General features: G+C 39.6%; 6 protein-coding genes across 6 annotated transcripts; 3 read left to right on the top strand and 3 right to left on the bottom strand.

The window, feature by feature from the left end:
* The first annotated feature begins 21,791 nt into the window (after positions 1–21,791).
* On the top strand, positions 21,792–34,900 carry LOC135462529 (uncharacterized). Its single transcript, XM_064739754.1, has 3 exons — positions 21,792–22,014; positions 28,569–29,042; positions 33,519–34,900. Exons 1-3 carry the CDS (start codon positions 21,918–21,920, stop codon positions 34,898–34,900), a joined length of 1,953 nt encoding a protein of 650 aa, XP_064595824.1. The 5' UTR covers positions 21,792–21,917.
* Positions 34,901–59,833: 24,933 nt separating this feature from the next.
* LOC135462903 (uncharacterized) lies at positions 59,834–67,758 on the bottom strand. Its single transcript, XM_064740208.1, has 7 exons — positions 67,700–67,758; positions 65,299–65,488; positions 64,282–64,391; positions 63,776–63,904; positions 63,497–63,571; positions 62,098–62,236; positions 59,834–61,297 (listed from the first exon to the last, which is right to left on the bottom strand). The coding sequence occupies exons 2-7, from the start codon at positions 65,452–65,454 to the stop codon at positions 60,911–60,913; spliced, it is 996 nt and encodes a 331-aa protein (XP_064596278.1). The 5' UTR covers positions 65,455–65,488; positions 67,700–67,758; the 3' UTR covers positions 59,834–60,910.
* Positions 67,759–70,963: 3,205 nt separating this feature from the next.
* On the bottom strand, positions 70,964–178,718 carry LOC135462527 (centrosomal protein of 78 kDa-like). Its single transcript, XM_064739753.1, has 15 exons — positions 178,656–178,718; positions 177,009–177,220; positions 176,343–176,443; positions 175,643–175,812; positions 171,232–171,304; positions 170,668–170,771; positions 88,680–88,854; positions 88,064–88,177; positions 82,637–82,701; positions 81,525–81,644; positions 81,190–81,317; positions 80,216–80,423; positions 74,459–74,536; positions 72,338–72,486; positions 70,964–71,902 (listed from the first exon to the last, which is right to left on the bottom strand). The coding sequence occupies exons 2-15, from the start codon at positions 177,158–177,160 to the stop codon at positions 70,990–70,992; spliced, it is 2,550 nt and encodes an 849-aa protein (XP_064595823.1). The 5' UTR covers positions 177,161–177,220; positions 178,656–178,718; the 3' UTR covers positions 70,964–70,989.
* Positions 178,719–179,102: 384 nt separating this feature from the next.
* On the top strand, positions 179,103–189,059 carry LOC135462700 (dnaJ homolog subfamily A member 1-like). Its single transcript, XM_064739921.1, is given in 10 exon segments — positions 179,103–179,214; positions 181,591–181,732; positions 182,696–182,722; positions 182,724–182,792; positions 182,794–182,983; positions 183,619–183,701; positions 183,703–183,766; positions 183,769–183,846; positions 184,730–184,960; positions 185,719–189,059. Coding segments are annotated over 9 exon segments (1,191 nt in total). The 5' UTR covers positions 179,103–179,214; positions 181,591–181,600; the 3' UTR covers positions 186,036–189,059.
* An 11,186-nt stretch (positions 189,060–200,245) lies between these two features.
* Positions 200,246–210,969, bottom strand: LOC135463113 (uncharacterized). Its single transcript, XM_064740435.1, has 3 exons — positions 210,879–210,969; positions 203,673–204,490; positions 200,246–202,245 (listed from the first exon to the last, which is right to left on the bottom strand). Exons 2-3 carry the CDS (start codon positions 204,340–204,342, stop codon positions 200,843–200,845), a joined length of 2,073 nt encoding a protein of 690 aa, XP_064596505.1. The 5' UTR covers positions 204,343–204,490; positions 210,879–210,969; the 3' UTR covers positions 200,246–200,842.
* Positions 210,970–218,961: 7,992 nt separating this feature from the next.
* On the top strand, positions 218,962–240,794 carry LOC135462703 (uncharacterized). The gene is made up of 3 exons (XM_064739925.1): positions 218,962–219,079; positions 226,110–226,228; positions 227,161–240,794. Exons 2-3 carry the CDS (start codon positions 226,195–226,197, stop codon positions 230,649–230,651), a joined length of 3,525 nt encoding a protein of 1,174 aa, XP_064595995.1. The 5' UTR covers positions 218,962–219,079; positions 226,110–226,194; the 3' UTR covers positions 230,652–240,794.
* Positions 240,795–261,354: the final 20,560 nt, after the last annotated feature.

Here is a 261,354-nt window from a genome sequence, read left to right as displayed (position 1 = left end):
ACATCGGGAGCTGGTTGTCATGGTTGTAGAAACCGAATGTAGTCAATATACCTGGTATAACAGCGGGGTCTGATTGACAGTCATGGCTGTAGGAACTGCATGTAGTCAATATACCTGGTATAACATCGGGAGCTGATTGACAGTCATGGTTGTAGAAACCGAATGTAGTCAATATACCTGGTATAACAGCGGGGGCTGATTGACAGTCATGGTTGTTGGAACCGCATGTAGTCAATATACCTGGTATAACAGCGGGGGCTGGTTGACAGTCATGGTTGTTGGAACCGCATGTAGTCAATATACCTGGTATAACATCGGGAGCTGGTTGACAGTCATGGTTGTAGAAACCGAATGTAGTCAATATACCTGGTATACCAGCGGGGGCTGATTGACAGTCATGGTTGTTGGAACCGCATGTAGTCAATATACCTGGTATAACAGCGGGGGCTGGTTGACAGTCATGGTTGTTGGAACCGCATGTAGTCAATATACCTGGTATAACAGCGGGAGCTGGTTGACAGTCATGGTTGTAGAAACCGCATGTAGTCAATATACCTGGTAAAACAGCGGGAGCTGGTTGACAGTCATGGCTGTAGGAACCGCATTTAGTCAATATACCTGGTATAACATCGGGAGCTGGTTGTCATGGTTGTAGAAACCGCATGTAGTCAATATACCTGGTATAACAGCGGGAGCTGATTGACAGTCATTTTTGTAGGAACCGCATTTAGTCAATAAACTGGTATAACATCGGGAGCTGGTTGACAGTCATGGCTGTAGGAACCGCATGTAGTCAATATACCTGGTAAAACAGCGGGAGCTGGTTGACAGTCATTTTTGTAGGAACCGCATGTAGTCAATATACCTGGTAAAACAACGGGAGCTGGTTGACAGTCATTTTTGTAGGAACCGCATTTAGTCAATATACCTGGTATAACATCGGGAGCTGGTTGTCATGGTTGTAGAAACCGAATGTAGTCAATATACCTGGTATAACAGCGGGGTCTGATTGACAGTCATGGCTGTAGGAACCGCATGTAGTCAATATACCTGGTATAACAGCGGGAGCTGATTGACAGTCATTTTTGTAGGAACCGCATTTAGTCAATATACCTGGTATAACATCGGGAGCTGGTTGTCATGGTTGTAGAAACCGAATGTAGTCAATATACCTGTATAACAGCGGGAGCTGGTTGACAGTCATGGCTGTAGGAACCGCATTTAGTCAATATACCTGGGATAACAGCGGGAGCTGGTTGACAGTCATTTTTGTAGGAACCGCATGTAGTCAATATACCTGGTATAACAGCGGGAGCTGATTGACAGTCATTTTTGTAGGAACCGCATGTAGTCAATATACCTGGTATAACATCGGGAGCTGGTTGTCATGGTTGTAGAAACCGAATGTAGTCAATATACCTGGTATAACAGCGGGAGCTGGTTGACAGTCATGGCTGTAGGAACCGCATTTAGTCAATATACCTGGTATAACATCGGGAGCTGGTTGACAGTCATGGTTGTAGGAACCGCATTTAGTCAATATACCTGCTATAACATCGGAGCTGGTTGTCATGGTTGTAGAAACCGCATGTAGTCAATATACCTGGTATAACAGCGGGAGCTGATTGACAGTCATTTTTGTAGGAACCGCATTTAGTCAATATACCTGGTATAACATCGCGAGCTGGTTGACATGGTTGTAGAAACCGCATGTAGTCAATATACCTGGTATAACAGCGAGGGCTGATTGACAGTCATTTTTGTAGGAACCGCATTTAGTCAATATACCTGGTATAACAGCGGGGGCTGGTTGACAGTCATGGTTGTAGGAACCGCATGTAGTCAATATACCTGGTATAACAGCGGGAGCTGGTTGACAGTCATGGTTGTAGGAACCGCATGTAGTCAATATACCTGGTATAACATCGGGAGCTGGTTGTCATGGTTGTAAAAACCGAATGTAGTCAATATACCTGGTATAACAGCGGGAGCTGGTTGACAGTCATGGCTGTAGGAACCGCATGTAGTCAATATACCTGGTATAACAGCGGGAGCTGGTTGACAGTCATGGTTGTAGGAACCGCATGTAGTCAATATACCTGGTATAACAGCGCGAGTTGGTTGGATGTCATGGCTGTAGGAACCGCATGTAGTCAATATACCTGGTATAACAGCGGGAGCTGGTTGACAGTCATGGTTGTAGGAACCGCATGTAGTCAATATACCTGGTATAACAGCGGGAGCTGGTTGACAGTCATGGTTGTAGGAACCGAATGTAGTCAATATACCTGGTATAAACATCGGGAGCTGGTTGTCATGGTTGTAGGAACCGCATGTAGTCAATATACCTGGTATAACATCGGGAGCTGGTTGACATGGTTGTAAAAACCGAATGTAGTCAATATACCTGGTATAACAGCGGGAGCTGGTTGACAGTCATGGTTGTAGGAACCGCATGTAGTCAATATACCTGGTATAACATCGGGAGCTGGTTGACATGGTTGTAAAAACCGAATGTAGTCAATATACCTGGTATAACAGCGGGAGCTGGTTGACATGGTTGTAAAAACCGAATGTAGTCAATATACCTGGTATAACAGCGGGAGCTGGTTGACAGTCATGGTTGTAGGAACCGCATGTAGTCAATATACCTGGTATAACAGCGGGAGCTGGTTGACAGTCATGGTTGTAGGAACCGAATGTAGTCAATATACCTGGTATAACATCGGGAGCTGGTTGACAGTCATGGTTGTAGGAACCGCATGTAGTCAATATACCTGGTATAACATCGGGAGCTGGTTGACATGGTTGTAAAAACCGAATGTAGTCAATATACCTGGTATAACAGCGCGAGTTGGTTGGATGTCATGGTTGTAGGAACCGCATGTAGTCAATATACCTGGTATAACATCGGGAGCTGGTTGACATGGTTGTAAAAACCGAATGTAGTCAATATACCTGGTATAACATCGGGAGCTGGTTGACAGTCATGGTTGTAGGAACTGCATGTAGTCAATATACCTGGTATAACATCGGGAGCTGGTTGACATGGTTGTAAAAACCGAATGTAGTCAATATACCTGGTATAACAGCGGGAGCTGGTTGACAGTCATGGTTGTAGGAACCGCATGTAGTCAATATACCTGGTATAACAGCGGGAGCTGGTTGACAGTCATGGCTCTAGGAACCGCATGTAGTCAATATACCTGGTATAACATCGGGAGCTGGTTGACATGGTTGTAAAAACCGAATGTAGTCAATATACCTGGTATAACATCGGGAGCTGGTTGACATGGTTGTAGGAACCGCATGTAGTCAATATACCTGGTATAACATCGGGAGCTGGTTGTCATGGTTGTAGGAACCGCATGTAGTCAATATACCTGGTATAACAGCGGGAGCTGGTTGACATGGTTGTAGGAACCGCATGTAGTCAATATAACTGGTATAACAGCGGGAGCTGGTTGTCATGGTTGTAGGAACCGCATGTAGTCAATATACCTGGTATAACAGCGGGAGCTGATTGACAGTCATGGTTGTAGAAACCGAATGTAGTCAATATACCTGGTATAACAGCAAGAGCTGGTTGACATGGTTGTAGGAACCGCATGTAGTCAATATACCTGGTACAACAGCGGGAGCTGGTTGACATGGTTGTAGGAACCGCATGTAGTCAATATACCTGGTATAACATCGGGAGCTGGTTGTCATGGTTGTAGGAACCGCATGTAGTCAATATACCTGGTATAACATTGGGAGCTGGTTGACATGGTTGTAAAAACCGAATGTAGTCAATATACCTGGTATAACATCGGGAGCTGGTTGACAGTCATGGTTGTAGGAACCGCATGTAGTCAATATACCTGGTATAACAGCGGGAGCTGGTTGACAGTCATGGTTGTAGGAACCGCATGTAGTCAATATACCTGGTATAACAGCGGGAGCTGGTTGACATGGTTGTAGGAACCGCATGTAGTCAATATACCTGGTATAACATCGGGAGCTGGTTGACATGGTTGTAAAAACCGAATGTAGTCAATATACCTGGTATAACATCGGGAGCTGGTTGACAGTCATGGTTGTAGGAACCGCATGTAGTCAATATACCTGGTATAACAGCGGGAGCTGGTTGACAGTCATGGCTGTAGGAACCGCATGTAGTCAATATACCTGGTATAACAGCGGGAGCTGGTTGACAGTCATGGTTGTAGGAACCGCATGTAATCAATATACCTGGTATAACATCAGGAGCTGGTTGTCATGGTTGTAGGAACCGCATATAGTCAATATACCTGGTATAACAGCGGGAGCTGGTTGACAGTCATGGTTGTAGGAACCGCATGTAGTCAATATACCTGGTATAACAGCGCAAGTTGGTTGACAGTCATGGTTGTAGGAACCGCATGTAGTCAATATACCTGGTATAACATCGGGAGCTGGTTGACATGGTTGTAGGAACCGCATGTAGTCAATATACCTGGTATAACATCGGGAGCTGGTTGACAGTCATGGTTGTAGGAACCGCATGTAGTCAATATACCTGGTATAACAGCGGGAGCTGGTTGACATGGCTGTAGGAACCGCATGTAGTCAATATACCTGGTATAACATCGGGAGCTGGTTGACAGTCATGGTTGTAGGAACCGCATGTAGTCAATATACCTGGTATAACAGCGGGAGCTGGTTGACAGTCATGGCTCTAGGAACCGCATGTAGTCAATATACCTGGTATAACAGCGGGAGCTGGTTGACAGTCATGGTTGTAGGAACCGCATGTAGTCAATATACCTGGTATAACATCGGGAGCTGGTTGACAGTCATGGTTGTAGGAACCGCATGTAGTCAATATACCTGGTATAACAGCGGGAGCTGATTGACATGGTTGTAAAAACCGAATGTAGTCAATATACCTGGTACAACAGCGGGAGCTGGTTGACAGTCATGGTTGTAGGAACCGAATGTAGTCAATATACCTGGTATAACAGCGGGAGCTGGTTGACAGTCATGGTTGTAGGAACCGCATGTAGTCAATATACCTGGTATAACAGCGGGAGCTGGTTGACAGTCATGGTTGTAGGAACCGCATGTAGTCAATATACCTGGTATAACAGCGGGAGCTGGTTGACAGTCATGGTTGTAGGAACCGCATGTAGTCAATATACCTGGTATAACAGCGGGAGCTGGTTGACAGTCATGGTTGTAGGAACCGCATGTAGTCAATATACCTGGTATAACATCGGGAGCTGGTTGTCATGGTTGTAGGAACCGCATGTAGTCAATATACCTGGTATAACATCGGGAGCTGGTTGACATGGTTGTAAAAACCGAATGTAGTCAATATACCTGGTATAACAGCGGGAGCTGGTTGACAGTCATGGTTGTAGGAACCGCATGTAGTCAATATACCTGGTATAACATCGGGAGCTGGTTGACATGGTTGTAAAAACCGAATGTAGTCAATATACCTGGTATAACATCGGGAGCTGGTTGACAGTCATGGCTCTAGGAACCGCATGTAGTCAATATACCTGGTATAACATCGGGAGCTGGTTGTCATGGTTGTAGAAACCGAATGTAGTCAATATACCTGGTATAACAGCGGGAGCTGGTTGACATGGTTGTAAAAACCGAATGTAGTCAATATACCTGGTATAACATCGGGAGCTGGTTGACAGTCATGGCTGTAGGAACCGCATGTAGTCAATATACCTGGTATAACATCGGGAGCTGGTTGACAGTCATGGTTGTAGGAACCGCATGTAGTCAATATACCTGGTATAACATCGGGAGCTGGTTGACATGGTTGTAAAAACCGAATGTAGTCAATATACCTGGTATAACAGCGGGAGCTGGTTGACAGTCATGGTTGTAGGAACCGCATGTAGTCAATATACCTGGTATAACATCGGGAGCTGGTTGACATGGTTGTAAAAACCGAATGTAGTCAATATACCTGGTATAACAGCGGGAGCTGGTTGACAGTCATGGTTGTAAAAACCGAATGTAGTCAATATACCTGGTATAACAGCGGGAGCTGGTTGACAGTCATGGTTGTAGGAACCGCATGTAGTCAATATACCTGGTATAACATCGGGAGCTGGTTGACAGTCATGGTTGTAGGAACCGCATGTAGTCAATATACCTGGTATAACAGCGGGAGCTGGTTGACAGTCATGGTTGTAGGAACCGCATGTAGTCAATATACCTGGTATAACAGCGGGAGCTGGTTGACATGGTTGTAAAAACCGAATGTAGTCAATATACCTGGTATAACATCGGGAGCTGGTTGACAGTCATGGCTCTAGGAACCGCATGTAGTCAATATACCTGGTATAACAGCGGGAGCTGGTTGACATGGTTGTAAAAACCGAATGTAGTCAATATACCTGGTATAACAGCGGGAGCTGGTTGACAGTCATGGTTGTAGGAACCGCATGTAGTCAATATACCTGGTATAACATCGGGAGCTGGTTGTCATGGTTGTAAAAACCGAATGTAGTCAATATACCTGGTATAACAGCGGGAGCTGGTTGACATGGTTGTAAAAACCGAATGTAGTCAATATACCTGGTATAACAGCGGGAGCTGGTTGACAGTCATGGTTGTAGGAACCGCATGTAGTCAATATACCTGGTATAACAGCGGGAGCTGGTTGACATGGTTGTAAAAACCGAATGTAGTCAATATACCTGGTATAAACATCGGGAGCTGGTTGACAGTCATGGCTCTAGGAACCGCATGTAGTCAATATACCTGGTATAACAGCGGGAGCTGGTTGACATGGTTGTAAAAACCGAATGTAGTCAATATACCTGGTATAACAGCGGGAGCTGGTTGACAGTCATGGTTGTAGGAACCGCATGTAGTCAATATACCTGGTATAACAGCGGGAGCTGGTTGACATGGTTGTAAAAACCGAATGTAGTCAATATACCTGGTATAACAGCGGGAGCTGGTTGTCATTGTTGTAGGAACCGCATGTAGTCAATATACCTGGTATAACATCGGGAGCTGGTTGACAGTCATGGCTGTAGGAACCGCATGTAGTCAATATACCTGGTATAACAGCGGGAGCTGGTTGACAGTCATGGTTGTAGAAACCGCATGTAGTCAATATACCTGGTATAACAGCGGGAGCTGATTGACAGTCATTTTTGTAGGAACCGCATGTAGTCAATATACCTGGTATAACATCGGGAGCTGGTTGTCATGGTTGTAGGAACCGCATGTAGTCAATATACCTGGTATAACATCGGGAGCTGGTTGACAGTCATGGTTGTAGGAACCGAATGTAGTCAATATACCTGGTATAACAGCGGGAGCTGGTTGACAGTCATGGTTGTAGGAACCGCATGTAGTCAATATACCTGGTATAACATCGGGAGCTGGTTGTCATGGTTGTAAAAACCGAATGTAGTCAATATACCTGGTATAACAGCGGGAGCTGGTTGACAGTCATGGCTCTAGGAACCGCATGTAGTCAATATACCTGGTATAACAGCGGGAGCTGGTTGTCATGGTTGTAGGAACCGCATGTAGTCAATATACCTGGTATAACATCGGGAGCTGGTTGTCATGGTTGTAGAAACCGAATGTAGTCAATATACCTGGTATAACAGCGGGAGCTTGTTGACAGTTGTCGTTGTAAAACCGGGTGTAATCAATGTACCTGATGGTTGTAACTGTTGTAAAACTGGTTGGACTAATGAGATAAATCTAACACTAATACAGCGAGAACTGTCTGACATGGTCTGATCGTATTGGAATTTACCACAACTAATACATGTACCCTGTCGAAGTAGACTGGGGTAAAATAGAACCATACTGTAGAGGGTAGTGAACAATTCTCAGAACGAAGAGAACTATGTGTTCTTAAAGTGAGGGAGTACTTGCTGGTCAACGTCGTACTTAACAATTTTTCGGTCATGTGACCAGGAAGGAATCCTTAAAGTAATGTGCCCGCTTGTTACAGGACGGATGTCCGCCGCTCCTTCATCTAGACGTCTTACCGCCCCGCCCGAGCCATTACACTGATACGGGTCAACCAGTCGTTGCACTATCCCCTTCATGCTGAACGCCAAGCGAGGAAGTTACAACTTCCTCATTTAAGGCCTTAGGTGTGACTCGACCCTGGATCTACTGCTCCCGAAGCGGACGCTCTACCAACTGTTCTATTGGGGCCGGTGTATTTATGAGAGACTCCAATTTATATAGACATTAATGCCATTAGGACAGAGATTTACAAGAGAATTGCCATGGTGCCGGGCACGACGAAGAGGCGCATTTTTTGTGTGTGTATGTATCTGTTGTAGCTATCACATGACCAACAACTTCATATCTTAATCTTGTGGTCTTGTACTCCAGCCTGACCGGCTACTGAGGCTGTGCCTGAGCGAAAAGCTGTGACCTAGGTTATAGCCACAATTCACCAGCAAGACCCTTAAGTTATGTAAGAATTCCTGGCGAGGTAAGGCTGACCCGTCGTCAGCCGAAACAAACTGGGAATCTGAAGGACGACTTTGCCCAAGGCGCTGTCTGAGAGCAAAATAGTCCGATAGTAGTTTGTCTGGACGCATGGTACTGCTTGTCAACACCTGAATAGTCACTCGCCGTTTGAATGTATCAGTTTTCGAAGCCTGAAGTCCCAATGTAAGAAAATTTCCTGAAGAATTTGTGATAACATCTTCTAGACAAAGATTAAATTTCAAGGTGAAATGAGAACCGTGGTCAGTAAATTCTCCACACCGTAAAAAACTAGGATGGCAATACCGGTGACAGTTATCATAAGCATGTCTGTATATTGTGAGAATATTGCTTTACGTAGCGCAGAATGCATTTGTCACAGAACAGTAGCCGTGATAGTCATGCGTGTTCTATTAGGAATACCCTGTTGGCTTGTGATGGCTTTACACAATGTGCCCATGCAGTCTCTCTAGAGATAAGCCAGTTCTGGTGAGAAATGGATTTTGCAATCCATATTGTAAATAGTGGAACCGTATTCCACAAAGATACAGTTTAATGTTTTGTATGCTTAATGACAATCGTTTGTGACAATATGTTATGAATATGTACAGTCATAGCGAACTGGACATGGTATCCATAGAACAAGGATCCGAGGCCAGGTCGACAGTATCACTTTCGTAAAGATCTCATTGGTGGGGATAAGTTTTACACATAATAGTTTCGTATTTCCCAAAAGTCACGATAAATTCATTAAGTGTTAATGGCGTGCATCCGGGTTACCTTCTGTTCTGTTTTGATTATCAGAAAAGTCCACGATGGAGCAGTAACCCGAAATATCACTTGAAGGTATCAACAGGTATGCAAGGTTAACATATTTACCTTGTGTTATCCATTTTTGAGTAGCAAGGTCCATTGTTGTAATTTTTGGCAGGGAGCTTATTTTGATTACGAACCTCGCTGTTTATAGCGTATATGCCTGGAAACTAGGCGCCAGTGGATCAGGGCTACTCGGGCGTCCTCACTCAACATTTGTGGAGAATGGCTTCCTGTTTGCTGGGCAGACTTTAAACCTTCAACAGCAACTTGAATCCCGTGCTCAGATTCCTGCAGACAAACAACAGTTATCCGTAGCTCTGCTAGCTGGCGACAAATGTCGACGGGAGGCTGCGTTGTCTTCCTCGATTAAGGACCCTTGGTTAGGCGAGAATGCCCGATGAACTGACAGTGCTCCCTGGTCCTTCCGCAAGTCTTGAGGTAGCATTTTGTCCAAGGACAGCGGGAATGCCCGATGAACTGGCAGACGGCTCCCCGAGTTCTTGAGGAAGAGCTTTGGTTTCACTTCCAAATCTGGATCAGTAATTTCTTTCCCACAGATTTAAGGAAGATGATGTCGATTGCCGTCAATGTGTCCCTTAAATGAGATATTGGCCACTTGAGATCGTCACCGGACACGCAGTTAGCTACCACTTGCTGATGTGGTTCCATACCCACATGAAAGGCAACTACAACAGCTTTTTGCTTATGTTTATTTCTGAAAGACATGGTCTGATTCACTAAACTTTAGACGACTCGCGATTGAAAAGAATTATTCACTGATTTTGAAACGACGGCGAAGCGGTCACCATGTGCTGCGACTACATAGCCCGTTTACCCCAAACCTGACATGTGTCCAGGTCTCTCCGTTGAGAAACCGTTCACACGAGACTTAGCGTGAGCACCATGTTCCGAAATGCGTAGAGTCTCAAAAACCCGTTTCAATGTCACCATTAAAACTAGATTAGAGTGCAGAAAATTGATTTCCAAAGTGCAGTAGTTTGACCTTGATTACTACGCTAAAAGAGTGAGGTGATTGGGGAAAAAATGATCGCTCCCCTATGATGGAAAATCATGTTTCTTTGGCTCACAAAACAAACGTAAACTGTCTATTGTAAAGATGCCGAGAAAGAGATTTAACAAGCATTTTACATACCGAGGTAATTTCTATAAATTCTGGCGACTTTACATCTCCTTGGAATTGTTTTATCTATATTTTCGGGTATTTTAGATTTTTTTGCTTGTGGTGCATAGGAATTAAAATTTTGCATTTTCAAGTTGACAGAGGAACCCAAAACAGTGAGCACACTGATGACTGTAAGGTTATACAAAATATCACTGGGTCATTTATTCAGATGTATAATAAAAAATAAAGTTCAGATATCATCAGTCTTAATTTGGATTCCCTATAATGCATTGTTTTAGAATGGTACATGAATATGTATTAAGATTAAAATCTAAGTTTCGGGAGCGGTAGGTCCAGGATCAATCCTGGGTCGGGTCACACATAAGACTTTAAAAGAGGAAGTTGTAACTTCCTCGCTTGGGGTCCAGCGTGAAGGGGATAGTGCAACGACTGGTTGACCCGTATCCAGTATAATGGATTGGGCGGGGCGCCTTACTTGCCTTCAGTAAGTCGTCTCAGTGAAGCAGTACTAGATAAAAAGAGCGGTAGAAATCCGTCCTGCAACAAGGAGGTAGAATACATACACCCTAATGATTCCTTCGTCGTCCTATTATTGAAAAATGTTGAGCACGACGTTAAACCCCAAGTACTCACTCACTCAAATCTAAACTTCCATGACCACTTACTTGTGATGCCTGCCTCACTGAATAGCCACATAGAAGACCAAACCAGACAACAGATTTCACCCAGCATGCAGTCCAAAGTCTGTCTTAATCCCGCCTTCCAAGACTTAAGTCAAATATTCAAACACAGCTACAAATAAAGTGCTTTACTCTGGAAAGTTTAAAAATTGTACACTGATTATTTACCGCAGAACAATGTACTAAGCACAATTTGAGTTCTTTCTCGCCCTGTGTTTGGCTTTTTAAGGACTTTCAGTCTTGAAAGGTGCTTGATAAAAACGTGTCAGGCGTCGCACACCACGTACCACTGTATACTGACACAGGTCCGGAGATAAAGCACACGACCCATCCTAAAATACACACCCTACAATTTAATTATTTATTCATTAATTGTCGTTTTACTCAAGAATATTTCAATTACACGAATGGTCGGAGGAAACCAGGGAGAGCCCGGAGGAAACCAACAATCATCCCCGCGTGGTTGCTGAGAGAGCTTTCCACGTACGGCGAGAGAGGAAGCCCTATCGCATCCGTTGAGACGGCAACTCAACCTTTTGTATAGCCATCTCATTTTCCAATATAAGGAATCCCGGTGAATATAGAAGTCAAATGCTCGTCAATTTCTAATTTGAAGCGCAGGGGCCAACATGTATTTGATTATAGTCTCATTAGGCCTGCAATATTATGGTCTAGTATCACTCCAAATGCTGTGTTGTCATCACGTTTAACATAAAGTTACATTAAAACAACGCAAAGGAACAGGTCGCAAGGACGCTTATCCCACCAGCAGAACCCGGATTTATGCAGGAATACGATATAATATATTTATCAATTGAAAGTCTTGAGCATGATCTGTCCCCGTCTTGCACCCAGATCTCCCTCTGAAACAAGATGGAAGCTATAGGAAATTATATCTATTATTCCGCAGGAGTTAAATTCTAACGGTAAGCATCAGTTAATTTATACCATACAGAAATAATATTTTGGGAATTTTGTTTCCTGAATTAAACATTTTAGAAATTTAGAAATTCCCTGAATTATAAAAACATTCCGTAGAACGAAACTTTATACTTAAGTTGTTTCTGCAATTTCTTTCCTTTTCCGAGGCCACGTGAACGACGTTGGGAAAAATTATTATGTAACTGCTACACTGATAACGTGGAGCTCGAGCACCTCTGAGCTCACTCTGCTACAAAAAGTGTCTGTTCAAGAAATCGACGCCATTTTCACCAGCGCGGTCCAACAGATGTGCTGTCTGGTATAACAGATATGAATGACGTCCTTCCTAAGCCCGTGAGAAAGTCGGTATGCCACTTAAGTAAGAACACGCTGACCTCACACGCCTCGACTGGGAACCTAACAGTTGCTCCTTATCTTGATAAAGCAGTATACATAAGGGTACTCTAAGAATAAGTAACCCAGAGCTAAATTTAGTTCACTACAGTAACGTCTGGAAAGTTCTGAAAGCTGATTGCCTGCCTCAAATAATTGCAGAACGTAAAAGACTCAAGAATAACCTTTCTGCAAAAATTTGATCTTTCCCTTTGAAAGATCTACAAAACGCCCCAGCATTTAACGCCAAAGCTTGTTGCTTCTGTGGAAACACCAATAGTGAAATCCATCGTGATTCATCGACCTGTGACCTGAAACTTTGGAAAGGAACTTCACCCAGCCCATTTTGGAATGACAGGAAGAAACAAGAAAGTCACCGTTTGAGATCGCATGCCAGGAGTGTTCCGTCTTATGGGGCGATTGGTCAGACTTGGGACAGCCGTGAGTCGAGGCAATGGTTACCGTTGCTAAGGAAACCCAGAGATGTGCGACGAGCAAGTTCTCACCGTGAGTTCCTTTTTTTCTCTTGTATATTTTGAGTATTTATTTAGCCTTTTCAATTAATTCACCTTGTCAGCGAAAGCCCAGGGTATCGATTTTCCTGTTAAAACTTTTCTTGTTCTTTTCAGTGCTTTTTTTTCTTTTTACTAATTTTTTAATTATAAATTTACTTATTTTTGGTTGATACATCCCTGTGAGAAATCCACGTTAATTTTTCCGTGTCGACTTTTCTTCTTGGACCCGATGCGCAGCGATAGTTATTAGAAAAAAATGTAAATGGCACAAAAGGTCATTGCCTTCTTCATTAAAATAGATTTAACAATATTTCCCTAAACCTAATCGATCCACATTCCCGGAAGTTCTTCTTAAAATGACGTTCCTGCGGACGATGAAGCGCCATAATTCTACTCGTGAATTTTATATGTTTTTTTATGACACTTGTGGTTGTCTCCGTAGCATTATTAAACACTGCTTTCCAGGCAGCAACTTCTGATGTCAATACCACAAGTCCATTTCACTTGTTATGATTTAAATCTATGCGTGGAAACAGACATTTGTCTACCTGCCGTCAACCAATAAGGTTTCAGGCCAATAATCGCAAGGCTATTCCCAGAATGGCATATAATACAAACCCCCAAAGAACTACAGTATAGAAAGTACGAAAATAAGACGGAATCATGCAAAAAGAAGCAGTCAAAGCAGTGATGCTGGAAAGACGCAAGGTATGCTCTAGGCGACTGAGTGAAATCTGCATTCAGATAGTGTACCATGCTAGAATATCAGTTGTCTATAAAAAAAAAATATGTATCTCAGTTAAATTTATTTCAAGACGTACAGGCCTAGAGATTAAAGCAAAGCAGAGACAACAGTTTGATAGCTGGCAAATGGTCACACGATACCGGTGAAAAATGGCCTTCTTGTCAGTTTACCTCGGTCAGGATTTTATTCTAACTGTCATGTAAACGCATAAACAGTAGCAAATTACACCCCCCCCCCCCTCCCTCACTAGCACAATGGCTTAAGCAGAATTTGGTAAAAAAAATATGCAGTGATGGTAATTGGGTAATTGCAATTTATTAGACGTCACTGGTCTAGAAATACTCAGAATGCTGTGTTGTCATCATATTTAACATACAGTCACATTAAAAACAATATAATACAATTTAATAAAGACGTAAAAAAATTAAAGACTTTTTTCACTCAACTTAGTTTAGGAAAAGAGATTGCATCGTTAGACAACGGATCGAGAATTCCATTATTGTAGGATACATAAAGCCAACCAGTGTTAAAGGATTCTATAGTAGACTAAGAGTCCCCAAGGCTTGGCTTCTTTTGCATTGTTTCATGTTATTTTAGTTTTTGTTTATTTATTTACTTACTTCATTGTGTTTTACGCCCGTACTCAAGAAAACCCACGTACGGCCGGAGGGGAAGCCAGCATGAGCTGGAATTGAACTCACACCGACCGCATTGGTGAGAGACTCCTGGGTTATTACACTACGCTAGCGCGCTAAACAGCTGAGCCACGGAGGTCCCTCATTGTAGTTTTAAATGTGATAACAACACACCATTTCAGTAATTCTTGAGTCTTGCCTAAAAAATTCATACCCAAACTTATTAGACGTCAGCTGATCAAGAATTACTAAGTTGCAATTAACAGGACTGAATTTTTCTTAACTAATTCTGCTTGGTTATTGTGCCAGGTGCTACAATAATTAATAGCATTTACATAAAGAGTTAAAATAAAAGTAAATAAAAACTTAGAGGCCGTATATCACCGGTTACGCGTGACCATTTACCAACCATTACACTACCGTAGTCTGCTTTGCGTTCACTGTCTATGTATACATAATTACATCAACCTAGTAAGAAAGAAACTCGTACTCAATCTACATGAAGAAGAGGATAAAAGTTGTACAGCTAGGAGTATTCCAACATTTTGAGTTTACAACATTACACCTGGAAATCGTCCTTCGGGTGTCAGGACAAATGGGGTTCAGCGACTCTCTACAAGCTGAAGCAAATCTTGAAGTAACTCATGAACCAGCTGTGCACTCTGCTTATATGAATAACAACAAGAGCAATTTAAATAGCATTAGTCACACTGAGTAAACATAGCTGACATTGTTATTCAAGCAGGTAAAGAGCACTGCTGCTTTCTGAGTTGCAAGATTTGCTTCCCTTTGTAGATAGAACTAGATTTCAAGCCCTATGCATAAAAACAAAGAAACAGATGTACGTGTGTCAAAAACAAAACTCTGATTAGGGTCATTGTGAACCTTCTACCTAAAAAATTCAAACCCAAACTATGTATAGTCTGGACTGAAGGTATTCTTTCAACTGCTTGCCCCTTTTTTAGAAAAAAGAAAATGGATTTACACCAACAAGAAGATGCGGTATCATTTTACCAGAAGAATAATACTCTTCATTTTTGGTTTCCAATCGTGTAATAGTGTACGTGCGAATCGTTGGTTTCAGTTGTCAGATTCATGCTAATACTTATACAGCCCTTGTTCAATGGTAAACCGGAAGATTAACAATAGTATATATAATTACATTACACAAGATTTATTTACTTATTTGACTGGATTAATACGCCTTACTCAAGAATATTTCACCCACACGACAGCGACCACCATATGATGAGATTAAATCGCGCAGGTCCCTGACGACACCCAAGACGACCCGCAGGTTGCTGGAAGATTTTTATATCCACACAATTAAGGATGAATAAGGGGCAAAATTCTTCGAAGGCCAAGGGATTTATGTTTCAGTAGAGACTTAAACTTGCCATTTTGGTTTCATGACAACCAAACTGGACAACAGCGAAAGTGACCCATATACCGGAAAAAAATATTAAATCTGCCCCTATCATGGAAGGTACGGTTTTGTTGTATAACTACGTAATTTCAGGATCCTTGTATTTTGTGCGTCAACAAATATGTATACTATCGTCATACTTTAAAAAATCATTAGTTGATTTCTTTTTTTTTTTTTGGTACTTATATGAAGATGTAAAATAAACCGCACAGCCAGGTCTACAGAATGCTTCAATTTTAAAACTTCCCCACCGCAGTTTGACCCTTTTGAACTGAGTGCTACGTCCGCATATGTGGAGAGACAATAGTATGCTAAAGAACAAAGGATAGACAACTGTGTATAGACCTGCGGTTAAGCACAAAAGTAAGGTTTTTTGTCAAGGAGACAATAGAGTTGAGTATAAAAACCGCAAATGAGAAAGGGAGAGGACGTTACCGCTAATTATAGCTTAGGTGTTAAACCACAATTTTGAGAAATAAATTTAATGAACTCTATAATGAGTTTTGTGAAACGAGCAGTATAGGTCTACAATTGTCACAGTGCAACAGCTGATTAGAATACCTGCTTCAGCTCATTGTGCGTCTACACCGTCAATGAATGTCATCAAACATCCACAGTCCGGCCTTTTAACTTGGCCGCTGTGAGTTCAAGTCCAGCTCATGCTGGCTTCATCTCCGACCGTAAGTGGGAAGGCCCTCCAGCAATCTGCGGATGATCGTGGGTTTCCCCCGGGCTCTGCCCGGTTTCTACCCACTATAATGCTGGCCGCCGTCGTATAAGTGAAATATTCTTGAGTACGGCGTAAAACACCAATCAAATAAATAAATTTAACTTGGTCAGTATGTTAAAAGGATATTTATGCATCTTTTTGCAATAAATCGCTATGATGATTATACAGTATAAAAGCCCATTTACTTTAATTTTACTTTAATGGTATGCAACTTTGTTCGTTACGCCTGGGGAAGCTTGTCAGTATCTTAGCAAAGGTCGGTGGTTTGTACCGGGCACTTCGGTTTCATCCATCCAGTTGTCACTCTGCCACAGTTGATGTACGTGCTTATAACAGCTGCCTAATTTATCTCATTTTGCAAGATATCTTTCCATATTATGATCCTCAACCGCCTCAGCGCTATGAAGTGCTGGTAAGACGTTCGTGTTCTCTTTTTATATGGTGGAGGATAGCTCTTCATCGTGTTGTAGTAAAATACCAGTGATAATCGCATGAACACATGGACCATGTTTGATCCGAATGTGAAGAGTGATAGGGTTTTCAACAAAAATACAGGTAGTAGACTATGAAACTGTACACACATCTTTTTGAACGATATAGATTCCCATGATATTGATCTGAACGTTTGAGCCATTGTTACATAAGCGTACCGCACCCCTCACTGTAACAGAATGCTTTAGACCTCGATACCTGGACCAGTGAGGTCGGGTGTTCGAATCCAGTCCTCGTCAGCATATAGTCGAAGTCAAAACGCGTTTGCCTGACTGTCAGTTTGTAACTGATCTTCAAGAAGTCTCAGGAGGAGGTAACAACAGATCTAATATAGCCTCAGAAAAAAATATATTTACTTTTTACATACACTTTCACAGCATTTGTAATTATTTTGGAGTGTACACGCAGTTTTATAGGAGTTTATGTTTACCGCTGATGTACGTGTTTGATTATCATCATTATGAAACTTTAATCCGTAGTCCGATCACCAAAAGAAGGTGGTCATAATGTCGACAGAGCACAATTAACTCAGCCGCATATTACCGAAATTCGAGGCCTCCGTGGCTCAGTTGGTTAGCGCGCCAGCGCAGCGCAGAAGTCTCTCACCAATGCGGTCGCTGTGAGTTCAAGTCCTGCTCATGCTGGCTTCCTCTCCGGCCGTACGTGGGAAAGTCTTTCAGCAACCTGCGGATTGTCGTGGGTTTCCACCCACCATAATGCTGGCCGCCGTCGTATGAGTGAAATATTCTTGAGTACGGCGTAAAACACCAATCAAATAAATAAATAAATAAATATTAGCGAAATTTTTTGTTCTCAAATATATATAAAAAAAAAACGTACGTGTACTTGTTCTTTTATTTTTTTATTACGCAGTCTTTTTTATGACATATATATTTTCTCGTAATTCACAGGAATGTATACATATACAGTGAACCTGTATCCCACACCGCTGGTAAACTACCGATAAACTCACTCATTCCCGCTAGTCTTAACACGTCAGGAATTCCTATAATTTCCTCACAACTTTGCATCTCAGGTCAGCGGCATTTTTCAAAGCTCCCTTGAACGTTTAAACATTCGTCATTTAATGTTTCAGTCAGATGAAAGACGATCCTGTCCGATTTTGTCTAATTGAGCCTTTTTCACGATTTTAAAACTAGTTTTTTCCGGGCCAAAAATGAAAAAGGAAAAGAAAGCGTTACATGTTCGTATGCAGGTATGTGTCTTATTCGACTTAAGTAGATGTTTAACAAAAAACATACATATGTCACAAGCAAGCTAAACGGGGTCAAATTCCAATGGGAGCAGCCAATGTGAGTGCGTTGTTGTTGATCGCTGATCGACCGGAAATCGAAAGGTGTAAAATTCGGCTAAAAGAAGATGATATCCCGAAATAGCTTTACAGGCATTTTTAATTTTATTTGCATGCTGGAAAAAATACATCAATCGTAAACTTCTGCAAAATATACAAATTGGGAAATCACCATTTATTTGTCCTCCAGAAATGCTCCTGGAAGATTTACAGTGCTATTTTTCTTTTTACTGGTCTTGAATTTAAATTTTTATTTATTCTTTTTTTCAAAAAATCTTCTTTTTGTCTTTTAGTCTTTTTTGCCCATTTAATTTATTATTTCGTAATTTATCACCTGGTTACACTCTGAGCTGAATGCCGTAAACACGAATTTCCTAAAAAGCCGAACGACATGTGCAGTCGGCAAGGAGGACTAGGATCGGGTTAGGTTTTGTGCTCAGTTTTCGTGTCAAAGTCACGTTTAGCAATTTTGTACAAACCACCCCCTGTCGAGATAAGAGGAGCTGGAATGACCACAGAGGACGTCGATCGATGAGAGCGTTAGGGTTGAAATTCCTGGTTTTATATTTTCGTACCGTCCTTTAAATTTGGTTGTTCACATATGGCTGATTTCCTGCAGTCTTCTCCCACATCATAGTCGCACTGGCTGACTCATCAGTCTCGCTGTACTTGATGACATGACTGACACACGGTTCAAATCATGCAATAGCTACTTTCGCTTTTCCATGCATGTGCTCGTTTTCTTCAAATGCGTTAAGAATTTACTAACATACATCCAACATAAATTAAATTGCAAGTTTATAAATGTAAGATCGTATCCTTACCTTAAGCTTTTATGCCCAACGAAATTTTTTGTTCTCAAATATATATAACTGTTTTAACTGTTTGTTTCTTTTGCTATATCACTCCCCCAACCCACGGCACCACCACCACCCCTAGTGTAGGTGAATTAAACGTTGGAACTAGGCCGATGTCTCAGTATCAGCAGTGTGAAAAAAGCATGGTGACGAAGAATGCGTTCCCTTCGACAAAAAATATTGATTTTTGACCAGGCAGAAAATTGTGAACTTGCTTAACCTAATGGGTTTACTCTCAGCGTTTACCATTAAACCCTTCTTAGATATCAAACATTCCATTGTATGTAACATTGTGTCAGATAAAATAACCCAATAAATGAATGTACCGTCTTCCATAAAATAATTTTCTCACAAAAGATTCATCTAATCTTCTTACATTTTTTCAATGATAATTTAGCCCCTGATATCAGAACGGTTAATGAGTTGTATTTGTTGATTGAATCTACACTCAATCCCTTTCCATACAATTTGATTGACACTCATCTTATTTCGATAAAAGTCAAGTTTACACATGTAGCGTATACTCATCTGTGTCAAATATTTCCCCGCCCTTGGCCCGAGACCGGATGCAAGATCAAAGGTGAGCTTTGATTGGCTGTGGTCAATGTTCCTCGCGCGCGCCGCCAGAGGAAATCCCAGCGGGCACGTACAAATACTTAACCGCAAAAACGAATTATTATTTGTACAAAAGATAACCTAGCGGATCAAAGGTTTGCTATCCCTGGGAGTAGATACGCGCACAGACCGTAACGTTATCTACAAATTATGAGTAAGAAAACCATAAGGGTCTGATAAAGCACGTGCTTCCACCGTTTCAAAAGACAGAGCATGCTCATTGGCGCATTTCAGTGATGTCCTTCCCGCTGATGTGCCCACAGAATAAACACAATGCACACGGCAAGTCAAAAACACACAAAAAAAATGTTCAAATTAAGCCGGTTCGGAAATAAATACATGCCAAATATTTACTGGCACTTGAATAGTCGTGGTACTGCATAGTTGTTTGTAACAGGTATATAACAATCGGCTAAGTTTACCTGTACTCGTTCCTGCATGGAGGAGGTAACGTGAGGTTACTGCCATCTGCTATAACACACTTAACCTTACATGTGACCAGAGAATTAAGGTAATTCTTCTAAATGTGTTGAGAGTGGGGAAGCAAGATTCCCAGACCACGAGGGTATTGTCCATGCCACTATCTACAAACATTGAAGTGTTCCATGATACAGCGGACAGTAAATATGTATCATGTATTAGTGAGAGACCTATATAGCTTTACAAACAACACTCATCTGTAAGTTTAAAGTAATTAATTTAAAGAAGTCACTTAGACATTACTGCGGCTGGCCGAGTTGTGGACGCCAGGGCAATCGTCGTCGTCTAAATTTTTCTGATTTACCTGAAGTGATTTATTTGTGGCATAAAGAAGTCATCAAGACATTACCGGGACGATGAGAGTTTGGGATACCAAAGTTTGAGCACTCCTTGTTTTTCCTTTCATTCAATTGTCCGTAACAAGACGAGGAGCCGCTGATATTAAAAAAATAGCCGTTGAAACCATGTAAACAGTTCCAGCTAACAATGTACAGAAACAAACAGTCGGTGACCTTTCACATTTAAACTGGTACATTGCTGTGTAATCTCTATGTGGTACGTAACAGCTAAGGCAGTTTTTAACCTACAAATGAGGACGAGTCAGTTACATTGTAGTCACCTGACGTGCTAACGCGTATAACAGCAAATGCCGATTCTATAACAACGCGCTTTCTCGTTGAATAGTGGGATTCCACTGGAAACAAGAAATAGCCAAGACGTGAATGGTAAGGTAAACCGGATACGATAAAAAAATATCTATCTATTGAGCCAACGAAAGTTGCCTGTTTTTTTATTTTTTGCTTTGTTTTTTTTTCTGTTGAAACTTGTACAAGAAATTCAACCAGAGTATTTTCGTTAAAAGAACGTGTAACAGATTAGTGCTCTTTAAATACATGTACTATATAATGCATTCTATGTTTTGCTCACGGCATTATTATGAATCGGTAAAGTTTAAAACAACCGGAGCGTAGGACTGTAGCCTGTTTTGGCTTATCGTTTTAAAACGTGTCGCGTGCATGAAAAGATAGACGTAATAACGAAGGAGGGTTCCGGAGTTGTCATTGGATGTTGGGCTGTTAAAGAAGGCAGATATCTCCAGAAAAATGATTGTCAATTCCGGTTAAACCGATCAACAAGGGAGCGGCCATATCATGGCACAGATGTCTTGACGTAGTGAAGTCGTAGTTGGAAGAAAGAACCTAGTGTACATAACTCATGATAGCGATAGCGAGGGTCACTGGGCAGTCAATCTAGGGTCTCAATTTATCCATGCAAGGGTGATTCAAGACAGATTTGAACACACAAAGTAAAGCAGAAAATTGATTTTTGGACGAAAGCATCTGCTTGAAGCAATAGTTTTATTTTCGGTTACATCGGAGCACTGCCCAAAACTACTCTAAGGGATCCAAGACAGTTACCCTCGTTTGGAAGGGATCCGGCCAAGAATGCAGTAAAACACATCTACGAAAGTTACTTTGGTTTATATGGTATTCTAGCCTATACTACTGTGAAGGATCCACGACAGATACTCTCGGTTACAAGGAATTCCGCCAATAACTCTATAACTGATCCACAACAGTTGCACGTTCCTTTACTTTTATTGGTGTCATAATTTTCGAAAGTTGTCTCACACAACTGGTTCAGGGATATTCTTTTAAATTTCTTTAATACCGTAGAATCACGGTACTTCAAGATGTCAACCATAAAACGACTACTCCACAAGAGCATGTCAGGCAGCCTTGACAAACTAGGCCTGATTGAACGAGGGAGCCTCCGGAAGTCGTCTTCAGGTAATTAAAACACATTTATACCATATCTGCAGAAATTATTAATTGTGCGAGAAATCTATGATTTTTATTTCAAATTTTAGCAATTTCTAATTTTCAAATATTCTACAATTCTACTATACCCTGTATATCTAAAACATTTAAATTATGTATTTATTTATAGTTTGACGATTATATAATTAAGCTATTTTGTGACAGTTGTAATCCTATACGTGCAGATTTTTCCGAATCATATTGGATAAAATGCGCAGCATTATTTACGTGACAAAGGAGTGCTAGCAGTTGGTGAGGATATTTTATTTTCAGTGATGAGAATTCAAAATATATTCGTGTTTGCTTTCTTGGTAAGATGTCCTCTTATTTCGGGACATACCCACTTCTGTATTTTAATGCTTTGCTTTTACATCAATATTACAAACGTGGATAGTACAAAAATCAGTATCAAATCTATCATCGGAGCTTTCTTGTAGTAAAGCATATTTTTAGATAACTAGGTCCTTTGATGTCAATGAAAGGGTTCCTACATTTCTTAAAATTTTTGTTTAACTTCAGTCACTATGGATACGTGTAAGTGCATTTACGGTGATGATAACATATACAGGACAAGGATAGTATAGTTGTATCAAAATAATAATAATAATAATAATAATAATAATAATAAACTAGAATAGAAAAAAAAAGAAAAACACGCCAGCTGTAAATAGTTCTAAAACACAACATGTGAAATTAAGGCCGCACTTTGAATCACTCGTGGGCTGTGTTTACCTGTTTATAGTAACGTTAAAATTTTGCCATGAACAAGGCTATTAACGCCGTACTTTGAGCAAAACCTGATGTTCCAGATTTCTTCACGGCCTTTCGAGATCAAGGCACATGCGAGGCTGTGTGAGCCCCACCCTACGGTATTTGACTGACGTTACGTGGCGGCGAGCATTCATATGAGTCATTAATGTCAGTTTATCAATGCACTTGTATGACCAATGACGTGACTCTGGAAAGGGAAGTTACTCTGCGCTCCTAACGTCATTGCTTAGAAACCGCGAGATTTACCGAGATTTTACCGGATACATCCGATGTGTTATTATACAGCCAAATCCGCGGCTAGTCCACAAACCATACACCGCGTGCCCTTTCTGTTTCCGGGCAGGCAAACTCGCGGAAATTTTTCAAACACAATAAAAAAGAGATAATGTGTAAAAAAAAAGAATGACAATAGAGTTCAGTAGCTCTATTGTTCTCGGCATGTTTCTTATACGCTTAACAATGAGACGGTCAGATTTAGCACTTGGTCAGTGTTTCACTTTTACTGTCACCGTGAACGCCCAGTACTGACCCATGCATGCAAATTTCCATTAATCACGGAAAAGGAACTACCTGTTTGAGCAGGTGTTCATGATTTGGGCACGATCAGTTCAACTGACCACCAACATCATTGACATTATTCGCAAAAGAAAAAGTGTTAAGGATAACGCACTGCAGCGATATCGTAGTTTATGGTAGGGCGGAGATTTTTGTGGAAAAAGCGTAGGCCTATGAATATGCATACAATGGTCAAATGCCCCTTTACGTGTCATTTCAAACACCTCTGCAGAGATCCACGTGCCTGGTGCGAATTTCACAAAAGTCATTTTCTCGTAACTTGGCAACAATTTACAAAAAATTTGATTTACGAAGATTTTCGATTGTAGCCCCCCCCCCCCTGCACAGCTGATGTGGTTTATGTGTATATGTGAAAGTACAAAAACTTAATCAGTATCAAGGTGATTGATGTTAGTTTATGGTTTGGTGTATTTTGTAAGTCAGTTAGTCACTCACTCAATTACCCATCTACTAACACAGCCAATGCATTGCAAGTCAGTCTGTGTCATCCAGTGACCCAGGAGTCTCCCACCAAAGCGATCGTTGTGAGTATCATCCAATGACCCAGGAGTCTCCCACCAAAGCGATCGTTGTGAGTTCAAGTCTACCTCATGCTGGCTTCCTCTCCGACCTAACGTGGGAGGGTGCTGCGGCAACTTGTAGATGGCTATGGGTTTCCTCCGTGCTCGGCCCCGTTTCCTCCCACCATAATGCTGACGGCCGAATTATAAGTGAAATATTCTTGAGCACGGCGTAAAACACCAAATCAGCCGATACCCAAAATCCTGCTTGTCAACCAACATATACGTGCGTTAGTCAATTTATGCTACTCAGTCACTCAGTCAATAAATAATCAATGAAATCATCCAGTAAATACGACCTGATTGCAGCAGTTATATATTAGTCGGTTGGTCCTACAGTCACTCAGTCAATCACTAAACAAAGAAATAAATCATTAAATTGAACCCGAATGCTCTAAACCACGTGGTGACACGTGCTCGTGCACTTGATGGACACCTGACGTGGGGCATATGTTTTACAAGGCGACAGACTAACAAGAATTCTCTATATAGCAAATAGCATTTTCCCCTCCTATCTGTGTTAACACAGACAAAGAAACGCGTGTTTTCTGTTGTAAAACTTCACCAAAATATTGTTTCAGTGTGGAGCAGTGAATGGAGGTTTCGGATTTCCTTGTGGGTCCAAACCTGAATGAAAAGAGCTTCCGTCATGACGATGATGTACTGCAAAAAGTGAACCATACGCACTTAGTGGTATTCTCCTTTGACTTAGTACACATAGGTTTTAGTACTTGTAGTCATTATAGCTCCTTTTCGTTGTGTCAAACTTTATTTAAACATTTTTTCTAATCAACCTTGTGCAAAACGCCGTCTCAGAAACATAGGTTATTTTTTTGTCTAGTGACCACTTTCGTCTACTTAGAATTTATATTAAGCGAAGACGTGATAAGTATCGTAACAAGACAAATATGTCTTGATTTGGCTTTAAAGTGCACTTCGTGATTATCTTTTTACATAAATCAAGAATGTTCAGGTTAAGAGTTAAACTCATATTTTCAGTGTGCGACTATTAAGCTACCATCAGCTTAAACTCAGCAAAGTATCCTATGATAACATCGTGTTATTTTCAAGGCTTTGGGGTCGGACCTCCATGACGTAGCTGTTAGGTGGCAAGGGTAGCGTTAGAAATCAGGAACCTACCACTAACGCGATCGCTGTGAGCTGGGTCCAGCTCATGCTGGCTTCCTATCCGGTTGGTCTTACGCGGGATGGTGTTGCAGTAACCTGCAGGTGGTCGTGGGTTTTTGAGCTGAGAAGAACTTCATGTTCTGTTTATGACAATAAATACCTTATATTTTAAAGGGCAAATCCCTCCACAGCACAATAAAAAATGATTCCAAATGATTAGATAGAAAAACATACTGAATATGCCTGATATCTATCGGATCACACGTCATTTTGATCTTGGCTTAGAGTATTACCCTCAATGTTAGCTGCCAGTGGCCTTCGGCCAGACAGCATTTGGTTCGAAATGGCATCGTATTAGTTCATTTTTACCCACGTCCACCACAACCCCAGCCGTAGCCATTTATGATTGCACAGAAGACGTTCAGTTATGAAAAGAAGCGTGCGCGGATGAATACAACGCTGTCTTAGTTAGCCGGTAGTTAGGGCGGAAAAAAGGACGCCGCTACCGATGGTAAAAATAGTTCTTTTTGTTTAATCTTTTTTTCTTGGTTTGCCATTACTTTGTTTGTCTGTTCCTTACGTATATAAATGACGTACGGTTTTGCAGTCACCAGTCTCCTGTACGCAAGGGAACGAGTGAGTAGACATACAGCCATGTGCTCTGTAGACTACGTGGGAAATTACGTTAAGAGCACATGTTTAGAAATGTCCACATTAATATGTCTATCAGCTTTATGGATTAACTAAATTCGACTAATCATTATGAGGCGCTTCTTTGGTAAAAAGACTGGTGAGTTTTTACTTCGCTCTCTTAAAATCAAGCAATGTACGTTGCTTTGTGAGTTTTTTCACTTCTTTTTCTTCTTTTAGATTTTGCTTAAGAACCTTTTTCTATTTGTCTCTCATAGAAGCGTTGTTTGAGATGCTTCCGATTGGTCCCTCGTCAACGAAGTCACGGGTTCGAATACAGCTTGCGCGCTGCCACTTTAAGTCACAAAGTTTGTTATCCACCTGAAAAGCCCGTGTTTGTTTCTTTCAGCTCCTCTTCGGTGTCCTCCACCATAAACCTGTTTGCTGTCGTATAAGTGAAAAATTATTGAGTATGAAGTTAAACCATAAACACAAAACAAATAATTAATTGTTTGTCCTCTTTTATCTCTCATTAGGGCTTTTGTGGATCTACACTTGTATGTCCCACCCAGAACTTACCAGCAATGGGCTCTCTATGTCACATAAATGTAAAACCCTTATTCAATTCACTCAGAGACAATGTGTGAAAGAATTTAACAAAAGTTCATTTCTAAAAATAAAAACATTTACGTCAATATGTGCGACCGAAACATCCGGGGAAACGAACGCTTTTTGCATATAACGGTGCAGACCCCTTCTTTATATAGAGTCACGTAAGTGCAGCAATGGACGTCGTTACTATTGTATATCTTGATATGCATTACAGCTACAACCATCTATCCATGCATTGAGGCCATAAATATTTTTCATACTCATTGCTGCGACATCTATTTTTGCTGTCCCTTGCAACCAATATCGTTTTGCCATTCATCACAACTATAACCATTTTGCCATATATTGTAACAACAATCGCGAGGTGTGGGTTCGAACCCGCCCTTGGACCTTGCAGGTTCCCCTGCTATCGTTGCTCGAAGGGGTCTGGTTACAACTCACGGTCAACGACGCGCGTGTGACCGTTTCCAGCGTTAAACAATAATCAGAAGCGTCAAAAATATAATTTTCTCAGTATACTTTACGACCATAACTGTTTTTTTTTTGTTTTTTTTTTTGTGAAATGCGTTTGTCATTAACTAAAAGCATGTATTCTTGTGAATAAAGAAAAACAATTGAATGAAGAAAATTGATATGTAAGCTCATACATGTAATGTCTGTGTCTGGCGGTAAATAGATAGGTATGTCCGTCCGTCAAATCGATGACATCTCATTTTTTAAAATTTTAAGACGGGTTCCAGCACCATAATGCTGGTTGCCGTCGTATAAGTGAAATATTCTTGAATACGGTGTAGTAGTACGTGAGGAGGTCTTTCAGCAACCTGCGGATGGGCGTGGGTCTCCCCCGGGCTGTGCCCGATTTCCCCCCACCGCCGTCGTATAAGTGAAATATTCTTAAGTACGGCGTAAAACAACAATGAAATAAAAACAAATAAATGAATAAGGCGTAAAACCCAATTCAAATAAATAAATAAATATGCATAAATAAATAAATTATCTTCGCTTATCTTCTGTTCATTAAATTCTGTTTTATGTTCTTTACGAAACGCAGTTTAGTTTACTTGCATTTTGCTGTAGATATACAACATGGCAAATCAGCACGAAGCAAATGCATGGTTATATACCATAACCACAGTGTACAGGATACAAAAATGTTCACACTAAGGTCAAACTCGTGAGACATTGTTGTTAAAACAGGAAATCAGCATGTTTATAGAAAGCAACCCAAACGGGTTCCAACCTCACGGTACATGGTTGTTGAGAAAAACCAACCACATTGTATTTAAACAGAAAGGAACACGCATGAGTTTCAACCTCATGGTACATATAGAGTTAATGATGTAACGTAACCACATTGTGCTGAAACACATGAAACCACAAGAGTTTCCCTTCATAGTACATGGCTGTTGAGTTAACTTAAACCATATTATATAGTTTATAAAGGAGAACAAACGCGTTTCAACTTCACGAAGTTTACGCCTTCAAAAGAAAATATAATTATACGAAAAACCGTAACTGAACGATTTGCAACCACACAATATCGCACAACAAGGGCTATACACACGGTTTTCAACCACATAGTACATGTATCAACTCTTTGAAATGGAATGCCAGCCTTCAAACGATGTTTGTTTACTATTCTAAAGGGCTGTTTAATAAGTGTCTTCTGAATTTCACACGGGAGCCTTCGTGGCTCAGTTGGATAGCGCGCTAGCGCAGCGTAATGACCCAGGAGTCTCCCACGGTCGCTGTGAGATCAAGTCCAGCACATGCTGGCTTCATCTCCGACCGAACGTGGGAAGGTCTGTCAGCAACATGCGGATGGCATTGAGTACGGCGTAAAACACCAATCAAATAAATAAATAAATGAATTTCACACAGTACATAATGAAACCCTTCAGTACAATGCGCTAAGGCCTAGCAGCTGCTTTGGCAAAGACTTGATATCAGGGTATTTCTTGAAATATTTTAAACCATCTCTTAGCATTGTCATGACAACACAAGTTACTCACAACAAATTAGAATGGTCCCTATATGAGTGCACACCCGGTGATTGTTTTGTTGCAAAGTATTTCAAAATCAGAGTAAAAGGTTTTGCCTGTTTGTTGCCGAGAAGGTTCTTCAATTTAAATGAAAATGGAGTTGCGAAGGTCCTTTCTTCCAATGTGGGTAAAATTGCAGTTGCGGGGTAAATTCTAATCTAGTAAATAAGCTAATAAACGTAAAGTAACGTTTGTTTGTTCTCAGAAATGCAGCTCAGTTCACTGGTTGACTTCGAGTACAGGAGATGGGCGACCGCAAACAAACTCAGCAAACACACTCGTCAGATGCTGGCGTTGGAGCATTTCGACTCCATGGCAACGATTAAGATGCTCAGTCCTGACATGGTCTATCTCCTGAATTTATCCGAAGATGAGAGCAACAAATTAATGCGCGCGCTGGGAAAGCTGCACATGACATCCAAGCCAGGATTCCAAGCGGAAGTGACGTCAGACTCGGGCTACGTCGACGATAGCTCCCAGTCCGATGGTGATAGCGAGGCCGAGTACCTGCAGCGCATGTCCAGATTGAGGTACAGCCATTCCATGCCGGTCCTATGCAATGAGATTTACCTTCCGGGACGGGAGTTAAAATCCAACAGAGGTCATGACCTTGAACAACCTAACGGCGGATCACCGACCTCGTTCTGTATCCATGGCAACGACGATAGTGAGTCTATTGGTGAGTTTTTCTTGAGAACGACGTTTGGTTATTTTCAGCAAAATAAAAATTATTCAAACTGCTGCCCGACAACATTGAGGCCTATCCATTTTTTTTTTACATTTTTTATCTTAGTTTAAACAATTAATCAATAACCATCGAAGTATTTAAGAAGATAACCATGTATCGCCTTTTCTTCCCTAAATATCTGGTTTATTCTTATTTCAAAACTGAATATATTAAAACTGGTGAATTTTAATTAATTATTTATTTACTTTTTCCACCAATAGCCAAGATGTGGTGTACATGAAAATATTACAGTAAACACATAAATAAATGCATCAAATAATAAACGTACATGGGCTATTTTCTGTCTACATTACACTGTCGTACACCTGTACGATTTACGAAACAAACCATGAAAACCCCGGCGGCCTCCGCGGCCGAAATGTTTAGCGTGTTAACGCAGGACAGTGACTCATAAGCCTCACACTAAGGCGGTTGAGATGAGTACAAGTTCAGCCCATGCTGGTTTCCTCGACGGCCGTACGTGGGAAGCTCTTCCAGCAATCTGTGGATGGTCGTGGGTTTATGCTGGTTTCCTCGACGGCCGTACGTGGGAAGCTCTTCCAGCAACCTGTGGATGGTCGTGGGTTTCAAGGCCGACGTAGTATATGTGAATTATTCTTAAGTCCGACGTGAAATTTCAATCAAATAAATAAATAAATATTTAAAAAAAAACCGTAGAACTGGGAAACTTGTAAGTTGCTACAATTTAAGGAATCGCATGGACTGTAAAAAATAAAACGCCCAACTGAGGTAAACTGACAAGGAGTTTTACATGTTCCGTGTGACCACGTGTCAGCTGTCGTTGCTGCTCTCGTTGTACTCTCCATAGTCTTATCATGTATGCTTGGGGTTTTACGTCGGGGTCAACAAATATGACGAAAACAGAACGTTGATGGAAAACTTGTATAGCAGAAAGCCTGTTGGGTGCATGTTTTTAATAAGGTATTCGTGACGTACATTTGTGAGCTATTCTTCAAACTTTCTCACAGAGAGATAGGTTATATATTAGGGACCATTTAAATTTGTAATCTGCGGATGGCAGTGGGTTTCCCTCGGCCTCTGGCCGGTTTCCTAACGCCATACTGCTGGCCTCCGTCGTATAAGTGAAATAGTCTTGAGTACGGCGTAAAACACCCTTCACCTGAATAAATAAATAAATTGAAATTTGTAACGGTATAATCGTAGCAGGTTTTAATATGGCACTGTTTTTATCTAGCTTATATCATGTAGGCCTACCTGTTAAACTCGGTGACCTCGACAGGCTGTCGTCGATCTTAACCCACAGATCAGACGGTCAAGGGGTCACTTTAATAAAGTTTTTGAATTTATTTATTTATCAGTGCCTACTTTCATAAAACTTCGTAAATATAATTTTCTTGCAAATCACGTCCCGTCAATGGGCTAAAGTTTAGGACAATATGAAAAAGGACGAATAATCAAGAGTGAAATGGAAATTCACAAATATTCGCTTTACAGTGTACAGTGGCTGTACAGGAGACCTTTGTCAATTATTGCACCAATAATAAACCAGTTTTGACTGTCAACTGTAGAAACGTGAACTAGAGCTGTATACATTATAGCATCACTCAGACAACAGATTCTCTGTTAAATTTAACATTAAATGTTTCACAAGTTTCCTAATTTTATTTGTTTCACTATTGTTTCACGCCGTTGTCATGGACATTTCATTCATAAGACAACTATCAAGTTTTCTTCGGGCGTTGATGCACCTAAATTTGTATCATGCTTTATTTGCGCGTCCCTCGCTGACCCCTGCGCCTGACCCGACTCCAATCCCCTTAACGCTGTACTACTATATACTAAAGGATGGTATTTAACCACTATACGACCGAAAAGATTATCTCATCTAAGATAGCTCGCCGATACTGTAAATGGGGAATTTGTACATCTCAGCGTGTATATCTATGCATGTGACCTGGGGCATAACTCGTGAAGTCTTGGCTATAAGTAGATCAGCTGTCTTTGTGTCAATGCCAGAGGGTAACACCTACAACATACCCCGACACAATACAACAGCAACAACAACAACAACAAGATGGCCACCGTTCTGTCGTTGTCAGAATGGGTGCAACTTGAGTGTCTGGGAAAGCTTGGCGGCCGATGGCGCCACTCGGAAGACACGAGAGGGCTTCTGGGTAAGGTGTTTTGCCAAGCGTCTAATGAAGTATCGAATTAAAAAGGTTTGAGTCATTCAATCCAAGAGACTAACTCAAGGTTACATATCCACAGTGCATAGGTTAAAATATTTTCCAAATTTTAAACAGGCTTAACTCTTTAGGCTATGTGAATGTTTTGAGAATTTTGCGATTAGGTTACAAAATAAACAGTGTAATGACTTAAAGGAGGACGGGTTTTTGAAAAATATAACAACTGCAAACGTGGAATTCACCATAATCCCGCTTGAAAGTCATCAGTTATCAGGTTGTTACGGTTACAGTATTGACTGATCACACTTATTTGACCCTTTTGTAAGTGGACAGATTCTATTTGCCTTAAAGGCATTTTTAAGGAGGGGCGTGATGGGGTTTAGTTCCATTAAGTTTTATAGTCAAGAATAATGGACATAGGCAACTTAGCACATTAAGTTTTATAACATTTTTCAGAGCGATTTATTTTATGAATTTGTAGTTTACCCATTACAAAAATAGGTCTATGATTATCATATTTTCTTTTGTTTTAAGATATGTATGAAGGTTATGGTTATATGTTAAATTACCATCCCATTTACTCTTTTTTCGTCGAACTGGTCGTTCTGTATTCGCTGTCGTTGCCATGGTATTTCTCTCAGTCTGTATGTTGTATCTCTTAAGTGCAATGTACACAAATGTCGCTTTTGGCGAAGGACTATTTTCTAAAACGAATGTACAAGTAAGTAACAAAAACAGCATTTTCAATAAGTTCTTGATGGTTTCAGTGTTACTTTAACAAAGCGATGAGCTTGCATAGATCACAGATTATACAGCTGTTTACGCTATACCATAGCTCAGCTAATAGAGCCGTGTATATTTTGTCATATAGCTCGTCTGCACTATTTCCGTGAATAAGACGGGGCCATGAGGAAGAACGCGACCCTATCTGTAATCCCTGCAAACCACATGCTGAACCACGTGACCCTACAAAACGTTATTTTTATACCACATTCCGTGTGTACGCATTTGAATTTGGTATGAAAAGATCTGGTGTAAATTCCTCTGCCTTTTTTGTTGCTCGTATAGCCATACCTGTAAGAAAAAAAAATCATGTTCAGTGATGTCATTAAAATCGTGTTTCTATGGAAACCGTGCTTTTTACACTCTGTATTTTGACAACAAGTCGCTCATTGTTGCATCTGAGTTTTAAAATGCGAATGTTTTGGAATTGTATTTGTTTATTTTACCATTTTGATCGGATGTAAACTATTCTTAGTGAGCCATACAGTGTTTTATTCCGCGACAGTCGTTCTATGTAAATTGCTTGCCGAAAACTGTATCATATAGGCACTAAACAAGTTATGCTGGATTTGAACTCTTCCCTTTCAGACCGCCTCAATCCATGTTTTGTATGAGGTTCCGTTCTAGTCATCCTCAAACCACAATCTCAGTTACAAAAACTCATCTTGCAAAAATTTAACCTAAAGTTAAGAACATAACCCGCCTAAGAGAATCCTTTCTTAATAAGCAAAGGAGCTAAGGTGGCCAAGGTGGATAGCGTGCCAGCGCGATACGATGACTCCGGAGCCCCTCATCCATGTGGTCGATGTGAGTTCAGTTTCTTCCCACCAGTTTCCTTCCACCATAATCCTGGCTGCCGTCGTATAAGTGAAATATTCTTGAGTACGCATTAAACACCAATCAAATAAATAAATATATAAATACATAAACAAAACGTCACATTGTTATATGGCTCCATTGCATTGCTATATGAAGACACACGGCTTACAACTTAACCCAAATGAGCCATCATACCAATTACCACACTGTCGTCGTTGCTCTGGTTCTACTCCATTTACTGTACCATAAGCACAGTTACTTTTTAGCTGTGACGTGTAGCACGATGGTGGATGACGTAGCTTCTGTTGTTGTTGGAGATGATGTTCGTCATGGTCTTGATCGAGGGTTGCATTATGGAAATATGCATACGTCGCAATTTGTGACCGCCTGTCGATTTGTTTTTTTTTTTTTGTTTTTTTTTTTTTGTTTACATTTTTTTAATTGTTCAAGAGATTCCTTCATTGTTATGGGTTCCGGGTAATCCCTCTAAGTGGATCAAGTGTTATATTTTCAAATGACCACTTTATCATAAGCTGGTATTACCAATGGCAAGATGCCAAGATGGAAAGACATTAGGATTTATGGAGTGCAGTATACTAACACGCACCAACCATACTTCATACTCATAGGGATTTTTCTTTGATCTGTATTTGAGCAGGTACTGTTGATTCCGTAATGGAGAACGTTCATAGCCTGAGACAAGAGGAGCTGCAAGATATTCTGGAGTACATGGTTTTAGAAGACATTACCACGAGGGAGATTCAGGAGGAAATTCTCTCCCAGAATCCTTACCGGAAGAAGGTGGCGCTGCTAAAAAAGGTCATGGAGGAAGCGGGAGAAACCACGAGGTTAAACTTGGAAGAAATCCTTAGGACGAATTACAACGCCTCTCTGCCGACGATTTCGGAGAGTTTGGAGAACTCGTGGGAAGAAAGTGACAACGCCAGTGACAGATGGAGGGTCGGGATCCGTGGACGACCCAAGCGCGTTTCCTGGAAATTGGCACCATTAGAGGTTTCCCATATCAACAATCATAACAACATCAACAAGAACAAATGTTGCCATGACAACGTTTCAGGGAAAAGCCTTCCCCTTGATCCGGACGTATTTGTAATTAACGTGGAAGACAACCGCACTAAGGGATTTGTCAATCCCTTTTTCGAAGACGACGAAGGGATAGTTGAGCTGAGAAAATCTCCCCTCCTGAGATTCGGCCATAAAGGCCGCCAGGACGGTGAACTCCAAGACTCTACGTCGGTTGTCTCCCTTGATAATGGCGACATCATTGTGACGGATCACGTCAACAGTAAACTACAGAGTTTCGATCATTTCGGTGCACCGGTGAAAACATTGGCGATACATGACAAAAAACAGCCTTGGAACATCGTACTATCGCCTCACGGCTGGGTGGCCGTGACTTTCAAAGGTTCCAAGACTTTGAGCATACTCGATGAGCACGGGAAGGAAATCGCATGGGTGGGCGATGAGATTTTCAAAAATCCTGCTGGACTTGCGGTGGACAAAAACGACCGCTACATCGTCACTGACGCCACGTCAAATAACGTATACGTTCACACATTCGAACCTGGATCGAATTCATTCGTCACAAATAAGTTAAACACAGCAGTGTCATTTGCCCAACCCAGATACGTAACTGTATCTCCGAATGGCGACATAATCGTGTCGGACTCCGGGAACCACTGTATAAAAATTTTCACATCGGAAGGAGAATTCAAGTCTCAGTTTGGTTCCTATGGACAGGCCTCCGGCTATTTCCGATGTCCATACGGTGTCTGTACCGATCACCAAGGTAACATCCTCGTGGCTGACCATTACAACAGCCGGATTTCCATGTTCAGCCCGCGTGGCGGATTCCTTCGAAATTTGGTGACGAGAAACCATGGACTGAAACGCCCTCAAGGTGTTCATATATCTGATGACCAGAAGTTGTATATCACGCATGGCCGGATGAAGGCTAGTGAGATTTTGGTGTTTGATTTACAAGACAGTAATAATGACGCTGAAAGCACACATTTGTGAGGACGGACATTATGTAGAGACAGGCCCAAACATGCCGAAAGACAATGCTATTTATACAAAACATTAATTTTAGTTACATTAAGTAATGTACATATTTATGCAATGTGTAATGAAAACAAGGAATGATGATTGCTTTATTTCGTCAGGGATAAGGTGTGAAAACTTCCGGTGGAGAGAACAGTTAATGAAAACACACAGCTCCAACAAGAAGCTGACGAAAGACTTGACCTAACGCGCATGTGCGACATAACGTTACTGATCAATACTTACATGCTCGGTATGTAGGCTACTGCACCTGAAATACACATTATACTCATGTTGAATAGGAAAAATGAAGAGAGTGTCGTGGCCAAGGGTTCAAGATGCTTGTCCATCAATACTGGTGCAATCCCATTCTTGTACAGAGCGTTGACAAAATTTCCTTGCTTCTGATGCTCTCCAGAATTAGGTGGTAATCTCGTGTAGTCTTACGTTATGTTTTATGGAGATTATGTGCTTTAGTAACACGTGGACAATTTTGGCAGCATATCTTCCCAGTTGTGGTGGTTTTGCCCAGAGCATTCCGATTTCCTCTATCCGAAGCACGCTCGCCGCCATCGTGTAAGTGAAAATGTCTTGAGTACGGCTTTAGTCAAAGAAGCAAAACCCTGTGGTTACAAACGTGCTAGAGTCCGGGGACGATTCCACAAAACCATTTCTGATTTTATTCTTGGTAAAGGGAGCATTGTCTGATGGTAACATTTAGGAAGATAACATTATTTATTTAATTTTTATGATCCAAATAACAATGTCTAAAATATTATTTTAAGATTTCACTGAAATCAGAACTGGCTTTGTAGAATCGGCTTCGGTGTGCAGATGTCGGTTTAAATATTGTCTTGTTTATAAAACCAGGCTGTATACAAGCTCACAGCATGGTTTATGTTGTCTCCCCAGTGCGGATGCCCTAAACATGTTATATATAATACATGTACGCATCTGCATTGTTTTTACACTTCACTCTTTGACCATTAAGATCTGCATGATGCGCACATCTTTATGTTCAAAGAGTGAAATATAATACCAGTTTATAAAGGGCAATGCATGTTGCATTTAAAACCATCTTGACAACCTTTGATCTCCGTGAGATTGTTATTCTATGTTATATTTTGAATGTCATAAGACTCAGCTGATAAACGGAGGTGATTCACCATTATTCCGAGGGTACCCCAGACTTCAGTCTCTGATACCATTTGACTCTGTAATCAGCAGATGATAGAGGTGATTCACCATTACTCCGAGGGTAGCCCAGACTTCAGTCTCTGATACCATTTGACTCTGTAATCAGCAGATGATAGAGGTGATTCACCATTACTCCGAGGGTAGCCCAGACTTCAGTCTCTGATACCATTTGACTCTGTAATCAGCAGATGATAGAGGGGATTCACCATTATTCCTAGGATCGCCCAGACTTCAGTCTCTGATACCATTTGACTCTGTAATCAGCAGATGATAGAGGGGATTCACCATTATTCCGAGGGTAGCCCAGACTTCAGTCACTGATACCATTTGACTCTGTAATCAGCAGATGATAGAGGTGATTCACCATTACTCCGAGGGTAGCCCAGACTTCAGTCTCTGATACCATTTGACTCTGTAATCAGCAGATGATAGAGGGGATTCACCATTATTCCTAGGATCGCCCAGACTTCAGTCTCTGATACAATTTGACTCTGTAAAGTGAGCAGGTGAACGGAAGTATGGAAGCTGATAGAGGGACATCTCGTTACCTCCACCTTTCTATACCGGGCGAGGCAGTGAAGTAGAGAAGCAAGGTAACTAGGTAGCGAAGCGCGGTAGCGAGGCAGTGAGGTAGCGAACTAGCGAAGTAAGGCAGCGAGGGTAGCGAGATAGCGAAGCGACTTCAGTTTATGGTATATGTGTTAGCACATCTACGTCTGTTTAAAAGTGTCTGTTTTTAAAGCGTGAACTCAAAGTTATTCCTTTTTTTACCTGAGGCTAAGGTTATGACAAACAGTTAAAAACTAACTCATATTCATTAAGCTTGGACAGGCTTAGCTTACATTTTTGTCAAGTTTGTAAAATTGACGGCCGGATTTTGAATAATTATTTTATATCCAATTAAAAATGTTTGACTTAAAGCGGTGGAATCAACTTCCTTAGATTACATTATTTACATTTAATACGAGGGAACGTCTATCGGAAAAGTGCTGATTAGGTGACCGTAATACTCACATCACCAAAGGCATATTCTCTTCTACACGGTTACATATAATCAAACCAGTTATGGTCATAGGGTTAAATATATTTACGCAGTAAAAGAAATATTGAAAAAATTTGAAATATAGCCGGTGCAAAGAAAATATTTATTTAGATTTTCGCGCTGTAAGAGCATACCAAAACCACTGCTAAGTACACTACACAATCCTGGGAATTATAGTATGATCCAAAGACTGATATATTTATACAGGTAACATATCAGGGATACATGCCATATACTCCCGAAACACAAATGTTAACTTGTACTCTAATATCGGCAAATGTGTATGTGTTGTCCAATATAGGCTAATGTCACAAATGTATATATCTGGCCAAATATAGGCTGATTCCACACATGTGTAGATGTTGCCTAATATAGGCAAATGTTATAGATGGGTAGATAGTGCCTAATATAGGCTGCTTTCACACATGTGTAGATGTTGCCTAATATAGGCAAATGTCACAAATGTGTACATGAAGCCAAAAAAAAAAAAAAAGCTCACGCGTGAGGCAAATCTGCTTCTGCTTGCTCTGATTACCACGTATTATTTTATAGGCGATATCATGACCATAGAGTATACAGAAACAGTGCTTTAAATAGCTATGTACCGTCGAATAATTTCTCGTTTACCTGACTATGAGAATATAACACTGTTACATTTTATGTTTAAGGAATACACATTAAAATGCACTTGTATACAACTACAGTTTTGTGTTCATATGTCTTCTAATGAGTATGTACAACCCTCGCTGACTTACAAAGTTATAGAAAGACTTATCTTGATGAAGATCATTATCTTTAGTCAGTGAGGTCGCGGGTTCGAATCCAACTCTGGCATGTCATGTCTCGGATTTATGTTGGGGGATTTTTAAGACACATGGTTAATGTCCGATTTCCATAATAAACAAACCAGCTCACCATTTTTAAGGTAATGAAGTTTCTTTTAATACAGTGATAAATACATATGACATCCAGTCTGGTGGAGATTACAAATTTGCCAGCTTATTATACATTTTCTCCGGTTTACATACGTCGTCTTGTTCACATCATCGACACGTTGCATTAAAACACTCTTGAAATAGACTAGCAGTGTCGTGGAGCTGAATTCAAAAATGGTTTATCACCAATATGGTCGCTGTGAGTTCAAGTCCAGCTCATGCTGGCTTCCTCTCCGGCCGTAAGGTCGAATGCTCAAGATCGTTGACCTGATCAAGTATGCCCTAGACTATGTGCTATATGTAGTTCTTCCAGAATCTGTTCTACTGGTTTGTTTAATAAAATAGGCCAGATTCCTACTCAGGCATTTTCAGTCATATGACCTCCCGACACCGTGAGATGGATTCGAACTCGAGACCCCACTGGTCAAAAACCCCATAGTCTCAGATAGCCAGTGTTTTAACTATCTGAGTCAGCGAGGCCCATAGTTTAGATAAATATCAGGACGCCAAAACGAATGGTTTTCCTCATGCAGGACTGCCATCTTCATCAACAACATGCCTGACATTTTTGCAAGAATATGTCACACTTGAACGTACGTGGGAAGGTCTGCGGCAACCTGCGGGTGATCGTGGGCTCTCCCGGCTTCCTCCCACCATAATACTGTCCACCTTCGTGTATATTCTTGAATATGCGGCCTTATACACCAATAAAAAATCAGATAAATAAATAAATATGTCACTTTGTCAAGGAATTACTTTGTAAAGGCTAGACTGAGCTGAGGTATACTTCATTCTATAAATAATGATGTTATTATATAATGAATAGTGCAATATTTACGGTGTTTTGTTGGTGACATGGGGAAAAAACGTGGCTAAGAAATGCTCCCCACACACGTGCCTTTACGTGGCACAATTAAAACACCACAGACACCTCATATCATACAAACGCCACCCGCTACCGTTGTAACATGAACATAATCCTATAAATAACGTAAAATTTGTGGTAATAAACAAAGCTATGCTGAACAAAAATACCTATATTATATATAAACAAAGAAGAAGAAGCGTATCTCAAAACAATAAACGTGAAGGTTTGCAGGTAAATGTATACAGACGCCTTGAATCAATCCACAGATGATTAACGTCTCAGTATAGGGAAGTAGAACAGACTGATGTACTACAGTATTCTTCAAGCGTTTGACCTACTGAATCTTCGTCGTCATACGATTGAAAACCTGTTAAAGTAAACGTAAAGTCAGGCACAAAACCTGAATTCGTTAATAAAGTGATATTCCAGAAATGTTCGTAAAATATTTAAAAAATTCTACACCCGCTTATCAGCACAGTAAATAGCAATCAATCGTCAAATGAGTAACCAATCAACTGTTGACGCCATTTTGCCAAGTTATAGCCATCTCGAGTGGCGTCACAAAGCCTAGGAGCTCTCCCGTACCATCGGTATTAAACAGTGTGACAATGAGAAAATGTTTACATTCAAGGGATTAAAATATATAGATATAAGGACAGACACAAGAAATGATTTGACATATGAACCACAGAGTTCATACAGCCTTGAGCCAAAATGGAACACGTCCCCGATTCTTTAAGAGTCGTCATTAATCACCACCAGGGAGCCTGGATAAAACCAAAGTCCTTTAAACTCCTTGTTTTAAAGACATGGAAGACGCGACCTGCCAGACTGGTAAATGTAGGGGACTAAAAGTGGGGTCGAGCCAGCCCTTCATTCCTCTAGAATTAAATGGTAAATGCCACACTTGAACAATGCTGCTTTTGTGACGTCACGTCCATAGAACAGCAATAGATTGTCTGCCATATATTACGATACTTCCCGACAGCGCATGTGCCTCTGAGAAAGGTTTGTATATCAGTGTTGCAGATGCAGAGAAATTGGTGACGATTTTCATAGTCGGTACCACACTGCTAAGTTATGCGTTCTTGTAAGCCATGCACGTAGTGCAGTGTCGAAGGTACTCAGAAAAAAATTTCTTTATTTATTAGATTCATTCGTTTTTGCACCAGTGATAATGGTCGTTTCTTCTTTCAGTACCAGTCATCTGTTTTAATGGTTTTATAAGTTTCACTGTACGACGATATGATGTTTTGCGTTTTTATATTGATGTCGGATGTTTCACCGTCAAACCGCTGACTTTTCAGAATCAATAAACATGATAACTATGATAAAGAAGAAACTGAAGCGCAATTTTCTTTAAAATGCCCTCGAGATCCTGTTGCTAGGATACAGATGTATGTAAAATTTGAGCATTTTTAACTAGACCTTAAAAGCTATACTTTGTCCTCGACAGAACAGAGGTAAGGTGTTCAGTGTGGTTGCAAAGTTCTTCGTTTTTGATTTTCTTTGTTCTTTTATGTTAACCGTGTCATCCTTGTTTGGGCTCGGAAAACGTCAGATATATCAAATTCACTCACTCTTTGTTTCACTGTAATCAACAATAAACAATACTATACTAGTTAAAAGTTTGAAGTGTATTGTATTCCTACTTTTGTACGGGGTGTTTCTTCCCTCGATACAACGCACGTCGTAGATACTTCTACATGGAGTGCGCACTCTCTATACAACAGCTCTATAACCGCTAGCAGAGACTGATGAAGTTGGAGTGGCCCATACTCCTTACAGCGTATGTGTCGCTCTTTACCTTCGCTTAACATCATTGCCATCACTAGACAAGCTTTACCTGTGGAGCCTGTGTGACGCAGGTGGGCTTGTGTGGACTTAGTACCACCGCTAGGGTCCTTGGGCGGACTTATAACCAGTATTTATCAATAAAACTGTGTCACTTGACCGTTAGAATAATGTTAAACATACTTAATATAATTAGAATGCATGTGCATGAAGTATTAACAGATATAAAAGTTGAGACAGAGGTTCTGTACTTTCTGACTTATGCACGACCCCAGCGACTTCAGGGTCGTTCAATGTTCCTGTACAAAAATTGCTACACGCGGCAGTGATATAAAGCGAATGTAGGAAGCGATGCATGAGCTGTAAGGACTATGGGTTTGGTCAAATCAGTTTAGTTTTCTCAGTTCCCGGTGACATTTCCCTTTAACGTCAAACACCGTGTCATATTTGCTTAGTTATTTAGTACGACTGCCCTCTCTTTGGTCCGTGCTAACAAGCAATTACTGAAGTAAATACGCTAAGTCAATAAGCTGCGCCTTGTCTGCGAGTTAGAACAAGACCGCTAAACACAACAGTCTGTTGGTTAAGCTAATCCCGGATTACGTCCTTCCTGGATGAGTGTAGAAGGGTTGTCTGGGGTTCACCATCCGGGCACTGGTACAACTATTGAAATGTGGACAAGATGAAACATGCGGCTCTGTAACTTCTTCATATTTTTATTTATTTATTTATTTGCTCCATCCTCGTGCCGCGGGCCACGCGCGATTTGCTCCGTCCTCCTTGATACAGGTGTACGTGCTATAGATCATTAGTAGTTACTAATATCTGGAGCGCAGCCCTCTGATAGAATTAGACATGTTTTTGGCTGGGTCGTTCTTAAACCTTGCACTAGAAATTGACAAGTTTGTACGGGCTGCCAATAAAAATTATGCATGAACAGAGTTTTTAAATACGTAGAAAGTGTTTAAAAACTGTGCATAAATGTTTTATTACATCACCTATGGAATATGGAGATATAGCTTGGGGTTATATCGCTGAATGTCAGATAAAGACCATAGAAAATATCCCAAATTAACGGTCTGCGTGTTATGACTGGGTTAGACAAAGGCGTTGTTTCTAATATATTGTATGAAGAATTATGTTTCATACAAAAGCGTCTATGCCGCTACATACACGTACATCGCCTGCTATTCATTTCAAATCCCATGAATGATGCATCAAGCAATGTATATAAAAATAAAGATCACCACGATACCAGTAACAAGTTTCCAAGAGGAAAAAACAGCTTTAGAGATTCTTTCTTTTCCACAAACTGCACGGGCGAAGAACCATATTTCAATTGGAGCAATCAAGAATTTAAAAAAAAAAACTCTACAAAAATGTTTTATCCTCCAGTTCCATCAGTATCGTTTAATTTTGGTAACCGATGTTCAGATATAATATTCTGAAGAGTAAGAAATTGATGTTTCTCGCTCAATAACAATTTATTTAATTTAATTCCATCATTTACTCTCCCAAATATATCAGTTTGTTTAGAGGACTGCATTTATATTAGTTATATTCAAAATTCTAGTTTATGTCCTTTTTCTCTAAATTTTTCATCTGTGTCCAGACATTCTCTCAGATTTTATTTTCATGGTATTTAAATTTAGTTCTTGATGAGACAAGCCGAGTAATCAGGGTGCCAGCGCGGCACAATGACTCATGCAGACGAGGATATAGTTCATGTGATGCGAAACCCCTCTTCTCAGCGTGACATTAATTCAAAATGGTAAGTCATTTGGATTCAAATGCGTTTCAAACTCGATTGGTTAACAGCTAGTCGGCTTCCACAATGGATTGACCAATGAGAGTCCTTGTAACGTCTACAAACTGTCAATCAAGAACACCCATTTGACCAGTTGTATTCAACATACCCCTACAAACAGGTAACCTTGATGTTCCACACTATAGTGCATGTATGTTGGAATTTTCTATCAGGTTGTGATTAGGGCCTACAGGTGACACTGTCACAGTTAATGAGTGGTGGAAAATTACCCAATTGAAAACTGTCCTTACTGAGCAAATATTGACACCTATAAAGTACGCTAACTAAAAGATTAAACAGTCTTGATTGGAATAAAATGGGAACATACGTCTAGGCTACTATTGCATCATCCCTTGATAACACTAAGAAAAAAATTATCTCTTACTTTTAACACAGTCTGTCGTTGGAGTGATGCTAGAATATATTCTGTTATTATAACATAAAACTGTATTGTATTCAACATAATATGGTGTTCGTCTAATACAGTCTTTATGTCAACATCTATTAACATAAAAAATATTATTTATATGTATTATGTACATTAGACTAAAATGATTGACAGAGTCATCTGATGCAGATTATGTTTTCGGATAGTTTACCTAAACCATTGTGGTTACGAATGTTATACATTCTAGTATTGACTCAGTGAATTTCTTCAGCCCCCTAAAACTAAATATTCTATTATTTAAGTTATCGGGTGATTTACATGGGGGGTGGGGGTGGGGGTGGGTGGGGGGGGGGGGCGGATTTCTACATGGACAACGGAGTGACAATGTTAATATTCAGTAACTTTAGTTAATTGGATAAACAGTTTATTGATACCACCGAGCCATATGATGAAAGGAAAGCAACTTTTAGTCGTGATTTATTTCGGTGCGCACAAATAACACTCGTGTTGAAATCTAACACAACAACTTGTGTTGTTCACATTCAACACAGAAATGTGTTACCCCAGCAAAAACATGTTCAAAACAAATGTACGCATGTTTGTGTTACAAAATAATAAAATCCAAACTTGTGTTGAAACAAAATGGCGTAATTTATGCAATACAACAACACAACTTTTTTGCAACAAGTATTGTGTGTAACATACAACAAATCTTGTGTTCAATCCTTTCAACATAAAACCTTGAGTTAAGTTCAACATAAAACAAAGGTGTTTAAATATGATACAAGGGTCCGGTTGTTCGAAAGTGTATTAGCTAATACCGATATTAAGTCAAATTTTATAATTAAGATTTTAGCGAAATTCAGCAGCCAGTACAGTTGGCCAAAGTCTAAAGTATAACATCAGTAGATTAATTTCATATTGAATATATTGTTATGCAATTATTTTTGGGCTAAGAACAAAATTTTAGACTTGGTTTAAAGTTAAATCCGTTATGAAGTCTTTGTTGGAAAAAACACAATTAAGTTTGTGATCATACAACACAGGTGTTTTTTGTGCGTGTGTGCGAACTGATTGAATGTAACCACCGTAAACTGGAATGAGCCCAACAAACTGAAATATAGAATTTAATGCTAATCAATAAGAGTACATTAAAGTCGGTCAGTAGCCTACATACAAAAAAGCGGGCTAACCTGCAATCGGCTTCCGCCTTCATTCTCACGCCAGGCCATGACCTTTGTATTTGACATACATTTGTTTAAATTCCCTACGGCTTGTTCGTGACAGCCACGTAGTTCCACCAATGGGAAACTCGCTTGTATAACTGTTCCTTGCTGCTGTTTGGAAGAAAGCTCCTTTGTCTTTGGCCTATACTGTAAGTCGCAGCGCGAGATATATATCAATCATTCAGTGAGAGACGAATCCATTATTTTTTTCGAGCACCCCCCCACCCTCCCCCCAATTCTTTGCTATACTTGCGATGCCCGAAAATCTCGAACTGATTTTTTTTTTCTGGAATGTTTCGAAAGACTTTTTTTCTTGTGCCTATTATAGCGTAACGTTTTTGTGGTGCAAGACAAGTTCATTTTTTTTTAAATTTTGGGAGTTTTTGTTGTTAGTTCCTTCACAACTACGTATAAATTTGCATTTACAAGCCAAGAGACTTTTTGACCCAGAAAATGTCCCACCTACATTGTCAATCTAATGATGTCATTGAACACACCTCGTCACGCGGGGTCACGACCCCAGGACTTATCGCGCATGTGTTTATCTGATATTCCGGCCAATTTGCGCCCAATCAAGGTGATATCTGATTAGAAACATGTAGATAACACATTTCAGACAATGTAATCTACATTTCACTCATGTTTATGTCAGGCAACTTTCAAAAGCAGGGACTGAAAGCTGTCTGGCATCAACTTTCAGAGGTGAGGTGCAACGGAGTGCACTGGTAAATCATCGACCTTTGACAAGTTACTGACAGGTTTTCACATCTGCGAGATAGGTGCATGCATATTATATTAGAGAAAGTCTACGACGAACGTCATACACTGCACAAAGGGCCACACGAGTGTCGTCCAGAGCATTTTGTCCACATTACTCTACGCGAAGCAAAAGCGAGAGAATCCACGGCTTTGGCCAGGATGCCAGGTCACGTGACCGTTCCCAGAATTGGAAATAGATTCTTCAGTACGGCGTAGAAATAAAATGTAAAGAAATAAAAAAACTTATACAAATAACATAATAAAGAATTGGTAATAGAGCTAGCTGAGCCAAAGCATATTTTAAAACATGTTAGACTCCACCCATGTATAAAAGTATATTATGTCGTCATGTGTATAAAAAAAATCTTAAGTTCAATGAAATGTTCATGAGCAAATATGAATGAAAATTAACAAAACACGGAGCAGGGATCAGACATAATCCAAAGAGAAAATGGCGTCCTCTTAGGTCCAGGTCGACATAATGTGGTCTCCATTCTTTCTTAACTTCGGATTTCATCTCAATGTTAATAATCTCCGATTTCATCACAACTCCCTTCCACGTTAACAGTAAAACTATCTGTCATATAGATGCATTTTTTTTTTAAATGTACAAGGCATTAGTTGTAATTTTTAGACCCACGTAGATAACGAGATAATGCGAGAAGTCATGGTGACATTTGACAATGATCAGCCATCGGATACATACTTGACGGCGTATTAACACACTACTGTTTATCTACGTCGGACAGGCCTACATATTCACCTATGGACGGTTCTCCCCCCACCCCACCCCACCCCTAAAAAAAAACTGAGCAAAGAAAACTTACCCCCAGTCTATATTTCTTTTTATTAAGTGCAGATCGCATTTAAGTTTCTTAGTTTGATACTTTTATCACAGATGTTTTGTTAAAGATCATGAATGAAACATGTCAATCAGAGCACTCACAAATCATCTTAACTATTTGAATAGTGATATGTCAATTTTATATAATATAATAAACTTTTTCGCGTCCTGTTTCGATTTTGGACGCAATGACTGAGTGCATGAAGTTGCTAATAGGCCTACCAACCAATGTATGAACATTCTTAAATTGCATTAGAATGCTAGTTTAATCGTTTTTCTGCAAATCAACCATGTAGCTGATATCTTACGTGTAGCAAACGGAAATTTCGTTCATTTTAAACGTCAGTCACACCAAATAACAACTGAATCACAACTAAAGATTTTTTTAAAACAGGGAAGAAATATTCATAAATTTACCCAAGGATATTGAAAAGGATTACGGCCGCGCTGATTCAAAGTTATTAATTAATGTAATCATTTTATTAGAGTTAATTGCATGCCTTATATAGTCGTCCAATAAGTCCCTTTATTCGCATCGGTCGGGTTACGACAGGGTTTGGGGCACTTTTCTGCCCTTTGGTTGTTGTCATAGTTTGTAGGACAGGATTTGATGTTTACTGCTAGTTGTGCCGTTTTGGCGTTTATTGAAACGTATATGGCTAGATTCACATATACTGGGACACATGAAAAATAAGTGCGCCAACACGCAGAGATATGAAAGGCGAACACGCCCAAAATACATCTCCCAAACATGTTCCAAACCAAACAAGCATCCCTCAAATGAAATAAACATCATCCAAAGCAAACAAGCATCTCTCAAATAAAATAAGCATCTTACAAAGCAAACAAGCACCTCTCAAATGAAATAAGCATCTTCCAAACCAAACAAGCACCTATCAATTGAAATAAGTATCTTCCAAACCAAACAAGCACCTATCAAATGAAATAAGTACCTTCCAAACCAAACAAGTATATCTCAAATGAAACAAGCATTTCCCAAACCAAACAAGCATCTCTCAAATGAAATAAGCACCTTCCAAACCAAACAAGCATCTCTCATATGAAACAACCATCTTCCAAACCAAACAAACACCTCTCAAATGAAATAAGTCCATTCTAAACCAAACAAGTATATCTCAAATGAAACAAGCATTTCCCAAACCAAACAAGCATTTCTCAAATGAAATAAGTACCTTCCAAACCAAACAAGCATCTCTCAAATGAAACAACCATCTTCCAAACCAAACAAACACCTCTCAAATGAAATAAGTCCATTCTAAACCAAACAAGTATATCTCAAATGAAACAAGCATTTCCCAAACCAAACAAGCACCTCTGAAATGAAATAACCATCTTCCAAACCAAACAAACACCTCTCAAATGAAATAAGTACCTTCCAAACCAAACAAATATATCTCAAACGAAATAAGCATCTCTCAAACTGAATAACCATCTCCCAAATGAAATAAGAATCCCAAACCAAACAACCATCTCCCAAATGAAATTAAGCAACACTCAAACCAAACAACCATCTCCCAAATGAAATAAGAATCCCAAACCAAACAGCAATCTTCCAAACTGAATAAGCACCTCCCAAAGCCTTCTTGTGCTCGAGAGGCCCTGGCTGTACTTCATGGGTCAGCATGGACGTGTCACCGGTACAATGTTTAACAATTCTGCAAACAAACAGCTAAGATGATTTCTGACTTTTGCATTTATAGAGACTGCATGTTTAGCAGAATGGCACATTAGTTGTAAAGTTTGAGGCCTCATTTAATGGTGAAGAAACTGCAGATTAATTATCTCACTGGTAAGATCTAGAAACATAACATCTGTGTACTTCCACAAAACCATCTCTAATAAGACTGTACTAAGGTAAATCTTTGCCCTCTTTTCTTTTTTTTTTTCTTTTTTATTTTATCTATAGAGTTGACCTACGTACACAGGTTTGACAGCCCATCATTTGATTTTGAAGACACACATAGATTACTACATTCCAAGTGTATACATAATCTGTGACTGGGACATCACTAAACTGTAGACCCTATATACCTCTTCTGTATGGAGGTGAACAATTACTAGAACAGATTAAGGTATACCAGTAATGCCCTATTTTAGGTCATCTTTTCATTCTTACCTCAGACAATATGAATACCAATTTCTCTGCAGCAACAACGTATTGTATATGCTACACATCTGCACATGCGCGTTCAATTTCGCTTGATTCCTCTGTACGTGGGAAGGTCTTCAGCAACCTGCGGATGGTCAAGGGTTTCACCCGGGCTGTGCCAGGTTTCCTCCCGCCATAATGCTGACCGCCGTGGTATAAGTGATATATTCTTGAGTACGGCGTAAGACACCAATCAAATAAATAAATAAATAAATATTTCGCTTGAGCGTTAAAGAATTAATGTATGTTTTTTTTATTTGTATATTAAAATGTCCATCACTGCTGTATATACCCGTACATAAAATTAACACGGTTTCAAAAGCAAAAAAGTTGTTGGTTTCCAATATATTTCTAAGAGTTAAACAACAATCAGAAAACTAAAGAAACAAAAAGGTTTATCAGAGGAATTGTAAATCAAAATCAAGTAGCTTTATGAATAACGTTTGACCAGAGCCTATGAACTAATGATCCCCGTCACTTGCGCCGATGCACATACTGCGCCATTTTGTTTAGAAAGGGGAGGAGCGCCCTCTACCAGTTGAAGGTGCTACATGTGTAGCGGCGATAACTTTTATTCACTGTGTAGACACAGAGGTAGGTCAAGACAAATTTAATTAGGGGAAAGGCAGCGCATGACCTGTACTGAATAAATGCAGTGTAGGCAGCATACACATAGATGTATTTTTATTGTTTACTTTGATTGCCATCTTCAGCGTCTTAGAGATAAATAATAACATTTGGAAGTCGTCTGCACATAGCTCCACTTCACAGAATTTGCCATTACTGTCTATATTAAAGTGTACATGAATTGATCTTTTCGTCACGATAACCTCTTACCATACCTGCAATACGTGCAATCTATTTAAAATTAAAAACTTTCATTTTTCATAAACAAGTAGGTAGCGATATTAGATACTTCAGCAAAAAGCTATGATAGACTCTTATCTTGGAGCTTAGTATCAGTTTTGAATCCACGGATAATGAAATACGCATGTTAGATGTGTCATACCATAAGAACTTCCTGTTATACCGGAACGTCTGTTTTTAAGCCACAACTATCAAACTCGTAGCATAACACGACATGTGAAAATATGGAGCTAGTGGGACTAAGAGGTTGAGATGAACTTCAGACTAGTTCACAGCTGGCTAAAAAAACGTATGGAAACCAAAGAGGCGCTAATGTGATCATCGAGCTTATAAAACATAGGCTTACATGTGCGTATTCAGAAAAGCTATAAATTAAAAAAAAAACGAATGAGCAAAAGAATGCATGATTTTTCTTAAAATCACTAATATGTATCAGTGATGAGGTGTTCTAGGGTGCCTTCAAACAATGCACTGCAGAAATGGTACATATCATTTCTCACACAAACCGACGAGCCTGGGAACAATGCAATTTCAATGCAAGTCCAATGCACTTTATATTTTCAATCTATGCCTCCACTCAGATTTAGAGACGCCCTACTTCTTACCTTATTTTGCATAAGTTAAACAGCCCCGAGTTATAAAGGGCCTGGTAAGGTAAAGTGGGGAATCGGCCCCAGTGCAAGAAATGGTGCACCTCAAGAAGCGAGACTGACTACAGCTGTGAGTGACAGCTGCTGACACACTGGTGAGGCTACTTCTTTTTCAATTATGTTTTACACTTCTTTTCCTGTTATATGGCAAGCATGTGACGTATAAAGCTCCAAACATAGACTGAAACAAAGTATAGGTCACAAAATCCAAAAAATGGTAGACTGCTCCAGCCGCACTGAAATATCTTTTTCTTTTGCATCAGACACTGTAGAGTGGAGAAAATCACTGCACCACAAATGTAACTTTTTGAAAAATTATTGGGCACGCAATTATGCACAAATCAGTTAAATGCATATATAAGAAACGTTCAGCCTTATACTTCCGCTGCGCATAACATGTTAATGTTATTGATAGCTAGAGGACCAGATGTGCTCTCAACCAGGATTCGCGTATGATTGCCGTATAGTTGCCAAAGGTTACGTAATACCATAGCTTACCAATTATCCATTCTAATTCATGTTATCATTTATTTAATGCAAGGCAGCCTGTATCTTTTCTCACACAAAAAGTATGTTGACAAAGGACAGAAAGAGAAACAAAGATTCGAACTCTTTCTCGAAACGCAACCTTTTCTTCAAAGAGGGGGGCCTCTGTGGCTCAGTCGGTTAGCGCGCTAGCGCAGCGTAATGACCTAGGAGTCGCTGTGAGTTCAAGTCCAGCTCATGCTGGCTTCCTCTCCGGCGGTACGTGGGAAGGTCTGTCAGTAACCTGCGGATGGTCGTGGGTTTCTCCCGGGCTCTGCCCGGTTTCCTCCCACCATAATGCTGGCCGCCGTCGTATAAGTGAAATATTCTTGAGTACGGCGTAAAACACCAATCAAATAAATAAATAAATTCTTCAAAGAGACTTGGTTTGTTCACTGTACTATGGCGCATGCCCAACAAGTGATGATGGAAATACGAATTTTAAGCTTGCTAAAGCTTGCATATTATGAAGTTTACTTTTTACATATGAAAACCAAAGTTAACGAGAACTAAACTTTGAAAGCACGTAGAAATACACATATGAAAGTTTCAGTAAAGATATTTTTCTGGTTAACGTTGGTCTTCATATTGTAAACTAAATACACAATACCTCGTTTGAACGAAAAATTGTCGTTTTTGATCGGGAGTGCATTTTGGCGTGTTATTACTATAAGCAACTATCTCTTTTATGGCCAAATAACATTTATCAGTGATTCGACCAAGTTTTATACTTGTGATTTGGAAATTTACACAATTGTGATGGGATTTTGAAATTTGCACCTCTTTGGGGCCGATTCTCCGCCTTACCGATTCTCCTTTAAATTTAAAGAACATGCTTGTCAACAATTGTGAAATTCGAGTCAGCTTGACCTTCAGATTTAGCAAAGTGTCGCGACATTGAGTCGTTTGATGAGGGACGGTATAGAACAAGTAGGACAGGGCAAATGATAAATATTGATAAAGTATACAGGCGTTCAGACAAATGAACTCGTCACAAGTGAAAACCCATTATAATGACGATGTCACTATCACGAGTTAGATAAAGAAAACATATCAGCTTAATATGTCACAATGACTACACAGCACAGTTATTTTTCAAAGGTAACGAGAGCTAAAATTTCACATTATATTCATATGCGACTACACATACGTTAGATAAATGGTAAAAAGGAAGCAGTTCAAATGCAAGTATGCTCGGGTTTTAAGACAGACTATTATAGCTTATACACAAAGGAAAATACAGGCCGCCATAGCTAAACACTGCAGTCATTTCCATTGGCAAAGTAAATTACAATTTTAATTCTTATGAATTCATATCAATGCACATCAGCTTAATAAATGGTAAATATGTTGCAAAGGCTGTTATACACTATAGCTATATTTCGAAAGTAAACTCCATTTAAGTTATGGTCTTATCAAAGACCATTTAATAAAGCTTTTCCGGCAAAATTTATTTTGTAAAATTTGTTACTTTGTAAAAAGTAAAGAACATCTACCTAATACCCCGGCTAAATCAAACTGAAACATGTTTGGCCTAATTACTTCGACAAACCGAGCTGACATCTTGAAATATCGTCCCAACGATTGAAAATTAAGACAATACGAGTGGCTAAAAATGGGACATCCATTTATTTATTTATTTATTTGATTGGTGTTTTACGCCGTGCTCAAGAATATTTCACTTATACCACGGCGGCCAGCATTATGGTGGGAGGAAACGGGGCACAGCTCGGAGAAAACCCACGAGCGTCCACACGTTGCTGTCAGACCTTCCCGCTTACAGCCGGTGTAAGACATCCATAAATGTTACTTTCCTATAATGACTAAACGATAATTTTGACAAGACATAGACGAATTCCGTTTGCTATCTTTTGCTTTAGTGCCAGTCAAACGAAACCCTTGGTACTTCTTAAACTACGTCCGCACGATGAGTGCGAATATTCGTGGCCATTTGTATAGCATAACGAAAGGGCATGCGACGTGTGGCAAAACAAGTGACATGTGGGATGAATGAACAGAGTATATCGTATTTACAATAATAACAGTAATTGCATTCCACAAGGTGTTGTAACAAGTCGTACATGTACCAAGTGGATGAGGAGCGAGGCATATTTATACATAGTTACTTGATTGTTGAGTATACCGCCAGGTCTACATTGTAACTCCATGCCTTTTTAAATACAAAGATACTTTTGTCTTTGACGTCTTAATTTATTTGTTTGATAGACGCATAACGCCAAGCTCATATATATATATATATATATATATCACTTATAAAAATGGCGGTCAGTTTTATGACTGCATGGAGGAAACCATCGAGCATTGCCAAGCTACTGATGAGCTTTCTCACGTGTGTACGCCATTTTGCCTGAAGCCAAGGATTCTTCAACAAAGATCAGATTTCCCAAACGGCAGCACCGTTGTCGCCGATCGCTTTATTGCCACAAATTCAGGTCCAATGCATGAGCGGCGAGAGCGAGATATACAAAATAAAGCACAAGAGTGTTATTAAGGGAAAACGCACACGTAGTTTCTTACGAGCAAAACCTACTCTGCGGCCTATCACTTTGAACCGCTTCTTTCTTTTCTTTCTCGAGTTTCTTCCGCACTAAGCTAAAATAAATAAATAAATAAATAAATAAATAAATAAATAAATAAATAAATAAATAAAATCTGAACCTATGTCGCAAGCTGTTGTAAAAAGTTTGTGCTGTCAATTAACGGATAGGTCAATCCCTCACATGTATAGACTTTAACCGTATTCTGTACATTCCTTCTAAAGGCATTAAATTCAATCGCAAAGCTCTGTCATAAACACTTTAACACACTTTGAATGAACATGCTTACAGGACGTGTATATGCAGCACAGTCATAAATATGTTACCCCTATAATGTTCATCTAAAACTCTGAAAGATACTTTCAAAAGGATATGGTAACTTCTTGAATCTTTCTCAGGATTGTTTCTTTGCCGGTAAAACTGGTTATCCAAACATTAAAATACGTATAACAGCTTCTCCACATTGTGACGATCCACACTGGTGTTTATAGGTATTGACTATCACTGTGATGGAGGCTTTCTATCGGTTTTGTATTTTAAGTTTGTCGCAAAATCACGCGTGTATCCCGAGTGTATCCTCAACAATACTTCAACCTGCGCGCACGAGTACACGCAGTACACACGATTATACATACTTGTATATTACGACAAGATTTATTTATTTGTTTGGTGTTTTCAGCCGTACCCAAGAGTGCTTCACTTATATGACGGCGGCCAGCATTATGATGGGAGGCACCGGGGCCCGGGTTAGCACATGACCATCCGCAGGTTACTGCCAGACCGAGGTATGAACAACAAACTATGTAGCCTTGGCCCGGGCTACTTTAGGCGGGAAATTTTCCCATTCAAAAACGAGCTTCTCAACATGAATTTTCCATAAACTAACAAGAAAGTCTCGGGAACATGTGTGTCTGACTAAAAAAAATGCACGCAAATCTCACTCAACTAAAGCTTGGTTGATTTCACATTGCATAAAATTCACGCATCGGTGTCAACAACTTTTCCTTTCATCAACACAGCAAACTCAGTTTCTATACCATATGTTGGATATGTTTAGCGAACTTCATGTCAGACTCTACAGACCGGTAGATCCAGGATCAATCCTTGATCGAGTCACACCTAAGACTTTAAAAGAGGAAGTTGTAATTTCCTCGCTTGGCGTTCAGCATGAAGGGGATAGTGCAACGACTGGTTGACCCGTATCAGTATAATGGCTCGGGCGGGGCGGCTTGCTTGCCTTCGGTAAGTCGTCTCAGTGAGGCAGGACTAAATAAAAGAGCGGTGGAAATCCGTCCTGCAACAAGGAGGCACATTACACGTACATGCACCCTAATGATTCCTTCGTCGTCATATGACTGAAAAATTGTTGAGAACGACGTTAAACCCCAAGCACTCACTCACTCACTCACTCAGACTCTACAACCACTCATTGCCACAATGGCACTGTAAACCGTGGAGGCACGCATGATTATATGAAAAATCCCGTATAATACAGGCAGGTCATTAATCAGCGTTCACCTCTTGCGATTTGTTTAATTGGTTAGTGTTGTAAGCTGTATACTCAAGAATAGTTCATACGACGGCCGCCAGCATTATGGTAGGAGAAAACCCACGACCATCCGCAAGTTGATGACGGACCTCCCCACGTTCGACCAGAGAGGAAGCCAGAATGGGCTGTACAGCGATTGCATTGGTGAGACGCCTTTGAGTTACTGTGCTGCATACGACAACACCCTATCAACTAGGTCAGGCCCGCACACCTTATGTTGTTCAACAAAAATGAAACCATCAAAATCAATTTCATCGGTGGCGGGAAACCATAAATATAAGCATCATGTCCGACACCAGTTTTCAATGATGCCGGGCAGACAGTTGATATTCCAGGCATGAATTCCATATCAAAGTTCAAATTCGTAGTGCATGAATGAGTTCCAGGTCAAATAACAATTAAACAGGGTATCTCAGCCGCGCTTTGACTGCAGCTGTTCATAAGGGCATCATGCAGATGTAATGTGCATGGCTACCTTTACGGCCCCTAGCCCCAGGTTAAGCGGTATTAGATACAGTTTGAAAATGACGAGCGTTACAGACCTTAACAGAACAGATTGTGATTCAAAAGTAACAGACGATTACGTCTTTCCCGTTAATATGTAAAGATCTCATACTACAAGAGGCGCCATCTATGATGTTACACATGACATGCTGGTCTGTATAAACGCTGTCTACAAGACAGACGGTTACACTCGGCAACCAGGGCCATCTGTGTTGTTAAATAACATTTATGCGATAGATAAGGACATAGGGATAACAGCGCCGTCTATGTGGTTGATCACAATGCAGACCGCCAGAGATTCTGAACGCTCTGTCCATACCTGCCGACGAGTGTTATACTCATTTTAAAATCTGAGAAACTTAGAATGAAGACGTTTGATGGAGTATCCTTGACAAACTAGTTTTTGAACTAACAACTTTTACGCAAGATCTGACAAATGCTACAATGCGATATATGTATACGCCATATGCAGGACCCTTTGGTATATTGCTATCCAAATAAACTTACAATATCAAAATTGAAATTATCCTTTTTGTCGTAAAGGCGGCGTGAAAGGAGACCTTGTTCGTCTTTGTACAGATATAGATCCAAATAAGATGTACCATCACGACTATCTGTTGTCTCCCTTAAATCCAATAAAGGCGGATTGATTTCCTTCACCGCTTCAGCAATATGGGGGTTATTTGACGCCAGTACATCAATATACCGCTTTGTAAATGGAACGGATCGACCTTTAAAGATATTACTTTCCGTATATAGTAATTTCTGCATATAGTCGTATTCATATGAAAACAGGTATAGGTCTGCAAAAAGAGGCGCTCTCATAAATAGGGTTAACAAGAGTTTGACGTGGGACAAACCAAGTGACAAGATACAGACGAACTTTCCAGGTCACGCACTGATTTGGACGCCACACTGGTGGAATTGAATACGCAAATAGCAGTTTGAGTGCCACTGACCGCGCTTGGTGTACGCCGAGGATCCGACTGGAGACGTGGGGAAGTAAAAATTAGCTGTTCATGCCTGGGATTGAACTCATACCTCGTAAGCTTCGTGGTTTAATGCTGCTCATCTTACATACTGTGTTACATTCCCCCTTCCCTCTCGAACAAAGTGAAGAAGTGGCCATATTTTCAGTTTTCAATCTAAAAGTCAACACGGATTTTTTTTTTTTTTTTTTTTTTGATATCAGCGCATGACTGTTTTGGGAAGGATGTGTCAAGTTGGCTAGAAATGAAAATTCTTTTTCACATCTTTGTCGCTGAGTTACATGAATATGTCCCCAACACCTATACGTCAAAAAATGAGCACAATTCAAATAATACGTAAACAAAAGAGAAATGAAATTAATTTCCAATATAAAGCAAAGCAACCACTTTATTTATTCTCGAAGTCGCACGGCTTCGTTACACGTTTTGGACCTTTCTTTGGGATACTAGTATGTAGTAAATGATGTAACCATTAAAAAGTATTACGCTATAATAATTAATATTGTTAACTTGATACAGTTTTAAGACTGGTAAATGTATACTAAAGCTGAAATCTATCAGTAATACGTCCTAATACAAGACACTGAGGAACAAAATGTTAATACTTCTATTACACCCGCATAGAGGTACAAAATGTAAAATGTTTATACCTCCACGATATCGGCATGGAGGTACAAAATGTTACGAAGAGGAGAAAACAAGGGAAGAAATCATCAACACAATCCAATAAGAAAACTGTACGTAAAAATAAGTATGTGTTAAGTTTGGATAATATTTTTCGCAATTCACACTATGGATTTAAATGTTTTTGATTCTAAAGTGGGACTTATGGACCATATTCATGCTGTATAAGAGCTATTCCCCCAGTTATCAGTGTATAAAACAAGATTTAGATATTTGATGGTTTATAGTTCCATACAATCACAAACAATGACGTTGAAATCAAAACAAAAATGCCTCTCGTTATTATACGAATAATATTAAGCCTATTTTACAGCCTGAACATTTACAGCAAATCACCCAAACTTTCTCCCATGATGAAAATAAAATATTTCTTTAATAATAGCTGGACATTACCAAACTCTAACCAGTTGGCACTGCTTGCAAAGTCCCAGCCTTTGCATACCAACCTGTGAAAGTTCGCCGGCCATGCCCATGTAAGATATATACTGCACGTGTTCAGTTCGTGTGATATCTTCATGTGCAATCCTTATATAAAAGCAACCGTGTCGTTAGTGCAATCTGAATAATACGCAATATTAACAGTTCAGAATATTGACAACGTGCAATATTAACAATACGCAATATTGGTAACGTGCAATATTAACAGTACGCAATATTGGTAACGTGCGATATTACCAGTACGCAATATTGACAACATCCTGTATTAACAATATGTAATACAACAACGAGTCACTTAAACGTAAAACTTCTGGTCGCAGACAAGACAGAGGAATGTTACATAAATGAAATGCGATATGTAAAGATACATGTAAACATATTTTCCTTCATCTAAAACTCCAGTCTACTCACATAGTTTTAAACCTTCCAAACCCCACATAAAACAAGTTTAAATATATACATACAAAAATAGAACGCACTTTGATTTTGAGCCATCAAGGAACATGTGTTACAATATTGGTCATATCTTTGAAACGGGTGTGTGCGTAGACTGTCCGTCTCTTCCAAGAATCACATACAAAGGTTTCTACTTTATAACAAAGGTATAAACAGCAGCACAAGCTTGTATTATACAAGGTGATTTGCTTGCCTGGTATCTGTGAATTAGAGTTAAATTTTCAATCTAAAGTCTTTGTTTACCAACCCAGCATGTCCAGAGTGTAAAAAATAAAATGAAGGTAAATCTCGTATTTTCGACATTGTAGGAGGAGGTAGGTACTTTTCTTTGGATTTTGTTCAATACTACACATATGAATTATTTCATAACTAACGGAATTAGCTTGGGTATTTTTCCACATACTTAAACACTGCCGCAGCGTAATGACCCAGGAGTCTCTCGCCAATGCGGTCGCTGTGAGTTCAAGTCCAGCTCAAGCTGGCTTTCTCTCTGGTCGTACGTGGGAAGGTCTGCCAGCAGCCTGCGGATGGTCGTGGGTTTCCCACGAGCTGTGCCCGGTTTCCACCCACCATAATGCTGGCCACCGTCGTATAAGTGAAATATTTTTGAGTACGGCGTAAAACACCAATCAAAATAAATAAAATAAACACTGACGTTACAATGATTACAAACCTTTACACTGACGTAAAAAAACTGAAAACATGTTATCAACATTGCTTTCGCAATGACAATAGAATTTAAAACGTTATCAGGATTGCCCACATAGAGTTGAAAACATCAAAACTGCCTTCATAATGACAGTAGAGTTGTGACAACTTAAAGCTTTCTAAACACATTCACTGAGTCTAATTAGCCTGATCTGAATTATAGGCATCACAAAATATATATGTCACCAAGATATTATTTAAAGAACTTTTTAAAATACTGCTTTAACCCAAATCACTGACGTTGAAACATGTCTACAATCGTCAGTACAATGACTGCAGATGTTAAACATCATATTTTTTAAATTTATTTATCTGATTGGCGTTTTACGCAAGAATACTCAGGAATATTTCCCTTATACGACGGCGGCCAACATTATAATGGAAGGAAACCGAGCAGAGCCCGGGGAAAACCCAGGCTGCAGGCAGACCTTCCCAAGTACGACAGGAGAGGAAGCCAGCAGGAGCTGGACTTGAACTCACAGTGAGTTAAACTTCATATAGTCCTGTTAGTACAGGTACAAAAAGCAAACATTGTTAAAACGCTATAACACACAACGCTTTTACGAGGGCAAACATAAGGTGTAAAGATACCATAAAAGCTGCTTTCCAACATTATTGTAGAAATGTTTCATGAAAACTTTGCCATTACGATGACCACTCTCCACTTAAAGTTTTCTGGACGCATATAGGGAAATATACGCTTAGGTATTTTACAACATTTGTTGTGCTACGTCTTTCAATTTCTAAGGAAATCTCAACAACTGTTGTGGATTAAAGTAGTGTAACAGTATGAAGTTTTGTTACCTCGCACATATACTTATACCTCCGTGTAAACCTATGAACAATATTGTTGTCATTATAATCATTTGCTTGTTTGTTCAACGACATACTCTAGAGTTGCTTTGTAACTTTAGGTATATAGTCCATTGATATCTTGAAGTGTGTAACCACTTTCATGCGATTTCCTGTGTCATATGCTGCGTTCACAAGGTGCGATTTATTTGCTGCTGAACTGACCATTGGAATTAAAGCAGGATGAAGTATTTAATAGGATTTGTAAAATACAACTGAAATAAAAAAAATCAGTTCACATATTGTAAGTTCTGTGTTGAATTCGACTGACCAATACAGGCTTAAGGATCGCCGATTATTTTCCGCTTTGACCTGGTAATAAATGTGGAATATTGAGTACTGACATACCTATTTCCGTATACAAAGTTGAAGAATTATGCGTTCACAAATATCACACCAGAGCATTTCATCTTTTAATAAGCCCACGCATTTGACAGGAAATTAAAATAATAGAAATGAAGTTAGTATATTTAGGAACACGAATGAAATTATTACTTTTCTTTTTTTTTGGAAGAAAAAAAACATGTGGCCGATTTTCGCCCCTGGAATCTTCAAACACGTACAACAAGTGTTGCTCGTGTGCGGGTAACCGATATTTCAGATCATGTTCTTCTTGCTGTCATATATGTTGGCTAGTTTTTGCTTAAAGAAATTATAAATTTTATTATCAAATTAAATTATCATTATCAGAGGAAATATCAACGAAAGTTCTGACTCCTGCATAGTTCTGAATACTATACTTTGGTATTACAGTAAATGTTGGTTTTTACATATGTTAAATAAATATTATTATAAGGTGAAATTATAATTATCACCAATAGAAATATAACAAATACTGTCGTAAGGTGAAATAATAGTTATCACCGAGAGAAATATCATGAACGTTTTAATATGGCGAAATTATTGTCATCATAAGAAGATATAAAATAAAAAACAGAAGGATGCACTGTTAAACTGACGCCTGAAAAATTAAACTAAAGGAAAAAAAGAATAACAAATTCTTAGCCTTGTTCACCTTACTGTTCACAAACATGGGTTAACCCTTTCACTACATGTTCCAAGAGTGGCCTTTATAGAACCTACTACTGATATCTATCAGTGTCACTAAAACATGATGAAAGATCATTAAATACTCTCCAGGAAAGTTTTTTTTTTTTTTTTAAGAAAGCTACATTTGAAACATTTTGATTCTGTGTAGACTCCTTGATTTCTGCATTCTGCTTTGGAGGTATGGTATGTATGTATCACCTATGTATGTATGTATGTATGCTTGGGGTTCGTACTTAACAATTTTTCAGTCACATGGCCACGATGAGTCATTAGGTGTGTGTACATATACTGTGTCTTTCTGTGGCAAGACGAGTCCATGCCGCCAATGTGCTTGCGCCACTAAAGTATCATGCCAAAGACACCAGACATGACACCAATCCAACCAGTCATGTTCAGTTGCTCTAACCTTTCACTGCTGAGCATCAAGCAAAGCAGCCACAACTACCATTTTTAAAGTCTTTGGTATGACCTGACCCAGGTTTGATCCCTTGGTCTCCAGATCTTCGGGGTGGACGCTCTAACAATTAGTCCACTGAAGCAGTTCATGTGTATAGGATATAGAACAATAATTAAACAGGATTAGATAAGGATTATTAATTATGTTCTTGGGTGTCAAATATTGTTGGAATAATGATACCCAGCACTTAGAAATACTGCCATGTTACAAGACAGAAAAGTACCTATACTGTGCTGTTAGCTGGCAGCATCAATTGGTACTGAAATGTCACTCTGTAGTTGTAATGATGTTACTTGAAAACTGCATCTAAACTTTTTGAAACCACATTTTCGAAATATTGTTACTGTAAATCTTTGACCTTTTCAACAACTAAAGCACCTTTTTAGTGGAATTTATGCATAACATTATCACGAAAAATCACCCTAAATATGCTTTGTTTGTGTCAATAAAGATGCAAGCTTCATAAAACTGTGCAAATTATTTCTCTACACCCCAAAGTTCTCTCAGAATGCTTCAAAATATTGGTTGCAGGGGCGGTTGAAAATTACGTTAGGTGAAGCTAAAGTCGGTTAAGTAAGCGATGCTTAATCTTTTGATCATGACTTCATAGAATTCACATCAAGAAAACAGACGTTTCAACATTGTGGGGATTTAAAATAAATAAACCAATCACCCGTCATCAAATAACTGAACAACTCGTTTGTCATGTTCCATTTCCTGTTGGTGTTCTGTGTAATACTTCATGTTGAGGTAGTACAGCTCATAGCAGCAGGCTCGGACGATCCCGGAAATATTTGACCTGAATTCCCCGAATGGATTCCTGCGGTGATCATACCGTCGAAACCCAATCTCTTCGAGTTTCGCTAAAGTCTGATACATTTTCAAGTAGTCGTGTTTTTTCGATGGAATATTCATCTTAAAAGCCCTGAAGAGCTCCGGCGTGTGGATTTCAAAGCCGATTTGCCGCACATTTTCCAGAGAGCCGTCTGTTGCCATGGTTTCCAAGGCAGACCACTCTGAATACTCAATGTCAAACTTCAAATAATCTATCGCCTTCTGGAAAATGAAAACAACACTGGGTGTTCAGAAATAGACAAATACAAACTATGAAATATCCTGAACGGTTTCCTTAAAAATATTTTAAACTGCGATCACTACATGTAAATTATGACAAATATTTATTTATTTATTTGATTGGCGTTTTACTCTGTACTCAAGAAGATTTCACTTCTACGACAGCCAGCTTTATGATAGGAGGAAATCCAGTAGAGCCCTGAGGAAAGGCCACAACCATCCGCAGATTGCTTCTCAAGACCTTCCAAAGATCGATCGGAGAGGAATCCAGCATGAACTGGACTTGAACTCACAGCAAACTCATCGGTGAGAGACTTCTGTGTCATTGCTAACCACCTCAACCGCAGAGGCCCCTCAAATAAAACAAATAATAAGTTAAAACAGAGCCGCATAACTCAATGACATAATGACTGTTGCTTGCTTGCTAGTTGATCATTACAGATTCCTTGAGGTTCTGACCAACAGTCCTTAGCTGGTGAAGCTTCATAATTGTGAAGTCACTCAGAGCAAATAATGACTGTTGTTTGCTTGCTAAAAGCCCATAACAGATTCCCTGAAGTTCTGACCAACAGCCCATAACTGTCAAGTCACTCAAAGCAATGGATTCCTCCAGGCTTTCCAAAAATAGCTTATCTAGATTTGAACTTGCAACTTATGCATCAAAAGTCTGACAGCCTCTATAAGTCATTACTTTCAACCAAAAAGTCTACTAGGCCTCCGATTGTTTTGGAAGTCAGTGTTGTTTTAATAATAAGCTATATCCCATCTTTTTCTTTTCTCACCTCAGTCAGATCCAGATTGATCAGATATGTGTGGAATGTCCTCAGTTTCCAGCCATTATGGTTTGTCTCATCTCTCCCGCCCAGGCCTGTTGGTTCAAAGTGAATGTGTTCACCTCGGTCATGTGACTGCATGTTCATACTGTCAGAAAAGGAACGATGAAAAACATGTGTTATTAGGGATATCAAACATTGAAAAACATGTGTTATTAGGGATATCAAACATTGAAAAACATGTGTTATTAAGGATATCAAACATTGAAAAACATGTGTTATTAAGGATATCAAACATTAAAAAACATGTGTTATTAGGGATATCAAACATTGAAAAACATGTGTTATTAGGGATATCAAACATTGAAAAACATGTGTTATTAAGGATATCAAACATTGAAAAACATGTGTTATTAAGGATATCAAACATTGAAAAACATGTGTTATTAAGGATATCAAACATTGAAAAACATGTGTTATTAAGGATATCAAACATTGAAAAACATGTGTTATTAGGGATATCAAACATTGAAAAACATGTGTTATTAGGGATATCAAACATTTAATTTCTCACTCTGGCCACGTCAAATAAATTGTTGCTTTTCCGCCGGAACAAATCCTTTTTCTGAAAAATCAGCTCATTTTGGAAAAAATTTCCGACAAACCAAGCAATTTTTCCTGTGGAAGACATACACAATGTATTTACGTGATCACAAAGTCTTGAAAAGCAGTCATTTACCAGACAAAATAAATCCTGGTTTTTCAGCTTTATTCTCATTCCATTTTTGGATTTTTTTTAGTGCCAGCTTGCCGGTAAAACACAACATAAAATTGGTGTGTCACCTTATTTTACTAGTCTTCATGGTTGAAAGAAAGAATCTTTTAAAGGATTCCAAGAATGGAAAAAAAAAAAACACCAAAAAACTGCACATCTCTTGGAAATGCCATGTTGTGAGCCTAGATTTAGAGCATTGGTATATTAACCAATGAGAAGACAGTTCCAGCCGTCCATCACTGGTTTGGTCACATGCACACAAGTTACATAGCGCCCTCTGGTGGCTGATGTATGGCCATAGATACAGAGTGTGAGAATGAATATGGTGATCCATCCAAGGCTATACAATATTACCTCCAGGCATTGAAAGAGTCCAGGGTCCGAGTGCCTGACTCCAGCTGCTCTGGTTTTTAGCCAAACATGACAATGCCAGTGTTTCTATTTATATTGTGTTTACTTAGCACTTATTCTTCTACAAAAATTTACATAAAATCACAACTATGATTAAATAAAGCGTAAAAAATTCTGATTTTATTAGATTTATTTATCGCATAAATTAAAGTTTTCTTTTCTTTCTAACCACCCTGCGATGGACTTACACCTGTGAACACATACAAAACTTTCAATATTTACCTTGGATCGTAAGAATAGACTTTACATTTGTAAAGGATGGACACCGCTTCATCAAACTGCCAGTCATTGTTTATACTGCAAAACAAAAACAATACTGCTATATAGCCCAGAAATAACAAAGTATAATTTGAAGTGGATTTATTTGTTTGTTTGTTGTTTAACTTTGGAATAAGGTCATGGAAGTGTGTCACCACTTCCACAAAAAATTGAATAACATGTCTTTAGAAATGTGGCAACAGGTAGTCCTTTACACTGTACACTGAGCCTTTCCATCCTTACCCGAAAGAGAACACAATACACGGCTTCTTCAGTCCATATGGGGGTGACAGACAGACATTCCACCCACCGTCGTGAGGGTGACCTAACCGCTGGGCCATAGCACAACGGACATCTTTACTCTCGATGTACCTGTGAAGGTAATGAATAAAAAACATGATCATGGTTAAGGCAATGACATACCTGAGCTGATTATTCGAAATTATTTGCATTCACACCTAATCAATCCACCACTCCATCCACTCTTGCAGGACTCTTATTTACCCAGTAGGTATGTGTAGTCACTTGACTGTATGAAATCAGACACACACTGTGACAAAAATATGCATACGATTAACAAAGATCGTTTGCAATGCTCATAAATACCTTGTGAAACAAAGCTCGATCCTTTAAGAGTTGTCAAAATTTACGTAGATCGCAGCTCGTTTTTGTGCACGACGACCTAGATTTATTTATTTATTTATTTGAATATTGCTAAATGCCATATTCATGAATTGTTATATACGAACCTGAAGAAATTTTCCTCCACCTGAGCTGGAGACTGATCATCTGATAAGACAATGGATGAATGGTTCAAGTGGATAATGTCTGGCTGTTTTCTGAGAGTTCTTAGACGACGCTGAAACACAGTTTTAATGGCACAGTTTTTAGCAAGCAGCAATCTGAAAATAAGATTAACACTGACATTCAGATATCAAGTTATGAAGATAAGTATCATAGCTCTCACAGGTTAGAATGAGAGTGTCTCGAAGATATTGTGAAAGTGTTCAAGCAGTTCCGTCAAGGGAGATAACTCCATCAAGCATAACGTCCAGACACAGGAAGACCATTTAAAATGGAAGAATTTAATAAGACGCCATTTAAAACAAGGCATTCTGAGAATATGGGTAGCTCACCTCATTGAGTAGTTTGTAAAACTGCATAGAGTTCAAGTCATATTATACATTCAAATATTGATCTCTAAATTTAAAAAAAAAATGTAGAATGATTGACACTGTGTTTCCACTGATAAGCTTCATAAAGTAGAGTATTGTGGTAGCATCAATGAAAGATACGAGATGATGCATGTTTCAGTATTTCGGTTTTGTTTCAACCGTTTTCAATCAGTCATGCAAATCACGAACTGCATTTGGCAATCCATGTAGTATGGGAGGCAACTGCAACCCTGTGAATGGCTGAGCAAAATGTTGAGCTATGAGGTAAAAGACTGCCATGGTCTTTCATATGAAAATTGCTACCGATGATTGGCTATTGTTACCCGTGGATGGCTACTGCAACCCTATGATTGGCCAAAACCTTTAACCAAACTGGACCCCGACACCATCTGCTCCCACTATCAAAATACCTCTCCTTACTCTGTAAGGCAAGCTATATACTCACTCATATGTACATCATTATTTTGAGCTGCCGAGTGTCATTAGTGTATCTGGAATTATTGTAACACCCCAGTACCAGACTCTCTCATGGACTGGGGTAGGGAAGAGACAAGTGTGGTTGTGCGAGACTACTACACAAATTACGCATACCTTGACTGTTGGATACAGCGTATCCAGCCTGCCAACATAGTGCCGTTTGGGTGGGACAGGTTGTACTGTTAGCAGTTGCCACAGCAAGAATACCCCAAAACACAAAACTACTAGGAAGATCTTGTAGTTGCGTCGGCGGAAGGGTATGTGGAGCATCCTTCATGTCATACTTTAGTACAGGAACAATAGCCTTGAGGAGAGCAAAATCTGAAGTTATCAGCCTATTATATATATATGCTGCAAGGGAACTTGAAATTTGAAAGCAATACAGAATCAATGCTGATTGGCTGACAGAGGAGATCAGTATAACTGGGTTAAATCTTGTGGCCTTTGTTATGCCTGAACAAATGTGTCATGAATAAAATTCAGCTTTTAAAGGCAAAGTATAGCCTGGACTTGTCAATCTCTCACGCCAGCCAATCAGAATGGATTCTGTATCCTTTTTAAGACGTGGACTTATATTATATATACGACACCAACTCGACATGTGGAATTTTAAGAGGGTGTATCAAATCAAATTCTTTACCATGAACGGCTCAAATTACTGCCTTTAAAAAACAAAATATTTTAACTTTACTATTTACACAGTGTCTAGTGATTCTAAAGTTTGAAAATGTTATAATGGCACATGTTCTATAAATTCTAGGAACTTAACGATTTCAAATGGTTTCACCTGCACAGGCAAGACTGATATTTTGTGAAAGGAAAATATGAGGGCTATTCCAAAATAACAGCAAAAATTAAATTGGATTTGCACTGATTGATTTTTTCCCCAAAATCTGTGGGATAGACATTTAAAAAATAATTGTTTACATGCTGCCCTGGTTTCTTATGGATTCTCTTGAAAAATGTTTCACCCTGGAAATTTGTATTTAAATTAAATTAAATAAATCATTTGTAATTATTTCATACTACATGTATATCACATAAAGGCCAAACTACTGGTGCACACTTTTTTAACCGTTTTGAAAAGTCTATGTCAACTACATGTATAGTGGCTCAGCGTAATGTACATTGGTTTAAAGCTCAGTGCTCAAAATAATAGCATTTTAGGTAATAAATACTCCAACATTTCATTTTTGGCTCCTCAAAAACGTGATGTTATCTTATTAATTCCAAATCCCAAGAAGCCAAATTGAGTGTCAAATAGATCATTGGTCCCAACTTAAAAAACACAAATAGTTCAGGCTCTAAATTAATTTAATTAAAGGAGAGGTGAAAGAGAAAAATTGCAGAAAAGATGCTGTTTTCACCTTTTCTTTAGATTTGGAGTAGAATGAGCTTTCGATACTTCGTGCCTGTTGTGTAACCTCTTATCTTTGAACCCTGAGAACACAAACATTGAGCGTGTTAAACCCCTAAACACACTGGTTATTATCAGGTGTATTTCTTAGAATATCGTCCATTTGTTATTCATTTCCTTAGACTTCATATATATTATCTTTCACCTTGTCATCTGCTTGCTACTGCCAAAGGTGAGTAAAGTGCTTGGATGTGCTTTAAATAAGGCAAAGGCTGTGGGTTTAATCACATAAATGGGTTTAATCACATAAATGGGTTAAATGCTTATTTATTGAAAGCCTCTACTCCCTCACAGCTCAGCTTGTTATATATATATATATCTATATATATATATATATATATATATATATATATATATGTATATGTATATATAACAAGCTGAGCTGTGGGGCAGTAGAGGCCTTCAATAAATAAGCAACATCTCTGAAGAAATTCATTTTGACGATCTCATTACTTTGACTTTAATTAATTAAGTCATCCTCAGGAGAATTGTGACATTTCTCCTGAGGATGACTTAGGCCTACTGTTAAATGAAGTCGAAAAATAATGAGATTGTTAACATGAATTTCTTCGGTGTTACGTAGCTTATTTATTATGCTATGCTGTTCAGTGTAACAACTAGATAAAAGGGCCTGCAACAGATACAGAAATACAACTCTTTTTTATATTCTGACAGACGGAGAGCTAAAATTAGAAAGCTAACTTTTATACTGATGTCAAATGAATCAGTTCTCGAACTCTCGAACTAACACTGTAGGCCTAGGCTACGGTAATTACTCTGTGCATTCGACTATGACAATCCTATTAGTTTCCCGAATTAGCCGATAAAAGATGTCATTTGATATCATATGAGACAGCTTGACTGAGGCTGTGTATTACTGTATGCTTTTGTCATTTAACAATGTATGCTGTAGCAACGCAACCATGGCCACCGCGATATAGTATGGTGTTGTTGTTGTTCAGAAATCCAGACAAGGTGCACGTAGTCGTTCAGCAAAGTAATTTAGCCAGTCTGATTGCTTGGCCTTGAAGTGTAGGTGCACATGTGCGACTGGCTCCAAGTTAAAGTAAGAGTGCACTCAAAATATTTAAGAAATACCGTCAATTCTCGTCAATTCAACCATGACCAGAATTGCGTTCCAAACATCCCATGTTCGCCTTTCGTTGCGTATAAAAGGGGGAGATAACTCTCATTTACGTTGTTTACACGTTTGGAAGCTTTTCTGTATAACTCTTAAGTGTACTCTTAAATTTTAGTAATTTTTGCGCTGGACTTGATACTTAATATTGAACTAGCAGTTAAAGTCCGGTATTTAACTTAAGAATGAACTAAAATCACGCTGTTTTGTATTGGAAAAAGTGAAAATGTGACCATTTATATCATCAGTGTTACAGGGGCGGTTTCTCAAAACAATCGTGATGTTACTCTGGTCGCAAATACAAAGGCACCGTGTGCCGTCAGTAGGTGACGTCACTGTGATTAGGCCGGCGTAACGTTACGACCCCTTTAAGAAACCAGGCCCAGAATCACATCCCTTCCCCACCCTGGTGGCCCAGACTCTTTGTCCATCCATTCTTTTGTAGTTCTTTTTACAATACATATCTTTTACTAGTGACACAAGGCCTGGTTCTCTGCTCTGTTATGATAAACGCAAACGCAAATGTCATAAGTGATGAATTTCTAACATTTATTCAGTTCATTAAAAGTTAATATCCAAATATATACAAGACCATGTACAAGGAATGCAACTGTTTACAACTGTAATACTTGTGCTCATAATGACCTGACCACCATGCTTGGCAGCAAGGGTACCTGCTCTTCAAAACTTACCCAGCATGTGCATTATTTGTAAGTCATTCCCCTTATGCTGGAATGTTAGTTTACAATCTAGAACACCTTTGAAGATGATGACCCTGGGGCTGATTCCACAGTGAGTTTTGACTTAAGTGAAAATCGGAAATTTAAAATTTTGACTAACCTCATTAAAGTTATGAATTTCAATATGAAAACATAATGAAAAACCCACCATTGTGAAGATGAATAACTTTCTGACTTCAAACATTTTTAACCGCTAAACCACTTTTTTCAGAGAAATTATTTTACTGTTCAAATTATTTCTCACCACCCTATAGTTCTCTCAGAATATTTCATAATATTGGTTGCACAGGCAGTGGAAAAGGTAGAATATGTAGGGCAAGTCAGAAATGTCCTTGAGGAATCCATGTTCAGGGGCACCTGTCATGTCTGAGTAAATATTTCATATGTGAAATGTAATACAGAAATATGTATTTTGAAATGACACACAACATAAAGCACTGCAGGCTTGATCAGGTTAAAAATACAAACAATAACCATAAAATAAGGATTGTTAAAAATTTCCAGCCTTTTTTCAGTCTTGTGAACAATAAACAAAGCTAATGTAGAAACTTTTGTAACTGAGGTTTGATTTCTCTAGTCAGTAGTCACACAGAGTGAAGAAAAACATACATGGTAATTAATAAAGTATTATGCAAACATACAATTCACATGTACTAGTATATAATAATACTGCTAATAATATAAATATACATGTTTTAAAAAAAGAATATAAGAAATATAAAGAATTTTAAAAGTATTTAAGCTACATTTACAATGTACTAGTTTGTGTATGTTGTAATCTGGAGGCCTCTAAGACATCTGTAGTTGGCTCTGACTTCGTAAAATTTTGTCAATTTGTCAAAAGATCACACCAAAAAGCATCATAATGATTTCCATCTTTTTTTTTGCACCATAAAAACTTGATACACACTGAGGAAACAAGTCTTTAACCTTTTCGCATATGAAGGAGTAATTTTCATTGCAATTCATGCACATTTTTAAAACTGCATTGGTTGGACTTTGATCGGTTTCAGGGCTTTGTAAAAAGTATACTTTTATCAATCTAAACAGAATAATACCTTCAAAATATGCTTGAATAAATACCTTGCAACATGCGAAAAGATTGACAAAAATACAGGTACACTGCTTAATGTCCTGTAACACACAGATAATCAGTGAGTGACTGTTTTACATTCCATCCGTTATTTGTTTAAACACATTAATTTCGTGTCTATTCAACCACATTTATATTTGCAGACACTCACAGCCTTATAATTATGCACCTATTTTCACAGCAACACTCTAAGAAAATACAGCTATCGTCAATACAGCTATCATCAATCATCAATACAGCTACCATCAATACAGCTATCATCAATCACCAATACAGCTATCATCAATACAGTTAGTCATTTTGAAAAGCACACCTGAAATATCCTAAACAGCACTTGTACAATTAAGACATACTCGTACATAAACAACCATAATCATAATAATAATAATAAAAATTTATCTTTGTCTTTCTACTAAATTTCAGGATATGTTTAATACATGTGCTACATGTTTCTAGAAATCCTCAGTCTAGAAATAAACGGCTTGGAAATGAATATACTCAAACAAACAAATATATGAACAAATGTTTTATGCAAATCAATTTTTCCATTAAACTTTGAGAGTACAGTAAATTATTAAAACTGAAAATATACATTTACATGATAAAAAACAAAACTGCTGGACATGAATGAAAATTTGCAGTGAAGTATGATCTTTGGTGTACTATGAAAACATGCGTATGCAGATGGGGCCATGAGGTCATCACAACTGCTCTTGGAATGGTTTGATATGATGTTTTAACTGCTATTCCTCAGGTCGTCAGAAAGCAGTTACATTCACCAATTCATGCAAAAAACACTACTCTCAAGGAATAACAACTGTACAGCTGTAGCCATTTATCACAAAGGATGTTGGTAAAAGCTGTGCAAAATATTTACCAAGCTTATTAGAGTCAACCACTTCGGTTTCACATTTGTCCTTTTGGTCCAGCTCTTAAATATACTGCATGAAATGTATACCTACCAAAACGTGCAGAAAGCGTGCAGAGTCTAGAGGAAACTCACAACCATCCACAGGTTGCTGCCATACCTTCCCACGTATGTCTGGAGAGGAAGCCAGCATAAGCTGGACTTTACTCACAGCGACCCCATTGGTGAAAAGCATCTGGGGCAATACGCCCCAATGGGGCCACGCAGGCCCCTGAAATTTTCAGGATGCTCTGAACATAAATTAACAAATGATTCTTATCACTGACATGTATTTGATTGGATATCAGATATGCCAAAACTTTCTCGAGATGAATGTGCTTGCAACAAACATGCCTGTAAGAGATTTGTTTTGTGTTTCTCTTGTCAAGAAGAGATTACCATATCGAACCAAACTGTGTCTTGAAATTAAATATATTTACCTCACTAGCAATCCTTAACTTTTCGAAAGAAAGACAGGTATTTTCTCCACTGGACTGGAATCTTTTTACATTAGAAATCATCATCATCACTGTTTTGAAGCGGAGGAGACGGAGATCCTAAAAGATCAATGTCTTGGATTACCTCCCCTCTCTCACTCAAATAGGACTCTTCAAAGCCGTCCATGCTGTAGTTTGCTTCGCTGTGCCCAGACTTCGGATCCGGGGTATCAACATTTCTGTCCTTAGCTTCTATTTCCTGCCCTGCCTCTCTTCTCACACCAGGGTTATTACTGCCAGCAGAGTTGTCGCCCTTCGTTCCACGGCCTCCGTCCATGGATTCAAGGTCTGCCACATCATGAATGTCCTCTCCTCTTACAGAGCCCAAAGGTAACTCCGGTTCTCTCAGGACTGGTGTTGTCTTTGCTCCATCATCACTTTTAACGCTTTTTTCACTCACCTCTTTTAGAGGTCCCCCTGCTTTGGATGGTTTAGTTTTGCCTCCACTCTGGGCCTCCGCCATTTTGGACTCCCAGTCCGTGTTCAAAACCTCTCTGGTGTCCTGTACCAGTTTCTCATACAAATCATCCACTTTCATCTCCCGTAGATTTCTCCCATAACTCTCTTCCACTCCCGACATGGCCGGATCTGGAAAATCCTCCATGCTGCTGGCAACATTTACTCTGTTACCAAGGCCACTGTTGCCATGGGGACCGAAAGTGATTGCCTGACCTTCTTCATAAGAGCCGTAGGAAGTGGACACTTGAGGAGCCGAATTTATATCTCCTGCAAACAGGTTCTGAGCTTTTGTCTTCACTGGATGGCTTGCTGAAGGATTAAGGATTGGCTTGTTCATGGCCTTGTTGCCATGGAGACTGGATTTAGAGTTGAACTTGCCCTCTGGCCTTTGACCAAATGATGTAGAGCCTTGGCCAAATGGCATGGAGCCCTGATCCAATCCTGCCATTGTGATGAGCTGACCCAAGCTGAGTGAACAAAAAAAAAAAGTTGAATAAAGTTTATGTCAGGAATACATGTAAATATGTGCTTCATTTTTGTTGTATTAGATACATGGTATAAAATGACCTCAAATTTCGCACCAAAAGTTGCATTTTCAGATGCATATAGTTTTCATAAAATACTACCATCATTTAGTGGTGAAACTTACATTTTCCAGTAGGCTACCATCTTACCCTCATAAGAAACTTCAAAATACGTTTTTAACACGAATACAACTTGCAGAATTACTCAAAATATGCAACCTGGTCATGTTTTACCACATCATTTTTTTTCTTCAAGGAGAGGGGAGGAACAGCAAAAAAGGAGAAACTACCGTTCCATTCAATTCACGACGGCAAAAAAAGAAAAAAAAATTGCTGACCTAAAAACCTAATTACTAGGACTTAAGCACAAAAGCTTACCCAGCATCGCGGAGCAGATCTAAGAAAGAATGGAACTGCCTGAAGGAAGCCTCTATACTCTCTAACACCAAATCCTCCTCCAGGATGCTGCCACGGTTTACTCTCAAATCCACAAGCTCATCCTTCAGCCGCTTGTTCTCTAGGCTGAGCTGAAAACACAATAGTCACATTCTTCATTACACTACACTGTACATACATGTACTGTAAATCTTCAACCTTTTCAACCTCTAAAGCACTTTTTTGCTAAGTGGAATTTATGCATGCAATTATAATGAAAATGACGCTCAAATGATCTGGCTTTGTCAGTAAGATGCACACTTCATAAAACTGTGCAATCTCCTTCTCTACACCCCATACTCCTCTCAGAAGGTTTCAAAATACTCCTTGCAGGTGCAGTTAAAGAGGTTGAAGAATTAACCTTTACAGTATTCTTCTTCAAGATTACATGTACTGTAAATCACGTAAAGTTTAGCCGAAAATGTTTGGCCATAAAGCTTCGCCCATTTGAGTTGCCGGAGGAGATGACAGTGGAGACTGATCAGTCCCCAGATGTGCCGTAATCCCCAGTGACGGTCTGGCTGCTGGCTCTCGCCACATGGGGTAAACTCCCCAGGCGTGAAATCTCCTGCCCAATCTAGACTAGCAGACAGAAGGTCATTTACATACAGCCACATACTCAGCAAAATGCCTCTACAGTAATTTGCGGGAGGCCACTTTTGACTTTGCTACTAAACCATTTCAGCAAAGCCATGTAGTGATGTATTTCAGTGGTTTACCCGACACATGTAGCCCATTTACAGAGAGTAGAATTAAACACAACTGCCAACACATCAGGTGGTCGTATCGGGTCTCTGCTGTGATTGACAGGCCTCCTTAACAATGTTGAAACTTCAAAGACTATACCCAGAGCTGTGTGGAAGGCTGGGATTAGACATGATATCAATACAACTCAGCTGTTTACATTTGCATACTCAATAGGTTATACATTCAGTCTGGTGCCTCTTCCCCTCAAATTTCCATGTAATGCATGCAATTGTTAGCACCTGCTTCCCGCCAAATTTCCTTATAATGCAAGCAATTGTTAGTTGGTAAGGTGTGACCACAAGTTCTGACAACAGCAAACTACATGAAAATGGGTTTTCTTACTCCAATAAGGGCAAACCTGTAAAGCTGAACCCAACTGCGGTAAGCCGGAGCAGTGAATCGTTGTATTTATATTTGTTAATTAGCTTTTAAAACACAATTGGGTATTTATCTACTTTAGACTGTACACACATTTATCACTCAGCACATCATACCTGGGAAGTGCATTCTGGCAGTAGCTGTGTAGCGATTCTTCTGGAGCTAACAGTTGCATATTCAGTGAAGCGCGAGCAGATTTATTGATCTTGTCCCAGGTATGTACAATCTTGTGAACAAGCAGTCCCTCACTGCCCCCCCCCCCCCACCCCCCACCACTTCCTTTTCTTGTGCCAAATTACCAAATCACAACTGGACACAAGGAATCATGGGATACACAATTTAAAATTATCGGCTAAACTCTACGTGATTTACGGTGGTATGTAAAAAGGCATTTTCAGAAGCAGATTAAGACCTTAAAATTATATTTTTGAGTGAGTGAGTGAGTGAGTGAGTGAGTGCTAGAGGTTTAATGTCGTGCTTAAAAATTTTTCAGTCATATGACAACAAAGAGTGCATGTAATGTGCTTCCTTGTTGCAGCACAGATTTCAAACACTCTTTAATCTAGTGCTGCTTCACTGAGATGACTTACCAAAGGCAAGTAAGCCGCCCCACCGCCGAGCCATTATACTAATACGGGTCAACCAGTCATTGCACTATCCCTTCATGCTTAACGCCAAGCGAGGAAGTTACAACTTCCTCTTTTAAGGTCTTAGGTGTGACTCGACCCAGGATTGACCCTGGATTTACCACCCTATGAAGCGGACGCTCTACCAACTGTACTATCTTGGCCGGTCAAACTTAATTCACATAAAACTCTTTCACTTCTCCTATAAGGTGGATGAATCGCTCAGAATCTAGCAAACATGCTCCATTTGACAAATGCTAAACTTCAGGTGAAATACTACCAGCACAAATACAAGTAAGATAGTCTGTCTTACCTCCACATTTTTCCTCTCCGCCTCTTTTCTGGCGTCAGTCTCTTCCTTCAGGAGGCGCCTCAGCTGCTCAAGCTCTACCTAAAACACACCAAAGCTGGCAGTTTTAGTGATCGTTTGCTCGTCAAACATAAAATAAAGTTGATGTCGCATAAATATACTTTTAAAAACAAGTTCATATAAATTTAAATTTATTCGTTAAATTGTTAAATTTATTCGTTAAATTGTTTTTTTTACATGGAACAAATATTTTTTTCAATGTCCCAAGAGGATATAAAAATAAAACTTGAAAACAATTTAATTTGTATTAAATGCTTATTGTGATCATCATTTCTCTCTTAGGAAAGCATGGCTGCCGAAGTTTCCCATATTCGTAGAACTGAATTGTCCAGACAAGAATATATTGGCCCTGTCCCCATACATGTTTAAAGGGGTGGAGAATATGGTAAAGGGCAACACCCAGTGTTTTCCACCATTTTCAACACATCACCAGTATTCTAAAAACGCCAAATGGACACTTAGGTCAAGGGCTATCCCAATCAACTTCGCTGTGTTTGATGAGATGGTGAAATCAAGAGTACGCAGAGCTAACTTCCGCACGTGTACAGTAGCTGCCGAATCACACCCATCGGCAACAAGAGCCCTGCTGTCAGTAAATACGTAAAGACTTTTATCATGAATTGTGATTTTACAACTTTCAAATGAAATAATTATACAACAATTACCGACTGAACAAGTTGTGCTTAGCTACAGTATGTTGTCAGCTGTTTTTTTTTTTGTATTATAGGTCATGAACTGACAAGACAAAATGACATCCGAGAGTATGTAAGATCTGTACATCGCTGTCCAAAACATTCCCGGATATAATCCCAAATAAACTTACATGTACCTGAAAATTTGTCAGCTGAGTTCAGCTAAACAAAAATTTATACAGGTCTATATCATCAAACGAAGGAGAAGTGTATAGGGCTCTGTTCATAAACCGTTTTCGATGCAGGCCTTGGAAAAAAAAACCCTCACTTCTGTATTCTTCTGGTTTGAATACTCCAATTTTTGGATAAGAATGGAATTGCATTCCAAAATTATACCCACTGTATTTGGACGAGTGGTAGTTTCACCATTACTGCCCAGAAACCTAACTGAAGATGTTTGGCTTCAAGCTCTGGCAGAGATTCTCCAAACACTGCCCCAGCTGGACTCTTTGTCACTGAAACTTGGATAGAGGGAGCCTTCGATCAAGAGACATGGAACAACTATAACAAAAACGGACCAAGAACTACCAACCATTTGGAGGGCTTACGTCGAAAGCTAAATCTCATGGTGAAGAAAGCCCATCTAAACATTTCTGAGTTCATCACCATTATCAAGACCGAACTAACTGCAAATGAACTGAAGGCTTTGCAACTTGAAGGCGGGGCAGCTCCTCCTCTCAAGAGACGCAAATATAGAAAACTGGATGCCAGATTGACAGACCTTAAAATGAAATTTGAGCAACAACTGATCGATGTAATGTGATATGCTGATTCGACATCACACTTTCTTGCTATATAAATGTGTCATCAGTATCATCAGTATCATCAGTATCATCTGTTGAACATCATTTTATTATTCGTATATATTCCTTCACAGTGTCTAAAATCTTGCTTATTTAAAAAAATAAATAAATGACACGCTGAAATTTATTAAATTTGTTTGAGTTTTGCACATAGTATACATATATGACATAGTAGGTACAGGTATGTCTGTCAATCTCCAGCCTTTGTAGACCTACTCCCCCCACTCAGTAACTGTATGCGGCAATAATCGAAGTTAATCATACCAGCTTATAGCACACCAGGGGTCGTAAGCATTAGTGGAATAAACCATTGTAAATGCTACTGTTTTATTGAATCCGTTAATCTCTCACTATCCTGGGGTTTTGGGATTGTGTAGTTCAAAGACTGAACACTGTAGAATGAAGTACTGTGTTAAACCCCTTGATGTTAAATCTGCTGTCAGTATTACCCTAATCCCTCACTATAATATATTTATGAAAAACTTCTACCGGTGGTCGCACGGACGAACTGCAAGTGATGCAAAATATGTATGTTTTTATTTATTTGATTGGAGTTTTATGCCGTTCTCAAGAATATTTCACCTATACGGCGGCGGCCAGCATTATGGTGGGAGAAAACCGGGCAGAGCCCGGAGGAAACCCACAACCATCCACAGGTTGCTGGCAGACCTGATGCAAAATAAGCAAACTACATGTAGCAGGTGTCAAACTTCATGGCGCATCCGTCAACAAAACGCTGGACTATCAAATAGTCATGTACGTTGTTGTTGCAATACGAGGCTTTCCCAGCCATTTTACTAATGGATATTGTGGCTGCCCAAATCAGCACTTAACATTTTCTCCCAGGTAATCTTCCCTGTTTATCTACATAGGTACAAACGTTTTATATTCGGCTGAAAGTTGTTTATATATGAAATAACTTTTATACGCATGCACATGTGCCGTGGACGCGTTAATAATAGCAGATCTCTTGCCAAGACTGCTTCCAAAGCGTTCTAAAAGATGGTGGGTTTCAACAGCTGGCTTTTCTTGAAGTTGTTTTCTGCAACTGAAGAAAACTGTGGATGACAAAATGGTGGGTGGTAACGCTCCCTAACAAGTGAAAAAAACAGCCCACATTCTATCTGCGCAGTTCATATGCCCACTCCCTCCCACCGCTGAACAGCCCACATGCTATCTGCGCAGTTCATATCCCCACGCCTTCCCACCGTTGAACAGCCCACATGCTATCTGCGCAGTTCATATCCCCACTCTTTCCCAACGCTGAACAGCCCACATGCTATCTGCGCAGTTCATATCCCCACTCCTTCCCACTGCTGAAGAGCCAACATGCTATCCGTGCAGTTCATATCCCCACTCCTTCCCACCGTTGAACAGCCCACATGCTATCTGCGCAGTTCATATCCCCACTCCTTCCCACCGTTGAACAGCCCACATGCTATCTGCGCAGTTCATATCCCCATTCCTTCTCAGTGCTGAACAGCCCACATGCTATCTGCGCAGTTCATATCCCCACTCCTTCCCACTGCTGAACAGCCCACATGCTATCTGCGCAGTTCATATCCCCATTCCTTCCCACTGCTGAATAGCCCACATGCTATCTGCGCAGTTCATATCCCCACTCCTTCCCACCGCTGAACAGCCCACATGCTATCTGCTCACTTCATATCTCCACTCCCACCCACTGCTGAATAGCCCACATGCTATCTGCGCAGTTCATATCCCCACTCCTTCCCACCGCTGAACAGCCCACATGCTATCTGCGCAGTTCATATCCCCACTCCTTCCCACCGCTGATCAGCCCACATGCTATCTGCTCACTTCATATCTCCACTCCCACCCACTGCTGAATAGCCCACATGCTATCTGCGCAGTTCATATCCCCACTCCTTCCCACCGCTGAACAGTCCACATGCTATCTGCGCAGTTCATATCCCCATTCCTTCCCACCGCTGATCAGCCCACATGCTATCTGCTCACTTCATATCTCCACTCCCACCCACCGCTGATCAGCCCACATGCTATCTGCGCAGTTCATATCCCCACTCTTTCCCAACGCTGAACAGCCCACATGCTATCCGTGCAGTTCATATCCCCACTCCTTCCCACCGTTGAACAGCCCACATGCTATCTGCGCAGTTCATATCCCCACTCCTTCCCACCGTTGAACAGCCCACATGCTATCTGCGCAGTTCATATCCCCATTCCTTCTCAGTGCTGAACAGCCCACATGCTATCTGCGCAGTTCATATCCCCACTCCTTCCCACTGCTGAACAGCCCACATGCTATCTGCGCAGTTCATATCCCCATTCCTTCCCACTGCTGAATAGCCCACATGCTATCTGCGCAGTTCATATCCCCACTCCTTCCCACCGCTGAACAGCCCACATGCTATCTGCTCACTTCATATCTCCACTCCCACCCACCGCTGAACAGCCCACATGCTATCTGCGCAGTTCATATCCCCACTCCTTCCCACTGTTGAACAGCCCACATGCTATCTGCGCAGTTCATATCCCCACTCCTTCCCACTGTTGAACGGCCCACATGCTATCTGCACAGTTCATATCCCCACTCCCACCCACCGCTGAACAGCCCACATGCTATCTGCGAAGTTCATTTCCCCACTCCCACCCACCGCTGAACAGCCCACATGCTATCTGCACACTTCGTATCCCCACTCCCACCCACTGCTGAACAGTCCACATGCTATCTGCGCAGTTCATATCCCCATTCCTTCCCACCGCTGATCAGCCCACATGCTATCTGCACACTTCGTATCCCCACTCCCACCCACCGCTGAACAGCCCACATGCCATCTGCGTGCTTTGTATCCTCAATCCCACCCACCACTAAACAGCCCACATGCCATCTGCACACTTCGTATCCCCACTCCCACCCACTGCTGAACAGCCCACATGCTATCTGCGCAGTTCATTTCCCCACTCCTACCCACCGCTGAACAGCCCACATGCTATCTGCACACTTCGTATCCCCACTCTCACCCACTGCTGAACAGTCCACATGCTATCTGCGCAGTTCATATCCCCATTCCTTCCCACCGCTGATCAGCCCACAGGCTATCTGCACACTTCGTATCCCCACTCAAACCCACCGCTGAACAGCCCACATGCCATCTGCGTGCTTTGTATCCTCAATCCCACCCACCACTAAACAGCCCACATGCCATCTGCACACTTCGTATCCCCACTCCCACCCACTGCTGAACAGCCCACATGCTATCTGCACACTTCGCATCCCCTCTCCCTTCCACCGCTGAACAGACCACATGGCATCTGCACACTTCATATCCCCACTCCCTCCCACTGCTGAACAGCCCACATGCTATCTGCGCACTTCGTATTCCCACCGCTGATCAGCCCACATGCCATCTGCCCACTTCGTATCCCCACTCCCTCCCACCGCTGAACAGTTTTGCGCCTCATACTTTCTCATACAGGAATGTACAGTTACTCAGCCTTTCTCCACATCTTAAATGATAGTTGTGACATCACCCTATTGTTAAACTGAAGTTTCTTCTTGAGGAAACTACAGACAGTGTACATTCTTATTCTAGAAAGTACAGCATGACGGAGAACTTAGTGTACAGGGACACCAAAATGAGCTTTATATGATGAAATAATGCACAGTGCTATGTGGCATGGATCTTATAAAGCTGTCTCTCATGGCGCCACCCCAATCATGCAACTGACACCCATGTAAACCATTACAACTTTGCCAAAGCACGTTCTACAGGGATGCCTGCTCAATTAGTGCATTTATTCAAAGATCCAAACATGCACGCAAATATCTGACATAATTTACTTCGGCTTGCACGTATAAAGCAACCAGTTATATAAAGGGCGGTAATAACGTTTCCAGCCTTGCCTATATATATATATATATATGTATATATATATTCCAAATTCACTGCATAAAATGGGACAATTTCTGTCAGATATTTACTCCACTTATCATTTGAGTGGTGTAGAAAGTCACCCAGGTACATGAATATTGTTTATCAGCCACTACCATTTCAGACGGAGAAAGCACTTGTAACAGTTCTTTTTCCAAAAGTATGACAGAAGTGTGGACAGCCCCAGCATTTACTTCCTCTTGAAGACATATTTACATGATCAGAAAGTCTTGAAAAGAATGAAAATCATAAAAACACCAATACCGCATGAAATAAAAAGGTGCTCACCCTGACACCACGAATCTGTTTGATTTCCCCGTTTATCTGACTCTCCTCCAGATCCAACTTTCCCAGCTCCCCAAACGTGTCCCCCTCATTGCTGTCTTCATGACCCACGATGACTGACAGCTCCGGGTTAGAGGCGTGGTGAGGAATCATCCCGTTAGACGGGTCGTACATCGACGGACTTCGCGGATCCAACTCGGGTGGGAAACCTCTGAAATGAGATTGGACTGTCAACATGTGAAGAAAACTTATTTATTTATTTATTTGTTTATTTTTTATAGTTGAAGTAAATGTAACTCACCCTGCAATCAGGTTGGGAGTGGCTCTTAAAAATGTCCATAGATTCTGACTACATCGGTTATTTGACTTGATTTGAATTCAATGTTTAAAGAGTGTTTCACTTGTGATGGCAGTAAGATTATCTGGATGAAGGGAAACAGACTGGCCCCCAGATTCACAAAAGAGGCGGCAAACATCTCATACCAACTCAGACTGTGTGGAAGTAACTGGATGGGGGTAATTTTACATCATTTTCCACAAAGTAATTTCACAGGTTGAATAACCAACAGACAGAACCTTCAGAACAAGTCAATGGCTTGTTACGCACAGCCAACAACGTTTTAATGAGGGTCTAGTGGTTGTATAATCACCCTTCTCTCAGTCCATGCCTGGGAAGCTTACTCCATGTGGCAAGGGCCAGCAGCCAGACCATCACTGAGAATTACGGCACATCTGGGGAGCGATCAACCTCCCTTGTCAACTCCTCCAGTAACTCAAATCGGCTAAACTTTACGGCCAGAAATTTGCAACTAAACTTTATGGCCAGAAATTTGCGGCTAAACTCTACTTGATTTATGGTATGACTTTTTGAAATATGAATTTTTGTTAAAGTGGCCTTTATGTTTCCTAGACAAATTTTCAAGGTCAATGTTCCCCATAGATCGTTATGAAAACTCCGAAACACCGAATTGTCTTGCCTGTGTCTATTGGCTCTGGCTGCAGTTCTCCACGGTAACCCTGATGCTGGTTTGACAGTTATGTTACGAGTCGTCCCATTGGCTGACCCAGCAGACTTTGTTCTCCTCCTAGCTGTTGAGAGTGGCACCTGAAACAGGGGACATAACTCCACTTAAAGAACTGATACAAACTTTCTTTCACAGACATGTATTCAATATGCACAAACACATATACCTGTAAACAGTTATCTTTAATAAATGATTAATAACAGAAGAATAAAACCCCAAATCATTTTTTGAAGAAAGAAACAAATTAACTTACACAGCTTCTTGCTGGAGCAAATAAACAAACATACCCTTATCGTTGTTTTCCTTCCGAAACTGATATTGAGAGTCTTTGTCCTCCGTTTACGCACTGCAGATTTAGGGTTGGCCTTGTTTGTCTCACCAGATTCTTCGGCTTTTATCCATTTGTACTAAATAAAGTACATACAAATTTGTACTATTTGAAGTGTTTCCAAAATTACATTTGTGCTATTTGAAGTCATTCCAAAATGACATTTTTACTGAGTACATACAAAATTATATTTGTACTTTATGAAGTATATACAAATTCTATACTTTACGAAAGATATACGAAACTATACGTTAAACTTCTGTACTGTACGAAATGTCTAGTACACATATTACACAGACGTTCTTCACACCATAAGACTTATATACACAAGGTAACACTACATTAAACTTTATGTGGTGTACGTGAATATGAAGTACATGCAGACAAAAACAATGAAATCATTTATTTGATTTATTTTATTTATTTGATTAATGTTTTACGCCATACTAAAGAATATTTCACTTATATGCAGGCTGTTGACAAACCTTCCCACGTACGGAAGAGGAAGCCAGCATGAGCTGGATTTGAACTCACAGTGATCGCATTGGTGAGAGGCTCCTGGGTCGTTGCACTACGCTAGCACGCTTACCAACTGAGCCACAGTGGCCCCCACAATGAAATTATATTCAATATAAACATGAACAAAATTACATTTATACTGAAGTAAGTATTCACTTGAAGTAAGTAATCACTAAATTTCACTTGTACTGTATGAAAGGTATACAAAAGTGATATGAATGTGTTTCGTGAACTGATTCTAGACTTTTCATTTGATTTCTCTTCATCTAACTGGCTTATCTTTGGTAAATAGTAAATATCAAACTAATAGTGGCTAAGACCCTTTGTTTTTTGGGGTTTTTTGTCATTTTTTCATTTATATATTTTTCTTACATTAACCCATATTTTGAGTAACACAACACAAAAACCTTCCTCCAGTGTAACATTCTAGTCTCAACTGGTCAGTTTGCAAGTTTGTTTTCTCTCATAGTAATACCTTATTAAAGGTACAGTTTTGAAGTAAAAATGAAAATAAAATATTTATTCATCTGCTGTTGGTACAGAATTATATACCTCCGTGTCCTGACCATTGCAGTTCAACATTAACTGTTCCATAATGCTGTGTAGAACATCTCTGTCTGGAAAATACAATTTAAACAGAAGACATGTTAAGATACAAGAAAAAGAAAAAAAAAGACATGTTAAAATATAAAAGCAACTTAAATGCATATGTAAATAATCCACAACATGCTCAAATGCTGCAGCTTCAAATTATACATTTATTTGGTTGGTATTTTATGCTGTACTCAAGAATATTTCAGTTATACGACGGCGACCAGCATCATGGTGGGAGGAAACGGGGCAGAGCTTGAGGGAAACCCATGACCGTCCACAGGTTGTTGGCAGACCTTCCCACGTACGGCCGGAGAGGAAGCCAGCATGAGCTGGAGATGAACTCACAGTGACCGCATTGGTGAGAGGTTCCTGGGTCATTACGCTGCGCTAGCGCGCTAACCAACTGATCCTGTAGTTTCAAGTCAAGGGATTTGTCAGGCAGCGGGTGAATGACTGCGTATTTCCCTGGGCACTCCGATTTGCTCCACCAGTATCAAACGGACAACTGAATGCCACTGAAAAAATATTCTTAATTACAGAATGTGATGAAGAGATTTATCATAAAATGTCCCAAAAACGTCCCTGCTATTATTCAAAGCGGCAAATTATGTCAAAGAACACCTCAACATTTCCTTTACTTCTCTGTCCTACACACTTCAGTTCCAACTCAAGACAAGCACAATCAGTCTGGCTGATTTCTCTCAACTCTACAATCCACATACCCTAAACGACCTAAAGATTCAACCAAAAAAAAAAAAGAGCATTTATGGAGGCAAGTAAATGTTATGAGATATTACTTCTGGTGCTGAAATTTACATTTACCCACTAGGAAACCTTCCGAACACCTCTGAAAGCGCCTTTCTAACATCAATAGAGCTCCTAGAACTGGAAAAAATGGACAACTTAGTCATGGACGAAATACCAGGTCAGGTACATGAATCTGGGTTGGCTGTGCAGAACTGAGCTACTGTAGCTAACAAGTTTCCCCATTGGTAATATTTTCAAATAACAAATCTTCCTTCAGAATAGAACCTTTATTAAGACATTTCTACACGGTAAAGATCTAACAAAAGACAACTCATGATCTGTGCAACTCCTGAACTACATGTATGACAAAGGACACTTTTCCTAGTTCAATATGTTCATATGTACACCCACATGGTTACAATACATATACATATTCATTAATACAACATAATGAATATTCATATTCTTTCTAAAAAGACTTGTCCAACCTGGGGAGTTGCCATGAAACTAGTACTGTATATATGTACATACATGGAAAGGTCTGTCAGCAACCAGCAGATGGTCACAGGTTTTCCTTGGGTTCTGTTAAGTTTACCACCCCCTCCCCACCCCCCCACCCCCCCCACCACCACCACCATATGTGTATAGTAAAGTGTGAACTCTCTCCTGTGGTGTCATTGTATATCAAATGGAATCAAATAAGCTAATAAATCAAAAAATCTTCATTTAACTACATAAAAATGCTTCACAAATTTGGAGTGTCAGCTTATCTGCCATTGTCAGGTAGCTGTCACTTTTCCTTGGAGGTTTTTCTGTTTTCACTGAATTTATTCATTTACTCAATTGATTGGTGTGCTATGCTGTACTCAAGAAAATTTCACTGATACGATGGCGGCCAGCATTATGGTGTGAGGAAAGCGGGGAGAGGCCCGGGAAACCCACGACCATCCACAGGTTACTGGCAGGCCTTCCCACGTAGAAGAGGAAACCAGCATGAGCTGAACTTAAATGTTTTCATTGATACATGCCTGTATATTTATTTCCAGTGAGTCAGATCCACTTTATTTGACTTTGATTCACTTTTTACTGGAAATACTCACTACTGTAATTATTCAATTTTTTCGCATGTTTTGCAATTTGTGTATTCGAGTATATTCCGAAGGCATTATTCTGAGTAATCTGATACAATTATACTTTTTGTGAACCTCTGAAACTGGCCAATTTATCCAATGTAGGTTTGTCTCCAAAATCAAATTAAAAACATGCATAACTTGCGCTGAAAGTTGCTCTTTCATATGTGAAAAGGTTGAGGAATTAGCTAGGGTGAATGTGTTCTATTATTCAAGGATAATTATTTAAATCAAAAAAGAAATAATAATAATAAATAAATAGAAGTCTGAATATGATTAAAATGTAAATTGTATGACTTACCAGTTTATCTGAAATGGCCACACACCTGCGTTATCTAACTATACTGGCAGTTGACTACACAGCTACTCTAACTCTAACACTCACATGTACCTCATTTGAAATGATGAATTACTTTGTCATGGGTCAGTGAAGTTGAAAGGCCCTGACTTTGAGTAGGTCGAGATCAGTGGTCAGGTAGCTCACCATTTATCATTTTTGTTAGTCTGGAATGTCTTTCAGTATGTCTACAACATTCTTTACCATCATTTCTCAAATTATTTTCATGCTTAAAAGAATGCATTATGTTAAAAAGTTTCTGTTTTGTATGGAGGTGGGATTTAGGATGTGAAAATGAGATACATGTAGCCAGGAAGCACTTCTTGGGTTGGGGAGGTGTCCCACAAAATGTGATAGTTAGGAAGCACTTCTTGGGTTGGGGAGGTGTCCCACAAAATGTGATAGCTAGGAAGCACTTCTTGGGTTGGGGAGGTGTCCCACAAAATGTGATAGCTAGGAAGCACTTCTTGGGTTGGGGAGGTGACCCACAAAATGTGATAGCTAGGAAGCACTTCTTGGGTTGGGGAGGTGTCCCACAAAATGTGATAGCCAGGAAGCACTTCTTGGGTTGGGGAGGTGTCTCACAAAATGTGATAGCTAGGAAGCACTTCTTGGGTTGGGGAGGTGTCCCACAAAATGTGATAGCTAGGAAGCACTTCTTGGGTTGGGGAGGTGTCCCACAAAATGTGATAGCCAGGAAGCACTTCCTGGGTTGGGGAGGTGTCCCACAATACGGTCAGGCTGGTTAGGATAGTTCCATCTTTCAAATCAAATCAAATTATCAGAATGCATAAAATAATCTGTATTACTACACACCTTGCACGTCTGCCTATCTTTTAACTCAATGGTGGTCGTGACACATGTATTTCCTACTGTGAGTCACTATTTACAGAATTGTTCATATTACATATTGGCATTAGCAACGCGACGTTGCCGTAGTGTCATGCATGAGACTCTGTCTTTTCTGCCTGTACAAACTCCCGCCTCATTCATAAAAATATCAAAGTTAGTATCTTAAATTTTTGTGCCAAAATTTCCATTTTCAGCGACTAAATTTTGTGACCTAGTTTTTGATACATGGTGTACAATAAATAAGTGTGAACTCGCTGAGCCAGTATTCAATAACTCAGTAACCTATAACTATAAAATGTAGCAGTCAAAAAATGTCAAGCAGACATTAAAAACATCTACCCTAATTCCTCTAATTTTTGGAACACCTGGTCATCTCTTCTTAGCCAATATACACGTAATTGTTGCTGGAATATTTGATTTCTCTCTTTTTTTTCACATGGTTACTCCATCTAATGAACAACACATCCACATCTTCACTTTTCAAAACAACTGCGAAAGCAACGTAATTCTTTGTTTTCAGCACCGCTAATATCTGTCCTAAAAACTGGAAGAAATCTAGTAGGCTGGGTGTTACCAAATTGATCCCCTTAATTCTTAATGAGCTTCTGATACAAATGACTTACTTTCTGTCAGTGTTAGTTTGTTTAACATCCCTACCTTTTTCATCAATGAAAAAAAAAGCCTTAATTTTCCTACTGACCTTCCATATGTTTTTCTGATAGGGTCATGTTACACTCAACAAAATGTTTTTTAAAGGTGGCCCCCATGAATTATTACAACCACACAGTGCTGACTTGACAAATACAAGTGGGGCTATTTCTCACTCCACATGAATACCTTCCAACAAAGCTTGTCAGAAAGGCCTTTCACTGAAGTCAACCAGCCATTTAATTGACATAGGTAGCATACTCACAATTCAAGGGAGACAACCCTCATTCATTTTTTTTTTTTGTAACTGACAGCAAATTACATGTAAGCACTGACAATTTGAGAAAGCAATTACTTGTTCCCTTGTTGCCAAATACATCTTTTTGACACTACAAAAATCTGAAAAAATAGGATGAAGATCTTTGTTTTTATAATCTTTTCTGCATAAAACCCGACTTACGTTTACTTATTTATTTCACTGGTGCTTAGCATAATCCTACAAAAATGTTCCTTTATTTGACGGCAGCCTGCACATTCAGGGTGCAGTGTAAACCCTCGGCAAGATTTGTTTTCCCAGGTGTGACATACTATTTTTCACCTAAAGCCAGGGACGCACCAGGGCGATTTTTTCGTTTGTAGGGACGACATTCCCAGCATAGTTACAGACCCACCAGGTGGAGTTTTTCGCTTGTAGGGACGAACCTAATCACGATGATGATATTCCCAGCATAGTTACAGACACACCAGGTGGATTTTTTCGCTTGTAGGGATGAACTTAATCACGCTGATGACATTCCCAGCATAGTTACAGACCCACCAGGTGGAGTTTTTCGCTTGTAGGGACGCTGATGACATTCCCAGCATAGTTACAGACCCACCAGGTGGAGTTTTTCGCTTGTAGGGGCGAACCTAATCACACTGATGACATTCCCAGCATAGTTACAGACCCACCAGGTGGAGTTTTTCGCTTGTAGGGACGCTGATGACATTCCCAGCATAGTTACAGACCCACCAGGTGGAGTTTTTCGCTTGTAGGGACGAACCTAATCATGATGATGACATTCCCAGCATAGTTACAGACCCACCAGGTGGATTTTTTCGCTTGTAGGGACGAACTTAATTACGCTGATGACATTCCCAGCATAGTTACAGACCCACCAGGTGGAATTTTTCGCTTGTAGGGACGAACTTAAGTACGCTGATGATATTCTCAGCATAGTTACAGACCCACCAGGTGGATTTTTTCGCTTGTAGGGACGAACTTATTCACGCTGATGATATTCTCGGCACAATTACAGACACACCAAGTCGATTTTTCCATTGATCATGGTCAGCTGGTTATGCTATATGACCTAGTAAACCAAGTGACACGAACAGTTCACAGTTCAACACAATTCCGTGTTGTTTGGTTGGTCAGCTTGATCATACCGATCGCCAAAACTCTCTGGAGTGAACACACTATGCGCACACAGTGAAATCGCAGGCGTAGTTCTTCACCAATATCTAACATGTTTGATGCAAGCGAATATCAGGCATTCAAGATCGTTTCTGTTATACACCATCGTTAATTTTTAGGTTGTAATCTGTTTTTTATGCTGTACTCTGACATGTAAAAAAAAAAAGATACATTCAGCGCATAAAACAAAAATTTAAAAGATCAAACCGTCCTACCTATAAGTGGATTCCTCCTAACATCTAATACCACGACTGTTGTGTTGTATTTCAACACTTCCAGGAGAGTTCTTGCCCCTGACGATGAAATCCCGCATGACTGAAGATCTAGAGCTGAAAACAAAGCAGTTACAATTTTTATTATAAAAATTATCAGCAAAAATATGAAGCTGTGAAGATTTCAGGGGATTTTGTCACAATAAAAGTCCAAGAACTATTTTTATGGCGTAGGTTTGAAAAGCTATTTATGCTGAAGTCCACATCACACTAACGTACAGAATGTACACTGAAAACTTACTTACACAAATTTCCGCTCCATAACATACCTCAATCTTAAAAATGTTCATATCTTGGGCCTCTTTCTCGATTTCTAGTAAGGCTTAACACCACAGAGCACTTTATAAGGCTAGGAAACTTATAGTACCAATTAGGGCAGTAAAACAAAAAACAAATATTTCTGTCCTGTTTTTTTTTTTTTGGGGGGGGGGGGGGGGTGGGATTTTTCTAATTTTACCGTTTCTCCAACTCATAGTTGTAGTGTCAATCAGATTCAACTAAAATATTACATTTTTATACTAAACGATGATCTCATCAACACCGAGAAATTGAATGGCACCTTTTAACCACAAATCATCCTTTAATGCCTCAGCCAATAAGATAGCTCCTTGGTCTCCAAGCAACGGGTTGTTGTTGACAGTGATGCGGCGTATTCCTGGCATGCGGTCAAGGTCAGGTCGCCTGTAACGCAAGCTGTCCCGCCACGCTTCGTTGTGACGCTTCATGGCCTGGTGCTATACAAAGACAAAACAGGGAATAAATGGTCAACCAAATCTGGTATAATTATCACTGAAAACCAGAAATAAATTAAGATTTTCAACTTTTTGACAACATTTCTACCATGACTGTGCAAACTCATTTAAGTCAGATACAATAATATGGGCAAAATAATTGGTTTATTTCTTAGGTTAACGTTTTACGAGATTTTCACTTTTATATATTTTACGATAAAAATCAGTTCCATGGGTGAAGGAAATCAGAGTGCACCACTGGCCTTTGCCTGTTTTTATAAACAAAAACAATTACACATGTTAATTCAGGGAATGTATTTGGAATAATATAATATAATATAATATAATATAATATAATATAATATAATGGCTGTATTTCAAGAAGGTAAAATACAATATACTCAGTATACTCAGTCAACAGTGGGTTGATCTACCCTGAGGCCCTCAGACACAAACAATTTGAAATAATATGTTACATTACATATGCATTGGAAAACATGGTAATTTGGATTGTGTAAACCACTTGCAACAAGATTTTGAAAACAATATAAATATATAGATATACAGTGGCAAATTAAATCAACACAAAGTACTTAAACAGTGAAATAATAATAAAAGCAATTATAAATTTTGCCACCATAACTATCCCCCAACCAATGGAAGAGATGGGTTGGTGGGAGACAGCCCATTACCGACCCCTTCCTATCCCCTCCAGAAGTTGGAACCTCATGATACACATGTTCAAAAGCACAGAATGAGTTAGTGGGTGATGGCCCTTTTCCACCCCCTTCTCATCTGCACATGAGCTCATGAGTGCTATGATGGCTTTCCAAAATGAAGTATTATTTTCAGTATATAATCCCTTGAAGATATCGGTTCTTAAAACATCGAACCGATGAAGAACATTGAATTTCTTTTCTCAAAGCATTCCACAGAACTGGTCCTGAGTAACAAAGATTTTTGTATAAGTTTCAGTTCTTGGGGAAGGTGTTTTTATTTCAACTGCAGCAGTAGATCTTTAATTCTACTAAATATACACCAAAACTTATTCATGGATCAAGCTGGTTTTTGAAACGATCTGCCCCAACATGAATGAAATCTATAAACAAAAACTTTTAGAAATATCTGACAATACTTGAAGAATTTTACACAGCCAATAGGGGCTTTTTCAGTTTGAACTATTGATCGTTGAAGGTAGAAAAAAGTCCAACTGTATCATATCACCGGTCAAAAATGTTAGGCAACAATTTTTAATCCCATTCACTACAACATGGGTGTGTGGTACAAAATGACATAAAAAGTAATTCCGAGTACACAAATGAAAGAGAAACTTGAGAATATGAATGTTTTGTGAACTGGAAAGATGTGTCATTTGTGTCTCTGGAAAGGGTGAGACAGGTGATCAGTAAATCAATTCCAACACGGTTGCCCTAACGTGCATGGACCGATCCAACTGGTACTGGACGTGTATCGTGCAGGTGTCACACAAACTGAACCGATATGCACAAAATCTTTATTAAAATCACACACGATTTGGAGTAGCTATTGCACAGAAACTAGAGTGTGACAAACGGACAGACAGACCCAAATTAATACCCATCATGGACCACCGCAAAGTAGTGCATGGGATAACAAAGTCTTAATATCATTAGATCACAGTGGTGTATGATGTGTGACTTATATTCTTCAGCAGAGAGCTGGACCTCGATCTTTCACTGCATGGCCAGGACTGTGTATGACAACAGGAATGAACAAGGGAAGCAACTCAGGATACACTATATTAAATACAAGTTCTTATCTGCTCTTCATTAAACTGTTTTCTTGTTTGTACGTATTACCAAATACATGTAGAGTTTAGATCACTCAAACTATAGTTTTTTTTTAATGCTTCTGACTGAATTAAATGCTGTCAAACACAGAAGTTCTAGGATGGAAGTTATGGATGACATCAAATTTGAATGCCTGCTCAGTGCTTTTGTGCTCGTTTTTTTCACCCCTACAAACTCAATGGTATGACAATTTTAATCACGCTCCTTTCATTCAGTTTTCTTTCACTGCACTAGAACAGCTCCTTGTGCATGCTACACCCCAGATGCTCTTTGTGCCCTCTACACCCAGCTGCTTCTTGTGCACACTACACCCAGCTGCTCCTTGTGCACACTACACCCAGCTGCTCCTTGTGCACGCTACACCCAGCTGCTCCTTGTGCACGCTACACCCACTGCTCCTTGTGCACGCTACACCCAGCTGCTCCTTGTGCACGCTACACCCAGCTGCTCCTTGTGCATGCTACACCCAGCTGCTCCTTGTGCACGCTACACCCAGCTGCTCCTTGTGCACGCTACACCCAGCTGCTCCTTGTGCACGCTACACCCAGCTGCTCCTTGTGCACGCTACACCCAGCTGCTCCTTGTGCACGCTACACCCAGCTGCTCCTTGTGCACGCTACACCCAGCTGCTCCTTGTGCACGCTACACCCAGCTGCTCCTTGTGCACGCTACACCCAGCTGCTCCTCGTGTACGCTACACCCAGCTGCTCCTTGTGCACGCTACACCCAGCTGCTCCTCGTGCACGCTACACCCAGCTGCTCCTAGTGCCCCCTACACGCAGCTGCTCCTCGTGCAGGCTACACGCAGCTGCTCCTCGTGCACGCTACACGCAGCTGCTCCTCGTGCACGCTACACGCAGCTGCTCCTTGTGCACGCTACACGCAGCTGCTCCTTGTGCACGCTACACGCAAACTTTGTCCATGACTAACTTGCCCATTTTTCCTGATTCTGATAGTTCTGTTGATTTTAGAAAGGTGTTTAGAGGTTTGCTAGGAACATGGATGATATTCTACTGGAAAATTATACGTTTCAGCACCAAAATTAATATTTGTGATATTTATTTGCTTCAAAAAAGTGTCACTTTTACAAACAAAATTTGAATTAATTTAGGGTACATATGTCTTGTAATGTACATGCATGTGTAGGAAGCTAAACAATTTGCATATCATGAGACAATCTAATCTTATACTGAAACTGTATATACTGCATGATTTAGAGACAAGAATGATTTATTGTACTATCACATTACCAAAAAAGCTTAATTCGAATTCAATTCAACAGCTGGGGACCTTACAGCCTCATTTTGCACAAAGTTTCATATGTTACTTCAGTCCCAATGGGTGGAGATAATAAAATAATATGAATCGGAACAAAGCTAACATTACAGTTCAAAAGGATTAACAGAGAATAACACTATCTAAGCCCTTTAAGTGAAGAGCCCTAAAAAAAACACAAAATGTTTGTCAGTTTTTGTAAACTTTGTGTGATGTGATGTGATAATGTTCAATCAGGCGTATGTGATGTCGAGTAAGATGGTTATGCTTGGATGATGTCTTGATTTATTTATTTATTTATTTGACTGGTCTTTTACGCTGTACTCAAGAATATTTCACTTATATGACAGTGGCCAGCATGATGGTGGGAGAAAATCGGGCAGAGCCATGGGGAAACCTGCAACCATCCGCAGGTTGCTGACATGAATGATGTCTTGAGCATTTGAATGAATGATTATGGCTTAACGCATCATCGGCAATATTTCAGCCATATCGTGGCGACTTGAACATTTGAATGAATGATTATGGCTTAACGCATCATCGGCAATATTTCAGCCATATCGTGGCGACTTGAGCATTTGAATGAATGATTATGGCTTAACGCATCATCGGCAATATTTCAGCCATATCGTGGCGACTTGAACATTTGAAAGTACAACACTGATGTATAGTGACTATACGGCAGCAAAACTAACAAGAGCAGTTTTAATTATAATTTTTATTTTTTTTTTTCAATTTAGGAAAGCAATTTAGGTTATCTCATCATTTAACCCTGCTCAATATGGGTTTTGACACTGTAGTACATGTAGCTCTTAAAACAATATGGGTTTTGACACTGTGGTACATGTAGCTCTTAAAACAATATGGGTTTTGACATTGTAGTACATGTAGCTCTTAAAACAATATGGGTTTTGACACTGTGGTACATGTAGCTCTTAAGACAATATGGGTTTTGACACTGTGGTACATGTAGCTCTTAAGACAATATGGGTTTTGACACTGTGGTACATGTAGCTCTTAAAACAATATGGGTTTTGACACTGTGGTACATGTAGCTCTTAAAACAATATGGGTTTTGACACTGTGGTACATGTAGCTCTTAAAACAATATGGGTTTTGACACTGTAGTACATGTAGCTCTTAAGACAATATGGGTTTTGACACTGTGGTACATGTAGCTCTTAAGACAATATGGGTTTTGACACTGTGGTACATGTAGCTCTTAAGACAATATGGGTTTTGACACTGTGGTACATGTAGCTCTTAAAACAATATGGGTTTTGACACTGTGGTACATGTAGCTCTTAAAACAATATGGGTTTTGACACTGTAGTACATGTAGCTCTTTAAAAAAAAAATCATTATGAACTGTTTCAGGTGATCAGCCAATGGTTAGTGAGGTTGTAGGCAAATCTCAAATCGTTATCAACACAGCTCTCGCTATTTTGGCTACAACTTGGAGATTGTCAGGTTGTATCAGACTCAATGTACTCTGGTTTTGCCTGCCATTCAAATTTAAACTACTGTTATATATATATATATATATATATATATATATATATATATATATATAAGGCCAAATCAACTGCACATACATTTAAAGTCTAGTTCTACATATGTACATGAGCATGATTTCTCTGTGATATGTCTGATATAAAAGCTACACTTACATGAGCATAATGGTTTAACATTTAGCATGATGGTGTAGATTTAGCATGCGGGTAAGATTTAGCATGATGGTGTAAGATTTAGCATGATGGTGTAAGATTTAGCATGATGGTGTAGATTTAGCATGTGTGTAAGATTTAGCATGATGGTGTAAGATTTAGCATGATGATGTAGATTTAGTATGTGTGTAACATTTAGCATGATGGTGTAGATTTAGCATGTGGGTAAGATTTAGCATGATGGTGTAAGATATAGCATGATGGTGTAAGATTTAGCATGATGGTGTAGATTTAGCATGTGTGTAAGATTTAGCATGATGGTGTAAGATTTAGCATGATGATGTAGATTTAGTATGTGTGTAATATTTAGCATGATGGTGTAAGATTTAGCATGATGGTGTAAGATTTAGCATGATGGTGTAGATTTAGCATGTGTGTAACATTTAGCATGATGGTGTAAAATTTAGCATGATGATGTAGATTTAGTATGTGTGTAAGATTTAGCATGATGGTGTAAGATTTAGCATGATGGTGTAGATTTAGCATGTGTGTAACATTTAGCGTGATGGTGTAAAATTTAGCATGATGATGTAGATTTAGTATGTGTGTAACATTTAGCATGATGGTGTAAGATATAGCATGATGGTGTAAGATTTAGCATGATGGTGTAGATTTAGCATGTGTGTAACATTTAGCATGATGGTGTAAAATTTAGCATGATGATGTAGATTTAGTATGTGTGTAACATTTAGCATGATGGTGTAGATTTAGCATGTGTGTAACATTTAGCATGATGGTGTAAAATTTAGCATGATGATGTAGATTTAGTATGTGTGTAACATTTAACATGATGGTGTACATTTAGCATGTGTGTAACATTTAGGATGATGGTGTAAAATTTAGCATGTTCAGACACTTACCCCTAAACGACCTGCATAAATTTTGTCCATGATTATAACTTGTCCATTTTTTATGCCCCTGGCAGCTCTGTTTGTTTTCGAAAGGTGTTTTGAGGTTTGCTTGGAACATGGGATGGTATTCTATTGGAAAATTGTAAGTTTCAGCACAGAAAATAACATCATGAGGTGGTTAAAATTTAAATCCCTAAGGCTCAAAAGATAGGATTTCACATTTTGGTTTTAAGGAGTAGAAAACAACAATAGTGCCACACTTATTTATAAATATGAACTTCAATATTTTTTCAATTTCTTCTCTGGAGAAAAGGTATATTTGAACATATTTTTGCATGGTGAGTACACGTATTATTGTAGTATTTACCATTGTTGCGTAGTAATGTTCTAAAAAATCATATCATACATGTGTAATAATTTTATTGAATGTAAATGTGTTGTTTATATACAGAGATTTAATCTGAATTATGAATACATTTATGAATATATTAAATACACAATACGATCAAAATCCTGGTTGAACACACCTGTTAGCTGCAAAGACCAAATTCTAGTACAATTATTAAACATAAGCACTTTATAACAATATTACACTAAAGTGTACCTATATGTATTGTATATACCAAAATGTGGTCCCAAATACCTGCCATAGAAAAATCTCCTTAAAGAAAAAAATTTAAGACCTAACTGACAAACTTTTTCCCACTCTTTCATTTGAACTCTAAGTGTTTATGTTTTTTCCACTCTTTCATTTGAATTCTAAGTGTTTATGTTTTTTCCACTCTTTCATTTGAACTCTAAGTGTTTATGTTTTTTCCACTCTTTCATTTGAATTCTAAGTGTTTATGTTTTTTCCACTCTTTCATTTGAACTCTAAGTGTTTATGTTTTTTCCACTCTTTCATTTGAACTCTAAGTGTTTATGTTTTTTCCACTCTTTCATTTGAACTCTAAGTGTTTATGTTTTTTCCACTCTTTCATTTGAACTCTAAGTGTTTATGTTTTTTCCACCTTTAAGGCAGAAATGGGATTGTGGAAAAAATGCTAAATCCAAGGATCCATTTTCACGATGGGGCTAGAGTAAAAAACTCTCTGATGATTTTTCAAAAAGATTCCTCACCAAAGCATTCACTTGTTGGTGAACATACATCTACATTGCATACCTCATTCTAAACAAGAAAATATGACTTTCACAGGTGTATATATGTACATGTAATATAGACAGATGCTAAAATGTAGGAGTTCATTTGAGGGGTGGGGTAGGTTTTCAGGTGGGGGTCATTCTCCATTTAAAAGCTGTACAGGAACATTTTGCTCTATTACTATGTGACTGTTTAATACCAAACTCCTAGGGCCACTTTCAAAAAGCGGCGTAAAACATTTTTTTGTCGTACGATATTTTGTACGTCGCTATCAACGTACAGTTGTCCTATGTGTGGGTGATATGGCACAAGTATGTCATCTTTGAGAAAGTGGCCCCCTGAAAAATTGTGGATGAACTGGCCACCTCAACACTCTGCCAAGATCAAGTAAAGCGAAATGTACAGGCCGCTATGCCTTTAGTCCCAACATCCACTACTGTAATTCAGTGGACACAAATTAAAACCCACAAGCGTCTCCATCAATTATCCTCCTTCGTTAACCGTCAGTCGTGCGCGGGAACCCGGTCAATACTGCTCGTTATCCCTGATTCATTCGCCAGTACTCCCCTGAGCCAACAAAATCAACAGCAAGAACCCCTCCAAACCAAGACCTAAGTCGGCTACGAGAAAATTGTGTTTACAACCTCGGTCATCAATGAGGCCTGCGACAAATTGACTTTCTCTTTCGTGTATTAATCAGGTGATTGCCATGGAGACAAATGCTCGACAGTCTGTCAATCATTACCGCAGGTTTGCCCCGATGAACTGCAAAGACTCTTGATCATTCCGATCGCTGCACCTTTGCCACAAATACACATAAATCTTGAAATTCACATCTTTGCTAGTTCTATTATCGAAATCAGCCTCGTGGCAGCTAGTCAATGCTTATAGTGACCACACACTGCGTACGTGTATACCTACATGTAATTAAGGTAGAAACTTTCATCCATCTGCACTGTACCTTTACCAGGCAATCAGGATCATGCAATTGTGCATCCACTACCACATAGATATTGAAATTCACCTTAAAAACTTCTGACTGATTCATCCACCTGAAGAGTTTTTGGTGAAGTTTAATTAATTTCTTACCAGGAAACCCTTACCCGTGTTGGTAGCAGAAGTATCCCAGGATTAACAAAGGATTAACACACACACACACACACACACACAAAATAATAAAAATAATAATAAAGTGATGGTCTAAAGTGTGTAGAATAATCAAATTCTTGCTGCTCAAATAAACTTCAAGATGCAAATAAGCCAAAGATTACTATCCAAGCAATTATTAAAGATTCTTATAAACACTCGATTAAAGAACCATGTTAAAGGTACTTTGAAACTGATATCAAAAAAAGTTCTTATGAACACTTTGAGGGGCTCCGCGGTTCAGTTGGTTAGCGCCCTAGCGCAGCGTAATGACCCAGGAGCCTCTCACCAAATGCGGTTGCTCTGAGTTTAAATCCAGCTTATTCTGGCTTCCTCTCTCGCCGCATGTGGGTTGCCAGCAGCCTGTGGATGGTCATGGGTTTCCTCCCACCATAATGTTGGCTGTTGTCGTATAAGTGAAATGTCGTTGATTACGGCGTAAAACACCAATCAGATAAATCAGATTTACACACCTGATTCAAACAAAGATGTTGTCTCCTGGACTATGTACTTGTAGAAGGCAGACCAGGAAAGGAAACCTTGATCGCCTCTACAAAAATATACCAATATTCCTTCAATCACTTGACAGACAAATGGCCAAGGCATTATGAGTTCATCTCTACATATTGTGGCAAATGTATGTTTTAATTGTTAAGATTTCTTTCAAAATTCCTCGATCTAGATCTTATTTCGAATCACCACCAAAATAAAATGGATTTTGATGGTCTCTCGCCCAACTAAAAGACCTTGTCATTTCTGCATAAAATTTCATCCAAATCCTTGTAGTGATATAGACAGACAGACAGACAGACAGACAGACAGACAAACAAATACATGTCAACACCAACAAAAACACGAACTCATACAGCTGAGGTAATTTTCATAATGACCATACAGTAAATTTCAATTGTCACTAACTTTTATGAAAAACCAGCCATTGGTGGTGCTCCTATAAAACAGGAAACCTCCACAGAAAATGCTAAAAAAAAAAAAAAAATTAAGTGAACAAATTACTCCCGTGAATAATAATAATAACAATTATGCAACAATCACAATTTTGAAAATGTCATCAAACATGAACTTTAACTGCTAAATAAACTGAAAGAAAATGATATGCGCAACATTAAAACTTAACTGAGTCAATTTCCAAAGAGTTACTATTCTATTTTTTGTTCTTTCCCATTCTATAAATACGGTTTGCTTAAGCCCAACTTTTTAGCATGGCTATCGATTTGAATTTTCCAATAAACATATAAACATATGTTGCTCAGATTGACGTTTCTTGTGGTAGATAAATAAAATGTGTATGTAACGTCAAACATACTGTACAATAAAGCAGCATGTGAGATTGACGAATGAAGATTGCTTTGCTCTCCATTTTATTAAAAAACTACAATAAATGTCAAAAACATGCTGCATTATGATGGCAGCACCTTTATAATGGATGAATCCAGCACACCCAATGTCTCACTACCCCTTCTTCTTATCGAGCTATCAATTTATTTACTGGTTTATTTGATTGGTGTTTTAAATCGCACCGTACTCAAGAATATTTCATTTATACGACATCAACCAGCATTAGGGCAGATGGGAAACTGAGCAGAACCTGGGGGAAACCCACGACCATCAGAAAAGAAGCCCGCATGAGCTGGACTTGAACTCACAGTGACCGTATTGCTAAGAGGTTCTTGGGTCATTTCATGTGCCTCGCTGGCACACTAACCACCTCGGCCCCTCCATTCACTGAGGAAATTAACACAGCAGGTGCCTATTATTGACTGAAGTTTGACCATTGGTCAAGCTGACTTGGCTGCCTCTATGAAAATTTCTGCGGACTACATCATCAAAGGAAAGACATGATCCCAAGCAACCATGCAAACCTTGCTGATCTGGTCAAAGATTGAATGAATGCTTGAGGTTTAACGTCTTACTTAACAATTTTTCACATGGCGACGAGGAGTCATTAGGTGTGTGTGTGTGCGTATGCATTCAGCGTGTTTTCTTTTGGCAGGGAGAGTCCATGACGCCAAAGTTCTGCCGCCACTGAAGTATCATGCCGAAGACACCACATGACACCTCACTCAGTCATATTATACTGTCACCATGCCAACCAGTCATGTTTCCTTGCTCTAACCTCGGCCAAGCATAAAGTCTTTGGTATTACCTGACTCGGTTTTGATCCTGGGTCTCCTGACTTTGAGGAAGATGCTCTAACCATTAGGCCACCCAAGCTGTCGATTTGGTCAAAGATAATGGCCAAAATTTCTTGAAGACTTGCATAAATATGTACCAAGGTAAAATTTAATGCATAGGAGAGTCAGCTAGGGCAGGGATTTTCTTCCTTGGTGAGTTTTCAATCTGATTTAATCATTTCCTCAATTAAAATTAATGCATCATACATCAAACAGATCAGCTTTCCAGATGATTCCAACCCCCCCCCCCCCCCCCAAAAACAGGCACAGAAAAAGTGGCATTCATCACTAACATTTCAATAAACAAACAAGTTAAAAAAAACTCGGAAAGATACGCTTGCTGTCAACACAAATATATCATATACTGAAACGAGTTCTGTACAGACCTTTTTTGGAAGCTTGAAAGCTGCACTGAGCAGATGGGCTTTACTGTGTGATTTGTCAACCTTTTCGCATGTGTGTTTATTCGAGTAGATTCTGAACGCATTATTTTGTGTAGACCAACAAAAATTACGCTTCTTGTGAAGCCCTGAAATGTATTTCTCCAAGATCAACGTAAAAATGTGTATAAATTGCACTGAACTTTGCTCTTTCATAACTGTGAAACTATACATGTGTGTTTATTCCAGTAGATTCTGAACGCATTATTTTGTGTAGACCAACAAAAATTACGCTTCTTGTGAAATGTATTTCTCCAAGATCAACTTAAAAATGTGTATAAATTGCACTGAACTTTGCTCTTTCATAACTGTGAAAAGGTCGAGGTACTATACATACATGTGAGGGAGGGAGGCGGGGAGGAGGGGGAGGTGTTGAGAAAGGAACAATAATGTTGGTACAAATTTAGTTTGGTGCCAATGCTCATTTTTTGCTCAGGAAGTAGCTAAATTTACAGCTTGGACTATAAACTCTAATTGGGCTCGTGTCATTTTATGCTAATTGGCCACGCAGTCAATTTACACAATCCGACAAGACTGTGCCACAAATCAACCATACTGTACATAAAAGGGAAAGACACACCCTGGGAGCAGCTGAGATCATTCCCTAAAACATGTGAAAATATGCAGCATCAGGGCACGATTGGTTTAAGAAATTAACACAGCATGTTGCCAGGTGCTTATTATATTCCCTAAACTGCTTGGCCAGGCATGCCAGAGTTGTCAATCCAACTTGATTAACTGTAAACATAGTTAATAGTTGTGTATCATACACCACAGAGACACATGAACTCAAGCAGCCATGCTGATTTCGTCAGAGATTTATTTATTTATTTGATCGGTGTTTTACGCCGTACTCAAGAATATTTCACTTATATGACAGCAGCCAGCATTATGGTGGGAGGAAACCGGGCACATTCCGGGGAAAACCCACGACCATCTGCAGGTTGCTGACAGGCCATGCACATATGGTCGGAGAAGATGTGTTTGGGTCAATGCGCGGTGCCGGCACGCTAATCACCTTGTCCACGCAGGCCCCTCAACCTTCATTACCATCAACTGCTTTGTCTGAAAACGGACTGTAACGTTAAACTTTCTTATATTAACTGGCAATACACCAAAGAGAGAACATGAAACCAGTCACGTACATGCAATTAGCTGCCCTGCTTATGATGACCATTATTAAGCTGCAGACATGCCTAAGTATGCAGCGTGGATGTATTTGATCGGATGATCAATTACACATACATACAGCAGGTACTTTTAACACTTCACACGTCAGCTGCTTGGCTTTCCACCTGTTGCTTTGAACGTGGCAAATGTTGATGATCAGACATCAAAGAGAACCAAGACAGATTGAAGCAGCCATGATCAGTTGGTCCGTTAAACCGTCATTCCACACTAGACGTGTACATGTGCATGATTCAACCAGCCATGATCAGTTGGTCTGTTAAACCGTCATTCCTCACTAGATGTGTACATGTGCAAGACTCAACCAGCCATGATCAGTTGGTCCGTTAAACCGTCATTCCTCACTAGACGTGTACATGTGCATGACTCAACCAGCCATGATCAGTTGGTCCGTTAAAGCGTCAATCCTCGCTAGACGTGTACATGTGCATGATTCAACCAGCCATGATCAGTTGGTCTGTCAAACTGTCATTCCTCGCTAGACGTGTACATGTGCATGACTCAACCAGCCATGATCAGTTGGTCCGTTAAACCGTCATTCCTCACTAGACGTGTACATGTGCATGACTCAACCAGCCATGATCAGTTGGTCCGTTAAAGCGTCAATCCTCACTAGACGTGTACATGTGCATGACTCAACCAGCCATGATCAGTTGGTCCGTTAAAGCGTCAATCCTCGCTAGACGTGTACATGTGCATGACTCAGCCAGCCATGATCAGTTGGTCTGTCAAACTGTCATTCCTCGCTAGACGTGTAAATGTGCATGATTCAACCAGCCATGATCAGTTGGTCCGTTAAACCGTCATTCCTCACTAGATGTGTACATGTGCATGACTCAACCAGCCATGATCAGTTGGTCCGTTAAAGCGTCAATCCTTGCTAGACGTGTACATGTGCATGACTCAACCAGCCATGATCAGTTGGTCCGTTAAAGCGTCAATCCTTGCTAGACGTGTACATGTGCTTGTAATACCATACAGACTAACACAGTTTCATACTCATTGACAGACTGGCCCTGATAGCACAGTTGGTTGAGCGTCCACTTCGGGAGCGGAAGAACCAGGGTTAACCCTGGGTCGAGTCACAGGCCTCAAAAGAGGAAGTAATTTCCTTGTTTGGCGTTCAGCATGAAGGGGATAGTGCAACGACTTGCTGACCTGTATCAGTATAATGGCTCGGGTGGGGCGGCTTACTTGCCTTCGGTAAATTGGCAGGTAAAATGTTCCAAATGCTCTTGTGTTGCAATAGACTTAAAAAAAAAATCACTACAACAGAGTTTTGTCAAAGGACAACAATGTCTTTGATAGTAACTGTTTTAGAGTTACCTGGATATATAAATATAGTCAATGGGTTCTAAATAGCAACACTGGTTAGCAAAATCGTAGTTTTTAAATGTGGAGTTTCGATTTCAACCTGTGGCCAGTTCTTGTAGGAGCCGTTCACATTAGATTTCCCATGATTCAGTAGATAATTTCCACCCAAAAGGTTGGCATGTTTCTCCACCAGGTGGCCCTTGCTTCTCCAGATGACATAACATGTGTAATGTGCCGTGGAGACTAGCTATAGGGAAGTCGCATATTTCTAGGTAATGGACTTCTGACAATACACAATGACCTCAACATTTTGTCTTTATTTATTTACTCGATTGTTATTTCACGCTGTACTCAAGAATATTTCACTTATATGACTGCTGCCAGCTTATGGTGGGAACTAACTGGGGTATTGTTTTTTTACATCAACTTTATCAATTTTTCAGTCCTGACCAGATGGAGTCATAAAGAGTGCAAGTCATTATCTGTGCTTGATATACACATGTATACATGTATTTATTATTTATCTCATTGGTGTTTTACGCCGTACTCAAGAATGTTTCACTTATACTACAGCGGCCAGCATTACGGTGGAAACCGGGCAGAGCCTGGGGAAAACCCACGACCATTTGCAGGTTGCTGGCAGACCTTCCCAGGTACGGCTGGAGAGGAAGCCAGCATGAGCTGGACTGTTTGATATATATACACATATATATATAGTTATTCTTCTAGACTTCCCCAGGGCTCTGCCCGGTTTCCACCCACCATAATGCTGGCCGCCATCGTATAAGTGAAATATTCTTGAGTATGGCATAAAACACCAATATATAAATAAATAAATTCTTCTAGACATATCAATTATTCATGTGCACGTACAATTGAAAGAATTCATTGGTTGATGAATTACTTGAACAGCAAGTGAAACTTCTTCATGCCTGCACGAGGACTACATGCATCATCAAAGAGAAACTGAGTCAAAAGCTGGCATAATGACTGTTTATATCCACTGATATTATCCAACTCCTACAAAAATTTTGCACAACCCAATTGATTGCTTGTCTACAGACTTAGATCAGAGCTCAAAGGCACAAGAGGTACTATATTAGTATCAGGACTATTATTAAAAAGGATTCCGAACAAAAACCCAATTAATTTACATGTATAATATATGTATTATGCAGATTTATGTCTAAAATATCTACAAAGTTTTTAATGTTCTTGAACTTTGACCTATCCCACTTAATTACCAGCTTAGCTAGTCATTATTTATTTTATTTATTTGATTGGTTGTTTTAGGCCGTACGCAAGAATATTTCACTTTTGATGGCAGCCAACATAATGATGGAGGAAACTGGGCAGAGCCCGGAAAGGAAACCCACAACCATCCGCAGGTTACTGACAGACCTTCCCACGTACAGCTAGTGATTACACACATATTCGTACAAACTATGAAGGAAATAAATTACACCATAAGAAACGGGAACATGTGAGGCAGCTGTGATAATTTGGTCTACCAACAATTATTGCCTCCGACATGCAAATGCCTAGAAAATATTGAATGCTTGAAGAATTGCGGCACTGAGAGGTGCCTGTCATTTACCTTTAAATATTAAGCAGCACGAGTAGACACAGAAGATAATCTATGATGGCCAGTCTCCCTAGAACATGGTCAATATAAAAACGCAGCATGGAAACATTCAGATGAAAACTACAGTAGGTGCTATAACTTTTGGCATAACCGTTTAGCCAGATATATTACACACATCAGGGGCTGTTTCTCTCTAAGGGGTCGTAACGTTACGACCGGTCGCAATTGCAAAAGCGAGGTATGCTCTCAGTATGTGATATGGTGATTAGGCTGGCCTAACGTTACGACCTCCTTTGAGAAACAGCCCCCTGGGATTGATCTTGACAATTAGTTTTGGCACCCTTTCAATTCACAAAGCCTTCAGTTACACCTCTCTTGTACACACACATAACACAACAGTATGAAAATTTTATCCTAAACGCTTTTCACTTTAAATGCCCTCGTTCAGGCCATGAATGTACAGGTTTGTCTCCAATCCTGGCAAGGACATTGTCCTACATCCAAGAGAAACAGAGACCCGTGCTTCCATGATGATTTGGTCTATGACAGTCATTCCTCTAGACAGCTACCCTCTAAAGGACCTCTTTATTAGAGGATGCCACATTAGTGTCACATCCTTCATTTCATGTGATTCATCTTCCGTTATCCCACGGCCAGCTAACTGGTTTCACCCTGATGAACCCAGTAAGTCAATTCTCCTGACATCCCGACATGAGCAACGCCATTATTTTGACAAATGCATCCGGCAAATTTCCTGTGACAAGTGGTGAACCATATACCAGATTAAGGAGGAAATTAATTAATAGAGAAAATATTAGAGAATTTTAATCTCAATTGTGGAAGGTACATGGCTATTACATGAAGTTTAGACAATATTAACAGCCAGTGAACTACTAACTAAAGTATTAACTAAAGTCATTGTTACAGTAACTATTTGATTAAATTTGCTCACTTAGAAAAATGCTAAAAAGTATAATAGTTAAAATACCTAAAATGCATAGAATTAGATGTGTTTTCCTTTAATAGTAATTGTTAAAGGGCCCATGCGATAGTATTTTGTATCTTTCTTCAGATATACACGTTTCAAAAAGATGAAACCCAGTATGTGGAAAGGCCTGTCAGCAACCTGCAGATGGTCGTGGGTTTCCTCCGGGCTCTGCCCGGTTTTCTCCCACAATAATGCTGGTTGCCGTCGTATAAGTGAAATATTCTTGAGTACGGTGTAAAACATCAATTCAATAAATAGATAAAAGATGAAACCGATTTGAAATCGCTATTTCTTTATTGCAACCACACAATCCGTTCATGGTTGTCTTCCAGCGCACCAACCATGCCAACGGAAACAGAGCCACTTTGAAATTGTTCTATCATGGTAAAGAATTATGTGATGAGCATATAATAATTGCTGTAAGTTAAATTCTCTATGTAAATTTTAGCAGTATACATTTCAGGTGCTGTGGCAGTAGTGTGCCACAATAGTCTGTATACTATCAAGTACATGTGGGCTGCCACCAGCCTGTTAGTAGTGAGTCACTGGTGAGCCAGTGGCTTGCCAGCTGAATGCCTGGGAAATCAGATTACAGACTCAGTTTGTAGAAAAATGACCATATCGGCTTGTCATCATATCCATAAACTACCCACATTTAACTCTATTCCCTCATCAGGCTTTCGTAGCCTAGCAGAGCAAGACGTCCAGAAGCCTCCCATAATAGACACACAGTTGTACACTGCTGTAGTTCTTCAACCTTTTTCTCGCATGTTTGTACGATATTGTGTAAGGCATGTTTGTACGGTATTGTGTAAGGCATGTTTGTACGGTATTGTGTAAGGCATGTTTGTACAGTATTGTGTAAGGCATGTTTGTAAGGTATTGTGTAAGGCATGCTTGTAAGGTTTGTGTAAGGCATGTTTGTAAGGTATTGTGTAAAATATGTTTGCACGGTATTGTGTAAAGCATGTTTGTAAGGTATTGTGTAAGGCATGTTTGTAAGGTTTGTGTAAGGCATGTCTGTAAGGTATTGCGTAAGGTATGTTTGTACGGTATTGTGTAAGGTATGTTTGCACGGTATTGTGTAAGGCATGTTTGCACGGTGTTGTGTAAGGCATGTTTGTAAGGTATTGTGTAAGGTATTATGTAAGGTATTGTGTAAGGCATGTTTGTAAGGTATGTGTAAGGCATGTTTGTAAGGTATGTTTGCACGGTATTGTGTAAAGCATGTTTGTAAGGTATTGTGTAAGGCATGTTTGTAAGGTTTGTGTAAGGTATGTTTGCACGGTATTGTGTAAGGTATGTTTGCACGTTATTGTGTAAAGCATGTTTGTAAGGTATTGTGTAAGGCATGTTAACACCGTATTGTGCAAGGCATGTTTGTATGGTATTGTGTAAAGCATGTTTGTAAGGTATTGTGTAAGGCATGTTTGTAAGGTATTGTGTAAGGCATGTTTGTAAGGTATTGTGTAAGGCATGTTTGTAAGGTATTGTGTAAGGCATGTTTGTAAGGTTTCTGTAGGGCATGTTTGTAAGGTATTGTGTAAGGCATGTTTGTAAGGTATTGTGTAAGGCATGTTTGTAAGGTATTGTGTAAGGCATGTTTGTACGGTATTGTGTAAGGCATGTTTGTAAGGTATTGTGTAAGGCATGTTTGTAAGGTATTGTGTAAGGCATGTTTGTAAGGTATTGTGTAAGGCATGTTTGTGTGTTCAAGGCATTCTTCTGTGTTGTCTGATAAAATTATATTTTTGTGAAGCCTTGAAGCCAACAAATGTTGTACTGTCTCTAAAATCAAATTAAACATGTGCATAAATTGCACATAAAGTGGCTCTTTCTCATGTGAAAAGGTTGAGTGTAGTTAGAGTAGATAATAGATACGCTAACGAACCTTTTGGTCTCATTGGTACATATAGTTTTATTTTTTTATTTATCTGATTTGTGTTCTACACCGTATTCAAGAATATTTCACTTATATGACGGCAGCCAGAATCATGGTGGGAGGAAACCAGGCAGAGCCCGGGGGAAACCCATAACCATCCGCAGGTTGCTGACAGGCCTTCCCACGTACGGAGAAGAGAAAGCCAGCATGAGCTGGACTTGAATTCATAGCGACCGCATTGGTGAGAGACTCCTGGGTCATTTCGCTGCGCTAGCGTGCTAGGTTTCATGACTAAAGATGTTGGTTAGAACACCACACTACAGCCTATATATACCCTCAATGACCTATAAATTAGACCAAAAATGTGTATTATTCAGAGGCAAAAAAAAAAAAAAAATGCCATAACATACTACCATTAACAGTGACTGATACTGAAATTTACATCCTCCTTAAGTAAGGGTATCATCCAATGTCCTAAAACCAACCTCAAAAACACCTTCCTAAAATCAGTAGTAACTCTCAGAATCCAGAAAAATGAGCAATTTTAATAGGCATGGATGAAATTTCAGGTCACCTAGGATAGCTAGGTAACGTACTTATATAGGCTGGGCAAGGGCTTGGGGCAATATCTCATTGACTTAATAACATGACTAATCTATTCTCTGCTCAGCTATATTAAAGAGACAGTTACAAACAAGCTGGAGTGCGTGAGTGAACAAATTTGATTGGTCAAAGTGAAGTGGCGATAAATGAAGGGATGTCCGTCCACATTGGCACCACTACTACCACATTAGCTGGCAGTAAGTTGTGCCGTGAGCGTGGGGAATCAGGGAGAGGGAGAGGGGGAGGGGGTGTAAATCAAATACCCGCTCATTACGAGTCTGCCATTATTGGCCTTATTAGATAAAATTGATCAGCGTTTGTAGATTGCCCCGTGGCCAATTGACCAGCGTATGCACTGAGTCTATATACTGAGGTCTTAATCAAACAAACATGTACATGGTGTATATGAACTGCATAAGAAAGCTACGCACACATTTATAGCAAGATAGAAACACTTAAGATCTGTTTCTTTAGGTGTATACTGTTTAGTCACAGTAGTAGATACCTGGGTGAATATGGAGTATGTCTAATTTATTTATTTATTTGATTGGTGTTTTACGCCATACTCCAGAATATTTCACTTAAATGACGGCGCCCGGGAGGAAACTGGGCACCGCAGAGCCTGCGGGAAACCCACGACCAACCGCAGGTTGCTTGCAGATCTTCCCACTTTAATACCGACAAAGAGTAAGCCAGCATGAGCTACACTTGAACTCACAGCGACTGCATTGGTGGGAGGCTCCTGGGCCATTGCGCCGCATTGGCGTGCTAACCCACTCGAATACGGAGGCCCCCTACAGCAACATAGCAACAAGGTATGTTTCTTCAGAGTTATAATGTTTAAAAAGAATCTACACGGGTGAATATGATGTCAGACAAAATATCGAAACGACCTTGTGGTGATCGATAACTAAATCTAGATTTCTTGATAAAATCGTCTGTGTGATGTTTAAACTCAATAAAACCATTATTGTTTTAAAATGTGTTATCCCATTGTGTATGTGCTACCTAGTCCTTACGAATAATGAGAACTAGAACATCTAGGCATTCTCTGATCAAGGTCGGGATTAAATCTGCACGTAATAAAAAAAAAAAAAAAATCAAATATTAATGCATTATGTGTCTACTAGCGCTTGGTTTTCCACTTCATTAAGTCAAGCCTTATTGTTATTTAAGAGAAAGTCTAAACTTTTATAAGCTGGTGATCAGTCACGTACCCGTGTTCAAAGAAAGAACATAAATCCATTACAGAGTTTTCAATCCCTTGAATGTTTGAAGATAATCATTGAAGACTCTTAACGGAAGTCTGATGTAAAGAATTATAGAAACAGATTTTTCCCAGACTCCGAAGAATCTTTTATTGCTATAAATATAATTTGGAATTTTCTATGATGATGTAAGCAACCAGCAGTACGTGTTCAATCAGAGACCAAATGTTGGGCAAAGAATTTGAAATCATTTAATATGTAAAGGTAATTCTTCAAGACACTTGGAAGTCTGCTGCACATCATTGGATGGAGGCAAAATGTTTTGCACACTTGACAGATCCTTTCAAAATGATTTTACATCCAGGCAAAAATGCCTGCTAGCAAATGTCAAAAAAAATGTCACCAGGCTATATAAATGGTTTCATTACAGTTAGTGATATTCGATCTCAAAGATCACATCGGCCCCGTTTCCTTTTGACACGGGGGTTCTCAAATTCTGAAAACAGACACGCTGAAACAAAAACCTGCACCTGAACTAAGCTTATATCAGTGGAAATACCATTCAAATCTGTGTCTGGAAATCTTTCCGGTAATGGACCTAAAATTTCACACATGAGTTACTGTCGTTTGTTTTCGCACGATTTGAGCTGGCGGCAAGATGAGAGAAGAGAGTGATTAGCATACAATCCCTCCATCACCCCCACTCCCCCACCCCCAATCCAGTTTCATAACCCTGCATGGCGGTAAAGCCACTGGCCACTGACAGTGAGGTGTGCAGGTCTCCCGACTCTAAAAAATCCCCGACATCTCCAAAAATATACCCATGAATGAAACTGAAGAAAGTCTATTACAAACCTATAAATTCCCAACATGTCCGAAAGCATAACCACGCACAACAAGGACATTGTTCATCCACAATGAAAACTGCAGACGCACCGATTATTCGGGTTAAGCCTATATGCAAGTCACCTCACATCATTATCCGGTGAAGGGTTGTCTACTGAGAGCCCTCATTATGCAACCAATATGTGTATGCAATTGTATTTTATGTCAAAACTAATTTCAGAGAGAAATATCTGTCATCAGTTTCCCATGTCCATGTAATTCCAATTTAGCACATCAGTCTACACGCATAATTTGTTCCTTTGTAGTCTGAACTGTCCTCCTATTGCAGAAGAGTTCCATTTCCCAGGTTTTTATATTGGGAACCTCCATTAAACACAGAAAACATACTCCACAAGGTTTCTGAAAACTACCATGATTTACTTTTACCCCTTTGCCATAGCACTGTGTCAGGGTCCAGCATATCAGGAGTTATTTGAGTTATCACTTTAGGAGTTCGCACAACACTGTAAATCACTGACATTTGTAAACAAAATGTTTTATGATTTCCAGTATACAGTCATAGTTGTCTTGTACCATACTCACCTCGTACCATAGTCATCTTGTACCATAGCCACCACGTACCATAGTCACTTCAAACCATGGCCATCTTGTACCACAGTCACCTTATACTATAGCCGTCTTGTAGTGTAGTCACCTCATACCAGTCAACTTGTAGCTTAGTCACCTCATACCACAGTCAACTTGTAGCATAGTCACCTCATACTACAGTCAACTTGTAGCGTAGTCACCTCCTACCACAGTCAACTTGTAGCGTAGTCACCTCCTACCACAGTCAACTTGTAGCAGTCACCTCATACCAGTCATCTTGTACCGTAGTCACCTCGTACCATTGTCTTCTTGTACCGTAGTCACCTCGTACCATAATCATTTTATACCCTAGTCACCTCGTACCGCAGTAATTTTAAACCATGGTCTCCTCATACCATAGTTATCTTGTAGCAGTCATCTTGTACCATAGTCACCTCATACCACTGTCATCTTGTACCGTAGTCACCTCGTACCATAATCATTTTATACCCTAGTCACCTCGTACCACAGTAATTTTAAACCATGGTCTCCTCATACCATAGTTATCTTGTAGCAGTCATCTTGTACCATAGTCACCTCATACCACTGTCATCTTGTACCGTAGTCACCTCGTACCATAATCATTTTATACCCTAGTCACCTCGTACCACAGTAATTTTAAACCATGGTCTCCTCATACCATAGTCATCTCGTACCACTGATAGCCATATGTCTTGAGTGTAAAAACAGCAACTCCCAAAATCATGCATCCTCCAGTCTCTGTGTCCCCAATTACAGTAAGAATGTCATTGATATCTCGTGACGGCGCAATCCAATTAAAAGCTCTGGTACAGTACAGTTTAGAACAAATTAAGTCTGATTCCCCGTACATGTACTCTCTTACTGGTCCCTTGATTGGCATTCAGCAAGAAGGGATAGTGCAACTATCCAGATAAACAGATAAAAGAGCGGTGGAAATCCGTCCTGCAACAAGGAGACACATTACATGCTCTCTAAGGATTCCTTCGTCGTCATATAACTGAAAAATTGTTAAGCACAACATTAAACCCCATGATGTTAAACCCCAAGCACTCAGTCAGTCACTCTATTATCATGTACTGTATATACATGTAAGTTATCTTTTAGTGGCGATTTGACTCAGGAGCCTCTCACCAATGCGGTCACCACGAGTTCAAGTCAAGCTCATGCTGGCTTCCTCTTCCGTCGTACGTAGGAAGGTCTGCCAGAAAGCTGCGGCTGGACAGGGATTTCTCCAGGGTTGTGCCCAGTTTGCTCCCACCATAATGCTGGACAGTGTTGTACATGTATGAATGAAATGGTGTTACGTACGGCGTAAAACCTCTTATCAGTGCCTACAGTTTACCACATGTTAATTCTCCTCATTTTTGGGACACCTGGTCTGCTTCTTTTTGACCATTATTATACACAAAATTGTAGCATTAATATTTAGTTTCGTTGTTTTCATGTGGTTAGTACATCTAATAACCAACATATTCATATCTGCTTTCCTAAAAAAAAAAAACTGAGAAAGAAATGTAAGACTATACTTATATCCGTCAGAAAAAAATTACAAGAAATAGGGTAAAAAAATGTATTCATACTAAAGCTTCCGTGATTCTCAAAAAACTACAGTAGCTCTTAAATGGTCTCTGGCACCACGCACAAGGCATATTGATTTCAGCGTCCCTGAGAGAGACGGACGTGCAATCTGTGGTAGAATCACTGTCAACACAGCGATCTGCGTGAAGCTATGGGGATCTCTCAGAGCATAGCGTAACACTTTAGCTTCGTAGGGTGATCAGCCAACAGGGCAGGAGAGACTGCTGTTCCGCGGGAAAACCTGGTCGATCTTGGTTTGCCGCCTCACATGCTACGCTAGCTCAGGCTACAGCATGAATGGAACCGCAGAGTGAGTCAAGAACAACTGTATGTGAACGTTAACATCTATAGAATGGATTAGTTTGACAACGTGAAAAGATGAGAAATCTATGTGTCTTGTGTGACAGGATTGTTTCGAAGAGAACATGCTGAGAGATTAATAATGGGTGATGCGGCCCTAAATCTCGTTAAGAGCAAAGGTGCGAGGAGGTGTTCTAATTACATAAAAGCGCACGTGTGCAGCTTTTAAGTGGCTGAGGGGTCATCAATAATGCAACTGTCACAGGTATGAGAAAAATTCCCGGCAGGTAAAAATCACAGCTGGAAAACCTTTGTTACCCCACCTATGGTTCTTTGCTTCAAAGCATCAAGGAAGAGGAACGGGAATATCATGACAGATAGCTTACACCTATTAACCGCAGTGGGCGGTGCACAATAGTTGACTTGTCAGCTCTGAAGGGGCAATACAAAGCTGTCTACCTGTACATATGTCAAGCAATTCAGAAGTATAATCAGCGTCAAAGGTAAGCTCATTTTACTACTCTGTCAAACCCATTTAAAAACACACACAGCTCTATTTAACACTCCTATTTTATACATGTGAATGTATAATATATATATAAATTGGATTTTATGTCACACTTAACACTTTTTCAGCACTACAACAACAAAGAGTCAGTGGGAATTACCAGATCATTTTAAGAGCTATTGTAGTTTTCTGTGCATATTAATTTAGAATGCATGAACACACGCATACGGTGGAGTCAATCAACAGATACCCACTGCACCAGGAAAATCAGTGACCATTTGTGCGTGTACAATTCAATTTGTTCCAGACTGTATGGCGGGTTTTTATATAATTGGGAACTGCAGTCGCTGTGAGTTTAAGTCCAGCTTATGCTGGCTTCCTCTCCGGCCATAAGTGGGAAGGTTTGTCAGCTACCTGCGGATGGTCGTGGGTTTCCCAGGGGCTGTGCCCGGTTTCCGCCCACTATAATGAAAACACCAGTCAAATAAATAAATTTATATAATGGGGAACTTGTAAACCCACCTGTATCAAGACGGTCCAAAGATGTGAACTCATTCGTTCTTCCATTTATTAAGTCAAAATTATAAGTGTATGGGTGTCCATTATGCACATATGAAGTACACACGCACTGCATTACATCACAGAAGGAAATGGTGCATTCTACTGTCATGTGGACCTTCAGTGTAATTTAATCCTCCAGTCTCGCGCTGCATTGTGTCGTGAAGAGGTTTCAATGATCATTAATGAAAATTCACGCTATTAAACAAATTAACAGAGAGGGATATTCCATAAATAATAATATTTAATATCAGTTCTTTACGTAGATAAATGCTTTGACATGAACAGGAAGGTAGGAATATAAAAGGGAAAATTGTAACTATAATCTGCGCAGTAATGTTAATAATTTACCACCTTTATTTGCATCTAAAAATGCACTTTTTTGGGGGGTTAAATCCAGTACTTAAGCCTTTCACTTCACAAATTATGTCCAGGGTCATGCATGAATGGATTTTGATACATACTATAATTCCTCAACTGTTTTGCATGTCTGCAAAAGTGTTTAATTAAGCATATTATAAGGCATTTTTCTGGGTAGTCTGATAAAGTTACACTCTTTGTGATTAGCCCTGATATTGGCTAATCCAACTAACATACAGTTTTGTTTCCAAAATCAAATATAAAATGCACATTTAATTTGCACTGAAAGTGGATCTTTCATATGTGTAAAGATTGAGGAATTAGTGTACTTTAAAACGTTTGCCTCCATCGAAAAATGCACTTTTTGGGTCAAAGTTTCACCCTAAATATAGTACTTATGTACACAAGGCTTTTCACTTGACAAATTCTATTCAGTCATACATGGACAGATTTGGATACATCTATACGGAAAAAATTAAAAACTGACAAAATACTGAAGTTTTTAACTTCAAGTATACCCTGAAATATTATTATATTTAATAATTTAAAAAAAAAAGCAAGAAAAAGAAAACAAGAAAAACTAGAATGGATCTGCGAATAGCAGATCCTAGGCCGGGATCCCGGATCGGATCGATGACGTTTTCCCCAACCAATAATACACAGCCCTTGTAACAGCATGTAAATGTGCCGAATGTGGTAAATCTGCCTTAGGACATTCTTTGAAAACGTGCATGTCCTGTGTTTGTTGACACAGATCAAAGAGTTTTAGCAGCCATAGAGTACATGTGTAACGCTTTGCACTCAGCGATTTTTAGCTTTACGCCTGTAACTGTTTTCTCTCACCAGACCTCCAAATATGGTGAAAAATTGCGCTTTTTCGCGTTGTGATCGCAATTTGCGGCAAAACGGTACGCCACCATCAAAAAATAAGCCCAGATTCATGATCAGACGTCTGGTAGCATGCTTACAATGTTCGTGTGTTCATCCTTGTCGCAAATGCATTTAAAATGCTTCATATAACATGGGGACGTCAAAGTGCCAAACATAGCCAATCGGCCTTTGGACAATTTTTCAAGCCCTGCAACTCCCACATTTATTATGACAGTTCAGTGATTTTCCGCACGCCTACAGTACCCATATAGGCCTTTGCACTCAGTCATTTTCACCTCCACAGCTGCAGCGATTTTGTGTCACGTGACCTCCAAACATATTCTAAAATTGCAATTTTTCGCACTTTCATAGCAATTGGCGACAAAACCGTGCGTTGGAGAAAGAAAAAAACACCAGACTCGTGATCAGAACATCCAACTACGCCTAGCAGCCTACTTAAAACCTTGAAATTGACAACATTTTCATCGCCTGACAAATTGGCTAAGCTCGGATCGAACTCTGACCTGACTGACAGGCGTCAGCGGTAAGAGAAACGAGAGAAAGCAGAAAAATCATAGTTTGTACTTTTATGTCTCAATAAGCGACCTGCCATGCACAGATTCACAGCTCTACTGATATCTAGGCCGTTGTTAGAAAGTCCACACCTGGACCAGGGCACATGGCGATGTTAGTCAATCACCCTGGCCTGGTTAGCGTATAGTAAAGAAGACAAGGCCTGCGCAAAACAAAGCTAACTTTTTGCAGGTCCACTTCGTTTGCTGTTGTAGTTAGAATTCTACGTCATTTAATAGAGTACTGTATACCTGAATGTCATCCTACAACCGTTTCGGGAGATCACGGACAGTGTAGCCGAAAGCATCAGGTCAAATACTATAAACCCAGTCCAGTCCCCATCCAACTCCATGTTAAAGCAATAGGATTCCCATCTTTTTCTAAACAAAAAACGGAGTTGTCATTTAAACGCTTCTAGCGTGAAAACTATTGATCGGAGCTCAAATCTGTTGACGAATGCTCAAAAGAGCATGTCTTGGGCTACAATTTGGTGCAGGTTGCACATTTCTAGCTTCCATAGTTCTCGAGTTACAGGTCATTGAAATTACGTAACTTTTTCAAGTTTTTTGCTTATATCTCAAAAAATTACATAGATATGCAAAAAAATACAAGCAGATTCGGAATCAGCAGCTCAAGATACATCAGAATACGTTGAGAACAATTGAGATTTCAGAACTTTTTGTGACGTCACAAATTCGACCAATGGCGAGCTTCCAGAGTTTTGACCGGAAGTAAACCATTTTTGCAAACTTTCAAGAACTCGTGACCTTCCAGTTGCATGTCAAATTTGAAAACAATCGGTTCAGTGATTCTTGAGAAGAATGTTTTTAAAGGTTTTACACAAAATTCAAAATGGCGGCCGAACCACGTGACATAGCAAAAAATTGGAGAATTTGTCCCGAGATATTCACCGCCAGAATATTTGAGCAAAATATGGGACTTCTATGTTGAACCGTGTAAAAGTTTCCTTGCTAACAATGTCGGTGAAAAAAAAAAAAATAATAATAATAATAAGAAAAAACAGAACGATTACAATAGGGATCCCGTTCGGGAAGAATGGGATCCCTAACAAAAATTAGAATACATCCCAGCCCCTTGAAAGGCACTGTAGCTTTAATACAAAACCTCCCGATTTCAACCATTAATTATTATCAAAATGATTTGTCTGTGTCATTAAAGATGCAAGCTATATAAAACTGTGAAAATTATTTCTCTACAAATTATTGTACATCTTTAAAGGCAGTCACACATCTCTGAATGACAGGGACTTTTTGTCACATTATTTCACTCAAATAAATCAAATATTTTAGTGAGTACATGTACATTTTAGAATCAGGATTCGGGAATCAGGATTAGAATTCTTTCTTCCAAACCTGACAAACTTCACAACGTTAAACTTGCACGTTTAGAGCAAATCCATTCATCGCAACTAAAAGCTGCTAAGGCAATTTCTCTATATGCATGCATACGATTTTGAATTTGTTTGAGATTGTTCGTCGAAAGAGTTGCCATTTAATCAAGTGTTCCATCAATGAAAGCAGACACTGTAAAGCACAGAAACAATGTCATGAATTAATACAGAAGTTAGTTATGATTGACAAATAGATTTGGTGTTGCCGTGAACAACACTATCATAACACAGCTCAAAGGAAATAAACCATAGTAATGTGGAGTGGTTGCCATGACGATGAAGCAACAAAATTACAAAGTATGTCTATTTGTTCGTTTCTTTCGTTTGCAAAAATCGCCAGCAGCTCAAAGGCAACAAATGAAAGATTTTAATAGCTGTAGACGAGACAATTTTTTTTTTTATGTATATATATAAGAACAAAAAAAAAAAGTCACTGAAATAAAAGCATTTTGTCTAAGGCATAAAAGTGTGAGAAACAGCATGAAAGATAGCACTGGAAAAAAAAATACATGAAAGTCTCCTAAATTAATTAATAGAATTTATCATTTTCAAACTTTTGTTGTTGATTAAGCATCATTTTTACGTAAGAAATAAAGATAACGGATGAAAGACGTGCACTCAAGATGATCCTTGATTGATACAATAATGCAGCACAGTTTAATTAGCATTATCAATTAATTATTAACACCAAGCTCTGCTTAAGCGTGTACAAACCATTCCCCAAATGCATCTGGAACATCTGGACTTTGAAGCCTAAGTTCTCAAACATCTGCCTGAAGCCACATGTATTATCACACAAAAGAAATTGCACATCCCACATACGCACGCAAATACCAAATTATATCTTCCGAAACAGTGGGCTTCTGACAATGCTAACACTGGTTACATGTGAAACTTGAACCTTGAGTTTGTGCCCCCAACAATTATATTATACAACTGTAATCACAGATTCTTGTGGAAGCTGGAAGCAGGTGGTGAACAGAATGTTTCTGCCAATAACCTAGTAACATGAGATGGCTACATCCTCAGCTATCAAAGAGAATTGGTTTTTCAAAGACTCATAACCCGATTACTTTCGTTTTCGAGTTCTAATTTTAAAAGACCATTCCGAATAAGTAAACACCTTAATCTTGTCCTGGGAAATTGCTGGCAAACAATGCCACATACCACTGGAGAGGAAGTCAGGAAGACTTTTACGTTCATGCAGATTGAATAATACTAACTTACATGCAGAACATCATGCTACATTTAAATACTATGGTAGCTTATTTACTGGCTAACTTACATGCAGAACATCATGCTACATTTCAATACTATGGTAGCTTATTTACTGGCTAACTTACATGTAGAACATCAGGCTACATTTCAATACTATGGTAGCTTATTTACTGGCTAACTTACATGCAGAACATCAGGCTACATTTCAATACTATGGTAGCTTATTTACTGGCTAACTTACATGCAGAACATCAGGCTACATTTCAATACTATGGTAGCTTATTTACTGGCTAACTTACATGCAGAGCATCATGCTACATTTCAATACTATGGTAGCTTATTTACTGGCTAACTTACATGCAGAACATCATGCTACATTTCAATACTATGGTAGCTTATTTACTGGCTAACTTACATACAGAACATCATGCTACATTTCAATACTATGGTAGAATATTTACCGGCTAACTTACATGCAGAACATCATGGTACATTTCAATACTATGGTAGCTTATTTACTGGCTAACTTACGTGTAGAACATCATGCTACATTTCAATACTATGGTACCTTATTTACTGGCTAACTTACGTGTAGAACATCATGCTACATTTCAATACTATGGTAGCTTATTTACTGGCTAACTTACATGCAGAACATCATGCTACATTTCAATACTATGGTATCTTATTTCTTGGCTACCTTACATGCAGAACATCATGGTACATTTCAATACTATGGTAGCTTATTTCTTGGCTACCTTACATGCAGAAGATCATGGTACATTTCAATACTATGGTATCTTATTTCTTGGCTAACTTACATACAGAACATCATGCTACATTTCAATACTATGGTAGAATATTTACCGGCTAACTTACATGCAGAACATCATGGTACATTTCAATACTATGGTAGAATATTTACTGGCTAACTTACATGCAGAACATCATGCTACATTTCAATACTATGGTAGCTTATTTACTGGCTAACTTACATGCAGAACATCATGCTACATTTCAATACTATGGTATCTTATTTCTTGGCTACCTTACATGCAGAACATCATGCTACATTTCAATACTATGGTATCTTATTTCTTGGCTACCTTACATGCAGAACATCATGCTACATTTCAATACTATGGTAGCTTATTTACTGGCTACCTTACATGCAGAACATAATGCCACATTTCAATACTATGGTAGCTTATTTACTGGCTAACTTACATGCAGAACATCATGGTACATTTCAATACTATGGTATCTTATTTCTTGGCTACCTTACATGCAGAACATCATGGTACATTTCAATACTATGGTTTCTTATTTCTTGGCTACCTTACATGCAGAACATCATGCTACATTTCAATACTATGGTAGCTTATTTACTGGCTAACTTACATGCAGAACATCATGGTACATTTTAATACTATGGTACCTTATTTCTTGGTTAACTTACATGTAGACCATCATGCTACATTTCAGGAACATATCCTGAAATAAAATCCCCTTTTTCAAGGATGTTCGAGATCTTGAAAACCCTCCAAAATGTTTTAGTATTTTACCGAATTTCAAGGAAAAGAGCATGGGGACCCTGAGGAGGTCATGTCAAATCCTGCAGGATTCTCCCTTCCCCACAACCTTAGCGGCAATATCCATGTGGCTGACAGGGTAGAACTGGCATTATCAACATTTGGCCTTTCACGAAGTCTAACCGCTGGAGACCATTTGCAAATAAATTCCACAGTACAACACACATATGTTTATTTATTTATTTGATTGGTGTTTTGCATCATACTCAAGAATATTTCACTTATATGCCAATCGGGGAAAACCCACAACCATCTGCGGGTTACTTGCAGACTTTCCCACATATGGCCGGTGCACACACTTGGGGGCACATGTAGGGCAAGTGGTGTTGCAAACACATTACACAACTGATCAACACTGATAAAAACTGATCAACATTTGCTGAGATCAAAATAACATTTTAGGGCCTTTATGTGTGCTTCTGGTATGACTGACCAACAAGACCTTTCCAATTCCATTTTTTTTTTCTTCACAAAAATTGTTTAACTGTCAGTTTTCTTCAATATGGATGTGTCCAAATACACATGGTCACGCATCTCAAACATTTCACAGTGGTACTAAGCCAGTGGCTATTTCCCAAAGCTTCTTCTCGGCATCTTCAGGAAGTGACTGACAGCATTAAACCGAACAACCACGCATGATAACAGTTATCTTAGAGCAACACGTCAGCGGCAAGTACAGGAATCAATCAAAGTTCATGCCCTTGGCACTCCTCTCGCGTCTGTCTCAATGCCTCCAGCAGCCTGTCATGTTCTCGGACTCTGCCTAGCCATGTACTTTCGGGAACTCAGGTACACGAATAATCAATCATTCGGCCAGAGTTCAGAGGCTTTGGCCAAGAGACATATGACCAGCTTTGCCAAAATCAACAAGCGGTGGATTAATGTATGTCTGTGTGAATTTGAACAAGTGCCATATCAAACATGATTTGTACCCTACAAAGACAGACGTTAATGCATGTCATCATTTTGGCACATAAACCCATCATTAAATAAGTGTTTTCTTTGGTGTATATACCCCCAACCATTCGACAAAAATTCTTTTTCAATAGCCAAATACTAAAAAAAAATATTTTCAATGGAGAGAACAGCTAACACATATAAATCCCAAAATAATATCAAAGTAGACACTTTAACACATGTATTCTCTTCACAGGCAAAAAAGTATCTGTTTATACAGGTCAAATTTTTATAATCATATTTATTTATTCTATGTATGTCATTGAAGTAGACTTAAGGTGCCTTGTCCACGGATTACTTACATCTGGCTGGTGCTTCATAGCTTAGTACTAAGCCTTTTTTGCATAGGAAAGAGGACATTTTCTCATAGGAAAGAGGACATTTCAAAGAGAACATTTTGCATAGGAAAGAGGACATTTTCTCATAGGAAAGAGGACATTTCAAAGAGGACATTTTGCATAGGAAAGAGGACATTTTCTCACAGGAAAAGAGGACATTTTGCATAGGAAAGAGGGCATTTCGCGTAGGAAAGAGAACATTTTCTCAAAGAAAAGAGTACATTTCAGTGCACTTTATGCACATTTATAACTATTTTTTTGGAGACAAAACTACCGATAATAACCTAAAATTTCAACCCTAAGTTGCTCATTTTCCGAGATTCTGAGAATTGTGTTGATTTTAGAAATGTGTTCCGAGATTTGTTTGGAAGATAGGGTGGTGTCATAGTGGGAAAATGTAAGGTTTAGCACCAGAGGTAATATCCCATGACATTTATTTGCTTCCAAAATTGCTCTTTTGTGGTCGAATTTTTAGTTCATTTAGGGTATATAGCACTATTAAGGCAACTGAATCTATGTTGTAACATGCAACATTTAAGGTATTATAGATTATTCCAGTTAAATGTAGTTCCCTTCAGTTGAATCTACGTGTACAGTATGTTGCAAAGTGAAACAATTAAGCTACAAGGATAATATAACACAACACTCCTGGGAAATGGAATTTCCTTTATTCCAGGAAAAGTCTATTAAGGCTGAACCCAACAAATGAGGAACTAAAATATCCAATCGAATTTTCGTCACAAAAAAATGACACCCTCAAAAGTACAATGACGAGATAAGATAATATTCTCAATGTCCCAGGACTAATTTAAAGTCCTTTTATGTAACTCTATTTCAACCCACACTCAACAAGCTTAGTCCAATTTTGTTTCCATTTTGGAACTGACGAATCCACAGCTCTAGGCAACACAGGAGAGTTCGCTTAACAAAGGGGAGTAATTACTACAGCACCTGGAGCATGTATTGCAGACTTGAATTACGACGAGCGAGTCTCGCAATAACAGCTGCTCTGGGCCATGCCGATCAAAGCTGTATGGTTCACGTCAACTTCGATCTAGGAGAATTTCGACTGACCGATTAAGGTTCTCTTCTACAAGGTTCGATATTTTAATGTGAGGTGAGTCGTCCCTTAGGGAACCTGTGTACAATTTCATCCTTCCTCTCAATACCTCAATCCAAACCACAAGGCAATTCTGAGAGTGCCAAACACCGGCGTTATTACTCTAACAACAGACATATCCCTCCACCTTCCCAACCTTCACACTTTTGTCTTCAAGCTATGTACTTTGAAAAGTTCAAAATGAGCTCCGATGCGAATAAGGCATCAATCAAAATAAGTTTGTTGCAGGTAAACCTGTATTTAATGGTCCTTTGATGGAATTGTTTTTCCACACTAACCTATCTGACATCGAATCTATGAGCAGGCAAATTCAAATATGAGTTTCAACTAAAATTATTGATTATAAATCTAACCTGTAAAAGTCTTATACTTCACAAATTCTTGACTTGATTTGGCGTTCAGTAACAATCATGTCCCACACAGTATGCATTAGAGGAAATCTACATTATAGGGTTAAGAGCTTTAAAAGTTCCTATACAAACAAAAACATGTAGAAAATATTAATTTCTTCATGTAAAGATGGTCATAAAAAGACCATAATCCAGCCTAGCAACCCCAATCTGTCATGCCTGTACAGCAAGCTATGAGCAGAGTTGTCAGAAATGCCTTTAGAGTGAGGGAGTGAGTGCTTGGGGTTTAATGTCGTAATTAACAATCATATGACAAGTGAATCCTTGGAGTGCATGTAATGTGCCTCCCTGTTGCAGGACGATTTCCACCGCTCTTTTATCTAGTGCTGCTTTACTGAGACGCATTACTGAAGGCAAGTAAGCCGCCCCGCCATAATACTGATATGGGTCAACCAGTAGTTGCACTATCCCTTTCATGCTGAACGCCAAGTAAGGAAGCTGCAACTTCCTCTTTTAAGGTCTTTGGTGTGACTCGACCCAGGATTTACCCTGGATCTACAACTCCCGAAGCGGACACTCTATCAACAGTGCTATCAAGGCCCGTCAAATTGCCCTTAAGAGAGGGCTCAATGCACGTTCCTTATTCTTGATACTCAAGACTATGATTTTGACCTGAAGACAAAGCCATGAAGCTTTTGAGGATGACAAAAACTAAGGGGAATTTGAAAGGACTTCACATGCTTCTGAGACAATTACATTAGGAGCAATACCATTACTGGAAGCCTACCTGAAGAAATTCCTATATCCATCATAGTTTTTGTTTCATGATTTTTTTTTTCAGGGAACATTTTGGAAAATTAAGCTCCTTTCAACCAGCATACAGTGCCCTAAAATTTTTAATCTTACTTAAAAAGACCTTCAATAAAAACTGGAACCAGGTTGATGTGAATCCATTTTGATCATCCTGAAAACCTGGGTATGAACTGGCAATGGCTAGTACATGGAGAGAGAAAAGAAAATCTCAGAAAATAGAGTGGTTCTGACAATGAGGCCATGGCTGGATTACTTTAAGAGCTAAGATACATGTTCTTGCCACAGATGAACCATGCCAGCTCTTGAGAATTTGTCAAAGAGGTCTCTCATTCACCTGCCAAAGGTTGATGATCTAAATCTAAATAATCTAACCCACAAATCCGAACACCAACTCTTATGTGTCATATATTACAGTTGTTTAATGCCATGCATGCACGCTCAAGATTTTATGCTGGAAACCACAGCAGAGGGGTAAAACCACCGACCTTTGGCAAATTATACTTAAGAATGCAGACGTTTCCCACAAATGTAATGTACAGTTATGGACACCTGCAGAGAATGAATGAATAATTACTGCTTAATGCCACATCTGCAGTATTACAGCCTAGGCATCAAATTTAACAGCGGCCACAACGGCCCTTGCCGCTGCTGACCTGTCACATGGCGGTAATTCCCCTGAAAATGGTGCCTGACAGTGCCCACGGCCCACGGCCACTGTCTGGCTGCCATAAGACAGGAATGGCCTACGTGCCCCTGACAATAAAGGGATCTATTTTTTAATCACATCTGTCTGATTTTGTTTTGTTCTCGCACAATTTTCCTCTTGCAGTAAGTTGATCTTTCCAATAATTTACGACGCCGCCATACCAGCCTGGATTCGGAAACCATGCCCGATACTACCATCCCTTTGCGGGAACAATGCGTCAATCACGGCATGGCTGCAGGACGAAGCAAATTAAATCCAAAATGTTGATAAAAGGAGCAGAAAAGAACACAAAACTGGATGTTTTTTCTCGTACAACCAGGTAAATAATTTCTGTTTTAAAATGTATACACTTTACTTTCATTTCAACAATAACAAGGACATCGGCTTTAATTTGGCGACCTTGGAAATGACCAGTACATTATCTTCATTAAACACGATCATCACATGTCAGAACAGTGTGGTTTTGTGTGAAATGAAGACAAAATGATTGTATTAATTCTCAACTACCAATAAATAATAAGGCTCTGCCCCGGAAGCGATGTGACTATTGCCAAAAGGCAAAAATCAGAACCAGTGAAATACAGCCTCTTATGGGCCGATCTCAGGTAGAGTTTTAACCTATTACCTGTTAATGGACATGCTTGTTTAAGTTGTATAGGAAAGGCAAAGGAAGTGAGAAATGGGATGAGTGACTATATGCATGTAGCTTAATACGCCATTTTGGCAGCTGCATTGTGGGAAGTGGGGTGAAGTCAAATAAAACACCTCAATAAGAGAGACCACAAGATAACAAAGGTTACGCCAACAAGACAACTTGAACATTCAGATGACAAAGGGTTTATTGCCATGCCCAAAACGAAATCATGTGCTGTGTAAACCACCGGACAAAAAAAATACATGAACATCATCACTACAGCCCATATAATGACGGGGTTTGTGAGATATAAGTGTGAAGATTAACATGTAACTCTGACTAGACATGAACATCATCACTACAGCCCACAAAATGACGGGGTTTGTGGGATATAAGGGTGAAGATTAACATGTAACTCTGACTAGACATGAACATCATCACTACAGCCCACGAAATGACGGGGTTTGTGGGATATAAGGGTGAAGATTAACATGTAACTCTGACTAGACATGAACATCATCACTACAGCCCACAAAATGACGGGGTTTGTGGGATATAAGGGTGAAGATTAACATGTAACTCTGACTAGACATGAACATCATCACTACAGCCCATATAATGACGGGGTTTGTGGGATATAAGGGTGAAGATTAACATGTAACTCTGATAAGACATGAACATCATCACTACAGCCCATGAAATGACGGGGTTTGTGGGATATAAGGGTGAAGATTAACATGTAACTCTGACTAGACATGAACATCATCACTACAGCCCATATAATGACGGGGTTTGTGGGATATAAGGGTGAGGATTAACATGTAACTCTGACAAGGCAGGAACATCATCACTACAGCCCATGAAATGACGGGGTTTGTGGGATATAAGGGTAAAGATTAACATGTAACTCTGACTAGACATGAACATCATCACTACAGCCCACAAAATGACGGGGTTTGTGGGATATAAGGGTGAGGATTAACATGTAATTCTGACTAGACATGAACATCATCACTACAGCCCACAAAATGACGGGGTTTGTGGGATATAAGGGTGAAGATTAACATGTAACTCTGACTAGACATGAACATCATCACTACAGCCCACAAAATGACGGGGTTTGTGGCATATAAGGGTGAAGATTAACATGTAACTCTGATAAGACATGAACATCATCACTACAGCTCACAAAATGACGGGGTTTGTGGCATATAAGGGTGAAGATTAACATGTAACTCTGACTAGATATGAACATCATCACTACAGCCCATGAAATGACGGGGTTTGTGGGATATAAGGGTGAAGATTAACATGTAACTCTGACAAGACATGAACATCATCACTACAGCCCATGAAATGATGGGGTTTGTGGGATATAAGGGTGAATATTAACATGTAACTCTGACTAGACATGAACATCATCACTACAGCCCATATAATGACGGGGTTTGTGGGATATAAGGGTGAAGATTAACATGTAACTCTGACTAGACATGAACATCATCACTACAGCCCATGAAATGATGGGGTTTGTGGGATATAAGGGTGAAGATTAACATGTAACTCTGACTAGACATGAACATCATCACTACAGCCCACAAAATGACGGGGTTTGTGGGATATAAGGGTGAAGATTAACATGTAACTCTGACTAGACATGAACATCATCACTACAGCCCACAAAATGACGGGTTTTGTGGGATATAAGGGTAAAGATTAACATGTAACTCTGATAAGACATGAGCATCATCACTACAGCCCATGAAATGACGGGGTTTGTGAGATATAAGGGTAAAGATTAACATGTAACTCTGACTAGACATGAACATCATCACTACAGCCCACAAAATGACAGGGTTTGTGGGATATAAGGGTAAAGATTAACATGTAACTCTGACTAGACATGAACATCATCACTACAGCCCACAAAATGACAGGGTTTGTGGGATATAAGGGTAAAGATTAACATGTAACTCTGAAAAGACATGAACATCATCACTACAGCCCACAAAATGACGGGGTTTGTGAGATATAAGGGTGAAGATTAACATGTAACTCTGACTAGACATGAACATCATCACTACAGCCCATGAAATGACAGGGTTTGTGGGATATAAGGGTGAGGATTAACATGTAACTCTGACTAGACATGAACATCATCACTACAGCCCATGAAATGACGGGGTTTGTGGGATATAAGGGTAAAGATTAACATGTAACTCTGACTAGACATGAACATCATCACTACAGCCCACAAAATGACCGGGTTTGTGGGATATAAGGGTAAAGATTAACATGTAACTCTGACTAGACATGAACATCATCACTACAGCCCATGAAATGATGGGGTTTGTCAGATATAAGGGTAAAGATTAACATGTAACTCTGATAAGACATGAACATCATCACTACAGCCCATGAAATGATGGGGTTTGTCAGATATAAGGGTAAAGAATAACATGTAACTTTGACTAGACATGAACTTCATCACTACAGCCCATGAAATGATGGGGTTTGTCAGATATAAGGGTGAAGAATAACATGTAACTTTGACTAGACATGAACTTCATCACTACAGCCCATGAAATGATGGGGTTTGTCAGATATAAGGGTAAAGAATAACATGTAACTTTGACTAGACATGAACTTCATCACTACAGCCCATGAAATGATGGGGTTTGTCAGATATAAGGGTAAAGATTAACATGTAACTCTGACTAGACAGCTTCAACAGAAGGACGCTGAACAACAGATACTGACCAAGGATTTATTTCTCTGAGCCTTTTATACCACATGAACACAAGCTGTACATGTACACCTGGACTAAAACAGCATACATCATCCCTATAAAACGTCGATGACATGATGGGGTTACTGGGGCAAGGTTGAAAATCAGCATACACCAGCAAGATAAACAGAACACAAGCTGACATGAAAGATTTATAGTTTTGCCCCTTTTATACAACACAAACAAACCCCGTGCTGTATACATACTCCTCAACAAGAAAACATACATCATCCCTATAAAGCGTCAATGACATGATGGGGTTACTGGGGTAAGGGTGAAAATCAACATACACCAGCAAGACAACTGGAACAGAAACTCACAGAAAAGACTTATAGGTTTGTCCCTTTTATACAACATAAACAAACCCCATGCTGTATACATACATGTATTTTATACAACATAAACAAACCCCATGCTGTATACATACATGTATGTATGTATACAAAAAAAACATACATCATCCCTATAATTTTAATGTCAATGACATGATGGGTTAACTGGGTAAGGGTGAAAATCAATATACACTGGCAAGACAAATAGAACGAAAACTCAAATGAAAGATTTATACATATGCCCCTTTTATACAGCACAAACAAATCCCATGCTGTATACAAGAACAAATCCCATGCTGTATATTTCCCTGAACAAAACCATACATCATGCCTTTAGAGCCCCATGACATAATGAGGTTAGCGGGGTACACAGAGTGATCCCAAAGTCAACTTATTTCAGTGTGGCAGCATGGACAGCCTTCAGAACGTCACGGCGAAAGGATTACTGCCATCTGAATGATTTATTAGTGACAGTGGCGACCAGAGAACTGGGTTAGTATAATCACACCATCAACACATTCCTGCTGGAAACTTCTGAGCAACGGTGGCGGCCAACGCAATGAACGCCAACGACGGGCAAGGAATAATCACCCAGTCAAATCAATACCAGCTGGTTTTCTTCGTCGGAGAGCCTTATATACAGCGTCCATGCCGAAGTCGCCGCTACAAAAACGATTGAGCTCTGCAGATAAAAACTCTGATTGCCATTTACACAGCTAGGGCTTTAAAGCTTTATCAGGGATACAGGGCAACAGCCCAAGCTTTTAATATGTACTACAACGCAAGTGGTTCTTACAGGGATGGATTCATGTGCCTAATCCAAGTTTTATCAAACATTTGCAGAAATTATGGGGCTAATTTTCTCTCTGTTACTTGTGGCTATGGCAAGTAAATCCTGTACACCACTAGTTCAAACCTCAGGCAAGCATACCTGCACTTTAACTTCAGCGTAATAGTCTGATCTCGTTTTTCAGGACTCGTTCTAGTTTGTTTGTACACCAAATGGCAAAATTGACAGAAATTCCATTCCGGAAAGCAAAAACACATCGTGGCAAAGTAGATGCAGGAAATCGGTGATTATTTGTAGAGATTTTACTTGTGTTATTAATTTATTTGACTGATGTTTTTATTCCTTTGCTCAAGGACATTTCACTTTAATGACCAGTATTATTGTCTAAGAGCTTGAGGGAAACCAACAACCATCTGCAGGTTGCTGACAGACCTGTCTACATACTCGCTCTGTCTAAATGTGTACATTGTTAAAGGTTTACAAATGTTCCCGATTATCACTTATTTCAACCGCTTAATTTTCCACCAAGACCAATGACACATCACTTCAGGTGATTTTGACTCCAAGATAGGACAAGATAATACTATTTCATTACATTATTTCAAATGTGAGAAATCATTACTTTCTTTTCAAGCACTTCATTATCTAGGCTCCCAGACAAGTCTATTCCACTTTTCAAAAACAAATTTGTTTCTTTATTATGACATAGATTAATGAATTTTCACCTTGTACTTCATAATCAGGCTAATACTCTTTCTGACTGTTTCTAAACTCCAAGACAAATCTACATAGCACAGTATTTCATTACAGGATTTGGTGTGATTAAAAGAGCCCACTAATTAAAGGTTGGGAAAACATAAAAATGACATTTTTAAGTTCAGATTAAACATTCCCAAAGAAAAAAAGGCATAGGAAAATAATTTTGTATGGTAGTTATTTGGTGCCATCTCTTTGTATATATACAGTGTAGCCTAGCTATAGTGCTCTGACGACAGGTTCCTGAGTGCATGAAACGAAAATGACCCTGGGATCCAGAAAAAAGACCTACAGTCTATCTTACATTTTTGTTATCTAAGAAATCAAGCAGTGTTCAACGTATAGTACACAGGTTTCCATGTGCTGAACACAAGTTTTCATATGCAGTACACAAGTTTTCATGTTCAGTACCTAAGTTTTCATGTACAGTTCCTAAGTTTTCACGTACAGTACCCAAGTCTTAACGTACAGTACACAAGTTTTCATGTACAGTACCCAAGTTTTCATGTACAGTACACAAATTTTCATGAACAGTACACAAGTTTTCATATACAGTACACAAGTATCACGGCACCCTCTTACAAACCGTGAGCCAAGAAGCATGCCTGGTATCTCATAAATTCACAGGCCTGAGCTGATCAACTGAACCTCGTGAATGTTAAACGTTAAAAGGTGAATTAAATTAACATACGTAGTTTCGTCCGCTTTATTTTTAAATAAAAAAAAATACAACTCATTTGTATCCACTACCATGTCTGCTCGTACCAGAAAAAACTCATGGTACTTAGACACCTCAGATTCAAAAGGGCAGACCGCCATGACTGTTACCGGAACATGTGACTGCGGTATCGCTACTAAAACAAAAAAGATAATAAATAAATAATGTTCACCGTTTTAATGTATGTCAGACTAAACCAATGTATTAAATGAAGAGAAAAGAAGCCATTAACAAACATCCTCCAAACCTCAAAGTAATCAATGTCACATCCTTATTCAAATCAAGGTTAAAAGATTTGTTAATTAACAATATTTGATCCAAATTAGTCATACAATCTACGAGACAGAAGGTGTCACACAAAATATTATTCACACTATTGTATAGTTAACTTAGGTTTTTGTAGTGTTACATTTCTATGAGTTTTTTTCCCCCCAAGTAAATTTGTTTTTTGTTAATACAATTGTTCACTAATTATCGCTCCTCATCACGCATGTGTTATTTTTATTGGATAATAATGAGTCAGGGATAAATTTGATTTGATTTCATTGGTGTTTTACGCCGAACTCAAGAATATTTCACTTATACAACGGCAGCCAGCATTATGGTGGGAGGCAGAGCCCAGGGGAAACCCACGACCATCTGCAGGAAGGAAGCCAGCATGAGCTGGACTTGAACTCACAGTGACCTCATTGGTAAGAGACTCCTGGGCCATTACACTGTGCTAGCGCACTACCGCAACTGAGCCATGGAGGCCCCCAGTCAGGGATAGAACAGGTCCCTCAGACTTTATTTACGCCATTTACGAGATATGTAATTATACATATATTTACGTATGGTGAATAAACATTCAAATAAAAAAAAAAAAAATTGAATTCAATGATCAAACATCTGCGTGAGTTCATCTCAATCAACATGTCAACATTCCTACACCCACAGCAGGAAACGTAACAACTGATGTCGTGCTATTTACGTACATTTCTTTGTGAAAAATCCTTGTTTGTTTGCAGTTTTAGCTGTTGCCATTCGAAATCTCAGCCTTCTGATGTAAAAGCACACCACAGATTTTGAGGGACAAGATTTGGGTCATGCTATATCTGATTGCACGATATTTCAAGGCGTTTTTATAACAGTGAGGCTACACTGTACATCTATTACAAGAGAAAGTGAAACTGGACCTTGAGGTCAAAAAAACATATACACCCCCCCCCTACCCCTACCCCTCAACCCCCCAGCTAAAAAGTCTTTCCTAATTTTGTTTTTGAGACATCATGCTACATGTAACAAGATTATATACACAACATACAGACAAACAGACACACGGCCATCATGCAAAAAGGGGAAAGTAGCAGGCTGCAGACAGCTGTTTACTGCTGACCCTGTAGCCGTCTATTTTGAATATTCTTACTATTTAAATCATTAGAAATTGCAACATAAATACTTTCAATTCAGCCGCCTACTTTTGAACTCTGACCCCCTTCTCCAATTCTAAATGAAAACCCATGGACATGTCTGCCAGACATGATGTATGAGGGGAGAAAAAAGGTTCAAAAAATGCACTGGCAACTCATATCCCTGGAGTGCTGTACATAAAACCTGTACTTTATTTAAAATGGCAAAAAAAACATGATGAAATGAAAGCAACAGGCAGCTGTTGTCCACAGATAACAGCGATGAATCATCAGGAGGAAGCAGCCTATGCATCCAAACTATTCCTGATTAATTTACATCAATCCTCAACGCTTATATTCTCTCTGGAGCTGATGAGCTGAGGACCTTTATTTCCAGACACCATAAATCAACTTTCTGCGCTGTAAATCAAAACTTCGGCATCTGTCATCTGATTCTCTTCCAACATGCGTCGTCGTTAGCGCAGCTAGCGCATGTTGGGTCAGCTTCCTGTTAATCAGCCACAGAGTGCTGGGCTAAAACAAAAGGGCAAAGTTAATCCTGCAAGCTCTCTAAGAGAAAGCTCAGGGTTGTTGTGATATTGAGTTTCAGTCCACGAACACAAGCACTTGTATATAAACATGATATCCATGTTGATTTGGCAGCTGAGGTTAAACGCATCAACCCTTGATTTATTGGCAATTAGCGCCAGGGCTTTCCACTGCCCTAAACCCACTGATACAAGAGTGACTTCGGGGGCCTCTTAGGTATGCACTCTTTGAAGTGCTCATTAGATGATCAGCCAGGTGAAATCAGCTGGCACTAAATCCAATGGTGCTAATGATTTCGTCTGTTCTCAGGGCTGTTGCGCACTCATTGATTATGTTCTGTATGAATGCCTCTTGACCTCAATTTACTCCATTCACCAAATCCAACAAAACTTATGTTCCATGTGTCCACAAAAGGAGATTTTTGTCAGACTGTGAGTGTATTATTTTGGTTATATTAAAGTAAATTTGAGTATACTCGTATTTTCACCTTGTAAAGTTTGTCAGTACGGTCATCCATATTACCACTACCTTCACACGAAGCACCTAGCTTTTAAAGCTGTCACACCTTTGTTAAGTATTAATGTTGGTACAATGTGAAGTATGCGTGAATGTGATAAAGATACTCTGTAACCACTGTTTAAATTCAACAGTGTAAATATGTCCCTTACACTGACAGCTGAAGCTCTTTGGGTCATCAGTAACTGTACATCCAGTTCCTCGTAATTTCATTTTTCATAGAAATATTGCACGTTTTCCTACCCCCTCCCCCCTCACCTACGCACAGTTTGTCACTGTTGACTCATCAAATTATCTCCGGCGAATTGAATTATTGGCCTGGCGAAGGAAACAAGACATCTGGGTCAGATCGCGGAGATTCAAAAGAGTGCTGACAAGGTGGTGGCAAAAAATGTGTCCTCTACCTACCACTGAAAGGATACCATCAGTGGAACCTACAGGCTCCTCCTGGAGGCAAATATTGACATTACTCTGCATTACCGTCTAGTGGCGGAAGGGTTTTATTCAATACCTCACAGACGCAGATTTAATCCCAGGGAGTATGCACGAAAGGCACTGTCATGTGTTAGTGGGAGGGCAACAGATGATCACTGCATCGTGTGCTGGTTTTTAAAGCGCAATCTTTACGGACATAAAATGGTAAATCTAATGTAACTACCACACATAATGGTGTACATGTAAGCCATGAAATCAATACAGAATATCAAAGTTTACAAACATACTCCTTGCTGTCTTTATTTTTCAAGTTGTTTTCAAAAACATATAGTTTGTGTTTCACATCACCCTTAAAACATCGCCTAGCAATTTTAATATTAAAGGTATTTACTTCAAAACAGTGGCTAAAAACATTATAGCCTTTGTTTTTATATTCATTTGTTTGACAACGAGTGAAGGCATTTTTTGGGGTATATAGTGTAGTAAAATATACTGGTCTTTCTGTAGATAATAATGACAATTAACACTGATGCATTATGGTAGACAAATTTCAGACAAAAAAAAAAAAACCTATACGTGATTTATTTGTTTATTTATTAGATTGGTGTTTTACGCCGTACTCAACAATATTTCACTTTTGCGACCAGTATTATAGTGGGAGGAAACCGGAAAGAGCCCGGGGGAAATCCACGACCATCACCAGGTTGCTGGCAGACCTTACCATGTATAGCCGGAGAGGAAGCCAGCATGAGCTATACCTGAACTCACAGCTCCTGGGTCATTACGCTGCGCTAGCGCGCTAACCATCATGAGATGCATGTAAGATTTGCAGAGAAATTTGAGGTATTACCTCATCTACCCCCGCTGAGCTGTTCATTGCCTATTACCTAATACCCTGTGGTAATCACACAGCGTGCCGTTAAAAACGCTAAAACCACAGTGGGCAACCCAGAAAATAATCCCCTTCCTGTGGCTCCATCTATAAATGGCTTCCTTTGACAAATTATTTGGCTTAATTGCAAGGTCATTATCTTTATCATTGCCTTTGATGGCGGGTTGTGCTGGGTCGTTTGTTTTGCCAAAGCATGGTCTGTCACAAACACATGATAACACAAGCCTTGATATGAACAATTTGTTGCTGAGGTGTTTTGATATAAATGGTGGACAAAACTGAGCGAACCAGCATCCACAAGGCTCAGTAGTTAGTTGCATGTTCACAATTCAAAAAAAAACTTGACAGAGAATACATGAAGCCATGCTGGATTTGAACCAGCTGTTGCTGCTTTTTGTCCAACATTTTCATTTGCTCCATGAATATGTCCAAAAAAAGGGCTATTTCAGAGGCAAATAAAGATCATCAAATACCATCAAGTCCTCAAACTTGAAACATTTTCATCCAGTGTGAAATCCTATAACGTTCCACACGAACCTCAACACAGCTTTAGTAAGAACAATATAACACAAACAATCAGACGAATGAGTATACAAATTAGTATTAGGCGAAATTCAAGGTCAGGTCAATTTAAATTCAGTATGAGAATCAACATCTATGTTTGGGAGCTTAGAGGATATACATTTGCCTTTGGGTTTGTGTTAGAGAGTACAATATAATCTAGCCAATGGACACTGGTCAATATGTCTCCAAGGGTTACAAGTTTGTGACTTATCTTCACATCGCTCCACAAAAAAAACATGCTCACAGCTTGCATTTCTTACACATCACAAATTCCGTGATTAATGGGCATATGAATCTAATTTCAGCATGTATTTTCTTCCCATTTTCTCTGTCCTTTTGATACATACTAGCTGAGAAACAAGAGCAAATTTGCAGTAGCTTGGCATGCCACAAAGAGTTGATGTCGTTTTGTACATGGCCCCTGCGCTAATATAAGTGAACAACCCATGTCTGAAGATTGGGATTCCAAAAATTCAACTGACATACTGATTGACTCGTATACATTTTTACGTACTTCAGGGTTTCATCAATGAAGAATTTCTATTTTGCCAGCCATCCTTGGCAAATCTCATTTTGAGCTCAGGCCCATTCATCCATGCAGTCTAGACAAGCCATAAGCCACGTCATTAGTTTCAAGAGAAGATTTTGGCAGATAAAAACACAAGACAACAATATCTGCACACTTCACAGAACACATTAATTCCGCCTGGAGATTTTAGGCAGATAAAAACAAAGAGAACAATATCTGTGTTCTTCAGTCTACTTCCAGTCAGATCTATTTTCCAAAGAAAATAATACTCCACTGGAATTTTCTATCAGGACAAACTGAACACAACCTAAAGCCTCCATAACAAGTTTCATGATATGATCATTGTACCAGGCAGATAACAAATTTTCTGCTTTATGAAGGCCGTCAAAAGACAGCCTTAAAAACCTCTCTGTGTTCGTTAAGTTTCCGTCTGGCAGAGAATTTGAATCCACGCCTGCCGAGTCCACGCAAGCGGCGTTATTTATTGCCAACAAAGCCCGCAATTTCAACCACAGGAAGCGAGATTAGGCCGCCCATTTAAACCTGCTTCGAATGGCTGTGAGTGGATGGGGTTCGGATATAAAAGACAGCAGAGCACCCAGGTTGAATCGGTTTGGGTTGTAATGCGGCGTGGGGCTATTACTGCGGTGAGGAGACACCACAGGGAATAGAAAGCATTCAAACGACCAGTGAAAGCAGATTATCGAGTTCTCCCCCGATCTTTCGAAGCATATGTCACTGAAGTGTATTATATTGGTTTCTGGAAACTGGGGGAGGGGGGCAGTTGAGAGGGGATAGGAGGAAGGGAGAGCTGTATTGGACTGGTATTGTGGGCTGTGAGGAAATTTGGTAGGTGAAATCAATATTAACACCCACTGAGAGAAAGCATGCGGTTTAAAAGTTCCCGTCTGGACTAAGGTTTGGTCAGAAGTGTCGTTTAATGGATGTTCTGATATAAAACATGTACTATGTATGGTGTACATGTAAGGTCATGAATTACTAACGGGGCAGACGGGGCAGACAGAGCAGAATGGGCCAGGGTGAGGATCAGAGAGGAAACCGGGAATTAGAGAATGCAAAATGCATGTCTTTACAGGGTGCTGGTATGACAACGTCAACTACATGTGTGCTGTAATTCTTAAGGCATGGGAGATTTAATTATCAGGGAAGATACAGGACTGCTATTAAAGTATTTCAGAGAAGACCATAATACCCTAATTCTTCTAATTTTTGGAACAACTGGTCTGCTCTTTTTTGACCAATACATACATGTATATTGTGGCAAGAATATTTAACTTCTTTTTTTTTACATGGTTAGTACATCTAAAGGCTGAAATATTCATACCTGGCTTTACTTCCCCTAAAATACGAGAGAGAAATGTAATTCTTCGCTTTCTGCACTACTTATATGGTCTGTCCTAAAAGTTAGAAGAAACAGGGTAGCATTGAAAATCTCAACCAGTCTAGATAGAATACATAAAGTCAGATGCTCATGTCTATGAATTCTTTACTAGCGCAGAGGCCGCGTTACAGGCTACCTCACGCTACCTCATGAGGTACAGGCTACTCAACACTACCTCATGAGGTACAGACTACCAAACACTACCTCATGAGGTACAGGCTTCTCAACACTACCTCATGAGGTACATACTACCTCATGAGGTACAGACTACCAAACACTACCTCATGAGGTACAGGCTACCTCACGCTACCTCTTGAGGTACAGGCTACCTCATGCTACCTCTTTAGGTACAGACTACCTCACACTACCTCATGAGGTGCAGGCTGCCTCATGCTACCTCATGAGGTACAGGCTACCTCACCCTACCTCATGAGGTACAGACTACCTCAGGCTACCTCATGGTACCTCACGCTATTAGGAAATGACATGGGGGTCCAGTATATACAGTTTTTATCTTAGAAGTCTCTGATTTGGCATTATACATGTATTTAATCTGAGTTTTATCAATACTGCAACAATGTTAAAAGTGTTTGAAAGTACAACGTCATTTGTAACTATGCATCAACGATGGCCGATGTTGTGAGTATGATTTTACCTTAAAATCAGGCAAAGTGGAAACCGCAAAACTTTTGTTTCTGCATTTATATTCTTCGAAACTTACAAGAGCAGCTTTTAAAGACAGCAATTTTTTTTTGAAACTAGGAAAGCAATTCATATTCTCTCGGTCCTAATAAATTATTCAACTTTGCTTTTAAAGACAGTGGTTAATTTATTCACATATATGACCATACAGTACACTGTGGTTATAAACTCCTCAGTACACAGTACACAGATTTCCATATGTTTGCTCTAGCAGCAGCTCATATGCACTGGCATCTTAATGAAACTAGACATAAGCCTGTCAGTGAATGATTAATGGAACACTGATTGAGACCGTCCGTCAAAGACAAGCTCAAGTTGAAACCGGTAATTTGTCAGATTTGTCAAAACCAGCTGATTTTGTTAGGCAAACTCTCTAATCATGTTATAGTGTAAGAAGCTTATCTGGCGGATCATGGACAAGTATGAAAAAAAAAAACACACACACAAAAAAAACCAACACAGAAGCTGTTGTATTTTTGACACAGATCCCTTGTTTGCGTGTTGGTTTGCCATTAATTCCAATCTCCTGTCTGAGAGAGAGATAAATACAACAAGATAGCTAGATCTGAAGGCCGAGCTCATGACTGAAAGCGTCATGGAATGAATGACACGGCTAATTGCCTATTTAGTATACTGATAGCTCATCCCCTCAATGCTCAGCACTAAACACTCTCCCCTTTCCCACCAAAAAAAAAAAAAAAAAAAAAATTGCCAACCAAAATCAGATAATTAACCAAGACTTGTTCCGTCTTAACAGGCATATCTCCAGCAGATTCCGCACGACCAAGTTAATTCACTGCTTTCAAAAATTTGAAATGTCGTTTTTATAAATACTGAAAATTACTTAATAGTTTTTGAATTCTGTGAGCTCAAATGTATATGTGTCCATAGATTGTAAATCGTCAACCTTTTCAACCCCTAATGCATTTTATTCAGTGGAATTTATGCATACAATTATTAGGAAAAATGATGCTAAAAATGGTTTGTTTGATGCAAGCTTCATAAAACTGTGCAAATTATTTCTCTACACCCCAGTCTCTCAGAACGTTTCAAGATATTGGTTGAAAAGGTAATTAGGGAAGTCATTGACACATTCGTAAATGCAATTATATATAATTTAGTCTCAAACGAGAAAACACATTGTCAGTGATCTTTAACTGAGGATGGATGGATGGATTACAAACTGTAAAAAACTAACGGAGGAAGTGAAAAATTCTCAATTGTTACCTAATTTAGTACCATACTGCTGATCAAAGGTTCTGGGAGAGAAATTAAAAACAACTGAATTTTCACATCAAATATTATCCAGTTATGCTGTAAAGATATAGGGAAATGTAACTCCAAGCCATTTGACTTCACACTAACAATTTGTGAGCTAAATACAAAAAAAAATTAGAAAAAAAAAAACCAAAACAAAAAAAAAAAACATAGCTTTACCATAGCTTTAAATTATTCTAGGCATCATTTCTTTCATAGCCATGTATGCAGCAAATATCAGAGATCTGAAGCCGACGGCAAATCCTTAACGACGCGGCCTCGTTTAGTACACACAATATCTCATCGGCAGATAAAAACATCTTCCTGGAGAGTAATTAGGCGCTTTCCACACTTTCATGGTGAACGATGCTTGAAACATCACATCGTGACACGGCAGACATGTAATCGATTAGCAAAGGGGCCCCAATGAAAAGTGAAGGATGAGGAAGAGGACATTCCTAGGGGCTCTTTTGGGGGGGGGCGCTTGAGTATGTTATGAAGAAATGGAGCTTTATTTAATGGACAACTGACTTTTTTTTTGTGAAAAACCAGTCACATTTTTAAAGAACGAACCATACAAAATAATTGAAATCTAAATCTTGAGTAGAGATACTTGTATTAAATGCTTGTATGTTCTTCACTGAATATCTTTTTTTTTATAATGCGTTTAAAGATTGTATATATACAACACTTGCAACATGTGTGCCCTAAAGTCATGTACTGATATGTACATTAGCACACCTATGTAATGAGTTATAGAGAAAAGTAGATTTTTATCCCACACTTTTTTCCATTCAGAAGGCATCTGTTATATTTCCCAAAGCAAAAGCGCATTTTTTAAAAGCCAACATAACCCTTCTGGTCTTCACACCCAAAAAAAAAAAGCACACTAAAAAGTAATTGCTGTATCCAATTTGCCTTTCTTCCATAATCATTAGTTGATCTGCAAAACGATTTTAATCCATTGAAAATGGACATTTTCAAGCAGCATGAAAATGTATTACTCTAATATGCAAAAAAGTTAAGATACTGCTGATTCTTACTTATGGCTATGTAGTGCTGAGAAATATGGGTACAAGACAAACCTGATCAGTAAAATGTGCTGATTAACTATAATTAAAATTATAATTAAAACTATTAAATTAATTAAATTATAATTAAAACTACAATTAAAATCCAAAATCTGATCCGATTGCTTTGCCTGCCTTCAGTTCTGATTGATCAGGTTGATCAAGTTTCAAGACAAACTCTTAAAATTATATGAGTGAGTGAGTGAGTGAGTGAGGGCTTGGGGTTTAACGTCGTACTTAACAAGTTTTCAGTCATCGAAGGAATCCTTAGTGCATGTAATGTGCCTCCTTGTTGCAGGACGGATTTCCACTGCTCTTTTATCTAGTGCTGCTTCACTGAGACGGCTCACGGAAGGCATGTACACCGCACCCCCTCCCCCATGAGCCATTACACTGATGAGGGTCAACCAGTCGTAGGACTATCCCTTTCATACTGAACGTCAAACGAGGAAGTTACAGCTTAATATTATATGAATTATAAGGGAGCCTTTGGAAAGAGACTTAAGCATTGGCATATATGCATTAAAATATTCCTAATGTAATGTTGATCGATTTTGGCAGATATAGTTTTGCTTGATTTGTGCTATAGATTCAGCTAGAATGACATGAAAACCATTCAATAAATATTTGTGGGCTATACATTATGAATGATGCAAATATCACTGACAAGCAGGACAACGATTTTACATAGATATAATGAGTGACAACAATTGATTTACCAGCAATTTAGGAAAGAAATCCAGGCAACCTTGGTCCTGACTGTTCAAACCTTCATTAAACTGCAAAGACTTGGTACCCGTTACTCAATGAAAGAATATTAAATGAGAGGCTGGTTATGTGGCCTTCCAGGTAGATTTACTGAAACCAACAAAATGATGTTTCTGTCCAAACCAAATTGGCAACTGCCTCCACACGCACACGAAAATATCACCACAAATGTATTCAACAACAACTTAATTTTCCCGTATTTACATGTGCTCTTGTAAAGCGTATTTGGTCAAAAGAATGAAGCCACGGCAAGGTAGGACTATTAAACATTATACCCTTCATGCTGAATGCCAAGCGAGGAAGTTACAGCTTAAAATTATATGAATTATAAGGGAGCCTTTGGAAAGAGGCCTAAAAATTGGCATATATGCATTAAAATACATATTCCTAATGTGATGGTGATGGAATTTGGCAGATATCGCTTTGCTTGAATTGAGCTGAAAGAGACTGAAGGCACGTCAGGTAAAATGACAAACAGAACACTATAAATATATCTGCTTTAGTCTGTTTTATATTCACATTTATAAACAGGAGCATCAGCACAAATTCTATGGATAGCCTAGGAATGAATTAAGACTGTTTAAACAGTCGTGCCTACCTCAGTATATGAGCTTAATCACAAACGTGCAAAGACATACTGGGTCAGCGAGGGCATATACATAGCGGAGTGCGAGTGCTTGCCAAAAACAAGCTTTCTAACTAATGATTAAAATACACACCATTATTCTTGGATAACCAGTATGTTTGAAATACGGAGATATCATCCGTATGTTATATACAGCTATACATGTTTTACAACCAGCAAGATGAAGTCACCTCCAGCATATTGTTAGCATGTAACTACAGTAGTCCATTATGAACAGTGCAAATGCACTGTCGCCGAGAAAATGCGTCTCAAGAAATAAACTAACCTCCCTCTGCATCTTCAGCGTGCAACTCAAACTTCACTAGCTTGGAATTCACCTTCTAAATGTTTTAAGAAAAATACTTTCACAATTATTTTGAAACGACCCGCGCATGTAAACTTTGCCTCGTCATTTGGCTCGCTGTGCATGTGACGTTAGCAACGGTAAAACGATCACCAATTTCATTGGCTTAAAGAATTCCATTGTTATAACAATAGACTACCACTGCTCACAATTTGGATCTATTACTGTTTGGATCACCCTATTACTAGTATTCCTTTAATTAAATTAAAAGGATTGACGGTAACATTCTTTAAGCCCAAGGGGGAATAAACGAAAAAACCACTGCGAACACAATGGCATGAACCTCTTCCAAGATTCATACAGTTTGCACAGCGGTTCTTTGTTTATACCCAGATAAACCTAGTCAATCCTTAAGTATATTTATTTCAATGTCTTTCGCAGAGTATGTTAATGTAAGATTTTTTGGTTAATATTGATTGTCATTAATTTTTCCAAACACACATAAACCTGTCAGTCACTGGCAGATTCCCGTGCTTGTTTCAGCCCTGAGCTGTACGTGACATACTTGCAGTTTATTTATTTGATTGGTGTTCTATGCCTTACTAAAGAATATTTTCACTTATACTATCGCAGCTCTGCATTTTGAGACATACAATGAAGCCAGCATTAGCTGGATTTGAACTCACAGCGGTGATTGGTGATGTAGGTAATAATAGAACAGGTGTATGTTAATTATGAAGTAGTAACCAGATGGTGAAAATCAGAGCAGGTGTATGTTAATAATAAAGTGCTCTCTACTTAGGTTACGATAAATAACCCAAATTTTCACTCATTACTAAACTGCATTACTAAATTTGCCTGATTTTGTGAGTTCTTTTCTTCTCAGAAAGGTATTTAACGGTTTGTTCAGAAGACAGGATGATATCCTGCCAGAAAAATTGCTAGACAACACCAAAATAATATCTTACGACATTTATTTGTCTCTAATAATGCTCTTCCTATGGACGACATTTCAGGTAATACCCCTACATCAAAATTGCATGATATTATTAAAGTGGGAGTTGTAGAGATTGAGGTTGGGGGTGCTTTCTCTCCAGGGATCTGACACAATTACGACATCCAACAGCTTAACGTCATGAGCTGGGACTGCATATCATTTCACCATCTGTCAATAACACCAGCAAAGTGATGGAGTCTGCAATAATGGGCACGTCAGTTCCACAGTGCAGCACTGATAAAACGGGACAGTCCAAATGGACTTGGTAGATGGCCTAAAATTTTGCCCAGGACTTAAAGTAGCACAAGTTGTCCGATGCTGAGATTTCTGTTTTATAGTATAACAAAAAGGTGTTTCTGATGTCTGTTTTGAGGTTTGGATGTTCCAGCATCAAAGGTAATTAAGATTTTATAACATTTATAGGCCTCTCAAAATATAATTTTGGGGGGAAATATTGTTGATCATTTATCGTAGCAGCGGTCTTGAGGATCATTATGCCACAACAACGACATTTCTCCGTCACTGATATGTGTTGCTGACCAGCAGTCTAAGTCGTATACAGCTCTGAACATGTACGTGTTAAAGGCAGAATGCAAGCTGACAGATTTTCACGGGTGTCTATTGTATTTTATTTATTTATTTGAAACCCACGACTATCCACAGGTTGCTGGCCGACCTTCCCACGTACGGCTGGCGTCTATTGTAAGAAAAGCTGGAACACTTCAATATGTATGGCCTTAGAATGTCACTGTTGAATTGTAAAGTTGGCCAGTGTAAATCAGAATCTTGGATGTCCAAAATACCATCCATCTTCCAGCAATTTCCAAAAATAAAACAAAGAAAACCTTAAAAGAAATGACAGGATATCATCTTGCTCAGTTTGGCTTTATATACAGATTGTATTATGAGCCTATCGTTGTGTGCATTGACTGCACGACTGGTACATCCAGTTTGAATGCAGACATGTAGTACTCAGAAGACAATACAGTGTACAGTGCCTGAATCGGAGTGATTAGGAAAATGACAACCCAACTGTCAATACAGTTTAACATGCACAAGTTTAGATAATAGGGAAGATGTATGCAACGTTTCACAGAACTGGAAGATTTATTTATTTGATTAATGTTTTCGCCGTACTCAAGAATATTTCACTTGTGCGTCGGCAGCCAGCATTATGGTGGGAGGAAACCGGGCAGAGCCCGGGCGAAACCCACGACCATCCACAGGTTACTGGCAAACCTTCCCACTTACGGCCGGAGAGGAAGCCAGCATGAGATGGACTTGAACTCCCAGCAACCGCATTGGTAAGCGGCCTCTGGGTCATTACGTTGCGATAGCGCGCTAACCAACTGAATAGAACTGGAAGAGTTGCATGGACAAAATCTGAATATTAATGAGAAAAGCACTCAATGGGAGTATAAATTATGAAAATAATGACCTGACTGCCATTAAACTTAAACATGTATAAGTTCAGATGATAGGCAACATGTATGGTAAAAGTTTCGTTGAAATTGGCACAGTATATAGTTTGGGAGGAGATGCGTGAGCAAAATCCCATCTACAGACTGACAGGGTAATAACAGTAATGCCCCCTACCCACCCCCACCCTCAACTCCCCAAACTTCGCTGAGGGGGTATAAATATCTTCTTTTGAAAGCAACATTGTAAACCCTCGCCTATGTGTACGTCCCCTTTTACATGTATTAATAAGAAGATGTTCAGTATGGAAATTTTACACCAGAAGTGTTCAGCCATTGATGTCTAAAAAAAGAGAAGATCCGAGACAACAGATTTCAAAGATTTGATTTAACCTCATCTGTACCACGACTTCTGAGCTAGCTAGGCCATGGCCAATTTTGTACTTCACACGAAGTCTCTTTCTACTCGCAACAAAGCTGTGATCAAACAATACTTCTGAACTGTGCTGTACTGTTATTAAGGCAGTTCCTTGAAACTGGGGTGTACTACTCTGCAGATGATCAGTACAGCGTGGTAATTTTATGTGGGTACACTCTATCTGAGATCTGTTTAATTATTGACAGCGTAGCTTTCAGATATACATGTTGATGTGGGTGCTAAGCTGGGAACGTGGATGTTAAGATGGGAATGTGGACGCTAAGCTGGGAACGTGGATGCTAAATTGGTGATGTGGATGCTAAGCTTGGAACGTGGATGCTAAGCTGGGAATGTGGATGTTAAGCTGGGAACGTGGATGCTAAGCTGGGAATGTGGATGCTTAGCTGGGAATGTGGATGCTAAGCTGGGAATGTGGATGCTTAGCTGGGAACGAGGCCAACCGATTTTATAGCTAGTGGATACCATGCTATCAAGGAATGCTCCTGAAGAAAACTGGCAGCGAATGTTCTAGCTTATAATACCATGGAGAAAGAATGTATACTACAAGCCTTAAGGATAACCAACTTAAACTTCCAGCAAAGTTTCTGACCTTTACACGTAAGTTTATCAAACTTCTCTACAAACTTTAATAATTCAGTTTTTGTCTTTACAGATGCCCCGAAACCTTACGAGGTGCAGGCTAGTCTGAGACACTGGAACTTGTCACCATGGAAACCGTGTGATAAAAGCATTAGGACAGAGGATTGAGAAGGCTTTTAGGAAGGATTTCTGTCCATGTAGTGAAAGTCAGTAAATCATCATGTTTGCCAGCCAGTGGAATGCTAAGAGCTTCTGACAACAGGTGTTGCCATTGTTTTGTGAAGTTTTAAGGAAGAAAAATTGCCCGGGGTAATTAGACCGGAGAGCTGGATGGTGTGAAAAAGCGTTTTGGTGTTGTCGAAAAAAAGAAAGATCACTCAAAAGAAAAAAAGGAAAAAAAAGAAAAAAAAACGAGAGAAGACAAATGAGACCTGAGATTATGTAAGGAGAACCTGAAGGCATTCAGACAAAAGCTTCCATTCCGAAAATACACTGCACTGGAGATATCCACCTGATCAAACTACAGGTAGTGTAACAGCATTAAGATACCATTTACTATTTGTGTCTTTGTATATACTGTAAATCTTCAACCTTTTCAACCTCTACAGCACTTTTTTTGACAACAAAAATATTTTGATTGTTTCACTTAAGATGTAAGCATGATAAAATTGTGCAAATTGTTTCTCTACACCCCATACTGTAGTTCCTCTCATAATATTTCAAAATGTTGGTTGCAACCCTGGAATCAGAGTAATGGGATTTTTAATACAAGAATGTTGACAAGAAGATTTGAGTGCTTGCAAGGTGCAGACTGATTTGAGTGCTTGCAAGGTGCAGACTGATTTGAGTGCTTGTAAGGTGCAGACTGATTTGAGTGCTTGCAAGGTGCAGGCTGATTTGAGTGTTTGCAAGGTGCAGGCTGATTTGAGTGCTTGCAAGGTGCAGACTGATTTGAGTGCTTGCAAGGTGCAGACTGATTTGAGTGCTTGCAAGGTGCAGACTGATTTGAGTGCTTGCAAGGTGCAGGTTGCAAATATGTCACAAGGCTGTTCTTCTGTAGCATACTTTTATGCAACATACTTTTATGCAACATACTTTTATGCAACATACTTTAATATCTGTAGTAGTTTCTGTAGATACGAATCTACAGAAACTACAACAGATATTAAACTTTCCAGGAATTCCTGGAAAGTCTGCAGAGAGCAACATAACAACAAGGTCACTCAAGATGTTCTTCCTTCCTTTCAATGCATGCACAGATCTCTTAATTTTCGTTTTACTTGCAAATTCTGCTGATGTTTGTCGAAGCAAATTGTCATTCACTATTTACTGGACACCTGACATGGTATTTATCACATTCACTATTTACTGGGCACCTGACATGGTATTCATCACATTCTCTATTTACCAGACACCTGACACGGTATTCATCACATTCTCTATTTACTGCACACCTGACTTGGTATTCATTACATTCACTATTTACTGCACACCTGACTTGGTATTCATTACATTCTCTATTTACTGCACACCTGACTTGGTATTCATCACATTCTCTATTTACCAGACACCTGACATGGTATTCATCACATTCTCTATTTACTGGACACCTGACATGGTATTCATCACATTCTCTATTTACTGCACACCTGACGTGGTATTTATTACATTCACTATTTACTGGACACCTGACACCTGACTTGGTATTCATTACACTCACTATTTACCAGACACCTGACGTGGTATTTATTACATTCACTATTTACTGGACACCTGATATGGTATTTATTACATTCACTATTTACTGGACACCTGATATGGTATTTATTACATTCTGGGGAAGAAGATAATCGGATGTCGATCACATTGCAATCTATGCCTCATCCTAAAAACTGATAACGAGCTTTGATTTGAGGTTTACCCTAATTCTTCTAATTTTTGGGACACCTGGTCTGCTCTTTTTAGCCAGTATGCAAGTAACTGTTGCAGATATATCTAGTTTCTTTTATTCACAAGGTTAGTCCATCCAGCAAACAACATAATCATACCTTTAAAATCTAGGAGAGAAATTCTCTGCTTTCAACACTACTAATATCTCTTCTAAAAGTAGAGTTAGGGTAATAACAAAACCACCAAGAATATTTCATTCTAATACAATGCAGTTATCAGCTAACATAAACCACTTCCATTCACCAAATACCAACAAACCTTCAGAATTTAATGAGAGCCTAACACCATATATTGATTTGAGCTTAAATCCCACCTTCAAGACTCAATATAGGCCGTGGCCATGCAGGGCAATTCTGTGGCCATGCAGAGCAATTCTGTGGCCATGCAGGGCAATTCTGTGGCCATGCAGGGCAATTCTGTGGCCATGCAGAGCACTGCTGTAGCCGTGCAGATCAATTCTGTGGTCATGCAGAGCAATTCTGTAGCCATTCAGAGCAATTATGTGACCATTCAGAGTACTGCTGTAGTCGTGCAGATCAATGCTGTGGTCATGCAGAGCAATGCGGTCGTCATGCAGAGCAATGCTGTGGTCATGCAGAGCAATTATGTGGCCATTCAGAGTACTGCTGTAGCCGTGCAGATCAATTCTGTGGTCATGCTGAGCAATTCTGTGGCCATGCAGAGCACTGATGTAGCCGTGCAGACCAATGCGGTCGTCATGCAGAGCAATGCTGTGGTCGTGCAGAGCAATGCTGTGGTCGTGCAGAGCAATACTTTGGCCCATACTCCCTACAGCACATGCGTCACTCTGTACCTATCGCTTTACATCAGTGCCACAATCATGGAGTCCATAACATGACCCCTGCACCCGAGGTCATTCAGACTTCGTCCCATGACGAAGTTGCTTGGTACCTGATTCTGACAGATCTATTCATCGTAGAAAGATGCTTTGAGGTTTATTTTGAAAGTGAAATGACTTGTAAGTTCCAGGAAAAGTTTAATCTCCATTTTGTATTTATGACATTTATTTGCTTCTAAAATTGCACTTGTTTAGGGTGAAATTTTAAGTCATTTACCATATGCATGCTTTGAGAAACATCAGTATTATAAAATCAATGAAATACGAATGTAACAAAACCAGAATTTCCATCAACTCTAAATGATGATGACCTCTACGATGATCTCCACAAAATATTTTCTAGAAATCCTCCGAGCCTCCACTTGACATGCTCGACAATGTACAAAGTGGTTTAACTCAAATCCAATCTGTTAAAATTTAAATTCAAATTCACATGTTACGTAACCTATCAGAACAGTTGATGGATGTAGCTGAGATAAAAAAAAAAAAAAAACAAAGAAAACAAAATGCTGGTGAAGGAAAAACAAAGAGGAAAAGGGAAGGAAATGATCTGCAAGCTATCGTAACAGCAGCAGATTCGAGATTTGAAAGGCGAGAAATAAAAAAAAAAAATGTGGAAGAGAATTACCTGGTTAATAACATTTGGGACAGCTGAGGATCGTTCCGGATCTCCTGTGGCCGAACAGCCTCATCAAACATGTATGGGAACTGGGTAACATTCAAATTGAGCGCAAAGCGTTTTTCTCTCTCACAGATGCTGAACTTCTGCAGTCACAGAATTGAGAGGGATAACAGAGGAATACAGGAAGGAAATACTGTATTTCACCTATATTTCAAGTCTGGTATTCAAAATGCACTTTCAGAAGCACATGTAGATGGAGATGCTAAAATGACTTACAAGTCGAAAAAACAGGACAGAAAGGGCCATGTATTCTCTTGAAAATGGATGGAACAGTCAGGGAGCAAAACCTGATGGTGATGAAACCATGTTAATTCAATACAATAAATCAAACAACATTATCAATGAAAGTCTATATCATATATCACATGAACAGATATGTTGTCCCCCCTCTGGGGACTAATGGACCTTTCCAGACTGTCAATCAAGAACATGCAATTGACCAATCATAAGCAGTATTGTTGCAAACAGGTGAACCTGATGTCTCTCCCACTGGTTACAAATGTTCAATCTTTCTGTGACGTCATGATTTCACAATTGCCTTCACTCGGAATAGAATGAAAAGAAGCAAATGTCACGAGAAGGGGTGGTGGGACAAAGGATGTGTTGGATCCATCCATTAAAGACAAGGTTGGAATAATTAGAAAGGTCAACAAGACACCTAGCACGCATGATAATTAAGACAAAATGCACCACACACATGAAAACAAAATGTTCCACAAGTAAATAAAAACTCAATAAATAAAACACCTTTCCTCTCCACCAAACAAAAGAAAAAAAAAACATCCTGTACCTGAAATGACCTAAACTTTCGCCCATAAATGTGCATTTTTAGAGGCAAATAAATGTCACAAAATATTATTTTTGGTGCTGAAACTTACAATTTTCCAGTAGAATACCATTCCATGATCCAAGCAAACCTCAAACATGTCAAAACACCTTTCTAAAATCAATAAAACTCTCTGAATCAGAAAAAATGGGCTTGTTACGCTAAATGACGTAAAGTTTCGCACGCGAGTTACTGTTGTTTACTTTCGCATGATCTGAGATGGCGACAAGATGATAGAAAAGAGTAAAAATTCCCCACCACCCCCCCCCCCCCCACCCCACGTACCCTGCATGGCACTAAGTAGTAGCTCTGGTTCCTAACCCTCGCCACTTGAGGTCAACTCACTAACAGTGAGGTGTGCAGGTCTCCAGACTGGTAGGCCCATGTACATCACTAAATATACCCATGAATGAAATCAAAGGAAGTACTAAGACAGGCGATGACTATTTAACTTTTAAATTCCAAGCGCTGTCTGAAATCACGCCCATGCCAAACAAGGAATGTACATGCACAACGTACAGTGCAGACGAACCGATTATTCAGGTTAGGCCTGCGTGGAGGTCACTTCACATGGTTGAGAAGTGGTGAACGCTTGTCTGCTGACAGCCCTCATTATGCAACAAATATATTTACAAATGTATTTTAGCTAAAAAACGAATTTCGCTGAGAAAAAATCTGTCATCAGCTTTCCGTGTACATGTAATTCCAATTTATTATGTCAGTCTACACATACTTTTCGTTTCTTTGCAGTCAAAACTGTCCTCCTACTGCAGAAGAGTTCCTTTTCCTGCGTTTTTATATCGGGAACCTGCATTAAACACAGAAAACATACAGAAATCCATGCAAACTGCCATGATTTACTTTTACCCTTTTTCAGGAGCACTGTGTGCACGCACGGTATATCGGGAGACGGGATTTGTCTGAGTTGTTATCACTAAGGAGTTCGCACAACACGATCACTGGCTTTACAAACAAAATGTTTTATGATTTCCTGTATACAGTTTTGCCCCGACGTGATTTACATGTCGATGGATAGAGTGGAAATTTCAAGGCCTGTGCTTAATTGTAAGTGGCTAGTATCTATACGTAGATAAAACCAATCTGTATGAATAAATTTCATCTGAGATGATTCGATAATATATTAAGTAAATTAAGTATTCATGTTTAGGAAATATGGTCTCAAGTTTTTCAAATGACACCAGAACGAACAAGAAATGTTTAGCTGCAGCGGCTCAAACGCACATGGGTTAGGTGTCGCTTTGATCGCAATCTGACATCTTCATCTTGTCTGCTGGTAGGGTTAGCTTACAAGGATGGATTCGCAGTATGCTAAATTCTGCTACAACTTTGCATACGGAAAGCCCTGCAGTTTAAAAACTGATATTTGACATGACACTCCATATGCGTAACTAGGTACTAGGTAATTACACTTGATCTCCACTGAGTTTTCTCCCCACATTCCCATTCATCATAAAATAACGACAATAAAACAATCAACCCATTGCGAAGTGCATGTACTAAAATTATTATGATTAAAACTGCGGAAAACGTAAACTGTTGGTGGTAGGAGCATTGACAAACTGCTCAGTGAAGCGTGAGCTTGTTTATTACATTCTTGAGCTGTCAGTATAATCCCCTGACCACGCCCCCCCCCCCGATGCTCTCCTGCGGCGCTCAGTCAGTAATAACTGCAGTCAATGCAGTGAATCCTGGGATACACTTTAGGAGTCCCAGTGCGAAATTTACCGTAGTCATGGATGAAGTTTATGTTTATTGAGAGTAATCCATATACATGACATGGAGCCAGTGACTATTACATGCAGTATCCAGTTAAATAAATAAAAAATTTAAAAAAAAAATAAAAAAATAAAGGGAGCTGCATACATAGAACTTGCATACAGGCAACTCTGAGGTGGAAGAGATTTTCTTGAACGTGCGAGTGTCAGGGGTAAAGGGCACGACACTGGGAAGGCTATAAGCAGGGATGAGACGGGATTATGTCTCTCAACAATGCCACTGTATGATGGGTATGGTGCGGGGCAATTGGCAGTGTAGAAAATCGGTTTTCTGATGTGTCTGACAACTCTCTAGCTGCCACAACTACAGTGTATCTTGATTAACAATGTAATCAATGCCACAGAGAAAGAAAAATGTGGAGATAAAAAGGCTAGATTAAGTTTATCATAAAAAAAAAGGAAATAAAAAAAAACGAAACAAAAATACGTCCCAGGGAAACGGATTTTCAAAAGGCTGCCTCATGAAAAGAACAATAAAGCATGAATTCTTCATGGCTGATTGCAAAATGGGATCTTTAAGCAGTTTTGCATGGGAGTTAGATGGAGATTTTTGATGCAGAAAATAATGTGCTGTCTTGTGGAATGAGAAGTTTAGGGGGAAAGGGATGGAAGAGAAGATTTTATAATGACCAGCATCAGTACAGGATTGAAGCGGATCAAGACAGCGCATTTGGCACGATATTGTGCCATAGATAACAGACATCTGACATGTCGTAGGGTTTACGCCAATTTAAGGCCCAAATTTTCCAGGCATTCACTCAGAAGGACAGGAAGCCGAGATTCATGAAGGACAACAACGAAATATTTTTACGTCATACAAGGAATAACCTTTTTTGGCAATTTAATGATCAAATTTTTATGCTTTTTTGAAAATGGGATAGTGCCAGGGGCTAGTGGGACTAAATGACAAATGAAGATTTCCCATGCTTGCTGTACACATGTAGTTTTTGTAGACCGAATCTGATGAGATGTCAGGTTTCACAACCTGCTTTATCGCCTTCAAGCTTCAATTTATTTATTTATTTGATTGGTGTTTTACGCCGTACTCGAGAATATTTCACAGTATTATGGTGGAACGGAACCGGGCAGAGCCCTAGGGAAACCCACGACCATCTGCAGGTTGCTGGCAGACCTTCCCACGTACGGCTGGAGAGGAAGCCAGCATGAGTCAAGCTTCAAGGCTTCTCCTGTGATATACATATATATTCTAAAACTGGGCTTTACGCTTTAAATCACAACGGTAAATGCCCTGAAGTTTCGCCCTGGGAACTGACAAGGGTATCCCAGAATTCATTGCATTAATTGTGGTTGTTTAACTGACTGAGAGCCGCAGGAGAGCATCAGGTGTGGTCAGGGGATTATATGGACAGCTCAAGAGTGCAATAAACAAGCCCACGCTTCACTGAGAAGTTCCTCAGTTTTAATCTTAATGATTTTAGTACATGCACTTTGTAACAGGTTGATTGTTTTATTATCGTTTTTATTATTTCATTTTTAGCTGAAATACATTTGTACGCATATTCTTTGCATAATGAGGGCTCTCAGCAGACAACCGTCCACCAGATAACGGTGTGAGGTGACTTCCACATAGGCCTAACCCGAATAATAGGTTCGTCTGAAGTGTACACTGTGCATGTACATTCCTTCTTTGGTGTGGTCATGCTTTGAGACAGTGTTTGGAATTTAAAAGTTCGTAATAGACATCAACTGTCTTCATACTTTCTTCGATTTTATTCACGGGTATATTTAGAGATGTACACGTAGAAATAGAGTGCCATGAAATGAGCCAGGGGCTAATCACTCTCTTCTGTCATCTTGATGCCAACTCAGATCGTGCGAAAATATATGAAAGTAACTCACGTGCAAAACTTTATGTTATTTACCGTACTTCACATCACAAAGATAATCCATTCTGGTTATATATGTTTCATAATGTCAGGAGCCAAAATCTGATTTTCGGCCAAGGAAAAAAAAACCCCACCATCATGACAGTTTTAAGACACGAATTTTATGCAGTGTGATTCTGGTTATATATGTTTCATAATGTCAGGAGCCAAAATCTGACTTTCAGCCAAAGAAAAAAAACCAACCATCATGACAGTTTTAAGACAAGAATTTTATGCAGTGTGATTCTGGTTATATATGTTTCATAATGTCAGGAGCCAAAATCTCACTTTCGGCCAAAGGAAAAAAAAACCCACCATCATGACGGTTTTAAGACACGAATTTTATGCAGTGTGATTCTGGTTATATATGTTTCATAATGTCAGGAGCCAAAATCTGACTTTCGGCCAAAGAAAAAAAACCCCCACCATCATGACAGTTTTAAGACACGAATTTTATGCAGTGTGATTCTGGTTATATATGTTTCATAATGTCAGGAGCCAACATCTGACTTTCGGCCAAAGAAAAAAAACCCCCACCATCATGACGGTTTTAAGACACGAATTTTATGCAGTGTGATTCTGGTTATATATGTTTCATAATGTCAGGAGCCAAAATCTGACTTTCGGCCAAAGAAAAAAAAACCCCACCATCATGACGGTTTTAAGACACGAATTTCATGCAGTGTGATTCTGGTTATATATGTTTCATAATGTCAGGAGCCAAAATCTGACTTTCGGCCAAAGAAAAAAAACCAACCATCATGACAGTTTTAAGACACGAATTTTATGCAGTGTGATTCTGGTTATATATGTTTCATAATGTCAGGAGCCAACATCTGACTTTCAGCCGAAAAAAAAATCCCCACCATCATGACGGTTTTAAGACACGAATTTCATGCAGTGTGATTCTGGTTATATATGTTTCATAATGTCAGGAGCCAAAATCTGACTTTCGGCCAAAGAAAAAAAAACCCCACCATCATGACGGTTTTAAGACACGAATTTTATGCAGTGTGATTCTGGTTATATATGTTTCATAATGTCAGGAGCCAAAATCTCACTTTCAGCCAAAGAAAAAAAAACCAACCATCATGACAGTTTTAAGACACGAATTTCATGCAGTGTGATTCTGGTTATATATGTTTCATAATGTCAGGAGCCAAAATCTGACTTTCGGCCAAAGAAAAAAAACCAACCATCATGACGGTTTTAAGACACGAATTTTATGCAGTGTGATTCTGGTTATATATGTTTCATAATGTCAGGAGCCAACATCTGACTTTCGACCAAAGAAAAAAAAAACCAACCATCATGACAGTTTTAAGACACGAATTTTATGCAGTGTGATTCTGGTTATATATGTTTCATAATGTCAGGAGCCAAAATCTCACTTTCAGCCAAAGAAAAAAAACCCCCACCATCATGACGGTTTTAAGACACGAATTTTATGCAGTGTGATTCTGGTTATATATGTTTCATAATGTCAGGAGCCAAAATCTGACTTTCAGCCAAAGAAAAAAAACCCCACCATCATGACGGTTTTAAGACACGAATTTCATGCAGTGTGATTCTGGTTATATATGTTTCATAATGTCAGGAGCCAAAATCTGACTTTCGGCCAAAGAAAAAAACCAACCATCATGACGGTTTTAAGACACGAATTTTATGCAGTGTGATTCTGGTTATATATGTTTCATAATGTCAGGAGCCAAAATCTGACTTTCAGCCAAAGAAAAAAAACCCCACCATCATGACGGTTTTAAGACACGAATTTCATGCAGTGTGATTCTGGTTATATATGTTTCATAATGTCAGGAGCCAACATCTGACTTTCGGCCAAAGAAAAAAAAAACCAACCATCATGACAGTTTTAAGACACGAATTTTATGCAGTGTGATTCTGGTTATATATGTTTCATAATGTCAGGAGCCAAAATCTGACTTTCAGCCAAAGAAAAAAAACCCCACCATCATGACGGTTTTAAGACACGAATTTCATGCAGTGTGATTCTGGTTATATATGTTTCATAATGTCAGGAGCCAAAATCTGACTTTCGGCCAAAGAAAAAAACCAACCATCATGACGGTTTTAAGACACGAATTTTATGCAGTGTGATTCTGGTTATATATGTTTCATAATGTCAGGAGCCAAAATCTGACTTTCAGCCAAAGAAAAAAAACCAACCATCATGACAGTTTTAAGACAAGAATTTTATGCAGTGTGATTCTGGTTATATATGTTTCATAATGTCAGGAGCCAAAATCTGACTTTCGGCCAAAGAAAAAAAACCCACCATCATGACGGTTTTAAGACAAGAATTTTATGCAGTGTGACTGCCCCTTGTCAATTGTCAATTCAATTGTCAATTCCCAGGGCAAAAACTTCAGGGCATTTACCGTTAATTATAATCTGAAAACGAAAATGCATTTCCCGGTTGTGTCTCATGGTTGGCTCAGGAGGTCAATGTTGCCATAATGATTTTAACAGAACATGGAATAGAATTTAACAGTGATATTTTATCACAATATGCGATATAGGCCTAACCTAGCTACTGCCTCGTAACCATGATAAGTTATAATTCACAATTTTGCAGTAGTACCGAAGTAGACTGTACTCATCAGTATATGCATCCCTTCCCTGCCCTCGGGCAGTGATCGCTCCTCTCCGGGTTTAACACACTCTTGGGGAGAAGAGATAATAAGCACAATTTTGGGAATAATTAAGGCCACACTAATTAAAATTTTTGTTTTACAGGCCAATAATCTTTTTTTGACATCAGGAGAAAGCATAAAAATTAAAATAAAAGTGAAAAATCATCTTATTCATGGGGTAATGCGGATTGTCCCAGCAACTGCTGCACTTACAGACACATTTACATGATCAGAAAACAACAGGAAAATCATTTTTAAAAAAACCATTAAGATTGGGCAAAAATACAACAAGGATTTTCAATTTATTTTTATTTCATTTTTGGATTTTCAGAGTCAGTTTACCTGTAAAACAAAAAAAATAATGGTGGCTCCTAATGGTTATAAATGTAATGTTGATCAGAACCCTCTGTCCTGAGATTCAATACAAAACTATGTCTTAAAATCCGTCCACAACACCCCGTTCAAATTTGTTATAGGAAAAATAATATCCATTCCATCAGGCAGTTGAAATGAATAGCGCATAAAATACAGACATGACAGACAGCAAGGTGATAGCAATTTGGAGATAAATGAAACCCAGAGCATCTATGACCCTAACATGTTTTACTTGATCAATCAGTATATCGTGCTGGCTTCCTCTCCAGCCATACATGGAAGGTCTGCCAGCAACCTGCGAATGGTTGTGAGTTTTCCCCAGGCTCTGCCCAGTTTCCTCCCACCATAATGCTGGCTGCCGCCGTCATATAAGTGAAATATTCTTCAGTACGCCGTAAAACACCAAAAAAATAAATAAATAAATAAATAAATAAATCAGTACGTTGATATTCACACTGCATTTGAGCCGACTTATTTCCATTACAGTGTGCTGCACCTGGGGCGATATACAAGCACATGTACATAAAAGTGTTTGTTTTACAATGTTCATGCTTTTATGTGTTATGGCATACATGTTTATAATGGTTTATCTCCTGCTCAATCATTACCTTCAAAAGTGTGAAACATTCATAGCAAAAAATTAATGATATTAAAGCCACCATTAAGACTTCCCACAGAGCAGGAGCATCAACTGGTTGCGCACGAACGCAAATTGGTTCCGCCACAGAGAGTTGAAATGCATATAAAGTAATCCCTCAAAGTGATTTCATGTAAATAATTAAAGCTATACTAATGTTCATTCATGTATTAAAATGTGACTAGTTTAAAGCTGAAATGTCTTATGTACTGTGTACAATGAATGAACAGCCTTTGATTGTGAGAGTTTCAATTAATTAGAGGGGCCTCCGTGGCTGAAGTGATTAACACGCCAGCATAGCGCAATGAAACAAAAACCTCCCACCAATGCAGTCACTGTGAGTTCAAGTCCAGCTCATGCTGACTTCCTCTCCAGCCATACATGGGAAGGTCTGCCAGCAACCTGCGGATGGTCGTGGGTAGCCCCATGGCTCTGACCGGTTTACAGGCTTGCATGTCTCTATGTCAACAGATTATGTATAATGCTGTCTCATGATTTTCCTTCCCAAAATTATACTACTGACAATGGACCAACACATACAATACACATATAGCTTATCCCTTTGCACTAAGTGCTTATCCAGGAAACAAAAACATGAAGTTGTATTTATTTGATCCGTGTTTGATGCCGTACTCAATAACATTTCACTTATGCCACATCGGCCAACTTTTTGGTGGGAGGAAACCACTCAGAGCCTGGAGAAACCCACAACCATCCGCAAGTTGCTGTCAGACCTTAAGATTTCCACCTACAGCCGGGCAGGAAGCATAAACTTTTACGTTATCACAGACTGGACACTGATGTAAAGAAAGCTATGGCATATTTAGCATGTTTAGGCCTAAAACACTATTCTCTTCAACAATTTCTGTTCATTTTTCTATTTGCAGGTTTAGCGTGCGTGTGATACTCCATGAGGCATTACCATACGAAGCTGTTTGGGGACAGATCCTGTCATACTCAATCCACAAAAGATGCCTATCTGGATGTTAACAAAAAGAATTCGGTCTACCGGGATTCCGTGTTGTGTGAACATCTTTCAAGAGTGTCGGGACTACTCTGCTGGAAGCAAAGTGTTTATTGCCATTAATCTGCTGGAAGCAAAGTGGTTTTTGCCATTAATCTGCTAGAAGCAAAGTGGTTTTTGCCATTGACCTGCTGGAAGCAAAGTGGTTTTTGCCATTAATCTGCTGGAAGCAAAGTGGTTTTTGCCATTAATCTGCTGGAATTAAGTGTTAACTTTTGCACCTAGGGCTGATACCAAATGTGCTTCCAGTCATGTGTTAAACACAGGGGAAAGTCACCAAAAAACATAACCTTTTCCACTGCTTCAATTTTCGACAAATATTGGTGACATGTCAGAGGATGTATTCTCTTACTACATGGAAGTTCAACAGTGATATTTCTTATAGAGCTAAAGAAGCATTCTTTTACTACATACATAGGTTAATGTTATAGATTTGATGCTTCTTCAATTTGTTGTGTGCCAACAAATCATTATAATAAGGTTGGAGAGACTTTCTTTTACTACACAAAAGTTCAAAGACAAGATGATTCCTTATTGAAATTGCTTGTGTTCAACTAACAAAGGCAGATCTTCAATGACGAGTTTACCTGTACAGGTAACAAGTGTTACAGCATCAAAATAGTTACTTACGAGTTGAAAGAAGACTATTTCTTCATGAAAACGGTGACAGCTTTCCGGAATGACCCCGAAGCTTCTTCGGAGCCTTTGGCATGATTCAGATCGGAAAAAGTTTCCGAAGTTTCCGCAGGGGTCGGACGTGAGTAAAGTGTTTGTAAACAGTTCTCTGCAGAATCAGACTGGTACAGAGTACATGGAGCTACATGGCAGTACTGTGATCATGGCTTCTGACGATTCGTCCGCGAATCCCCTGGCGGCCATTATCGTCATTACAAGCATATTCTTGTTCATGACGCTTTCCGTGACAGTGGCCATACTGGTTTTCTGTCGGAAAAAAAACACCGTCTTCGTTCTCCAGAAATGTGAGCAAGAAGACGAGATTAGCTACGAACTCGATGAAATGAACAATACAGATATTGAGTTCGCCGATTTCGAAGGGGAACACGAAGCCATGCAGCCAAAAGCCAGGAAATCAGCAACATGTCCGAATTTGTTGGACTCAATAGAGCGCGAAGACAGTCAGTGTTTGCAGTTATTGCTGGACACGACAGAAAGCGAGACGGACGACAGCGGAAAGGAGCGTTATTCTCCTGTTCATCCAAAACTAAAGCGCCGTTCCAAGAGTTTCACTTTTCAAGGCCGTGGTTGCCACGGTTACCAACAAATGGTTGTTACTGCTGTCATGGAAACCAGGAACATTTCAAAGTCGACCGAAGGACGAAAAGGAAATGACAACCATTTGTACCATAGTGATGGGGTGAATTTAAGTGGAGACAGCACAAATGCTGATAATGTTCGTTCTCTTCCATTTCGGTCCGAAATAAATTTATGTACAGGGAATGAGGATGAAATCTGGGAAAATGGCAACCAAAACATTGCTGCAAAATCCAAGTCTGATGCCAAATTTCTACATATGGTGCAAAAGTTTGACACATACCCTAAACCGCTAACTGACATTTCACATTGTTTTAATGATGCAAAATTGGCTTTCCTAGACACTGACACTGAAAATGAAACGACCCAATGCAATGTGCTTCCAGACAGTTCAGATGAGGAACATGCCAATATCAAATCCAAATCTGCCTGTCCCAATACTCAGTCAGTCTGTTGCCAAGCAATGTGGAATTCCCCTAGAAATACCCACAATTCTTGTGTCCAATCAAATAGCTTTAATAAGTCATGTGACCCATCCTCATCATCAGACCAATCAACAATTGGATTTTCTTCTGCCCAAATTAATGTTACTAACTGTTCTGATCATCAACAAGACAACCAATCAAATCCGTCATCTCAAAAAGAATTAAGCCAAAAACAACCTGCGTTTCAAACGCCTGTTACTGACCAAACCACAATGTCATGCACAAGCTTAAGAAACTGTAATCCTGATACATGTACTGCTGCTTTGGTAGATTCAACCAATCAAAACATTGCTTGCAAAATTCGTGTGAATTCAACTGACTAATCAGAAACTGTGTCTCATTCTGAATGTGATGTAAAGTCACATGACTCCAGCCCAGTCTCTGGATTACTGGAGCAACAATAGGGCTACAAATTGTTTTATTATTGTACCAATGGACGAAATATTCATTAAATATTTCTATTTCAAACATCATTGTACACCATCTTTGTCCTATATGTCTGTAACTTCCGCTAACATCACCACACATTAAAGATGCCAAAAAGAACTAAAATTCAACACAACTCTCGTGAAACCATTATAACTTGCCACATGCATCCATGTACTAACCAAATGCTTCAGCTTAATAAGTGGGACTGAAATTCGAGACCTCACCTCATTAGTGGCAGTGGCTACCCATCTACAGATAGAGGTCATCAGAATCCTTAACCTGTGAGTTCTTTCTTTTGACTGGGAGCGCATATTGCGGGGAATAACAGCCATTTTATCCAGATGTATTATTTATTTATTTATTACTCTCTGGCCGTAAGTGGGAAGGTCTGCCACCAATCTGTGGATGGTCGTGCGTTTCCGCCGGGCTCTACCCGGTTTCCTCCCACCATAAGTGAAACATTCTTGAATACGGTGTAAAACACCAATCAAATAAAAAAATAAATTATTTATTTACTCAAATGTTGATGTTTAAAGCCATGTATAAGGATTTTTCACTTGTACATACAATAGAGGTTAGTTTTATGGTACAGCTGATGTATCCTGGATAAATAATCAGCCACAACCTTGTTTATATGGCACAAAGTTTCTCACACATGATTACCATGTAGTCAACATAATTTCAACTGTGCAAATGATCCAAAGACTACATCAACTGACCATTAATACATTGTATATCATCAAGGCAGTGAGAATTGGGGACAAATTCTTGGCCTGGAGTGAGAACTGGGAACAAATTCTGGGCCTGGAGTGAGAACTGGGAACAAATTCTGGGCTTCGAGTGAGAACTGGGGACAAATTCTTGGCCTGGAGTGAGAACTGCGGACAAATTCTTCGCCCAAGCTAGTGACAACCCAAATCTTGTGTAATGTAATTCTTCAACCTTTTCATATGTTTGCAAGGTGTCTTTTTATGAAGGCCTGAAATTGGCTAATCAAACCAATGTAGCTTTGTCTCCAAAATCAAATTCAAAATTGCACCCAAATTTGGAATTAGGGTACCAGTTGTAAACCATCGGACAGAAGCAAGTAACACTGATGAAGTTTCTCACAGTCGCTACATATAAGTCGTTAAGTTGTCTTCACAACCCAAAGACCACATCAACTGATAATTATCATGAAGGGACGTCACTACGTCCTTGGCGGAGACCTTCATTCATCCCTACATAAACAACAGTATAAGAGACTTTGTGACTTCACTGGTGGTCAGATGAAATAGCCACAGTTGCCATGACGTCAAAGTCTAAAGGGCAAAGGCCATGGCATTTTGAGCAAATTCTGCACCATAGATTTGTTTGCTTTATTTATGGCCAAATTCAGTATACGTTACAAATTGCATTTCACATATGAAAAAGCAACTTTTTAGTGCACTTTATGCACATTTATAATTTGATTTGGAGACAAAACTGCATTGGCTGGATTGACCATTTTCAGGGCTTCACAAAAGTATAATTTTATCAGTCAACACAGAATTATGCCTTAAGAAATGCTTTAATAAACACCTTGGAAACATGCGAAAATTTCAAGAATTACAATGGCATCTACTCATTCTGATAACTTTCAGCTCCTGATCCAAAATATCCAGTTAACCTTTAATACCTGTTTCAATTTATACGCAAGGACTCCATTTACAAGCTCCCCCTAAATTCACCAGATATTCTCTAATACAAATACTGCCTCCATGACGAGGGATGAAAAAAAAAAAAATATTCAATTTCCCTTGGAATGGAGATTTATGTATGGATTACAGCTCTGCCCCATGCCTCGCCGACCTCAATTATCATACACTCCATTAGCATGTAGCTTTCAGGCACCGTGGAAATGGCAGAGACACATGACAAATCTACTTTTAAATGGCCAGAATAAACTAATCCTTAATAAGAACACCTTCATTCTGCTTGGGTAAGCGCTGCTGATTTAAAAAAAAAAATTATGAAAATCATCTATTGATCTCCAGCATAAAACCTATTAACCTACTGGAAATTTATTGTACAGTGTCGGCCATGGATACAGCAAATAACAGCTGCTGTCAACATAATGGCATTAAAAACACTGTGCTGATTCAGTCGGGAATTTTAAATTTGATTTATTTTTTGATTGCCGTTTGACGCTGTACTCATGGGTATTACTTGAAGGTGAGTTTAGCCCGGGAGGAGAGCGAATATGGTAAAGCAATCCAGCAAAGCCTATAGTGGTAACAAGGCCCAGCTGATGGCAGGCAATGGGAAGCTCAAGAACAAATTACCCCAGGGAGGAGAGCGAATATGGTAAAGCAATCCAGCAGAGCCTATAGTGGTAACAAGGCTCAGCTGATGGCAGGCAAGGGGAGACTCAAGAACAAATTACCCCCAGGGAGGAGAGCGAATATGTAAAGCAATCCAGCAAAGCCTATAGTGGTAACAAGGCCCAGCTGATGGCAGGCAATGGGAAGCTCAAGAACAAATTACCCCAGGGAGGAGAGCGAATATGGTAAAGCAATCCAGCAAAGCCTATAGTGGTAACAAGGCCCAGCTGATGGCAGGCAATGGGAAGCTCAAGAACAAATTACCCCAGGGAGGAGAGCGAATATGGTAAAGCAATCCAGCAGAGCCTATAGTGGTAACAAGGTTCAGCTGATGGCAGGCAAGGGGAGACTCAAGAACAAATTACCCCAGGGAGGAGAGCGAATATGGTAAAGCAATCCAGCAAAGCCTATAGTGGTAACAAGGCCCAGCTGATGCAAGACAATGGGAGACTCAAGAACAAATTACCCCAGGGAGGAGAGCGAATATGGTAAAGCAATCCAGCAGAGCCTATAGAGGTAACAAGGCCCAGCTGATGCAAGACAATGGGAGACTCAAGAACAAATTACCCCAGGGAGGAGAGCGAATATGGTAAAGCAATCCAGCAAAGCCTATAGTGGTAACAAGGCCCAGCTGATGCAAGACAATGGGAGACTCAAGAACAAATTACCCCAGGGAGGAGAGCGAATATGGTAAAGCAATCCAGCAGAGCCTATACAGGCAACAAGGCCCAGCTGATGGAAGACAATGGAAGGCTCAAGAACAAATTACCCCAGGGAGGAGAGCGAATATGGTAAAGCAATCCAGCAGAGCCTATACAGGCAGCAAGGCCCAGCTGATGGAAGACAATGGAAGGCTCAAGAACAAATTACCCCAGGGAGGAGAGCGAATATGGTAAAGCAATCCAGCAGAGCCTATACAGGCAACAAGGCCCAGCTGATGGAAGACAATGGGACACTCAAGAAGAAATTACCCCAGGGAGGAGAGCGAATATGGTAAAGCAATCCAGCAGAACCTATAGAGGTAACAATTCCAAGCTGATGGAAGACAATGGGAAGCTCAAGAACAAATTACCCCAGGGAGGAGAGTGAATATGGTAAAGCAAGCCAGGAGAACCTATAGAGGTAACAATTCCAAGCTGATGGAAGGCAATGGGAGACTCAAGAGCAAATTACCCCAGGGAAGAGAGCAAACATGGTAAAGCAATCCAGCAGAACCTATAGAGGCAACAAGGCCCAGCCGATGGAAGGCAATCGGAGACTAAGAACAAATTGCATGTACACAGCATGTCCAAATTCTTTATTTTCTTCTGTGACACTTGTGGACCTCCCTACCTACACATGGTCATTTCATGCACACATATACACCGATAATTCTAACATACAGAAGGGAAGAAACAAATGAGATCATAACTTTGGGCAGAGGTTCCCCATCAAGCTGTACATGACGTACCCATGAATTTATTTACTTACTTGATTGGAGTGCGGTACCCAAGAATATTTCACTTATGTATGACGGCGCCCAGCATTATGGTGGAAAAAAGGGGGAAACCCAGGACCCTACTATAAAAGGAAACCAAGCAGACAAAGCCAAAAGAAAACTGGTGGCCTCCGTGGACCAGTTAGTTAGTGCGTTAGTGCAGTGTATTGAACCAGGAGTCTCTGACCAATGCTGTCTGTGAGTTACCGAGTCCAGCTCAAGCTGGCTTCCTCTCCGGAAGTAAGTGGGAAGGTCTGCAGCAACCAGCGGATGGTCATGGGTTTCCTCCGGGCTCTGCTCGGTTTCCTCCCACAATAATATGTGAAATATTCTTGACCACGGCGTAAAACACCAATCAAATAAATAAATGAATCAAAAGAAAACTGAAGGATGTAATTAGATAAGCCCAAAGGACACTTGTGAATACTTTCAGAAGTTACGGTGAGAGAAGCATTCAGACTTTCAGTAACTTCTTTTCTCTCAGAAATTTGGTCGTTATGTTACATATCCAATAATTCACTGGACGCCAAATCGCTCTGATGTATTTTCAACCTTTCAACCACCTCCATTACTCTGAGAGAACTATGAACCTTGCATTGTTAGCGACACAAACAAATCATCTTAGCATCATTTTCATAATAACTGAAATGCACACAAATTCCACTGAAAAAAATGGTGTAAAGTTTGAAGATTTACAATAGCTAAATTACAGTCAGTATTCAGCATCAAACTGTGGCCACCTCTCCATTCTTATATTATCCAAGTTATACAAGATAAAAATGGCTAACGAAGTTCATATACCTCTCTTCACTAAAAACACTGTCATGACACTAGTCTGATTGTTTCCACCCCCCCCCCCCCCCCCAACAACTGCATTATAATGAGAAAGGGGTGCATATTAAAGAGAAAAATTCTGGTGTATAGCATAAAACACCTATCAAATTCATAAACAAATGTCTTCTCCTCCAGTGCCCCTGGCCTCAACCGATCTACTGAACTGTCGCTATATCATTATCAGATGGCATTTATTCCATCATTTATCAATAGTAATCTGGTGAAAGCTCCCGGGACCTCAACCAGACGAGCATGCTAATGAACCAACGATGTAATGCATCAACAATGTTGATAAAGATGTGCATTATTATCCATGTTATCACTTTGGGGAGAGTCGAGTTACCAAGGGGCAAAACCCACGGGGTGGGTATCATTCAAATGATGCCACATCCCCTGGGGTCTGCCATGATGAAGCATTGAACTTGGCCTGAATACCACTTAGGCTGGAGTTAACCTTAGTTCTGAAGAGGGCTTCATCTGAAAGCTTCCACCCTATTTCTTCTAAATATTGGACACCTGGTCCGCTCATTTTAGCACATGTATACATAATTCTAGCAGGAATATTGAGTCTCTTTTTTCTCATATGGTTGGACCATCTAATGAAAAACAAAATCATATCTGTACTTTTCCAAAAGGCTGGTAAAGAAATGTAATATTCTACTTTTCAACACTACTAACATCTGTCCCAAGTTTTAGAGGAATTGGGGTACAGGTATATGTAGGACAGGTGTACCTAACTTTACGGAATAAAACACCATGGAAATAATGATTAGCTTGCAAGCTGAATAATATAGACAATGAACCACACTAGTTTGCACATTTTAAAAGGGTCCATTCATTACAGTTCTGTAGCAGTGGTGAAGACAGCTGCAGCTGAGCCAATCCTAAGCACTCAATTTAGTCACATGACCACTGGAGGTGTAAACAAAGCAAATTGAATTCAGGCATTTAGATGGGCCTTGAACAAGATTTCACCTTGAAAAAGGAAAGAAGGCTTTTAGGTAAGAAACTCTTTCTGGAAAAGTATAACCAGAAAGTCTCTAATGTCAGACTTCTTGACCGCAGTGAAACTGGCCAAGAAAACCATCCAGTGAATGCCCCTTCATCCATACAAGGGTAATTCCCAGCTTTAAAGGAGAAGAAAACTTCTGAAAAGGATCAAAAATCTGGTGGTGCCTATTGCATAATTTTGCGATTTTTCCTTGCCACACACGTAAAGCTTGAAAACGGCAAAGCTGACATAAATCGCTGAGTCCATTGCGTCCTCCATCTTTAACACCCTGTAATTTATGCTCGGGGTGTGCTGCCTCTCAGCCAATGAGTCGTTAAAACTGCCGGCTTGTTTGTGTAAACTCAGAAGTACGTCCAACATTCTGGTTTCCCAATCATCAGGTGGAAAATGGACTGTACTGTTCGCTACCTTCTGGGAAGAAGAGTTCTACTGGAAATGTCCAATCTGCACTTTGGCGGTTTCCGACGGCAATTGTCCTCCTATCACAGAAGACTTCAGGACTAGTTTTTAGGCAAAATGGAGTCGAAAATGGAATTTTGGCTCTGACTTTGGCTCTGATATTTATAATTTATCAACTTGAGGTACACATTAGAATTTTTTTACAGCATGCACCTATGAGGAAGATGCATACTCTTTTCAATGGTATTTGTTTGACATTTAAGTTTTCTCCTCCTTTAAGTTTCCACTAAAAAAACAAAGCATCTTTGATACATAAAATAAGAAAAATATTATTGGTAAATTATAAGATGAGGCTTAAAACTTTTACATGTAATTTTATATCATGCCCGCTGGGACACACCCACAAAAGAGATAAAGACTACTTGAGTATGGCAAAAAACAACGAAATAAATACATAAAACATACTTTGCTTGTTAACATGTTTAAAAACTGTTGGGTCAGCACGTAATCTCAGTACCATTTAATATACAGAGAGCCAAATGTTCTACCTTCTATATATGGAACACTGTTTCGGACATAGTTCAATGCTGTGACCTAATGTGTCAATAAAATACGTTCCCCACTCTGTCATTCTCCAACATTGGCCTCCTTCTGTCAGTCATGAATCTCTTATCTGAGGATATCAATGTCAGACCCAGGTGCCGTTGTCATTCCCATCACTTGTCTTCTCAGTCAAAGGTTACAGGAGAAATGCAACTTACAATAATTTAGCTCCTGTGCTTAGCATCCCCAAAAAACCTTATAGGGCAAAACCTTATAATTTGTTAAGATTTTTCTATAATCTACATGTATTACAAAGGTACAAGAGAATACCAAATGCATACAAATTAACCAACTCATTACAGACATATGGCAAATGCATTGTAGTGTCTATACCATTTGTAGTGTCTATACTGTTTACTGTCCCATGCACTGGAGTGTCTATACCATTTACTGTCCCATGCACTGTAGTGTCTATACCATTTACTGTCCCATGCACTGTAGTGTCTATACCATTTACTGTCCCATGCAGTGTAGTGTCTACACCATTTACTGTCCCATGCACTGCAGAGTCTATACCATTTACTGTCCTGTGCACTGTAGTGTCTATACCATTTACTGTCCCATGCACTGTAGTGTCTATACCATTTACTGTCCCATGCAGTGTAATGTCTACACCATTTACTGTCCGATGCACTGCAGTGTCTATACCATTTACTGTCCCATGTACTGGAGTGTCTATACCATTTACTGTCCCATGCACTGGAGTGTCTATACCATTAACTGTCCCATGCAGTGTAGTGTCTACACCATTTACTTTCCCATGCACTGCAGTGTCTATACCATTTACTGTACCATGCACTGTAGTGTCTATACCATTTACTTTTCTATGCCCTGTGGTGTCCATACCATTTACTGCCCCATGCTGTCTATACTATTTACTGTACCATGCGCGCTGTAGTGTTTATAGCATTTACTGTCCCATGCTGTCTACACTATTTACTGTACCATGCGCGCTGTAGTGTTTATAGCATTTACTGTCCCATGCTGTCTATACTATTTACTGTACCATGCGCGCTGTAGTGTTTATAGCATTTACTGTCTCATGCTGTCTATACTATTTACTGTACCATGCGCACTGTAGTGTTTATAGCATTTACTGTCTCATGCTGTCTATACTATTTACTGTACCATGCGCTGTAGTGTTTATAGCATTTACTGTCCCATGCTGTCTATACTATTTACTGTACCATGTGCTGTAGTGTTTATAGCATTTACTGTCTCATGCTGTCTATACTATTTACTGTACCATGCGCACTGTAGTGTTTATACCATTTACTGTCTCATGCTGTCTATACCATTTACTGTACCATGCGCGCTGTAGTGTTTATAGCATTTACTGTCCCATGCTGTCTATACTATTTACTGTACCATGCGCACTGTAGTGTTTATAGCATTTACTGTCCCATGCTGTCTATACTATTTACTGTACCATGCGCTGTAGTGTTTATAGCATTTACTGTCCCATGCTGTCTATACTATTTACTGTACCATGCGCGCTGTAGTGTTTATAGCATTTACTGTCCCATGCTGTCTATACTATTTACTGTACCATGCGCTGTAGTGTTTATAGCATTTACTGTCCCATAGTGTTTATAGCATTTACTGTCTCATGCGCTGTAGTGTTTATAGCATTTACTGTCTCATGCTGTCTATACTATTTACTGTACCATGCGCTGTAGTGTTTATAGCATTTACTGTCCCATGCTGTCTATACTATTTACTGTACCATGCGCGCTGTAGTGTTTATAGCATTTACTGTCCCATGCTGTCTATACTATTTACTGTACCATGCGCTGTAGTGTTTATAGCATTTACTGTCCCATGCTGTCTATACTATTTACTGTACCATGCGCTGTAGTGTTTATAGCATTTACTGCCCCATGCTGTCTATACTATTTACTGTACCATGTGCTGTAGTGTTTATAGCATTTACTGTCCCATGCTGTCTATACTATTTACTGTACCATGCGCTGTAGTGTTTATAGCATTTACTGTCCCATGCTGTCTATACTATTTACTGTACCATGTGCTGTAGTGTTTATAGCATTTACTGTCCCATGCTGTCTATACTATTTACTGTACCATGCGCTGTAGTGTTTATAGCATTTACTGTCCCATGCTGTCTATACTATTTACTGTACCATGCGCTGTAGTGTTTATAGCATTTACTGTCCCATGCTGTCTATACTATTTACTGTACCATGCGCTGTAGTGTTTATAGCATTTACTGTCTCATGCTGTCTATACTATTTACTGTACCATGTGCTGTAGTGTTTATAGCATTTACTGTCCCATGCTGTCTATACTATTTACTGTACCATGCGCGCTGTAGTGTTTATAGCATTTACTGTCTCATGCTGTCTATACTATTTACTGTACCATGCGCGCTGTAGTGTTTATAGCATTTACTGTCCCATGCTGTCTATACTATTTACTGTACCATGCGCACTGTAGTGTTTATAGCATTTACTGTCCCATGCTGTCTATACTATTTACTGTACCATGCGCGCTGTAGTGTTTATAGCATTTACTGTCCCATGCTGTCTATACTATTTACTGTACCATGCGCGCTGTAGTGTTTATAGCATTTACTGTCCCATGCTGTCTATACTATTTACTGTACCATGCGCGCTGTAGTGTTTATAGCATTTACTATCCTTCATACCTCCACTTTCCTGTCTTAAATAGGGCTCCCATAGAAAAATGCTGCATTTTATAAATAGTATTATTATTATTTTGTATTATTTAGTATTCACTATGTTGTGTTTATAGTGAAATTGTTTGACTGGCTTTGTCCAAGAATTGAGAAATTTGGTAGCATTATCTGGAAGTTTTTTGGCGGCTCTAATTTGGGTGCAGTTGTACAGCTGAACGCGACTATGGTCTGTGTATAGCACTGAGGGGTTCCTTCATAAACCAGCATGAAGATGATTTCGGAGGAACCCGATATGACCTAATGGATGGCCCGAAAAATGACATTTTGACAAGGCCTATTTTGGGGCGACAGCCAAATGCTCGTGGTAGTTTGATCAGATAAAGGATGAGCTACTGGCACATGAGATGCTTACTTACACTGGCGGGACAAGTAAGTTACGGAGTGCAAATACCAATACCAATATACAACCCTGTTAATGGCCTTTCTGACAACCTTGGAAACGGGCAGGCTAGAGGGAGCAGATAACTGAGGAGAGAGGCTGGCATGATTTAAGAGATGATATGATGTTATCACAAGGGTGTGTAAGTAAAATTCTGAGAAAGCAATAACGTCAGCTGTCCTTTTTTTTCATGAAGAAAAAAGGTAAAATATCAATAATTCTTCCTGCAATCTTGCTGTGTTTTCTTTTGGTTAATTTCGGAGAGCTGAGATTTAAAATAAAACTAAAACGTTCCTACAACCTTCCTTCTTAACATGACACCCCCTCCTTCACATGACATCCCCTCCTTAACATGACATCCCCTTTAATATATAGTGCTCTAACACTGAGATAAAGATGGAGGTACATGTACAAAATACATCTGTTTCAATCTTTCTGTCAAAATTCTAACAAAAAATTGTTCCAGAATGATTCTACTTAGAGAACAAGACAGCACGACATAGACTGGATATATTCTTAAAATCAAGAAATTTCATTTCTTGTGATATTGCATAACAAAGATTACATTATACAGATCACTGTTCAAAGAAAACAAAATCACACATATTAAGAAAATTTAAATTGCCGCCATGTTACACAAATTATGAAACTGACAACCATAACACAACATTCAACTAGATGCTTGACTTTTAACCACAACAACAACAGCCATAAAGACACGGGGTTTATCATTTACTTATTTATTTATCTGATTGGTGTTTTATGCCGTACTCAAGAATATTTCACTTCAACGACGGCGAGCAGCGTTATGGTGGGAGGAAACCGGGCAGAGCCCAAGGAAAACCCATGACCAACCGCAGGTTGCTGGAAGACCTTCCCATATACGGCCAGAGAGGAAGGATCTATCATTTATGGGCAACTGTAAAGTCTATTGACACTGAATCTAGTTTAATGCCACATTTGAGCCAACTACTTCACATGCTGTCATGCTGCAGGCTATAAGAAGATGTCACGAAATCCCATTTTGGGACACTTGGTCATTTTGTTTTTTTAGTCAGTCACTCCAAGTAATTTATCTGCAAATTGTTATATTTCATACTCACATTTATTCTTAGACCTTATTAATGATCTTAAAAATTGATGAAATATTTATTGGTCATGTCGCCCAACCCATGGCATTCAGAGAATACCGATAGCTCTCCTGATGGAGCAGTTCGTATTTTATTTATTTATTTGATTGGTGTTTTACGCCGTACTCAAGAATATTTCACTTACACGACGGCGGCCAGCATTATGGTGGGTGGAAACCGGGCACAGCCTGGGGGAAACCCACGACCATCCGCAGGTTGCTGACAGACCTTCCCACTTACGGCCGGAGAGGAAGCCAGCATGAGCTGGACTTGAACTCGCAGCGACCGCATTGGTGAGAGGCTCCTGGGTCATTACGCTGCACTAGCGCGCTAACCAACTGAGCCACGGAGGCCCCGAACAGTTCGTAAAACTGTTTGTAAATCATGTTCATGCGATACCTTCAAACATTGACCCCTAAGCCAAAATTCAGCAGAATGATTGACACTGTCGTACATGTACAAACACATTATTCACTAATAACACAAAACCTGCGGATAGTCGTGGGTTTACCCCGGGCTCTGCCTGGTTTCCTCCCACCATAATGCTGGCTGCCGTTGTACAAGTGAAATATTCTTACAGTACTGCATAAAATACCAATCCAATAAATAAATAAAATAATAACGTAGTTTTAAGATTTCGCCATTAAATCAACAACAAAGGCCAAAATTATTATAAATGTCACCACTATGACTGTTTCCTAGTTGAATCTTTAATGCCACACAATCTGTAACCAAAAATGTTACAGTTGTCGGTTTTATAATTTTAGTTTAATACAGAAATGACCAGTCGCGATGGTACACACTACACTGTTACTGACTGCATTGAGCAAAGTGATCAGACAAAAATTCAAAAGTGGAAAAATTCTTCGATTGCCCTTGGAAAGGAGCTAATTCGACGTATTTTGTGAAAATCGAATGGTGCAAACCGCATTGCACTCCGACCAATACATTTAGCTGTAGTGACTTCTAAAACATGATTGACGTCATAATTATGTGCTTATCACATCAGTAAGAATTGCAGAACAGTGACTGCGCATGTCATGGAGTTGTAAATCAGTGTAATGGGGGGAAAAAAAAGACACTGTGGGGAGTTTGGGCACAAATTTACTGTAAAGGTCTATGCTATGCAAATCGTGAACTGAATTTGGACATTTATGTGATAGGGGTGAAAACTGCCACCCTGTGAAAAGCTGAGGAAATGTTGAGCTATGAGGTAATGTTGAGCTATGAGGTAATGTTGAGCTATGAGGAAATGTTGAGCTATGAGGTAATGTTGAGCTATGAGGTAAAAATCGTCCCTGGTCTCACAAATCGAGACGGACGATTAGCTATCTGTGTACTGTGGATGGGCATTGCAACTCTATGATTAGCCCAAAATAACTCTCCTTAATTTGCAAAAAAGTGAGTTTGGAATGTCGACTTTCAATCAAAACCAAATTAACTCTGAAAAAAAAAACGACAAGCAAACAATCCCCACAGAGGATCACACATACACACATGGGGCATAACAACAAGTTGTCCTACCTTGATTACTTTCGCCAGACACTCCGCTCCTTTCCAAGACAGGCAACACCCAGTTAAATTAAGAGAGTTGATTGTGGTTGAGTTCTTAATCCCGCGACATATCGCTACAACAAACATACGGTTACAACTGACTGATTGACTCACTCATTGGTGTTTAAATCGTATATTTCACTTACGTGACAGATTGACAAGTGGGGAAAATCAATGTCAAGGCCTTTGCCAAGTAATTCCTTATCTAAGAAATAGCAGACAAACATAAGTGCAAGCATCAAAAACATCATTTAAGGCCTTTATGTTATGTGTTTTTTGCACTAAACCTTGCGATGAAGTAAATTTAACTTATTTATTTAGCTGATTGGTTCTTTACGCCATACTCAAAAATATTTCACTTATACGACGGCAGCCAGCGTTATGGTGGGAGGAAACCGAGCAGAGCCCAGGGGAAACCCACGACCATCCGCAGGTTGCTGACAGGTTTTTCTTCAAAACAAAAGGCTTGTAAGATTCTTCATCACATTTTTAACCACAGGAAGTCTAAGAACACCCGTCTTGACTTCTACTTACTCTCTAACCCAGCGTCTCCTATATGGCAGAATTCCAGGGAGACATGACACAGTCCTGTGTTCTTGAAAAGTCCCTGAAATACATTTATTCACCTGTTACATCAAGATTTTACATCACACTCAAGAATATATCTCTCAAATAAAAGCAATGATTCAATCAAATGTTGTGAGTATCAGTACCTACTCCTAGTGCAAATATATTAATTAGACATGCGTTCCATCCTCATTTATAACACTATTACACACCTATATACAACAAAAGGATGGTCCCAAATACCCACCATAAAAAAATTATTTTTGAAAGCTTGAGATGTTACAATGTCGATATGAAACACTAGAGGTAAGTGACATGATTAGTAGTGCCACGTGCTCTTCACTATTCCAACAAAGGGTGGGCCTCTGGAAGAGGAAGCCAGCATGAAGTGGATTTGAACTCTGACTCTGACTAGAGCTTGACCAGTCGTGAACATGGCACATGCAAATATTCTTCAACCTACTACTCAGCACACTCAGACTAAGAGATTGGGACAGACAAAAACTTTCATACGGTTACCAAATCTGAAATATTTACAAGGCCATGATCATGGTGTGTTTTTTTTTTGGGGGGGGGGGGGGGGGTGAGGGGGTTATTTCTTCTTCAAAAAAATGTTTCATCATAATCTGATCACAACTTAACAGGTGAACTAAAACAAATCCTGTATTTTTCCGCAAGATTTATTCACCTATTTAATTGATAGGTATTTTACGATGTACTCAAGAGTATTTCACTTACACGACTGTGGCCAGCATTATGGTCAGAGAGGAAACGGGGGAAACACACAAACATCTGAAGGTCACTGGCAGACATTCCACATACAGCCGGAGAGGAGGCCAGCATGAGCTGGACTTGAACTCACCAGTGACCGCATTGGTGAGAAGCTCCTGGGTCATAGCGCCGAGCTGACGTGCTAACCACCTCTACCACAGAGGCCCCATTTTCCATAATAATCACAATTTCTTGATAATATGCTTCAATTTATCTCATTTCCATTTTAAATACCCCATTTATTTATATTTTTATTCTTCAGCTTGATATTTTACTACATCCATCTGAAAACCAGTGAATGCTTGTGCATGTATTTTCAGTGGAATAATATAACCTAAAGAAGAAAGGGAAGTAATTACATACAGTATGCATGAGTTAAGTCCCTTGCAAAGAAACACCTCAATATTACAGTCATAAAGTATTTCCAAGTACTTCGGCTTGAAACTGACCAGTGTCTTATACAAGTACAGTATTTCGTTAACCCTTTCGACCATCCGAGCAGCCCACATGGTCGGAATGCTCGAGGGAAGATTGACAAAACAGTGTAAGCGGCTGTAGGGGAATCTGATCAAAGAAGTTGAATAGAGCACTGCCAGTCGTCGATGGTTCTTACCCCAAACACTGATCACCCAGTGTCTTCACACTGATTGCCAACATAGAAAGCCAGGGCACATGGCATGTATGACCTGGCCCACGATGCGTATGGATACACTTTCGCCAGTGAAAGGGCCATGTACGCTCTGAGTGGTCGGGCTGAGTCAACACACAAGGCAGAAATGTAGGCCCCAAGTCTATGTATTTCCCAACCCATATTGACAAAAAGTTGTCCATTAGAGGCAATGACAGACGGACAGAGAAACTACACGTTGTAGGTACAACGTACGTGGCAATGTGTCACTAAATTTCGGACTGTGGTTTCCCATTTCTCTATAACATGTGAACCCGTGGACTGCAAAGTGAAAACTAAAAGTGAAAATGTCAATGTAAAACTGATTTAGTGTAGGGCCAAGGAATGGCGAAATTATACTTAAGTTCATTGCAAAGTTTAAAGATCACAAGATTTCACGTAAAATGCTCAAAGTATGCTGAAATGTGTGTGATTGCTGAAGCGATTGCGTATTTAAATAAATACAAGTGGGGAGTAACCACAGTATGGAAATGACATCTAAGGGCCATCTAGACCCTATCCGTCCACGTGTATTTTACGATGTCCTCACGGGTTATGCAATACTAGTATGTTTATATAGCAAATGAACCTTGTTACACTTTACAAGCCTTTAACCTTCATGCAAAAAGACATAAATGAAATGTTGAAGGTACAAGAATATAAATACCTTGTATTTTTGCACGCCTATATACATGTAAAAAATGATTAAGTGTTTAATTAGAAATGTTCAATTAATTCACTGTGGATGTGTACGAATGACTCGGTTTGAAATACTGGTTTGTTGATTAAAATTACTCATCAAAGGGGTGAAAACATTTGACACCTCTTTGAATACTGCTCACAGTATGTGTGAAAGTAATCGTATATATCGCATAGTGATAATCCATCCCCCACTGTTTTAACCTCTGATCCAGATACCAGGATTAGGGACATCGCAGGAACATAAGAGGATTAAAGCCACCCTTGATAACACCTTTTTGACGTGATTTAGTAATTTCGGCCATATTATAGCTAATAAACAGTTTTAAGATTAATTTTTCAGTATTGCCTTGATTAAATACGTTATTTCTGAAGTAATTCAGAAAAAAAAAACCAATTGCAGTGAATAATAAGTATACTTTACAGTAACTTAAATAAAACTATTTTAGCCTATTTACGGCGGTTTAATTGCAATGCAATATTCAAGATAGAAGAAAATAAATATAGTTGGTTTGCGTGTGCATAAACTGATAAAGAGTCAGAAGTGTCAAGTAATTCACCCCAGTAGGGTGGATTTCCCAGCCTCTAGTCCCATTGGATAGATCATTACGGTCATCTAAAAATGCTTCCGGGGCCTCCGTAGCTCAGTCGGTTAGCGCGCTAGCGCAGCGTAATGACCCAGGAGCCTCTCACCAATGCGGTCGCTAGGAGTTCAAGTCCAGCTCATGCTGCTTCCTCTCCGGCCGTAAGTGGAAGGTCTGCCAGGCAACCTGCGGATGGTTGTGGGTTTCCCCCGGGCATGTGCTCGGTTTCCACCCACCATAATGCTGGCCGCCGTCGTATAAGTGAAATATTCTTGAGTACGGCGTAAAACACCAATCAAAAAAAAAAAAAAATGCTTCCAGAACAAATAAGCATTTCAAGACTGTGAAAAGAAAAATGAACTATACATGGTGTTTCTAAGGGCAATTTCTCAAAAAAATACTTGGAATCCGGGAGCTATAACTTGGCAAACTTTGTTATATATGCTAAGGTATGTTTGAGAATTTTCAAAAAGCAATCACCGAAAAAAAAAAAAAAATTTTGGCTGATTTGACACAGAATGACCCAATAATACCAACCTCTATGGTATAATGAGGTGGTGATTTGACACAGAATGACTTGATAATGCCAACCTCTATGGTATGATGAGGTGGTGTTTTGACACGGAATGACCTGATAATGCCAACCTCTATGGTAAAATGAGGTGGTGATTTGACACAGAATGACTCGATAATGCCAACCTCTATGGTATGACGAGGTGGTGATTTGACACGGAATGACCCGATAATGTCAACCTCTATGGTACATGTATGATGAGGAGGTGATTTGACACGGAATGACCCGATAATTTCAACCTCTATGGTATGATGAGGTGGTGATTTGACACGGAATGACCCGATAATGTCAACCTCTATGGTACATGTATGATGAGGAGGTGATTTGACACGGAATGACCCGATAATTTCAACCTCTATGGTATGATGAGGTGGTGATTTGACACGGAATGACCCGATAATTCCAACCTCTATGGTATGATGAGGTGGCCATGCAGAAGGTCACACTGTTCAAGTAACTGGGGGATTCGTGCTTGTGTCTAACAACCGGACAAAGGGCAAAAGGTCACCCACTGGACCACTTTAACTCTCTCTAAACATGTGCATCGCAGCCCCGTGGCGATGTTTGTTTAGCCATTGGTCGAGGCGAGACAGCAAACACCCTTGCGGCACTGTTTTAAGTTTCAATCATTCGCTGTAAAAGTGGCAAATTTCACTGACTGACACACAGGTAGCGCTTCACCCTTATTGATCGAAAAGGTCAGCCAATTAAGGCTAATTTATTTATTTGATTTCTGTTTTATGCAGTACTCAAGAGTATTTCACTTATTCAACAGCGGCCAGCAATAGGGAGGGACAAAACCAGACAGAGCCCAGGTAAAACCCATGACCATCCGCAGGTTGCACACGTCTTACACATGTACCAACTACAACAGCTTGGATAGACTAACATGACTATACAAGCAATGTTAATAAATAACTGTGATTAACAGATGTTGGGGTAATTTCTTAAAAATCAATCAACATTTGATCAATTCACTGAGCAATCTGGTTGAAAAGAAACGAACAAACAGTATGAGCAGATATGTTTGACAAAATAAGAGATAGGTTTGGGTTTGTACTTTCAACCACAAGAAGTACCAACCTTAGTAAGTGTTGTCAGATCTCTTTCCCGGAGAGGCAGGCCCTGCAGTTCCAAACAGGTGAGGGCAGGGGATATCGCCATACATTCCCTTAGGGCCTTACACAGCCTATATGTCACATCTTTTGATCGGATGGCTGGCATTTTCTTACGATGGACTGCAAGATTTTTCTCTACAAGATTTAGAGATATATTACATTACATCAACCTAAAATGCAGCCATAAACTTTTTGCATTGATGCAAAATGAAAATATTGGATTGTAACACTTGTTAAATTCAACATGCAGTGTGTGTGTGTGTGTAAAACTATATGTCAACAATAACAAAATATACAATGCTTACAATTTTATTCTTACTTACTTTTTTGATTGTCGTTTTATGCCGTACTCAAAAATGTATAACTTATACGGTGGAGCCCAGCATTACGATGGAAGGAAAATGGGCAGAGCCCTTGAAAAACCCACAACCATCTGTAGGTTGCTGGCAGATCATCCCATGCACATTGTAGGACTGGTGTTTATTCAAACTCATTCTGAAGGCATTATTCTGTGTTGAATGATATTTTCTGTGAAGCCCTGAAATTGCGCAACCAAACCAATGTAGTTTGGTTTCAAAATCAAATTTAAAATGTACACAAACTGCACTAAAAGTTGTTCTTTCATATACGCAAAAGTTGAGGGATTAGGGTACCAAGGATCTAACCATTGTCAGAATTTTGGGGTGTGTAGAAACTTCTGAAAGCCACAAACTCCAAGCTTTTGTTGATACGCAGTGTGTTCAAAATTGGAGGCCAGTCATTTGCTCTGAAAAGAAAAAGAAAAACATAGGAAACTGGGTAAAAGTTCCACATCTAAGATAAATAACTCTGTGGTAAAATGATGTCAGTGCCTCAACCTGTAAAGCACTATTTACTCTTTTACTTGGACCTGAAATATTGACAAAAGATCATACTGTCCTACAAAGTTTACACATTTCCTTATTTGCTTGGTGTTCAAAGCTGTAGTCTATGACATTTCTTTTCTATAACAGCTGTTAGATTTTACTGTTGGAGGGAACCAGACAGTAACTGGAAAAAAAAAACCCGGCCCTTCACTGCGCGAAATTTTTGATCCACCCAACTAGGTACGGTTATGAAAATATCTGTATTATGAGTACCTTTGCCAAGTTCATCAGTAAAATATTGTAATTACATATACTGTCAGATGTTAAACATGTTTCTACTAATTATATTTTTCACATATGGCTTGATATATGTTCTTATGTTTGGCAACAGACCTGAAGAGTAACAGAACTAATTCTGCAATTAATTCTGGTCAAACACATCATTAACACAAGCATCCTTCACGGGAGATAACTGATCAATCTTACCTGAGCCTATCCCCATTAAGATCCAGTACTCCCTGGGACAGGTGAGCCTTAACAGCAGGTAACGGACAGGAATCTTGGAGAGCACACAGATTTTCATAGTGGGTTTGGAAATCGAATGCCCCACGTTGTCGAACTTGGACACTTTCTATCATCCTGAACAGTGATTGTTTCTGATGACAATATGGTTTGAAGTTTCTATGATCGAATAGGGTCTGTAGAAAGAAGCCAAAAAAAGTTCAGGCAAATCAAAAATGTTAGGTAATTCAAAAGTATTGCAGAGTTTGGGCATACAACCAGCCATAATAAATAATAAATGCAATAATAGAATTATTAAAGAATATGACATAATTCTGGAATTTTGTCATATCATACTAATACCCTGAAAGTCTGAATGAATGAAACCCTCAGAAACTTTCCTCATGGTGCAAACCCTTCTGAACTTTATTCTAGGCAAGGAAGATATGCATAAAACCAGGTTTAAATTGGTTTAAACAGTCGTATTTTGAAGCATTAACTCGTCCTGGTGCAGCTTTTCAGAGCTCCGTGATTATTCCATCACCAGCTAGATTTAACTCACAGCCGTACCTTCCCTTTGGAGATATGCCCAAGGGGTCCAAACTCTGCTGGTTTTTAAATTAGCAAAAAACACTTACAGCAAATCACCTTAAACTGTTTGTATTATTTGCGTTTTCACACTTTTTTCCTCCTCAACCTGTACATTTTTGTCAAGGAAATCAAACCACTGTGCTTGATAAATCTATTGACTTGAAGCCGCCGATAAACTAGCTTTTGAAAACTAACCTCTCTGGTCAAAATGCTATTCACTTTGTAGAACAGCTCATTCTTTAAGACAACTACTAAGACTTAGTACATCAAAATTGAAACAACGCGAACCCATAAAACAACACCTTACTGATCATAAATAAGAAGTTCAAGTCCAGCTCAAGCTGACTTCCTCTCCGGCCATAAGTGATAAGGTCTGCCAGCAATCTGCAGATGGTCATGGGTTTCCCCTAGGCTTTGCCCGTTTTCTTCCCGCAGTAATGCTGGCCGCCATCGTATATGTGAAATATTCTTGAGTATGGCGTAAAACACCAATCAAATAAATAAATAATAATGTTGTCCTCAGAATTAAAAGCATGAAAATTAAAAATTAATGACTCTTTGGTTAGTGGTAATCAGTATGCTTGGAAACATTCATTTTTAAAATGATTGTCAGAATGAGATATGATAAAACTATTCACCTGAGTCATCGGGATACACATAAACAATGAACTCTAATTCGCTACGGGAAACAGACATCCAAAATTGACATACAAAATGAACAAGCAGTGAAAGCTTGTCACTAACAAACCTCATGTCAACACTGTGCTCCTAGATATAACAAAGACGGCACACAAAGTGCAAATGTAAATGCATTATTCGTGTTGTTTTTCTATTATTTTGATTTCAAAGACTTGAAACGTTTGTGGACGTTGTTGTTGCAAACGATGACACTGACAGGTACAAACATGTGCTCAGCGTAAACAAATCGCATAATAGTTGACAGATTGGTCGTATTGTAAACATTTCAAGACAGATCAAGCGAATAGAATATTCAATAAATTGTGCAAGCTAACAATGGATGAAATTTTAAACTAACAGTACCTAAAATCTCTTTAAAATCAATCAATTAGGTTCATTTTTAAAGTTGTTTTCCACCGCCGAAAATGGAAATTTACCCATAATCCCTAACAGTGTTCCATAGCGCATGTTCTGCTCGTTTTCTATCTCTGCCACTATTAGACGCTATTTACCCACGTGGCCTAAGCCGCATCACTGCTAATCTCAATATTCTTTCTCGAATCTGTATGTAGTATTCATGTATATAATTGCCTTCATTGTATTCTGGAATCATGCCGAGCATTTTCCAGACAAAAGCCGTTACACTGTGTAAAGTGGAAATAATAGTTGAGAGTGAGGTTCTATTTTTTTTACATTATTTCCGGTCTGATGTCTCCGTCGGTTGATAGGTAGAGCGGAGCATGCGCTGTCGGGAGTATATGCAGGTTGACCGTCCATATTTAATATATGCATGACGTCACTCCCTGAACACATTTCTCGAGACGGGAAATTTCCAGAAATCACGGGGCGATAACATAAACAAGGATATTGCTGGAATTAGACAGAACCTAGTTGCGCAAAGATAGCTGTTGGAACACTACAGGTATGTATGATCACCTGATATTCCAAAGAATATTTCTCGTCCTTAATTCTGACCGATCGTCCTCTTTGTATGTACGTCTGTTAAGCACAACCTGCAAAACGTGATGAAACCGCATCGTCTGATTCGTCATAGGCCTAAATGTTCCTTCTGATGTATTTCGAAATATCGTTTCAGATGAATGAATTCTATTCAGGTTCAAACACATAATTTCTGATTCCGAACCATAATCTTCGTTACTGCCAAAGCCATTCTACTAAATACAAAAATAACGTAAAAAAAGTTTATGAAGGAAGGATTATCTCCAATGAACTTTCCACCGAGTAGAACCAAAGTCCAGGGTCAGAGTAAAACCAGATTTTCCTTTGTGAGAATGAGACATGTGACATCATTTGTGGAATTAGAAGATGACGTCTTTTATGTCAAAAGCTGATTCATGTACCTGCATGTAATATTCCCATGTAATATAAAACTGAGTCATGCTGGCTTCCTCTCCGGCCATAGGTCTGGCAGCAACCTGCGGATGGTCGTGGGTTTTCCTCCCGGCTCTGCCCGGTTTCGTCCCACCATAATGCTGGCCGCCGTCGTATAAGTGAAATATTCTTGAGTACGGCGTAAAACACCAATCAAATAAATAAATAAAATACTAAACTGAGAAACAACTGTTTGCTTTGAGGTGCACTATGGGGTAGTACTGGTCAAATTCCACGTGTTACTTGCTCTTTGGAAGTTGAGTGTGGCAACCTTCATTCCAAGCAGCTCAGACCAAAGAGTGAAAAGTCATGTGAGAGAAAAGGTCTGTGTGTCTAAGGTCAACTAAGTTTCAGTATCGTTAACTAATTTACTGTGTGGGTTTTCCCGGAGCACTGCCTGGTTTCCCCCCCCCCCCCCCCCCCCCCACCCATAATGCTGTCCATCAGCATATAAGTGAATTATTCTTGAGTATGGCATGAAACACCAATCAAATAATGCGTAAATAGATAATTTCCTGTGAGACTCTGCAGAGTATCCCGTGAAAGATTATCTCCTGGAATGAAACATGACCTTTCAAATCAAAACCACAGCAGATTTGTCACAGTAAAAAGCCTAAATAAGTGGATAACATTGTACATTGAAGTTTGCATGGTTGTAAATCCTGTTCGACATGTTTGAGATAGATAATCCCTTAAAAAAACACAAGATGCAGGAATATAACACAGAGTGTGGTTAACCATCAAAGTAGGTTTGTATTGTGCAAGCAAACTGTGATCACTGAAGACTTGTTATCTTATTACTCGTCATGTTCGTAGTGTGGGCGTGTCATGTGCGTTGGCATGGTGATAGCTTGGACACCCTGCTGTGGGCCACCTGGCTGTCAGTGGGTCGTGGCAGTCAGTTGTCATGGTCACATTAAGCACCTGTCAGTGACAGTCAAGCCTGTATGTCATTGATTACCTCACCCAACCATAAGGCATGATTGAACAGGTATTATTTGTTGATTAGTTTTAGTTAATAAGGAATATAGAATTTCTCCAGAGACATACATGTCACTTCTTGGAACTTACATGAGGGGTGAGGATCTAACTTTTGTCCTTGAGAGTCAATTAATCTGAAGTGTTGACTGACGACAGGTAATTACATCTTTATAAATCTTTTAATATTTTTATGTGGTGTCTTTAAATACATCATATGTTTATTTTTCTTTCTAAAAGCAGGAAAAGTATACAATGTTTATTTGATGTGTCATGGCACCTCTAGCATTCCTTGAACATGAAAATGTTTAAATTGCCCTACTCCATGTAGTCTACTTGTAAAAGGCATTCTTTACATTTGGTCTCCGGCCGTACATGGGAAGGTCTGTCAGCAACATGCAGATGATTGTGGGTTTTCACCAGGCTCTGCCCGGTTTCCGCCCACCATAATGCTGGTCGCCGTTGTATAAGTGAAAATATTCTGAGTACGGCGTAAAAAACAGCAATCAAATAAATGTTTACATTTGGCTTGTAAAAGTCTAATTTTGTGCATCGTCATATTAAGAGACATGCCGAATATGTTCGTGTGTGTAAGTGATCCATAGTCTTGTTGAATATATTCCATAGATGTGATTTGACACTGACCTCCTCCATTTCACCACGCCCCCCCCCCCCCCCCCCCCTTCCCCAACAGCCACATTATATTAATCCTATGCCAACCAGGACTTGGCCCATCTCCATGTGTTAGCTAGAAATCGATAGTTTGGGTGTTCATCCATCCTGGGCAGTTATGATAAACGTAGGATTGCATCTCCTAAACACTTCTGTACTCCAGGCTTTCTATTAAAGACTAGACCAGTAAGGCAAATGTACATGTATGAAGACGTGAACTTGATCAGAAATCTTGATTTTTTCTTGTCTTATCCAGAGCTTTCAAAATGGTGAAGGAAACAAAATTCTACGATGTATTGGGAGTGAAACCCAATGCGACAGCGGACGAAATCAAAAGAGCTTATAGAAAACTCGCCCTCAAATATCATCCAGATAAAAATCCCACAGAAGGAGAGAAGGTAACTTAACTTCTGTCTCTGGTGTATACATGTGTGTATGTATCCTGCTTCGTGGGTAGTTTATAATGCCATGTGTATTTTAATGTAAATTTGTAACAGATTTGCATACATCCTGCCATATTATGCGTACACGTAGACTGTTTGTAATGTTATGTTTATTGTAATGTGAATTTATTTCCACATTTATTTACAGATTTATTTATTTGATATGAAATCAATCTCTCACTAGTTTAGCTGTAGCTATAGGCCTGTGGATTTGCCAGGTATCTGGTGAAGGGCAGAACTTTGTTCACCCGGTTGCATTCACTCCAGTTTCTTCTGGAAAGAAAGACAAAGAAAGCACTAGCATGAAGTATATGTCAGATGAAGACAATTAAATAATGTTGAGGAGAGTACTTAGATTTATTTTGGGGGGAATTGTACCCAGTTGTAACCCAGTTAATGCATTTGAAACTGTTGTGCTGTTTTCTAACCATCAGGTTTTTTGCCACACAGACTGCGAGATGTTATCAGTCTAAATGCATATGCATATAGATCTAGTAATGCATGATGGATATGAAATCATTGATACCCTAATCCCTATGACAACTGTGGAAACTTGTGTGTTTTTTGAAAGCATTGAAAAAGAAATTAATTCCTTGAATAGTGTTTAATGGTGTTTCATCTGATATATACAGTACTTCATGTTACTCCACTGTTTGCTTTGTCTTCTGTCATAGGGTATTTTGATTGTTACTACTAAAGGTGAAAAAAATTTTCAAGTTGGCACTACATTAATTCAAGTCGCTTAAATGTACACATGTGATAGCAGGTACTAACTTTATATATGGCTCTATGTACATGTAGAAGAAATATCCTTCACGTGCCTTCATAGTTCATATATGTAATAATATCGGGTTTTCATTGACATACATTGTACGTACCTAGCATGTATTTGAACTTTTTGTGGTATTTTGTTTTCAGTTCAAACAAATCAGTTTAGCATATGAAAGTGCTGTCAGATGCGAAGAAACGCGAGGTATACGACCGCGGTGGTGAAGAAGCTATCAAAGGTGGTGGAGGGGGGCGATTTTGAGATGCACAATCCTATGGACATTTTCAACATGTTTTTTGGCGGTGGTAGCCGAAGGGAAGGCAAACGGAAAATGAAAGACATTGTGCATCAGTTAGAAGTGAAATTAGAGGAACTGTACAATGGTGCCACGAGAAAATTGGCAGTGAATCGAACAATCATCTGTGACAAATGTGAAGGTGGGTGACATTTTTATTCTAATTTCATTATTGAGTTTTTTACGCATATGAGCAACTTGCATTACATTTTTTTTGTCTTTTGTCACTGCTTTCTACTTTCATGAAATAGAAAGAAAGCAACTCTGAACATTGAAGTCATATTTTTTCAGTCACTATGTTTGTGCCATCATCAGGAAATATGTACAGTAAAGAATACTGTATTTCGGAGTTACTTTCTTTCTATTTTATGTAAAACTGATCTGAGGAACTACTGGAATTATGTTTTCAGTGTTGTAGATTTTTAACTTATATTTTTTTTAGAAAGTGAAAGTTGTCTCCCTTACACCAGTGTGAAGTTTAACTGTCTTGTTTTATTTGTCTAATAGTTTTAAATACTTTATTGAAAAGTATCTATACTGTGAGTTTTACATTGTGATGGGACATTGCCTTCTCCTCCATTGGTCAATGGAAAGCTCCTCCAGAGCAGCTGTGGAGTGAATTGAACAAACCCAAAGATGTGCAAATCACACTCCTACAAGAAATATGATAACTGCACAGGGGCTGGTACTACAGGTGATTTACGGTATGTGACCAGACACCTATGGGAACATAAGTAAATGATTATACTGAATGACTATGCAAATTACTTCCAACAGGCCGAGGGGGGAAAGAGGGTGCTGTTGAACAGTGCTCAACATGTAACGGTCGGGGTGTGCAGGTGAGGATAAGCCAGCCTGGCCCCGGGGATGGTGCAGCAGATACAGTCTGTGTGCCATGACTGTCAGGGTAATGGGGAACGCATCAATCTAAATACAGGTGTAAAACCTGCCAGGGGAGGAAAACAGTCAAGGATAGGAAGGTGGTAGAGGTGCATATAGACAAAGGTAAGGACTTTTTCCTGTGAATTTATTTTTATGGGGTTGAACTGGATTAGTCTTCAAAAATCTTCATTAGAGGATCAGGAAATTTTTTTAATTATTGTTATTCGAGCTGAGGCTACACCAATTGTAATTGTTGTTTGAAGCGGAGAATAAATCTGTTTTCAATGTCAGAAGTAGGGGTGTGAAAATAATAATGAAAACTTCAAAATCACCTAATTTGTAGTAAGTGTGAACTAACCGTGCAATTTTTCTAGTTGAAGACATATATTCATGTATTGTCAGAAAGCCTAGATAAACAGAAAAGTCTTGTGTCTTGGAGGTGTAACTAAATGATTTATCATCACTGTTTCTGATCAACATGATCCTTGTGTCTTGGAGGTGTAACTGTGTAACTAAATGATTTATCATCACTATTTCTGATAAACATGATCCTTGTGTCTTGGAGGTGTAACTGTGTAGCTAAATGATTTATCATTGTTTCTGGTAAACATGATCCTTGTGTCTTGGAGGTGTAACTGTGTAACTAAATGATTTATCATCACTGTTTCTGATCAACATGATCCTTGTGTCTTGGAGGTGTAACTGTGTAACTAAATGATTTATCATCACTATTTCTGATAAACATGATCCTTGTGTCTTGGAGGTGTAACTGTGTAACTAAATGATTTATCATCACTGTTTCTTGTAAACATGATCCTTGTGTCTTGGAGGTGTAACTGTGTAACTAAATGATTTATCATCACTATTTCTGATAAACATGATCCTTGTGTCTTGGAGATGTAACTGTGTAATTAAATGATTTATCATCACTATTTCTAGTAAACATGATCCTTGTGTTTTGGAGGTGTAACTGTGTAACTAAATGATTTATCATCACTGTCTCCAGGTATGAGGGATGGCCAGCAAATTAGGTTTAGTGACATGGGAGATCAGGAGCCAGGTGTAGAGCCCAGTGACATCATCATTGTCCTGGATGAACAGGAGCATCCGGTGTTCAAGCGTCGGGGGAAGGATTTGATCATGAACATGGAGATTCAGCTGGTGGAGGCACTGTGCGGATTTCAGAAGTCTATAGAGACTTTGGATAAAAGACAGTTGATCATCACAGCCGTAAAAGGTTTGTTTGTCTTGGTTGGTTGGTTGATTGATTTCTGTATTTGGCCTAAAATTCTACCTCGAAAAAGTACAAATAAAGGCCATAAAAGTACTTTTGTTTCCAGTAGGATACAATCCTACTTGGCTGCCTTCCTCAAAAAAAAAACGCCTCTGTAAAATCAAAGAGACTCTCAGAAGATAAACTGAGGAAATCACTGGCGAAAGTTTAAGCCAAATACAGAGGTTTACGACCCAATTACAGCAGTGCACATAAAATCTGCATTGAAAAGCTACTGCTGACATTTTCTCATAAAGACTGAAAGAGGAAGTTTGATCAATCCCGCTTATATAAATGTTAGGAGCCTCACACTAATGCAGTCCAGCCCATGCTGGATTCCTCTCCGACCATATGTGGGAAGGTCTGTCAGCCACCTGCGGATGGTCGTGGGTTTCCCCTGGGCTTTGCCCGGTTTCCACCCACCATAATGCTGGCCTCCATCGCATAAACGAAATGTTTGTGAGTATGGTGTAAAACACCAGTCAAATAAATTTGAGCATTTTGAGTGATGGTTTGATGTGATAATGTTGACTTAATGTCGAAAATATAAAATTTGGCTGGTGCAGTTGTTTGTGATGTATTGTGCCTATCATTGTGTAACAGTACGGGGAGATATGACCGATCAGTGGTACTGAGGCACTGATTTGTGCAAACATATCTTTATAAGATGTTAGAACAGTTTTAGTACTTGTCGATTCATGTCACTGTTGTTAACACTTCAGGGGAGGTAATTCGACCAAATGCTCTGAAGTATATTGAAGGCGAAGGAATGCCGGTGTACAAAGATCCTTTCAACAAAGGACGGCTCATTATTTCATTCCAAGTGAAGTTCCCCAAGACATTTCCTGTGGAGAAGATTCCCAAGTTGGAAGCTATTCTCCCGAAACGCGAGGAGAATATTATTCCAGACGTAGCAGAAGAATGCGTTCTGGTGGACTATGACCCTTCTATGGATCGCGATCGTCATCGGCAAGAAGCCTACGATTCGGACGATGATGGACCATATGGAGGTCAAAGAGTACAGTGTCAATCTCATTAACATAGGTCAAGGTCATCTAAAGTTTGGTTATCAGTCTACGTTGTAGACGTTAAAATGTCTTACAGAATGAACTGTGCTGGTGAGTGTGCGAGAGTTTAACCACCCCTGTTCTGAAAATGGAACGGTCCAGTTTAAATCATACATGTGTGTATATGGCGGTCATAGATACACCCATTGTGCAGACGAAAAGTGCCATGGGAAGTTCTTAGCAAATGAGTTGTTGAAAAATATTTTCAGCAGGGTCTTGCATGTTTGTTGCAGAAATAAAATTCAAGTGCAAAATAAGAAGCAGTAAAGATGAAGATTTATTATTATAATGTAGCTACTGTGATGAGTAGACTGGCTTTCAGTCGCAGGTTCCATTTTGTGGATGTTGCTCTAAAAGAACACAAATGTAAATTGAAATGATATCTAGGTACATGTAGTCCAGAGTTAATTAATTTTTGTTAAATGAAAAGCATTTGTAGGCGCAATATCTGTATGATGTGTTGCTATCAAGTACATGTTATTTAACAAAAATATATTTCATGTTCAGAAAATTTGAGAGAATGTTTTCTGTTGATCTCTCAACATAATTACTACATTAAAATTGTTTGGCTGTACAGTACTTGTAGTCCATATTAAAAGGATAACATTATGTTGTAAAATCGCTGTAAGATTGAAATTGCCCACCGACAGCAACATGTCTTCAGATGTACCATTGTAACCAGTTGGTATCAGCTGTAACTATCTTGGCAACATGTGGCTTTTGACAGTTGAACCTGCACATTATGCTGTTGTTTTCTCAAAGCAGTTGAAGACTATATCAGTTGTAACTACATTAATTGTAACTACCATGGAAACATGTCTTTCTGTAATTAAATGCTCAAAATATGATACTCTTCCTCAAAGCAGTCGGGGCTAAATTAATTGTAACTACTTTGGCAACATATGGCTTTTGTCAATAAAGCCTGTAGGCTATGCCCTTGTTTCACATTGGACTTTTAGACTAAATCAGTTGTAACTACCTTGGCAACATATGGCTTTTGTCAATAAAGCCTGTAGGCTATGCCCTTGTTTCACATTGGACTTTTAGACTAAATCAGTTGTAACTACCTTGGCAACATATGGCTTTTGTCAATAAAGTCTGTAGGCTATGCCCTTGTTTCACATTGGACTTTTAGACTAAATCATTTATAACTACCTTTGCAACATACGGCTTTTGACAGTTCAATCTTCTACAGACTATGTCATCATATGAGTGAAAAGTGGTTAACTACCACATCAAGCCCCAAACATACATATAAAGCAGACAATGCACCTGTTTAACAAAGTGGTTCTAGGCTAAATTGCTTGTAACTACGTGTACCTTGGCAACATCTGGCTTTTATACATTTTTATGCAACAGTCATGTCCCAACAAAGCAGTCACTGCTTAAGTTGATTGTAACCATAGTAACATGGCTACATATGCCTTTGGACAATTATATTTCCAGACAGTGGTGGAAATGTCATGCTAAGTTGGAGTAGTATTGTCCGCACATACTAGCTGTATGTAAATAGATCTTGGTTTTTGACTATGATATTGTTTGTTTTTGGACCAAACTATGTTTTACAATCCTTACAAGACTTGGAAAACTTTCTGATTGTAAACATACCTTTTGTGAGCCTGTGTATCATCTGTCATGCCTGTTTATAGATCTGTTCCCATCTGGGCAACGTTATTTTGCAAGGATACATTTGCAGATGTAGATCTTGGGCTACCTGTCAAAGGGATCATAGCTGTTAAGGTGACAAATTGTGCACAAATCCTACAACCGTCTACGTTCCATTTTAAAAATGAGTTCCATCAGTTTGTCTAAGCAGCTTTAAGATGGTTGTACATTCACAGTTCTAGGCTGTAATTGATTGTAATGACATTTGGTTTGTACTGTGAGTTTATCTCGTGTTTGAAAGAAATGAAAAATCAGATTGATATTGCAACTGACAAGAGTACAGATAAAAAAGTAATTAGTGATCCTACTGATTTACAATCAGTTATGGCTAACAATCCCATTGTGCATGTGGCGCCAGAAAAATAAATGTTTTTAAGTTCAGTTTGGAAATATGTAAGCATTTAATAATAAGTACATATTGACCATGTTGACATTGTATATGGATAGACCTAAGGTGGAACTATTGTGGAACTATACCATATTGATGGTGACATTGTAAAAGGTAGACCTAAGGTGGAACTATTGTGGAACTATACCATATTGCCTGTGATACGTACTCTTTACAGCTTATTTAGTTCACAAACTTCATTCTTGAGATTTATAAATCTAGAAGAGTTTACCATTACAGAACTAACTGAGGCTGATTTCACAAAACCATTTCTCACTTGTGTCAGAATTTAGAATCACTTCACAGAGGTACTGGAAGTTGATAGTTTGCTACATTTGTCTCAAGGTGACATTTTTGATGAGATCAACTTTCAATTTGTAGGACCCAGAAATAATCTCTAAAACTGTATGTTGAATCTGGACTCGAGTCATAAATAGCTTTGTGAAATTGGCCTCGGATCTTTTACGTTAGCAGTTTCTCCTCTGACTTTCAGTATCACAGATAGTCACACCTTTGTTATTTTTGTAAGAGCTTGGATTCCACTCAGACATACCTTAATTGCTCTGTTTCACACCTTCATAGTTTTATCTTTCATGCTAGCGTTAAATAGTTTGGAGACGTACCGTTCATAAATGAGATGTTTTTTCTATTTTGTTTTTTCTTCCTATTCCTAACATTTCTTGCATTAGACCTCCATCCATAGTCATTCATATATGTAGATGTATTGTTTTTTCAAGCAGGGATTTTTTTCCAGTATTTTTCCAGTATTTTTTTTTTCCAGGTATTCAATAAATCACCGATTGGCTAAGTATTGTATATGTAGTATTCAGAGTCTTTTAACTGTTCTATTAAATATTACATTGCGTATTGAATTGATCATTATTACATTGCGCATTGAATTGATTATTATTACACGGCGTACTGATTGATCATTATTTAGGAAGCACACAACCCAGTCTGTTTCCTTTGAAGTGGGGCGGTAAAAACAGGTGTCCAAACCAGTGAAACTTCCTCGTCGCCTGTCGGACAATTAGTTTCACAATCACGGCCCAGCTGACACAGACCACTTCACACATTCGAGTTGACGTCACACATGGGAAATTCGTCAGTAACTGCCCAAAAATTGATAGGTTATCATGGACTTGCAGTTTCCTCCACCAATAAAACTGATTGCCATCAACATAAGTGCAAAATTCTTGTTCATGGGCTTTGCTAGATAAAGGAATGATTAGTATTCTTCCGTCGGCTTTTTCTCCTAGGTCATTCTCCTAGGACTACCTAATTGGTTCAGTGTGCGGATTAACAGCGGATGAATGAGTGGATTGCAACAGCTGGTGATACACATGGGAAAATGTGCAGATTTCCTATTTGGTGCAAATAATCTAATGTTTTGCGTTTAGGCTTCATTAGCCTTAGGTGAATTGATCCATCTGAATTGAGGAAAACAATCTGTCCAACAGGACCTCTAGCCACAGCTAAAAAGAACGCCAAGTCTGCAGTCTAATATCCACGTACTTTTTACCCACTGAACTGCAATCCCAGCAATTAAGGTACCTGTTCCACCATTGTTTTGGGGGGCGTTGCCTACAGGTATCTTCAAATTATGGGGGGAGCGGTATATCCTGGGTCGGGTCACCCCAAGACCTTAAAAAAGAGGAAGTTGTAACTTCCTTGCTTGGCCTTCAGCATGAAGGCGATAGAGCAACGACTGGTTGACCCGTATTAGTATAATGGCTTGGGCAGGGCGCCTTACTTACCTTTGGTAAGTGATCTCAGTGAAGCAGCACTAGATAAAGAGCGGTGGAAATCTGTCCTGCAACTAAGAGGCACCTTACATGCATTCTAACGACTCCTTCGTCGTTGTATGACTGAAAAATTGTAAAGTACGACGTTAAACCCCAAGCACTCACTCACTCTTCAACATATGGATGGTTGTGGGTTTCCCCCAGGCTCGACCCGGTTTCCACCCACCATATGCTGGCCACCATTGTATAACTGAATATTGGGTCCTGGTGTAAAACACTAATCAAATAAATTCAGGCCTCCTCAGTTGGTTTAAATGGCCTTGCACCTCATTTGGTTTGGGTTGCTTTGCACCTCAGTTGGTTTGGGTGGCCTTGCACCTCAGTTGGTTTGGGTGGCCTTGCACCTCGGTTGGTTTGAGTGGCCTTGCACAAAGTTGGTTAGGGTGGCCTTGCACCTCGGTTGGTTTGAGTGGCCTTGCACAAAGTAGGCTTGGGTGGCCTTGCACCTCAGTTGGTTTGGGTGGAGTCACCAGTACACCTTAAGCACACTGGCTGCAAATGTGTGTGCAGCATGGGAAACTTCACCAGTTAATTGCCAAAGATCGGTGATTTATTCTTGATTTATTTTGTTTTGTCGGCCATCATATAAGTGAGGTCCTTTTGTAGGATAAGACGCGAACAACTCCCAATCAAGTAAATAAATAATTAAAGTTAGGTGATGAGATCAAGTCTGCCTCGGGCGTATTAACTTTGGTGATGAAGTGCTTGCCACAAGGACGACATACATGTACATTAATAAGACTCCTTGGTGTCCTGTACCTTGTTAAACTTTGTCGATTGAAGAACCAGGACAAAGATGTGTACACCGTTACGGCAGGCTAAAATTGAAAATCTCGTCCCTCAGTCACTAGGGCAGGCATGATGCAGAGTCTAACCCAGCCTTAGGGAATTTGTGGATTTTCCGCTCTTCAGATTTTCGTTTGGGATCTTGGAGACAGTCAGTGGTCTAACGTGTATTGGACACCACAGTTGTAAGTGGAGAAGCTTGCGTGAAATAACTCACAGCAATGACCGATGGCTTACTCACGTCACTTCTGTTTCTTGCTCGGGTGAAACTGACCGTAATCGTATATTTATTTCAAGAATTCTTCACTAAGGCTTTGAAACAACAACAAAAATCAAAGGACAACGGAACGTCCTAGGATTTGGAAGCGGTATACGGAGACTGAAGCAGAGATGACAGGCAAATTCTGACTCCAATGTATGGTTGCATCTGTCTTACTATCACCCTGTAGGTTGTTTGTGTCGTTGAGACACCTTATTCTAATGAAATTAACATGGGAGTATTTGGGAAATAGGACAAAACTTAAGATAAAATCAGATACCTTATTGTTGCTTAAAGGAGAAGAAAATTTAAATATCAAACAAATACCATTGAAAAGAGAATGCATTTCCTCGCAGTTGCACGCCATAAAAAAATTCTAATATGTACCTCAAGTTGATAAATTATAAATAAAAGTCAGCGCCAAAATCCGCTGTGGGATTTGAACTAGTCGTGAAGTCTTCTGTGTTAAAAAGAGAATTGCCGTCGGAAACCGCCGAATTGCAGCACGTTCATTTCTGGTAGAACTCTCCTTCCCAGAAGGTAGCGAACAGTACAGTTTGTTTTCCGCTTGACGATCGGGAAAGCGGAATGTTGGACGTAGGTTCCGAGTTTACACGAACAAGCTGGCAGTTTTAACGACTCTCAGTGGCTGAGAGGCAATACACCCCCAGCATAAATTACGGGGTGTTAGAGATGGAGGACGCGATAGACTCAGCGATTTATGCCAGCTGAAAAATTGTGCAACAGGCACTACCAGATAGAAAAAAAATGCGATCTTTTCAGCCTATAGTGTCATTGTTTTAAGTTTTCTTCACCTTTAACGTTGCAATGAGCAATTTTCCACTTATACAATTACAGTCAATTTTATAGTCAGTTATGTGGCAAAATTTACGCTAGCATGTATACTACTATTATCAGGCTATGCTCCTCCAGCTCCTTTCTTACGTCAATTGTCATAATTTCTCCTCGTAGGCGTTGTCAAAAGAATGCCAAGTTAGGAGCAGACACAGCTTTAATCGTACTCTTGGTACTCTGGAATTGACTGGTCGGCCAACCAATGGTATAATATCAAGATGTTACATTGAATCTCATTGCAGTATTTCCACTGTGCTGAAGCCTTTGCTGCCGATGTTTATCATGACATTTTGGAAGGTATGATTCCTGCCATGCTCAAACCCGATTTTTTTTTAGAATTTTACTTGGCTTGAAACATACATCTGTTTCACTTACTGGTGATGATTTACTGATGTTTTGTGAACCCTTGCAATAAAGAACAGCGGTCACAGTCAGTTTTCCAAATGTCTTCCAAATTATGAGGGCTCCAAAATAAATTTATATTCAACCGCCAAATTCTAACGTTTTATGTATGAAGGGTTTTGAGAAGCTTGTTGAAATCATATATTTTTGAAATCCAATTTGCAAGAGTTATGCCCCTTTTCAGGTTTTTCAGGTTTTGTTAGGAAGCAGCATTTCAAGGTTTTTAATGTTAATTGTTTTCATTATTATTAGTTCTGAGCACCAGTAATTACAATATGACTGAAGTTCAAGCTGTGCGAATATTTGCAGGAATTTGTTAAAAGGCGACTTTTTCTCGATGGACCAGTTGAGCTATCGAATTGCCAACTTTGACTACAATGCATAGGATGCAAAGAATAAGCCATCTTCTATCACTGATGCTAAGCTAAAGGATGATTCAAGGGGCCTGAAACAATATGGTATATATGTACACGCTCTGTTTATATCTTGTGATGTAATATTTATTTCTTTTTTAAAAAATTGCAAGCCTATGATATCCAAAGTTAAAGATGACGTAATAATTCCCATTCCAGCTGCTCAGTATTTGTGTCTGCTTAGAAACTTGCCACTCTTAACAGGAGACCAAGTGCCTGTAGAAGATGAACACTGGCTGCTGCTCCTGCACTTGATTGATGCTGTTGATCTCATCATGGCACCTAAAGTTAAAGATGTTCTATGTTACTTGGAAATGCAGTTGCTGCTGTTATTCAAGGAATTTCGACGACAGTTTAAGAATGTGCGTATAACACCCAAGATGCGCTTATTCATACAAGAAATGAAAGAATTAGGTCCACTTACCAGACGTTGGGTCATGCTTTTAGAAGCAAAACACCACTTTTTCAAACGCGCTGCTGTTCTGTCAGGAATTTCATCAATGTTTCCAAAACTCTTGCTGTTCGACACCGGATAAATTGTCCGTGTCTACTCTCAAAGTACTTATAATGTGGACTGTGGTGATCAGATATCTAATTTTACTAATGTTGACTAATGCTGCTGTGTGCAGAATGACAAATATTCATGGAACGGGCTACAAGTGTGGCAAAGCCATTGTAATAGGATTTGACCTCAATGGCCGGTCAACACTGGGAAAATTTGCAACATTGCTGTTGGTCCCAGTGGTTCTATATGTTTTGTTGTGGATATGTTTGACTCTCTTGGATTTGATGAGCACTTTCATTCATGGAAAATCATGAAAACAAGAGAGTCCAATACTACTGTAGTTCTGTAACAGAACATACCAGATTATCAGCCTGTAGGTATACAATTACTCATATGGTGACAATGCCTCAATGTATGCAAACTTCAAGCACCATGTTCTTTGTGCAAATAGACCTCCTAAATACAGCTCAAGTATTCAGTCAAACAACAGCGTTTGATGCGCCTTATTTGAAGTATGTTAAACTGTTTGCTCTTGGCAGTTTTCAATTTTGTTGGCTGTGAGCAATTCTCTATAAATAAATAAAGCATTAAATTAAATGTATCTATACATGGACACCGTTAAGGTAACCGGATGACACCGTAGTGACACCGCATCGGCCGGCAATACCGGCTTTAGCAGCTTTATTATTATTTGTGGCATTTTCTTTCAAGTGGAGAGAAATAAGTCACCTGGAAACCTAAATTACCGCTCGCGTAGGTTATCAACAACATTTTGGATTCTATCAAAAGAAAAAAAAACTCAAGTCCACTACAGAGTAAAAAAGTGTAAAATCATAAATTTATTATAAAAAATATGAAATATGGCATGAGTTACATGATGGCCTAGATTCGTTACTGCAAAACTTCATGAACCGGTCAAATAGATGTACATATGAATAAGAAAAAAAAGGAATAAATATAACATTACATTGTCAAGATCATTCTCCTAGAAAATTAAAATTCACAGGAATGTATAGTTTTAAATTCAGTGTTCTCCTCCACGTGTCATCCTGGGACGTTTGGAGAGCGTGACAAGGTGATCTACACAAGGTGCTTGTCTTTTCCGAGAAAAGCTCTCTCTGGTGATGATTGGTTCACGACGTGTCATTCCGATTTCATCACTTCGGGATGTGGTAACCAGGCAACGACGAATTCCCCGCCTCTTCAGAAGAAGGTTCCATTTCTGTGCTCGTCGAAATTCCTCGTGGCGTAAAGCTGACTTGGCTTGCCAGTGTGGACTGCCGCTGGAGAGATGGACGCCGGACGACAGCCTGAGTGCAGGGTACACAGGCTCTTCACCTTTCCAGTTTGTCCGAACTAGCTTCTCCGGAGATGCGTTACTCGGCTCGCAAGCAGCCGCATCAGTGGTTTCCGCTAGAGATTGCCCGATCGTCTCTGTAGATTTGACCAACATTCGCCTGAGAGCAGATCGAATCCTTGAGACGTCTTCTGCAGTCTGGCAAGACTCTGTGGACTTGATCATGGAGCTGATATGCCTGGGAAGATTTAATCTTTCTTCTTTCATTTTCCTCAGGCTGTCTATTTTCTGTCGGAGATATTCAACAACGTTAGAACGTTCCTGATCAGAGCGCTCTGGAGCCACCAGTTGAGAAATCGTTTTGTTTTGGTGCCGGGCAAATCGTCCATGTGGGAAAGCGGGAGTGCCAAATGTCACAGGTCTCGATCGGGATGGTTTATCCTGGAAATAAATCATAAATTATGATTATTATGGGAGTTAAATCCTTGAATTCTGTTTTGGACACGTTTAATAGCAAGAATCCTTCAAGAAATTACAATCAGATGTAATTTTTTTTCCCCTCAAAGTGAATTAAGAAAATTGAAAGTTATGAATATTTATTCTTACAGCCACTGAGAAAAGGTAATCGAGATGAAAGAGAGGTCTGATAAATAGTATAATATGGTAATAATATTTACAAATATTTTTTGTATCGTTGAGATTATTACCAGGTTTATTTTTAGGAAAATCAGACAATGTCCAGAGAAAGTCGCAGAAATAAGCTTGGGTACCAGTAGATGATACGAAGAAAATTGCTATCTAAACCAACATGCTCAAGAGGCCGGAGACATTTCTAGTCACGTGCGATGTGACCTAATGTGAAGACTACATTACACGGATTTTTATTGCGATTTGATATAATATACATTCATAATATATTGAATAATTAATGAACCTGTATGGCGCAAATGTGCTTGACATAAGCTGGATAAAGGATAATGTGACTGTGTAGCTTTAACTATGAGGTGTGTACGTTAGAGGAAGATGGCAAGGCGGGCGGGGACGGAGGTGGGTGTCGGGTGTGGGGTGCTTTATGATTGGACTTACCTGAGATGTAGAGAGGTCAGACAAATGCTCAAATAGGCCTACGTCACGGTGTGATACAGACACAGAACCAGTTCCAGGACAGTGAGCAGTTGTCTTGATTTGTAATTTCTGAAACAATGAATTCGGTCACACGCCACGTTTACATCCACACTGAAGCATATATCTCTGGTATAATTATACACATGCACTGTATAATGTACGTAATTACAGGTACAGATATATTCTCGAATCATGCAGACGACGTCAAATGTGTCTGTTGAGTTGGTTATCTCCCTTCGTTTCGGTCACATCGCTGAAGCGATTCACCTATACATCGGTCTTCTGCACTGAATTAATGGGCCTTTGCGGGATAAATTCGTTACATGGTGACTCAGTGATAGGGTACGCAAATATAATAATTATTGACACCATATATTTGCATATCTTTCATTGAGTAAACATGTGGCTAATATCGTGACATTTCTTCTTTCACTTCCATGTTGTTTCTATCACTTACTGTCAGTCAAAAAACAAAATGAACGCTGATTTGCTGTGTTCAAATGATGCAGCATGTTAAACGCTGTAAAACCTGAGTGCCAGGGCCCAGTTACATCAAGCTCTCTTAACGTTATGAGCTCGCAACTACCATGACGACAGTACTGGTTGTCGTGGTAGTTCAGTGAACATAACGTTAATACCAGGAATGTTAGGCCGTGTAATGTTTGTTTGAAAGCTGTAGCGTAATGTTAGATTACGAGATGTTTAACAATTATACTGCTGAAAACAACGCCCAACAGTGTTGATCTGACACAAGATGAGAATGTCAGATTATAACATTTCTAAGCATTTTGTATGGTGTGAAACTTCTAATTCTTTAGCTAGTATTATCTGAACATTGTAAATGCTTTTATCCCCTCTTATTGCCCTTCCCAAGAGGTTAAATTTAGCAATACAAATTCAGTGTTTATGTAAGACAGCGTAATTCTAAAGTTACAAAATTTACATTATGCTTATGTAGAAAAGCCTAGCAAAGAGAATTGGAGAATTACCTGCAAATGCGCTGGTCCCAAGCGCAGAAAAACACTCGCCCTACTTCCGGTAGAGCTTCCCACTGAACATTGCACATTGTCACATAATGTTTGTGCCGAAAGACACCTCAAACTTTGGTAAACTTGACGTCTTTCTAAGGACAGATAAACAGTACGTTTGACCATCTTGATAGTTGCCTTTGGACTGTAAAATGTCTGTAGGAACCACTGACGTCATAGTCACATTCTCGAAGGCAAGAACAGTTTGATTGGTTAGCGTCGATCACGTGACATAGCGCTCCTAAAGTCGCGAGATCCAGAAATCCACGTGATGTGGCGCTCCTTGCGTCGCGAGATCAACGTCATGGACTGCACAGGAATCTCTGCGTCGACTAATGGTCCCATATGTGCGGAAAAATCGTACTCCCTCCGATCCGTTGTTTCACCACCGCTGTATAAACCCAATGGATGCTTTCCGGATTGGCCTTACACATATGGTGCAAGTTATAGTTACATCCTCAGACCACAGATAGGCGAAGCAAAAACAACATTCTGCCAACGTCCCTGGTAAATGTACAGCGCGTTTAGGGCCTAACGCGCGACGTCATTCAGATGGTCTACTGGCGTCATTGTTAACGCGTCACGTTATTCCCACAGCATTCCAGAGTCACAATAATCTGAAAAAAATATCGAACGTTACAGTTAAGCTGTAGGAACGTAATGAAAAGCCTTGAAATGATTTTTGTAAGATAAGTATTTGTGACCAACTCCTGACTGGTGTAACCTGGGATTAAGGTCGACTTCTGTCTTAATCCCAGGTGTGACGAAAGGCTTATACCCAGTTCACCCGGCCAGAATTTAAACCGGATCAAATTTGAACCGATTTAAATCGAAGCCAGTTTTAAAAATGCATGCGTTCACACGACCATGTGGCCAAGCCGGTTTTAAACCAGTTCGGGGGCCTCCGTGGCTCAGTTGGTTAGCACGCTAGCACAGCGTAAGGACCCAGGAATCTCTCACCAATGCGGTCGTCGTGAGTTCAAGTCCAGCTCTTGTGTTATTATAGGTCTGTATTTTATCCCCATGTCCTATTCTCCTTAGAGAAAAGCCAAAAACGTGTGTTTAGCAGCTATAGCGACATGCCAGTATATAGTCAGTGGCTAACTGATCTGACTTTGGGATGGTCCTATAATCAGACGACTATATCTCATCAGCAAGATGATGAATCTGTTACAAGCGTTAACATTTACAATTTCTTTATTTTATTTTTTTATACCTATAATGCCTTGGGATGAAAGTAAATAGCCACATAATGGCTATTTACCCAGGCTAAACCCTAGGTACCCCTTGTCAAGGAGGTTGTGTCTTTGCCGACGTGTCTCTGTTTATTTGCCTACAACTTCATAGAAAAGGTTATGCACAGCTTTGAATGATATTGTGTGCACAGACTGTCCTTGTGACAAGCACTATGATATAATATTTTTGTACAGATCTAGAATGGGAACTGGAATTTTTTAAACCATTGAGAGATTTGGCACAAAGGCACGAAGGAGTTATGTCCCTTTGTGCGTAGTCGTGGGTTTGTAGATTTTGCTGCACGTGGTAGAGGTTTGCGCTCTCGGGAAGTCTTCTAGTTAAGTATCAGTGTGTCAAATGACATAGATGAGATGTTGCAAAGCCGCGTCTGTCCGTAACTACATGACTCTTGGCGACCATTGTATGGAGTTCAGACGTACAGTTTGGTTTTAAACGGAATCAAACGACATGCATTTCGATGCATATATATAGTTGTATATCTGATGAAGGAAGTACACGTAGTAAATTTATATACAATAATCGTAGTCGTGTTTATGTATATTTCATAAACGCCGGCAAAGCTTTTGATAGGGTTAAACATTGAATATGCTTTCAAAAACTCATCCATCGTAATGTGCTCCCACTCACTATGTATTTGCTTTTAAGCACTTGTTCTTCTGCATGTGTTTGTTATTAAATGGGATTAATCGATGTCTTAATAGTGCACTGTATCCAATGTCGTTAGCCAAGGTGGGATGTTATCCTGTTTGTTTCCTTTGTTTCCTTTGTTTCCTGTTTATCTGCCCGACCTTCATGTTTCACTAAATTAGCAAGTGCGTGATGGATGCATTTATTATTGGACAAAGTCTATACAGTGTTTTATAGACAGGATTTCCGATTTTACTCTGTTTCAGCTTTATACAACTGTAGAAAAGTGTATGTGTGTTGGTAACACGTAAAGGCTTGTAACCACTGAGGAGCATAAGTACTTCACGTGAATAAATATCCTTATCTGGTTACATGTTACAGTGTCAATGGCAACAATGACGTTGATGAGCAATGCAAAAACTTTGTAACTTTGAAAAAACTTTGAAAAAAAAAACTTGAAAAAAAAAAACAGAAACTTTGAAACTAGTAAATATTTCACATCGTAAATTCAAGGATTGTTCTCCTATGGTAAAAAAGACAATTTTCAGTACATAGGCCTATATAATGAAGAAATATGCGTGTTTTGTTCCATTAGACCCATTTAGTCGCTTTCAAACAATAGGGGACTTTCGAGTCAGAACTCTCTTATCGGTAAAGGTAAAGAAAGTCCCACTGTATCAGGTGAAAACTTGGTCGCATTAACCATAACAATGGCGCTGAAAAAAGTGTTCCCAAAAAGGTATTTAAAATAAACGAACAACGCAGAAAATTGAGGAATTAGGTCTTTGTGTTCCTCAAGCAAAGCGGTGATAGTAGTCCACCCAGAAAATGGCAATATTTATTTATTTATTTATTGATTTATTAATTTATTGATTTATTTATTTGATTGGTGTTTTACGCAGTGCTCAAGAATATTTTCACTTATACGACGGCTGCCAGCATGGTGGGAGGAAACCGGGTAGAGCCCGGGGGAAGCCCACGACCATCCGCAGGTTGCTAGCAGACTAAAAATGGCGATACAGGTTATCGGTATATTAATGTCAACAAATGCTACCCAACACCTTGACAAGTCACATGATACAGTAAGACCATTTTTACCTTTAACAGCAAAAGAGTTCGAACTCGAAATTCCACTATTATAGTATTTGGCAAATACCACAATCTGAACACAGCTTATGAAATAGACCTGTTCTATTTTCATTACACTTATCGAAGTTGACCTGTCGAGACGAAAAACCGCATCGTCGTGTAAACGCGGCATGTTGAAAACAATCTAAAAGACCAGCTCTCAAAGTAATATATGTAAGAAATAATTATATAAATAATAATAAAGACTGATAAAACGTAAGACAGAAGCAGTCCAAAAAAGTCGTGTATAATTTTCAGGCCGAAAATTATTTAGACCGAGTTTTGTGTTCGCTCTCTTATCGCTGAAGGTAAAAATACATCCTACTGTTACAGTGCCATGTTACCAGCAAGATAATGATAGGTTAACTATTGTTTACATTTACCATAACATTGACGCCAAATAAAGTTTCACCAAAAGTTATTTAGAGCAGACGAACGGTACAGAAAATTGAGGAGCTAAACGTTCGTGAAATTAAAAACATTCTGTAGGAATGTGCTCTCATTTGTATATCCCAAATCATGGCAAGACAGGGTAGTCGACAAATAATGTGAAAACAAAATGCCCAACATTTTACACACGATACAGAAGAACTCTTTTTTTTATACCTCTACCGACAAAAGAGTTCGAACTCTAAACTCCCTTATCATAGATATGTTATAAACATGGATTCTGATATCGCCCCTAACCCGTTTAAAGAGGAACTACATACAGCTATGACAACCATGGAACAGATAGTCAGAAGTCCTGAACCGTCTCTCCATATTGGCCAAAATGGCATTATATTTAATAACAGTGCCTTGCTCATTTGATCTAACTCTATACTTGTGGCATTTGATCGGCTAATTGACCAATGACGTCGCGTGTTCCAATCCAGCTCTCGTGGTTTCGGCATTCAAGATATTTGTCAGGTACGTGGAGAGGGTCGGTGGTTTACACTGCTTTGCTCCACCATTAAACCTGACCGTAGACTTATAAGTGAAAAACTCTTGAGTACTGCAAGAGATCCAAACAAGGACTGTTGTAACCATGGTAAGATAAGTAGCCTTTATTCGTAACGTTATCAGTGTTATACGAAAAATAAGACTTAAGCACGGTGTTTATAGAACATCACCTGTCTGGCCATGGTTAACCAGTGGGATATAATTTACGTCAATTTATACCTGCACGGTTTTACCATGGACTCGGCACCATTTATAGACATAGTTTATTAGGTTTATTCCAACGATTCAAATCGTTAACTATTTACAACGTCGACCTCCTTCCTCTCCTTCCGTCAGATCAAACACAAGAACCTCGCTGGCTTTCATTTTGCCATGCGTAACGTATAACTTGCCGTCCACTGAAATGTGTAGTCCTTGGGGTCGATTTAATCCATGCCCCTCAGACAACAGATGACGTAAGAAGACCCCACTTGAGTTGAACATCGTCACGCGGTTGTTATAGTGATCAGCCACAATAATGTTGCCATGATGATCGCAGCAGACAGCGTATGGGGACCGGAAGTCCCCGGGGAGTCGGCCATATTGTCCAATTGAACGCTTCAAGTGGCCATCGGGTGTGAGTATTTTGACACAGTGGTTTCCAGTGTCGGAAACGATAATGTTTCCCGTTGGGGAAACTGTCACATACCGAGCTTGTTTCAGTTGGACATCTTTCAAATGCAGACATTCGGTATGCACCAGCGCGTGATCACACCATACCCTGTAAATCTTATTTGTGACCGAGTCTGTGACAATAAAACGTCCTTCCAGGTCAACCGCCAAACCAGCAGGACTTTCAAACATGTCACCTCCAGCAGAAAACATTTCCTCGCCGTCGTGTGATATCACGGTTAGTTTTTTCGAGCCCCTGTAGGTGACGGCGATCCACCCGTAGGGAGACATTGTAATGTTCCACGGCCCACGTCCTGCTTTTATTCTTATCTCTCTAGAAGGTTTCCCGGCGCAATCGAATACCTGAACTTTCCCATTGATAAAGTCGGTAACTATGACGTCACCAGAGGCTGTGCAGACGACAGAGGAAGCGTCTTGAAGCTTGCCATAGTCACGTCCTTTATGTCCGAAGGTTTGCAGAACAGCATTAGGGCGTTCGTCCCTGCCATCAGAATATTCGAAAAACGGATTCACTTGACCCCCGCAATCAGAATTGTTGACAATGAAAATCTCAGCATCGATACAAAAATTCGAATTGCTGATACCATTCGTGTGTGCTAATGGAATATCGTGAGCGGGGTTCTCGGCTGGATGCGGTAACATGGAAGTATTCGACTTAGGCCTACCCTCAGTTAGATCAAATGTCACTTGTTTTTTGCATGGCACTTCAAGTTGCCAGTTGTCCGACGTGACGTCATTACCCTCATTTTCTGCGTGACGACGTAATCTGTGACGTAATCTATGACGCCTTTCCAGGTTTCTTATGTCAGTTTGATCAGTCATTTTCAAGAGCGCCTGCACGCGCCGTTTAACGTTTTGGTCACTGGTTTCGGACAAAGTACTCTTTTGAATTTCAGTGTTCATAATTTTCTTTTCCACCATTAACTCGAGAAGATGTTCGATGTCGCCCATTTCAAAACACATGACGTCGTCTACTAAAGAATTATGAGCTCTCATGCCTTCTTTGTTTTCAAATGAAGCTGATAATCCTGGAAATTCAGAAAGAAAGCAGAAGAAAACAGTTTAAAAACCTAAATCTATACCATTATATAACTAGAATTATAACTGACACAGTTCACGTGAAGTAAGCTCACCAAAGAGAGGCTATAACGGAGATTTTGGCAAAATATCCATATTCGCATTTCAAATCAATTTTTCTGGAAGGAGGTTTGTCAGGAGCTAACCTCCAAAAAAATAAACGACTTACAACATAAAAAGTGACACCAGAGCAGCGACGACAGTGTGGTAGCTGGTAAAGGGTCACACGTAATCGGTGAAAAACGGCCTCTTGTCAGTTTACCTCAGTTATGGTTTTATGCTATAAATCATGTTGTAAACGCTACATAGTCGCATATTACCCGCCTTCTAACACCATGGCTTAATTAGAGTTTGTTTTTAAAGATGCAGTGGTGTTAATTGCAATTTACTAGTCCTCACTGGTTTAGAATTACTCAAAATGTTGTGTTGCCGCTTAATATGTGTTTTATTTGGTTGAAAAAGTCCGGGACAGTCCAACAGTCCATTTTCACTGGGTGTTTGTTTGTTTGTTTGTTTTTTTGGGGTTTTTTTCAGGTGGTTTTACTATCATTTTTTACCACTACCCCCACCCGCTGCTCCGCTCCGCACTTAAGTCTTGCTATCTGCAATATATCCCTGGCCTTCTGAAATAGTTTAATCAATTCTTCTCGAACTCTTATAGCTAAGTAGACAATTCCATGATACATGGACCATGAGCAAACTGATCATACAATAGGCCTATTCATGAACAAAATTAATATATATATATATATAGATATATAGATAATATATGTATATCTAGATAATGAATATATCTAGATAATGTATATATATATATATATATATATATATATATATATATATATATATATATATATATATATATATATATATATATATACATTACGGTCAAGAATGAAAGCTATATTATAAATAAATAGATGCGAACATGGAAAGGTCTGGCAGTACCCTGCAGATTGTCGTGGGTTTTCGCGCTGGGCTCAGCCAGGTTTCCTTCCATCATAAATGCCGCCGTCGTATAAGTGAAATATTCCTGAGTGTGCCGTAAAGAGCCAATTTAATTAATAAATATAAATATTACAGTTTATAGGTAATCCTAGAATGCTTTACATTAACTTAGCGGCTTATACTTCAAAGTATATATACAACCCACCATCCCGTCGGTAAGAAATGGTGTTTTCTGCTTAAATTTATTTATTTTTTTATTTGATTGGTGTTTTACGCCGTCATCTAAAACATTTCACTTATAGGATGGTGGCCAGCATTAATGAGAGGCTCCGGGATCATTACGCTGCGCTAGCGTGCTAACCAACTGAGCCACGGAGGCCCCACTGTTGTGAAAGATAGGCCTACAAGTAAATGTAAATCGTGAACTTACGATTTGAATTAGTGTCCACTTGGAACTTGAGTTCTGGACTTTCGGCGTCTCTGTAAACCAGCTTTGAATTGGCGTTGTTGCTTCCGGTGCGTTGTTTGATTTGATCGCTGTGTGTCATCTCTAAAGAACTTTTCGTACCTGGACGGCTACCAGCGCTGTCCATAGTTCCTTCTTTACCAAATTGACCATGTTTGTCAAAGTATTCGTTGTCATTATTGTCTTGGTATGGGTGCCGAGTTTCAGTGACCATCTGCTGAAAGTGACCGCTGAGGGAGCATTTGGTTTGGTGGACGTCACCATTTCCTGGGACTCCACGCCGAGTGTCGGACATCGCCCCTCGCCGTCGGACATCGGGGCTCTTCTGAATATCAACGTCCTTTTCGACCCATTGCCGAATATGTTTCCTTCGCACGGTCTGGTTTTTAGTCAGATGACTTTCGGAAAACCTCTCCTGAATGTCACCAGTGCTTTTAGCTGACATTTTACTGGCGTCCTTGGCAGGTTTCTTGGCAGGGCGCTTCATGTATCCAAAGAACGACCACGCTCTGACGGACGGTACGGAAGCTGTCCGCTCCAACTGCGACATACGGAACACATCTTCGGCTTTCTCCGGGTGCAGCTGATTTAGTGCATCGCGAAGTCTCTCGCACTGGTCGTCGGCGAGTCCCATGCTTTCTACAGGTCCGTCTTAAGGGTACTGATCGTAGGCAACGAATTAAGGTGGTAGTTTGCCAAAGTATCCACTGTGTCAGAACTGAGATGATTGTCAGAGGCCCATCGCTGGAACTCCAGTTTCGTTCCGTCAGCAAGACATTGATCTGAAACAAGAAGGCCATCAACAATACAGCAATATGAAAGGCTATAGCATGAAGAGAAAAACCAGAGGAGCGACGACCGTGTGATAGTTGGCAAATGATCGCACGTAACATGTGAAATACAGCCCTTTGTCACTCTACCCTCAGTTGGGGTTTTATTCTAACTTATTTATTTATTTCTTTATTTATTTATTTGATTTGTGGTTTACGCACTACTCAAAAATATTTAACTTATACGACGGCGGCTAGCATTATAGTAGAAGGAAATCGGGCAGAGCCCGGCGGAAAGCCACAACCATCCTTATTATAATTTTTCATGTAAATACTTAAATAGCAGCAAATTACACGCCCCTGTAGCATCATGCTTAAGCAGAATTAAGTGAAAAAAGTACGCAATGATGTTAATTGTAATATATAATGTATATATGTAATATATAAGCTGTCACTGGTCTAGAATTACTCAAAACTGTGTACTGCCATCACATTTAACATAAAAACACACAGTAGCAGTTGGTTTACTGATTTATAACTTGTTCATTAAGGCCACGCTCAAGACTTTTATTCTTAAATGTGGGGATTAACAGTTTGCAATAAACTGCATGGAATTTCCGAAGTCTCTCACATGTGACATACAGGTTGGCACGCCAATTGGTGGAAAACAACGACCGTTAGACTGAGAAAACGGCCACATAAGAGCCGTTGATCAGTTACTGAGATATGAAAATCTACAAATCCCCTGTCCCAGGCTGGGATTTTAACCCACACACTCGCTTGCTCCCATACCCTAATTAACGAATTTTGCAAAGCATCTCACAAGGCCCAGTCCCAAATTGGAGCATGCCAGACACTTTAAAACTTGCCTCATTGAAACTTTGAAACTCCACATAAAAGAGCTGATTGAACTGCTGTCAGAATGGGCAAATAGTGACATTAGGTGCGGTAGCATGTCTGATGTCAGTGTCTGGTGTCGCACACTGCATCTGTTGCCAGGCCTATCCTATCGCGCTGACGTCTGTTTGTCAGTAGGTCTATACTGTGTTATGTGAACAACTGCCGTTAGCTTCTAAATTTAGCTTGCCACTGTTTACATATGCTGAGCTCGGGGCCTGCTGTCTGCCTCTACCGTAGAATGTTCCAGAATACGCTCAGTTCGGGGCCTGTTTGTTACGACAAGTCTTCAAGAATTTTCTTATTCTAGAAACTTCCACCAGTCTATACAAGACCTATGAAAGCAAGTCAAAAGGAAGAAAGGAGAATTATTGAGAGTTTGGATGCTTTCGCTGTGTATTACTTTAGTAGGCCTTTTGTGCTGAATTTTGGTGTCTTTATAGCCTATGGCTTTGTTATATCATATCTCCACCTAGTACTTGTTCAGTCTGAACTTATATATTTAATTTGTGCTCTTGTGTACACAGTGCTTATTAGTACATGGACCATGTCTGTGGAATTTTGTGTATATTTCGTCATACACTCAGTTATACTGTGGATTTTCCCTCTTGTGAATATTGCCTCTGTGCATTTTTAAGCATTGTGGAGTATATGCGTCCATTTGTACTTGACACCGTTGTACATGTAAGTACTTTAGTATTTGTATAGATACTGCTATCCTTTCTTGTTAAAATTAAGTACTTTAGTATTTGTATAAGTCTTGTTATCTGTTCTTGTTAAACCTAATAAATTGTTGAAAAATACAATCTACTGGTTTTGGTTAGTTTTTTGTGCGGCTAAACTGTCGTGTATTTCGAACAAACCGTCTCTTTATAATACAGACAGTTTGGGCCGTAACAACTGTGACTGGGAGAGGTGTCTAGTGTCTTCGACAAAAAAAAAACCCAGAAACATCCGAACAAACAAGCAACAGTGATTAAATTGAGCGTATCAGGCCTTTTCATGCATGGCTCGTTGTTGGGAACATTTAAGACTTTAACAGAGGAAGTTGTAACTTCCTCGCTTGGCGTTAAGAATGAAGGGGATAGTGAAACGATTGTTGATCCGTCGTCATATGACTGAAAAATTGTTGAGCACGACGTTAAACCCCAAAAACTCACTCACTCACTCACTCTCACTCATTACCAGGAACCTTCAAGCATTAACTATGCATGGCGTAACTGCTAGTTTTTTTTATAATAGATACAATTGTTACATGTTGGTAAAGTCATGTAAACACCAGTTTTTCAGCTACGTGTTTAAGGGACAGATGATCGTGATTAATGAAAAGCCAGCTGCAACATTCATCATTGCTTAAAACGAAGAAAGTGCAAAACTTTGTAGTCAGGTTTGACATGTCAATAATGATTGCGGCTTGGTGGATATAATTAATGAAAGACAGCTACGGGGTTCATGGTTGTTTAAAATGCAGAAATTCGAGAACTTTGTTGTCGGTTTTTATTGTACGAGTAACGCAGTGGGAAGCCGGGAAAAGAAATAAGTAAATATTTCGATGTATCAATAAAGACATCAACAAATATATCAATAATGTAGACCTAATCAAATAAAGAAACACACTGCGTGACCGAGTAAAAATTAGTGAAATATACATTTAATTCTTCTCTACTGTTACGCTTTGCCTGTTGTCTTTAGGGGTGGATGATTTCACTTTTGTGTTATCACAGTATATGTGTGCCAGCTTCACGTGTCCTGCTTGCTTTCAAGTTTCTGCTCCATGGATTTTGAGTACAATCGGTAAACAACACAAGCATGAATAATTAGCGATGTATACATAAGGTGTACGTGATATATAGGCCAGCTGTTATGTAGTGATGTCGATTTACTGTTATTTACATATATCATTCTACAAAATGCCAGGCTTGTTCAAGATGATACTGATTTTTCACTGATTACTGATTTAATAATGATGTTTGTCGTTTACAATACTGATTTGTTCTCACGGTTTTATTTATGGTGTGTAATTGATTTGCACAACGCATAAAACCATCGACCTTTGGCAAATTTCTAACGAATTTTCGTACGTGCGACGCACAGACAGGCACTCCATATTAGTGGAAGACAGGTGGTCTTTAAGGAACGTTTGACTGTGCAAACGGAAGAGTACAAGAGAGAGTACAAGAGTTTCCTCTCCGGCCGTAAGTGGGAAGGTCTGCCAGCATCCTGTGGATGGCCGTGGGTTTCCCCGGGCTCTGTCCGGTTTCCTCCCACCATAATGCTGGCCGCCGTCGTATAAGTGAATATTCTTGAGCACGGCTTAAAACACCAATCAAATAAATAAATAAAACAAATTGTCATCGAGGTCCCACCAATATATTAGTGATGACGCTAGGCGCGCCTATAAACAAGCCCAGGAACAATACTTATCAAATGTCTGAAGCTTAATTCCAAAATTAAAAACCCAGCTACAATTAAATTGTTTGCTTAAGGAAGCTTAAAATTTGTACACTGGTTCTTTGTTGCACGACATTGCACCCACCACAGTTTCAGTTTTTTTTTTCTGTTTTGAGTTTGGCTTGCACTTGTAATTTATGACTGAAGTATTAAGTTGCTTGATGAAAACGGACCCGTGTGCAGTGTTCAGAGCCGAAGGGTCAAACATGACTTCAGTGGTGGCAATGAAGTATGCTGAAGGTAGAGAACGACGCATGCGCTGTAAGAAGTATTGAAGCGGTTGTCTCGGAATGGTGTGGTGAGGCTATGGGCAACAAACAGCCTTTTATTGCTTGCAGTGATTAATGGCTAATCTAGAAAATTGTTTTCAGTGTGTTCAAATGAAACCTCGATTTATTATTTTTTTAAACTATTTATTTATGTGTGTTTTTACATACTGCATCTGTTCAAGGAATTTTATTTATTTATGTATTTATTTCATTGGAGTATTACGCCGTTCTCAAGAATATTTCACTTATACGATGGCGGGCATCATTATGGAGGGAGGAAACCGAAGGCTGCCCGGAGGAAACTTAAAAAAATAAAGCCATTTTAACATATCTTTACTACATGATGCTATGGACGTTACGTAGGGAGCATATCGTTATTGCTTGCAAGAGTGTCAGTTGAATTCCTGTACGCCAATGACATAAATAAATAAGAACCACTACAAGTATTGTCGTAAATGACTCCTATGTGTTATATAATATAGGTATTACACATTTAACTGGATTGTCTGCAGAACCAGGGAAGCGTTTGCGACAGGTTAATTTTGAAAAAAAAATATTAAATAAATCAAATGTAATTGAATAAAATAAATAAATAAAGTAAATAAACGAAAACTATCATTTCAGTAGTGTACAGTAACTGGACGTCGCTGCATTGCGCATGCGCATGGCACATCACGGCGTGATGGACAATCAGCTGTTCTGGAAACACGCAGTATCCCAAATTCTCTGATCACCTTTAAAAGGGTTAACAGCGACGTATGGCCCGTTTTCACGAAACATAAGTTGTTTGGCTTAAGCAGGTGTGTTTGGCTTAAGCAAAATAATACTATATTTATGTAGTATTTGACTTAAGTTTTTTCGTGAAACACTCCATGTAGGACTTAGGCAAAAACCTCCGACTTGAGAAATTCATTGAGCCTCAAGGATACATGAAAAGGAAGTCTAAAAAATCTTTGTTAAAAAATTTCGGAATATTTTTAAACTTGTTAATTACCCCCTCTATATTGTGCATATTTTCCGTCAACGTTGATCTTGCTCGGAGCTCCGTGCACCCCCCCCCCCCCCCACCCCCCGAAGTACCGGGAGCCCCGTAAACCTTAGTCGCTATAGTCACGAGCCCGGGTACATTTAACTGATCGGTCGAGGTCATTTTGTTTTTCGTTGAGATTTCCTCAAGCGCACTATGTATTTATTAATAGACATTCCCCTAAGTTCAGAGATGGTTTCTTGTGCCATTTTAGTTGTTCCAAAAAGAATGGTACGGTTTGGGACATCCGCCTCTTCCGATTCCTTCTTAATGTGACATTTCTACAAGAATGGGCAAAGACAATGAAGCGATCCAAGTTTTCCACAAATAACCTGATCAGAATAATCTGAGCTGTCACTGTCAAACTCCTCCAATAAATGGCTGATTTTTTTGGTTCAAAATTAAACCGTTGCTTGTTGAATGACAGGCCTCCCATGGTGTGGGAATTTACCTTGGTCTTGGTTTAGGGCTGCTAGCCCTACAGGTACATATACAGTGTGGGCAAGGTGAGATCTAATACCGCATCGTTTCTTCAGACCCACTTAGCCCCACCTCCGTGCCCCTACACCCGCCCCTAATCGGTCTGTTCCACACCCACCCGCCCCCATCCGTTCTGTCTCCCACAGATTTCTCTTTAAACAAGAATCATCGTTGACACCACAGCTACAAGCTACTTATTTACCGGACTGACCGCTGGGGCTTTAAGAAAACTGTACATTCAAGCCATTTTTGAGCCCCACCACCACCCCCCAAAGCGAAAGCCAAAGCAAGGCCAAAAATTTGTCTGTACTGTTACATTTTATTACACATCATAATCTGCACATTAAGAAATTTAAAAAATCGTTTCAAGTATCCTTTAAGAAGTACCGTAAAACTGGATGCAGCGTTCCAGTATATAACATGACACCAGACCATGTGGTCTCCAGTTCACGTGCAGACGTTAAACCTATCTTTCGTAAAATGGGTCGATTTTATAAGTTACTCCCACTTAGAAAGTTATAATGTTATACCTGAAAGGCCTAGGGTTGCTCGTTCGCCTACAGCGTTGTTCTGCAGGGCCCATGTTAATCTTAAGATTTCAAACATTCAAACACAGCTACAATGGGGAACTCATAGAACTCCTCCCGGCCTCTATCAAGACGACCTAAAGCTGTAGACTCATCAATTCTTCCCTTTATTACGTCGGAGTAGGGGAGTTTCGAGCTGGAAGTCTATTGTCGTTACAGTCTCACTGTGCCATGTGATTTTTGAACAAAAAAACAAGCACCAATGACACTTTTTTTCCTCAAGGAACTTTTGAAGTTCACAAACCTTGAGCACATCAAGTTTGTTCACCATTCGATTATTCTAAACAACTTTTTGTGACACTTTTTTCAGACGCCCATGTTATAGTGAATGTGATCCAAAATAGTTCCCTAACACTTTTGACAGGTCACATGATACAGAATGACTTTCAGATTCTCTTCAATACAACTAACTAATAAGATGTATGTAGTCGACGGCAATCGCAGATTTTCGCACCCATACACTTCGGTTATTGATATAACAAAACGGTATACATTATACATGATTGGGGCGCCATCCAACTTATTAAAGAAAATTGTTAACTTGTCCGCTTCTGAGATAACTGATATGCTGTAAGTTACAAACGTGCACAAACTCACCGATTTAGATGAGTGCGTGAAAGTTTTAACGTCGCTTTCAACAATATTTCACCGATTTAGATGTAAACCATGGGAATGCATGCTGTCCTTACCTGATATGTTATACACAGACATCATGTGTCTTTCTTTCCAGTCCTTCTTTTTACTTCCTCGAAGTTTTTCTAGGACCTGCGGCCAGAACTTCGTCCAGCTATTTGACGCCATCACCACAAATGCGCCGCTCTATCTAGTAAAGTCCACCCGACAAATTACTCACGAGGGAATATGACCCGAGAGAAGTTATTTCAACCCTTTAAGTCACCTGTATACGTTTGGCTGCGGGTGTATGGATCTCATCGCTTTATACAACTCTTCACTAAGAATATATGCCGTCATCCGTGGCGTGTAAGAATTGCATCTGTTAACAGAAAGTCTGTTGTCTATACATTTGCACACTTCACATCATCGGTTGCAATGTACAACAGGGTACCAGTGGTTAATGCGACTTCGACCCGAATCCCCATTGCATGATAAAAGGTATCCCATTACTTGTCAGGTGTAATGTTTGGGGCTGGGGGCAAATTGTTTGGGGTGGCGTTGGAGCGGGGGGGGGGGGGGGGTGAGTGGTGTGTTCGTCACACGGTGGCAAACGTCAGTGATGAAAGCAAATAAACTGATGAAAGTAATAAACTGACTACCTTGGAGAATCGACTGAGGAAACCGGACAGGACCCCAGAGCAAACCACCCCACTTCGACAGATACCAGGAAAAACGCTCTGACTAAAAATGAGCGAGAGCTGGAGTTGATCTAAAGTACTCTTCTTTGGTCAAAGGCAGATTGACAGCAGAGCGACACGGCCATCAGTTTAAAGAGGGCCTAAATTATATTCTGCCCTGGAGAAGACACATACGGCACTGGTAATAATAAGTCTCCCAGCAAAATGCATTTTAAGAAGCAAGTAAAGGTCATGAGATATTACTTCAGATGCTGCCCCTTAACTGCATGTTTTGTAGCAGGGTATAATCCAAAAAAAAAAGGCCGAGTCATGATGGCATGTTTAGTTCAGGAGAACTTGTGGTGCTTGTGTGCTACTTCAGGGTCAATCCAGAAATCTTAGAATCCGCCGAAATGAAAAACACCGTCTTGGACACAATTCTGGGTCAAATAAAGTAATTCAAAGCACCGAGTGCAACAGAAGAAGAAGTTTAAGGAGAGTCGGTCACGCTCTGGGAATGCATTTTACGTGGCAGATAGAATATCTTGGAGGGTGGGGGGGAGTCTTAAATAGGTTATTGGGTAGGGTTGACGGACGGGAGGGGGGATAATGGGACGATAGTATTTCACACGGTATGCCCTTAATTCAAAGTCAGTCACGCATGGTATAACCGCCAAAGTCTTAAACCCCGAGGTGTATGTAACACTGAACATTTTCTTTTACTCGTTCTTCTTTCTCCACGGTCAGCGACCTCCCTCCTGTACAAGTATGGAAGCTGGAAAAACCTGTTGCGAAAGCTTCTTTGTTCAAGTACGGTAGCAGGATAAAGTCACCCAGTCATAACATGTGATTACTAATTTTTATTGACCGATTGATCGATTGATTGATTTAATCTTTTTAAACGTCAAACTGAATACCCTTTACACAGAGCGCCCATTCATCAAATTTTGCTTTTCTAGTTTCCACGCTGACAACAACGCTGTTTCCAAGAACAAGACAAAGCGGTTGGCGGGTGGTTTTCTTTGGTGTGTACAAATGGCCGAAAGAAGGCCATATATGGTAACCGGCTTGATCCCCATTTAATTTATCTTTATTCAAATAAAGATACTCACGGAGCTTGATTATGTTCACCTGGAGGAGTAAGCCTGTTTAGGTTTACTCCTCGATTTACTTTCGATGGCAACGCATGTATGGAAAATAGTTAAGGTGTTCTTTAGCTCTACACACGCCAGCACGTGCAATGACCCAGGAGCCCTCTACCAATCCGGTCGCTATGAGTTCAAGTCCACTGCCTGCTCTCCGGCTGTACGTGAGAAGGTCTGCAGCAGCCTGCTGATCGTCATGGGTTTCCCCAGGTCTCTGCCCGCTTTCCTCCCACCATAATGCTGGCCGTCGTCGTATAAGTGAAATATTCCTGAGTACGGCATAAAATACCAATCAAATAAATAAACTAAAGCTGTTACATTCCTTACAGCGATACCGGGGGCCAAGTAGCAAGGCCCAATTGGATGTGAAATAAGGAAGCACTATCGAAGTAATGCACTGAACTGATTTGCCATGATCGGAAAAATTAAGCTTTGGAAAACATCTGTTTACCAACAGTCGCTTACACACATAACGACGAAGAGCTTTATTCAACTGCCGAAGTACATAGACTATGGAAAATGCAACACATTCAACCTGCATGTACAAACTGTAACAGCATTTACAAAAAAGGAACATGGAGAAAAAGCATGACAAAAATGAAAACTCCACACTACCAGATATCATATACAGTGCATCAAGTGCTGAAAACCACCACGACGTCTTGATCGGGTTAGGCCTTGGCGATCACCTGGTTAAGTATGTACATTTCACGTTGCTCGACACATCGTGTGCAGTCACCCTACACTATTATCCCATCTGGTTTGCCTTAGCTCAATTGAGTTTTGAGAGCGGCGAGGACAGAGTGTGAATGTAGGTGACAGGAAATGTTAGGTGACTATAAATGATATGGAATTTTGGTCTAAATAGGTGGAAGGAATAAGCGGTGTTGTGTGTGTGTGTGTGTGTGTGTGTGTGTGTTTTAAAATAAAAGGATCTTCAGCCCAAAGCCATGACATACGCTTTAGTAAGGTAGTTAAATCTCCATGCGGCATCCCAAAGCCCGTCTTTACGTATTTGTTTGGACTTATATTCTTGATAGCACGGGGGTACGGGAGAATGCCGTAGGAATTGTCGAGAATTACCCATGGTGCTTTGCGAGCGGGGCTGAATTTATGTGCAAACATTGAAAATTGTTCGTTGATAGTTGTGGAGAGGAGGGAGAGTTGTTCATATCTCGGTTTGAGTGACAGGCGGCCGACCTACGGGGGTAGGTTACCTGAAGCACAATTACAGTAATACACAGATACCTGCAAAGTCTATGTTAAATGTACAGTTTTACATTTCTATTTCTGAAGTAGGGTGGTGTTCTTTTAATATTTCTTGCGAGAAAACTATAGACCGTAGCGCAAATCCCTTGGCATGCATCAGAAATTACATGTCTTGGGCTACAATTTGGCGCAAGTCTCAAATTTGTAGCTTTCATAGTTCTCCAGTTACAAACCATGCCAAAATACCTAACTGAAAAAGTTTTTGGCCATGCCTGAAAAGGTTACAAAGATAGGCAAAACCCGAAAGCAGATTCGGAATCAGCATTGCCAAATACACCAGAATATACTTTATCGAGCTTGTACACTTTTTATGACGTCATAAGTTCGACCAGTGGCGAGTTTCCAAAGTTTTCAATGCATGTCCAAGATTTTTTCGAACTTGTTCTAACTGGAATCACTCTACAAGTATATAAAATTCCAGACGAACCCGTTCGTTCTTGAGAAGCAGATTTTTAAAGCTTTTGATCACAATCCAAGATGGCCACCATGTCACGTGGACCAAAGTTACCAAAAGTAGCCTGGACTTGCCTGGTAACCTTATTCCTAAAAACCTCCAAATTTCAAAAACATCCGATAAAAACTTTTCTTTTTACAACTCTTAAAGCTTTCAAAAAGTTTTCAAAAAAAAAAAAATAAATAAATAAAAAAGTGAAAACGAAGAAAAAATAATAAAAATCAGAACAATTTCCCACCTACTGAATAAATTTAACTCTACACTGGTTACAGAATATATCTTGTTTATAAAAAGATGTGTTGTGTGCGTGTTGGCCAAGTGGTGTGACACAGCTGTATGGGTTTAAAGTAAAAGAAAGCTGAAATGCAAAGTAAGGCTCATCATAAAAACAACTGAAAATTATGGCTGAAAGTACTTTCATTTATTTTTTTGAGATTTTTTTGGGAGAGTGTTGAAAAGCATTCAAATATTTGAAAAATATGGCGGGCTTTATGAGCCACACAGACGGCTTGTAGAACTCTGACGTCACATCACTTTTTTTCTGACGTCACATCACCTTTTTTTCTGACGTCACATCACATTTTTTCCTGATGTGCAAGAGAAGGAAGGAATTTTTAGGAATATTATTTCATTATCTCGACAGGTTGACAAGCAAATCTAGAGTTTGTAATTGGTGGTTAGATTGAACCGTGGAGTACAATAAAGAAAGAAAAAGGTCTCACGAAGCACGAAGATGTCGCAAAACTACTGCTTATTATTATTATATAAGCTTTTCACAATGCTGTTTAAGGTGCTGTATATAGAAGCTTGTAAAAGAGTAATTCGACGCAGCAGTCGAATGGGTGTCCAAAACATGTATTCTTACATACACGTGGTACGCCCCCTAGCGGGAACACCTGCCCTCTTGGGCCATAGAGATAAATCGCGTCTTATTCACGAAATTCATAAAGTGGCAGTGCTGTAACAGTGCTTTCTAATTTAACCTTTAATCATAGTATGGATTAACTATATACGCCGGGGGCCATAGCGCAGTTGGTTAGCGCGCTAGCGAAGCGTAATGACCCAGGAGTCTCTCACCAATGCGGTCGCTGTGAGTTCAAGCCCAGCTCATGCTGTCCTCCTCTCCGGCCGTAAGTGGGAAGGTTTGGCAGCAACCTGCGGATGGTCGTGAGTTTCCCCCGGGCTCTGCCCCGTTTCCACCCACCATAATGCTGGCCGCCGTCGCGTAAGTGAAATATACTTATATATACTATTTTATTATTTTTGTATACTAAAACACCAATCAAATAAAATAAGTAAATGAACTATATTTGCCGAAGGAAAAACGCACATACGTCATCTCAGTGTTCATACGGATCATGTCTTTTGTTCCGCTTGAAATACCAAACCCCTATAGCACTTCACTAATGTCCTATAAAACAGGACATGTCTTAAAATACACGCTTATCTGAATTATATTAAAGGCCTGTGTCACATTTTAGCTGAACAGCTAAATCACCATGGATGTAACAGAGCGCTATTTATTCATATAACGTACCCACATAATGTGTTTATAGGCACACTAATCCTTCAAATTTTCTGCTCTTTTTGACTAATGTACATGTAATTGCAGTAAGAATATTTAGTTTCTTTTTTTTCATGATGTTAGTCCATCAAATGAACAACACAGACATATCTTTACTTTGTTTAAAAACTAGGAGAGAAATGTTATTCTTTGTTTCAGCATTTCTTACATCGGTCCTAAAAATTAGATTAATTAGTAATTATGTAGTGTAAAAATTTCTGATTCAAAATTACCAAGCAGGTTTGAAGTCTGTGCCCCATTGCGTCTAAATAACTCAGGTGATATTATTTGTTGTTTTAATGCCATTCTCCGAAATATTTCACATATATAGGTGGAGGAAACCGTCCACGCAGCCGAAACTAGATGCATCTCACTAAACAACTCCCAAACCAGCTGACGTAAAACTTCCCTCGATAGTTGGTATGACTGGTATTGGAAATGGAAACCACCCTTGTATCTTTTTAAATTTTTTCTCATAAAAGTTTTAAGTTGGTCCTTTTATCAAATTTTTGATGGGCCAACCCAATATTTTAATAACGGCTCCCTATCATTATTTCTGCGTGTAATGCCCGGGAGACTGGGGACTGGGATCAAACTCGGTCTAGGTCGTACCAAAAATCTTAAAATGGTACTTGTTGCTGCCTTGCTTGGCGTTCAGCGAAGAGAGGTTTGAGCAAAGAAATGCACTCACATGCACTCTAAGAACTCCTTCGTCGTCTTATGACTGAAAAATTGTTAAGTACGACGTTAAACCCTAAGCACTCACACTCATTCGATCCGCTAAAACTGATTAGATAAGCCACTGGTATTATGACATCATCTTATAGAGTGCTTGTAACATTTTTTTTAAATTCATGCTATTTTTCTGTGATAAAGTTAACGTTTCAAGTGGACTCCCTTCAAATGCCATATCCGCTTATCACAAATCAGACCTGGTTTTCCTGTTATTCACACGAGACTTGCAGACGAGAGTTCAGGCTCATGCAGACGTGACATGGCCATTCCGTAGATATTACGCGTGGTGAGCCACCTTACCAGATTACTGGTGAAGTTAGTCGCCTTCTGTTAGTAGTCTTCTTGTAATCAGATGAGGCACTTCGCTGATTTCCATCCAGGCATCATATTCTTGCCATTTTCTGCATATAGGTGAATAATGTGGGAACTTGGTGGTTGCTGGCTGCGTTTAAAATTTTGCTATCAAAATTATAAAAAAAAAGTGTGTGAGATTAGGATGCCATTATTGTCCCAGGCTCTTGGCAGTTGCGATCTGTACTTCAGCGTCGTAAACTAGTTTAGTCAAAAATTCACAGTTTTTTCCAGAATACAGGACTGTGTTGAATTAGCCTGCGAGTATAGGCGAATCTAATTTATGGGCCATTCTTGTTGGTGTTGAGATTAGTGCTGACAACGTATTTCAAACCGTGCTACAAGATATGATTTAATGGTGGCGCATTGCGCTGACTCACTGGATCGCCATTTCAAAGACACCAAGCACACCATTGCTGCGAGCATTCTAAGAAGTATATATATAATAGCCTATACTATAATATTACAATTTGAAACACTCACACACTGATCAAAGAAAAAAAACCTGTGCACTAAAAATATAGTTACGATACTGATATTAGATTACTACAAATGTATATCATATTTTGTACACATTTGTTTGTGCAGCGCGCGGTGTAAACAAGACGTGTATCACAGGTACACATTTATTTGTGCAGCCCGCGATGTCAACAAGATGTGTATATGTGTAGGCATGCATAAAGATGATGTATGCAAGCTACTCAGTATAATGGTCGTGTAAATTTTTTTCACTATTAATGTGTGTCTGTGTTAAACATCATTGTATGTACTGTATACAATTTCATTTAGAAAGTTGGGGCCTTGGTATGAAAGTCTGGATATGGTGTCATGGTTGGGCAATAATGGCGCCCGAAGTGAGGGTCGTAATGTCGACATTTTTCTTTAATATTTGGAGTTGTTTTTTTTTTTGTCAAAATTTTGATTCATGGCATCCGGCCAAAAATCATTAAAAAGAGTGATGTAAACCAACGTAAATCAAAAGAATATCTCCTAGGAATATATCTCTCAACAATGACGTCAGTCCATGAGTTCTGCTTAGTTAAGCACGTTTTTACCTCCTGGGCTATTAATCTGCGAAAACAATTGCTAAAACCAGCTTTTTAATGAACTCAAAATATTTCTTATTATGCTGTTTAGAATGTGTCACAACACACAACAATACAATAAACCTTATAAGCTTTAAACTACAGTTTTTTTATGGTCCCAGTGGGTAAGTCCATAAATTAGACATGTAATTATGTTGCCTGCAGTCGTGACGTTAACGGTGATATTTGAAACTACCAAAACAACCTCGTGGGAGGAAGAGCACGACAGGGTCTGAGGGAAGGGGAAGGGGGCGCTGAACTGGTCGCGAGTTCCTGTAGAAGGTTCGTCGACGGGATTATTTCAGAACGTTCCCAACCATTGACGGAAAATATGTATAAAGTAGAGCTACAGGTTTTTCAGGTATATAAGAAGATACATATACATATCTCAAGAAGGACTCCCTTCTTCTTGGGTGGAGGGGCATTTCCCTGAAAAACTTATTCTTCGTTTCAGATTTCATGTTCATGCATTCTGATCGCAATCCATCTATCACCTGGAAAATGTTTCAAAAGTTAAATTCAAAACATCCTGAAACGAGATATTAGATTGTTAAATGTGCACTCTGATCTGAAAGTGAATCAAGACGTCATTCGTATACCAACCATCAACCCCAAACCATCAACCTAGATGACTAGTGATTCCGTGTAATAATTTATCACGTGTGGCCGCTGCTCTTCCATACACTTTACTCTTTCAGGCTTACTATATTTATTAATGAACCCGTGCAGTTAAAATCCATGAATTGGCAAACACCGACGAAGGGCGGACAACTGTTGTAGAGACAAGATTTACAACGTTACGCCCCCTATTATCTCCCTTTAATGACGTCACGCAAATATTCCCAAACCGGAAAAGCTGCAATTTGACGTAAAAATATACCAATTGAGCGTGAAATTTGTTGATCGTGTTAAATTTCACTGTCACATAACCAAGTTAATTGTCTCCTCCACCCCGAGTCCTGCCATTGCGATGTGAGGATCGACGTTTTGACGTGGTGAGCGATTAGATATTAGTGTTGTTTTTTGTAGATAAAAAAATGCGATCATATTTTAATGTTCTGTATTATATGTATCGGAATTTGGCGTCTGTATGACGCGTAGACTTAGTATGGCTTCCTAGACGTATGTCAGCGACTGCTTATGTGGCCTTCTCAGTTGCTTTATAATGCTGTAACAACTTTAGTTTGTGTATACCAAGGCTTTCTGGAGAAGGAAATTGTGTTGTTGTGATATGGTGAGTGTTATAATGGAATCCGTCATTATCAGTTTTATTTGACTGAATGCTTTCCACAGTATCGTGCACTAAATGTTATAGGATAAATTTTCCTCTACGTCTTAGCTTACAGTAAAGCGGCCTTACATAGTGTAGATGTTGTTGTGTAATGTGATGTGTGGTGTGATGCTAGCAAGTTTAATTACAAAAGTACATGTAATTCGAAACTGCACAATTCTAGGTATGTCAAGTTACCTCTGTCTTGAAATGGCTGAGCTAACAGGAAACCAGGTGGAAGATAACAGGAAGGGAAACACAATGAATGATATTCTGAGAACCACAGTTGATAGTAACTAGAACTTATAGTACTGGTATGTTATACGTAAATTATGTCTCCCCCCTCCCCCCATCACCCCCCCCCCAAAAAAAATTTGAGGTAGTTGTGTATTTTCTTCCATTTATCAAGACAATGTTTTCACAGCCATGTCAATGTGAGTAAAGCTTGTACCTAATTCTTCTAATATTTGGGACAGATATTAGTAGTGTTGAAAGTAGAATATCACATTTCTTTACCAGCCTTTTGGAAAAGTAAAGATATGAGTATGTTGTTCATTAGATGGTCTAACCATACCCAGTATTCCTGGTACAGTTACATAGAAAATTATATTGGCTAAAATGTGCAAGACCAGGTGTCCCCAAAATTAGAAGAAATAAAGTAGGTGGGAGTAATTTAAAAAATATTAAAAAAAACCTGATAACAGTTTTGAGTGTGCACGTTGATGCAGCAGTTGGTGCATTTCTTCCTGTAGTAAGTGTTGTAAGCTTTGCCACCACACACAATTCTGCAAATTACAGGCTTTTCACATGGCTTTCATTATCTTTTAACCGGCCCGTATAGCACAGTTGGTAGAGCGTCCGCATTGGGAGCGGTAGATCCAGGATCAGTCCTGAGTCAAGTCACACCTAAGGCCTTAAAAGAGGAAGTTGTAACTTCCTTGCTTGGTGTTCAGCATGAAGGGGATAGTGCAATGACTGGTTGACCCGTACCAGTATAATGGCTTGGGCGGGCCGGCTTACTTGCCTTCGGTAAGTCGTCTCAGTGAAGCAGAGGTAGATAAAAGAGCGGTGGAAATCCGTCCTGCAACAAGGAGGCACATTATACATACATGCACTCTTATGACTCCTTTGTTGTCATATGACTGAACAATTGTTGAGCACAATGTTAAACCCCAAGCGCTCACTCACTCATTATCTTTTTGAGGAATAGTCTACCCTGGAATAGTGACCAACTACCTGACCGAGAATTAAGTGAATAAACTTTGGAGCTTTTATTAAAGTAGGCAGCTACCTGGGCAGTTTTGTAAAGAAGTAGTGTATGCTACAGGTAGCTGTTGACCTTGTAATAAACCTACTGGTTTCATGCCAATTTCTTTGACAACTGAAACTTGAATGGATCATGTAATAAGTCAAAAACTTATTCTGTATGCAACATAAATAAACAGAGCTTAACTAAAATCAGGCCTGTCGCCGAAATCTGCTATGTCATAGATTGTGAATTAATCAACGACTGCACAGTGCTCCTAGCTGTGCATGTATACCCACACACCTTGAAAATGAATAACACTGAAGTAAGTGAATTTATTACAATTCTTCTATTTTTTGGGACATCTTGCCTACACTTTTTAACCAATATACATTGTAGGCCTAATTGTAAAAGGGACAAATATTTTTCCCACATGGTTAGTACATCCAGCAAACAACATATATAGTTCTTCATTTAACATATCCTGAAAATCAGGAGGATTACCCTATACAAATGCATAGGTTAGTGCTGAGTGCATTATTTTTACTGCTAAATATATGTAGAATGTTTATTAATCACATTTATCGTTAAAGACGCAAGCAGAAAACCGTGAACTTTAAAACTAGTTTTCAGGCTAAAAAGTGTTCTTTTGGAAAAATGCGACATTGCCCATTTTGTTTGATTTTTTTTTTTGATTTTTTTTTGATTGGTGTTTTACGCTGTGCTCAAGAATATTTCACTTATACAACGGCAGCCAGCATTATGGTGGGTGGAAACCGGGCAGAGCCCCAGGGAAACCCACGACCATCCGCAGGTTGCTGACAGACCTTCCCACGTACGGCCAGAGAGGAAGCCAGCATGAGCTGAACTTGAACTTACAGCAACTGCATTGGTGAGAGACTCCTGGGTCATTACGCTGCGCTAGCGCGCTAACCAACTGAGCCACGGATGCCCCTCCATTTTGTTTGAAGCTAGGGGTCTGTGAAATTTATATGTAACTCTGCAGAAGAAAAAAAGAATATTGAGATAAACATAGCATTTATGAGTGGTAAATTCTGGTGTGATACCTGGTCTTCTGTGGTTTGTCGACTGATAAACCTGTTTACCGTTAAAAATAAGTTAATACTACTTGTTTGTCATTTACAGTGTATGCTTTTTTAAAAGTGTTTCAGTATATGTCATCATTACCAGTAACAGTCTAATACGAAAATAGGAAGTATTTTGTTTTTCATGTTATTCCATATTTACCTGACAGATTCATGTAAAATGTATGCTTATTGATTTTTGGTAGGTTATTATACTGTTACTGGGCATGCTGAATACAAGCATTGGACTGAGCTATTGACTTGACATGTTTGATTGGTTACAGGGCACACAGCAGTCACAGCTGATTGTATTGTAAACACAGTTCATGAACGGTGAACACTCGTCCTAGATAAGAAAATATGAAAACGAACAATTACATGTAATAGTAATTTTAATGAAAACGGCTCTTGTATCTTGCTTTGCCATATTGTTCTCGAGTAAATTAAGACTAATAATCCTCTTGGGATGCGTGCTAGACTAATACTCACCACAATCCTACTGGACTAGCACTCACCACAACCCTACTAGAGTAGTACTGACTACAAACCTACTGGACTAGTACTGACCACAACCCTACTGGACTAATAGTACTCACCACAACCCTACTAGACTAGTACTCACCACAACCCTACTGGACTAGTACTCACCACAGATCTACTGGACTAGTACTCACCACAACACTACTAGACTAGTACTCACCATAACCCTACTAAACAAGTACTCACCACAACTCTACTGGACTAGTACTCACCACAACACTACTAGACTACTACTCACCACAACTCTACTGGACTAGTACTCACCACAACCCTATTGGACTAGTACTCACCACAACTCTACTGGACTAGTACTCATTACAACCCTACTGGACTAGTACTCACCACAACACTACTGGACTAGTAGTCACCACAACCCTACTGGACTAGTACTCACCACAACTCAACTGGACTTGTACTCACCACAACCCTACTGGACTAGTACTCACCACAACCCTACTGGACTAGTTCTCACCACAACTCTACTAGACTAGTGCTCACCACAACCCTACTGGACTAGTACTCACCACAGATCTACTGGACTAGTACTCACCACAACCCTACTGGACTAGTACTCACCACAACCCTACTGGACTAGTACTCACCACAACTCTACTGGACTAGTACTCACCACAACACTACTAGACTAGTACTCACCACAAACCTACTGGACTAGTACTCACCACAACCCTACTGGACTAGTACTCACCACAACCCTACTAGACTAGTACTCATCACAACCCTACTGGACTAGTACTCCCCACAACACTACTGGACTATTACTCCCCACAACCCTACTAGACTAGTACTCACCACAATTTTACTGGGGGACCTCCATGGCTCAGTTGGTTAGCGCGCTAGCGCAGCGTAATGACCCAGGAGTCTCTCACCAATGCGGTCGCTGTGAGTTCAAGTCCAGCTCATGCTGGCTTTCTCTCCGGCCGCTTTCTCTGCCAGCTACCTGCGGATGGTCGTGGGTTTCCCCCGGGTTCTGCCCGGTTTCCACCCACCCTAATGCTGGCCGCCATCATATAAGTGAAATATTTATGAGTACGGCGTAAAACACCAATCAAAAAAATCAAAATCAATTCTACTGAACTAGTACTCACCACAACACTACTGGACTAGTACTCACCACAACTCTACTGGACTAGTACTCACCACAACCCTACTAGACTAGTACTCACCACAACCCTACTGGACTAGTACTCACCACAACTCTACTGGACTAGTACTCGCCACAACTCTACTGAACTAGTACTCACTACAACCCTACTGGACTAGTACTCACCAGAACCCTACTAGACTAGTACTCACCACAACCCTACTGGACTAGTACTCACCACAACTCTACTGGACTAGTACTCGCCACAACTCTACTGAACTAGTACTCACTACAACCCTACTGGACTAGTACTCACCAGAACCCTACTGGACTAGTACTCAACACAACCCTACTAGACTATCACTCACCACAACCCTACTAGACTGGTACTCACCACAACCCTACTGGACTAGTACTCATTGCAACCCTACTGGACTAGTACTCACCACAACTCTGCTGGACTAGTACTCACCACAACTCTACTGGACTAGTAGTCACCACAACTCTACTGGACTAGTACTCATCACAACTCTACTGGACTAGTACTCACCACAATACTTAGCCAGCCTCCATATTGGAGATATACAGATATCCCTTCATAATTTAGCTTTTTCTCCAGAACCAGTTAACCATTTGTGTTTAATGAGTCAATGCACACCTATTCCGCCTGTAAAATTTGAAAAAAATTATTCAAATTTTGCTGTAAACTGGAGATTCACTGTTGATTGATAAAGTCACGTAATGTGAAATGGAAGTATGCAGTTAGATGCACTTTGGCTTGGTGAAGATGAATCTGCTTTTTCCACCCATGTGTAGTTTTTCTGTAAATTTCTTTTAGTGTTTTTTAGTGTAAGGTTTTGATGTGTTGCTACGAAGTTTATGTTTGCAGTGGCTAGAGTAGTGTTGTTGTTACAGTTGTTTTAACCTTTCAATTTGCTATATGTGTATAGCAGTCAGTGGGTGGAAGAAACAGAGGTTCTTCAGCTCAACCAAATGCCATTAAGGTGACAGCAGTTGTATGGTCGTGCATCTTAAAATACGCGCTTGTTCGTGACTGTTTATGTCTTGAAACTTAACAGTGCGGAAGCAGAAGCTGAAAAAACATCCATGAAAACTGCTTGGAAGCCGTAAAACTGCAGGCAGTTCTGGTTTCATTTATGTTTAATGCTGTACACAACAACTTAATTTTTTGGTTTGATATGGGGTAATGTGCCTGTAGGCAAATAAGATCTTTTGCATATTAACATTTAGTTTATGTCCATTAACAATGATACATGGGGGGAATTATGTTTTTTTCGCACATGTATCTTTTCTGTTTTAACATTTATGTTACATCCATGGTAAGCAAAGATGCATTACAACTGTACCTAAAAGTAACTCAGATTTTATTTGTTAATTGACCTGTTCTGATTTCTGCGGAACTAATAAATTCCCTCCTGAGCGCCGGTTTGTCAGCGTGAAAGTAATCACTAGGACCATGTTGACACAATTTCCATGGACACACTGTCATCGGTTTAATTAGTTTAACATTACCAGTGACCTTCAGTAGTGAGTACAGGATTGGAAAAGTTTGCCTGCTGCTCTCTGTTTGTTGTGATCAACATAAGCCGTACGGTAATTAGTTTTGGCACTGTTGGCTTATAATACCCATGGCTCATTCAGGTTGCCCAGGGGTTATTAAGGTGTTTGTCAGACTTTCTACAACAGCTTAGTTTTTCTCCCAAATGAATTCTTAAGTCCTGTGGTTAATTGTCCACTAAACCAGTATGATACGACAGGCTTCAGTGACAAAGTACAGAAACAAGACTCATAATGCTAGAATACAGAATGCAAGGTACAAATTGTGAAGAATGTCTTCATCAAAGGTCTTTAGACTTTTTGGCATGTTTGCAAGATGTTTATTCAAGCGCAATCAGAGGGGTTTTTTTTATTCCCTGAATATGCACAGCGACCAGGAGAGTTTTGTCTCCAAAAATCAAGTTAAAAAGGTGCATAAATCGCAGTGAGAAATAATTTATTTATTTATTTATTTGATTGGTGTTTTACACAGTACTCAGTCAAGAATATTTCGCTTATACCACGGTGGCCAGCGTTATGGTAGGAGGAAAGCGGGCAGAGTCCATGGGAAACCCATGACCATCTGCAGGTTGCTGACAGACCTTGCCACGTACAGCCAAAGAGGAAGCCAGCATGAGCTGGACTTGAACTCACAGTGACTGTGGCTGGGGTTGGCACTTGGCATGCCAGCTGAGGAATAATGGTTGAGGTAGAGATGCAGGCGACCAAAGCTGTGTGGTACATTAGGAGCAACAGGGCTGTATTGTCCCAAGCATGCAGACAATTTAATTTTGTGTTTGTTGGTTACTGGCTAACACCATACTCAAGAATATTTCAGCTAGGAGAGGAAGCCTCTGCAAGAGGCCTGACACACTGTGATAAATGATTTTTTGCCGATGTAAATGTCGCACTTGTTATGAGAGCTCTGTTGGTCTTTAAAGGTGTTTTGAAGTTTTGTGTAGGATGGTAGGATGCAATTCTACTTGAAATATGTAAGTGTCAATAACAGAAGTAATATTTTATTACATGTATTTTCATCTAAAACTGCAAGTTTATAGGGCTAAATTTGCATGTATTTTTAATACATGTGCTAAGCAGCTCAGGCAGGATTGGCAATTGCTTTGGAAGTCCTTTGTGAAAGGCAGAGGTGTTCTTTATGGAGTTTATTGTGAACATAAACAATGCTTTCGTGTTGTTTATAAACAGGTCTTGTTTTTCATTTCAGTGGTGCAAGTTGGGACTTGGTGTGGCCATGATGAGGTAGTTACTATGGCAATGTGATTGACAGCTTTGAGGTGACCTGATACCCTATGGAAAAGAGGTGGAGCTCTGATACTTACAATGGTAAGATAAATAATAGTAATACAGAGTAAGGAGTATAGCATGCTGTGTATTGCCTTGCAAGTTCTTTTCATCAATCTTTTAATACTCCTGCTGACTCCTGCTGAGTTCGGCTGAAAGTTTTCTCATGACACAGACCATTGTGGCCGAATGCTTAATTTTTTTACCTGTTGAAATGAAGAAATGAAATGAGACTCTAATTGTTCCCGTACTCAGCTTTTGACACACTTTGCATTGGTTTTATTCTATTGTTTGTTAATTTGGATGTCGATAACATCTGACTAAGTCTAGACCAGTGCATGAATTGCGTTTTTTTTTTTTAACCAAATTCTTCCTAAGCCATGGGGAGAGAGGTGTGTATTGTTACATACTAGTATTTAAGCATTTACCTGTATGAACATCTATAAAAAAAAACATACCTGAGGAAAAGTGACTAGGCCTGTTTGTCATCAGTTTCATCAGTCCGCTTCGGGAGCACCGATATCACACCTAAGACCTTAAAAGAGGAAGTTGTGACTTCCTAGGTTGGCGTTCAGCATGAAGGGGATAGTGCAACAACTGGTTTACCTGTATCAGTATAATGGCTTGGGCGTGGCGGCTTACTTGCCTTTGGTAAGTCGTCTCAGGGAAGCAGCAGTAGATAAAAGAGCGGTGGAAATCCATCCTGCAACAAAGAGGCGCATTACATGCACTCTAAGGATTCCCTCGTCGTCATATAACTGAAAAATTGTTGAGTATAATATTAAACCCCAAGCACTCACTCACTCACTCATCAGTTAAGTTTACATATTACAAACACTCACTGCTGTGGGTTCACTTCCTATGATGTAATCGTTTCCCTTGTGCGCCACAGTCTGCCCAAGTCTTTCTTCTTCAATAGTTTGCCTTTGCTTTTGACTTATGTTGTTAAAAATACATTTGTTTGCAATCCTCAGGCAATACAGACAGTGCCTCAGACTTGGAAGCTCCCTGTGACTTTTACCCTGTGGTTGAAGTGGATAGAGGGATTCAGAGAGACGGGTCAGGTGTGCAACCACCGGGAAGTATGGAGGGACACAGGAACCTTTCTAACATAACCCCACAGAACGGTCAAGGCGTGAACTACCATCAGAGCCAAAGTGCCACTGAAAACGAGTATGTCAATGCAAGTACGATTATAGATCCCATGCCTAGGAAGAAACCGGTTCTATCCCTGGACACACTTCCGGAAAATGCGTATGTAAATATTGATGCATTCAATGGCAGAAGACCTTGTTCCCTTGGCACAGACCAATTATCGTCTGTCAGGGTAATGGACAGTTCTTCCAATAGGCCATCGAGTTCAGCTGGATCTTCTTCCGGTCAAGGGCTTACGGACAAATCATCAAAGATAGTTCTCATAACATCTCCAAATAATAACACTGAAACCATTCCATTCTCTACAACTTCTACTGGCAGCTCCAGATCACAAGATCTGGTTATCTTAAAGGGCCCCATTGTAGACTGTCCTACACCATGTGAGTCAAAGAGTGCCTGGCAGTTCTATCTGAAGTATGGGACTGCTGAACAACAAATGGAATCTTCCGAAGAAACTCCCTCGCCATCATCTGAGGCCTCTCCCAATGTTGTGCTTAGCGAAGGCAGCATTGACTCTCTCTCAGAGGAAGATGACGGCTTTGGTTCTACCCAGTACCTCGCCTTGAGGGACTCGGATAAAGTCTGCAGTCCTCAATCTCAATCTGACTTCTTGCTCAATGATGCATCTCAGAAAGATGAAGCCATGCTGAGTCCATCCTCTGAAATATTGAACAGCAACAAGACTGGATGTTTACGGGATGTGTTGCCTGATAGTGTTACCGATGGAGATTATGGGACCTCTACCCCAGTACAAAATTCAGGTGCTCCTGTAAGGCCTGAAGACACACATGTCAAGCTAAACAATCTTGCCATGTCTCCTTATGACACTTCGCGATTGTCTGTGAGTTCTGTCAGTGCCCTCAATGTGACGCCTTTTGCAAATGTTGATTTTGACAATATGGGTGACGTTTTTTCAGATTCAAGCGCATCTTCAACAGGGTCAAATTCATTAGCCCCCCAGGTCCTACCATCAGGTCATTCTGCTGGTATAGACGACTTGTCCAGGAACACTGAGATCAAGAACGCAGACCGAGAAGCACGTTTGATTCAACATGTAAAACCCCGGCTTCCACAAAATTTTGATCGGAATCGGGGTATGGTTAAATCACGAAGCTCCCAGAATTATAAGTGTTCTTCCACTCCAGCAGAGCGCTTCGTAAGCCTGCAAGGCTTTTTAGACCCAGTGCAAGGAGCGTCTCCACAGAGACCACTTCAAAGTGCTCCTACAGTTTCTAATCGTCCTCAGGCTTTACCGGTGTCTGCTGATCGTTTTTGCTGCTGGCAGCAGTCATCAGAGCCTCTTCATACGTGCCGACGCACTAAACGACCATTAAGCCTTCACGAACTTGAACAGCGGTCTAACTTTTTCCCAGGGGAATCCAGCTCTGGTCACCTTGAAAGTGGAAGTCCGAGATGTTCTTGTACCTCACGGCAAACGCAGACAGAAAACGGAAGACCGTACATGCTAAGACAAAGTAATAGCTTCTCCGCAATGCCTGGAAGTAGCTCGTGGTGGGGTCGTAGACAAGATGATCATCGCGAGGGCGTTAAAACAGGAAGTAAAGTGAACCTTGGTGTCTCATCACTCCGCAGTGCCTATCCTGTTGTAAGAAGACAACCCGGTCTGAGTTTCCCTACCTCTCAAACTGCAGAAAATCTCCGGGTTGTAAATGCCTTGGGAAGCAGCCAAAGCACGCCAAGTTTCGTGGGATTGTGCCGCATGAACTGTCCGTCGAAGAGGCGAGGCCAGTTCGAATCGCCCATGTCACGCGAAACAGGATGGCGTTACACACGACCCGTTTCGGACTCTGGCCTTTTTATTAAGCATGCAAGGTTTGGGTCTTCCAGAACAAAAAACAATGTGCCTGACTTTCTCAACCAGATATCTGAACGCAACCAAGCCTCTATAGCAAAGCCTACTGCAGACGATGTTGAAAGACGCAACCCTTCGAGTAACCGAGTGAAACGATTTGCACGACGTTTGTCGGACCCTTCATACTCTTTACCACAACCTCCAAGACGTAGTGCAAGTTTGAGCGGTAAGATTCTCCTGATCAGATCTCTCAGTGAACCGCACATGAAGAATTGTTCACAGCCCGTTGCCCGTTGTGATGATCGGGTTAGTCAGTTGGCGAGCACTTTGATGACTGAGCACCCAGCCATCATCTACGAAAACTTGCCTCGCACCACAGAGAATAGGATTGAGTTTGAAAACATGCAGTGCAGACCAGCAGAAAGTTCATCGGAAGCGCAGTCCGTCGCTTTAGCGACTTACGAAAATGTTAAAGCTGCAAACACCAAAACCCGGGAATCCACAGGCGATGAACCCATGAACCTATCTGTGGACGAAGCTGTGACAGTTCCCAAGACTTCTTTTTCTGATCGTACAGCAGAACGTTTTCATGAGGATTTTTACAACAGCTTTAGTTCAGATTCTCTTGACAGTGATTCCTCCTCGGAGGATTGCATCATGGAGGAACGTCCAAATCTCGGCAACTCTGACTCTTTCGATTCGGAGACTGAGGATGAGTCGGACTCAGGAGATAACTACGCGGGTTCTAGCGAGGATTCAAGCGATACGATCTCAATGGACGATCTGTTGACACGCCTTGGTGTTGTTACGGCGCAAGATGGGGACGCCGACGATGAAGACGGGTTCTTGGACAGCAGTGACGACGAAGAAGAAGAGGAGCTGCTGCTGCCAGTGACTGCGCCGAGCCGAATGTGTGACCGTCCTCCTTCGCCATATCCCGGTCTCGGCGACTCATCCGACGACGAACATCCTCTGTCCATTTCGACGTTGTTCGAAGTTCGCAGCCGATCCACACGGGAATCTGGCACGTTAGAAACGCCCGATCATCACAGGCGTCCGCCGCTACCAGTCCGAAGTAGAACGGAGCAGGATTTCCTGGAATTCGAAATTCTCAACCTGGAAGATTACGGTTTAGAGCACCCGCCTTCCTACACTGATCTATTTCCCGTCGGGATGCCAGGCCTACCGGAAATGCCGCCTTCGTATGACGATGCCGTTAGACCCATATCCGTTCACCAAGACCACTTCGACTATGCAAGTTTTCAAGATCATAGAGTCAATAACAGGTTGTCTTTACAGCTACCTTGGGGACCACCCGGAGAGGAGTACCTTTCCAATCCTCCGCCCGCTTACGATGACGCGGTCTTCAACGCTTCTGGGGGGAGAAGCCATGACGAATTGTCCTATCATTCTCCTTCTGATTCGCCTGTTCGAAGATCAAGGGGTAGGCGAATTTTGAATGGGCTGCGTAGGTTCGCGCGGAAAATTTTTAAGTGAATCTTGGTTCTTGGTAGGAAATATTTCCTGTGTCAAAACATACAGTGCAGTTTTGAAGGAAGGAAAATAACCATCGACGCAACGATTCCGAATTCTTAAGAAATCCAATGATTGCCAAATAATTCTACATCGTCTGATGTGACTAACGACATATTGTGTGCATGGCAGTGTGTGTTATGAACAAGCTACAATGGTATTGTACGAGTGATATGTGTCTTTATTCCAACGTGTTTCGGATCATTTAAGACATTCTTATGGGGCGTTAACATCATCGATCGGAAGAAGAGGCGTGTAGTACATGGGGTATATGTTGACCATCAGCACATCATATCTTCAGGCTTTATTAGGACGTCAACATACGTGAGTTCCTTCATATTCCGCAACATTACTCATGTTTTGTAATACTTACCACAGCAAATGATGCGCAGCTACTTTAACTCTACCAAATCCTTTCTGCTGACTTCATTCTTCAGCAATATGTACATTGACTTTGATCTTCACGATAAAGGGCCTTTATCTGCTGAGCTAGTTTAATAGGATAAAGAATGACCCTGATGCAGTGTGTGGAAATGAAAAGAAAAATATTGGAGCAATTCGTGAATTCAACGGCAATAATTTCTGTGCATGAGCAATCGTCCCTGTCCACCCTATGTGTTATTGTCCACTTCTGTCGATGGTGTTACTTAAACTTCCAAGTGTTTGTGTGTGACCGTTTGACAATCTCATCTTGTAAATCTTTTCTTGCTGATTAGTCTTTCATAGATGTTTAATCTTTAGATGAAATCTCCTGGTTCAGGATGCTGATTCCGCTGTGCCGAAAAATAACCGGTTAAAACCCACCAGAAACGTGTCTTTTCTCAAAACTGATGTCTACACTTACCGTTTGGCTGTTGCTGATCGCTGTTCATGAAGTTGCCTATATATCACCTCCTATCATATTGGATTCGTCGCCTTGCAACTGTTCACTGTAACTTTTCTTGCCATCTTCAAACAAGCCAGAAGGAACCATTGTGCCTACTTGGGTGTGAAGGTTTTTTTGTTGCTGTAGGGTATATACGATGGTTTTGTTGCCTGTGGCGACAGAAATTGACCAAAGGCCAATTGATCAGAAAACCGTTATACAAATCAAACCCTGTTTTAAATTCAAAATAATGTTGTATTTTCTGATAGGTGTGAGAATAGATACTGTCATAGAAACTCCAGCGAAAATGGTCTATTTGAACATCAGAACATGTCTGTCATCTACAACAATGTAGTTTGTATTCATAACGTAATTTTTTCTGCCATCAATGAGAGAAAAAAAATGCTCTTTCAGTTTTCTTATCTCTGTGATTTGAAAAAACAAAACATACTATGGGAGTTCTAAGGAATAGCCCGCCTTCTTCCGATAAATGTATACTTTCTTGAAGGACAGTGTTTCGGTGTAAGGATTGGGCAAAAGTAACAGCTCTATGTTAGACAACGTTATCTGATTTTGTTTTCAGTAATGGTAAAGCTCTTACATGTCACCATATGGTTTCTACCTCATCCATTATGTTTGAGGCCCTACTTTTAGAAATAAGGTTTGACTTTTTACCAAAGGTATCGTCATATTATCGCTGAAATATAGACTTCTTTTACGTTTACCTTTTCTAATAAGGATTGATAGTTGATAGCAAAATATATGTTTTGGCAAGATAGTGTCGGACTAGGTTTCAGTATGGGGAGTTAATTGATTTTGCTAGTTTATATTCGTATCTGTATTAGGTCTCGTGTATTGATTACCAATAGTATGGTCATTTTCAACAAGATATTCGGCCGTTTTTTGGTAGTTTCGAGATGTTTCTTGGCTAAATCTTCTCTTGCTGTGTTTTGGTAGATATCTTGTGCTTACTGTGCCCTTTTTTGTGTCAGTGTCTAATCGTCAACGTCCTTGACAAATCATCGTACTTTATGATTACTGCTGCAGCCAATCAAAGAATTCCTGGCTTGATTGTAAGGAGACTTGTACCTTGCCTAGAGGAAGATATTGTCATCTTCTGATGAATTAGTGAGTTTCGAGTTCGTATTCTTTTATCACTGAAGGTAAAAGAAGTCCTCTTGTACCATTTTACCTGTCAGATATGTTGGGCAGCTATTTTAAATAGTATTTGTTAAAAAGTAGGTGTCTGAAAAAAGTTTCACAAAAAGTTACTTAGCCTAGACAAATATTGGACGAAATTTAGTAGCTGTACGTTTGTAAATTTAAGGGGTGCCTGGAGGAGTGTCATCAACACAGAGAGATAGATGATCCTTAAATTAATCGCATCAAATGTTGCCGGACATTTTTGGAATGTTTTTACCATCAGAGATGAGAGTTTGGTCTCAAAACTCCCGTACTGAAGAAGACTTCAGTTTGGGTGTTGTTTTGGTGATGATGCAAGCTCAAGAATCATTATATTGTTGACGTTGAGGATAGTAACGAGGTAGTAACGAGGATAGTAGATCGTGGAACAAAGAGACGCATTTCAGAGAGGTCAGACTGTGGGGAATAATCAAGTTGGGGTTTGGGCGGGACGTGAGGGCGGATGATTGTCAGGCGGTTGGAAGAAATCATGATATGTTTGTGTTTCTTGTAACTCTCGGTTAATTTTTATTCCCGAAAGCACAGTAGATAAACTGTATGTGTGTTTAAAGATGAGGAGATGAGGCAGAAATCATGTCTGTTGGGAATTCCTTCGTTAAGATTTCAGTTCATCTGTAATTATGGACATGAAATTGTGATTACGGAATCGATGCTAGCATCGCAGGCTTAAATGGTTGCTTGACAGATAGTCACAGTATATGTTCTATTTTGTGTGTCGAAGCTAAACACAATTTGTATTGTATAATTTGATGTCAGCCTGCTGTAATGGTTACGATGGAGCGCTAACCTGCTGAAATCCTGAAATTGTATAACTTTTCGTAAGTCTAACTGCTTAGGTTTTTATTTGAGCTAAATCTGTAACTTTGCAGAGGTAATTTATTCTGTGTATAAGCATTGATGCTCTGTACTATTGTCTTGGCCCTATTGACTGGAATGTCAATTTTCGCTGCGGTTTCTTGTGGGAAGTCCCGTCCCACAAGGGCCTTACCCTTTAATTCACTGTAAATTTTGTCTCCATACCTGAATACCTGTTGAGCCTAGATCTGTGTCTGGGCGGCTTGTGAAGGTCTGTGCCTGGCTGAAGTACTGTATACGTCCCGATGGAGCCTGAGTACCTGACGACACTAAGTCCTAATGCCTTTAGGTAACCCGTGTTGAGTCTGCGTCTTAAGGGGCCGATTTTTGTGCCCTTCGAAATAATGTAAACTGCTGTCGTAGAACCTGACGTTTTGCCTAATCGAGTTGTATTCGGGGTGGTATCAACACAACAGTTGCAACGTTACGTCCAATGCAGTAACTGTTTGTCTTGAAGGAAGTACATTCACTGGCTTCGTCAACAAAGCGCCTGACACTGTGCCTAATGAGATCCAGATAGCTTTAATCATTACTGAGAGCCCGTTCCTATGTCTACAATGATAGCGAGTGATGTGCTTGCCGTTTAACTGCAAAAGACATGGGAATCTGTCTAAAGCATAATCGTACTGTGAGTAACGCAGTTGGTTTTTGCCTTCGCGCGGATTCCTAAGGGTATAACAGTCCTTAGCTACTTGTGCCTACATTCAGTGTAACACAAAGCTTATGTGTGCCTTTTGTTGAACTCTATGTTTAGTTAACTTGTAAGGATTGTAAAGCAGTGGAAGGGTATTTCCGGACATTGACAGAGCTCCAAAACCTTCTGTCAAGAAGTAAGTGGTTTCAGCGTGTCGGCTGTCTTACAGCATCTCGAAGTCGTCTAATATTGCCCTTAAACTGTGTGTTAATTATTTGTTCTGCGTTCTGATGAGCTTATTGGAGCAACTCTGCTGCACTCGCTGTTGGTCTCCTACTGTGTCACATTCTGTGTACTTGTATACCATCCCTATCCTTGTTATGGTGCACCCCCCCCCCCCCCCCCCTACCCTTCTACACTCACACCTCAAGCCTCTGTATTAACATTTTCAGAGTGCGTCTGGACTTGAGTTTTTCCCTCCTATTTTGATCGCTGGTTTCGTGCAAATGCTGTCAGCCAGTTTAACACCGTTTTCCATGTCCTTTATCGATTAAGGATTGAGAACTTAAATTTCCCTTTGAACTGGGATGCTCACGCAGTGACTTGGTGAAGTATTTGAATGTTATATTAGCGAACTGAAGAAAGCGCCGAAAAAATGACGACTCTGGGTTCCATGGCTGCAGCAGAGCCGTGTTCTCTGAGGGCTCAGTATTCTCATTAGAAGGTGTGTAATCTTGATGATGTTGTTTTTCCGTTTCTCATCGACATTTTGATACTGCCTCAGTTTCGGTATGTTATTGTTTGTCGAAATGTATTTATCATAGGTAGCTACTAGAACGTTCATAGAATTTTATCTCATGAAGCTTGATGTGTTGAGCTGTCTGGGGTTTCTAAATGCTTTTTTTTTTAAAATAATTCTAATCCTGATTTCTTTGCGTTTTTTTTGTTGAAATTTTGAAGTTGTTATTTTCACGCACAAGTTGACAGTCCCAAATTGGGAAGCATTGCATTTTTATGTTCCTTTCCTGCTGTCTCCCTTTTTTAGCCTGCAATCCTACCACATGAGATTATATGACATTATCATGATGGACTGACGAGGGGGGAAAAAACATGAAGTTGGAAATCGAATATCGAGATTGGATTATAAGTGACAGCTGAATAGGACGTCTTTCGCGTTCAATATTTCCTTTTTTGCAATGTCCAGTGGTGTTAACAGCAATTGCCAAGTGACAGCCCTAGACAGCCCTGTACGCGCAGTACCACATGAGTGGAATAACGATTACCGTAACTTGACATCAGAGTGGCTTTAGAAATGACACTCAAGTGCAGATGGCTTTTTTCCGTGAGCGACGTGCCCGCCAACCAAGGCGTGAAAGGACCGCTCAATGCGCCAGCATTAGATCTTGTTTAGAGCTTAAGCTTGAAGGAATTCGTTCGTAAATGGCCTATTCCCAGATTAGCTTCCGTTGTGCTCAAAAGCGGTACAATGTTGTGTGAAAATTTCCTTGGAGCGAAAATTGTGTATGGCAAGCTTCGTTAGCCTTACAGTTCCCAAGACTGCCATGGGCATCACAGCGACATCCCGTCAAACCAAGGGCTAAAGCGCACTACAACTGGAGAATACGCATGGAGAAGTGTCCGCATAAACGTATGAAAAGCAGACTGTGTACAAGTTGACCCAGCGGTAGTTGTACAGGGCTCTCGTCACGACGTTCAAGTAGTATTTCTATACAGCTCTAGGCGTTTGGAGTTCTCTGTTGCCATAAAAAAAACTAATTGCAAGGTTCCAACAGAGGACTTAACTCCGAAGGCAGGCATTGTCGTCTCCAGGGCCTTCAAGAACTTAGTTAATTATTTAGACCTTGTTTGCACACCACATTTTAATCTTATGCAGTTTTGTTTAAGAAGTTCTTGGGTGTTGGGACAGGCCCAAGGTATTATCGTGATATGATCGGAAATACTGTTGAAACCGATGTTGAAACCAAAACAAACAGCCCTTTGTCTTGTGTTTTTCATTTTATCTGATGTGGCGGGTCATAAGCGGCTCAGGTCAGGGCCATGTCTGTCGCACAGATGTGCTTTCAAGCCGTGCACTATCAGTGTTAACCGTGGATCTGGATAAGGTACTCGTGTGATAATCTCGAATTCGGCCATTATAAATGACATCTAGCAACCTGTGCGGTGTGACAGTTTTGTCTGCATGTGGATATTGGGTATCAGTATGGCGATCCGGATCATTTGTGACAAACGTTTAATTTCCTCTGTGTTACACCGCCTGTCATTCTCCAACATTAGAGCTCGCTGGCTGTATCCAGTCATAGCCGTAGTTTAACTCAAACATATATAACATAATTATGACAGTGTAATAGCTTGCAAGTGGTCACACGTGACCGTTGAGATATACGGCATCTTGCCATTTTACCTCAGTTAGGGTTTCATTCGAACTGTTCATGTAAATGCCTTAACAGTAGCAAATTACAAAACCCTCCCCGCTCCCCCACCCTTCCTAGTACCATGGCTATAAATAGCTCTCCAACTTAATACGATTGAACCACAGCATAGCGCTTCGTGCTAATAGTCGGTTTTATCTTGGTACCTATGATTTTATAACTCCAAACTATAACAGAGGCGCAAAAGTACGCGTTGACTCTGTGTAAAATTTTCATATTCAGGCATAAAACTTAAATTTTCGAATTTTGTGGCTCAAAACCCTGGCAGTTTAAGACCATAAACACGGAATTTTATACATTCCTATATATATACGCATGGGGTTATTATGATTATATTTTTTTAACTGTCAACACGTTCGAGCTCGTCAAAAATGACAAAAAGTACTTAGCCTGTTCTCTAAAAGGGTTTGCATTAAATTTAATTCTGGTAAGCGGACTGCCAGGGAGCTGCATTTACTTCAGATCTAGTAAACCATGTAGGTGCCTGTATAGGAAGAGGCCACTAGATCTTACATTAGTAAGATTTGTAAAAGACATATGTGCTATATATATGATCTAAGACTGGTGCCTTGGTCACAATCACGGGTATACTCACGTAATGTATTCTGATTTAGTGTCCATTACAACCGTAGCTTTTTTAATACTTTTAATGCACTTGTCGGGCTAAAGGTCTCAACTTGTCAGAAACTGTGTAAGTAGACTGTATTGTTTAATTTATGAGTTTTATGCATTATTGACAGTTCAAATGCTTGGACAATAAAGATCAAGTAGCCACAGTCTGTATACGAGGGGTATGGAGCTCAGTCACATTCTACAAGTTTACTATCGAGCTCAGTTAGTCACAGTCTGTATACGTGCAGTACAGAGCTCAATTAGTCACAGTCTGTATACGTGCAGTACAGAGCTCAATTACTCACAGTCTGTATAAGTGGACTCTAGGGCTTAATTAGTCAGTGTGTGTACAGCTACGTGTAAACTGTAGAACTCAATTCATCTCGGTGTGTGTAAGTCACACCCTGTACAAGTGAATAATAGAGCTCAGTTAGTCATTATCTGTATTACTGACGTATCCCTACCCTTAAGCTCTAAGCGATCAGCTAAAAGTATCTTTCGTATTCAGCAAAGCACTATTTATTTTGAGTCATAAGTAACGCCTTGTACAGTACTTAGAATTGTAACATACAGTTTTTAGATTACTAAGATCAGAATGGACTACTGTCAAGTTCTTAAAGGTGATATTGGAACTCTATATTACGTTTATTGCTAAATTTATATTTTGACAGTTCTAAAATTGCCCTGTAGAATCGAATCCTTGTAACTCGAAGGCTTGTTGTTGTTTTTTTCTTATTATTAAACCACATATCTTGTAAATTGTTGGTCACTTTTGCTCTTTGAGCAGTGTGCGTATATGTGTAAGAAACAAAGCCGACTCTCGGACTCGTACAGGAAGTGACGTCATTCGTGAGAACTGCCCGGTTTGTGCGTGGTTTTTAACTGATAATGTGTTTCTTACGCCTTGTGTATCATGCGGTTGTTTAGAATGTAAAATTACTATACTTATTTTCTTTCATCTCCTTATTTATGGATTTTAGTGTGGTCTGCTGATAGATAGAACGACAATCTAGACTGAATTGATGAGAAAATGTGATATAATAGAGCGCTAGAGTACGTAGGGTTGATCAGTTGATAAAACTCACCGTATGGGCCGGTAGGTTTGACCCGCAGTAGACCTAAAGTTTTTGTACAGAATCTGCAGTTGGCAATATATTTTATCCTGGGAAATTCAGGCAGTGTTTATTTTGGTTTAATTATCCGCTGTACTTGTATATAATTCACCAAATTTAAGTACAGTTCAACTGGGTCTATACCTGATATAGAAGGTCACGGAATTTTCCGTTTTCTTCGGTTTTTATTTAAAGTGAAATTACTGCTGTGTATCAACTGCTTTCTTGCTGGTACAATCATAGAGGTGATAATTGGTAGATTTTAACCACGTAATTCTAATACAACGAACAGCACGAAAACACAAACAGATTAACCCACAATGCAGCGTTGCCTCTGTACTTCCGGTCGGTTGTTCAACATTGAACTCCGCTTCTCGTGGTGGTTTTTGAGTAGCTTAATGATTTTGACTTTTGTTTTACACTGTGATATTATTGTATACTTCATGGCGATTTAGTTGCTGTTGTGTAGTATTAGTGTGATTTCCCCCTTGTTATCATTTGTTATAAGACGCGCTCTTGACTGACCAACTTCGTGTAGGATCAGTTTAATAAGTATTTTGTGCGGAGGCCGAAAACATGCAAAGCGTGTGTTAAAAGATAGTTGAACAAAAGTTTGAAAATTATTTGAACCGTGGACACTCAAATTTTAGAAAGCAGTGACCAAGGTTTTTGTCAAGTGGTATATGTGTTGAAATAAGAGTGTAGACATGTCTCCATGAGGTATGTAGTTTTGTTGGGGGGTTTTGTTGTTGTTGTTGTTGATATTTTTTTAAATATGTAACGGTACGACCGAATTTGGTTTAGATGAAGTGTTGTTAATGATTTCAGTATTGTCCATTCAACACAAATGGAAATATTAATAATTGCACAATTATTTGTTTGATTCGTCAATATTTTCAATTTCAAATCGTAATTTTTTCCTATCCAATCAGGATCATTGATTCACGAGTACATCTACTCAGCTACTTCTTCTGAAATCAGGTTTTTCTGACAGACCTTATTAGATGTTATGGGCGAGGTTTTGATCACTTACTTGACTGAGTTGAAGATAATTGATTAAACGTATCTCGATCAAAGATACAGTGGTTTTCCTTCAGAATATTTGCATCATGGATTTGTGAATGATTGTTACTGGTCATTTTATGCCTGGATATGTTGTTCCAATTCTCATTTGATCAAAGAATGTTTCATCTTTCAGTCAAGAATTCTTGATATGCATATTTATTATTATTATTACATTTGTATTGTGTTGATCAGTCATTTATATCTATCATAACGTGAAAGTGTCCTTTTTACATAAAAGTCTGTAGTTGACTATAAAATACTAACTTTTATTACGATTGTTATTATATCGGGTGAATTAATTATTAACACGCTGTTAATTTTATGCTTAGAATTTATTGTTTTTGTCCAGTGTAGAGTTGTCTCTAGAGGCGACTATATTTATGGTAAGAAACATTCAAAATTGTCCCAATCGTCATCAGACACTCGAAGACCAGTGAAAACTATACCGTAATGTACCTTTCTGTTTTTTCCCCCCAAAATACTAGTAATGCAGTCATACGTGTTGTGAATGTTGTTGGGGGCTTTAGACGATCCCGGCTGTGTTGCCTGTGCACAATGACGTCACATCTGACAGTGTCGAGCTTAACGGCGTCACTTCTGACAGTGTTGAGCACATTGCCGTTACATTTGGTACTGTTGAAAATATTGACGTTACAATTGGCAGAGTGTAGACAGCATTGACACTGCATTTGGCAGTGTTGAGTCCAATGATGTTACATCTAACAATCTTGAACGCAGTAACGTAACATCGGACAGTGGTGAACACAGTGACGTCATATGCATAAACCCATGACAAGATTCACACAAGTCATTGCATATAGTTTAGTGAAAAAATGTTTGAAGGTATTTTGCATTGTAGTCTTTACTGGTCTTTCTTGGGAAGCTCGGCGTAATTTGGAATTATCTTTTTCCATTAAATAGAAAGTATGTCTGTTATAGTTAATTGTTATTGTGTGTTTTTCTGAAACAGTGTTTTGCATCAATTACAAGCTATTGCACCAAACGATTTTTCAGCTTTGTAGAGTTATAGGCGCTTGTTATTTGGCTGATTTGAGACTTTATTTGTAGAAAACAAAATCATGTGTTGACTAATCCCTGCTCTCTAACACGACGGTTTATATAGCAATTATAACACGATTGAAAAAGTACAAAATAAATTATTCTAGAATCATTAGATTTTGTGCACTTCTTATTTTTCTTGTTTGTCACGAAGGTCGTTTGATGTTTCTTTTTCTTGTGGTATTTTGTTTTTTTTTTTGTTCACTCATCATCCACAATGTGTGGACAAATGCAGAACACAGAAGGCCCCAATCTTGGTACAACTCGTTTTCTGCTGTGGCGTTGCAGCGCTTTTGTACTTTATATATGTTTTATGAGCACTCGTGTACAGATTCTTGTGACGTAATCAAGAGTTCGCCCATTAAGTGATACCGATTTGCAGAAGGAGCGAGCAGTGGTGAAGATATTAAGGACGCTTACCTTTTGCTCGTGTCCATTCCATGTGACAGTACGGGGGTTTCAAGTTGGAGCTCTTTTTATCGTTAAATGTGAAAATATTTCTGTAGTTCCAATTGACATATAGCTTCTCAAAAATATTACGCAACTTTTGTTGTCATTCATTAACACACATAACAGCGCTTTACTTCGAGAACTTCATAACTTCACAAAAGTTCGTCTCCTCACTTTTCTTCACCGTCTACCTTAAATAACTATTTATGAAGCTTTTCTCAGACGCCCATGTTATAGTAAATGTGATCAAATGTAGTTGCCTAAGATTTCGGACAGGTCACATGGTACAGTAAGACGTTTTTAGCTCCAGCGATAAAAGAGTGCAAACTCGACACTCGACTATTGGACCAAGGTGCCAAAAAGCGGTAGGTGACCGCTCTAGTGAGACCGTTTGCATTGTTGAGGCCATTTGCACAGTTGAGGCCATTTGCACAATAGACGCCCAAACATTCGTTAAATACGTATCTTCGACCAATATGGTGAGCATATATTTAGGTCACGTGTTAGGAAGTTTGTCAGTAACTTCCCAAAATTCGGTGGTTTAGACGGGGAGCTCCGGTTTCCTTCGCCCATAATACTGACCGTCATCGCATGTGAAATATTGTTGGGTACGGCGTTAAGCAATTACAATCAGATTAAAAAATAAAGGGTTCAAGCCCGAGTGGTAAATCTTTAAAACTGGCTTATTTGCTTAACTTGCCGTATTGGCGGTTCAGTCTATTCGGTCAGCTGTCCTTCAGTATATACTGTGGATGGACACAGTGTCACGTCTGGTGTCATCAACATGACCTTACATTTAGACAGCACTCTGCATACATCGGTGTTTGGAATGGTGAGCAAATGACAAGGAGAAAAGGAAACACCGAGTAAATAAGTACTTTTGTCCTCCTTATGTTACCAATATAGGTCACCAAAACGCAAGCACCAGGCCGTAAATTTCAAAATCTGCGCTTTTAAAATGACACCCCCTGATGGGCACAAGAAATGGGCCATAACATAAATCCCCCAAATTAGTGCTAAAAATAACTGAACTATACATTTTATATAATAGTGAGGTCTGGCGCCGGTTGTTAATTCAAAATTGATTTGTAAAGTCGATTTCGGGCGTAAATACTATTGTACAGTTACAGCAACAGGACCCTGCATGTCCATATATCTGCAAGCAGGTGTCACAAGGAGGCTTATTGACTGGGTTCATGCTGTTGTGGAATATGCGCGCATGCTCAGTGAAGACTAATCGTGTACCTGTGAAGCTGATTTCACTGTGAGATATCACAGCCGGTAAGCGTACATATAAACGCTATTGTTCTAATCGAACTGATAAAATCTGGATATTATCGATTATTCGGAGAGAGAGTCTGTTTAACTGTCACGTGGTACGGTTCGGCGTGTTCTGGTGATCTATGAGATATTGAATTATTTGTCAATGCCTAGCGAGGCAAACACCGGGCTATAATGGGAGCCAGGTACTCGAATAATATAGAAGTCCCAGAGCTGCCGTAAATCATGTGTAGTTTGTAATAGACGAGATGAAGCCTATGTTTTCTAACAGTAATAGGCCTATATCACTGGCAGATTATAATCAAATGCATTAATGTGATCAACCTAATAGGCCTGGTTAAAACCAGGTCTGAGCGTCAGTTTTCACCTCGACACCCACGCCGAAGTTACCAATCCCAAGACCAATATCCAGTAACAAATCCCAAGACCAATACTCAGTAACCAATCTCAAAAGCAATATCCAGTAACAAAACCCAAAGACCAATAGCCGGTAATCAGTTGCATGACCAATACCCCATAACAAATCCTTTGACCAATACCTAGTAACCAATCTCAAAACCAATACCCAGTAACCAATCTCAAAACCAATATACAGTAACAAATCCCAAAACAAATATCCAGCAACCAATCTCAAGACCAATATCCAGCAACCAATCCCAAGACCAATATCCAGCAACCAATCCCAAGACCAATATCCAGCAAACAATCCCAAGACCATTATCCAGCAAACAATCCCAAGACCAATAACAAAACCCAAGACCATTATCCAGTAATCAATCCCGACATGCAAAACAGCGTTCAACACAAACCACTAACAAACAAGACTTACAGCCTATAAAATTATAGTCATGTCAAAAATGGTTAACGCCTACGATGTTTTATATTTTCACCAATCAGAAGACATTTATATGCAGCCATGCTTTAGCTCTCTTCTCCACTCGCATTTCTATCTATTTTCTTCCAGATACCTACATTTAATCAGTACTCCGCATTGTCGTGGGTTTCGCCCACCATAATGCTGGCCGCCGTCGTATAAGTGAAATATTCTTGACTATACGTCTTAAAACAACCAATCAAATAAATAGATAAATAATCAATACTCAAGGTTTCCTTGATGACAACTAAGCCGGTGGCAATACTTATTTGGCCCAGTGTAACGTTTGTTAAAAACTACTACTCTTCCACTAGTACAAACTGTGGAGCTATGTTTACGTCCTAAGGGAAAGTTCATCAGTAACTTGACAGATGGGAGTGATTTAAACCGGTTTCTGAACCCATATTCTGAATGCCATTGTAGAAGTGAAAATTCAGCAGTCAAATTAGATAAATAAATAAAGTAGAGTTAACGGTGAATTCAGTTTAAAGTTCTGCATATCCTTGCTTGAGCGGCCTGTCCAGTTTCAGCTCCAACGATCCGGCTGTTAGCTTTTCAAGCGGTGCCCAGGTAAGGGGAGGTAACTCAAGTATCATGTATCGTAACTCATTCTTTGTTAATCTTGGTTAAATTTTTTTCCAATATTTATGCAAAAACGACAGTGATTTGGGCTAAATATAATATTACAACTCGGAAAAATTAACAGTCTGGTTAAATATCGTAAACTTTATGAGGTTTTTAAATTAACTACGTAATAACATAGTCAATTAATTTTTGTGTATGCAAATTAGCTGCCTTTTCTGTGTTTGCGTATACAAAGCTTATTTATAAGTTCATCTTCCGTAAGCAGTTAAGTGCTAAGAACGAAAGAAACTCTTTCTACTTTCTCTCTTATAGGCAACACGGGTACGTCCCTGTTGTCTCATGTAATAAATAGCAAGGCCTAAGCTTCTTTCTGTGACTAAGAGCAGGAATGGGTGGGAAATGATTGAACACTGTGTTCTGTCGAATGCTTCACTTCGGTTTCAAATAACTCTCGTGGGGACCATGTACTGATATTTCAGATGTGCTATCTGTGTGAAATTCATAAAATTGAACTCGGATAATTTGTCATTGCGTTTACATTTAGAATTACACGCCATGTAAATCACACATGATGTATACGTAAGAGCATTGAGCATATATTGATATTAACTTCACGTTCTTAGGGGCCTCTGTGGCCTAGTAGTAGCCATACTCCTCAACAGCGCATGCGCCGCTCTATACCTTTCGCTTAAGAGTGCGGGGCATGCGCTGTTGAGGAGTAAGAGTTGTATCATGCTAGTTCAGCCTCTCACCAATGCGATCACTGTTGGTTCTCCTTCAGTCCATGCTGGCTTCCTCTTTCGGTCGTATGTGGAAAGGTCCTCAGCAACCTGCTTATCGTCGTCTGTTGGCGACAGGCTGTGTAGGGTTACTGTCCGCTGTCGTACAAGTGAAATGTCCGTACATAACTGCCCGCCTCATGCATGTGCAGGCCCACGATCGGTGATACAATAAGTGAAGACTCTCTGGAGGCCAATATGTCCAAAGCATACATATATAGAGGATGTGTAATGAAATGAAAACTGTTACTCGAGTGTAATAATTTGATACCGAAGGTCAAGAATTTCGTATCCTATTTATCCCATAAATGCCTTATTGTAAATTTATAGCGGAAAAAATCATTACAATTTGAACCTTTCAGAAATTGCGCCTTCTAACCGCGTAATGATATCACATATAGACGTCAAGTGAAGCATCAGCAGTAAGTGACAAGTAACATGGCGGAGTATAATATAGTACAGACAAAATTTATTTACATAACGACTTTCTTTATACCATAGACACGTCAAAAGTTTGCTTTATACAATACATCGTTCAATGTGTTAATATTTATAACAAGAATATTACATTTTACTACAGTCTACAGTCAATTACGGTCTAAAAATAGACAAATTTCAAGTGCGCCGAGTACACGCCGTGCAACTTTCAAAAAACAACTGACAGTTTAACTTAACGAAGGTTGAACAAGCGAAACAGTCTACAGGGTTGTAACGGCTAATTGAAATTTAAGCATCAGCCAGTGTTCGTGTGAAGATTTGGTTGACAATTCATTTGGTTCCATCTGGATAATGTCAAAATTAGCGCAGCACAAAGTTTTAGGCCCATAGAATAATGTTAAGAAAAAAAAATGGCCTACCCGATATTTCCGTTCTGGGGATTTTACTGAGCCTTCATGGCGATAGCTCTATGTCGTAATCAATGCCGAGGATGTTCAACATTGATCTTATTATCTGTTGTCACTTTTTATAACTATCGCGTCCTTTTTTGTCAGTTTTTATGATATCTCTTGGTCGAAAGTCGACCATGTTGACATTTGCAGACGACAAGAAAAAGCTGGTAAAAAAAAAGTAGTGCCTATACAGCCGAGTTGTAATTTTGGATTGGTCAGTTTGATGAATGAATAGATACACGGGCCAATCAAAATGTCGGAATTTATATTACACGTGGTGCATTTCAAAACGATATGTCATGCCTTTATTACCCGGGAAAATGAACATTTATGGGATAAATGTATGTCTGCTTTGGGTTTTACGTCGAACAAAACAATTTTTCAGTCACATGCCGACATGGAATCATTGGGTATGGGCACATATACTGTCTCTTCAGTTTGTGGGCGAGTCCATGCCGCCAAAGCGCTGCCATAACTGAAATATCATGCTGAAAACACCAGACATGACACGCCACCCAGTTACATTACACTGACACCGGGTCAGCCAGTCTCGTTTCCTTGCTCTAGCCTCTCAACATTGATCGATAAGAGAGACAGCAACACGTACCATTTTTAAAGTCCGCGGGGCCCCGACTGCGAGCCGGACGCTATCACAATTAGGCCACCGAAGAGGTCATTATACAATTAAGGTCACGTATTCGACTCCTTGTTGACGAGCAGGTAGATACATATCACAGGAAGAATCAAGTTTTCGAGCATCAACACCGGCCCGGATAGCACAGTTGGTAGAGCGTCCGCTTCGGGACCGGTAAATCCAGGATCAATCCTTGATCAAGTCACACCTAAGACTTTAAAAGACGAAGTTGTAACTTCCTCGCTTGGTGTTCGGCATGAAGGGGATAGTGCAACGACTGGTTGACCCGTATCAGTATAATGGCTCGGGCGGGTCGGCTTACTTGCCTTCGGTAAGTCGTCTCAGTGATGCAGCACTAAATAAAAGAGCGGTGGAAATCCGTCCTGCAACAAGGAGGCACATTTCAAGTACATGCACCCTAAGGATTCCTTCGTCGTCATATGACTGGAAAATTGTTGAGTACGACGTTAAACCCCAAGCACTCACTCACTCGAGCATCAACATACGATTTCCCAGTTGCTTAATTACTTTTCTTTTTACAAATCTTTGTCCATTCATAACCCGGAGCTTTGCACGCCATGTGCATGTAAAATATAGAATGCATCCATGTAAAAGTACGTATACACATAGTTTTACTCAAGACACTAATGAAACGCATAATACTACGTTATATCAGTCCTAGCTTTAAAGTAAAGCTGTAACTTTACCATAAAATTTGCAAATATCCGAGATCATCTAATCACATATGGGCTTACTTATCTCAGTCTTTATGGCAGCTTGGATGAATTCAGTTACCTAACTGTGAGGATAGTAGCTATGCTAGTAGAAAACATACCATGTCTCAAAGACTACTTGTAGCGTTCTGTAATGCACGTGCATGTATACAAGCGAGGAATCGTGTTTACTTGCAAGTAACGACTAATACATGATTCGGGTTTTGTCATATCCGTTAACGTGAAACTAAAAAGTTAGAAGTTCGATGTTCAAACATTTTGAAAAGATACTAACAAAAGTTCAAATGGGAGTATTGACAAGGCATGTGTTTATTAATTATGTTCTGTATTTTGTCCATGAAGAAGCTTATTTATTTCATTTATATGTTTGATTGGTGTTTTACGCCGCACTCATGAGTATTTAACTTATACGGACAGCTTTATGGTGAGAGGAAATCGAGCAGAACACGATAGAAACCCACCACAATCCGGAAGTTGCCACCATACCTCCCACGTACGGCCGGAGAAGAAGCCAACATTAGCTGGACTTGGTGTTTTACACCATATTCAATAATATTTTACTTATACGACGATGGCCAGCATTATGGTGGCAGGAAACCAGCCCGACGCCGTCCAGCTCATGTTGGCTTCATCTCCGGCGTTACATGGGAAGGCACGCCTGTAACCTGCGGATGGTCATGGCCGCCGTGGTATATGTGAAATATGCATGAGCAGAGCGTAAAACACCATTAAAAAAAATAAACCAAAAAATCGAACTCAAGATGACAGTGGTCAGCTTTATGGGTGATGATGGAAAACGGAATGCCCGGAGTAAAGCGTCTTATGAATTATGGCGAACCCGAAAGTGGTGAGATTTTGTTTTTTGTTTGTTTGTTTTTTTTCTGAAGTCTTGAATAGTTTGTAAATAAAAACTTTAAAAAATATCATAAAAGTTATTACCAAATACGGCTATAAGCAATAGACATTCATTTTTAGTATTTGTACGACAGTGTGCTTTTGTTGACTACAGCATATGCAAATACGCATAGCCATTGTATCATACACGGTTCATAGGGATTATATCTTGCGGGAAACGTTTTCACACTTGAGCTTTGATTAGAAAGTAACCCCTGTGTTTAAACTATCATATTGCCAGTTGAATTTCATACTGTTGCCTCACAATAGCCATAATTAATAGCGAAAAGATCTCCACATCCGAAGATTTCCAGCACCAGGGTATTTTATACTCCTCTTTACTCCATAGCGATAAAGGTAGGTGCATGCAAATCATAGACGATCTACTCTGTAGGTCCGTACATCTACTGTAGTCGGGAATAGGCCAGGCATCGTCTAGTTGTTTAAGGCACTTATCTTTCAATCGCTAGGACAGGCCGGGTTTTTCTATCGTTGTTTGTAGGTCCTTCCTGACAATAAGAGGACGATAACGCGCGTGGATTTAGTCTGACACCCGTGAGTTTCGTTGCAGACCACTTGTCTTCCGTAACTAAGAATGGTGTGCATATCTGTACGTCACACGTGGTAAGGTAACTTGCCAATTCGATTGCGAACAAATATAAATATTTTGAATTTTAAATTCACTATTTAGCGGAGTGAGTGAGCGAGTGTTTGGGGTTTACCGTCGTCCTCAACAATTTTTCAGTCATATGGCAACGAAGGAATCCTTAGGGTGTATGTACGTGTAATGTGCCTCCTTGTTGCAGGACGGATTTCCACCGCTCTTGTATCTAGTGATGCTTCACTGAGACGATTTACCTAAGGCAAGTAAGCGGCCCCGTCAGAGGCATTATACTGATACGGATCAACCACTCGTTGCACTATCCCCTTCATACCGAACGAGCCGAGCGCGGAAGATACAACTTCCTCTTTTAAGGTCTTAGGTGTGAGTTGACCCAGGATTGACCCTGGATCTGCTGCCCCAGAAGCGGGCGCTCTACTAACTGTGCTATCGGGGCCGGTCACTATTTAGCGGAAATGTGTTTGAAGTAAAACTAACTTAAAAATTGGCAGTACAAAAATATGCAAATATACAGGGTATTTTAATCGAACATCTATAGTCCTAAGAAACTCACACGGAAATATAGAGCATGTATGCTTAGATTAGAAACTAACCTAATTTGTAATTTCTATCTTCTAGGCAACGGTGAAATATTCAGTTGTCTAACGCATAAAAATGTTAGAATTTCGGGATCAACCGAACACATAGTGCAACGTTTAAATTGACTAATGCCGTAAACCCGCGAAATGGTCACTAGAGCCCATACCTGATTGACCATTGTACTTATTATAACAAATAAGTAGCCTACTGTGTTCCCAGTTTGTCCACAAATGGTCATCATAAGGGCGTGATTGAACAATACACTGTACAACTTGGCCCTGAGGTTCTTCAGGCAGGAAAGGTTGTCATAAAACTGAATTCATTGGTGCGATCGCCTGCAACCAAGCGAAAAGAACCGTCGACATTGTGAAGGTGATTATTATATTAAGATTGGAAGATTAGTATAACATACTGATATTTCTAAGCAGGTAATACCATTGTGCACTTCGACCTAGGCCTTTAATTGGTCACAGCTGCGGGTCTTTGAGCAATGAGGTCGCGTGCTGTACAACACGTATATGTACAGCTGGTCGGATTGCGGTTCTAAGTCAGCCAAGTATCCAGCAAATGGTAGTGGTTTCCTGCGTGCTTTATACGTTTGATCCACTTCAAAATGAGATCACTGTCCTAAGTGGAAAAAATTGCGAAAAGTGGCGCTAAACCATGATGAGTTGACGAAAAATATAAATGTAATGGAAGACGTCGATTCACCATATCCCACAATCCCTTGCGCAAACAGGTCACATGTTCAGATCCAGGTTCTTCTAACTCTACTGCGACAATTCACGTTTAGAGAATTTTCACGTTCTCAGAGATTCGTCATTTCGGCTTATTTCTTCAGAGCATAAACTTGGCAACATATAAACTTAAAATGTGGAGTGTGGTTTGAAACTCGAGAAAACCCTCTCTCCCAAATAAAATTAAAACCAATATTTATAGTTGAAATGGTGTTCGAAGTAACAGTTACTTGAGCCTTGGCAGAACAAAAATATGCAAATATTCAGGGTCATTTTATCGAACAGGGAGAGTCAGAAATAAACCACGCGGAAACACAAGATTTCTGTGCTTAGATTAGAAAGTAACCCTTTCTAATTTCTATCTTTGTGGCAACTGTGAAATACTCCGTTGCCTAACACACAAGAATAAATGTTAGACAGTCTAGAATTCTTCCGACCAGACATTTCGGCGGCATCGCGTCAACTTACTGTCGGGATTCCTTGTTTCCCTGTTCGGGTCAAACCAAAGCTTTAAAAATGGTATTTGTTGCTGCCTCGCTTGGCACTCAGCGTTGTTAAAAGATAGTACAAGGAAACATGTCTATATGGTTTGCTCGCACCCGTCGTATAGGTGAAGTATTTTAAAGAACGGTGCTTAACCAGGATCACTTAATGAAAAGATGAATTTAATGTAAGACACCAAATGAAACAAATTCACAGTCTGTTGATATGTATAGGGGTAGTCCAGAGGCTTGACCCGATTGACATGTAGCGTCAAGTACACGCCACCGCCATTACTTCGGAAATGGCTTTCTGATTGACTGTTGGCAAATCTCTCTTTAAATCATGATAGTCTCCTTTTCCCAAACAGGTCAGTTATATATGGATGAAGGCTTTGGGGAATCGCTCACTGACATGGCGCCGTACGCCGTATCATCGTTATCAGATTCATCCACCCGTGACCCAGCATCTGTCCTAAACACTAAAATAAATCTGTTGTGCATTAACAAAGTAAGAAACTCAGAATTTGATTTCTTTCAACCCACACGGACGGATTGTTTAAAGATGAGTTTGGATAACATTGCGCTGCGCACATTGGCCAACGGCCGGGACACGGAAAATTTTCGAAATTATTCCCTACCTGAAGAAGGAAAAGCTTCTCAGTTTTATTTCGTGAGGTTGTCATGGTTGTGTTGTCCGTCATGTTCACGTAGGCCTACATATCCGTCATTTATGTCAAACCAAGAAGAGTTTTCTTCACTGTGACAACGAGACACATTCTCCTTACAGAGGCGATATTCTAGCGCAGCAATGCCTCTGATAGTAGAAATCTCACGCGATTGCCCTCTCCCTGACAGTCTTAAATTTTGGCTGTAGCGCCACTGCCTGGAGAAGATCCTAGCCAATCGAAACAACGGCAAGTTGAGCAATGGATGTAGTCAGTACTAGACCGTATGTTGTCAGATCAGGGGAGGTAACAATGGTCTGGGTACTGGACTATATATACGGTCGATTCAGTATATCCCACAATCCCTTGCGTAAACAGGTCACGTGTTCAGATCCAGGTTCTTCTGACTCTGCTGCTGTAATTCTCGTTTGGAGAATTTTCGCGTTCTCAGAGACTCGTCATTTCCCCTTATTTCTTCAGAGCATAAACTTGGCAACATATAAACTTAAAGTGTGGAATGTGGTTGAAACTATAGAAAAGCATCTCTCCCAAATAAAATTAAAATCAGTATTTTGTCAAATTGTGTTTGTAAGTGAAGTTACTTGACCCTCGGCAGAACAAAAATATGCAAAAATCCAGGGTCATTTAATCGAACACGGATTTTTTTAAAGAACTCAAGCGGAAATAGAGAGCTTCTGTGCTTAGATTAGAAAGTAATCCTTTCTAATTTCTATCTTTGTGGCAACTGTGAAATACTCCGTTGCCTAATATACAAGAATAAACGTTACACAGTCCTGAAGCCTTCCAACCACCCAGTTTTAACTGTATCGTGTCTGCATACGAAAGAGATTCGTTTCTCCAGCGGTGCATTGTCGGTTCAGGTCATACCGTAGACATGAAAAAAGGTACTTGTTACTGCCTCTCTGCACTCAGCGCTGTTAGAGGCTTGACCAAGGAAACAGATCTATATAGTTTATCCGCTGTCAGAATGTATTGTGACTGGGTGGGTGACGTTATTCGCCATGATATTTCGGTGGCTGGAGCACACCTAATGGCTCCTCATCGTCATGTGAAAAATTGGTCGGAATAATGTGAAAACCCAAGATACATACATATAGAACACGGATTGACTGCGGTTGTAAGTCAGCCAAATATCTAACAAATGACAATGGTTTCTCTTGGTTTTATAGCTTCACTTCACATCCCATCATGATTGGTGTTGTATGAGTGAAGTATTTTGAAGTGCGGCGCTGAGCCAAGACTAATTGAATGTATTTGTCGTATCAAATGGAATTAATTCACAGTATGTTGATGCATATAGAGGGGGCGATTCAATATATCCCACAATCCCTTGCGCAAACAGGTCACATGTTCAGATCCAGGTTCTTCTAACTCTACTGCGACAATTCACGTTTAGAGAATTTTCACGTTCTCAGAGATTCGTCATTTCTGCTTATTTCTCCAGAGCATAAACTTGGCAACATATGAACTTAAAATGTGGAGTGTGGTCGAAACTATAGAAAAACCTCTCTCCTAAATAAAATTAAAACCAGTAATGAGTTGAAATGGTGTTTGAAGTAACAGTTACTTGAGCCTTGGCAGAACAAAAATATGCAAATATTCAGGGTCATTTTATCGAACAGGGAGAGTGTGAAATAACCCACGCGGGAAAACAGGACTTCTGTGCTTAGATTAGAAAGTAACCCTTTCTAATTTCTATCTTTGTGGCAACTGTGAAATACTCCGTTGCCTAACACACAAGAATAAATGTTAGACAGTCTAGAATTCTTCCGACCAGACATTTCGGCGGCATCGTGTGAACTGTCGGGATTCCTTGTTTCCCGCCTTGAGTCATACCAAGAAAGGTTTTCCTCACAATGGAAACGAGACGCACTCTTTTCGCAGAGGTGGTATTCTAGCGCTGCAATGCTTCTGCAAGGAGAATTCTCAGGCAATTGCGCCCTCCCTGGCAATCTTAAATTTTGACTGTAGCACCAATGCCTAGAGAAGCTCTCAGCCTATTGAAACAGCGGCAAGTTGAGCAATGGAGGTAGTCAGTACTAGGCCGCATGATGTCAGATCAGGGGAGGTAACCAGGGTCTGGGTAAAAAGGGTGAAGTATTTTCAAGAGCGGCACTAAACCAGGATCATTTAATGAAAAAAAACAATGAATTTAATGTAAGACGTATCAAATGAAATAAATTCACTTTTGATGTAATTTGAGTGGAATCAATGTATCCCACAATCCCTTGCACAAACAGGCCAGATATTCAGATCCAGGTTTATCAAACTCTTAATGTCATAATTCACGTTTGGGGGATTTCCGCAAAGCATTAACTTGACCTCATCAGCTTAAAATGTGAAATGCATATGAAATATGGTACATCCCTTGCACCAATGAAAATTAAATTCATTATTTAGTTGAAATGCGTTCGAAGGAAAACTGACGTGAGCATTGGTTGGAAAAAATATACAAATATCAAGGGTCATTTAATCGAACATGTGTTGTCTTGAAAAGCACACGCGGGAATCCAGAGCTACTGTGCTTAGATTAGAAAGTAACCCTTTCTAATTTCTGACTTCATGGCAGCTGTGAAATACTCAGTTGCCTGAACTTATCAACCGAATGTTAGACACTCAAAGGTGACTCTGGCCCATACCTGGTTGATCATTGTAATTGTTGTAATCAATCAGTAGCCTATAATTTGCTCACAAATGATCATCGTGAATGTCTTTATTGAACAATGCAACTTGGACAGGAGGTTTTTTAGAAGGGAAACTTTCTTGTTGTATACATGGAGAAGAATTTTTGAAAAAAAAACTAATAATGCAATCAAAGGGTTAAATATCTGTACAGCAAACGTGAAAACGTTCCTTAGTACTTGCCAGAGGTCTGTGGTTTACCCCTGGGCACCCTCCCCCCCTTGATCTATACCCATAACACTATTGGTATATTAATGCAAATTTTTCTTGAGTTTGGGATTAAGCAACAATGAAATAAATAAATAATAAGTCAAGCACCTGTCAGTGATTACTAATTAACATGCAATAGTTCCATGCACTTGTCAGTAAATACTAATTCACGCGCAACAGTTATGCACTTGTCAGTAAATATCAATTCACGTACAACAGTTCGACAAGGAAGTGTTTTCATCAGGTACAGTCTACATCGCTTAACAATACAAACTTGACTGCGAAAACTGGTTGGTTAGATTTACATTTATATATCCGAAGAAACAAATTATTTAAAACAGAAACTTAAATATTGAAATAAACTATGCATATATAAAGACCGTGTTTTGTGTACAAGGTATGTTTATTTATTTAGTTATTTATTTGACTGGTGTTTTGCGCCGTACTCAAGAATATTTCACTTATACGACGGCTTCCAGCATAATGGTGGGAGGAAACCGGGCAGAGCCCGGTGGAAACCCACGACCATCCGCAGGTTGCTGGAAAACCTTCCCACTTACGGCCAGCATGAGCTAGACTTGAACTCACAGCGGCTGCATTGTTGAGAGACTCCTGGGTTATTACGCTGCGCTAGGGCGCTAACCGACAGAGCCATGGAGGCCCCTGTAGAGGGTATGTAGTCATATACAGTATTTGCCAGAATGCAAACGTGGCACGCATTTTCCCTACACAGTCGCCATATCTGTACGTTGTGGATGGAAACTATTCTTGTAACAAAATGTCCGAAGTAACAAGAAATAAATCCGGAAATCCATATAGAAACTTGGTAACGGTATACTCTGTTAATTTCTATATACCTCTATAAGGCCTTATTTTGTTTACGGCAATTATATGTAACAATACACAAGTTCATTAACCCATGTATTTTGAATCAAAGTCCAAAAAATGTAGGAGACTTAAATTTTTATTTCATTATACACCATATTCTTCTTTTCTTTGAAAAAACTGATTAAAACTATACAGTTTCATTGTCGACTTCACCGAATATGCAAATTTATGAGCACTATTATCAAGACACTGGCTGTTCTGAGATTTAAACGGTAAGGCAAGACAGAAGGAACATGTTTAGTTCTATCTCTGTAACAGCTAGGTAATTACTCAGTTGGTTAATGTCTACGAGCGTCATATTTACATTCCAAGACTAGACTGTAGTACAGTTGGCCCCTGTGGGCTCTTCCCTGGTAAAGAGAATAGGAACATGGCGTCTATAGGCAAGTCAGGCGTAGAAGACGAACAACCTACTTACAGAACAGGTCTACGTCGTTTAAAACACAACTGTGTAAGAAATACATTCGAAGGATGTGCAGGTTTATTTTCGTTCATAATTAATTAGCTCTGTATGTATTGTCACACTTAGGTAAAGGATTTTATTTATTTATTTAATTATTCGTTTCTTTGCTGTTTTACGCCCTACTCAAGAATATTGCACTTACACGATGGCGGCCAGCATTATGGTGAGAGCCGGGAAACTTGCCAGAGCCAGGGGGAAACTCATGCCCATCTGGAGGTTTTGCTAGCAGACCTTCCCACGTAGGTCCGAAGAGGAGCTGTTGAAATAAATTAAAAGAGGGGCACATAAGTCTGACCAGTGCTATGACAAAAACTGATAGTTAATGAAGCTGATTTTATGAATATTTTCGGCCAAATTACGTCATACCAGTCCAACTATTACATGCTGTCAGAGCACCACCATGCAGTTCAGCATTATAAAATCGGCCAAAGCGAGGAAAAGCATCTCGAATTGCTCCCTAAAATGTCTTAATGCTCAGCATAGTTTGTGATTACAGGTAAGCGAAGAACTCTGGGTTACTTTCTTCAGATTTTCAGTTGAAGGCAAGGTTTCTCAGAACCATGTAGGGTATTTTTCAGCAAGTAGAGTTTCACCGTGCAATAGCCGTTGGTACGCTTCCTCCAGAGTCCCCTTTTAGTGCATGTACGATAATTTAAAAATATATTACAACGTATACCATTTTGGAAAATGTCAAATGGTTAAATCAAGGGAACAGAACTGGTTGGTCCGAATAATCTGACTGGGTGCGGTGTCATGTCTGGAGTCTTCGTCATGATATTTCAGTGGCAGCCTGGACTCGCCCTACAGCGATAAGACACTTTTGATAGAAATACTTGCAGAATGAAATTGTTGCAAAGAGAAGCGCATCTGATTTCTTAAGGGTACATGGGGAGCAATTCTAGAACAAAGATTATAATTTTATTGAAAGTGAAGAAAGCCATGCGAAAAGTGAAAAAAAAAAGATATTTTGAGGCAAATTTCTTTTCTGAGGCAAATTTTACATCACATTCTCACCCACACCCTCCAACAAAGTTGGTTTGACTGCTCACTTTGCAGCCTGACCGTTGAGACCCTGTCAGAAATATCCAATTGAAAGCCACTTTTACGCGCCAAGAAGAACCCTGACAAGCTTTTTGTACCTTTATAAGTTAGAACACCCACAAAACTGTTTATTAACAAATAAAAACCAAACTTTTCATGTATTTTTTAAGGAGTGTGCAAATGAAGTAAATTTCGCGTTTAAAAAAACGACTTACGTCAGAAATTTATCATTATTACATTATGGACGCAATTTGTACATTTAAAAAAAAACTTGGACAATGACACGCTGAATATGATGTTATATGCAATTGTAATTAAGATGAATAACTTTATGACGATAAAGTGCAAAAATGGAAACGAACAAAGCAGAAAACTGGGTCAAACTCTGGGTTATGCTGAAGAAAATATACCTAAATAGAGCTTTGCTGTGTCCTTGCACTTGCGCATCACTGGAGGATAGAGTAATAAGCTGCCCACACTCGGCTCAGCTAAATCAAAGCGGCGTTTTTGAAAACACGAGACATGCGTGTTAGAATCAACTGTTAAGAAAAGTTGGATATCTTGCGGATGTCATATTTAATAATCCGTATACACAACGCTTGACCAGTTCATGAGCACGGCTGATTAGTGAGTCGGAAAATCTGAAGTGAGGCTGGTAGATGAAACAGAGAACAGAATACAGATCCGGTGAAACTGTGAAAGATAAAGGTGATTGGGCGAATAAAGAAACCAATGAAATGTCGTGAAATATTAAACCCGGTGATATGGCTTCACTTTGAAACGTGGGCACTGCGCTTTGGAAAAGTATTTTAGGCAGATTTTCAGTAAAGTTTTCACCAGACTACAGGGCAAAGACGGAGAGATTTGTTCCAGAGACACAGAACATGTCACCTATTCCTGGTTTCAGTAAGTATAGAGGTTTTATGATTTCACTACTATTTGATCCTTGTCTGCATGTGCTTAGAGTTTTGGAATATGAGGTAGTTTTATTGGTATTTACCATCTCTGATTCGGAAATCCAGTGTAAGCTACCTTGTAAGTGTAGAAGATATTTTCCCCTTAGAAATAGTACATGTATGTTTAAAATATTATATGTACGTTTAGGAAATATGCGGGAATTTAGATTTCTATATAAGCTGTACAGAAGAGTTGTTAATGCGCTTTATTTGATTAGTGAATGATTAATCGTTAAATCACACCAACATAAGACCAGTTTCATTCTCATAGGGGAAATTTTCTAGCCATGTAATTATTTTATTAGTATTTTACGAGAATATTTCACTTTTACGACGGCGATCAGCTTTATGGTTGGAGAAAAGAGGGCATAGCCCCGGGGAAACTCACGACAATCCGCAGGCTGTTCACAGTCCTTCACATGTACGACCGGAGAACAAACCAGCTGGACTTATAGCTGGACTCTAAGTCATGACGGGAATTTTTTTTAAATTCACTATGTTTTGGGTTCTTAATAGCGATATAGTTGACGGTGTTCCCTTGTGATGTTTCCTGGAGACCACTTGCCCTCCACCAATATGACGCAGAACTATCGCATATATTCAAGCATTATGATTTTTCGATTTCGTGTTTATAGAAAAAATACCCTCCAAGACGTTAAAAGAGAATAAAAAAATTGATAATAAAATGTTTGGCTTTGTTCATTTGTTCCACGAATTAAGTTTGGTCTTCTGTTCACTTAATCCATGGAACAATTAAGTTTGGTCTTCTGTTCACTTAATCCATGAAACAATTAAGTTTGGTATTCTGTTCACTTAATCTATGAAACAATTAAGTCCGGTCTTCTGTTCACTTAATCCATCGAACAATTAAGATTGGTCTTCTGTTCACTTAATACATGAAACAATAAAAGTTTGGTATTCTGTTCACTTAATCCATCGAACAATTAAGATTGGTCTTCTGTTCACTTAATCCATGAAACAATTAAGTTTGGACTTCTGTCCACTTAATCCATGGAACAATTAAGTTTGGTCTTCTGTTCACGTATTCTATGAAACAATTAAGTTTAGTTTTATTCATTTGGTTCACGAAACAGTTAAGTTGGGTCTTGTTTGCTTGGTCAATGAAACAATTAAGTTGGGTCTTGTTTGCTTAGTCAATGAAACAATTAAGTTGGGTCTTGTTGGAACAAGTTGACAATTAAAATTGGTATCCAAAATGAAGAATAGAGTGTATGTGTGAAACTACGTGTTATTATTGGAATTGTTCAGTAGATCCGGGAAACAGTTAAGATTAACTTTGCCCAGTTAGTCTGTGAATTTCTTGTTTAAGGTTATATTTAGTATATTACGAGGAATCTTGGAAAGGGTTAATGTTACATGTGTTAAATCGATGGAGTGATTGGTAACTAAGAGTCAGATTTATCAAATTATCAGTCAAACATTTGACTGTATATTCATTATTATTTTCTGTTATCTGGCTTATAACTGTTTTAAAATGATTGACTTACTTTAGTTTTGAGGAGTTTTAGCTTTGCCCTTATTACTGTTAAATATAATAAAAATGAACACGATGCTTCCTTGTTTGGATTCATGATCTCTTTGAGTTCATGTCCTGTTTGAAGTTAAATTCTTGGCTTTATGGGAAATTAGGGGTTATTTTCTTTAATTTCTTTCTTCTTTTTTTCTTTTTTCATCCCAGGAAACTTTTGGATTCTTTTAGCGCTAAGCATTATAACAAACCATTTTCTCACATCGTCGTCCGCGTCCGGATTTTTTCTCGGAAGTTATCCGCCTATAGTTCAGTTTTTGAGGGATCGTCGCCATGGAGCTAACTCTCGTCACAGATGTCATGACCAGGCTGGCAGAGACCCATTTGAGGCGACCCACGAGTCCGTCACGCCATGCAACGTCACGAGACTTCCTCCTGGAACAAGGGCGACAACTCTAGCGACATCGTTTGCGTTGCACTGGAACTTGGGTTACTTGCGCCAAGCAGTGAGAGAGCTGAAATCCCTTTATGTAAGTTATTTATGATTTCAAAAAATTGAGAAAGTAAAGTGCATTGAGAAAAAAGTTTCAGACTGATATATAATTTCAAACTTTAGCTAATTTAGTTTACTTTAGCAATGAAAAAAATTTTTTTTTAAAACTAAATTATTTTTTACAATCTTTAGTCTTATTTTATGACAATTAATCGGAACCTATCCCTGACTGCTACAGCCGTGAGAGCTCTACAGTTCATATATTGTGTGTCAGGTCATAACACTTTATAGAGTTTTGTTTTAAAATTCCATAATAGTAGGATTTATATGTCGTCTATTTTCGAAAAGACCCAAAGCTATTGGCACAGTTTTGTTCATTCACTAAAAACAAAGTTCCATTTTCATAAACTTTTTTCCAGTTTCATTGACCATAACCTCAAAGGTTTAGATGTACTTATATTTCTAAAGGTAAAATATTATTCTCGAAGCCTTCTGTGTAGATAGTTTAGTCGTTGAAATGTTGTAACTATCAGGCCTTTGACCAGTGAGGTTGCATGTTCGAATCTAGCCGTTGTTGCTTTTGTTGTGGCTTTGTCAGGAGGGTTGTAATGTACCCAGGGAAGGTTTATGGTTCGCTACGGGCGCCAGGGGCCTCCGTGGCTCAGTTGGTTAACGCCCTAGTGCAGCATAATGACAAAGAAACCTCTCATCGATGCGGTCGCTGTGAGTTCAAGTCCAGCTCATGATAGCTTCCTCTCCGGCTGTACGTGGGAAGGTTTTCCAGCAGCTCTAGGAGCGCTAATTTTTCAACCACCTATAAACCTTACCTGCTTCATGGAAAGGAAAGTTTTTGCGGTCGGTGTTGAGCATTAATCAATTAAACAGGGGCCGATTCCAAAAAAGCCAGTTTTGACTGAAATCAAACATTTGAAATATGATTTTAGAGCTTATTTTTGATTCCTGTAAATTAAAATTTTGACCGCCACATCAATGTTGTCTTAAGACAACTGTGTCAAAATGTCAACTTCAAGTGCCGAAAACTTAACATTGTGACAATGTTTTAAATTTTTACTTAAATCAGAGATGTCTTTGTGAAATCAGCCCCATATGCCTGCTCTCACAGTACAGTCTAAGGTAGTCCCTAAACTCTGAGGGCCAATAAAACAATGTGTTGTTACGTTTTTAAAGTTCATTGCTATGAATGTGAATAAAAAAAAGAAACTGAGCACATGTTCGCAAGTTCCGTCCCTATACTTCTTGTGAAAACTGTTTTCGTTTATAAAAACAATACCAAATACCTCTGTACTGTGTATCAGTGTTACCTGGCAAGGCGGAGAATAATATACTTTTAAGCATGCCCTTCTAATTTTACCATATGTACTTCATAAAACAAACAAGAAGTAAATATTTCTTTTCCGTGGCCACTGTACAACACAAATACTTTGTTTTAAGAGTCGTTATTCTCAAAGTCCTTCTAAATAGCAGAAAGTCAAGATCTCAAGGCGTCTCACAACCGCTATAAGTTTTGAGTAATTCTAGACTATTAACATCTAATAAATTGCATATATTCTCACTACATTTTTTTTACCTAATTCTGCTTAAGCCATGGTGCTAGAGGGTGTGTAATTTGCTACTATTTATTTATTTACATGAAGAGTTAGAATAAAACACTAAATGAGGTAAATTTAAAATTTAAAATTTAAAAAAAAGAGGCCGTATTTCGCCGGTTACTCGTGACCATTTGACATCTATCACACTATCGTCGGTTCTCTGTTTTTTTTTTTTTTTTTTGTTTTTTTTTATCTATGCTGTAAGTCTTAATTACATTACTTTCGGTGACGGTCCAATGGTACGTCGTCAGAAAGTTGGTCAGTAACTTATCAAAAGCCTGGGGTTTTGCTCCGGGCTTGAACAGCTGAGTGCCCGGGCCATTAAACAACAATCAATCAATCTTTTTTTTTAGGAGAGTCGAGTGAACCTCACTTACTCAGGTGCAGCTAGTGTCGTCAATCTTACAAGACTTCCGGTAGATCTGAGAGAACAGTCCGTGGTAAGTCGTGGTTGTCACCGTTATACTCTGTGCCATCTTTATGGTTCTGGGCCAACGAGAACGTGTGTTCGAACCCAGCTCTCGCCTGTTACAGGCTGCTGTCATGAGATGTGTTGGCTACCTGGCGAAGTATAATGTAGTTCCTTGCGAGTTCGGTCTGATTCCCTCACCATACATAGAAAATAGTTCCCTTATGTGACGGTGGTAAAGTTTATGGTTTGATTGTTACTTACTTTTTTTTAATTGTTTATTTACTTGATTGCGGTTTTACGCCGTACCCAAGAATATTTCACTTAACAGCAACACAATAGTT

Source organism: Liolophura sinensis, chromosome 2 (genome assembly GCF_032854445.1).
Source record: "Liolophura sinensis isolate JHLJ2023 chromosome 2, CUHK_Ljap_v2, whole genome shotgun sequence".
Classification (NCBI taxonomy): domain Eukaryota; kingdom Metazoa; phylum Mollusca; class Polyplacophora; order Chitonida; family Chitonidae; genus Liolophura; species Liolophura sinensis.
Note: the sequence above shows the minus strand (reverse complement) of the source record. Positions and strands in the feature narration are given on the sequence as shown.

Bases quoted from the DNA above. Each gene is read 5' to 3' on its own strand.
- LOC135463113 (XM_064740435.1), bottom strand. From the start codon at position 204,342: ATGGGACTCGCCGACGACCAGTGCGAGAGACTTCGCGATGCACTAAAT. The intron at 202,246-203,672 runs GTAAGTTCACGA...CTGAATTTCCAG, and splicing joins AGTGGACACTAATTCAAATC to GATTATCAGCTTCATTTGAA.
- LOC135462903 (XM_064740208.1), bottom strand. From the start codon at position 65,454: ATGCTCCACATACCCTTCCGCCGACGCAACTACAAGATCTTCCTAGTA. The intron at 64,392-65,298 runs GTATGCGTAATT...ACTGTGTTTCAG, and splicing joins CGCTGTATCCAACAGTCAAG to CGTCGTCTAAGAACTCTCAG. The intron at 63,572-63,775 runs GTAAGGATGGAA...TTTGTTTTGCAG, and splicing joins TGTATTGTGTTCTCTTTCGG to TATAAACAATGACTGGCAGT.
- LOC135462529 (XM_064739754.1), top strand. From the start codon at position 21,918: ATGTCAACCATAAAACGACTACTCCACAAGAGCATGTCAGGCAGCCTT. The intron at 22,015-28,568 runs GTAATTAAAACA...GTTTGTTCTCAG, and splicing joins CCTCCGGAAGTCGTCTTCAG to AAATGCAGCTCAGTTCACTG. The intron at 29,043-33,518 runs GTGAGTTTTTCT...GTATTTGAGCAG, and splicing joins CGACGATAGTGAGTCTATTG to GTACTGTTGATTCCGTAATG.
- LOC135462703 (XM_064739925.1), top strand. From the start codon at position 226,195: ATGGAAAAGAGGTGGAGCTCTGATACTTACAATG. The intron at 226,229-227,160 runs GTAAGATAAATA...TGCAATCCTCAG, and splicing joins GAGCTCTGATACTTACAATG to GCAATACAGACAGTGCCTCA.
- LOC135462527 (XM_064739753.1), bottom strand. From the start codon at position 177,160: ATGATAGAAAGTGTCCAAGTTCGACAACGTGGGGCATTCGATTTCCAA. The intron at 176,444-177,008 runs GTAAGATTGATC...TTTTCTTTTCAG, and splicing joins CTTAATGGGGATAGGCTCAG to AGCAAATGACTGGCCTCCAA. The intron at 175,813-176,342 runs GTTAGATCCTTG...TAAATCTTGTAG, and splicing joins ACCCCAAAATTCTGACAATG to AGAAAAATCTTGCAGTCCAT.